At 41.8% G+C, this 243793-nt stretch overlaps 4 protein-coding genes across 10 annotated transcripts; 3 read left to right on the top strand and 1 right to left on the bottom strand.

Annotated features, from left to right (window-relative positions):
- The first annotated feature begins 713 nt into the window (after positions 1-713).
- Positions 714-17275, top strand: USP1 (ubiquitin specific peptidase 1). 4 transcript variants are annotated; one of them, XM_084852335.1, is made up of 11 exons: positions 714-889; positions 1029-1085; positions 1409-1553; positions 2907-3137; positions 4986-5109; positions 6310-6405; positions 8433-8593; positions 9181-9881; positions 11278-11442; positions 12827-13028; positions 14882-17275. In XM_084852335.1, the coding sequence occupies exons 4-11, from the start codon at positions 2968-2970 to the stop codon at positions 15603-15605; spliced, it is 2343 nt and encodes a 780-aa protein (XP_084708461.1). In that variant the 5' UTR covers positions 714-889; positions 1029-1085; positions 1409-1553; positions 2907-2967; the 3' UTR covers positions 15606-17275. The 4 variants fall into 4 exon arrangements, with proteins under 4 accessions (XP_084708461.1, XP_084708459.1, XP_084708460.1 ...); XM_084852333.1 differs by lacking the exon at positions 1409-1553; XM_084852334.1 differs by having other exon boundaries at positions 714-1085.
- DOCK7 (dedicator of cytokinesis 7) lies at positions 16485-168694 on the bottom strand. Of its 2 annotated transcripts, XM_084852329.1 has the most exons (49): positions 168234-168694; positions 158986-159091; positions 139510-139685; positions 138345-138413; positions 134358-134487; positions 134036-134248; positions 132949-133034; positions 130311-130377; positions 126706-126855; positions 121312-121392; positions 119389-119554; positions 117691-117833; positions 115920-116013; positions 112772-112934; positions 85440-85557; positions 84834-84904; positions 80635-80773; positions 79653-79754; positions 79350-79436; positions 78883-79114; positions 77723-77887; positions 76254-76423; positions 74091-74183; positions 72456-72545; positions 70587-70682; positions 65768-65908; positions 65485-65598; positions 64726-64896; positions 63448-63587; positions 61800-61969; positions 60014-60168; positions 59361-59543; positions 57926-58061; positions 55386-55482; positions 47890-47986; positions 46438-46572; positions 45954-46106; positions 45395-45553; positions 44710-44810; positions 44272-44464; positions 43668-43811; positions 41924-42055; positions 27737-27871; positions 26233-26322; positions 23441-23677; positions 21475-21618; positions 20169-20275; positions 19140-19307; positions 16485-17697 (listed from the first exon to the last, which is right to left on the bottom strand). In XM_084852329.1, exons 1-49 carry the CDS (start codon positions 168269-168271, stop codon positions 17655-17657), a joined length of 6390 nt encoding a protein of 2129 aa, XP_084708455.1. In that variant the 5' UTR covers positions 168272-168694; the 3' UTR covers positions 16485-17654. The 2 variants fall into 2 exon arrangements, with proteins under 2 accessions (XP_084708455.1, XP_084708456.1); XM_084852330.1 differs by lacking the exon at positions 74091-74183.
- ANGPTL3 (angiopoietin like 3) lies at positions 92488-108378 on the top strand. The gene is made up of 7 exons (XM_084852328.1): positions 92488-93176; positions 95292-95402; positions 98456-98564; positions 99366-99479; positions 100713-100808; positions 104322-104594; positions 105696-108378. The coding sequence occupies exons 1-7, from the start codon at positions 92664-92666 to the stop codon at positions 105878-105880; spliced, it is 1401 nt and encodes a 466-aa protein (XP_084708454.1). The 5' UTR covers positions 92488-92663; the 3' UTR covers positions 105881-108378.
- A 25464-nt stretch (positions 168695-194158) lies between the features above and the next one.
- ATG4C (autophagy related 4C cysteine peptidase) lies at positions 194159-226029 on the top strand. Of its 3 annotated transcripts, XM_084852325.1 has the most exons (13): positions 194159-194428; positions 202260-202390; positions 204327-204410; positions 205610-205843; positions 207266-207596; positions 209370-209440; positions 210962-211024; positions 211898-212034; positions 213908-213986; positions 214689-214765; positions 219632-219751; positions 222980-223146; positions 224895-226029. In XM_084852325.1, exons 2-13 carry the CDS (start codon positions 202309-202311, stop codon positions 224938-224940), a joined length of 1491 nt encoding a protein of 496 aa, XP_084708451.1. In that variant the 5' UTR covers positions 194159-194428; positions 202260-202308; the 3' UTR covers positions 224941-226029. The 3 variants fall into 3 exon arrangements, with proteins under 3 accessions (XP_084708451.1, XP_084708452.1, XP_084708453.1); XM_084852326.1 differs by lacking the exon at positions 210962-211024; XM_084852327.1 differs by lacking the exons at positions 210962-211024; positions 224895-226029 and having other exon boundaries at positions 222980-224840.
- The last annotated feature ends 17764 nt before the right edge of the window (positions 226030-243793 follow it).

The following is a 243793-nucleotide window of genomic DNA, read 5'->3' as shown; positions in this document are numbered from 1 at the left end:
GCCCTTTTGAGTCTCAGCTCACCCCAGCGTTTCCTGTGCAGCAGCACAGGCTTCTTTAAAGGGGAGATTGTTATTTGCAGACTGAACTACAGCTTTGACTTCTAAACAACAGGGGGAGCTTTTGGCACCCTTTTGGCAATACACATTCCCTGTGTAGTTTAGCCCCCCATCAAAGCAAAGGCTGGCCACTGTGCGCGAGGTTATGCTTTTTAAAGGCAATTCCTGCCCCAGCTTCTTTTCGCCCGCCCCGCCCCTTCCCAGCAACCGTTATATTGCCCGCATTTAAACGTCGCCCTGCATCCCTTTGTCTCTTGCGGGCAATTGGTTAGTCAACACCAGTCGCGATTGGCTAAACTACGAAACGGGGCGTGGCCACGACGGCATTATTCATATTTTCATCAGCCCGCTTCAATCCTCCTCTCCTGTCGCGGGCTTTGAGCCCGTCAGCCAGGCCTCTACTGTCGCACGCGCGCATTTCGCTAGGGCCTTTGTGAGCTGTCTAGACATCTGCCTGATCCAAGAGACCAATGGGGAGGCCTTGGTGATTAGACTGAGCTGTAACAGAGTGGAGGCGGACACCAAATAAGCATGGGATACTGTCTGCTCTATTTTTGCCGGCTCCAGTCCCGTGGCCTTTTTTTTGGGGGGGGGGGATATTATTTTTAACCCGGCATTCGCGCGGGCGGCTCAGAAGCTCCGGGCGCGAGAAACGCAGTCGAAAGGGAGGGGTCCTGGCGGTGTGCAAAACGCGCCAAGCTTCCCGTTGAGGGGGAGACCGAGATTGGGGTCATCCAATATAATCTCTGCAGCAACCGGAGAGGAGCTTCCCGGGATAGCGCCCTGTCCCGCCTTGCCCGCCGGGGCCTGGCAGAACGAGACGATGTAGCCGGTGAGGAGATGCGGCCGTGGCCTCCGTGAGCGAGCCGGGCAAAGCGGAGGGCGTGTAGGCGCGCGCGGGTTCCCTTCCGACGGGCGGGCAGTGTTTATTTTGTTTATTTGCTACATTTAAAACCTGCCTTTCCTCCAAGGAGCCCAAAGCTGTGTACGTGACCCTCCTCCTCCGCTCTTCACAACAGCCCCGTGAGGTAGGTTAGACAGTCAATGACTGGCCCAAAGGCACCCAGCGAGCTTCGGCTTCTCTTTCTCCCCCCCCCCCCCCCAATCCCCGGGTGAACGTCTGAGGCAGCATCCCTGGAGCCGCCACGAGTCTTGGTCGAGTTCTTTTGCCGCTGGGAGTGGGTGTTTCTACATTAAGCAAAACTCCACATCTTTTCCAGAGCTTCCTGCTTTCGGTTTCTTTGCGGGATTAGGAAGGGCTTCTTTACCCGGCAGACACGTGGTTTGAACTGGGGCGGGTGTGCGTGTCTTGTTTCCGTAGCTTAACTTCTGCTGTACTCTTTTCTTGCAGCCCCCAGGAAACCTCTGATTTATGTCTGAGTAGACGTAAAATGTAAGATTGTGCTGTAAGTCTGCAACCCTTGGCACACTTAACGTCGGAGTACACCCCGTTGAGCTCAGTGGGACTTACTTCTAAGTAGACATAAGATCGCCCTGTAAGTCTGCAACCCTCGGCACACTTATTTGGGAGTAAGCCCCATTGAACTTAATGGGGTGCTCTGAGGACTTTACTTCTGAGCTTGGGGTGGGGGATCAGATGTGTCTCCCTCCCTTGCAGGGAGGCATTTTACCCTCTTCTCCCTCCAGCTGAGAAATGTGCTCAAGCACATGGCAGACACCTAAGAATCTAGGAAAATCAACAGGTCATTCTTGCCCTCGTGCCTGTCAAATCTGCTCCTGCACCCACTCCCATCCTCAATGCCTTTGTCATCCTGACCACCCCCCCACCCCAGCAACTGAAAACAAACTCTCACAACAGGCAGAGACAGCGGTTTCTTCCGCTATTGGAGAATTTCATGGTCATGCTGCTCCTGTTCAATGGGGTGGAAAAAATACCACATTTATTGTGTTTGGGGAAAACATGGGATAGGCTGGGGAAAATTGTGGGAGACACCCTGGAGGGTAATGGCGTTATCTAAAGAGCCCGTGAACTTCCATGAGAGAGCCATCTCAATAGCAGGATAAAAGTTCTGTGTGATGAACCCCTATAGCAGCTGTACACCGTAATCCATCCTCGCTGCCCCCTTTTCCTTGCTGTCCATAATCTTTGGCCTGTTCTTTGCAAGTGTTGAGGAAAGCTTCTCCTGAGCTGCTATGGCTGCAGGGAGAGAAAAATGCTCTTTCCGACCTTTCACTCCTCCCTCCCTTCCCTCTTCATCGATGAGTTGAGAATTAGGGCAGTGTTGTTGCAAGGCAAGTTATGAAATCCTCTGCTGTAGTTGGGTCTAATGACCAAAAAAAATGAAAATAAAGTCCTCCCTCATGTCCTTTTGAAAGGGTTTCTTGGTTTTGCTCCTTGTCGCGGTAGGTGTCGCACTTGGGCTTGGGAGGAAAACCTCGAGAAATCAGGTTTTAAGGCTGCAATCGGGGAGTATGTGTGTGATGTCGCGGAGTTGTTACAGAAAAGTAAAACCCTGATCCTAAGCATGTTTACTCAAGTAAATGGGGTTACTTGGGTCTACTCCTTAGCAAATATATTTAGGATTGCAGCCTAAGGGGCGGCTGTCAATTTCTGATCCCTGCACTGTTTTATTCTTCCTATCCTTCCCACTAAACATCTGGAAGTGGAAGCCGCCTGTCCTAAATAAAGGAAACAAACTTCTTTGTTGTATTCCAGGCCAAAGAGCTTTTTAAAGGATCAAAACAATCTGAGCTACAGTATGTGCTGATAAAAAGTGCAGTCACTTTACCAGCTTACTTAGGTGTGCTCTGATTACTCTTGGAAGTATTGTCACAATACATGTTATCTCTTGCAAAACATAAACATGATATTTGATATGCATTAACAGGAATAACTACAGGTTGCAGTTTTTCTGATTGCTCACTCAACGTTCTAGTGAGGGTGGGAAAATGCCAGGCTTGTTGCCCAGTGACAGTAATGGACTTTCAAGAGACACCCCAACGAAAAAAAGCAGACTGTCATTGAAGTTTTTTCAGAAAAGAGAAACAAAAAGAGCCCTGGATTTTGCAGAAACACCAGAAAATGAACAGAAGACTTCAGAATATGAGTGCTCTGAAATGTAAGAATTTGTTTTTAAATTTTCATCACAATAAAAATGAGAACCTTAGAAAAGTTTTTTTGAGGTGGGTCTTTAGCTCTGTATTTGTGACAGTTAACTGTAACTAACATACTAAAATATATCATTTGTGTAAAATCTTACTGGCTGTTAAATACGATTATACTAGTTTATTATAATACACTTAGTTTTAATGTTTAAATGTTACATAACCTGCCCATCAGTATATATACTTCCAGTTGCTCCTAGTCTAAAGCTATTAAAACTTTTAAATGAGGCCTATAGTATGTTAATTATGGGCAGCTTAGGCAAAGTCCATCTGAACTTGAAATTTTTAAGAGCCATTTTACAGGAAGAGATCTAAAGAGCAATCATATGTCCCCCAGACATAGTTTTTGGACATAGGATTTTTTTGGATTCTGGGCTCTGAGGTGGGAACCAGAGCTCTCAACTCGGAGCCCAGAAACCACACTGCCTGCCCTCTCAGAGCTGGTGCAGTTCTCTCCATGCTCAGAGATGGTGAAAAGGGGTGGTCCCAGGGGTGGGGAGGAGACTGCAGATGCCGTATTATGCAGCTTCCTATGTGTTGCACAGCCTCGCCCCTCCTGCTCCGAAGTTTCCTGGATAGACAGGCAAAATTGTCTGTCTAGCCAAAAATGCAGGGCGGCCAGAGCACAAAGGCGAGGATTGCCTCCGTGCTGCAGCCGCCCTGCACTGGATAGTCCTCAGCCTCTGAGTTTGGAGGCTGATGACTATCTCCCTGGGATAGTGCCCTTAAGCTGCAATCTCATGCACACTTTCCTGGAAATAAGCCCAACTGAAAACAGTAAGACTTACATCTGGGTAGACATGCATAGGACTGTACTGTTTGAAATGTACTAGACTCCCCCTTGAAATAAATGGGATTTAATGGAGTTTTAACTGTGGCTAGATTGTATTCTATATAGCTTTAGATGACAAAATATTATTTTCAGAACTAAAAGGGAAACTTTTCCTAACATTACATTTTGAGAAAAGGTTTCTTAATGCAGTCCTAGCATACGGAAGGTAGAGTCGTATGCACACTTATTCTAGAGCAAGCTTTACTGGATACTGTGGGCCATACTTTCAAGTAAGCATGTATAGGACTGTACTGCCAATAGGGACTAATAAACAGTAACCACGATGATTTGCTTCTCAGTAAGCACTCTTATGATTGTACTGCACACTTTCGTTCTTGTACATGTTATTAAGATTGACATGAGGTCAACAACTTATACCTCACCAGTATGTTTCAGTGGATAAAGGTGCCAAAATATAATACAATGATCATTCAAGCAGGCTGCGTGGGGACAAACTTTAAAACCTGGCCTGATAATGGCCATACAGTATATTCACTAGTTTAATGCTTCTGCGTGATTACTTATCTTATGAAACCATGTGTTTCTCCTTAGGTGATTTAAATACCTGTACCAAGATGCAGGATAATAAAACTTGAGCAAAAGGCTAGTTCAATGTGGATTTGAAAGCAGTGTGTTACATTGTTAAGGAAAAACACATTCAGCTATTTTTGTATGCATTTCAAAAATATTGTTTATGTAGATGCTTATTTGGCTGTGCTATAAGTTCCATTAATTTATAGTTCTGGTAATGTGAGATTTCTATTTAGAACAAAAACAGTGATTAAGAAGCAATTAGTGTTTTAGTAAAAGGTCATCATTTTAAAACTAATTTAAGCTGCATCTGTACACACTTAACTGGGAGTAAGTCCCATTTACATCAGTGTGCCTTATTTCTGAATAGAACTGAATAGAAGTGTATGTTATGTTATCCATGTGTATTTTGGGATTTAAATTCTTCTTTGCATAATAGTGATCAAGTAGTTCCTGCAGCGCAATTGCTTTCACCTGTTTGCTGTGAGAAGAAAGACAACATGCTGCCTTTTGTGGGCTTAAACAACCTTGGCAACACTTGTTATCTTAACAGTATACTTCAGGTAAATTTATAATAGGATTAGAAAGTTAATGTTAAAATCTTACTTTAGGTATCTATATTGGACAGGTTCCTGGTTTGCACAAAACGCTTCATCCCTGGGTGGTTTAGCCAGTCCAAATTGGGCAGTATGCATCAGCTCATTCACTCACAACAACCCAGGTTTATTTTTTTTTTAAAAAAACTGGATTGCTGTGACATCCTAACTGGGTCAATGTGTGAACACTGAAGCCCAGTGCATGGCACTTAGAAATGAAATTCCAAGTGCATGTTTATATCCAAAATAAATACAACAATGGGGGAGGAAAATACTGCTTCAGTAATTATAAATCCATTTTTTGTAACAATAAATGCATATTTCTGTTTACAACTGAATATCTCTTTAAGAACTTCTAGAATGTTTTAAGTCAGCTCTAAAAAGCTTTACAACTCCTTCAGGCACTTGTCCATCCTTTTCATTCTTAAAAGTCCCTAGGCTTCTGGTAGAAAGATATAAAATAAGCAGAAAATTCAAAGCAAATGTTTTGATGATAAGGTTTTATTTATAAATATCACATATTTGTATAAATTGTAGATGCATTGAGTTGCATCAGAAGTACTGAACTGAAGTTTGCTATAAAGCTGTCTCTTTGATCAATTATACAGTCCAGGTCTTGGATATTGCTTATTCACCCAATTCCCAGCCCAATGCAAAAGCGTTGTGTGGAGAGAATTCTCAAAATGGTCTTCCCCAAAAATCTAGCTTCTGATCATGTGTCTGTTACCTCCATTTCTGTTAACATTTATTAGCACTGACAATTTATTATGGCCTGACACTGAATCTGTGCGTAATATTTATCATGGCAGTTTGTTCCTGTCCTATTTTCTAATGCTGGGTACATTTCTAGCTTTATTTCTTCACTTCTGTGTATAGATAAATATACAACCACACCTGCTGAGTACCAACTTTTGAATTAAATTTGTATCCCATCATTCATGCAAGGATCCCAGAGTGGCATTTTTATTTTAATAGCTACCCTGTGAGATAGATTAATTGAGAGATAGTGGCTGGTCCAGGGTCACCCAATGAGCTTCACACATGAGCAGGGACTTGAATGAAGGTCTTTGGTACAAGTGAAATATTTCATCTTCTATACCACATACATTTATAGCGAAATACGCTATTTGTTCCTACGTTTTACAGTTTGTTTTATTCTTACTTTAGGTGCTGTATTTTTGTCCTGGCTTTAAAACTGGAGTGAAACAATTATTTAATATAATTTCAAACAAGAAGGAAAACTTAAAGGATGAAATTGATAAGGTAAGAGTGTACTGCCTACTATTAGATATATTGTAGCTAAGAAAGGTCACTATATTGTGAATGCAGCATAACTAATTACACTTTGGCTTCTTCCTTTGGAAGGAAGTGTATAATGAAGAATGTCACTTCTGTAGCAGAGTAATATAAAGCTGGTCTGCGTGTAATGCTTGGTTTATTGCCCTACACAGGGTTTGTCTGGCAGACGATCGAACAAGCCATGGTTTGTTTTCTCAGTCCCTGGGTTGTTTGTTTCCCTCCTCCCATTCTCTCCCTGTATCCCAAATGCCTTTGCAGGTACTGCAATACTGGCATGTAAAGAGGTTGGGTGTTTTGACTGCACTTGCCTGCTGTCCCAGTAGCCTGGCAAAATAACCCATGATTCTGGGTTCACACATAATGACAACGCATGGTTTAAACAACCCACAGTTCACAATCCAAACCAAGGGGTTCTCTGTGTGGGTTCTTCATGGCTAACAATCCATAGTTAACCCATAGTTCCACATTTGCACATAATGGGCTGGCTCACATGATCGAACAGCCCACTGTGACTTATTTAAGTCAGTGGTCTCCAAAGTGGGGTGCGCGAACCACCTGTTAATTGAGCAGCCTCCCACTGCCCCGAAGAGCAGCCATTGTGTGCAATCATGGCTGCGGCAGAGGCAGCAGGATGGGAAGGGAACGGAGAGGGAATGCTCCATGGCATTTCTCTTGGCTCCAGTCCTATTCTGCCTCTGCTGCAGCCACCAAGAGCAGCCACCAAGAGCAACTGCCCCAGTCTCTGCCAGGCACGGCAGAGGAGGGTGCAGTTGCTTGCTCTGCTATGGCACCGGAGCAGCTGCCATCCTGCCGAAGGAGAGCGGGAAGGAAATTAACACTTCCCACTCTCCTTTGGCAGAACGAAGCTGAGAAAGAAGCATGTACAAGGAGCGGGGGCTGTCATTCTTGTCCAACTGTGTGCAGGGCCAGCAACCTCGTGCAGGCAGGAGCCTGGCCAAGCACACCTTTCTCCTCCTTGCAAGGAGGCCTTTCCCCTCCTTGCAAGTTGACAGTGGCACCCTCGCTCAATCCTTTGCTTTCAGCATATTGTGACAATGTGTGCCCAGTTAAGTGGATTTATGGATTATGTTATCTAGTATTAACTAACCTATCCCTCACAAAATGGACAATACTAATTTTTTGTTAGTGAGAGCCAAAAGGTTTTTTGTACATTAATAAAATAAATTAAAAATATGTTTAAAATATTGTTTTTCATCTTTATCTCATCCTTTTTAAATTTCTATTTTTGTGTATGTTTTTAATGTACATAATGTAGTATGGTAGTATGTGCATATAATTTATAAATAAATAAACATACATATATTGGGGTGCATGCTCAAGAATCTTTTACTGATAGGAGTATATGATCAAAAAGTTTGGAGACCACTGATTTAAGTCATGGTGGGCTGGTGGCCATTTTGAATATTCAGTGGTTGGCTGTGGCTTGTTGTATCTGCGGACCTGGGCGGCGGGGGTTGTGTGAGATTTAAGCAACCTTTGCATAACCCAACAACAGACTGTGGGTTATGTGAGGGCTGTTTAATCCTTGTGTGAAATGACATGTTGCAGCCGGGCATTTAATGTACAAATTCTGCCCAGCATGCACTACAGTCGACTTTAAAAAGCCCCAGTGGGCTATTTTGATCATGTGAATTGGGTCAATGACAACCATGATTCAAGAAACAATGGTTAATTAAATGACGGTTTGTTGTTACTTGCAAACCAGGTCTTAGGCTCTGTTGTATAACTTTGCTTTTTAATCTTATTTTGAAAGGTTTATAACTTCATGTCTGCTATAGTTTGATCACAATGAGATAATTTACTTGTTTGGTTTTTTAATACCATATTAACTTAATAGCTTGAGGTGATGTGCAAAAAAGAAATCAAATACATCAGTGTTATGAAACGACCATATTATCATCAATCAACTGTTAAAGTAGGCAAGAAAATTAACTTGCAAAAGCAAACAGTTCTTTTCTTTGCCTTTACAGAGGACCATTAAAGAAGATTCTCTTGCAAGCTATGAATTGGTCTGCAGTTTACACTCCTTGGTTGTTTCAATTGAACAGCTTCAGGCCAGCTTTTTGTTAAATCCAGAGAAATACACAGATGAACTTGCTACTCAGCCAAGAAGACTACTAAACACACTTAGGTACAACTGATGTTTTAAGAAGCTTCAGTATTTCCAGCTATTACTGAATCAATAAGAAATCTCATGTTTTGAAATAGGAAGATAGCCTTCCATTAAAGGCATCGGATTATTTCTTTTAAGAAATATAACTTTACCAGTAATGTATTTGTACATATGCTTATTTCTAGTCACTTTTGATAGTGAGATAGCCCAGCAATAATGCAGATTAAAGTTTGCTGAACTGTTCTTTGATTCTCATGGTATTAAACTTAAATTACTAATTAGGACACAATCATAAGTTATGGTCTATATTTTCTTGTAATATGCAAGCTTTTATAAGATTGTTCCTCCATGATTCTATATACATCATAGCTTGCAAAACCAGGCAACTCACAAAGCTGTACATCTACTTATTTTTAAATGTTGGAGTTTTATTTCTTAAACTATCTTGTCTACATTATATACATCTAAATTGGTACGCATTCCTAAAATGGGATGCCTGCTAGGTTTGGTTATGTTCATATATCCCTGTCTAAACTATGCCAAAGTAACACATCTAATTTGCTGACTGTATATATTGGGTTATATGACATGTTGTACTTTTACAGGGAGCTCAACCCCATGTATGAGGGATATTTGCAACATGATGCCCAAGAAGTATTACAGTGTATATTGGGGCATATCCAAGGAACATGTCAGCTCTTGAAGGAAGAACTAAAACACAGATCACTGGAAGAGCCTACAGTTGAACTGGAGAAAGACTCTTATCCAAATACAGACAGTATTAGCATTGTTGTGGAAGATGGTGGTATACTAGATGGCCAAGCTATAAAGGACTGTGAAGATAAAACTAAAGGAAATGCGAAGAGAAAAAGTGAAATGGAGGGTGGCAATGAAAAGAAAAAATCCAAAGTGTCCAAAGAGAAAAATGGTGTAGAAGAAAATCTGAGACAGACCCGGTCAAAGAGAAAAGCACTGGAAGAAAAAAAGGAGAATCAAACTGAAGTTACCATTAAACATTCTATTGAAAATGAAAATATAAAGCCAACCCATAAAAAATCAAAACTTAGATTAAATTGGTTAAAAACTTCAACCAACCAACCTAACATTCTGTCTAAATTTTGTAGTCTGGGGAAGCTGACGACAAACTTGGGGTACAAAGATCCGATTAAACAAATTGACAGATGTGAATTTAGAGACAGTTCCCTCAAGTGTGAAAATGGTAACCAAGCAAAGGAAGAATATTGTGATTCATCATCTCCTGTGGAAAGCACTGTTGAAAAAGGAATTGATAAACAATGCAAGAGAGGTTAGCCATATAAATAAATTGCGGGGCGGGATCTTTCCAGCTTGCTCATCCAGGCACTCTGCCATTATATTTTATAGCAGGAAAACATCATAACGGGTGCTTGGCTGTTTGAATTTCTAGAGGGGTCACTGTGTTAGTCTGTTGCAGGAAAAGCAACGAAGAGTCTTGTGGCACCTTAAAAGACTAACAAATTTATTTTGGAATAAGCTTTCATGGTGTTAGAGGAGACAGAACAAGCACAAGTGTCGCTTCCTTGGGCCTGCTCTTGTGTTTATCACAGAGCCAGGCCATGGGGGTTGAACACATTTTCAGGTTTATTAAGCCAAGGTGGGACAATAATAAGTCAGCCTTGTAGAGATTTCATGGCCAGACTGTGTCTCACGTAGAGTTGCAATACGCCGACCACAGTTGTTAAGTTTTTGTCTTAAGCATGCAGAAGACTGGCACCTTGCAAGATTGGGTTAACTAGATCTGAGTTGACAAGTACAGTAGGGGGACATATTTAATACATCTGAGACCAGTGTTTAATATAGTTTCCAAAACTTGTGGATTTAACTTACTACAAAGCTAAAGTTCAGTTAAATGTGAATGTTTACTAAAATAGGAGACTAACTAAAACCAATGGAAATAACTCCTGAGACGTCTGTGTATAGGTAGACTGGTAAAGTTGGGTTCTCTCTCTCTTTTTTTTTTTTTAGAAGTAAAAAGCTGCCTGGCTCTGTTTTGTTTTATTTGTTTGTATTTTGCTATACTTGTAACAATCCCCTTATCTCACCCTGTATAAAGTAATATCCTAAAATATGATAAATTTTGGGGGATGTGCTACTTGCATCTGAAAGATGGGATTGTAACGGCACTGGAGTAGTATCTACAACAACAGATTATACATCCCAAATGTATTGCCTAATAAATGAAGTCCCTAATAGGATTTCTGTGTTGCTCTAATAGATCTAAAGAGCCACTTATGGAGCTTCTGCCTGAGCACAGGGCCTTCCAACTACACTCAAGCTTCTGAGCCTTCCCCTTCCCACTTCAGTTTTTCAAACCCCATAGAAAGCTACTCCAAGACAAGGGACTTTGAGGAGGAACAGCATCAGATGCTGCAGGAAGAAGACACTGAGAGAGCCCTGATAATGGGTTAAATCTAATGTCGTATGAGCTGACTTCCGTGTGTGCAATGGGGCTATCCCCTGCACCCCTTCCCATGTGTGCTCCAGATCTGCTTCTGAGGGTCCCTCAACTCTCTGGAACAGATTTGGTGAGTGTGTGTGGTGCTGCAGCGGGGATGGGAAATCCATTCTGCCAGCAGTTCCCATTCTGCTGCAATTGGCCACCACTGGATACAACCCAGCAGGAAAAGTAACCTCATTTGTTACATACTTTTCTTTTGGTACAGAATTAGCAGTCTTCAACTTAGTGGAGAGACTCTTCCAGGGTCAGTTGGTATTGCGAACAAGGTGTTTAGAATGTGAGTGTTTCACTGAGAGAAGAGAAGACTTTCAAGATATCAGCGTGCCAGTTCAAAAAGATGAACTCTCAAAAGGGGAAGAGAATTCTGAAAGTAAGTATAGCCACGGTAAAGGATTTTAGCATGCCTGTGTGTGATTCATAAACGTTATGGTTTCTCATATTGGATACTAAAATGTGTTTGGTTAAGAGTATTGACACAGTATACCTTCTTTGCCAGCTGTGTTAATTACTAAGTATACATTATATATATTTATAATTCCTTTTTAAGTTGTCTTTCTGACAATCTTCATGATAGGGGCAAGATGAATTTTTTTAAATGAAATTGTCTGCTTAAAACCCATCTCATAGAATGATGTTTATATCATTGTAGTCATAGTATTAAGAGTTGGAAGAGATCTTGTAGGCCACCTAGGAATGTGCATTGGATTTGGCTGAAGCCTGAGCTGAATTGGGCCCTTCAGACCGTTCCTGGTGCTTAGCGAAGCGAGCCTCCTTCTGAAGCGACCAGAACTTAAGCAGGATCCTGCATGAGATTTCATTTGCTATTTGGGCTTTGGAAGGCAGACCGTGTCTGAAAAAATAGCATCTTTGGCTGATTTGGGTGGGGGAGAAAGGGGTTGAGTGACTGACAGGTCCACCTTCTAATCATAGGGCACATTTTGCCAGAGGGTCTCCAATCACTGTGCTTTGGGGAAAGGCAAAGGTTGGACCGTGAGATGGCAATTCTTTCATGGTCTCATGGCTAAAAGGCTTCACTAGGAAAAAAGCTTTAAACTGGTTTTCCATCACCATAACTTCCCAGCCCCTGCACCTACCCTGAATCTTGGCAAGTTTCTTGCCTGAAGATACCAGTATGATGTGTGCTGTTTTCATACAAATTACCCCCAAAAAACCACAGAAGGGGAAGCAAATAACACCCCCCAAATTTGAGGACTCCCACATAAAGCAGTGCACCTATACTTCTGACATTGCAGGTTCTTACTTAGGGCCACCTCTGTTTTGCCTGTCGCTTTCAGAATAACAGTACACAAGGAATGTAGGGGATAAGCTTGTGCTTTTTTTAGATACTCTCAAAATGTAAAAGATGTTTTTGTACAGAAATCCCTTTACTTTGTCATCTGAAACTTTGCAGGCTTGATCCCTTCAGAAGGGGCAGCCATCCCTGCAAATTTCATCTAATTCATCTACCTTAAAAGAAACCATCTTGTGCTCTGTCAGTGTCTTGTGCTTGCTTGTGCTGAAGCAGTGCTGATTTAGTAGGGAAACCGGGACCTGACTTTGGGGAGTCTTGAGATCACAGCAAGGCAAACATTTTGCAATTCTCGTGTTGTATCTGATGTGTAACTCCTCACATCTTGGTACTGTACCCAAATTTCTCATTGTTATCACTTTGATTAACAATTTGACTTTATAATTTCAGAAGAGATGTATTAAAATGTTAATTATATCAAGCCAACTGAACATAACTCTTGTAGTTTCTCCAGAGCCCAAAACAGAAGTGAAAACTCTCAAATGGGCAATTTCACAGTTTGCTTCTGTGGAGAGGATTGTGGGAGAAGATAAATATTTCTGTGAAAACTGTCGTCATTACACCGAAGCGGAACGTAGTCTTCTATTTGATAAAATGCCTGAAGTTATAACAATCCACTTGAAGTGCTTTGCTGCTAGTGGCTTAGAGTGAGTATTAACACACCACGTGAAAAGCCCCTGTTACAAGAACTAAAACTTTACTCAAATGTAGGCGAATAAGTAACAAAATGGACACTTTACTATTCCAAAGCATGTTAGCCCTATTCAGGCATTCTACTAATGTGTTTAAATTGGCATGTGAAAGGGGAGAGAAAAGATGAGCGGGGTGTCTTAGCTGCTAAAAAATCAGGCTTCTTTATCACTGTGGGAACCTATATGAGTAGAAAAGACTCCCCATGTAAGAAATTATTCAGTTTGTGGAAGGTGACTGGGGTGTGGGGGAAGTGGCGCAAAGCTAGCACGCTTGTCCTCACTCTCCCCTATCATATCTTGATTAAACATAGAAGAAGGATACTTGAATATGGCTATACTATGATTAATACTGTGCTTCCAGTGGAACCTTCACACTAGCCCTGTTGATTCTTTCTCCTTCCATGCATATAGTGGGGGAAGGAAGGCTCTGCCCATCTGCTCCCAACAGCCACACAAATGAGTCTGTGAGTACAGCTGTACACATGTAGGCTCCTTACACAATGGGAAACCTGTGTGATCTGGGTTCCTGAATGCACAAAGAGCCTACTTACATACACATAGGTTTCACCTCCTGAAATGTTGTGGAGTGGGAGGGCTGCATCTAAAATTACTTGGTTAGCTACTATATCTAGTTAATTAATAAATCATATTCAATTTTGTGAGTGAATCATACTAATTTATTAATGGAGGAATACGTATTGAGTGTTCCATTTGAATAGATGTCAGACAATATATGACGTGTTCCAAGTTATTACCCCATTACAAATTATCTTCATGCCTGCATCCTTTAAAAATGACACATTGTATATACTCCTTACTGGTATATGCATTCCTAAACAAAACCTCCTTCTGAAAAGGAAGTCATCTATCTCATTTTCATTATTTCATTGCTTTGGTCACAGTCAAAGATTTTCTTGTAACTGATACTTTGTAAGGAAAGCAGCCAATATTAAATTCCACTCACCTGCTAATGAGTATTTTCTCCAACAGGTGAATAATACTTAAGCAGACCTAAATACTACAATTGGACAGTTGTCTAGAAAACAATATTGCTGAAAGGCAAAAGTGGTTTAGGCAATGGTAAAATCATAGTGCTTTGTGAACTTGTGGCATTGCTGAAAGAGAACACATGACTTCACATACAAATTGACAGGTGAGAGAGATAATTCTTAAACAAAAAAACCTTACCAGGACTCAGGATAACTGAGTCTAAGCAAGTGAAAAATGTATTTAAGCTCCCCTCCACCCCACAGATGCTCCTTTCTTAATTATCAAAATATTACTCTTGAGCAGTGCTTAGTTTTTTAAAAGCAAGTAATTCCAATGCCGCATATTCCAACAATCCTTAAACTGTTTTTATCCTCTATCAAGCATATTATCATTTATAATAAATAGATTCAACAGGCAAGTTAACCTCTAGAATTTCATTCATGGATACTATCTCTGTTGTGAAAATACCTTGCTTTCTCACAAGTCAACCAATGTAAAAAAACAACGACCCTTCACTTGTCACTACTACTGCCATATAGCTCTTATTTTCAGGCTTCTACATTTTCACTAAACAAAAGTGGATACCTGTTTTGAGCCCAGCCCTTGCAGTTTAAACCTGTCCTAGTTTTATTACTGGATGATAACCTAATTGAGGTTTAAAAGGAAAAAAAGGGCTGAAGTTTAAGAATGTGGCTATTATATACTAGAAGAACATTAGGTGAACTTTAAACTTTAAAAAAACATTTGTTTGCTTAAATAAAGAATCTGTGGAAAGCAATGCTGTAATCTAGTAACTATATATCACTTTTCTCCAAAAGGTTTGATTGTTATGGTGGGCTCTCCAAGATAAATACTCCTTTACAGACACCTCTCAAGCTGTCCTTGGATGACTGGAGTATAAACCCAGCCAATGAAATCTATGGATTATTTGCTGTAGTGATGCACAGTGGCGTTACTATCAGCAGTGGGCACTACACAGCCTCTGTTAAAATTAAAAATATTGATAGCTTAGAATTAGACAAAGATAATTTCGTCAGTGATACTTTCTGTAAAATTTGCCCAGAGCCACTGAATGAACAAGAAGCCAGAGCTGTCACTGAGGACTATGATGATGGTGAGGTCTCCTTTAGAATTGGTGGAAATGCTCAACCTAATAAAGGATTGAACAAAAAGAATATAGAAGCTGTGGGGCTTCTTGGAGGACAAAAAAGCAAATCCAACTGTGATTTGCCCAGTAACAAAGCAACCCATTCTGAGAAGATGGCTAACATGGTCACTGGAATTAGAAGTGCTGAATGCAGCCACACTAAAGGAATCATGGAGTCTGAACATTTTGAGCGAACTGGTACTACTTCTAATGGACTAGAAAATAAAGCAATGCACATAATGCAGAGCCTGAAAGAGTATGAGGGAAAATGGCTACTTTTTGATGATTCTGAAGTGAAGGTTACAGAGGAAAAAGACTTTCTTAACGTTTTGTCCCCCGTTTCATCATCTACATCTACTCCTTACCTGCTGTTTTATAAGAAAATTGTAGAGTGAGGTTGTATTTTGCCTATGTAAATAGTTTTACATCAGATTGGCACTAAAGAGTAACTGCATTTTTGAGGCTACAGAATTTAATTCATTGGTCTCTTTGATTTTGTAAAAATGGGACATGTTTTTTAAAGTGGATAATTCACTTATAGATTCTATACAAATCACTCTAGCAATACAAACCTGTATATATCCCATTGAATAAATGATGTCCTAAGAGCACAGTAGTATATAAAATCGTTGCTAATTTCACCACACTACTTGTATATTAGCTTTTTAAAAAAAATAAAGTTATTTGTATTCACATTCTGGAGTAAATTTGTAGTTACTGTCAAAAAAAAAAATCAAACTGCTTTCTGTAAAGGAAAAATAAATGTTTCTTCATTCCTGCTTGTGAGTATGCATCCAAAGTCTAAAACTCTGCTGAAATTGATCAATCTTCTTTCCTCCCTCTTGACACAGTGTTCCTCAGTTGCTCAAAATAAGGCAGTTAAAACAGTTGGGATATCCATTCATCTCAGTTTCAAGATAGCAGCGTGTATTGTGGATCTCTCAACAGTTTTTTGACTTTACTTTCATTTAAGTGATTGATTGGGTTTAGTCTTAAAATGATTTTGTGTGCTTTTTAAGTAAGGATGTGGGACTAGTGACAGATGCCTCAGATAGCTAGGTACTTGTATAGGGAATTTAAATTTCTAAAGACCACTTCATAAAACACATTTCAATGTATACCTAAAAAAAGGTTTGAAGGTGACAAATGTGTTTGCATGCATTTGTATCATACAGGGAGCCATGATTGATTGTAACTCATATTTGAATGTAAGGTTGGTGCTAAAAAACAGGTTTGCTCTTGTGTAATATTGTTAGGAGGTTTGAACCAGACATGAATTGGACTGTCTTTATTTTAGCAGTACCTTAACAATTGTGACTTCTAAAGATTCTGTCATGTTCAAAATATGATTTCTAAAACTATCTTGAATTGGGGTTACCAATACCAAGGTTGATAAAGATCATATTACAACAGTACTTTACCATCTTCAAACCTCCAGTTTGTTTCCAGGCCCAGTTCAAAGCCCTAAACAGGTTGGACCCAGGTTACTGGAAGGATAGCCTCTTCCTACATACACCTACTGGACCTTAAGACCATCTTATGTGACCCTTCTCCTGGTGCTCCTGCCAAATAAAGTGTGGCAGGTGGTTACTAGAGAGAAGGCAGTAGCACCCTGGTTGTGGAACGCCTCCCCAGAGAGGCTGCTGCCTATGTTTGTAGTCTTTCTGGTGCCAACCAAAAACCTTTTCATATTTGAAAGTTCCTGCTTTACTTGCAGGAAAACAACATTTGAAGCTGGCAGCGATAAGCACTCCTGAGAAATAGGCTGCTTGTTACAAACCGCTCTATCCTTAAGGCCATCCCAGTAGTTTGAGGCACAGACACATGATACCCATATGCATAGACACATGACACAAAACTAAGTTTAAAAATGAAAGCATTCCCTGCACTGTTAACCAGTCTTACCTACACACGCTTAAACTTAACTTCCTTTCAGATCTCTGAACATTTAGAGAAATAAATTTGAAAAGCTGATGCACCATGAAATAAAGTGTAAACATTCAAATATTTAATGGTACCATTAAAATAAACACTACATGAAAATGGGTTGAATGCATATGCAAATGCTCCTAATATAAATTAAATACATGAACTAAAAAACATTTAATATTAGAGAATGCTATAAATAATGGCTGATGCACTTATAGTACCTTTGAATATTAAAAAAGGCTTTCTAAAAAACAGTTGTGTTGACAGTCTCAGTTTGCATACTGTTTGCATACAGTACTTCACATACTGTTGGCAGATTTTTTTTTAAAGTTTACATTTGACAACTCGTAAGGAAAGTTTGACCACTCAATGGTTTCATGCAAGTCTGTAAAATGTGTGTGAGGTGTCCAAAAGTCCAAAGTTTTATTTCCAAATAAAACTTTAAAGATTTCCTGGTGTTAACACCGAACTCACTTTTTCAGTACCTTAAAAATCCTAATTGCCTTTTTACATGCTTAGATGTCCATTTTGCGCAGGCTCATTCTGCTGAAGGAATCTCTGGGGAGGAAAAAACAATGAGATAAGCTACAGCCTTCCAAGCTGTGAATGACAAGAGTCATACTCTCTGGTGCCAAATAACATTGTGCTACACAAAGTGTTTTCATTTGCTCTATGAAATTAGCCCCAAACCAGTACATTTAAGCTCCACTGAATGAGACCTGTGAGGGGTCAATTTGTTCTAAGAAAGCGGGCAAACATGCCTCAAATGCATTGTCAATGCTGTATGCCTTATTCTGCTAGACTAGAAGCTAGGAACAGAGAATTGAGCACTCAGTGCCCCATTCTGTGCTTTTCCTTCAGTTTCCACTATCAGAAACAATGGACACCGCCCAGTTAAGGTGATAGGATTGTATCCAAGATCTGTCTTCCATGTATGGAAGCGCTCCACTCAAAGAAGGTACCTCTGTCCAATTTGGGGGATCCCTCTAAACCACCTCTGGCCCCATTGAAGTAGTTTTCCCCAAACCTTTGTAACATTTTCATAGGACTGAAGAAGCAGCTGAGAGGAAGGGCTATGCAAGTCTGGTTTTGCAAGCCCAGTTGCACATGCCTAAATCTGGATCCAACCAATACACCCTTAAGTCCCACTGATTATTGGAAGGGATTTCAGCACATACCTAACTGCTCCACTGAAAGCACTGAGAATTCAAAGTGCTTCATTTTGGTGTGTTACGATGACCCTAAGCAGATGACCCAGAAAGCCAGTTTTCATGCACTTATATTCTTCAGCACCAAACTAAATTTCACTCAGAAAACAAAATCTTAAATCTATATTTGGAAGTCACATTTCCATTTTATGTTGTGCCTTTTAGAATTGAAACAAAATTTAGCATTCAAGCAGGTCTACACATCTTGGCAATGGATCTTTTTCTGGACTCATGATTCCTCAGTTGCTCAATGGAATATTGTCTCATGAAACATGATATCAATTGACCACTCAAAAGACTTTTGAATTCTTACTCTTCAAATCAATTTTGTATGCAAAATCTGATGTTAAACCTTAGATAAACCTGTACTCTGGCTGCCTGTGGGTTGTATCAACTACAGGGAGTACTGAAACCTTCCTTATGGCTGTTGCTGGATCAACTAAAACTGATCACTCCTGCGTCAGTGTGTACTAGAGCCCTATGGCTACCAATTCAGCCCATTTGTTGGTTGCTCTTCTGAAGAAAGTTTGAGAAAGCTCAGAGGCTTGGAGACGCCATACGAACAATCCATCAGTTGGTACGTGCTGCCACGCTCTACGCAGGGCAAAGTAAAAAACAAACACCAAACTTTGAGGCAGATGTGTAATCAAGAAATTATCAGCATCTTACTAATCTACAGGTTGGGGCTTTCAATTTGCATTCCCATGTTCTCTTCCTATTCAGCAGGACTTAAAACAAACAAACAAACAAACAAACACATGAACAAGAGATGTTAAAAAATATTAGAATGACCTGTGGCAGGCAGCAGGAAGAACAGCCTTGTATAATTGGGGAATTTTTCTATTGATCAGGGGCTGAAGTGCTTCCTTGAGACGGTGGTAATTTCTTTCAAGCTCTCGCTGATATTCTTTTTGGTCTGGGCCAATCAAGCTTTTGTTCTTGCGCAGTGCGTCTTCACACCTAAAAAACAAAAACAATCCCATTTTGACAGTGGGCAAATGAGCGCAAACCCACTTGTTTGGAGCCAATTAATAGCACTTTATCAATTTTCCTTTGCTCATGTTTAACTTTCTTGGGTGACAACACTAACTGCACTTACTTAGAAGGAAATTCCACCAAAATCAATGGGACTTGCTTCCAGGGCAGTGTGACTGCAATGCCAGAACTGGCTTTTACACAATAACACATCCACCTTTCTGTTTCTTGGAAGAAATGCCTCCAAGTCACCCTGGAAGTTCTGTTTCTCTAAAGCTGTTCAACAGCATTTTTAAAGAAATATACCCACTGCTCTTCTGCCCAAGTGGCTGGTTATGCCATATAAAAGGTCCGCTGACATTCTGTACAATATAAATTAAATAGGGAGGGCAAAGGGCTGGATGTGCCCGATCTCATCTGATCTCAGAAGCTAAGTGAGGTCAGCCCCAGTTAGTACTTGGATGGGAGACTGCCTGGAAATCAGGCTTCCTGCACTGAGCAGGGGGTTGGACTCGATGGTCTGGTAGGCCCCTTCCAACCCTATGATTCTATGATTCAACCCTAAATACCATGAGAACAGATGCTTCCTGTCTCCTTTTATAGATACTATAAAACTCAACGCACATATATCTTGCTTACACAAGAAAAAAGGTCAAGCCCTGGAAAATGCATGGATCCAGAGGTTTCCATGATATTTCCAAATTATGTTGAACTGAATTAAGAAAGCAGCATACAGAGGAGTGAAAGGTGGTACAGGACTTCTGATAAGCACAGCAATGAGCAGCAGATCAAGTACAAACTGTTTAGGACAATTGAAAAAGGTGTTCAGTAAAAAGTACACAATACCTTTTTGTAAAGTCTTTGAAACAAAGCCGTAGTTTGTTATGGTGACGGAAGAGTTTAGGATCGTTGGGTATTTCGGACAAGAAAACCTGTGCAACCTCTAGTGGTCCCTTAACAAAAAAGGGAGAGTGTGAGAGCCTTTTTTTCCTGCAGGGTCTACCACTGGAATCATCTGATATATGCAGAAGCTTTCATAAAATGCCAACATTCCTTTAGGCCGCCACCCCACTAGAGGCCTTTAGATACACAGTACCGTAAGTGCCTGCCCATTGGTTGAAGAGTTAAACTGCCTCTAAAAAACAAGAGCTGGATTTTATTGGCTAACCATGAGAACACGTGCCTGTTTGCCATGGGGTGAGAAAGAGGGAAGTTCGATAATCAACTGTTTTCTACATGCTCAGAGCCCAGAGCTGGCAAAGTTACCTCCCTCCTGGAGACATCCTGTGGAGTTAGGAAGCACACTCCATAACCTCCCTCCTCTTCACCTGTACATGGACATTTGTGTTGCTACCAACATTTAAGTTGCCAGAGATGCACTATGCTTCTCATGAAGCCTGCATTACAGCTGCAGCTGGGTTATGGTGGGATAATCCCAGTTCTCTAGGAGTGTGTACAACCACAGCTTAAAGTAGTATTTACCAGTGATTTCCCCTCCTACAGAATAAGCTTGGCTCCCTCCACATATCTGACAGATGTTCTTACTATCGAGTTGAATGCTGATTTAGCCATCTGCCTTATACTTTTCTGCATTTTGGGGTGGGATGCATCCTCCCCTTTTTAAGTAATGCTTAGGCAGCAAAATGTACATTTATCTGCTTAATGTTTTTAAAGCACAATCATTTTCTAAAGATGAACAACTGTTCTGGGAAGGGAGGCTTCACTGCAGTACGTGTACCAGGCAATCACATGTTTTTCTGCAGTGCCCGCATGACTCGGATCATGTCCGTTTGTATGCACCCTGTTAAAACAACCTGAGATGAGCAGAAATGCTCATTTTCTGAACAGGGCAGGTCAGAGGAGTGCGCAGAGGGGAACTCCGCTGACTGTCCTCATCTAGAACTGAGCATTCCCACTCCTTTCAGGGATTCCTATATGAAGCACTAGCTCCCCATTATGCAAGCAGTGAATCCTGCTGGTGCAACACAATGCTGCCCATCATGATTACAGCGGATACTGCCCATCATGATTTTAGTAATATTAATTATATACCAAAGCTATTTTTTAAAAAATAAACAAGTCCAACTTTTAATAAGCAAGTACAACTCTGTGATCAAGAAACTGGCAGAGCGTATGAGCTCTGTATTCTTACCTGATTTACTGTTGTGCCTACTGAACCCTGAAGCACCATCTGGAGCATCTTTGGATCTGCTGGATCTTGATGTGTTGCAAAAGCCAGTTCTTGGGTTTTTTTCTGCATATCCTCAATGGCAACTTCAATTGGTGTCAAAATTATCTAAGGAGCCAAACACCCAGGAACACACAAGAGCTTAGGAAAATCATTAGGGATTTTCCTTTTCATTGTGGTTAGAAGCAAATTAAATGAGGCTGCAATCCTGTACCCTGGGAATAAGCCACATTGAACTCAATGGGATTTCCTGATATGCAGGCATAGGATTGCATTCCTAGGGCAGTATCCAATGGGGCCGCTGCACGTATGTGGCTGCTATCATTGTTGCACTCAAGGTCACTTATGCTAGTGCTAAGTTGATTGCCTAAGCACAGCAGCCCTGCTGGATACTGTCCTAAGGATGCAATCCTGCATTCACTTACCTGGGAATAAGTGCTACTGAACGCAATAGAACTTACTTCTGAGTAGACATGCATAGGATTGCACTCTTAGGGTGCGATCCTATGCATGTTTAGATAGAAAAAAATCTTATAACTCCCAGCAAGGGAATGCTAGGAGTTGTAGGACTTTTTTCTGTCTAAACATGCATAGGATTATCCTTAAATAAGCAAAAAGAGAAATTCAGAAATTTTTTAGTCGCTAGATACAGAGTACTGTTAAGAAATTTCAGCAGTCGGTTTCCATTCTGGTGTTATTTGGACAGATGGCCACCAGATTTCCCAGTGATCTCATTTTAGGACTCACCTAATTTTCAAGAAATGAGAGGTCTGAGCATCATACAGACCTCTCCTGAACCTGAACTAAAACAATTTGTGAAAAATGTGATGGCTTCAGAAGCTGCATAAAAAACAAGTACAATTTAGCAGGTGGGAAGCCGTTCTTTCCACTGACTGACTGGAATTTTCTGTAGTGCAAATGTCAAGCAATGCAGCATCCTGCTTTGCCAAATACATCATGTGTGATCCCATGCAGCTCTGCAGGGATGATGATGCAACAAAGAGTTTGATCTGCAACAGCTCCCAAACCAACCTATAAATCCGCAGTTTGTGAAGCACATCTTGCTCTGTAAGGCACTGATACTATGTAGTATGACACATATAGAGACTTCCACCACTGGTCCCTCCACGACCAGGTCCCTTTGGAGGGCGGGGCCAAAGGCAAAAAGGACGGAGACCAAAATACTGACATACTTAGCTTAAAGCTCTTATTCCCAGTCACTAAGCCTGAGCAGAAGCATTTTAACCTTTTAGGAATGGGAAAAAGCCCGGAGCCCAGCAAATGATCAGCGGAAAGGAAGTGGAGCTACTGGAAGGGGGCAAGGCCATCTGAGGAGCCCTGAAGGGCTGGATTGGTTTGCAGACCTGAGGTTCAACACCCCTGCTCCACAGGTACAGTGTGCCATTTTTTGAGGGTGAGAAATCATATAAACATGGCTCTCCACAATGGCAGAGGGTGCTGCCCACTCTGAAGGGACTACTGCCATTTCCTCACCAAATTGCTTCAGCACTGCCAGCTGGATATATAAACTGGGGCTGGGGGCCTGATCCAGTATAAGACAGGGGCACATACTGCACATATTCTTCCCTTTGCCTTTCCTTCTGTTTTCTCCTCCTGTTGCCTTCTCCTTAGTCAAAATTTAGATTCTGCAAACTCCTCAGGGCAAGGACCTGTCTTTGGGATTATGTTGCTCTGTAAAAGTGCCCTGTACGTCCATGTTCATAAGAAGAACAATAGCAATCATCATCAAATGCTGACAACAAGCAAAAACTCCTTAGGCTACAGAATTAAAGGCACCTTTGTAACACACCAAACTTGTAAATCCATTGTTCGCTAGCTGAAACGGTGCATTGAACAAATTGTTTTTATATTCATCCCCGCCCCCACTTCCTCTCTTATATATATAATATGACAGATGTACAGGGCTCACCTCCTCCTTGTGAATGACATTTATCCTGGTTTTAATGTAAGGGAAAGCATGTGACGTTGTTAAGATCGTCTTCCTCTTGAACTGTTCGTGTAGCTCACCGTGAGCTCTGCCATCCAATGTGAAGGGTGTGCAGTACATAAATCGCCGCAGGTTGTAGTTTTTGTCAAAATAGGTTATCCTGTCCTTCATCTCGTATGTGTCAAAGTAAGGCTCCACGTAGGTTATTTGTATATAGGCCTAAGGTAGAAAAATGGACTAATAGCAATATGACAAACGCATTAACTAGCCAACTAGCAACCACTCCTAGGTCTCACTTACTCTTGGTACTGTTCCTGCTGCAGAATTAGAATTTTTGTGAGAAAGCAGTCAGGAGTGTTTTCCAGTTAGGGATACTCATGGTAGTTATGGAGCGGAAGGGCAAAATTGGGAATCCGCAAGTAGAGCACCAGCTTGCTTCCACTTTGTCCCACGCTCTCAGCTTGTTTCTCAGGTCTCTTGTCTACAGCTAGCTCGCAAGGGCTGGCAAGCCAAGACATGATGTGTTTACAGAACAAGTCACCACTCGATACTGTTATGGACAAGAGCGCATTCTGACCCTCTGCTTTGGACTAAGAAGCTCTTGGATGAGGAAAAGCCAAAGTTCCCCAGTATCCTAATGCAATCAATACACCACCTTACACCTTAATTGGCTATTGAGAGCCCTGAGTTCTTGTGTGACATTTGAACTGGCACCAAAACACACTTATCAAGTACCATTCTATTCAGAAAGCACAGTCACCCTCCCCTTTTCTTCACCTGAACCCAGTGTTCTTTGTTTTGACCCTCCTTGAAGGGTTAAAACACTCCTTGTGTGTGTTCTTTTTCCTCTGTGTGCTAGAGAAATGTCCTGCTGGCCCCTACATTGCCTACAACTATCTCTTTTTTCTCAAAAAGATCCCAGCTAGGCGGCCCCCTATGTCCCCCACTTCTGGGCTTTTGCCCACTACCTAAGAGTAGTCCAGGAGGCAGATGCTCTGCCCAACCCACTTCTGGAAGCCCTGGTTTGGATGCTTACTTGTACCCTCACCTCCTTTATTCTGGCCTGGTAAAGCCTTGCTGTGCCCCTGGAACACCAGCTTCCAATTCCACTTTGGGGTTTAACCTGATGCTGCAAACCCTACTCCCTGTTTTCCTGACATGCTTCCAACAGGTCATAATGGAATAATAGGTATAAGATCTCAACCACTCCCTCTCTCTCTTTTTGGCTTTCCAGTTCTCAATGTTCCCCTTCCTGAAACATCACTGTGCACCTGCTTTTGGTTCACTGCTGTCTCATCTCTCTGTCTATGAGCTTCACCACACAAAGCTAAAATCCTGCATCCACACTGGGGCTTCTGCTTCCGGATTCTTTGCAGGATTAAGATTGGCTCCTTTACACGGGCGGACATGTGTTTCGAATCGGGGAATTCCTTTCTCTGCAAGTTCTATATATTTCATTTTACAGCCACTAGATGGCACTGTGGTTATACCGTAACTGTGAAATTACACACAGCCAATATATCAGATTAACGTTCCTTATCGAGTTATCTCCGATCTTTTAAAAAGCGAGATAAAGGTCAAAAAGCGTGGGAGACACCCTGGAGGTTGATGATGGACCCACAAACTTCTGTGAGTGACCATTGACCAATCACAAGCACGCAATAAAAACCTCGTGTAGAAATGCTCTATGACTCTCCCTCCACTCACTTCAGGGGCAGCTTTCAGTAATTCACCTTGTGGTTTGTCTTTTATTTTGTCTTATTAATAAAGCCTCCTTTTCTGGAAAAAGCTCTAGTTTTGCCTCTGTTATTCCCTCCTTGGTACTTTACAAGGGCACTCCACCACCTAAACAAAAGGTGCCAATATTATCCTCGCTGGGCTCCTGTGTATTTTGTAAACCAACTTAGTTTCTGAGTCAGCTCTACTGGATTAACAGCAGTATGCCCTTTGGCAGAATACAACCAGAACCACAGAGGTAAGAGGTTCTGCCAGCACTAACCTCTCCCCCACCCAGTAATTCGTTTCAGAAGGGCTTATTCCAACCTTCCCCAACCTAGCACCCTCCAGATGTGTTGGATTACAACTCCCAGCATCCCCTAGCCAGCATGGGAGTTGTAGTCCAACACATCTAGAGGGTGTCAGGTTGGGGAAGGTTGGCTTATTCCCTGAACTTGGAAAAGCAAGTTTTGGACATGTACAGAGACATGTCATAACACAAGGATATGGGGAATGTACACTAGATGTGGGGTGCTTGTGGAGAATCTGAAGACATGAGCAGGTAGGCTAAATCAGTGGCAGAAGGGTTTGGGAGAAGGGCTGAATATATGTTATGAATAGCATTCATTCCTGAAATGATTTTATTGCAACACAGAATATATCCATCTATTCTCCCTATTATGCTTTTATGATGCAGAGCCAGTTACAATGTTATAAAATGCAGGGAAAACAGACAAGTCTTGCCCCCCATCCCCCGCCCAGTGAAAATAGTTTTAAGTGGTACAATAATGCAGTAAGCTCTAAACCATGATTGTCTGAAATCTGCTATTTGTATCTAGATTCAAAGAGCAGTGTGGATGACAAGTTACAAGAGATCCTGGGTAGGGAAGACGTTGGACCAGCACTACCTTATTCGCACATTTATTCCCTGGGAGAAGGAGGTGTGGTGGTGATGTAAAAGCCAGAAATAGGGAGCTGCTCACACCAGATACAGGAATGTTCACCCAAACAGGGCCTAAGATACAGCTTCAAACTGATATTTCTTATTTGCTTCTTACCTTGTTGGCATCTAATTTGCATTTGTCAACGGGGTTAGAGTCCTTAATAACTTCAACAACATCTTCACCAAACCTTTCTCCATAAAATCCCTAAAAATGATAAACACGATATTGTAAAGTGGAAACAGAACTCAAGATTTTAAATGAAGGTCTGGCACAAGTTGTTCGTGAGATCACATGAAATTCAGCTGCAAGTTCTGCCACAAAAGACTGCGATTTGCCGAACTGAGAACAAATTATTTGGAATTACAGCAAGAAAAGAGATAAGAAGGAAACATGTCTAGAAGCCTAGATGTGTTCTGGCTCAAAATATTTGGTCAATCCTGCCCCCATTCTCATCATCTTATCATATTCTGACCAATAAAAACCACCGAGTGTGCAGCAAAACAGAATACAGGTTACAGTTTTCCAAGTGCCAATCTTTATGTAGCCAAAAGGACACCTTCCACGCACAGGAGGAAGGTATCAGCAGGGTTGAAGGAATCTCAAGGTTTGCGTAAGTACCAGAAAACCTTTAGGGGAAAAAAGACTGCAGATAAAAAAATCCAAACAGCTCAATGAGGCCTGAGCATGCTCAGTACTGACAGAATGCTGCGTATCTGTTGGGTGGGGGCAAACCAAAAACTGAGCAGGGGTGGGGGGAATGGAATGGAGTATTTGGAAAGAAGGCATGGCTGGCTGGAGCACTGAATGGGTGCACTCCATCCTGCAACATTTTGTTGCAGATCCCACTTGTCCCACACTAAAACACATCTTTATCCCTTCGTTTTGTAAAATACCATACTAAATATTGATGCATAGCATTTTCCCCACTCCCTACAAACAGTTCAACATTACACTGGATACTCTGTAACAGAATTGCAATCCAAGTAGGAAAAGGCTGGGAGAAGGGCACTGACCTATCCTTAAGGTTGTGAAGTTTGGCTTGAATGCATGAGGGCAGTACCCGGTGACCCAGTGAGTGGTCAAAGAGGCCAGAGCAGGAATCCTAGTAGTCTAGAGCAGGGGCTACACTTCCCTGCTTTCTGATTCATGGAGAAACATAATAAAGTAGACAAAATAAATTGATGCATGCAAAATCGCTTAGTTTGCCGAATTTATTTACATTTTGCTTATCTTGACAGACTGCACATTAATTTACATATTTACCTCATGGTGGTTTTTTAAAAAAGTGAAAAAACATGACTCCCATCTTTGGGTTATTTTTAAGGATAGGGAATAATTGGCCTCGAGGGACCTCCTTCGTATACTCAACTGAGCAGTGTCAGAGGGGCTGCTTTGCCACGATTCCATCGCACATGGCTTGGGAATACCACAGCCATGCAGACAAGGAGACAGCTCTGGTAAGCTCCAGTACCTTGGAAACGAGGGAGCTGGGTGAGCTTGTCTGACCAAGCTTATGGAAGCTGCCTGACCTGACTGCTTAGGCAGAGTCCTTTTAGATGTTCTCTGTTAGCCCATGCAATGGTAGGCTGATATTTTAGGTCTGCTGAGGCAATCTCACCTCTAATCGATGAGAAATTTCAGCCAGTTTTGTTATTGCAGGTTCCTTGTAAACAAACTCTTGCTCATCCAGGTCTCCAAATTTAGTCCCATAAAAACCAACACGAAAGTATGTGCCAAACATCCGCTTACCGTCCTAGGTGCATAAAGACAAATGGCATTTTAATACAAAGGCTCGCTCCATGTTGTAATTATTGTAAAATTCCCTCTTTAAAACACAATGCCATGCAAGAAGAAACAAACCAACCAGAAGGACTAAAGATAATAAAACAAGCTACAGCACTAAAAGGAAAAAACTCAAAATTAAACATACACTCATGAGATTTATGGCACAGCTAGTCCCAAACATGCAACGGGATAAAACTCAGTGGCTTGGCTCTGAATAGGAATAGACAACTTTTGCTAGCCTGAGTTCAGAATGTAATGCTGGCAAGAGCTGAGGTGGCAACCCTACAAGAAGGAATGCTTCTGTAGCTGTTTTCTTTACTGACATCAGCGGAGCTGTGCAGATTTAACACCGGCTAACTTGGTGTGACCTTGGATTTTGACCAAGCCAAATTTCCACCTCCTGCAGGTTTGGGCCGCTCCAAAATTATTAGGGACTCTTGTTGGGGCCAGCCACTTACTGGCATGCTATGGATCTGCAGCCTTGTGGCCAAAGAACCAGCATGGGCTATGTCATCCCCAGAGAAGGTTGCTGAAATAATGAGTGTGGAATCATGGCTATTATTTGTTCTTTGCAACTTGTCATTTGGGGAAGTGGTTCAAGTTTGGGCTCAAAGGCTGGAGAAAACTTCGTGGTTGAAAGGAAGTTTCCCTCACTTAACGACATTGTGCTACATAGCACTGCTGCATGCCCTCTTATGGTTTCTTCTCTATATGAGGGCAATGTAGTGTGAAGCGTGCCAGGGCAGCTCCGCAGTTGTCTGTGTCACTTTTATACTCTAGTGAAAGCAAACTGGGGTGGTGACTTAAGCTGGATTATCACCAGACCTTCCTGTAACCACAACCCAGAGTTCAGCTTGTGCACTCAGCCACAAAATGTTGGTACCACCGGGATCTCTTGTTATTTATAACAATAAGATTTTCAGAACCAACGCCGGAAAGGAGAGCTGGTATCACATCACCCTCCATGCAATTATATGGATTGTTCTGATGTTTCAGATTTTCTCCCCCCATGTTTATCCATCTTTTCTGCCATGAAAGCCACATAGAAGCCTCTCCCACTTTTGATTTTGGGTGGAGATGGAATTGGGATACAGAGTAATGTGACAACTATCCACCAACCTCCTTCTCTAGTATGGATCTGATGTCACAGTGGGTTGTATCCAACGTTAGTCTTACTTAGAGTAGACCCAATGAAATGGATGGCGCTTAAGTTAGGTGAACATTGGATACAACCCAGTGATACAAAATTATCATCATCTGATAGACCGTTTCTGGGGTCAACCATAGCTCTAAACTCTCTTCCGGTGGATGCAGTTGTTCCTTTATTGCGTTCCAGGCAGTTGCTTTCATTTAGACCAGTGGTGAACTGCGTCCACTTAACACACCCAACACTTATGCCAATAGAACTGGAAAGCACATTCTTTTGTGGAAGACAAAGTGTGGCTGAAAGAAAGCAGCAAATGGTTTGAAATGAAAGCCACCACACCTGCAGCTTCCTTCCCCAAATCACAAATGACTGCATGCACAAATACAACTCAGGAAAAACTCCAGATGTTCACCTTTACTCTCATGGCACAGTTATGCTGCAGTATTCAGTGCATCCCCTCTTTCCTTTTTATTTAATTGTATCAATTGATCTTTGCATCCCACCTTATGCTGATACTTCTGGACCAGTAACAGGTTTCAAAAGACTTTTAATAATAATAAAAAAACTATATAAGAGTTACAAAAATGTTAAACCAAGCCTCCGACTAGTTTCCAATTCTAGACTGAACAGAAAGGATGGACAATGATCCTGGAAGATGTTCAGGCTTGGGTCTGGGGGAACCTCCAAGGGAAAAGAGTTCCATGCTGTGGATCATCCATCCAGTGAGAATGGCTCTCCGGAAGATGTTGCAATTCAAACACAATGGGTTGGATCCAGACTTGCACTTTAATGAGCGTTCCACTGGCAGCAGAGGAAGGGGTGGTGATTTTCTTCAGTGCCCCCTTCCTCCTGCAGCTCCCGGCACCACCTTTCACTCTGTTCTGGAGGGTCTCCCAAACCTCTGAAACAGTATGGGAGGTGGCACTGGGGGCTACAGGCAAAGGGGGAATCAGTGAAAATCACTGCCCCGCCCCACCCCCTTGCTCCAGAAGAAAGCCTCCACTGGATGCCAGTTCTCTCTGCAAATGAAAGGAGCCCTTCTGTTTGTGAAGGTAAAAGTCTGGATCTAATCCAATATATCAGTGGTGCTGGTAAAAAGACAGTCTTCATCTATATCAATAATTAGGATGGGAACACAAAAAGAGGAAAGCTGGATCAAACCATTTAGTGCCTTATAATTCACAATCAGCAACTCAAATCGTTCCTGAAATATTGAAAAGTCAGTGCAGAACAAAGAGCACCAACAGTCCATTATGATTAGAAAGCAAGCTTCTTCATTGTTCATCTTCTTCCTCTTCTTATTCACCAGGTAGCATTACAGTCTCAGAACCAACTTTTAATGGACGTCCCATGTAGAATGTATTGCTATAGTCACAATTTCAGAGCATGAAAGTGTGCATTATGCTAATTTACACTCTGAGATAAAAAGGTGAAGATTCTCACTGAATGGAACTGGTACTGAGCACCCTTGGGTTCCCAACAGCCCAAGACATCTGCAAACATCCAATAATAATAGGTGTCTGTTCCTTCTAGGTCAGGGGTAGGTTGGCTGGGGCTTATGGGAGATATAGTCCAAAACATCTGTAGGGCACCAAATTGCCTATATGTGTTCTAGGTCATAGGGTCTACTAACCAGCATCAGCTCAGTCTTTTCTGGATTTGGTTCCAGTCATCTTTCCTAAATCCATTCCTTAATGATGGCTAGATTTTCCAGGGTTCTTAACTGAGTGGAGAGCTTCCACGGGCACAGGCAATTTCCTCTTCAGAAAGTTACCACGTGTGCGGAGAGGGGAGTGTTAGAGCATGCCCTGTCCTCATGTTAACTTTTGTTAGTTAATGCTCATGTGTTAACTTTTACCTCTTTCAGTATAATCTGGCCATCATTAAGGAATGGGTTTAGGAAAGATGACTAGAACCAAATAGAGCTACTTTCAAACCAAGAACTCTGGAGGAGGATTGAACAAAGAGAGGCAGCAATACCGCCATCACCCGAAATCTTACACCAATGTCACATCATTGTTATTTTGCCATATTTGGCAGCTTAGGCTATGGGACAGGATACTATTTCCATATATCTATATGAGAAATAGTGACTGTAGTGTTATCATTAGAGCACTGAAGAAGATCCATTTTGGGTCAAAATGTGTTGGCGTGTTTCACAGATGAGAGATTTCATATTTATTTACTCTAGAAATGTATCAAACTGGTTGCTTTTAATTTTTGTGACTACACATTTGTTATATGAATTTGTCAAGTGTGAAGTTTATTATTGTTATTGTTGTTACTACACATCCTAACTTGATTCTTGGTCCTTAGTCCACTGGAATTCTTTAGGATCATAGAAGAGGAATCCTGCGAACACTTGCCAGGTTCTGCAATAACATCACCTAGCCATCATGCTGAATGGCATCAAATTGGTAATATATTTCACTGATCTCCAATGATAGATAATCTACTGCAGCCAGTCTCTGTATCATACCCAGGTCAGAACTTGGAACAGGTTCATGAACTGGTCAACTGAGTCTGAAACAGGCAAGGGTCTACCTCTAAGATTAACTTAAGCACAATGAGGAAACTGGAGACTGGGAAGGGAGTCAGTGCTAGGAGTTGGTTTCTTATGCAAATGGCAAAGGACTGAAAGAATGTTTCCATCTTGCTTTCATGGAACGGTAGCATGGACAATGTCAGCAGTGTTACTTCCAGCTGACCTGTATAAGCCCAAGTTGCAACTGCTTCATTTCCCCAAGCATATTCTCTGTACCAATGAGTGATACGAAGTGATGGATATAACCTAAGAAAGGCTGACCCTTAAATATGTCTAGATGCAAGTCTTTAACCAAGCTAGTGGTCCCTCAAATCATGTCTTATATGATTAAATGTAAGCCCCACACAAAAAAATGTGTATAGGACTGGACCATGGTTTCTTTATCTTTACAGTGGGAATCATGATGACCTATATCAATATAGCGAGGACACTGCATATTAAAAAATTGTAATACTGGCATAGAGTTTTCCTTACTACAGTGTCCTGGCTTTCAATATCATTGGATTTCTTGGCTACAAAATCTGATGAACACGGGTTCTTGTTCTTATATTTGCTTGCTGTTTTCCTTTCTGAAGTAAGCAATCCTGATTTCTTAAGTTTCTCTCACTTCTTTAAAAAGACTTGCCTATCTATGCATGCCTGAATTGGTTAACATCTTTAAAGAGTGGAATTTAGCAATACCACAAGCAATACTGCAGTATCTAATGTAATCGCTGTGGATAAAATCATACTGCTGCGTTACATTTAAGCTTACATTACAATTTTATGTGTATCTTACAATTGTGGGTCTCTCTTCCCTTGGACACTTATTGAAGTCTGAGTGTGCAAATTTTCCAGAACTGTTATAAGGACCACTTTATATGTTACAGAAAAAATGAGTTGCTGTTTGTCCCTTACATCTCTCTGGGGCACTTACCATGACAAGTGGAGGAGAAATATATGCCAGTAAACATGTGCCAGGGAGCGTGGAACCACATATTTTTCAATAATGCAGCTTCTCTCCACCTGAAAAGATGGTTGCTGTGCCATGAACAAATGGGGCCTCATCCTTTCCATAATGTGTGAAGTGAGCCTGAAGGCCAAATAACATGACACAGAGTTCTGTGCTATTTTCATTTGTGTGCTTTTAAAAAACAAAACAAAAGCAGCCTGCCAGTCTGAGTACTGGACTAGTAAGCGGGAATAAGGTACTTAACTCTTTACTCTTAAGTATTTTTGCAGTTCAAAACAGCCCTCCCTAAGCTGCTTTTCTCCTCACAGGAGATTCTATTTTCTCTGTCCTTCAAGGACAGGAAAGTCGCTTGCCAGGTACAATGTGGAGCAGGCAGATGGCAAGAAGGCAAATAGTTGGGCAGTGTTTTCCCACCCACTTGAGCTAAAGCAACACTGGGTAAATTTCAGTTCAATGTAGTGTGTTGAATCTAATGGTGTCTATCCACTCATGCAATAGGACTTTCATGTCCTCTCCTCCCCACTGCAGCCCCCCGCACCCCCCTCAAGTCTGCTGCAGAGGTTTGGGGGACGCTCCTGAGCAGATATGAGGTGTGTGCCAAGGGCTGCAGAGGAGAAGAGAGGAGAGGACAGGGAAGTCCCTTTGCACAAGTGGAAGTTCCATTGTGTGACACTGGATCCAAGACAGTATGTCATATTGTATATTTAACTGTATCTGGTTGGTTTTATTGAGCTACTATTACCTACCCTGAGATTTGGGGATGGGGGGGGGGTTAGATAAATTTTTTTGATATTATATTATATTGTATTGTTATTGTTGTTGTTATTATTATTATTATTATTATTATTATTATTATATTTAGCTAATATTATTAGCACTACCTTGATGGCTTTTTAGCAAGTAAGGCAGTATAAATAAATACATATGTAGTATCTCTTCTACAATGTTGTGAATTACGGGTATCATTTCACTGGGCAGCATAGGAAAACCCGAGAGTAAAATGGAAGACAACCAGGTTTCTGTGGAGAGAGATGAAGGTAGGAGAAAGTGGACAAAAAGCTGAAATCCATTCCCGTACCTAAAGCAAGGGCATAGATGTCTAGCATAACAATCAGCATGCTGCCCACTCTCAGTGCTTAAAACCGTTTATCTTTCATCCACATAAATCCACTTACTGTTCTTCCCAATGACAACAGAGAAGTACTTAAAGTCAGTCAGGGCCACTTTGCACATGATGTTTGTCCTACAGTAATACAGTTTGCATGTAGAAAAAAAAGCATGTATGCTGTCATGGGTGGAAAGCATACATATCTATGTCGCTATGTGCAATGGGAGTTGCCACTGCTTCTCAGCGCACATACATATGGCAAAGTAGACACATGTATGAATAATTCATGTACAATGGTATGTGTACGTATCATATGTGCTTTTCCAACATGGAATGTGAAAATATTAACGATGTAAGAAAACTGTTAAGTATGGAAGATTCCTTAAAGTGAGAATGAACTTGACAAAACCACGTGAACAACAGGTAATTTTATAGCTAATATTAGTGCCCTCCCCCACAAGCTGAAGGCATTTTCTTACACAGACACTAATTTTACATGACCCAGGTTGCTCTCCTGAAGACTCTTCCTCCAATGCACTCCCTTACAAACCGCTAGGACTATCCTTGTTCCACACAGGTAAGGTATCTGTCTGATCTTTTTGTAACTAGGAAAGGTATGTCACACCCTGACTTTTGGTCTTCTATGGTCTGTTGTTGCTTTAGGCAGCATAATCTACAAATGGCTCTATCTATGGTCAATAATCTTAGAAATATCATGAGCCAATAAAGAAACATGTTGTTCCTATGTAATGAATTAGAAGTACTATACGACAAAGAGTTTCAAACAGATTACCATCGTGCTAAGCATTAATAATGGTCACCTAAGACAAATTCTTTCCATTTCGCTTCCATTTATTTGGGGGGATGGGAATGTGTTGATGGATCAATGCCTAGGAAAATTTTAGGGAAATGTTGACCCAGAGCATGCTGGAATGTGTGCAAGACATGAACCAAAGCACAAAGCTCCATTAACAGGCAGAAAATAGGGAAGGCAATAACATCATATGGTATCATGTTATTGTTCAAAGTGTGTTCTAAATACATGAGAGCTCTACAGTTCTGACCAAAGGTTTTCAGAGAAATTAAATACTTGCTTTCAAGCAAATCAAACAAATTAATACTCCATGGTCTTTGTTTCTGAGAGGTGCTAAAATGCAGTTATGAGAAAGGAAGTTATTATAAAGCATTATAAAGCATTTAAATCTATTATTTTGAGAAAAATAATAGGTCCTTGGGAGGCAAAGAGAATGAAGGTGAACGCTGTAGAGTCATTATAGAACTGGCAGAGCAGGTATAACAGCCATCATGACTTATGAAGGGTTCATAATATGTTGTTATGCATGGTAAATATCTGCTGGGTATAAAGTTTTAAGAGGCTCCTTCTGCACATGAACCAAAAGCTTTGCCAACTGGATTTACTTAGCCAAAAGTAACAAACATGGCTGCCACATGTGGACCTGTTTTTATCAACAGGGAGACCCAACTCTGGTCGAAGAGAACATCTTATAATTTTGGATGGAGCATCAATAATGCCAAGCTCTTCATTCCAGTAATTTATGGTTCCTAGTTAATCCAGCATTTGAATTCATAACACCAGAGATGAAGGAATCAAAAGGGCCAAAGAGGCCGACCTGCTTGCCATAAGGAAGCACCACCCATCCACCAGTGTTTAACAGACCAACAGATGCAAGTTATTTGGTAGGTTCTTCTGTGCAAGCCCAATTGAGATGAATTTGTGTGGCATTTCATAAACTCCTGAGCTGGCATAAGTCTTTGATAAAATGAAATTATTGGGGGATGCCATGGTGTTAAAAAAAATCACCAACAACTTAGTAGGAACTTACCACAACAGACAATAGTAAAAGTGGGGAGGAGGATCAGCAACCAGGGCAATAGAGGAGAAAACAGAAAGTATTTTAATTAGGGAAAATCCAAAACAAATAAGCAGCATTTGGCAGCAAATAAACAAAACAAAAAAGTACTCTGAAAATAGGAAGTGAATAAAAAGCATGCGATGGGTATTAAAGGCCACACAAGGGAAAATGTCCAGCAAGAGGAAACTTCAAGTGCAAAGCAGTGGACAAGAACATAAACCATGGGTGTGTTTTACCATGCAATAAAACATTACTGAATGATGTTAAAATTGTAACTGATGATAGGATATACCTCAGGGGTCGATTTAGCATCACACACATTGATCAGAAAAGATGCTCACAGGCTGTCATCCCATTAACTGGTAACTGAACAGCCACAAATTGGGGGCGCTCCACACATTATCCTTGTGCCATGGTTGCCTCTTGTGCTGTGGTTTGTGCCAATTTTAACAACACCAGGGAAACCCTTCATTTTGGGGAGGGGGTGTTTAGCGTGGATACTAGCAGCCCAACTGTATGGGTGCCACTTTAAGCAAGCAGCTAACTGGGTGGAGTTAGTTTTTCGTTTTGGGTTTGTTGTGGCAACCACAGCAACAATGATGTGCTTTACAGTCAAAGTGGGCAGATTAAAAAGCTAAATTTGCTTGGAGACATCATACCAATAAGCAGCCAAGTACCTTTATATTTGGGGTTATAATTAAAGTATCTAAACTATCAGTTCCTTCAAGGATGGATATAAACATTTGAACCAACTCTGTTAAGCCTGCCTAGTACCATTGTTACACAAGTAGCTAGCAGGCCTAAAAAGATAGCTGACGTGCCATGTACATCCTGGGACCACCCATTTGACAGGCCTAGATTAAGCACCTTTGAACCCAAGTTCAGGCCCCAGGTGGTACAAAACTGCATGTTGGTGCCAAAAGTAAACTTGGCCCCTTAAGGCTCTCATTGCAGCTAGAGGGCCATGGAAATGAAGGGCCACAAAAATCCTGACATTATGTGCTTTCAGGACCTTTTGGCCTTCTTGGAATTGCTGTCCTGGATGGAAGTTCTAAAGAAAAAGCCAGAGTAAGAATGATAAAGATAGAGCAATATGGGCCAGAGAAAACCAAAAACAGAAACCATCACTTGCACAGCATATTTTATGGGTGGTGGTGGAATGTTCAAAATCATACAAATATTTAGTAAGAACAAAAAATGCCAAAATTCCACATATTTCAGCTATGTACCAATTCTTAGAATTTCTTCCAAAAATGTGCCTGTATGCTATCTCTCTCTCTCTCTCTCTCTCTCTCTCTCTCTATATATATATATATATATATATATGGAGATACTTTTATTAGGTTGTATCCAATGTTAGTCCTACGTAGAGAAGAACCATTTAAATGAATGGGACTTAAATTAGTTGTGGCTAACTTAAGTCTCATTCATTTCAATGGGTCAACTCTACATAGGATTAACACTGGATACCACCCATTGTTTTCAAATGACGGTCAAAGTTATGTTGCTGCATATTGGGCACGACTGTAAGAAAGTTAAAGGCACTCAAATGTACTCCATTGAAATTAATAGGGCCTTAACGGTGTGGTGTGCTTTAGCTACAGTTATTTCCATGGGAATTGGGTATATCTGACATTGTCTAGAGTGCACCTATCCCGTAGCAAAAAAGGAAACTAAGATCTTTAGTAATACATCTGCCAGACATCAGTCTGGAGAGTGGCTCTATCCTTTCTGAAGCAACCAAAACTGGGTGGAGTCGGCCTCCACTGAAGAGCAGGACCTAACTCCTGAAGAGTACAGAATGTCCTCCTGAGTCAGGGGAGAGCTTGACTATTTCTTGGCCATTTGTCTGGATATGAAAGTCAAAAGGCCAGCTGGATTGAGACCTTGCTCAATAAGAAAGGTCACATTACAAATCTCTCTGTTGCTTTCAAACAGCAAAGCAAATTGCACAAAAGTCTTTCTGCTTCTTGTCCAAGTTCAGACACTCATTACAGGTGTCAAAAACTGATCTTGAAAGGTTTCAGGAGCTAGCCCACAGGGCACACAGCTCAGGAAGCAAGCTGAAGCAGAAGTTCATATACTTCTCTGTAAGCCCCCAGCCCATGGGACTATAGGCAAGGCTGGGGGTGTGGCTGTTATCAGCCAGAGATCATATAAAGCTGGAGTGTACAAACATTTGGCTCCAAGGGCTGAACTGAGTCTGCCGTGGTGTCTGGGACTGCTGTTATGCACATACAGGCATGCACATGTACACACATGCACCCATTCACACTGGCCCAGGCACACACACACACACACTCATTCACATTCCACTCCCTCACATATACACACATACTGCTTCCACTCCTGGACAGGACTTTCCCTTGCTAGTGCTAATAAGGAATCCCTGGGTGGGGTCCCAACAGCATTTCAGGCCACACTGAAAGTGGCCAAGGGCCTCATACGGGGCTCGCTAGTTGTGTACTCATGATATAAAGGGGCTCTAACCAAGCTTTAGCTCAGTCAGGCTGGGGACACTCAAAAAATGGAGGCACTTTTCAACAATCACAAAAGTTAAAAGCAGAATTAAAAAGACTGTTTGGGCTTACCTCCACATGTAATCAACTTGATTTGCATATGACTTTCAGGGATGTGGAAGATGAAAAACTATAGTTAATGGACAGGCTGTACTTATTCTTTAACATTCTTATTCGAAAGCTGTTACCCTTTAATGTGAAAAAATTGAGTAGGCTCATCTTACTGTTGCTATCTTTTCTTTAATGATTGAAAGATGCAGATGGAAAAGGTGCATCTGTTGGATTTCTGCCTTTATGAAGCTATTAAAGGCCCCACCGTTAAAAAAAGCCCTTATAACTCTAGTTGTTCCTTTAAATTCATGATTATCAAGATGAATTCATGAGACATCTATGACAGCAATCCAGCAACGTGATTTAAAGAAAAGGAAGTTTAAGGAGCACTTTGGGGTTTCAGCAGAAGTTGCTGGAGGTAAAATAGGCCAATAAAACCTAATCTGAATGTCTATATTGTAATTGATTAATCTGGGCTTCTTTTTTGGGTTCAGATCCCTCAGCATTTCTTTCATGCCATTGCAACAAACCTGTATGTGAAACCAAGAGGGCTTGGTATTGGCCTGGTTCAGATGATCAGGATCTCAGCTTACTAAGCCGAGATACACAGAAGCTGCATGCGCTGGAGTGCAGAAGGTACAGCTCACAGGAGTTAACCATAGTTTCTTGTTACATCCTATTGGGAATTATGGCTACTGACTTCCAAACACACTAGCATATGGAAGCCAAATTTAAACCATAACTTCATATTCTGACTTGTTTAGAAGCCTTCAACCATACAGTTTCCTGGTTCAGACATAATGAGGAACTATAGTTAATTGAACACATGCTGCCTTTTGTTTGCCACTCATGCATATCTTGGATTATTAAGCCAAGATCTTGATCATCTCAATGTGGCCACTACTTCAAAAATAAGTGAAAAACCTAGGATTCTTATACAAGCCAAGGCAATTGGTGGGTTGTATTTAACACAGGATTTGGAGTAGGCTGCTCCTATTATAGACTGAGGACTAATGTCATGGCTTAGGCTCTGATGTATATTGGGTCCAGATGTATTAGAACCCAATCACAGAACGAAAACAAAGTAGTCCACTCAACACTCATTGAGCTCTATCACTTAATTCTTAGGGATTTTGGAACTGGGGCTATATTCGAGTTAATTTCACTCTTGCTCAAAATGTCACGTAACAGATCTGTATTTATAATTTGTAAATAATGCGAGTGAACATCTTTCTAATGGGAAGCAGTCTTTGCATTCAGTGTCTCTGAGCATTAGAACTTAAATCGACCCCTGTGTCGGGGGTGAAAACATGGTAGGAAGAGATGGCATTCTGTGTCAATATTGATGAGAAATGGAATATAAAAATAACAAACTAGTGATGGTAAAAAGTGGCTCATTCGCCAAAGAACCTCATTAGTGTCATAATACAGAGGCATTCATGCACTACCTAAATTGTCTAAAACAACCACAACAGTTTTACTGATATTTCTTTGGTTAATTAATTCAGGTCAATAGCAGACAGCAACAGAAATACCCACAGCTAGCACATGTGGGCAAAGCATTGGCAGGAGTCATAAATCTATTAGTGTTCTTTACTAACTAAAACATTACCTACCTCCCAGCCAGTACTCTGTGTAATAAAAAGTAAACAAAAAAGTATGTCACAGAAGCAAATCAGAACTCTCTTCTCAAAGGCCAAAATATCACCATCAGCAATAAGGTGCTGTTCACTTGAAATGGCTTGAAGGTTTTTTAGCTGCCAACCATTTAAGGTAGCCCTTTCATTTCATTAAGAGCCTCGTGTGGCGCAGAGTGGTAGGCGGCGGTAAATGCAACCGAAACTCTCCCCATGACCTGAGTTCAATCCCAGCGGAAGCTGGTTTTCAGGTAGCCGGCTCAGGTCGACTCAGCCCTCCATCCTTCCGAGGTTGGTAAAATGAGTACCCAGCTTGCTGGGGGAAAGGTAGTTAGGACTGGGGAACGCAATGGCAAACCACCCCACTATACAGTCTGCCAGGAAAACGCCAAGGAAAAACAGAATCCCTCTAGGGGTCAGTAATGACTCGGTGCTTGCACAAGAGGAACCTTTCCTTTTCCTTCTTCATTTCATTTAGCCCAGAATAAATATTACAGTATGCAGAAAACTATTTTCCATTATTAAGAATCAAATGTGAACATGAATTCTCTGAGCATCTGCAATTATTAGAGCACATTCATCATTCCATTATTACAGCATGTTCACCACTGGCTAAAATTCAGCTAATTAATTCAGTAGTTTAGTCCTGGTGCAGAAATTCAGATTTTGTGCTGACCTGTGCAACAAAATTCAGTTTCCAAGGAAGGGAGGTCAACATTAGTTTTGTGTTATTACTTTTTACATCTGTAAAACGGAATGTGATGTATTTCTGAATGCGCTTGAGCTCTCATTAAAAGTTAATAGATTTTACAGTGAATTGTCCAAACAATATTTACCATATGATAAACAGATTTATATGCATTGTATCTGAAGTATGGGTTCATTTAGGAAATATAAATCTAATAGAAACGAAAGACAATCACCTCAACCGAGCAGCACCACTGAGGCCCTACGTAGATGCAGTGTTCCTGATTCCTAGAACATCGGTAAGGGAGCAGGAGTTGGCTGCAAGTTAGTGCTGATGAAGTATCAACTACTTAGTTTCAAATTCTGGTTTCAAATGCTTGTAAAGAGGGAAGCCTTAACAGTAGCATTAATGTCAACCATGGTTAAGGTCAGAGCTGACCTCAGCTTGAACTGCTGGGAAACACTGGTTTGCAAAGGGTGGATGGAATTTGTGCCACAAAGGTGCTGTGGCATAGGGGGAGAGTTACATGCCCACAAAGGCTCCAAAGGGAACACTGGACAGCCAGTATGGTGTAGTGGTTAGAGTGCTGGACTGGGACTGGGGAGATCCAAGTTCTAGTCCCCACTCTGCCATGACGCTCACTGGGTTGTTAGGATAAAATGGAGAGGAGAAAGACTTTGCAAGCCACCGTGGCTTCCCTGCAAGAGGAAAAAAGGCGGGATATAAATGGAATAATAACATTTTTTTTAAAACCAAGCATCACATGAGCCAAGGCTGCTTTCTAGCCTTCTATGCAGGGAAAGTGATGTGTGGAACATTACCTTAAAATGTTCTTATTTTTACTTACAGTCCAATTTTATCCCAGCCTACCACTGCTGCAACATAAATTTCGCCTGGCTTTGCCCCACATGCCACAGAAACTTTCATCTTAGTTCTTTGCCATAGCTTTTGGTGGACAGCTTGTGGCCCTCCAGATGTTTTGGCCTACAACTCCCATCAGCTCTAGCCAGCATACCCATCAGTGAGGGATCATGGGAGTTGCAAGTCAAAACATCTGGAGAGCCACTGGTTGTGCACTCCTGTTTTAGGGGAATGCAAACAAGAAAAAAAATCCCCAGGGTGTCCACTCAAGGTGACCCAATAGGAAAACACCTTAACTACATTGGATACTTTCATATGTTGTAAAGGCAGCCTTCCGTTTGGATAACAATGGATTCATAGCCTGTAGAGATGAACACGCTACATGACAGTCACCTGACCCAGGTGGAGGGCTCTGGAAAAATGAGGAGTGATCTAATGGCTATGTCTGACTGGTTTTGCAGATTCCACAGTCTGTAATGTGGTCCATGGGTTCTCCTATATCAGGATGCTTTGGTGACATGAAAAAACTACTATAAGTAGGTTTTCCTGTATGTTGTATAGGGGCAGGGGGAATTGCCCTAATACATTTTTACAATGTCTTCAATGCAGATCCTGCAGGCAGGATTTCAAGTTGTTACCTGGTGAACTATTTTGCTGAATGCCTCCTGGAGTTTACCATGAATCGTGGCCAGTTTCTTGGCATCTCTGTTAGCTTCATGAATCGGAATAAGGATTTTGTAAACCTCGTTGACTGCTTCATACATGCCAGCCTACAAAACAGTGTATGTCAGATGGATCCATCACTTTGTCAAGGAAATAAACAACAAGAATTGCAAGTGCAATATGTGATTAAAATGCCTCTGTATGACAATGAAATCAAAGTGCTTGTTTGGGATACTTTTGTTACTAAGGTGGAATAAGTAGCACACAATAAAAGTATTACGTATTCAAAAATAACATGTAAAGAGTCAGGTATGAAATTTGTGCAAACATATATTTTTCTGAGCGCTAATGGTATGCGCCAGCCCATAAATGTGAAATGTTTGCACACCAGCAATATATGGCCCTAGGTAGCAGCTGTGGTGGGGTGCCAACCCTGCACATGTTTGCTCCAGCCCATGAAACACAAGCCTCTTAAAGATTATGCCGGCTGCATGAAGTGCCTACTCAGGCAAGTGCTTTTCAGTAGCCCTCACAACAACCTCTATCTCATTTTTAATTAGCCCTATGGCTTTCGAAGACATCTGCTGGCAGCAGTACACACCCATACAAATGTCTGCATCTCACAATACTGCTCTAGCGCAAATTCCAGAGTACAAAATATACACATATCCCAACATGTTTGAAGAACACATGTGTCTATGAAAAAACTGGCTTTTCCCCTCAAAATACTCACAGAAAGGGATCAGGGGATCCATTTGCCCATATTTTTACCTCCCCCCTTTCACTACCTTCTAGGGTTCTTGCCAAGGGTGGAACCCATTGCTTGCTCACTCACTGGATCATATTTGCGCCACCACTCTGATTCAGAGGGCCGGTTCACATGATCAAAACAGACCACAATGGGTTGTTTAAGCCACTGAGCTGCTGTGTGTGCTGGTCAGCATTTTCCATATTCAGCCCCCGACCACGGTTGTTGTGTTGTCCGAATCTAGCCACTGTGGGTTATGCGTGGGTTAAACAACCCTCATATAACTCTACAACAGACCATAGTGGGCAGCTTGATCATGTGAACCAGGTCAGTATGTTGAATTCAATGGATGGAACAACCAAGGCCACCTGAATCCTGGCAACATGCTCCTTAGGAACACATTATCCCCCACCACCTCCTCTGGGACACCCAGTCACACGGCCTCCTGCCCATTGCCTACAATCAGTCTCTGTCTTAGCCAGGTCCAAGAATAAGCAGGTAGCTCACAGCAGACATAGTAGCGGGGGCTGATGTATACCCAAAATGGGGCTCAAAATTTACAGTCCTTTAAATTAAGTCCCAGTCCACTGATGGACTCCTTCCCCACATTTCATGGTAAGGCAAGTCCCACACTACAGGAATTCAAAGAATTGTAGTGCTGATTTAAAAGGTTTCATAGCAAATACTAAATTCACTTATTATAGCTGGATCATCATTGATTATAACGTATTTTGGAAACAGAATTCAACAGCGCTCCCAACAGCATAAAAATGTGTGGTCTGATCCATAAACACCTTCATTCAGTGCTATTTCCCGTGAAAAGTCTCCATTACATTCAACTGAGTGGAGATACTTTATGGTGCGCTTCTGACTTTTGCGCCCAGTGTTTTCTAACAAGTAGTGTAGTGGTCAGTCATACCATACAACCATAATGGATTACTAAACTAAATACATGCATTAAACTCTTCTACCATGGAGAAAGAGGCTGCAGCTTGTTCCAGCAATCCAACCAGACCTGCTTCTGTAAAATACTTTCCAGAGCATATCCCTTCTTCATCTGGTGATACAACATCATCAGAAACTGCAGATTCTTCTAGAACGTTTGAGGAGATGTTCTGAGGGAATACAAAACGTTTACTTTCAGCAGCAACAGTGTTATACTACATAAATTCACACCCAAGATTATTTCCTGAAAATACTCTCTTACACTGCAATCCGAGCCCCTGGAGCTGGCAAGTGCAAGGCCCTGAATCAAGGCATTTTGGGGGGAGGATGCCAGTGGCTTTTGATCCACGGGATCCAAAGCTGTGCAGATGCTGCGAGGAGCACCAGGATCACACCCCTCAGATACATCAGTCCGGACTGGCATAGCCACATCCCCCCCATTATTTACAATGGGAAAGGTTTTTTAAAAACCTGTACCGCTGGTGAAAAAAACAACAGGCTGTGGTGCTGGTGGATTTGCCTCATTGCTCCCTTTGCCCATTTAGGATTGCTTTGTTAACATAGATGATGTTATGTTTTCTGGGACCTTACACCATCCGACTGCACAGTTTGGTCAATAAAAAGTATTACCTGAAATGTAACGCATCCTACAGGGAGATATTTTCGATCCTCAAGCATGCTTAAGTACTCGGCAACAAGAGCTGCAGAGTGGACCAAACACTGTGCAGATTCTGCGTGGTTGCTCCTCTCAGAGTGTTTGCCAGCCATGTTCTGCAGCCAGGTGAGTCGCAGGTCTGGGGAATTCTGGTAACCCTTTGCAATTCTAGTATTTAAAAACCCAGAAGACTCCCATCAGTGCATGTTGACTTGATTATCTTTTCTTAGACAGCAGCAAGCTCAGTAAGACTCTACCTGTACATCAAGTCAAGCTCAAGCTCAGTAAGACTCTACCTGTACGTCAAGTCAAGCTCAAGCTCAGTAAGACTCTACCTGTACGTCAAGTCAAGCTCAAGCTCAGTAAGACTCTACCTGTACATCAAGTCAAGCTCAAACTCAGTAAGACTCTACCTGTACATCAAGTCAATCAGCATCTCTGGATCTTCCTGGTGCTCTTTCATTTTAACTGTATCAGACAGGATCATATGGAGGTTGAACACAAGATCCTGGACCTTAAATGCAAAAAAAAAAAATTGGACCTGAAACCAATATCCTGTGCAAAACAAGCACCTGTCTGTTACTTTGGAATTGTGTAATAGTAAGAAAATGTTGCCACGGTATAAATAAAGTCCACCAGGGAACTGTACATTTTCCTCCAGTATGTTTAAGTTCACCTTCTCACTCAATATAAACCATTAAGACCTGAATTTAGCAAAACCAAAAGAATAATACAATAAAACTTGTACAATGTTCGGTCCACAGAAAGCATTTTAAAACTTTTCAACTGAATTTGAAACTTATTTTTATATTCAAATTAGTAAATCCCATTTAATTTTAGCCTCAACAGACTGAACGGAGATCTGGAATTCTAGTCCACATTTTTATGCATCATGTCATGAGTCAATATCCTGGAACAGGAGCCCCTGGACACTGAAAACTTGCAGTGTCCTGTTCATCTGCAAAGAAAACATTTGATATTCCTATTGAATCTAAAAGCCAATTAATTATCTGAGGAAATTAACTGAGGAATTCTATAGCAGATCTCAAGGAAATCAATTAGCGATAATTTTTCATGCCAAGTAGTATTCTTCCTAACCTGATCAGGGAATGTTGTCTCCCTTAATTCCAGGTCCTCTTCAGCATAGGTCAAGATGGTCTTCAGAGAACGTCTCAGAAACTCCTCATTAAAATTCTGAGATGTTCCCACCAGGGATGAGAGCGACATAGTCACCTGCATTTTCACTCTGGCAAAGTTCTGAAACAGAGGAATTGTTACTGAGCCAATATCGCTTAATCCCTTAGTAATGATATTGTTCTCAACAACACTAGCTTAATAAATATCACAGCCCCAAGCTACAAAATACAGCATTCTTGTTTGAGATTTCTAAAAGGATCTGGCCAGCAGAATTCCTTTTGTTTGGAAACTCTATCTATCTATGGTTGATGGATGGCTGGATTGCTTTAACTCCAGATTAACTTGTTCTCCTTTACAGAGTGTCTAGGAATACACCTTCTGAATGTAAGATACAAGGCAAGTCTTTTGGTCTAACTCCCTTCAGAATAGGTACCCCTTCCTCAAAAATGCAAGGGTGCCCCATCTCCCACTGGCTCTACAATTCAGGTACATGCCATGCTTTCAGAAATGATATACTTACATTCCCAATCTCAAAGTTTTGCCTCATAAGAAGGTACAGAGAGGCACTGGCATGAGAGCGTATGGTGCTAATACTACTGCTGCAGTGGCGCAGGAGTCGAAGGCATAAGTCAGCACACTGCTCAGTCTCTTCTTCAAACAGCAGTTCTGGGAACTATAATGGCATCACAAGAGACAAGTCATTCAACAGAAGTAGCTGGGCCTAAAGAGCATCCCAAATGCCAAGATGCTGTTACATTAGTTACACTAAGGTGATTATCTGCTCCCATCTCTCCTTAGCCCAGCTGTACACCCACTCCAGTAAAACAAGTCCCAGGTTACACTAAAATCGTGGAAGGTAAAAACTCTTCCCAATTCTCAAAACAAGGTAGCCAAATATTGAAGTGAAATTCTTAAATGAAGCCCTAAATGTTGATACTGAAGAGGCTCAAAGATCAAATTAGACAAAATCTCTCCATTTTGTCCTTCACCCAAAGAACACTCACCTTTGAGACCAAGGCCCTCTGAGTAGCAAAGCAATGTTGTAGATAAAGAGCACTCTGATTGCAGGCCATGCTATGTAAAAGAGCCTTCAGCACTCCGCCAAGAATACTTTCTTTGGATTCAGTCACAGAGACTGTCTGTAACCAAAGACAGGAGGATATAAGAAAAAGAGAGAGGAAGTTACCTTTAGAGTTGTCAAGGGTGGAAGTTACCTCAAAGGAAAGCACTGCAAATGTTTACAATGGAGAGTTGATAACCAAGTCTATGCCGTCAGCAGTCCAGGGACAAGAGGAGTGAGGGGAATATGGCGAGCAAAGAAGTATTCGCATTAAGGAAAATGCCCAGCATGCTCAGGGTAATAAAATTAGCCCTATTCTTATAGTATGTTCTGTGCCATATGGTCAGAAATTACAGCAGTTTTTACACACACGCGTGCGCACACACACACGCACCCCCCCCACACACACCTATCCCCTATAGAGGCTAACAATTAAAAAGCTTAGGAAATTAAAAAAACCAGAGTTAAAATCATATTTTACAGAGAGAAAAAAGCACAAATGATTAAGGCTGCAATCCTATGCGCATTTACTTCGGAATAATTCCACTGAACTGAGTGGAATTCTCATTTGAGAAAATATGCATAGGATTAGACTGCAGAAAGCAATATTATTATTATTATTATTATTATTATTATTATTATTATTTACTACTACTACTACCACCACCACCACCACCACCATTACTGCTGCTGCCCTTTAGGGCAAGCCCTCACAAAATGGCCTTTCAATAAAAATGTTAAAAACAATGGAACAAATAACACAATAAAAATAGACTAAATTATATCTGATTTACTTGTGTTCTTTGTCCTAGTATTCCCTAGCCACAACCTCCTTTCCCATGTGACTCTATGAAGTAGATAGGCTGAGGTGGCTGAATGTCTAGAAAGCACCAGGAGAAATGCCAATAGTGGAGGGCTATGATCAGCCCTATATTTAACAACTCAAATGGCAGCCATAAGCAACCAGGAATTCCATGCAGGCAACTGAGAGAACTCTGTCCCTCCTCCAATAGCCTACTAAGGTTCTGTGCTTGCCGCAGAGGAAGGAAAGTCCATTTTCCTGTGACCAGCAGGAAAATACAGAGGCCTAGCAGAAGAGAGACTCTAGCCGGCCAAAAAGCTAGAAGTTGGCTTTTCTATGTAGGCTGTGGAGGACAGAGCTTCCCTTCTTCCATGGCTAGCATGGAAATGCAGACTTCTAGCCTGCACATTTTCTTTGATGGTTAATATCTTTTGTTGGCCTATTTACAAGGCTGGCTGTGACATTAATAATTTCAGAACATGCTTTTACGGGGGTCTTTGCTAGTATTTCCAAGTATTAGCTCTTCGTACAGTGCAACGCCTTTATGCCATTAGACCATTAGGCATTCTGTAAAAAGTTCCTTAGCATCCTCACCTGGACTATTATCTCTAAAGTATCCAAAATAATCAGATTTGCTTCAGTTGCCAAGTTGCCATCAATAAGTGCCTCATGTTCTATCTCTGCCCGTGATCTGGTGGAAGGAAAGAAAGCATTAGCATCTTTTTTTTTATTCAGAGAAGCAAAGGAAAGCAAACTTCATTCTACTGTAGCAGCAGAAAACACCAAAAAGATATATTCTGTGAAAATATATTAAAAGATAGAGATTGAAGAAATAACCAAATTGCTTAAGGTGTTTTTTTTTTTTTTTAATCATGCTTGGTATCCAAAGATCAAAGCAACTAGTTCTGCTGCATTCACATGGAGGTCTGAGGCTTCGAATTCTATGTAGTGGAGGGTGGTGGTTCCTATGTCAGTGGGACAGTGAATCTGCTCCGAGTTTCAGGCAGAACCAGTCAGAACTCTAAAGGAGCTATCTAAGATGCGGAGCTTGGTTCCGAATGAAACTCGGAGTGGATTCACCATACCACTGACATCTGAGCCACCAGCCTCCACTGTTTGTATGTATAAGGTCCCAGCTTCAATCCCTGACATCTCCAGTTAAAGGACCAGTTAGTAGGTGATGTAAGAGATCTCTACCTGAGACACTCTGCTGCCAATCGAAGTAGACAATACTGGTCCAAATGGACCCAAGGTCTGACTCCGTATAAAGCAGCTTCATTAACATAGGATTTTATTCTGAAATAAAGTTAAAAATGCAAGCAACAAAAAGGAAGCGCACACACAAGAAAAGGAAACTCATTACAATTCTTAGTATATCATGGGGAAGAAAATTAGAGTAAAACAGCCAAAGGAGAAGTTCAATAACTATTGCTAGCATTTGGATGTGTACATTATGCAGCTGACCCATAATCAGAAACATGCATTTGTATTTGATTGGAATGTGATCAGAAGTTTGAAGGATGGGGAGATTAACACAGAAACAATGGCTCTATAAGATCTTTACTTGCTACACTGGCTGAGTACATTTGTACATAATTGTGATTTACTGCTGTTTAGAAGGTTGCTTGGGAGAATTCCAATTACAGCTTCTGATGATTGTATTTCCTAAGCCATGGGACAAACCACTTCTGAAACCGACTTTCAAAAGCAGTTTGTGATGTGGAATGTGTCTCCCATTCAAAGAAACCCTCCACCACTAAAAGATAAGTTGCCTTCTACTGAATCAGACGATTGGTCCTTCTAGCCAAGGACTGTCTATTCTGATTATCAGCAGTTCTCCAAGGTCCTCAGCAGAGATCTTTCCCAATCCAAAACCTGCTGCCAGCAGTGGATATCCCAGAGATCACACAAGGGATCTTCTCACCTATAAAGTATGCGCTTGGCTGCTGAGCTCCTCCTGGACATGCCCAAGTGGGCACAACTGAAGTTGTCCTTTGACTCTTAGCAGAAGTATTTTGTATATATTCTCGTTTCCCTGCTTAGCTAAATTATGCCTAATATTTCTTCATTAAAGCTGCATAATATGCAGCAAACTACATATTCAAACTACAATGTATGCACCCAAAACAGTTCAGCTAAGCAAATCAGGGTTGCACTGAAGAAATCAAACATTGTATTCAGATTTATATCAATGAAAGCAGTATATTATACTTCATGATTTGAACACAGGGTGGTGCTATGGGAATGGATTTCTAAGGCTTGCTAATGCTAATATGACTAGGTCGGTATGAGTAGAAATGTACACCTGATGTACAAAACATCCCACTGCTAATTTGCTGTGCTATAAAGTGTACTCCACTTACACCATACATGCTTCCTAAAAGCTGGTAATGATCCCTCATAAATGGTAGCAGCACACGTGCTATGATTTTTCTCAACCTGGACCAGCCAAAATACATTTCTCGCAACATGCCTACGGTCTGAGGAATGCACTGTATTGAAGGTCTCCAAACAAAATGATACTGGACTAACTTAAAAACACACACCCAACTACATTGTTTAAAAAGTGGGGTTTGGTCTTGATCATTTTCCTTGTACAGTATCACTGTTCACTTGATTGATTGATTTATTGCATTTCTATCCTGCCTTTTTTCCTCTTGCAAGGAACCCAAGGCGACCTCCTCCTCCATTTTATCCTCACAACCACAGCCCTGTGAGGTAGGTTGGGCTGAGAGTCTGTGACTGGCCCAAAGTCACCCAGTGAGTTTCCATGGCTGAGTGGGGACTATAACCAGGTTCTCCTGGCTCCCAGTCCAACACTCTCGCCACTATACCACACTGCATTTCCATAGCACTGTTAAATTGATTACTATTAGCTGCATGATAAAAATTCCTACTAGGCACATTAAGCTCCTTCTTGTCTGCAGCTCTTTCTATTTCAGTCCTTACATGGAGAAAAGAAAGCACATTTGTGGAAATGAGCTAGGGGAAATGCACACTCCCGTCTTAGAAGGGATGCCAAATTTCTCATGCCAGTGTTGGCTCTCACAGTGCTCCAATAGGAAGTCTGGGTGATTCAGCTTTCCTGTAGTTCCAGTTACAAAATGGCCTCTCCCAATACAGAATTGCACATCCAGAATCATATAGGGACTACAGTCTCTTGGAACAGAAATTCAAGGGATTATTAATATCTATACACACATACAGTCATACATAAGAAACATATACAGTACATGACACCCTCAGATATACCAATTTTGGGAGGATGCATTTTGATGGGAACTCTTTCATTGTAACATTATTTTGCTTCCCTAAATGGTGAAAGGAAACCTTTCTAGAGTCAGCTCCTACTTCAGAGGAGAGGGGCCACTGGAATCTGATAACGTTGTAAACTGCCCCAAGCCTATCAAGAAGAGGTGAGATTAAAACTAATATAAAAATTTAAAAATATAATAGTTTTGCTGCAAAAGTCTTGTTTACTTACAGGAGGAGAATAAATTGTTAAGGGAGTGGCAGTTGTCATATTGCTATTCCTAAGACGAAACTGGTGGAATTCCACAAGCTCAGAACATGCCAAGCTGCTTTCGCTGCACTTCTGCATCCAGCACAGTCAAATCTCAATCCACTTCTTCTTCAGGACTCTCACACCTACAGCCTGTGCATTTCAGCTCCAGGATGTCCCATGCAGCTGACAACATGGGTGAAGGTGCCAGTCACTCCATATCCCCTGGGCCCATGACTGTGATAAACGTGTTGAAGCTATCTTCCAGCTGGCGCTTGGCAGAAAGCAGCAGCATTCAGAGATCACAGGAGAAAGCATCTTCTCCTCCTTTGGCTGATTTTCCGCTGTCTGAAGGGGGCAGGATCCCCAAGAAAATTTTCTCGAGTCGGCCTGTGTACAGAGTCTAACGTATCATGTTTGGGAAGCAGGGAGTTCGTCTCTACAGGACAGATAGGTTAGTGAGCTAGGTCAGGGAGGTGCAAATAGAGGATTGTCTTTCCCCACAAATATACAGCTTGGCTCACTTGCTGAGCCAATCTGGAATGTTAATTATCTCTTGCATTGTGCAGATATTGTCACAATTTATCTCAGCTTGTGACAGGCTCATTCGCAGAGGATTGCTATCTGGAGTGCATGTAGCCTATAATTAATGGGGGGGCATATGGGCTGGATGATGTAGTGCAATGGCTAAGAGACTGAGTTACAATCTAGGAAGTCTTTAGTTTTAAACTCAGTTCTGCCATACAATCATTTAGTTGCTCTAAGCAAGTTACTTTTTTTTAGACTCCCCCCACCCCCCTCTCCTGCAATATGTGGATATTAATTCTGTGCAACCTTAGAGAGTTGATGTAAGGATTAAAAGATAATGATAAGTATTTTGAATATTCTTATATAAATGCTAATGATGATTATATTGGTTGTTGTTTTTGTAGTCATCATCTCCAGGTTCCTCCCAGCCCCATGTGCCTATGAAGAGATTTCTTTATTGAGGGTAGTAGTAGCAGGGGTGGATTGTGGGTAGGGCAGGCCCCCAGCCTATCTAGTTATTTTAAAGGATAGACCCACCCTGTTAGTTATTATTAGCGTGGGGTTTCAATATTTAACTTTTTACTTGTGTTAACAGAAAAATACAGAAATATTTAGAAAATTAAATTTCACCAGTGTACTCCACCTGTAAAATGGGTACATTTGTCTAGCCTGAGTTTAGAATTAAGCATCTTAAAGTAGTTACTTCCTTGATAATATGCTGCATATATACATGTTATATGTTTTGTGGCTTAATGTGTAGTCTGTGGGTAAGGTCATGTTCTTGAGTTACTGGTTCTGCACATATAGCTAGTTCTTGTTTTGGGTTTGTGGAACACTGTATGAGCCTGGATTATGGTAGATTGATGGTGTTGGCCTCATATCATCGGTGGAGGTTGCCTTCTTCTTGAGTTAGAATTCCATATTTCAGGAGAAGGGGTAACAACCATTTTTAATTGGGGGGAGGGCTTAAGATTTATCTTAGCTGTTGCCACTTATATGACTATCAGCTGCAGCTCTTACACTTTAATTGTGAAGTTTATTCATGTTTAAGCTTTAAAAAACTATAAACATTTTGGAAGATAAAAACATGGCAATACTTAGCAAAGAGTACAGATTCAAATGGAAACAGCCTGTCCCATACCTGACAGACTCAACTTTGGCTCTTGGAACATGCCATGAAGGTGATTTGACCAATATTTTTCTAGAATATGAGTTAAATTCTTTCTGTCTGAAGTATTCTTTAACCAGTGGTTGAAATTTGTCCCTGTGTGTGTGTTCACATGTGCATGACCTTGGACATACACAATCAGCTTTCTATTCTCATTCATGTTCAACTGGAGGTCAATGGAGGCCACTCCATCTGACAGGGCCAAGTAACTGGCAGTCTTGTAGTTATGCATGAACAGATTAATCTCCATCTACCACTTCCAGTTTCTGAAAGATGCGTAAAGTATACCTCAATCAAAGGAATTGGCTTGCTGGGGAATCTGCACCCCTCCAGATGTTGTTGAACTACATCATTCATCCTTGACCATTTGCTATTCTGGAAGTTTAACAACATCTGGAGACTGCAGGTTCCCCACTTTGTTCTTAGGCAATAGCCATTAGATATTCCCACCTTATGCAAATTTGCATCAGAATGGTATTGCCTTGTAAGGGGAAAAATCATTTTTGTTCATTGGACAAAATGAACATATGTTTTTGTGTTGGTATGACACACCTCCTAGCTTTAATATTGTACAAAGTAGATAAACTAATTTCCCATGGCCTTCATGGCTCTTCTTTAAATGGAAAAACTGCCAGTATCTTTGGTTTTGCTTTCCACAACCCATTCAGTTTTGCTCATCGTGTCTGTAGTTTCCCATGTCTATTATATCCTACAGAAGGACCCAACCTTACTTATGGGCCTTATAGCTGGTGTGACTAAAGTAGTGCCTTGCAAGGCATTCATGACCAAAACAGAGGGAAAGGGCTTGGGACAATAGATACCTCTATCATATGAACCTATGTGAATAGCCCGAAAGAGTACTGGGGAAGATCCTGGGACTCTCCTCTCCAAGAAGTCCAGTCATATGCCTGGGAACCACCTCCGTAGACGGCGGAGGAAGCTGCCTAAAAACTGAATCGGACCATTGGACCATAGCCCAGCCTTCCCCAACATGGTGCCCCCCAGATGTTTTGGACTACAACTCCCAGTATTCCTATTAGCCATGCCTTACTGGGGATGATGGGAGCTGGAAGGGCACCGAAGGCTGATCTAGCCAGCATTGTCTACACTTACTGGCAGCAGCTCTCCAGGGTTTCAGACAGGGGTTTTCCCCAGCCCTACCTGAAGATGGCAGGGGTTGAACCTGGGACTCTTTGCAAGCAAAGCAGGGGCCCCTATGGCATATTGTTACATTTCTTTTGGGGTCTTGCAGAGACTCTGCCAGATAAAGAAGACGCTGGCAAGGATTGATGTATTGGCAGGCTGGACTGGGAACTAGCACAAGCTTTTTCAACTCCAGGGCTAAATATTTACTTTCAGGAGACTGTCCATGTGTTTGGATTGTGCGAGACACAATGCAAATGTGCAGAAGGCAGTAAGGTCCTGGCCTTGCAGGTGCTGCAAAGGCTTCAAACATAAGGTGGTTTAGAGTTTTTAAGAGGATGCATATGGATCTGTGGGTTATTCTTGCCTCCAGTTTCTATGGCATGTGCCTTTCTTGCATTTAGGCTACTTTTACCAATCTTCTCCAGAATTGGCGCCCTCATCTCCATGCTTTCCAGTTGTAGGTTGAGGTATTGGGAAGTCCTTGGATTGGGCTGGCTGGAGGTGGCTGCGTTGCTCCTTAGTGAGCTTGGGAGCAAGCTCCCTCTCCGAGTGGCTCCAGCCCTTGTCAGAGAAATCCTCTGAGAGGTCCGGTGAGAACTCTTGGTCCTCTCCTTCTGTGCAAGAGAACATGATCTGCTTCTGTGGGCTTCTGGAGCTTTGCCATGCCCTGTTGGCCAGAGCTAGGCAGGACCAGAACTGGGAGAACTACCTGCAATTACAATCAACAAGGCCCTGCCTACCAGAGCAAGTACAAGGAACAATCCACACAGGGTACCTTCCTCTGCTGTAGAAAAATGACACAATTACTTTGCCATAGGGAAATGCTTGTAAGCTTCATGAATGGTGTCACTCAATTACCAGGAAACAGATAATGTGACTGCAATATTCACACCACACTGGCAGACATGCTTCATATTACAGAACCACAGGGAACATCCTGTACCAGGATATACACACTCTCACACTTTACAGCCAAGTCATTTTGCAAAGCATTTCAGTTTACCACAATCTGGACAATCAAGAGCTTTTTAGAAGGCAGCAAGCATGCCAAGCAAAGCTAAAACCATAATTCCTCTTCCTAATTAACCCCCCCCCCCAATATTTCAAATTCTAGTTATACAGGAAAAGTTGCAGTTACACACAGGCATCCAAAGCTTCTGCCAAGCATTAAAAGCCAGATTTGCAATGATAAAGAGTTTGCAAAAGTACGAAGTGGCAACCAAAAATAAACAAACCACAGCAGTATACCAATGCTACAATACCTGGCTGGTTTGTGGCTTCTAAAAATACAGCACATGTGGAAAAATAATCAAAGTGATGGATTAGGGTAGGAAAGAAGCAAGCTTTGACAACTCCAGAATGCCCTAATGGGGTAAACAACCATGGCATGTATATTCTCTGCAAGTAAATCTAATGGCTCCTGGCAGGAATTTAAAGCATGTTGTAGGAATCGTATTAGTGCATAGGTAGTTTTCACTTAGTTACACTGCAATCATATACATGTCTGTTCAGATGGAAATCCCATAGAGTTCAATGAGCCTTACTCTCGGGTAAGTGGGTATAGAATTGCATCCTCCATTAGTTCTAAACAAAACTACTTGGGTGACAGACCCTGTCAAAGCTATTATGAGATTAGTCCTTGCCCAGTTCAAGTCTAAACCTGCCCATATAGTGATCCACTAAGCTTCAAGGGTAGTCCCTAAATGGTCGATCCAAAGTTAACATATTTGGGTAAAGTAGCATTACTTGTCAAGTTTTTCTGTGTTCTGCCGCCAGTGAGTCATATCCTTTCTCCATCTCAGGTTTTCTTGACTTCCAAATGCACTTCCAGAAGGACTTCTTTCTGCCAGGCAATTTTTTTAAAGGCTTTTAATGTTCATCTCTCAAACAGTCAAAAGTAAAAACATGTATCATGACTACACATCACTGCACCCAAGGAATAATTAACCTCAATGGGACATTAGATGAGTGCCATACTTCAAAATTAATCATCATCAGTGTTAACCCATCCTTTCAATAGAATATAAAAATGCTGTTGTTTTGAAGCTTAAGAGGAGATCTAGGCTAATTTCTATAATGTCTTTTTAAAACTACTGATATTCATAAGCTCAAGATTAGCTCAGTATCAAGCTGAGAGCTTCGGCTATTGGGCGGTATAGAAATGAAATAAATAAATAAATAAATAAATAAATAAAATAAGCTGTTATGCTTCAGACATGAAATGTTGCTTGAGATGGCAGTTTAGCTGACTTCACACATTATTCACATCAAAGGGGCTCCATATGATAACCAGGGAATGGGAAAGCACCCCCGGTGTTGGGAACATCCTGGCTCCACTCTGGATATCCAAATGTTGGTATGAACAACTGCATGCCTCATGCGAAGCCTTCCTCTCTGAAGACATCTGTGCTAACATGTGGCTGTCTAGGGCAGCGGTCTCCCAAGTGGGGTGCGCACACCCCAGGGGGTGCACAAGACGATCCACTGGAGTGAGCCTGATAACTGAGCAGCCTCCCGCTGTCTTGACGAGCTGCCATTGTGTCCAGTGATGAAGGTGGCAGAGGCAGCAGGATGGGATGGGAGCCAAGAGGGAAGCCTCATGGCATTTCTCTCTCAGTTCCAGTCCTATCCTGCCTCTGCTATGGCCACCAAAAGCAACTGCACCAGTCTCTGCTAGGCATTGGAGCAGCTGCCATCCTGCTGAAGGACAGCGGGAAGGAGATTAACCCCTCCCACTCTCCTTCGGCAGAACGAAGCCGAGAAGAAATCACGTGCTATGAAAGCTATGTCATAGCTATGACAGCCATTAAAATCAAGTATCGAAATAAACTGAACTTAGAACCAGACCTTCAGGTTGCTGTATCGCAGTGTTAAACCAAGATTTTCAAAAGTAACGAAGCACATTCAGTCACACTGCTCTCCCTAAAAAATATTAAATTAATAATATTTTTTTTAGTGAGAGCAAAAAGGGGTTTTGTGCCATTAATTAGTTTTTTTTAAAATATATTGTTTACTTCATCCTTTTAAAATTTCAATTTTTTGTGTATAATGTACATAATATATTAGTACAGTAGTACATGTATACAATTTATAAACAAACAAACAACGAACATACATTGGGGGTGCATGCTCAAAATGTTTTTACTGATAGCGGTGCACAATCAAAAAAGCTTGGAGACCACTGATCTAGGTGGCAGGGCTGACAGCTCAGCCCCGCTTCCTCGTTACTGTGTGGAACAGTGCCAGCTCCAGGTTTCTGAGGGCCCTTGGGCAAGGCCACCTCAATGGGCCCCCTATCTCACTGGCTGTATTCACACAACATGACAAGCCACGCTCAATGTTGTATATGGGTTGAGTGTGGGTTGTCACTGAAAAGTGGTTGTTGTTGAAATGTGGGTTGTTGTGCTGTGTGAACCCAGCCATGCTAACCATGGCTTGTTAACCATGAACAACCTACAAAGATAATCCATGGTATGTTGTTGGGTTGTAAACTGTCAGTTGTCCATGGATAACAAACCATGGTTTGTTAGCGTGGCTGGGTTCACAAAACACAACAACCCGTGTTTCAACAACAACCCACATTTCAACAACACCCTATGTTTCAATAACAACCCACACTCAACCTTGATTGTGGGCTGTTGTGTTGTGTGAGCCCAGTCTCTGACTCAGTTCAGATGACACGTTGCAACTTGTTTTGAGTTATTTAAACCACAATGAGCAGTGGTTCCTCCAGGTGCCACTTGGCATATGCAACCCCTGCTCAGAGGTTGTTGTGTCATGCAAACCTGGCAAGCATGCATTATGTGTTAACCCTTGCATAACCCACGCTCGCCGGGTTCACATGACATGACAATCCCGAAATGGGGGTTGCATTTCAAAACGGCAACCGCATGCACCACAGCCTCACCAAGGGTTAAATAAGGCCCACTGAGTCTATCTTCCCACCGCCATTGTCAGCAACTACTATTGCTCCTCATCCTCTTTCTCATCATTGCTACCACTTGTTTACTTGACAAGTAGGCAGAGCCATCGACTGCTCCTCCTTCTCACCACCACTGTTGTCCGGGCCAGAGCAAGAGTCAAGTGAACAAACAGGCTGCAATGGTGAAGAGAGGAGCAACTCCTGGGAGCTCTTGCCAGTGGGCCCCTTGCGCTGTGGTGTGGGCCCTTGGCAGGTGCCCAACCATGCCTACCCTTGACACCGGACCTAACATGGAGCCCCCTTTACATGGATGATGCAAAAAGGGGGCTTCTGTTTCAGCTATCAAGGGCAACCGTCAACTTACCTAGCTGTCCCCTGCTTCGCCGTACCATTTCTTGCCTTGCCCCGATGCTCCCCAGTATCGCTTCTTCAAGCTTCGCTCTCATATCTTTTGACTTCTTAAATGTCAGACTGTTCATTCTTTCAAACACTTTCTTACCCTGAATGTTTCACAAAATAAGGGCAAGAATATGAAACGAGAACAAGGTCTTTAAAAACAAAGCATGCAAGCAAAATCTGAAGGCCCATAAAATGTGTGCAATTTACATAGGAGGAACCGCAGCTGATAATTTTTTTTTTTATCTAGAGAGAAGAAAGGGGAAAAAGTGAGAAAGAAAAACTGAAAATACAGAAGCAAGCAGGAGAATATGACTGGTATCATTTTAGTGGAGTCTAGTCTTCTACTACACAGTTAAAGAGATCAGAAGATTTCAGGGGCATGGTTACACTACAGATATAAATCTTTTTTAACTGTCAATGCTCCCATTCACAGAATCCTGGAAAAACTAGTTCCTTGAAGAGTCTGGGGATCTCTAACACAAAATTCTCCGCGGAACTGCAGTTCCCACCTTTCTTCTGAGGAAGCTAAGATAGTTAAACCTGTGGACTTGTATTTGTAGTGCTGAGGCATCCTAGATCTGCCTTTTCCCTTATGCTGTAGCCTTCCTAGAGCCATGCTCCAAGAAATATTCAGGAAAAAAAGTAGTCAAGGTCAGACTCTTTCAGGAAACATTAGAGGAGGCAGTCAATACAGACTCACTAGCTTTCAAGAACCATCAGTGGGTGAAATATCAGCAGAGGCTTACATGGCTGGACTAAATGAAAAAAAACTGAGCTTCCAGTAATTCAGAAACAGAAAAGTAAAATGGACTGGAATTTAGTTTGATGAAGGCACAAAGCAGGCTTCTCCAGCCTGGTGTCCTCCAACTGTGTTAGACTGCAACTTTCATCATTCCCAGCCATGACGGCCAATGGGAATAATGGGAGTTGCAGTCCAACACATCTGGAAGGTACCAAGTTGGGGAAAGTGTCAGAAAAGGGTGAGGAATATAACGGGCAGTATCCAATGCTGCCCACACAATAGCAGGACCCACCGCTACTGCAATGGGGAGCTAGCTGATCCTGCAGCAATCAGAAACTAGTCAAAGCGCTCGTTTCCAGAACAGGTCAGGTCAGTGGAGCTTGTGGAAAGGACCTCCACTGACCGGTACCATTCTGGAAATTAGTGTTTGTGCTCATTTCCGGGGTTCCTGTAGGAAGCACTAGTTCCTGTGGTGTTTGCAGTGGGTCCTGCTAATGCAACAGAAACAGTGGGAGTGCAGCAGCAGTACTGCATATTGCCCACAGGGAACGTTTTTAGAAGTCCAACTTTCAACAGAGTATGGCGTGTGTGTTTCTTAATACAGTTTCACTTCTCTGAAAAAAACCTGTTGACCGTTATTATCTTGCTATTACTGCACCTTGTATTCAAAGCAGGAAACACAGAGATAGAGCAAATCCAACAAGCGGTTAAGCTGCAGCACAGAGAGGTCCGTGAACCATTTCTGCAGGACACTTTCATCAGCATTCTTCAGGACCCACAAGAGACAGATCAAAAGGTTCCGGCTTGACTCAGCTGAAAATGTTGAGTGCTGCCTGTTGGTCTGAACACATAAAGAGAACTGATTAAAATCAAAACTGCCGCTGTCAGTTTGGTCCCGAAGTACTAACCTGACCAAATAAAGCTATTCTTTTGTTCCCCTGGAGGTTTTAACATGGGATTCCAGCTGGTCAAACACACCTAATGCCATCCCTCTGAACCTCTAACTTAAAATGTGTGGGCATTTTCTTCCAACATGTTTCAAAGTGGGGAAAAGAGGTTTAAATCTTGATGTGCAACCAAAATGTTTATTATTGCACCGCTAACTCCCAAGAACAGAAATAATCTTGTTCCAGCACAATCTATTTGTCACGTCCTCCCACCCACTCTCTCTCTTCCATGACGCTTCCAAGAAAGAACAGTGGCATCTGTTCATGAGCATGATTGCCATCCACTCTTGCTGCCCTGCAAATGCAAGGCATGCATATTCATCTGTTCACAGATGTTCTGGAGGAAGAGCACTTTTTTCTGTACCGATGAGGTGAGGAGGAAACTGCTGGGCCGGGTGAGCTGAGGGACGGAGGTTCCTGCAATAGCCATGGCCACTGTCTGGCTTATCATGCTCCCACCCTCACTTTCGCAGTCCTCCACGGCGGTGCAGCTTGGCCTTCCGCGCTGATTATGGCTTTCTGCAGAGAAACATGCCAGTCTCGATGAAATGGCATTGCAACAGGCCATCTTCCCATGCTCTGTAATACGGTGTCATTCAACAGAGTGGCTAAGGACTAAATGTACCCTTCATGTTAGACTGCAAGCAGGCGAGTCAGGAATGAGTTTCGTGTGCAGTCATATTTATAAGGACAAAAGTGTGATGTCGCCTCCATTCTCTTAGTTAAGGATGCCAACAAGACAAAGAGCTTCCCAACACAAACATCCAAAGTTGCCTCGTACTAGGTCAGAGTTCCACTGGCCTGCCAAGCCCTACGCAATCTTATACACAGTTCCCATCCGGGCCCTCTTACATATGATTCTCCCGTCCAGGCCGATGTCCAGGTCGGCATCACTGGCCAACTGCCAGGTCCAGACTCCAGCAGGGGTTCCACTGCTGACCCCTAGATGCCCCTGGCCCAGCTCCTCCTCTTCCTTGCGGTTGATTCTGGTTCACTTTCCCTTCTCAAGCATGGAAAGATTGACAAGTGCAAGGAGGAGGAGGAGAACCCCCACTTGCCTTGGCCTTCTTCTGAGAAGTAGTGACAGTGGCAATAAGGTGGATCCACTCAGGGAGGAGGTCCCACTGAGGGCATCTTGCCTAAGGGCCCCCAAAATCTGGAGCCAGCACTGCTCCATCACACAGGCGGTTTACAGGGCCAGATGTGCTTAGCTTCAGAAACAGAACTGTATCTTGGGCTCTCAGACCAGTAAACTGTTAATGCAAGAAAGTAAGAATAGCCTTGCTGGATCAGACCAAAGGTCCATCTAGTCCAGCATTCTGTTCACACTGCGGCCAACCAGCTGTCGACCGGGATCCCACAAGCAGGACACGAGCGCAACAGCACCCTCTCCTGGCCATGTTCCCCAGCAACTGGTGTACTGGTACTGGAGGTAGCACATAGCCATCAAACCTAGTAGCCTTTGATAGACTTCTCCTCCAGGAATGTGTCTAACCCCCTTTTAAAGCCATCCAAGCGGGTGGCCAACACTACATCTTGTGGTAGCGAACTCTATAGTTTAACTCTGCACTGTGTGAAGAAGTACTTCCTTTTGCCTGTCCTGAATCTCCCACCAATCAGCTTCTTGGGACAACCTCGTGTTCTTGTATTATAAGAGAGGGTGAAAAATGTCTCCCTATCCACATTCTCCACACTGTGCATAATCTGCAGGCAAGCCCTGAATGTTAAGAAGGGGAGCCAAATCCACTTAATCATCGTCCTATATGAGCCCCACTACAGACTAAATAAATAACTACTGTACTAGCAACAGTTCAGTGGGCAGCAGAGAAGATATTTGCACATATCATGGCCTGTCCTGTGCAACTGTGCTGCAAAATTTCATCACTGATGTGGAACCTCAAAGACAAATAGATATTTTAGGGCACAATCCGATGTATGTTTAGACAGGAAAAGTCCTACAACTCTCAGGGGGTTGTAGGAGTTCCTTCTGTCTAAACATGTACAGGATTGTGCCCTCGAGCATTTATTTCTTGGATGTAGTTTAGCCATCTATTTTTTTTTGTTATGTTGCTTGTCCGGCAGACAGGCAGCAGTGCAAGTTTGGTGGCCATTCTTCCTAACGCATGAGAAAATAACAGCGCTCAAAATACCTGTGAAATCGTACAGCTGGGGGTGACTCTCCATGACCACTCCAATCAGCGGCAGGTACAGCGCAGCCACCCTGGCCTTTACCTGTGGGTCAGAGTACCGCGGGTCGGAGTCATGGCTCGATAGCAAGTTGTGTACCATATTGATGACCTTCTTATGCAATCCAAATAAACTGTTAAAATACAGTCGGAAGGATTAGTTCATAGTTTTAGAGCAAACAAGACTTGGCTAACACACATACAAACACAGAGTTCAGCTTTGCTTCTTTAAACAGAATTCTTTATATTGGGATTTTGTGTGTGGTACATTTTCCCGTTTCATACTCATATTAAAAGACAAGCATTTTGCCATGCGTTTAATTCCTTGCCCACAAATCCAAACATGTGAACAGCACCATTTTGGGTTTGCAAAAGAACTGATGCTTGTTAGTTATGTATAAACAGAATGACAGGGATTCTCCTTTCTTCAGTGCATACAGATGTCGCAAACTCAGACAACAAATCCAAGCCTGAGATCATTCGTTATTATAACAAGACTAAAAACTGCAGACACCCATGACCAGATGGTCTCCATGGACACTTTTGCATTTTACAAAACTTATTAACCACATTTGTATGTCAACAAAACGTTCTCTGAGCAGCTACATTATATGTATGTTGATGACATAATATCTTGTTTTCTGATTTAGAAACTGTGGGGTCAGTTAGACCCCACATAGGAAGTTTGTATGTTTTTATATGTTACACTTTGGAGTGTAATGACCCTAATGACCTATGTGCAACTACACTGTTTTACTGCAAAAAGGGAAAGTCTCAATAAAGCAGGGGTGGGCAACTTCCCAAAAATAATTTCTTTGGGGGGTTATTTTCACTCCCTGTACTACCTTGGGGGCTGTATCACCTGTAGCAGCCAAAAACAGTGGCAGCTTACCACCAAAATTTGTCAGCAAACCACTACAGGGACTCAAAAGGGCCACACTTAGCTTGAAAACAAGCTACGTTTGGCAGTGCTGCATCTCTGTAGTGGTTTGCCACTGATTTTTGGCAGCAAACAACAGCACTGCCCAATTTCAGCAGCGCGGGGGTGGCAGCAGGGGTGGAGGGGGCCACACTGAAGGCCATGGGGAGCTGCATGCATCCCGTAGGCTGCATGTTCCCCACCCCACAATAAAGGCATAGTGTTTTTACTTGCAAACGGTGTCATCCCTACTCGCTTTCACTTGGAGTATGCTTGGACTGGTACAGACAATTTTCCTATGCATGTATGTGTGAAACACACACACGGGAGCATACATTTCAGAGCAGAAATTAATATGTAGGCCTATGGCAATTAAAGCTTAGTAGAAGCACACTTTGCTGTGATCCCATGGTAGATGGAATGCCATTACCGGGATCTTTCCTTTCTATTGCTGGCAATGAAGAAGCTAAAAAGACTGCCCTGGTAGGCAGCAGCATCTGAGGACAACAATCTAAGCAGATATAAAGAGCTGCTGACCTCCAGAGAGACTGGGACTTGAAAAAGAACATATTTTCATTCTTTTTCCTCTAATATCACATTTGTTTCAACCCTGCCTTAGGCAGGATTGTGCTTGTGGGACATTCGATCTGCTTTGCATTATTGTACCCTGCTAGAAAAAACGTCTAATCTCACCCGTCTGCATCAGGATCTAAAATGACAGCCAGCTCAGTAAGCACCAGGCCCGCCAAGTAGTGCTGCTGGCGGAAAGGCAGAGACAGTTCAAACATATTTGCAATCTTCTGATCCTGGACATTGGTTGAGAATCCAGAACTCTGTTACAGAAACAAACATCGACCCTTGTAAGTTTTATTGTACATATTAGATTACAATGTGTAGTCTGCATTATCCCCAAAAGGTCAGGACAGACGTTTTAACACAGGCATAGAAGAATGTGCATTACATTTTTATTTTAGTAATCCTAACAGATGTGGCTGCAGGAGCCATATACCAAAGACCTAAATAACAGACAAAAGGCTTCTATTTGCAGACCTCCCAAAGCTTTCACAATCATCCTGTCTGGATAATGCAGACACTGCTCTCTATTTTTGCATGTTTCCAAAAAGTGAATTGGAATTATATAAGATCTGCAATACTTTGTATATAGCATTTGTGTTGCACCAACCCTATATGAGACAAATTCCCTATATTTTGTAGCCCTGGGATTGCAGAACTGAAGCAACAGATGCACTAGGCTCTGCCACCAGCCAGGAGACCAAGAGCCACTGGGATGCTGCACCCCTGGTCTCCTAGAAAGGACGTCATGGCAAGAGGAAGACCAACCTGGCCTCATCGGGTCAGAAAACAAGAAAGAACTGTTGCTCCAGTATGTTTTTTCCTCTTTGCTCCCTACTCTTTTTTTCGTTATCCGTTAATCTCTCTAGAGTACTTTGAGAACAGTAAGCTCTTTATAAGTGCTAATAGTAGTAATTATCACTGTCATCATCATCATCACCATCATCACAACAACAACAATAATAACCAATAATAATAAAAAGAAATAATAAGAGATATAAATTCAGTTTTATAATACAGTCTTCTTATTCCTCTCCAATAGTTGATTGAAATGGGACATGTCTACCACAAAGGTTCCCAGCTCTTAATAGCTGGGATCATGGTGGATGCTTACTTGGAGTGGTATACCATGTAGTCAACCTTTTCAATTTTCACACAATCACGTAGGGGAGAAGAATCATTGGAAGTGTTTTCTCCTCGCTGTCTGGCACCCATATAGTTTACAGCTCTTTTGTAAAGGAGTCTGTATGCTAATTACATAAATGAGCACCAACCTGTATTCAGAATAGAATAGTGCTAAGAATGGAATCTCGTTCTACACTTACTGGAGCGTACTGGATTATTATCCCTATATGCCAAGCAACATTTATTCTAGGCATCCTTTGGTATGCTGCCCACCTGAGATGTTGCTGAGGACACTGAAGGTGATGGGGATGCTGGTGGTGTCAGCAGACTGCATGGTAAATTCAGAGTAACGTAGTGCTCGTGGCTGCAGACAATCCGGAGGAAATCCAGCCTCAAGGACATAAGAGAGGTTGGGTTCGGTAAGGAATAGAGCTTGGATGACACCTTGTAAATTTGGGGAAAGTACAGTTAATCGTTACAAGCCACACTGAGTCACTATCACAAACAAATTGCAAAGTGAATGTAAACTCCTCCTGCTAGACAGCAGATGTAGGTAGCCAAAATAGGGCACGTTACATTGGCTGGTCATAATGAGCCCACTTTTTTCTAGTTCAGATGGAAAGTAAATTGAAGCTTTCCCATGCAGCTCCAGACCTATGTCCTTGATAAGCACAAGAGCTGCCTTGCTGGCTTAGACTAAGGTCCATCTAGTCCAGCATTTTCCTTCCACTGATGGTTGAACAGATGCCTTTGGAAACCTCCCCCAGTAGTTTGTCCCCAGATGGTAGCATATTATTTTTTTTGGCGGCGCAGACCCCTGGCCTCCCCTGAAAACAAGGCACAGAACCAGCCTCAAATCAATAACTTTCCATGCTGAATGCCTACCTCTCATCACACCACGAGCCAGCTACTTTTATGAATTTCCCTCCAAATGGGAATTTTCTTCCCTACTGCAGCCTCCAAGGATTCTCCTCATGCCGACCCATTCCCACTCCAAAAACCCTTCTTTTATCTGGTGTCTTATCACTGTACCTGTTTGTAGTAAGCCTTAACAAGGCTAAAGACAAATCCTCTGTCCATGACAGACAACAGATCATTGAGGAAGAACGCTAAACTAGTGTTGAGTCTTTCAATCATTTCCATATCCTAGTTGAGGGGGGGGAATGAAAGGAAAAGAACAGAGTGTTGCAACAAAGATTAACACTGAACTTTCACGCCAAGGCCCCAATTCGACAACTTCGCCTGCATTTAAAACTTATCTTTCAGGATCAGGGGTCACATTTTGACAAGAGTACAGCTGAATTGCTTTGATTACCTTCTGAAAGCGGGAGACTATATCACTGGCAATTGTGCTGACCAGAGCAGCTATGTCATCCATGAAGCGCTCTGGAAAACGATTCTTCCTCGGCGCATCGAGTTTGTCAGCAAAATACAAATGATGCACCATACTTTTCACCTGGAGGGAACATATATTACTAGTTGCAGTCACTTGCCGGAAAAAGGTCAGCCATAGATAGTGTTGTGATTTGATACTCTTCCTTAAACCACATTTAACGGTTACAATAGCTACAGACTCATCCTCTCTGGCAATGGGCTGAACTTTAATCTCCAAACATTTCCAGTGGTTTCACGTGGTGCAAAACATCCCTCAACCTTTCCTTTTTCATTTCTTTTTGTGCGTGTGCCTGCTTCTGCCTCAGATTCTGGTTGTTCTGAGCTATGTTTTCCTTCCCAACCTTTCTTCGCTACATGATTCCAGCCAATTAAAGTGCACATAGTAAATGTCATGCAATCAGAGCCCTGCATACCTAACCAGAAGACTCATCCCCTGTCTTGCCACACTGGAGGAGCAAGCAATGAAATCAGTGCTGGATCCAGGTTTTGTAGGGGCCTTGAGCAAGTTGCCCTCAGTGGAGTGCATGTGCTCCCCTTTTTCTCACCATTGCCTGTTCATCTGTCAGGGATGCTGGAGAAATTCGAGACAGACTAAAATGAACTCGGATTTCTAAGAATCCGACCTGCAGAATCTGCTGCAGAGTGACCCCCCGAGGCCACGCGGAGTCCATGGACTTTAGGATAATTTTTTTTACTTTCCCGAAATTTATGCATATTTATTCGTAGGAAAATACACAAGTTTCTGCTGAGGAAAAGTTGAATGGAATGGGAGATAATATGCTAAATGTTATGTTCTAAGATAAATTATCCCCTTCATGGATCACTGCCTTGTTGTGGCGAAGGGGCTTGCGTAACTCAGTGAAGCCATAAGCTATGCCGTGCAGGGCCACCCAAGACGGACAGGTCATGGTGGAGAGTTCTGACAAAATGTGGTCCACTGGAGAAGGAAATGGCAACCCACTCCAGTATTCCTGCCAAGAAAACCCCATGGAATGTATCACAAGGCTAAAAGATATGACGCCGGAAGATGAGCCCCTCAGGTCGGAAGGTGTCCAATATACTACTGGGGAAGAGCAGAGGGAATTTCCAAGTAGTGCCAGAAAGAGTGAAGCAGCTGGGCCAAAGCCAAAAGGACACTCAGCTGTGGATGTGTCTGGTGGTGAAAAGAAAATCCGATGCTGTAAAGAACAATATTGTTTAGGAACCTGGAATGTAAAATCAATGAATCAAGGTAAGCTGGAGGTGGTCAAACATGAGATGGCAAGATTGAACATCGACATCTTGGGAATCGGGGAACTAAAATGGACAGGCATGGGCAAATTTAATTCAGGTGACCATCATATCTACTACTGTGGGCAAGAATCCCTTAGAAGAAATGGAGTAGCACTCATAGTCAACAAAAGGGTGGGAAAAGCAGTACTGGGGTACAATCTCAAAAACGATAGAATGATCTCAGTACGAATCCAAGAACAACCATTCAGCATCACAGTAATTCAAGTCTATGCCCCAACCACTGAGGCTGAAGAAGCTGAGGTTGATCGGTTCTATGAAGATCTACAACACCTTCTAGAACTAACACCCAAAACAGATGTCCTCTTCATCATAGGGGATTGGAATGCTAAAGAAGGAAGTCAAGAAATCACCGGGATAACAGGCAAGCATGGCCTTGGTGTACAAAATGAAGCAGGACAAAGGCTAATAGAGTTTTGCCAAGAGAACACACTGATCATAGCAAACACTCTTTTCCAACAGCACAGGAGGCGACTCTACACATGGCCATCACCAGATGGTAAATATCGAAATCAGATTGATTATGTCCTTTGCAGCCAAAGATGGAGAAGCTCTATACAGTCAGTAAAAACAGGACCTGGAGCTGACTGTGGCTCAGATCATGAGCTTCTTGTTGCAAAATTTCGGCTGAAATTGAAGAACGTAGGGAAAACCACTAAACCATTCAGGTATGACCTAAATCATATCCCTTATGAATATACAGTGGAGGTGACGAATAGATTTAAGGGATTAGACCTGATAGACAGAGTGCCGGAGGAACTATGGACGGAGGTCCGTAACATTGTTCAGGAGGCAGCAACTCAATCCATCCCAAAGAAAAAGAAATGCAAGAAAGCAAAGTGGCTGTCTGATGAGGCTTTACAAGTAGCTGAGGAAAGAAGGGAAGCGAAAAGCAAGGGAGAAAGGGGAAGATATATCCAACTGAATGCAGAGTTCCAGAGAATAGCAAGGAGAGACAAGAAGACCTTCTTAAATGAACAATGCAAAGAAATCGAGGAAAATAATAGAATGGGAAAGACTAGAGATCTTTTCAAGAAAATCGGAGATCTCAAGGGAACGTTTTGTGCAAAGACGGGCATGATAAAGGACAAAGAAGCCAGGGACCTAACAGAAGAAGATGATATTAGGAAGAGGTGGAAAGAATACACAGAAGAACTATAAAGGAAAGATCTGAATGTCCCTGATAGCCATGATAGTGCGGTCACTGAACTTGAGCCAGACATCCTCGAGAGTGAAGTCAAGTGGGCCTTAGGAAGCATTACTAACAACAAAGCTAGCGGAGATGACAGTATTCCAGCTGAGCTATTTAAAATCCTAAAAGATGATGCTGTTAAAGTGCTGCACTCAATATGCCAACAAATTTGGAACACTCAACAGTGGCCACAAAACTGGAAAAGGTCAGTTTACATTCCAATTCCAAAGAAGGGCAATGCCAAAGAGTGTTCGAACTACCTTACAATTGCGCTCATTTCACATGCCAGCAAGGTGATGCTCAAAACCCAACAAGCTAGGATTCAGCAGTATATGAACCGAGAACTACTAGAAGTACAAGCTGGGTTTCGAAGAGGCAGAGGAACTAGAGATCAAATCGCCAACATTTGCTGGATCATGGAGAAAGTAAGAGAATTCCAGAAAAGCGTCTATTTCTGCTTCATTGACTACGCTAAAGCCTTTGATTGTGTGGATCACAACAAATTCTGGCAAATTCTTAAAGAGATGGGAGTACCAGACCACCTTACCTGTCTCCTGAGAAACCTGTACGAGGGTCAAGAAGCAACAGTAAGAACCGGACATGGAACAACTGATTGGTTCCAAATTGGGAAAGGAGTATGACAAGGTTGCATATTGTCGCCCTGCTTATTTAACTTATATGCAGAGTACATCATGAGAAATGCCGGGTTGGATGAATCACAGGTCGGAATTAAGATTGCCAGGAGAATTATCAAGAACCGTAGATATGCAGACGATACCACCCTAATGGCAGAAAGCGAAGAGGATCTAAAGAGCCTCTTGTTGAGGGTGAAAGTGGAGAGTGCAAAAGCTGGTTTGAAACTCAACATTAAAAAAACTAAGATCATGGCATCTGGCCCCATCACTTCCTGGCATATAGAAGGGGAAGAAATGGAAACAGTGACAGATTTTACTTTCTTGGGCTCCAAGATGACTGCAGACGGTGACTGTAGCCATGACATTAAAAGACGCCTGCTCCTTGGGAGGAAAGCTATGGCAAACCTAGACAGCATAGTAAGAAGCAGAGACATCACCTTGCCGACAAAGGTCCGTCTAATCAAAGCTATGGTTTTCCCAGTAGTAATGTATGGCTGTGAGAGCTGGACTATAAGGAAGGCTGAGCGCCGAAGAATTGATGCTGTCGAACTGTGGTGCTGGAGAAGACACTTACGAGTCCCCTGGACTGCAAGGAGGTCAAATCAGTCCATCCTAAAGGAAATCAACCCTGAGTGCTCATTGGAAGGACAGATACAGAAGCTGAAGCTCAAATATTTTGGCCACCTAATGCGAAGACAAAACTCACTGGAAAAGACCCTGATGCTGGGAAAGATTGAAAGCAAAAGGAGAAGGGGACAGCAGAGGATGAGATGGCTAGATAGCATCACCGATGAAATGAATATGAACTTGTGCACGCTCTGGGAGAGAGCGGAGGACAGGAAGGCCTGGCGTGCTATGGTCCATGGGGTCACGAAGACTCAGACATGACTTAACAACTGAACAACAAAGGTAAATTATGTAAATTCTTATGAAATCTCTTTATGTAATTATTTGTGTAATTTTCCGCATGACAACAAAATTTGCATCCGTCTGTGAGCAGACGGCAGAACAAAAGGCGCCTGACAATCCACGAAACACAGACGGAGCAGATTTTACACAGTTCGTACACTGCTAATCTCTCCCTCTGGAACCAAAGTGCATCACTTCCCAAACAGAGAGTGGAGGCTGCTGCTCCTTTTCCAAGTTCCTGTGACTGCTCACAAACTTGAGTAGGGTGGTGAACAGGCAGAGATAGCAGGGAGGGGGCTCTTGGGATGGGAAGCTCCCCCACCCCCACCAGTGCTGGTTTGTAGGCCTAAGTGGTAGCCATCAGTGCTAGCCCCTGTTGCTGGCCTTGAAAGAAACCGGTACAGTGCAGCATACCTAGCTCCAGAGCACTGCCTCAGTTCCCTAGGCAATAGGGACACCCCACAAAAATTTGTCACCTTCTGAGCCCCACCATCAATGAAAAGGGTATGTGAAAATGTCCTTGAAAAGTTGCCTGCCAATCTCCCATCATCGGTCTCATCTCATCTCTAACTCTATTTGGAGTTATTCTTAGGGGGCATTTCCACTGCTGTACTAGTGTTCATATCACCAGGGAAATCAGTAAAATTAATAGGAAGCAAAGAAAAAATGTTAAAGAAAAAATATTCCATTAAACAGTTTTCCTGTTGTCTTACCATAAGTTCGAAGAAGAACCATGCCTGCTGAAGGGCCGCCTCACGTACACTCCCACTGCAGACAACCCATTGCAAGGCCAGTTCTTCATGAATCAGCTAACCAGATAAATGCAAATTCACATTTGATTGTCAGTTGCATAATCATTCCCAAAATATAATCCACAAAAGATTCCCACAAGTGAGTAACAATGGACACACAGGGAAGGATGACAGTAACTAAAAATGTGTGTGAAAGTAAGAGTGATGGTAAATGTCCTTTGATGAATACTGGAGTAACAAGGTCAGACCACAATGCTGTAGCGTATGAGAAAAATGTTCCACATCACTTTAGTTCAGAACATTATTATCAGTGTTACCTTCTTTTTCTCAAAATGTATGATGCTTGAATTTGTTTTAAATATTTTGTCCACCCTTTTCTTAGCAGGAACAAGAAGGGGGAAACCTTCTAAGGTGCACTAAATGATAATTTATTCAAAGCTAATTATGATATACTATGGGTTAGATCCAGACTTATCATAGTTAGAACAGACCCAGCAAAATCAATGTGACTTAAGTTAGTCATGACTAACGTAAGTCCCATTCATTTCAGTGGGTCTACTTTAAGCGTGACTAAGTTGGGCACTAAGCCTGTGTCAGCCTTCTCCAACCTGGTGCCCTCTCATCAGCCCCAGCCAGCATGGCCAACGGTCAGGAATACTGGGAGTTGTAGGCCAAAACATCTGACGGGCACCAGGTGTTGGGGAAAGCGGCTCTGAATTTTCAATGTGTTCTGTTAGAAGCACATTCTGATTCTCAGAGTGGTGTTTTGTTTCACAGTGTTCCTGATGAAGATTATTATCAAAACATATTTGGCTGGATAAATTATAATTTAGTGTACCTTAGAGGTTCTCTGTTCTTGTTCCTGTGTTGGTACCTTCCCTCTTGTCGTCCTTTTCTTGGCACCACAAAGGGGCAAAATTGAAAGTGAAGTATGCAGGGGTGGTGTCTTTTTAATTATTATTAAAGGCTTCAGTATAAGGCAGGTAGTGGTTAAATCCCATTTTGGGAGGGAGTTGGGAGGAGGTGAGAATTGACCATGCTTGAGTGAAAATAATCATGCTATCAGTTACTTCTGACAACATGATCTCTTTCATTCTAATCTTACTAGAGTGCCACGACGCAGAAGCACAGGGAAACAGAAATCACAGCGCTCTTGTAAGAACTGGCCCTCAGAGGAATTTAGAAAGCAGTTTGTGGTTTGGAATTTGGGAGGGAAAGATGCTGAAGCTAAAAGCAAGATACAGAAAGTTCTGAAGCAAATCAAACAATAAACAGTCCCATTCGCTTTCTCAAGCTTCAAAGAATCAAACAGGAAATAGAGGAGGAAAAGCCTGATCCTGCAGCATGTCTGTCCCTCTCCTGTCTCTCACTGTGGGAGAGGAGAAAGACCTATCCTTCCCAGTTTAGACTCCCTGATGCTCTACTCTCTCTCTTCCCCTTATAGATAAACATAAAGTAGCATGACACCAGAGACCCTCAGCAGATATTTCGGGTGTTGTTCACTCCAAGCAAACTGAGAACTCACACAGAAATGGACCGAAATGGAAAGAACTCACACCTCTTCTGTATTTGCTTAATCTTTGTACTGCTTTTGAGTGAATGACCAAAAAGAAAAACCTTTTGCACGTAAGTGATTCTTCTGGATCATGTCCAGGCTATTTTATGTTGGTGTCCTAGTATATGAAAGAACTGAGCAACCGCAGCTCTAGTTGACTCAGCACTCTCAAAATAGGAGACAAATGCAGGATACACTGAGTCGTGACTGAATAGTTTATAACATAACTTCCTTGTGCTGCCACACAATATCAAATTGTCTTCACTAAAATCTACCTTTTTAGTTGGTAATCGTCCTGTTAATGTTTGTAAGAAACTTGACGACTCTGTGTGCGAGGACATACGATTACAACTTCGATCTGTTGCCTATGGAGTGGAAATGAGTGAATGATGACAGCACATTAACATTTGCTGGGGATGACATTTGCAGCTCAGGGACAACGCACATCAACAAAGTAACAGAAACGTCTAGGTCTCAAACTCTCAGCCATACGTAGATCTCACTTAAATAAGGTGACAACAAATACTGAACATTTGGGTATTTTAACAAACATTTCAACTGTTCATTAAAAAAGATCTGTAGGGTTTACAACTTGATGGATTTTAAATATCAAGTGCAATGCTTTTGCAGAAAGATATTTAAGGTTGCAAAAGCACAAAGCTGGTCTGTAGCAACTCTGTATTGTGTTGACATTCATACACCAAGAAAATATTATATTTTAGGGTATCAGTGCCATTCCTCTCAGCCTAAGCAAATGTGGGGATATTGCCCCCAAAGTATTATCCAATAACCATGACGATTGTACAGAAATATAAAATCAAGTGTGATTTTTATTCTTAAATTTGGGTTTTAGCATCAGCCATTTTGAGTTTTCAATTAGCATAATGTTCTTTTATACCAGATTTGTGTAGTAGAGAAGAACTGTGTTGGAGTATTTTTTTAAAGAAAAAGCTGAGAGGTATGGTCAACTGACTTCAACCACTGGTTTGGTGGTATAAAATCCAATAAATAAAGAATCATGCAGTGTTAAGAAGCAAGCAATGAAGGTTAAAGTGTCACGGCACTACGCATTTCATACTTTGCAACAAATGTCTGTCTTATGATACATTTCTCAGCATCCAGTTTTTGTTAGGTAGGATTAGGATATCTAAAAAGTTATTCTGTTTTAATGTACTGCATTCAACCATTCACATGACAAAGGAAGGATGGGTGGATGAGATTGAAATACATTATGAAAATGGCAAAAATGATTAGTGGTATTCCACAACAACAACAACAAAACATACACATAGGTTGGATCCAAACTTAGTCATACTTAGAGTAGACCCACTGAAATCAATGGGACTTTAGTTATGACTAACTTGAACTCTATTGTTTCCATGGGTCTACTCTTAAGTATGACTAAAGGTGCAATCCTATGCATGCTTAGACAGAAAAAAGTCCTACAAGTCTCAGCATTCCCCAGCAAGAATAGCTGGCTGGGGAATGCTGGAAGCGCAGTACTTTTTTCTGTGTAAACATGCATAGGATTGCACCCTAAGTCTGGTTCTAACGCATAGATTTTGCAGGGGTTTGTAGTACATGTTTCCATTTCTCCACATAACATACAAAACTTTTGTAAAGGAGGATTATGGAGAATAATAAAGAAAAAAACAGTTATATCTGAAACACAATGTGGGAACAGAGCGTGTTCACAACTGGTGGGTTTTCATGCAGTGTGGTGGTGAGAGTAGAAATAAAGGACCATCAGCTATTTAGAAACAGAAAAAAGCCAGCTAAGGGAATTGTAGTGTAAACTTAAGAGAAGATGTTCTGTAAGGGTAATATCAGCCAAGATGAGAAAGAAAGAAAGAAAGAAAGAAAGAAAGAAAGAGAGAGAGAGAGAGAGAAATCTCTAATGTAGACACCACCTGTGTAGTCTCTGCACTTGGACTGGGGTTGAATCCCCATGGGACAGCTTTTGGAGCACCAGTGTTTACCCAGGAATTGGAGCGATCTAAGCCCTGGGCATATAACAGAAAGCAGTAGGGAAGGGAAAGAAATGTTACATGTTGCATGCCACACAGTATAGGAAACGCAGGGAAATTAATTACTTTAAAGAAACCCTGAGGGTACTCATCAGAAACACATCTCCAATTAGTACTGTTAAAGCAACCTATATTTTAGTCCGAATGGTTATTTCTATTGTTTCCCCATCACACACATGCTACAAAGTCACTTGTCCAAGCAACCCCCACAGTGCCGATATATACATCTTCAATAAACAGCAATGACTTCATCCGATTTGTTTTTTGTTTAATTTGATTTAATACACGTATATATTGCATTTCATTACTCTCATAAATATTTATGCTGCTATAAATATGAGCACAAATCTACAGTTAGTCAGTCCCACTGAAATTAAGGAGTTGTAAATTACTTGCAACTAATTTGTCCGATTTATTTTACTAGCACCACTAACTTTCTCTGAATTTGGGTCATAGATTATATTTTATCACTTCAGAGATAATTTATTATATGGTTGCATGTGTAGCTTTCTCAAGGCTCTAATCACAATCCCACAGTAATAAAAGCCATTCCCACACGTTTCTGGGGATCTGTTCCTTAGACAGACACACAGATCCATATCTTCATACAGATGCACCCAAACTGCTATTTTAAGAGACTCATGGATTTCTATCCTCCTGTGAATTGCTACAGCCACCTCTTAGACCAAAGGTCTCTGAACCAAACATTAGCTGTCAAATAATGAATAAGTGACCCATGTTTTGGAGAAGAAATTTATAAACCATGAAGTAATATGAAAATTCTCATAGCAGAAATTCACAATAAATAAGTTCAGTTAGGTCAGGGGGGAGGGATCAGTAAGCTAGACTTCAGCAACAGCTACTTTGTGCCTGGGTGGTATCTGACACCATGCCCTTTGTAGACATGCCTTTTAAAAGCCCACTGAATTTGCCTGTCTCTATTTGTTAATAGTGATGCCATTATAATGTTAAAGCTAAAGAAGTGCCTTTGCCCAATTTTTGGCAACTCCTTCCCACTGTACTCTCCATGCCATGGCCCACATTGTTTTTGAGGATCCCCTAGCCCCCTGGTCAGGGTTCAGATAGTACAGGGGCTACAGGAGATCAAGGGAGAACAGAACAGGAAAAGTCTGTGGCATGAAGGGCCTTCCGCTCAAGCAAGTTTGGACCCAATCCATAATTTTCCTAAAGCAAGCTTGGGCTTCAGAAGTACAGCAAAGAACCCACTATCAGATTTGGGAAGGTAAGATCATTGTACTTTAAGGTAAAATTGAGTTGCCACCGACATCAGTGTACCCAGTACATTGCCATGCAGTAACGTTACTCCTTCCAGCTTATTAAAAAGCAGAATATGTTTCTATAAGAAAGCTTTTATCCATTTTTATTGCCAAATTACTCAGGCCAGACAGCTCGCGTAAAACTTATCATATCCTAGGTAAATTCTGTGTGCACATCACTCCCTCAGGCATTTTGCAAAAAGGTCAAGGTGGTTTAATTAAACAGGACCATCAAATGGATACTTAAATATTCCTACCTCTCCCAGTCAAAGCTTTAAATGTTCAACAAGAACAACATGCGCTCCTTTTTGGGGTGAGATTTTTTTTAAAAAAATCATTCAAAATCTATTAAATTCCTTGGTCCTTCCATTTTCATCTTGCCCTTTTTTTACAAACGGGTCGATGACTTAAAAATAAAGTGTCTTGATTGTTTTCTCACATTACTGGGTGTAAAGCACTTTTAAAGTGGCTCATAAAATAATTAGGGCTAGAAGGAAGAACTAAAGGTCAGAATTATACAATAAAGGAGTCTGCTCTTTTGTTTCCATTGTCCTTGTACAGGTAAGCCTCTGGAAATGCAATCTGCTTACAACTGAGTATTCCCCTCAGGTGCTCCTCTCCCAGACAAATAATAACATCATGGCATATGGTAGGGATGTGCCCAATTTGTGGCAGATAGTATAGTCTGTAGCCCAATGAAGCTCGTATTTATTTAGTTCTCATCAATTAAGCATATTAGGCTCTTACCCTCAACCCAGTGCAAACCTACCTTACTCCCAATAATTGACCGTACTTCATCATCAGGTGAAGTTGGAGTTCCAGATATATCTGGGTTGCTGTTACTCAGGCTCCTGGAACGATTCAAGTTTAGGCTTGCTGGTCTGACAGCCGAACGAGCCATGGTAGCATAATGTACTGATCCTCCTAAACCACCAGGACCTAAAACAATGGTGTACAATATAAATCAATAGGAAACGTACAATATATCTCTCCTACACTAGTAATGACACTAGTTCCACTCTGAGGAAGATGTAGATGTGACTGGCACTCAATGACAGTTGGCAGCACCTCTGTAGTTTATCACCAGTCTCTGGAAGGTATCGCATTTGCATCATAGGAAGCTGCCTTATACTGAGTCAGACCATCTAGCCCAGTACTGTTGATACTGACTGGCAGTGACTCTCCAGGGTTTCAGGCAGGAGTTTTCCCAGCCCTGGAGATGCTGGGGATTGAACCTGAGACCTTCTGCATGCAAAGCAGGGACTCTACTACTGAGCCACAGCCCCTTTTTTAAAGCAGGGATGGGGAATGTATGGCCCTCCAGTTGCAATCTAACTGCTCAACTGCAACTCCCATCATCCCGCATCATTGGCTATGCCAGCTAATGCTGATAGGGGTTGAAGTTCAAAACCATGTGGAGAGCCATGCATTCGCCACCCCTTTTTAAAAGGGAGCTCCTCCATGCAGGAGTTAATTTCTACAGGGAGAGGTATTGGAGCTCAAACTTGCCTAGAAATCATGCACAGCCTTTTATCTTGGAAACGGTTCCCCTAATCAAGATGTCTGTACTTACTGAGTAGTAAAGGAAAGGCCCTCTATACATGAACTTGGATGAAACACACCACAAGTGGAAAGGGGCTTTTCTAATACTCCCCTCCCACTGCAGCTCCCTGTGTCCCATGAAAAGCGGCTCATGGAGGCCGAGGGAACATCCTGTAGGGTTGGGCAGGTCATGAGGAATGCTAGTGGAAAGGGAAATTGCCATAATGTGGAGACTCTCTCCCTGTGAAAGCAGAGCTATTGCTCCAAGGCAGGGGGAGGCAATTTTATGGGCTCTGGGCACATTTGGCAATTTGAGAAACAGTCCTGGGCATCCTCACAAAATGGCTGCCATGGCAAAGTCACCTGTCCAAAAAACTGAGTACAGTCACACTGATCTCCAACGCACTAAACAACTCTTTTGAACCCATAGTTTTCAGCACCAACAGAAACCTATTTCATAGCAATCTCAGATGCTGGTAAGATTTTTTTTTTTTAAGTAGCCAGGTTAGCACACATCGGCAAACCCCAGAAAGGTGTCTGGGGGCACATTTGTGCTTACAGACACCATGTTGCCAACCATGCTCCAAGCGTGGCCCGTGTGCACTCTCCTCTTGAGCCTTGATGAACAGCAATTCTATTAACCCTGAAATCATGCCCAATGTTTTGATGTAACAGCATTTTTAAAAGCAAATATACCTGGCGATGGTGAATTGGAAGAGGTATTTGGTAAGCGAAATACATAATAAATATATGAAGTGAGAAGATTGTTTCTGCCATGTTGGTCTTGGTTTCCTTCTAAGTTTTTGTGGAGTCTGTTTATAATAGAGGCCATGGCTTCAAAAGATGCTTGACCCAGATTCACTAAAAAGAAATAAAACAAAGAGTTTGACACAACCTCACTGTAACAGCTGGTAATTTCAATGGTGAAGAACAGAGCTGGTTTAAAAAAGAAAGAAAGAATACTAACATGAAAATCATCTGCACAGTATCTTAAATATGTGTGAAATTTGGGACTCAATGGATACAGTAAGTACTTGAATGATTTAGCCTTTCAAAGAATCTGAATAATATAAATTGCAAAGGCTTTTCAGCTCCAACAAGGAATTAGCGATTATATAGATGAGAAGGTCACAGTAAATTTTTAGCTCACTTCCATTTCTATCCATCACTACTAAGAAATATACATAATAGAAAGGTCTTGGGATGGATGGACAAGAGTTATCTGGATCAGAACTGGCCTGATATACTACATTATTTTTCCCAGGTTGATTTCATGGTAAGCTAAATTATTCATGCTACGTTACAAGGAAAAAACACTGAACATCTAGTCAGCTCTGGCACAACTCGCCTGAAAGCAACAGAGAAACATGTGCCTGGTGGGAAACATAAGAAGAACCCTGCTGTATAAGACCAATCTAGTCCAGCATTCTGTTCCCAGAGTTGCCAAGCAGATGCCCATGGAAAGCCCACAAGGAGGATATGAGTGCAATAGTGCCCTCCTGGTTGTGTTCTCCACCCCCTGGTATTGAGAAGCATACTCTAGACTTCTACTCATAGGAGTTGTATCCAATGGGTTGTATCCAATATTAGTCTAACGTGTCCCATTCATGTCAATGGGTCTATTCTAAGTAGGCCGAACACTGGTTACAGTCCATAATAACATTTATCTTGCATTCAGACCTATGGTGCCCTCATAAAGTAAGATGTGAACAAAGAAAATGTCCATGAATAATGAAAATATCCAAAACATAAAACATAATTATGCCATTTTAAAATGTAGCTGAATAAATGCAACAGGAAAGTTTCATTTCAAGGTCTATTTTTAATTTTAAAAACACCAAACCTAAATAAAATACCTATTTGGCCTGCAATAATAGGAGGTCTTACAACCAAAAGGATCAGTTTGTCAAGCAGGAGATGGAGAAATCGCACCACAGGCTCCAGCTGAGATGAATTCAAAGCTGAAATGCTGCTCTTTAATTCATTTTCCAAGTTGTTTTCCATAATTCTCATGTCGCCTATCCGCACAGGAAACATATGTTCATCCAGGGCATGCACAAGGGCAAAGAACTTGTCAAGGTAAGGGTCCTACATACACATACAAAAATCAAACAATATATACTAATTAGTGTTGCTTTAAAAACATCTGCGCTCACGAATATAAAAATGTCATTTAATCAAACACTCTCTCTTGCTCCATACACACACACACACACACACACACACACACGCAGGCTCTATGAGAAATGTCATCATATGTATCCAGATCAGCTATAACTTTTGCTGCCTTTCCCATGTTAGGAAGATCACTATTTATACATACCTGTGTATGAATGGTTGACACAGCAACTATTTCTACATTAAAAACTCCCTTATGGTTATCTACCCACTTCATTCCGGGCAGGGGCACCTGATAACAAAGCATTAAATAAAAAAAACTATGAGTCTCGTTATAGTGACGAAGCAGAAAGATGCTTCTAGCAAAAGCAGTAATTCCAGTCTATCTTAGTTGTGGACGACATGAACATCTTTCAAAGCCTGCTATCAAATAATGCAACCCGAGTATTGCAGACATGTATTGCTTAAATCATCTTGCTGAGTCACATTAGCATAGGGAATTACTGACCTCTGGAGAGAGCACAGAATAAGCCTGTGGTGGCTTCTCCAGGGAAACGGGAAGGCAGAACTGACCAGTCTTCAACCGTCCATTCTGGAGCATTGGTATCCACTTAAATAGGGGAGAGGAGGCAGAACATCTCATTTGTGCATATTAAATATGAAGTACATCTCCAATTAATTCAGTGTTAAAAAACAATCTTATCTAGAGATACAGAGTTAGGAGAAAGCACTAGCAGACTCACAGGATTGGGGTTCAAGGGCACATGGTCTTTGTGCTGGCCAGAGGATATTTGTGGATGGGTGGCCATATACATTTAGCAAATCAAACCATTCAAATCAGAAGAGAAGTGTTTTCCATTTCTTACTTTAAAAAAAGGAGGGGGAGGGAGACATAAAACCAGAAAGTGGAAACTATGAGTATCTGCATTAGTGGAACTGAGAGGGGGGCGATTTTCCCTCACCCTCGCAGTCCCCCATGCTCCCCAAAATGTGCTCCAGAGGGAGATTTTGGGGCAGCACAAACCACTGCAGGGGGCATAAAAGAGAAAGCACTGCAGGGGGGAGGACAGAGAGGGAAAGCCCCATTGAACTATTGGACTTTTGCTAGGGTGATGTTAGATTTAACCCCATGTAAAGAGGCCTCAAGCTAATACTGAACAGAAAGGATCATTCTTATGGAAATAAACCCAAATAAGCTCAAGTTTATAATTTTCATTCGTAAAGAGTAAACTTTTCTATTCAGCACCAGCTTGAGGACTGCCCCTCTTCTCACAGTAGTGACTTTAATTTCAACCTAGGACACTCCCAGTAGTACCAAAGACCCAAATTTGACTTTAACTGGCAGCATTACTCCAAAGCCTCCCACAGAAGTGACTAGAATACTGAAATAAACGGAACACAACAAACTAAAATGTATCTGTGCCTCCCCATAGGTCAAAATAGAGGAGGAGGAATGAGAAGAAGAGAGGTTGGGGGTTGTTGTTTTTTACCGTGTATCCAACAGGAGTCTCAAGTGGGGTGTTTTGTTTTTGTTGGCAACTGACGTGATAAAAAGTAAAAAGTAGGTGGTGATGGTCAGTTAACGTGGCAGGTAGTTTAATTTTAATTTCTTCGTGAAAATCAGGAGATCTGTTTTGAGATAAAATGTTTTAACCTGTAAATATAAAACTTGTCAAGTCAAGATACCTTAGCTGGCTCTTTTTGCAGAGCTCAGATATTATTCTATATTTGTTCAACAGAAACCTTTTAGGTGGGAAGCATAGAGAAAAATAGAAGGCTTCATGGAATGAGTAATTTCCTCTTTGTTATCATCATCTGCATCTCTGCCTATTCAGTCAATATTTCCTATTTTATTTATTATTATTTATTTTACATTTTTGTTCTGCTCTTTTATCCAAGGAACCAGCTCTTTCATAGATGGAACGGGTGGAAAATCCAAGGCAACGTGAAATTTTATACTGGCACCTGGGAATCTAAAATGTTTATCCAGTCTGTGGACAGCAACACTAAAAAAAACTGGTACAGAGTATATGGTAACCACAAGAGATTCTAGGCAGCAAAAGGAAGCTGCCTACATCTCCTGTTGCTCCATCACTCTCCAATAATGGTGTTGCATGCAGAAGGTTTCAGGTTCAATCTCCATAATGTCCAGTTAAAAGAATCTCAGGTTTACTACTGCTTAGAGTACATAGTACTAGGTTAGATGAGCCATTTGTAGTCCAAAAAAGCACCAACCAACAAATGAAAACAAGTGGAGAATCGCAAAAGGTACAAACTTCTTTAATATGATATAGATGAGACTTTAACCCAACATGTTTTGGAACCCAAATTTTCTTGGCCAAATTCAAGGTGTTGGGTTGACCTTTAAAACCCTATATGGTTCTGGCCCAGCCTATCTCAAGGAGCGCGTCCAGCAGCACCAGACAGGGCGCTCAACAAGATCAGCCTCAGATGACCTTCTCTCTGTCCCATCAGCTAGGACAGCTAGGCTGGTAAGGATGAGGGAAAGGGCCTACTCTGTGGTGGCCCCCATCTTGTGGAACACCCTCCCTAGAGAACTTTGCCATGCCCCCTCGCTAATGAGCTTCCGCCACGCATTGAAAACCTGGTTGTTCAGGCAGGCATTTGGGGTGGGTTAGGGTATTTTAGAATATAATGTTTTAATGTGTAATTTTAATGTGTAATTTTATTGTTTATATCGTGTACATTGCCCTGAGTGGCCTGGTGACCGGCCAGATGGGTGATTAAGAAATTTAATTAATAAATAAATAAAGCAGAAATGCCATTATTTTAACATTTAATGGCTTAACGTTCTCCCTTAGCAAGTTACAAAAGGGCAGACTTGCTCAAAAAACAAGTACTAAACAACAAAGGTACACATTTTTAAAAATAAAAGAGTACGTTACATAAGGATGAATGTACTCACACCGCAGAGGACTTCAGAGGTGTCTGAAGCACCTTCAAAGCATATCATAACTGTGGGGGCAGTCCCCTGTCCCGTCCCCAGTTCCAAGCTTCAGAACAGGGCTGGCCTGTCCTTTTTGCACTGCACTTTGGAGCACCTCCAAAGCATAGCACAATCGCAGGGATGGGATGATGCCCAGCTCCTTCCTTCAGCTTCAGCTACAGGCTACAATGCTTTCTTCAGAGGTCAATATTTCAAAAGTGAACCGCGAAAGAGATCATCTCTTACCCTACTCTCGAGAGTTTTACTTCGGAAGCGGGGAAGGGGATTGTCCCCATCTTCAAATTGTGCACTTTGAAGCTCTCTGCTGCTTCCATTGGAGGAGGTACCAGGTCCTGGTGAACCTCCCATTTTGGCTGGCTGCCCAGCCCCAGCTACCAAAGCCAGCCAAAATGTATTGACACCTGGTTTTAAATGTTTTGCTAAAATATTTGGCATACACCGCAACCTAAGCTGAGTGCGATTTAAAAGTCAAGGCTACAACAAATCCGTGAAAAGGCCAAATGAAATTTAAAATGGGATTTGGAAACTTTAAACTTTAATAGGATTTGGGTACTTTGGCATCAATCCTAAGCCACTTTCTCCCTTAATTGGGCTTATTCTGATAATAAATGGCTTGAAGATCAAGACTAAGGTATGGGCATGGTTTCGAGGCGGGGGAGGGCAGAATTCCCCACATTTCAATTGATTCAAATTCAGGACAGTGGCACTCAACTTTTTTTTCTCTATACTAAGCCCTTGACTCAAGTGTGTTTATGAATCTGGCTACAATGTTCAGCAATGTACAGGACTGATTTTATTCAGATATCCAAATCAGGTGCATTGAATAATTGATTCAATATATTAATGAATTCAAATTTCAAGCAGAACATCACAACATGCACCACATATAAGGAATAGACCATTAAGGGCGCAATCCTATGGCCGCTAGTCAGCAACTAGACAGCCATAGGATTGGTCGGTTCCTGGGAACCGACCTCAGAGCCCGCGCTCCAAGGTCGGTTCCTAGAGAACCGACTTCCACCCCTTCCTGCACCGCCTCGTAGGCAGTGTGGATTGGCCCATGCACCGGGCTCAGAAGAGCAGCACAGAGCAGGGTAAATGGGGCGTTCCAGGGGGCAGAGAGGTTGGACGTTCCGGTGTGACACTTCCTATGTGTCGTCCGGCTGCCCCTCCCACCCTCCAAGGTCCTGCAGCTAGACAGCTGAAATCAGCTGTCTAGCTGCAAAAGCAGGGCGGTGGGAGTGCAGAGGACATCTGCTCCTCACCACTCCTCCCACCCTGCACTGGATAGGTGGTCGCCCCCAGGCTCAGAGGTGACCGTTGATCTGGATAGGATTGTTCCCTCCAGCACTTGTCTCAATGGTAGGCAACCTGGAGTCTCCAGATGTTTTGGACAACTCCCATAAACCCCAGCCAGGATGGCCAATGGTCAGGGATTATGGAAATTGTAGTCCAAAAAATCTGGAGGGCACATGGTTGCCTACACCTTTAGCTCACTAAAGGTGCTTTAGCTCACTATAGGCACTCTTTTAATGTTAGATATTGCCAGGCCTTTTTGATATCGGAATCCAATTATTTCATGTTCCACAAAAACTGAAATTTCAGATTCTTCACCCAAACTATATTATGGACATTAGCACAATATTCACCACTTTAATATAACAAGTTTTTTGACCAGATCCTGGATTGTCTCTGGCTGATTGTTTTAAACTGTTGTTTCTGTTGTGTGCGCTGCTTTATGTCCTTACATGAATGGTTTTTATACTTTATATAATATATTTTAATCGTTTTAATTTTTGTGAAACGCCCAGAGTGCTTCAGCTATGGGGTGGTATAGAAATGTAATGAATGAAATGAAATAAGCACATAATCTTATGGAAATAGTTTTTATGCATTTACACATAGGGCAATATCCAACGGTGACCATCCATGAAGGGCCAGTCCCACTGATTCCATTGCATGAGCGAGATTTAGCACTCTCAGGGGCAACCCGAACCAAGCAGAAAGACTCAGTTCTGGAAAGGGACAGGTTGGCGGAGCCTGCATGAGGGAGCTGGAAGTGCTAAACCCCTACTGCGTGAGCAGTGGATGCTGCCTGCACAATGGAATTGGTGGGGCTGGCCACTCGTGGAACAGAAGCAGCGGTGGACTCCACTCACAGAAGGGCAGCGTTGAATTCTATGCCACAGAAGCATTTGGAAATAACAAGGAATTTGCAGGTAATATGGCGAAAGCAACGGTGTCGTGGAGATATTCATGTCACAAAGGGCAGAGTACCAGAGGAACCATCGAAAGGCTGTTGTAGAGTTCAAGTGCATTGACATGTCATACCTACCAATGAAATTCTTAAACAAGTCCATATGCCAAGTTCTGCAACAACTACCAAATTCTATATCAGGCACTGCATTTTGCAATAGCTAATACAATCATAGGACCAATTCATATATTGGTAAAGTCAGCAATCCTGTGCTCCTGACATCTCAAAAAAGGCTTAACCAGATGGCAGGGATCAGCTGCATACATGTATTATACATATGTGCCCAGAGGACTGCAAAATCCACAAGGTTCCCATCACTGTCTTTCATTTAGAGTAATATAAGTTATATCAAAAGCACTGAGCACATCGTTATTGCTATGCTGATGTAACCGGTATCATCTTACTCCTGACTTTACAGAATTGAGGACTAACTAGTTGTGTTTAAAGCACTTCCTGCATTTTACCTGTTATGATAAACAACCGCTGTGTATGCTTCTTTTGAAAATTCAGCACAGCTGGATTTTCCAAAGATTACCTGCAAAAGTAAACAAAATGTAAACATTTTAAAATGTATTCCATGTTCTTTGGCAGTTAGGCTAAGAGCCTTTACCACTTTAAATAATTCTGCTTAGGCCTCTGCTTCTATAGTTGCGCTCTATATAAATAGCATACACTTCCGTTTAAATAATGAATTAAGAAAACAGGAAGGAGGGCATTTGGCTGGAAAAATGAGATTTGATGAGAAAGATTTCCTGTGTCTGTAGCATAGCAGGTGGTGTTGGCTGTGTGTAAGAGCACTCTGAGGATGAAACCTCAGGAACTACACAAAAGATGAACATCTATAGAACATAAGAGGGTACCAAGTGTTATAAGTATTTAAGTTTAAAAGTACTCGCAATCTGCACTGCGTTCCATTCTGAGCCTGTCCCTGTTGGGATGCAATGTGGAGGACTCCTGAGGACAGATACACATCACAGGGCACATGGTGTGTGCGTCCAAGACACAAAAACCAGTTGCGGCACACAAACACTTACACCTAACCCAAAACAGAACGTGCATGTGCACCATACCGGCATCGCATTGCTTGGATCCTCTCCGAACATAAACTGGACTTTGACAGTGATATTCCGAGCAGATCCTTGGCGGTTGGCAAAGTTAAGACTTTGAGGATAGACATATAGAATATTTCTGTAAAATAAGCAAAAGGTAAAAAACTATTAAATCATGCACAATATCAAACTGTCTTGGGCAGCCACACGTTCACTTAGGAGCACTGTGCCACAGTGTTGTATGAACACCTCTACTGTGTGAGCCCAAGCAACTTTTTGGAATAGATTTTAGGGATTAGACCTGATAGACAGAGTGCCTGAGGAACTATGGACGGAGGTCCGTCACATTGTTCAGGAGGCAGCAACTCAATCCATCCCAAAGAAAAAGAAATGCAAGAAAGCCAAGTGGCTGTCTGATGAGGCTTTACAAGCAGCTGAGGAAAGAAGGGAAGCGCAAAGCAAGGGAGAAAGGGGAAGATATATCCAACTGAATGCAGAGTTCCAGAGAATAGCAAGGAGAGACAAGAAGGCCTTCTTAAATGAACAATGCAAAGAAATCAAAGAAAACAACAGAATGGGAAAGACTAGAGATCTCTTCAAGAAAATTGGAGATCTCAAGGGAACGTTTTGTGCAAAGACGGGCATGATAAAGGACAAAGGAGGCAGGGACCTAACAGAAGCAGATGAGATTAAGAAGAGGTGGAAAGAATACACAGAAGAACTCTACAGGAAAGATCTGAATGTCCCTGATAGCCATGATAGTGCAGTCACTGAACTTGAGCCAGACATCCTAGAGAGTGAAGTCAAGTGGGCCTTAGGAAGCATTACTAACAACAAAGCTAGTGGAGATGACAGTATTCCAGCTGAGCTATTTAAAATCCTAACAGATGATGCTGTTAAAGTGCTGCATTCAATATGCCAACAAATTTGGAACACTCAACAATGGCCACAAGACTGGAAAAGGTCAGTTTATATTCCAATTCCAAAGAAGGGCAACGCCAAAGAGTGTTCAAACTACCGCACAATTGCGCTCATTTCACATGCCAGCAAGGTGATGCTCAAAATCCTACAAGCTAGGCTTCAGCAGTATGCGAACCGAGAACTACCGGAAGTACAAGCTGGGTTTCGAAGAGGCAGAGGAACTAGAGATCAAATCGCCAACATTCGCTGCATCATGGAGAAAGCAAGAGAATTCCAGAAAAATGTCTATTTCTGCTTCATTGACTACACTAAAGCCTTTGATTGTGTGGATCACAACAAACTCTGGCAAATTCTTAAAGTGATGGGAGTACCAGACCACCTTACCTGTCTCCTGAGAAACCTGTACGAGGGTCAAGAAGCAACAGTAAGAACCAGACATGGAACAACCGATTGGTTCAAAATTGGGAAAGGAGTACGACAAGGCTGCAAATTGTCACCCTGCTTATTTAACTTATATGCAGAGTACATCATGAGAAATGCCGGGTTGGATGAATCAGAGGTCAGAATTAAGATTGCTGGGAGAATTATCAACAACCTTCGATATGCAGACGATACCACCCTAATGGCAGAAAGTGAAGAGGATCTCAAGAGCCTCTTGTTGAGGGTGAAAGAGGAGAGTGCAAAAGCTGGTTTGAAACTCAACATTAAAAAAACTAAGATCATGGCATCTGGCCCCATCACTTCCTGGCATATAGAAGGGGAAGAAATGGAAGCAGTGACAGATTTTACTTTCTTGGGCTCCAAGATCACCGCAGACGGTGACTGTAGCCATGACATTAAAAGACGCTTGCTCCTGGGGAGGAAAGCTATGGCCAACGTAGACAGCATAGTAAGAAGCAGAGACATCACCTTGCCGACAAAGGTCCATCTAATCAAAGCTATGGTTTTCCCAGTAGTAATGTATGGCTGTGAGAGCTGGACTATAAGGAAGGCTGAGCGCCGAAGAATTGATGCTTTCGAACTGTGGTGCTGGAGAAGACTCTTACGAGTCCCCTGGACTGCAAGGAGGTCCAATCAGTCCATACTAAAGGAAATCAACCCTGAGTGCTCATTGGAAGGACAGATACTGAAGCTGAAGCTCAAATATTTTGGCCACCTAATGCGAAGACAAAACTCTCTGGAAAAGACCCTGATGCTGGGAAAGACTGAAGGCAAAAGGAGAAGGGGACAGCAGAGGATGAGATGGCTAGATAGCATCACCGATGCAATGAATATGAACTTGAGCACGCTCCGGGAGAGAGCGCAGGACAGGAAGGCCTGGCGTGCTATGGTCCATGGGGTCACGAAGAGTCGGACACGACTGAACGACTGAACAACAACAACAAATGACTCCTTTGGCTGCAGTCCTAAACACACTTGTCTTATTGAACAAATTGGAACTTGCTCCCAAGTAAACCTGATCGGATCGCTCTGTAGCTGCTGTTCTGATGGCCTCTTTTGCTTACTCAGTTCACAAACACACACACACATACTGAAACAAGTGTTGGACAACTCTCTTTACATGTCTTCCTCATTTCCATGTTCTAGTTATGTGTGTTATCGGTCAGCTTCTGTTACACAGGTGATAGCAAAACAGGCAACTTGTAATATCATAAAGCCTCATCAGTCTAATATTTCTTGGTGGTGGAGCACATCTGCCATGAAATTTGATCTGATAGCTCAGAATCAACAGCAATAATCAATATGTATTGCTTATACATTCTGGAGGTGGAGCAAAGCATGGTCTGGGAGAACATCTTGCTTAACTCTAGCTGATGATCTTTCTTTGATGGTTTCCACTCTTAGTGGGTGTCATGGCCCTGCAAGATACTGGCAACCTTATTCACTAAATTGACGTGAGAACATAAGCAGCCCAGGATGGCCTTCTTGCACACGCTTTCGCTGCATACCTAGGTACCTTCTATCACTTCTAAACATAAATGGTAGAAGAGCTAAGGGCGCTTTAACTCAGTTCTTTTGTGTGCCAAGCTGTTTAAGGAATATACTTATTCAGCAGACAGGGTAAAAAAAAGTAAATCTCTGTAGAATGGATGGGGAAACTGACAGTGGCAGTTTGCAGGATGATAAATGGAGGAGGTACAGAAAGGGAGAGGGAGCAGGAGAAAAGGAGAAACCTGCATAATATGAGGGGGTGGCCGTTGCTTGCATATGAATGACCCTGAGTTTTGCAAGATGCAGGACTTATGCTTGCATCTGACTCTTCTAGCATTCCAAACATATGCACTGTTAGCCCTTTTCTGCCTGCTTTCGAGCATGTTTCTGAAACATATAAAGATAGTGGGTTGTATCCAATGCACTATATCCAATGTTAGTCTAACTTGTCCATGGATTTCAATGTGTCTACTCTAAATAGGAATACAGCCCAGTGTCATAAATAGCTACAAGCAATGAGCAAAAAGAAAACCCAGCACGCATTGTTTCTCAATACATCTGTATCCATTTTGAAAAGATGAGTCAAGGTTTTCACACTGGGCTTTTCACAAACTCCTGAACAAAAACCTAAGTGCATAACTTTCAATATATCCCCTGGCAACAGCAAACTGATTATGGATGTAATCCACAGCCTTTCTGTCTCATGACGCTCATCCATCATAAGCCACCCTTCTCAATCGCTTGGATCCAAAAGTTCCCATCCTCTGACAGAGTGAGTCTTCCTCCATAATAGGAAGATTTCCTTTGTCAGAGGAAGACTCACCTCCTTCTGTCAGACAACGGAAACCTTTGGATCCAACCCAAGAAGCATTGTATTGTCCTTGCACTACAGAGAATGGTAGACTATAGGGCCACATTGTCTTTCTGGCTTCCATGCAGCGCAGTAAGCTAAAGTTCGCAGATAGGCAATTCTTTCTGTTTCAAATGAAGACCTTCATGCTGAATTAAGCGCTGGAATTTCATCCCCATTGGTCACCTTGCTTAATCAATGTTCTCTTTATTATTTCTGCAGGCAGCTGCTGAAGGATTTCCTCTTTTGTGGCTCTCCTAAATTACCTCATTCTGGCATGAATACATTTGCTCCTCAATGTGCTTTTTCAAATAAAAATGGATATGAAAATTTACTTTAAAATGTACTTTGCTCATAAAACTTTCATTAAATATTATTAGTAGCTTAAGAGAGGGATTTAAATGTATTTGCAAAGCCAAGCTATATGATCCCTACATTAAGAACAGCGTTTTTCAAGGAAATAATTGGGGCACTGGCCTTTTTTTTTTTTTAACTGCCCTTTTGTTTTTCCTTTAGTGGCATTATTTTTTCTAGAGATTTGGAAGGGGGATTGGTTCACTGAATTATAGGTGTTGAATTATAAGTGGAAGTCAACTCCCTGAATTGGAGCAGGATCCATATATTCTCTGTGGTGTCATCCCAACTTTGGAATGCCCTCCCAAAGGAGACATGATTGGCACTGACTTTTTTTCCCTTTTTAGTGCCAAATTAAAACATTCCCTTTTGCCCGGGCATTTTAACATTTTTTAAAATTCAGTTTAATTTTTTAAACTTAGTTAACTGATGTGTTTTCATTCAGTTTGCTGGTTGAAGAATTATTGTTTTAGCCTTTTAATCTGTAATTGTATGGGGCGGGGGGTTTAGATTGGATTTGTTTGTTTTTAAATGTTGTGAACACTACGCTGGGATCCCTTGTGGATAAAGAGCAGTTTATAAATGTCAGAAATAAATAAATATAAACAGTCTTGCCCATTTTATATAAATGATTGCATATGATAAGCAGAAGATAACAAAGCCTATTCTGCTTTCCAACTGTTGAAGGGCAGAAAAAAATGAGAGTTATGAGCAAGGAAGACTTTTGTGGAAAGGACATCCTTGATTTCTCTCCTCTTCCCCTCCTAAAATATCTGGCACATTATAAAGCACTCAAATAACTAGCTTTTGTGGAAAAAATGTACTAATTCCAGCAGTGAAGAAATGGATGAAGTGTACAGGATAGGAGTTGCTCTAAAAATAAATTCCCAGTAACTGTAACCCTTTTGATATCATCTCAAGGTTATTTTCCTCTGAATTATTTTATTCTGTGTGCTTATACAATCAACTACCTAACCTAACCCATACCTAACTCATCGTACATCTCATAACCACTGCAAACTATTGTATTTATAAGGAAGCTACACTAAATTCCTTCCTTCTTATAACGTTTAGGTTAAAAGGTTAATAATTTATATCTTTCTGTTCAACATTCATTTATTTGCCTACCTGAAAAAAACGCTGAGCAAATAGAACCTTGCCTTTGTGTTCAGAGCATTGTAAGAGGAAAAACAGCCCTTTAAAATCTTCCACAACTTAAATCCAGCTCGGTGAATTTCTTCTAAAAAGTACCTTACTGTGAGCATAATCCTTATTTTCTTCTAAAACCACCCCATCTCCCTTCACTGTCTTTGTAATGTGCCACCTACCCATCTCTTCGAATCCCCTATGCTCCTCATGTAGCATTTTGCCAATGCATGGTGTATCACATAATTTTTTAAAACGAAACAAAAAGAGGTATGAATTTTAGCCCCTTCTGCTCCTCACTTTATACAAGCTGGCAAACAAACCAGAAAGTCTTCCATTAACTATAGTTTCCCATTTTGTCCAAACTGAGAAATTCTGGCTAACAACTTTGGAACAAACCATGATATTAAATCAGTTTTGAACCATGGTTTCATACCCTGGCTTGGTCCGAAGCTGGCAATTAGTTTCTTGGTTTTGACGAAATCAGAAACTGTGGTTAATGGAAGATGTCCTGTTTTGTTTGCTAGCTCATGCAAAAAGGAGAACTGAAGGGGCTGCATGTGCGGCAAAAGGCTGGTTCATAGCTCAGCTCATTAAACTGACATATGACTGTCCAAACTTTCCCATTGTCTTCTATGTTATGAATCTGTTCCCACAACAATTTTTAAATGAGCCAATGCAAAAGACCACACTAGTCCAAGAAATCTGAAGGCCCAGAGAGGAAAAAAAAACTGGGAAAATTTGGAAAAACACATCTTTCCCCATTTTGTTTATCCAAATAGAAACGGGGAGGGGGTGGAGGGATGAAAAAAATATGCAATCATTTCTCTTTTAAAATGATGAATGAAGTACTTTCTAAAGCGTGCTTTAAAACAATGTTGTTACAGTAATTTTGTGCTGCTGTAAAGCTCTTACATCAAAGATGCAAAGGTAACAAGGCTAGTGATTATAGGATTGCGACTGTGTTTGTCTGGATGACTAAAACAAGCAATATATTTTCAGATATTGCAGCCTACAAAAAAATCTTCAGGTATTTCACCCCAATTTGGGAGCCAGCCAAATGTTCTAATTTAAATCAAATTTTGTCATCTTTTGTGTCAAGTGAAATAAATGGATGAATGCTTCAAAATACACATGCACTATTAAGAAACAAATTATTGTGAAGAGGTTTGAGAAGTTTATTTTATCCCATACCTACAACCATCCCATTTTCTAATGCATCTGAAGCTCAAAGTGAAAGTTCAAAATCAAAAGCTATGGCTCTTTCAGGCACTGATTAGAGAATTATATGTGAAATATGCTAGTATTTCCAAGGATATATTATTTATGTGGAACAAGAGATCAAGGAAAAAAATGAGTTCAGGAAAGCGGGTTTTCAGTACAAAGTTACTATGGATACTTGCAACACAGGGCATGTAATGTGGGAGATTGATCTCTACCTGTAATACTGGAATAGTTCGTGGATCTGTGTGTAGTGTGCTGCAGTGATCCAAGTTCAGTTTCAGTTATTTGCATGTATACTATAATTGTACATCTTGTGTTGCACCCTAAGGGCTATTATCCTATGCTGTGTACTGAAAATCCAAGCCTTGCTTTTTCAGTTCAAGGTAATAATCACTATGTAAATTTGCGTATCTAATTTGGAATCAGGGTTTTTCAAATAACTTAATATCAAGACGATTAGCCTACTCATGAACAATTCACTCTCTGAGTAAAATTCACTGTCATAAAATGTTTGTCAGATGGGTTCATCTATCCTGATAAACTAAGAGTCTAAATAGGACACAGGTTACATTCATTCAAGTTTAATGATCAACTACCCCAACTTGACTTTTAAGGAATGAGCAGAAGAATATATTACTAGCCATACCAAGTCCTGTTAGAACTGTCACAGAGAAGAGCTAATGGCAACAGGGGAAGGAAACATTTGTTGAAAGCTATTAATCATAGAATCATAGAATAGTAGGGTTGGAAGGGGGCCTATAAGACCATCACGTCCAACCCCCTGCTCAATGCAGGAATCTTCTGCTTATCATTAATATATGATAAGCAGAAAGAAAATGAAAACAGTTCTAATATTACCCTTCATCATTTCTCTAGCTATTTCAGCAACAACAGATGGAGACCAGTCTTCCTTTGAACCAGTTCCTCCTGAGCCAAAGTCAAGGTTTGCTATGTTAGATGATGTGCAACTACTAGCCAGTGGACTGCTCCAACTTGGGCGTGGCCTTAAAGACTTTGCTATCAAGACCAAGGGCCAAATGGATGACATCTTCCAGAAGCTTAACATTTTTGACCAATCTTTTTATGAGATCTCACAACAAACCAATGAAATCAAGGAAGAAGAGGAACAATTGAGAGAAATGACTTCTCAGTTGCAAGCCAATAATGAAGAGATAAGGAATGTATCTCAGGAGCTTAATTCCAAACTCGAAGTTCTTTCTCAAGATAAGATTCTTCTTCAAGATAAAGTAGGGAGGCTGGAAGAAAAATTAACGAAATTGTTTCATACCCAGCTTGAGATTCAAGAGCCTGAAGAAATTACATCGCTTAAAGTAAGTAGATACGGAACTGACTTAGTGGAGCCAAAGTAAACTGAAATGGTATTCTGAGTGCTACCAATGCAATCCAAAGCTGCATAGTCATGACTGATGCTATTGTACTAATACCGTGCATTTTGAATTTTTATGTTTTTTAATCAAGAAAGTGTCCACCTGTTCTCACTGTAAATTTGTTTCTACAATCTTCATTATGGATTTATGCAGAATATATCTAGTAACTACTTTGTTACTGATAATTTCTTCTAAAATGAGAAATATCTAGAGAAATAAGCAATTGTTTACATATGCTCTGTGTACCAAAAAGCAACCAAAGGGAAATGAATAATTTTAGTAAAGGCCAGGAATGGCCAGTGTCTTAAACATTTTAAACCAGTAAACCGTATGTTTTCTGCACACAGACATTGCTTTATTTGCTCAATCCATAAAGGAGGAATATCCTCATACCCAGGAGGGCTGAGGATACATTTCCCTTTAAGAACCTAGATCTTTGCACCCAGTCACAGGAAAAAAATCTTTCTTTTAAATATTCTACTTACCCACCTTTTTACATTTTGTGTTGAAGGTGGCTTAAAACATCATTATTTTACAAACTAATCTGTTTCAGTTTATTATGGTAAATAACCAGCATATCCAAATTAATCACACGACAATCAATAAAATCAGCAATCCAGCAGTACTTAATAACCCAACAACGATGTACTAAAAGCAACACCTGCAAAATAGCAAAAAATCATAAAATCGTTTAAGCAAAAGCCCGAGAAAACAGTCTTCATCTGGTGCCGTAATGTAAAAAGCATAAATGCCAAGCATACATTTCTGGGGAGGGTATTCCAGAGATATGGGGCCACTATAGAGCACACCTTACCCCACTTGCTACCCACCCAGTCTCAGAAGGCAGGCCACCCGGACTAGGGCCTCTCATAATGGTGCAAGTGCACTGTGCAAGTTTGTACAAGATGGACAGGTTCATGTGGGATGTAGAAGGAACTGGCTACAAAACATGGCCAGCCAGGGGGATGGCACGAGTAGACAATAAGGGCTCAAAGAGGCAGGGTTGAATTAGGATTTTTTCCTGGGAATTTTTTGCATCAGGAATTTTTTCTGATGAGGGTCAGCTTCGGTGCAGCCAGGAGAATCTCAGCACCTGGTCCCTCCCTAACATTCAGGCATGCAGCGGGGCTTCCCAGTTGGGCTCTGCAATGCCAAGAGGTGATAATGCTATCCTATTATAAGGACCCTTGGGGGCTAGACAAAACCTTGCAGGTGGTATGGTGCCACCTGTCCTCAGGAAAAGTATGGGGCCCACAGACTGCAAGGCAAAAAGGAATCTCACATGATTGACTGTAAACAAATAAGCCATTCAAATAAGTTTAAGGAAATGTCTGCTAGTTCTATTTAGCATAGTATTGCTCTGCTTTTATGTTTTTTTAAAAAATTCATACGCACTACTTGATTTTTATTGTAACCACCTTGTGTGGTTTTAACTTGTACGCTGCCTTGAAAGGGTTCCACCTTTAAAAGTGTGCCCTAAAAATAATTTTAACAGCCTTTGGTGAAATTGGGTTGGACTTAGAAGTGCCCATCTGTTAGTGGAAAGCCTCTTCCAGTCACAGAAGGTTTCTGACTTAGCAGAAGAATGTTGGATGACAAGTTCTTCCATTTGCACGGAAGACTTTACGCAGATTATCTCTCAAGATCTTTTTCCAGCCCACTAGAGTTCATATGCTGCAGCCTTGTTCTTCCATATTCTCCATAGGAACATAGGAAGTTGCCTTATATGGAGTCAAACCCTTGGCCCAGAATTGTTGACACTGACTGTTAGAGGCTCTCCAGGGTTTCAGGCAGGAATTTTCCCAGCCCTACCTGGGGAGGCTGAGGATTGAGCTGAGGATTGAACTGAGGACACTTTGCATGCAAAACTTGTGCTCTACCACTGAACTATGGCCTCCTACCTACTGTTTCTCATACTGCAATGAAAACTCATACATTGCATTGCACTGCAGGAACTCTTCTGCTAGTGCCTGCTCAAGGAGTCCATGGAACCGCACTGATTCCTCCTTCCGCTCACGTTCCTTTGGATTCCAGTAATTATTTTTGCTCTCCCTGCAGAACGTTGTTGAGCACCAAGACAACCACCTCAAATACCTTCTCAAAATTGTTCAAGTTCAACATGCCCAGCTTGCCAAACAGCAAGGGCAAATACAGGATCTGGAAGAGAAGGTAAAGTTGCCTCTTTTTTGAATGGCCTTCTCTATTCTGCTTATTGCATCAATGATTTCAGGTGACATTTTGCGAGACAGAGGAAAGATGTAGAAATAGGGGAAATGAAGAAGCAATGGGAAGAACAAAGTATTGAAGGAGAAGCTGAGTGGAAATAAGAAGTGGGGTATGGAGAGGAAAGGCAAGAAAATAAAGCATCTTCTCTGAATAATTGTACTATATTTCCATCGTGTTCTAAGTAATTTGTGAACAGCATATGTGCCCTCACTGTGTGTTCCCCCTGCAGCTTCTGGTTTTATAATGAAAAAATAAGCTTCTCTTGTTATGTATTTCAATTTGATCATTACTGAAAAGGTTTTATACCATAAGGCTCCACACACATTATGTTTTTAGGTGTATCCCTAAGGTATTTTAAAACATATACCTAAACCAGAAGTGGACAACTTGTAGACCTCCAGATGTTGTGGGGCTGCAACTTCAATTAGCCCTAGCCAGCATAGCCAGTAGTGAGGATGATGGGTGTTGCAGTCCAGCAACATCTGAAGGGCTACAAGTTGCTAACCTCTGATCTGAACAAACATATAAGTGCAACAAGCCCAAGGTTGCAAACAAATGTAATACATAAGTGCAATCATGAGGGAGCCAAGGCTGGCTAACTTGCAAGCAAACCTGGGTTTGTCATGTGTAGTGCATGATCCACATCTTGCAGCACAATCTTATACATGTTTACTCTTAACTTATGCTCTACTGGCCTTGTTCAGATGCACATTATGGAAGGGTGGTAAGGTTAGCCATGGTACATGGTGGTTATCACTAACCACTGCGAGTGCTATTGCCACGTGTGCACATAACCACATTCCGCAACATGGTTAGACTAACCATTTTCTAACCACCCTCCCTCCTGCAGGAACCCGCAGTCCTCTGGATGGCCATGCATCCCAGTGGCCTTTGCGCTGTCGGTCATTTTAGTGCTTGGTGCTGCCATCTTGGTGCTGTCGGCCATTTTGGTACTCAGCGGCTACTCCTTCTTTGGCTGCTATTGCCACGGAGCTCTATGGCAGCTGTCAATTAACCACAGAGGCTGTTCAGACATCATGCTAAGCTATGGTAGAGCTCACTAAACATCTTGCAGCAAGTGGTTAGTGAACGTGGTTAGTCCGTGGTTGGGACTGTCCCATGGTTGGGACAGATGCCTGCTCAGACATCATGCTAAGCCAGCATGGTTAGCTCAAAACTCCTAACCATCATGGCTTACTGTGGTGTCTGAACAGGACCACTGTGTTTAATGTGGCTTCCCTAGAAAGCGTGTTTAGGATCATAGCCGTAGTTTACTAGAGGAGGAATTTTTTGCTCCACAAAGCTACAATCTTAAGTACACATACATTAATATGGCCTACCGAGATGAATGGAATGGATTCACTAACATAACTCTATAATGGATGACAACCTTATGGAAGTTCACTAAGAAGACAAACACACGCATATGCTTGGAGATACCAACAAGACAGCAGAGATGCTATGGTTTTCAATAGGATGAATGGGAACTCAGCTCCCCAAAATGTGTACTTTATTTTCTATTACAGATTTAATTTTTCATAATATAGAGAGGTGACATTTCCAGAAATGTTGAAGCCATGGAAGGGAAATGTTTTTTTCATAGTCTCCCCTGCCACCCCAAAGCCTCGGAATAAACAGACATTTTAGGGGATATTGAAATATGAATAACTTAACTTATTTTCATATTATTTCTAAACTTACTTAATCATTTTCAGAAAATAAAATGCTTTAGCTATAACTTGGACATACACTGTAAATCTAAAATAATAAGTTTTGTTCTTAGTTTTATTCAAACAATAATTGCAAATACAACCTAGTGCTACAGATGGAACAGCAACCAGCTGTACCTTAGGGCACCAAATCTATCTTGGTTTTTGCTAGTTGGGAAAACAGGGTTGGAAAATAGAGTTTAAAACAGAAGCCATGAACATCGCATTAAACAAAAGCAAGTTTTTATCTTGTGGGCTTAGAAGCAGCCTCCACAGCCAGCATTATCAAGAAACAAACGAAAAAATACAAAAAAATTGCAATTCCCTGAGGCAGCAGTTATGTTCTTCCTCTACCTCATGGCTGCTTTGGAAGGAACAGGAGGTCTCAGCCTCCCTTCACACAGAGGAAAGGAACATGGGCTCAGAGATAGTGCATCAGTGGGAAATCTGCCTCCAGGTCCTTCTCTCGCAGCCACTTCAGAGGGCCCCATTGCCCAAGGCAACAGGGCACCATCTCTACACCCATTTCTCTTCCCCTGCCACAGAAACATCAGAGTGAAAGAAAGGGCCCAGACTCCTTTCACCCTTAAGGCAAGTACAGAGTGCAGTGATTTGCTTCTCACTGTGTTGCATAGGGGATCATTTTAACCCACAATTTCTCCCTGCAAAGGTGAGGGCTCTCTATCATAAGAAGACACCTTCTCCTACTATGTTCTCCCCATAGGGTTGGGATCCAAATCTGTCAGTAGGCAGATAAAGCAGAGACATCACCTTGCCGACAAAGGTCCGTCTAATCAAAGCTATGGTTTTCCCAATAGTAATGTATGGCTGTGAGAGCTGGATTATAAGGAAGGCTGAGCGCCGAAGAATGGATGCTTTCGAACTGTGGTGCTGGAGAAGACTCTTACGAGTCCCCTGGACTGCAAGGAGGTCCAATTGGTCAATCCTAAAGGAAATCAAATCTGAGCGCTCATTGGAAGGACAGATACTGAAGTTGAAGCTCCAATATTTTGGCCACCTAATGCGAAGAGAAAACTCTCTGGAAAAGACCCTGATGCTGGGAAAGACTGAAGGCAAAAGGAGAAGGGGACGGCAGAGGATGAGATGGCTAGATAGCATCACCGATGCAATGAATATGAACTTGAGCATGCTCCGGGAGAGAGCGCAGGACAGGAAGGCCTGGTGTGCTATGGTCCATGGGGTCACGAAGAGTTGGACACGACTGAACAACAACAACAACAACTAATAAAACATAGATAGAAAAATAATTTCTCTTTCTCCTTTTAGCTAAACAGCTCCTGGTTTCAAGATGACACAGAGATCTTCTTCCCCCTGAAGGAAGATGAAACAAGGAATACTAAACTTAATACAACAGCTGAAGTTCAAGATTATAAAGGTAATTGCTCCTATGGAGGGAAAAAGTAATCCTTGTGCAAACCATCATCTGGGAATAGTGTTCTTGCATATATGTTGTTATTGGTGTACATTTTTGAAAGTTGTCCCATGTAATTCTCTCTTTTTCACTCTTTGGTATTGTTGGAAAAACAATAATCTGCAAGTGAAACCTGCAACAAAATATTGCTGTCTATCATGCCTCCTAAAAGAAGAGCTCTTGATCAGGGTTCCAACCAGCTATTTCCTCCAAGCAGGGCATTCCAGTCTGCCTCACACCTCATTCCATTTTTTTTTAAATTATCCAAATGTCACTCTACAATCTATGGCTTCTGAGCATGCCCAGTCCTTATTGAACTGTTTTTGGGAGGTCTGCCCTTTTAGATTTGTCTTCATGTCCTTCTGTCAACCTTGAGGTTTTCCCAAGTATATTGACACTTTCCTCATTTCTCCTTGGCCCCAGTCCTATCAGCACTCATCACCTGAGTTTGCTATAAGACGGGCTGATACAAAAAAATCTATCAAAGGGTTTATTCATGGCATATTTTCCTGAAAACCCCACCACAGAAGTCCAGGCCACAACACTTGAGTGCATTTCAATGGAACTATCATAAGCCTCGGAAACGAAATTGATCTTATGACTGAACAGCCAAAACGCAGTACTTTAAACTCATATGAAAAGGGACAGAATCTGTTTTAATGACTACTTGGGAAAGTCATGTACACCTGCAAGGCTGCACTCACTTTCTATAAATGTCTGTCTTCAGTAATGCAGTTGTAAGTTTAAAACTGTTATTGTTTTTAGGCAATGCAACTGATTGCACTTGGATTTACAACAGAAGTAAAATATCTAATGGCATTTATTCTATTAAGCCCAGTGGATCCAAGGCATTTAACGTCTATTGTGAAATGAAAACAGGTATGTCCAGCTGTGCCAGCAGACATTTTATTCTCCCTTTAAAACTTAGCCTGATCTTCTGAAAAGCACCTTCTAACCTAGATAAACATTCTGTTACTGTGGTATACATATACTACATACATAATTTTTATAACAATGATCAGAACACAGAAATGCTAATTACATTTAGGGTTTTCATAGGGAACTGCAAAAATTGAATGGGTTCAGCAGAAGTATCTCTACCCAGCAAGAGCTAAGAACCCTCTACTAGCTATATATTATAAAGTAGCATACTTTAACACTTTGTCTCAGTTTAACATCAGTATGTGGCACACTGAGACTTTTTCTGCCATTAATAAAATTAAACAGCAATATGCAGGCATGTACTTCAACTGTTACTTTCCTTTTCTTGGTTTCACAAGCAGGCTTATGAGTTGGATCAAATGATGAATGAATAATGTAACTTCTGGTGTTTATTCATAGCTATTGTGGGAAATGCATGTTCTCCACGTGCATCTGGAATCCATGTTCCTTTCTGATTAAAAGGTGCAGAAGTCTCTTTTTGAAACATCAGAAGTACTTGTGCACAACAGATGTGCAAGTTATTTGTGCACAATGATTTTCACCACTTCCTCTAAGTTATGATGCAGCCCTAAGAATAAATGGTGTGCTTTATCATTCTGGCAACAGTGAACATCTCAGTAGCTCTGGCTGGTGCATGTTTATTGGTCTTGTATCAAAGATCATGCTTGTTATCTTGTTGTGCAATGTGTCACCTGTTTTCTTTACACATATCTTCTCACCAAAACTACTGCCATGCACTCTTATTTTCTGAGCATCAATAAATGAAAACAGGCAAGCATCATGATTTGTTTGGATGTTTAACCATACTTGGCCAGTTACTACTTTTTTTTAATCTGTAAGGTCATTAAATCAATAATTTATATTCCAACTGGGTCAGATGAGGATGTCATGACCAGATATCATCAGAACTACCCCTCTTTCAACGCTGGGCAGATTGCATGGACAACATTCATGCCCATGTATGAAAGTTCACATGCAGGTGTCAATTAAATCGACATTGTACAAATAGTGTTTATGTGGAGGGGGGGACCTCAATTTTCCTTCTGTATCTCACTGTGGAGAGCAATCACATGGGGACACAGTGTGAACTGGCCCTGTCTCTGTCAAAGTCCAAAACAAATGGAAAAGATAGCCAAACAAGCCATATTTATACATGGTTTTCATCCACAGAAAGCTCATGGACAGTTATTCAAAACCGATCTGATGGATCACTAGATTTCAATCAAACCTGGGACAACTATACAAATGGGTTTGGCAACCTTGACGGTAAATATATTCTTTTTGCTACATACTTTTCCTAGAGACCAAAAGTACTTTTTATGTGCTAAAACGCTAACTGATTGTAGCTTGTGCAAACAACAATGCAAAAAAAAACCCCAAGCTAAACATATCTTAGAGAGGCTACGGACTGATTCACAATTCCTGTTTTGAATTTGTTTTCAAGATTGGTTAACTTCCTCCCCCCTCCCCAAAAAACCTGGCCTGAGTTTACATGTGGTAGACAGGTTGTCCTAAGACCCGAATTGCCACTGAATCATATATTAATGTCACTTTTCATGCACAGAGCATCACAAGCACTCTAAAACTCAGATGACCAGATGTGGTACAAGTACATTCAAATGAGACTGACAGAAAAACAATGAGCCAAAAAAATGGGTTTTGTGAATATATTATCAATGCAGATGATTAAAATATACACACAATGTTGGATCCAGAATCACACACCCTCCATCTCACCCCCAGCTCTACCTGTTCTTCATGCTATGGACGGCACATTTGCTTAGGGTCTATTGACTAACACATGCAGGCCTGATGCACATGATCTGTACACCACAAAATCAAGATGTACAGATCGAGTGGATGGCATTGGGTTCTATGCACATAGCTCCCTACACAACCAAGAAGCCCAGCATACGGACCCAGAACAAGGCAGTTCAATCACGATTCCCCAACTATGAGTACATTCTATGCATCTGCATCGGGCAATAGTATGCTGTATGTAAGGAATATCAGATTAATTTTAGGACAATTATATAGCTGATTTTTAAATTACGTACTTAGAAGTTATTTCTCATTTGGGATTCAGTTATTATTTAGGCTTAAGTATTATACAGTTTTTTTGTGAATTGGCCCTTCCAAAAGTCTTGTCATTCAACCTCGACATGAATTAGAAGCAGCAAAGGAATACATTCGAAGCTGATCAAAATAGTTTTGGTTCTTTCTTCCACTGCTTTGGAGTTTAATTAGTATATGACTAGTGCAAGTTATTTGTGGACAAACTAATCATTACTCTTTCCTATCCTAACCCTGCTCCCCCTGCCCCCGCCCAGGCAACTGTATGATGCAACCTGAGGCTTGCGCTCCAACACCATCTTCTGCAATGCAAGATGGGCAGGGCTCACTCTGCCTGTTTCTCAAACCCTTTATTCTCCCCCATTTACAACATCTTTTTGAAGGCAAAAATCTTCTCCCCCCCCCCCCACACAAGTCTTTAGATTGAAACCTTTCCCTGGCATTGGTGAAGTAGCCTACTTCTAGCTTCTGCAAAGGCTCTCCATCACACTGAGCAAGGAAATCTGTTAGGAAGCAAATCCCAAGTATTTGAAGTAGAACAGGCCACACAAACCCTACATCTGAAAAATCTTCTTAAAACTAGCCAGTGCAGACAAAGGTATGTTTCTATAATTCCAAACAGAAATCAGTTTAAGCCTCAAAGTCTTGTCCTTTGAGACTCATTTGAAAATCTGTTTTGCAGAAATATGTGACCAAATGAGATGCATGCATACTCAAAGAACCTTTATAACGTATTTTAATTAAAGCTTGTAATGGCTGCTAGATAAGTTGTCATGTGGTGACAGGTACAACATTCTGCTTTCATGTAGGCAACATGATGCCATTAGGTCCATATTAAGCTCAACCATTTTCCTCGATACAAAATCCTGGTTTCTAGACTTAAACCAGCCAATCATGCCACCAATGAGCAGGTGGAGAGAACCCACCCCTATTTGCACAGGTTAAGCATTCACTTAGGATACAAGGCACAGGCTGACACACACATCATCAGCACATTTTGCTAAAGATCTGTTTCAAGCTGCTTTAGCAAATGTGTTCTATGGTGCAGGAATCAAAGTAGCAGTGTTGCTTGGCCAGACAGGGCATTGAACAGCATATAATAGCAATTATCTACATTAACTTCTATCCTGAAATCACTTTGGCATAAGTAGTTCAACTGACATCATTGTTATTACCTGAAAATCAGTACTTTCTGGGTTGTAAGTTCAATTATATCTAGTTAACATTTAGGCGCATCTCAAAACATATTGTTTTATAATTCTTACATTACTGATATGAAGCTGCATTATATCAAGTCAGATCACTGGCCCATCTAGCCCAATATTGTCTTTTCCAATGGGCAGTGGCTCTCTAAAATATCAGCCATCTGTGATTCTTTTTAACCAAGGATGCGGGGGGTTGAACTCAGGAACTCATACATGCTATGCTCAGCAAATACTGTTACCGCTGAACTCTGGGCTCTCCATTATTTATTTGATATGTAGACCAGTCAATCTAACAGTAAGTACTTTCTCACAAAACACATAATACTATTTACTGCATAGCGTAGGCTTCCAGAATATTTGCCTGATCAAACTGTTTCTGCGGTCCACTTAAACTCATTAGCTCATTTTTCCTTTCTCAAAAAAACACAAAAAAGCAGTTATTTGATTTTCAGTACTTTTAAACCAGAGGTTTTAGGAAGTTCTGACCTGGAAAAAAAAGTTGACAATAGAGCAAGATCAAAGGTGAGACTGGCATGGTGTAATGCCAATGTACAAGTTTGCCCAGTGAGGAAATCTGAAGCACAAATGCAACATCAAAATGTAGCGGCTTACTTAAAATAAGTATGCCTGGCATTTTCCAGCTATTTTTTGTACAAACATCCTCTGTGACTTATCTTTTCCAGCTTGGAATGGCTCCATTGGTCCAGGATATCAACATCTTTGCTGAGAAAGTGGTTTATGCAGCAATCCTATACTTGGGAGTAAGCCCCACTGAATTCACTGGAACTTAATTCTGAGTAGACATATATAGGACCGCACAGTTACTGTAACTATTCAGGAAAAAATCTAACTATAATACTGCAGTCATATATCCACTTACCCAGGAGTAAGGCAGATTGAGTTCAGTGAAATTTACTTCTGAGTAGATACGTATAGGATTGTGCTGTAAAGGTACAATCCACACTTACCTCTGAGTAAGGTTCATTGAGCTCAATGTGGCTTGCTTCTGAGTAAACATGTTTAGGATTGCACTGCACGTAGCCCACTTAAAATGTTAAATTTATATGTGCTGCGGTAAATGACACTACCAAAATGCCTATTAAGGGTGTATTTCTTTCTCATGGATGACAGTCCATTACCATTGCAATTAACTTTTATATATGCCACTTGCTTCACTTATCACAGAGATTCATTCACATGCTTCTGTTAAGTATGCTTTGAATCCTCCCTTGCAGACTTTGACAAGCTCCAAACTTTCATTCTCTTTATATTTAGTTTTATTTTTCTTTTTTATTGTTCATTGGTGCATAATACAAAAGATATAAATAAAAAAGAGATTTGCTGGAGAAATTATCTGAAAAGTTCAAGGATTCCCAAGACTCTGCTCATCTACTTAATATAATTAGTAAATCTAACTCAGATGTCTATATCATGTGTTCAATTTATTCTAATAGTTCTGTTTGTGCTCTAAGAGTTCTGTTTGTGCAACATCTATTTTCAGGAGAGTTTTGGCTGGGCCTGCGTAAGATCTATTCCATTGTAAACCAAGCTGACTACATCCTGCGTATTGAGTTGGAAGACTGGAGATCGAACAAGCGTTATATCGAGTACATATTCACAATGGGAGGCCCTGAAATAGATTACGCGGTCCTTCTCTCAAGGGTTACTGGCAATATCCCCAGTGCCCTGCCGGAAGAGAAAGAAGTGAAGTTCTCTACAAAAGATCATGATAACAACACTGAAAGAAAAGTCAGCTGTCCAGAAAGTGATTCAGGTAGCCATTTTCTGTACATGCCATTACTTTAGCTTTTCTTATAATCAGAAAAATAGCTGATTTAAGTTAAAAGTAGCTGTGATGTTGTCATAAAACCTCTAAATGGAATGATCACAGATTTACTGTCCTGAAACTGAAGCACTAGGAGCCAGGCAACAAATTCAGAATAATAAAGGAGTAGAGCAGGCGGGGGGCTGCATATCTGAGTGTTCACCTACTGGAAAAAGACATTCGTGCACACAAGACGCCTGCACTATAACATTTCTATCCAACATGGTAGCTTCCTATAGACAATGAGGTGTTGTTGTTGTTGTTTTTTTAAATCAATTTTGTAATTTCCCACCTACATTCTGTATTGGTCTTGGAGGCTATATCCCACAACTCTCCTGAATGTGAAAATCAGCCTCTAGTGCCTCTTTCTCATATATTTCTAGCCCTCTAACGCACTCACCAGGTAGAACTTGAGGAGGTAGAAACAGAACTAAAACAGTTCAATTATTTGTGCAATACTTCAAAGTAAATGAGTAGCACAGGAACTGGTGGCCTGATTTCCTGTACATCGCGACCAAGTAAGGGTTGAATCCAGGCTTTGTCATACTATTTTTTATGCTTTGGTTTCATTTTGATGTTATTGCATATCATATATACCACCCTGATATCCTAGGATGAAGGGTAAGTTAAAAATACTTTAAATAAATAAAATAAACAAGAATACTTAGTAGACCCATTGAAAATAATGGGACTTAAGTTAGTCATAACCAACTTAAGGCCCATTGATTTCAATCGGTCTACACCAAGTACGACTGAGTCCGGATCCAACTCAAGCCAGAATTATAAGCCGGGGTTTGTTCTGGAGGATTGTATGACAAACTCCATGCAGGCAGCAGTGCTTCCAAGTCACTTTTCACAAAACCAGCCACTCCTCACGTCATCCAATAAGCTATCCTATTAAGGATTTTCAGAAGCGAAGCACAGCAAGGAGAAACATGAGAAGTTCCCATACGCACAGGAAAGGCCATTCAGGTGCCTAGCCCTTGGTCTGTGTGATTGCATTAAGCTGTTGCTGCCTCAGTTAAATGGTGTTTACAATATCATCTTCAGGTGGCTGGTGGTACACTGCATGTGAAGAAACAAACTTGAATGGAAAATACATCAAGCCAAATTCAAAAGGAAAACTGGAAAAGAAGAAGAGAGGACTGTACTGGAAGCCTCAGAAAGGAAGACCCTACCTTCTCAAATCAACTAAACTGATGATACATCCTACAGATTTCAAAAATTTTGACTGAGCATCTCCATTCATAGTTTACCCAATAAAGCACTAACTATTTCAGTCGGAGCTACATGAAGGCATATTTCAGTACTCAAAGAGATCAGATGAAAGAATTTCATTATACCTTAGTGGTGTATGTTCTTTATGTGGTTGTCATATGTAAAAAATGGGAGACTGTCTTGGTCACATGCCAGTACGTTCAAGAGATGGGCAGAGCTCTGAAGATGGGAGAAGGGCAGCCAGCTTTCCAGGCCTGCTACTGGCTCTGGAAACCCACTACTAGCAAGCTTTCTTTAGCATCAGGGATAGCTGTTTCCATAGCTGTGAGAAGGGGATGGGAAAAGGCTTGCTCCAGGCAGGGCTTGACCACGTGTCCTTTCCCTCAGCAGCAAAAATGCCTGGGAGCTGGTCTTTGCTATAGGAAGACAAAGAGAAGCACCACTGCTGGGAAGAAGTGTGGCATGGAAACATCTTCTGTCTTGCAGCAGGGGCAGCAAGAATGCATGACCCATAGCATAATAGCTCATCATCCCACCACAGCCTGGTTTGCCCAATCCAGCGTGTAACTTTATGCCAAAGAAGAGAATGGGGCCAATTCACTTCTGTGGCAAAAAGCAAGCTACTGCTTTTCAGGGCACAGTTAGGGTGGAGACCAAACCTACTATTGGGGATCTTAGCTTTGCCTTCCCTACTCCTCTGGTTCCCTTCAGTGTTTCTTATTAACTTCAAAGACTTCCATAAGGTTCTATGGAAAAAATAAATAAAGAGGGTGCAATATAGGATACCGTTTAGGGAGAGCAAAGCCCCTCTCTTGGCCTGAAATCTGAAACCACTCACATGAAGGAGAATAGTCAAGCTTTTTGCTGCAATCCAGCTGTGACTTTGATTATAGCTGGTCTACTTCTTCCCATACCAGACAAGAGCTTCCAGTAAAATGAATGGTACAGCATAAATAGCCTCAGTTTTGGACAAGTTCAGGTAATGCAAGAAATCCAATTTTCTCCCAGTGCCCGGGGTTGCCCTCACCTTTACCCCAGCGCCTGGGGTAGTGCAAAGTACACCATGTTATTGTCTTGTATATAAAAGAATGTCTGCCATTCACCCTTCTAGGAAAACTTGAAGGGCTGAATTCAGGACACCCTTTGGACGTAGAAACCTCCCATAACCCAATACTAGCCTCTGCTGACAGCGATCAAGTGGGGAAGGCAATGTGTGTATGTGTGCAGAGTGCACAGAGATATACTAAGCTCTCCCTCACTATCTTCTTGACCTTCCTCTCCCTACTATCATAACAACAAACATTTCTTTTGTGGTTTGTTTGTTTTTTATTAGGTTTGACTGACAAACTGTCTTTACATCAACAAATTTTTGCTTACTATTTCAGATATTTTAGATTATCAACTATGTAGATAATGGTTTATAAATCAATGCTGTGGTTTTTAATGTTTCAACTAATGCTAGCTGATTGTGGGAAAATTTATATATACACATATCAAAACATTCTGCCAAATATTAACTGTGAGGGAAAACGAAGTCACTTCATTTCCCCCCAAAATCCTACACATCTGGAATTGTACAAAACATGTGTCTATGCTTTATGATCCGATCCTAACCTGCTTGTCTTATTTGCATAGCTAATCTAATGAATATAATTCTCTAACAATCCATAAACAAAAGAAAAGGTGTTCAGATCTAAGTCATGGTGCAAGTTAATTTGGGAAATCATTCTTTGAGAGTTTTTTCTCACGATTCAAGGAAAAAAACAGTCAGGCTACTGTTGATTTTGAGTATCAAACAAACAAACCACAACATATTTAGCAAATAAAACAATAAACAAAGCATCATGTTTATAAATCACAAAGACTACTTCTTCAATGAGGTGGAAAACAACCCTGAACCTTCTGCTAGCAATTTCATTTTAGTCAATGGAGTTTCAGTTGAGTAAAAATTGTATACCATAATCTGAACACTTCTGTTCTAATGCATAGCCTTATCATTTTGGCCCTGACAGAGTTCTAGTCTTGCATACCACTGAAAGTAATGTAGTGTGGATGGACTATATGTACAAGTGCATCCACTTTATTCTGCCATTTCCAATCAAAAGAGAGAGCTGTGCACAAAAATGGCTTCTGAGTGCAATTCTTCTTCTCTAGATTGAAGGGCTAGAGTTAAATGGATGCAGTAGGCTTGCAGAAAGAATTTCCAGATTGTAATTAGCTTATATCACATTGACTGTTATATATTATGTACTGAAAGTTTTGCAGACATTTGTAGCATTTTAACAGTTTAGCAGGCCACATAAGATTAACAGCTATATTCTACTTGCACCATCATTTAGTGTGGAATAGCAGCCAGTTTGAAACAACTCATAGCTAATTGTTTCACGGTTGATTGTATCACAATATGCTTACTTGGGTCAATGTACTAAAAATTATTCTGTACATTCTAAAAGTCAATAAAGAAAATGTCCAAGTTAAATGGCTGCACAATGCAGAAAATAATTATATTAAACCCAAGCAAGAGTGTTTTAAAATTTAAAAAACAAAAGGCCCTTAACTTAAGATTCTTTAGGAAGCCATGCACTCTCATACAAAAGCCTTTTCCTACAATGACTGGGTTTGCATGACACAACAATCCATCATGGTGGGTGACAAGCTATGGTGGATTGTCATGTTGTGCGAACCCATACCAATTCCTGCAGGGTGGCTTGTGTGTGGGTAACAAGCTATCCTAACAACCCATAGCTTGTTTTAGGGGTTGGTGTACCTACAATGAGTTGGTGTGTTCGCTGAACCTGGTGCTGCCAACCCATTGTAAGCTGCAGGCCTCAGAAGCGAGCCCCTCGGCAAGAGCAGCAGAAACTCCTGCTGCTCTTGCCGAGCGATCTCACCTGAGCCGCAGTGACAGCCCCTCCACTGGTGCCCAAGCAGCAGTTTGCCAATCCTTTAAAAAAACACAGCACCCCAACATTTGCGCAAAACAGGGCCGAAAATTACTTTAAAAAACATTCAGGACTGGGAATGTGCACAAATAACTTTGTGATTTGGGAGGGAGGGTCCGCTTTTTTGCAACTGCAGAGGTGCACGATTGCGGCTGTAAAGCTATAGATACTATATTGCCTTGTTTACCGCCTTGTATGTTTCAACTGTCAAAGGGAACAACCTGTATTAAGAAACATACAAGGTAATTGACAAGATAGGGCTGCATCTATGCTAATCTGACTGCCTTTGACAACTGACAGGTGGGGGGGGTGGGAGGAAGGTGACCAGATCAGACCCTTAGCAAAGTTATCCTTAAGTTTTAAAGTACAGGAAGGGGGAGCTCCAAAAATGGGGTGGACTCTAGATCAACCTTCAAACCAGTTGGGAGAGACTTGAGGAAGGATGGAATGGAAGGGATGGCCCCAAGGGTAGGTTTCACACATCAGAACTTGAGGATAACTGTGCTAAGAGTACAATCTGGTCCCATTTCCCCAACCTGTCAGGGGGTAATTTGCACACACTGACAGCTGTCAAATTGAGCAAAGTGGATCAGATTGCACTGTTTGCAACCTGATCCCCAGGGTTTGAAGTGTGGAACTTACCCTTGGGGCTTGCCCCTTCCATTCCACCCCTCCCTGAGACTCCCCCAAGCAGTTTTAAGGGTGATCTAAGGTCTACCCCATTTTCAGAGCTCTCCTTTTACTGCACACTGGGGATCAGGTTGCTATGGGCGTTAACAATTAAGAGTCTTGTGGTACCTTAAAGATTAATACATCTATTATAATTTGTTTTAGCCTTTACGGTACCACAAGATTCTTTATTATCTCTACTAGCCATGATAGCTCAATCCTCCAAGTACTTATATAGTCCAATACTGTTAGTTCCTATGGCAACATTTCAAATTTAAATTGTGCACTGTGAAAAAAAGTATTTGTTTAAACATTCAGCCCTGAGTTCTCTGAAGTTCACCTGCTCTCAATGCATCACTGAGGAAATACCTAAGCATTTCATATATTTTGAAGCTCAACCTCTGCTTGGCTCAATGATAATTACTAAACAAACAAGCATGTTATTGCACACCTTTTTCCCTACTCTTTTGATTCTCCATACAGATATTACTGGAACACTAGGAAACTGATAACCAGTTTCTAATGATGCTAAGGACATTTTTGCTCTTTAACAATACAAATTCATGGTCTACATTAGATTCTACATCCACTTTTATAAAGATTTCTTCTGCCTTCAGTGGCCCACCACCCCTCTTAGCAAAAGCCAAATCTTTAGCACCCAAGTTATAGAACAAGACCCTCTGTAAAGATTTCTTGACTGTATTATACATAGATTATTTGGTAGCACCGTGTCCTTGCTAAGACTTTTACCTGGATTGATTTATTGCACACTCCCCAATGGTTGGCTGACCACAATTATTACCTTCTGCCCTAATCCCTAAAAATATACATAGTTGAAAAGAGACATGGAATTACCTTCTAAACTCTTTCTGATTTGGCATTGAAGAATATTACATTTCTCCTTGAGAAACAAGAGATTTGTCCTGCTTCCAGAAGAACAGTCATGATTTAGAAAAGGATCTTCTACAAGTTTCAGGTTTTCATTGCTAAATACAGTTTTTAAAATGATAGTTCTTGCTAGCCTTTATCTATCTGAATAGTATGATTCCATACAGAAGACCAAATCTGGGGGAAATTTCAGCTTTTGGCTTAATTCAATCTGGTTATCTTTGGCCCAGGGCCTTTTGTCATGCAAGAACATCTTACAGCAAAGCCAATAGAGGCATGTGAACTCTAGAGTGACTTAAACTGCAATCCTATGCACCATGCTGGCTGGGGAATGCTGGGAATTGTAGGACTTTTTTCTGTCTAAACGTGCATAAGATCGCGCCTTTAATCACCTTGGTTTCAAAAGTATTCTATCCCAAAGGTAAAGAGAGAATTCTATATGGTACAGCCTCACAAACTAAAGTTCAGCCTCGATTTATATGAAGGTGTGGTTCCTTCTTAAATTAGCATCAGTCACCGAGGGAGACAATGGTATGGCAAGAAACCACACCACACCAAATAATCTATGTATAATACAGTCAAGAAATCTTTACAGAGGGTCTTGTTCTATAACTTGGGTGCTAAAGATTTGGCTTTTGCTAAGAGGGGTGGTGGGCCACTGAAGGCAGAAGAAATCTTTCTAAAAGTGGATGTAGAATCTAATGTAGACCATGAATTTGTATTGTTAAAGAGCAAAAATGTCCTTAGCATCACACCCTTCTCTAACGATTCTTCCATCCAGATTTTACTGGAACAGCATGAGACCAGATCACAGAGGCATGTTTCCCATACAGCAGTGGCCACGTATGATAGGCCCCATTCTTACTGCAACTGCATAAGCCAGTACAGCAACAATGAAATATTCAATTCCCATCTTATTTCCCTAATGGTGAAAAGCTGCTTCACTCTGCCTTAGCACTAGACAGCGAAATGGAAGGCAAAATGACCTAAAAAAGAGAAGAGGTCATATGATCACAGACTGCGTCAAAGCCAAAAGAGCAGAGGAAGCAACTGGGGAAAGTTAATTTTGAGGAAAATGCTCCTAGAAATGGAAATGAGTGCTTGTCTAGAGGAGGAATTTGCTTGGAAATAAATATTTCCACTACACAGCATAACTGATACTTCCTGAGGGAAGATAGGGATGTAAATATAGTATGTGAAAACAATATAAGACAATAATAGAATTGTCTTATGTAACTTCTGTTCTGTTATTGTGAGACCCAACACTTGAAAGGTGTTCACAAGTTCATTGGTTTAGCTGGCCACTGAACATCTTTTTATTGAGTGTTTCACAGTGCAATCCTATGTACTTTTACATGGAAGTTAAGCCTCACTATGTTCAATGGGACTTATTCCCAGGTAAATGTGCGTAAGATAGCACCCACCGCAGCTGACACAAGTAGAGGATTATGAAGTGGTAAAATGTAGATTTATTTCTACTATTTGGAAAAACTGTGAAAATTTAAAAACTGTTAATTTTGTTTAACTGTTAAAAAGTTTATTCTAATTTTAATTAGTAACTGTATGAATATGTCAGGCAAAATCTAGAATCAAAACAAAGAAAATAAGTAACAAATATTAATACAGTACTAGGAGAACATTCCTATAGACATGAATTGGAAAGCAAAGGGGGAAATCTAACGTGAGTGCCATTTTTGTTGGTAGAAAGGTCGGGTACAAATCAAATAAAAAATTAAAACATTTTTTCCACCAGACTTTAACCATTCTGACTTTATTAACTACTATTAACTATTCTATCTTAAGTTATCTTCTGAATATGCACTAAACTGAGAATCAGTGACTCTAAACAGCTTCAGTAAAGTTTGAAAATAAAAACCAAAGGATACTATCTCCTATGAATTATTTTAAATTATTGCTGCTGCTTTTAAAACTTTTATAAAATTATTTTGATACGTTTTACCATTTGGTTTTGTTGTATTTGTTTGCATTGTGTATGTCACTTTGAAAGCTTCAGCTATAGGGGAACTCATCAACTGAAATCAATCAATCAATAAAGGATTTAAAAACTTCCTCTTAGGGTGCTTCCAAAAGGGTTTCATTGTCCAGTCACCCTGCCTTTTTCACAGATTTTTATTGGGGGGCCAAACCTCATCATCTTCCATTTGCCACCCTCCTGTGTTTTTCCACAGTTTCTTCTGTCTTAACGAGGGAAGACGGAATAGCTGCACAATGTCTTTTGATCGGTAGAGCTACGAGCCGCCCATCTGAAAATACCCTTAGATTCTCTGGTGTCTGAGCACTTACCTGATTACTGAAAGGATGATTATCCTCAACTCACTCATGAATCATTGTTGTGATTTGCCTCTTCACTACATTCGGATGAAGACAGGTACTTGTATTTATTCTTACCTGTATGTTGTGTTTGGAATGTATACATCCCTTGCAGGAAACTCCAGGATCTCTCTTGTTGGTCGAACTCTGCTATCAGGGTAAAGTTTCACTTGAAGCAGCTCTGGAGTTAGACAGTAATGTGGGTTCTCTGGGGCTGGAGAAATATCTATCTTCAACTGAGCTATGTGGAGAGAAATTAGTAGTATAATCAAGCTTGTAAATAGCCACTTGCCTGGTTGTCTGTGATGAGCAAATATCATCACCAGGTGACCAGGCAAGAAAACTTCATTAAAAAAAAATGGTATTTCCCCCCCACTCCACTCCATTTAGCCACAAATTACTAACATAGCTTTCTACAGGTAGGCCGATGTCATGTTATAGTGACATTAATACGTTCATGTTATAATTTCTGAAATTAAGATGTGTCTGGCTTGTTTTGAGGCAAACTGTGCTTTTCTTAGTAATAGACCCAGTAGCATGTAAAGTCAAATTAAGTGGGTGGTTAAAAACATCAAACGTTAAACATTAAATTATGGTAAAAACAACAACATTAAAACACAGTATACAAGTTTAAAAACCATGGGAGTTGTAGCCCTTCAGATGTTTTGGCCTACAAGCTGCCTACCCTACAGGTAGAATAAATACAGGTCCCTACAGGTTTGGCTTGTTTCCTGTATTAATAAGAAGTTGGTGTAGTCTAAAGTATAAGGAGGTGGAAAACCTCAGTTTTGAAGGCTTTTGCTAAAAAGCCTACAAAACCCTTCAGCCCATCATGGTCAGATGCCAAGCCTGAAAGGATAATAGAAATAATTTCTCTAGGTCGACTCCCAATTTTGTAGAATGAGACTGATAAATATGCTTACGAGCCTATCACTTGTTGGGACTTATTTGAAAGAATGAGAATAATAATCAGAAGGGAACTACAGGGAATGTACATATTCATAAATCGTTTCCAGAGAAAGCAAGGTGACACACTGGAATTTTATGATATTCAGTTGAATGGTTGTTACTTGCTTAAGGCACTTTAAGGAAAGGATCATTGGTACCAAGAGTGCCCCACAAGGCCTGTCAGACTCTGGCCCCCTTGGGACACAAATCTGAATCCTTCAAGTCCAGAGAAAGAGTGTGTAAGCAGTAAAAGCTCGCCAGATTTATCTATCTTTCTAGGATCAATCATGCCTTTGATATTCTCAGTCTTCTGACTGACTAGGTGCCCTACATAAACTTCTTGAGTCAACTCAACCTTTCTACAGCTGCAGTTCAGAAACTGCTTCATGCTGCTTCTCCTGCCTTTTTCTCTTATCTTTGTTGCCTGTTCCTTGCCCTCTGCTTCACTGGAATCTGGCCTAGTTTACATCTACTCATCCAAAATAATCACCTCATTCTGATAAAAATGTGCCAGAAGAACAACAATGGCTTGGTCCAGCTGTCAGTCTCAGGCCTATACCGAAGTAGACTACCAACATTGGCCAGGCTCCTCAAACGTCCATCTCCTGGAGTACTAAAATTTTCCATCGCCCTTCTACCATGTGCTGTGACACAAAGAGTGGCAGAAGGGACAATAGAAGGACTGCAGCTCCACTGGAAGGATAAATAAAGAGGCTGTAGTTTGCAGTACTGGATATTTGGACTCCCTCTGCGGGGACGAAAAAACCCTAGCAACCCTAAGCTCTGCAATACACATGAATAATTAGAAAAACGAACACTTATGCAATATTTTATTTATTTATTTATTTATTTATTTATTTATTTCTATACCGCCCAATAGCTGAAGCTCTCTGGGTGCTTTCCAATATAATTTGGTATTTTTAAATACTAGACTCACCAGTAAAATTTTGACTGAAAGGCCACCTTAATTAACTACATCAATAGATCTCATTATTGCATATTCTTAGCTCCACAGACATACACTAAAACATAGTTAGCAGTGTTACGCCTTCACCAGCCTCATTCAGACATAACACTGAACTATGTTTGAGCGTTATATCAACAGATCTTGAACTCATGAACTCCCCACTTAACTCTCCTCCTCTGAACTGGATGCAACGAGACTGAAAGCTTTTGCTTCCATTTTTAACTAACCACAGTTTAGTGTTATGTCCAAATCTGGACAAACTGTTGTTAATCTTACCTTTGGTTTACTGAAACAAGCTAACTTCAAACAAGCAGACCGGTTTCAATAACCCATTGTTAAAATTAATCACAGTTTAGTTTTTGGATGTAACATTAAACTGCAGCTAATTGAAAATAAAAGTAAAAGCTTTTCATCTCCTTACACTTGAGGAGAGAAGAGCAGAGGAGTGCACAAGCCCAAGACTAGTTCACTTACATTCAACTGTGATTCAAAGTTGGCCCTCAAAACTTTGGAAAAAGAACACTGTTATAACAATTTAAAATTAATTGTGGAATTGTTATGAATTGCAATTAAAAGAGGAAGCTGCCATAGAAACAACAGTTTAGGTTATTAATCACAGAGGAGAAGTAGTGTAGAACAAGACTAATTTCTAATATCACTTGGAGGGAGCAATCCTATGGTCACTAGACAGCGGCTAGATGGCCATAGGAGTCAGGACATGGTATTTTCTGGGAACTGACCTCCCTCTGCTTCCGCGCTGCCTCCGAAGGAGTGTGGAACAGACCCGTCCTCTGTGCTAGCAAGAGGAGCACGGAGCGGCTGCAAAGGGGCGTGGCTGGGGGCATTCCGGGGCGGGGAGAGCGTAGCTGCATGTATGACACATCCAATGTGTCATATGGCAAACCTCCCTCCCTGCTCCATGCTCCCGTGGCTAGACAGCCACAATCAGCTGTCTAGCCAAAAAAGCAGGGCAGGAGAAGTGCGGAGGGAATGATCAGATAGGCGGTTGCCTCCAAGTTCGGAGGCGGCCGCCTATCTAGTTAGAATTGCACCCTTACGGTCCAGCACTCATAGGCCATAGCAAAACCAGGAGCTAAGTCAGTTATCTGTCCAGTACCTCAGCTAAATCAGCTACCTGTCCAATATTTCCTCACAGAGATACTCATACATTATAAATGGGTTCATAGGACCCACATTCTGGTGCTGAATAGCAAACATATTTTTACACAAATAAAATGGAAGCTGTCAAGGTATCAGCAACAACTGAACTAGAAAAGATCTCAGCCTTTTCAGCAAGGTCACTGAAAATACCTGTGATGGGTCTCAGCCTCCGTAGAACAGAAGATGGCCTTCTCATATCTGCAAGAAACTTGTACAAGTCTTCATCACTCAGACGATCACCTTCCTGTTGTTAATTAGAAATAAAGGCAAGCAATAATTTTCAGATGTGTTCCTGGGGGTAGGGGGATGCTTTCCTTTTCCTTATTGCTCTTCTTTATATTCCAAATTTTTAAAGAACTGCCTTTATAATGAAATAACCATTCAAGTATTACATTTGTGATATACTCTCTCTTTTCAGTTATGATGTATTCATAACAAGATGGCTGTCTGTCGGTGATGCTGTAGCTGCACCCTACAGTGCAGAGACTGCACTGAGCAGGGGGTTGAACTAGATGATCCCTGAGATCCCTTCCAACTCTATGATTCTATGATTTACCATTCAGACATAATGCATGAATATCGGAGTCAGGGCTCAGGAGCCACACAACCTCAGGAGTAAGCAAGTGGAAGATCCGTGTTGTCCTTTTTTAACAAGTGATGCCTCTTTGGGCATCTGATACACATTGTGGAGGCCAATGAAAAATTGCTAACCTTAATGGGAAATTATAAAGGATAAGAGTTTCTAGGGACTCAGGCAGTTATCTGACTCTGTTCTTCTCCCAAAAATGAGATTGTGTCACACTGCTTGAGCCATTGCAGTTTTTATGCTAATGGCTAATTTATTAGCTATTTTCCAGTAATGGAAAAATTGTTCACGTGTTCTTTTAGGTTCATTCAGTACCATCTAGATAATACACATTATTAAACTGGATCCTCAATATAATGCACTATTTAAGCATATTGGGAATTAGAATACAGAATTTTAAGTCAAATGTAGTTACTTCAGCAGTTGGAGAGAGAGTTAAGAAAAGAACAAAGAATAATAATCTTGATAGGTGTATACATTATTTAACAACTGCAGAAATAACTTTGGTTTTAAAATAGTCTACCAATTAGTATCCTCAGGTTCACTGCTAATATAGAAATGGTTTTGAACGTTCTTTTGGATTTCAGCTGAAAAACACCTACATTCCAAATTTCTGTTGAATTTCTTCAGTTAGGTAGCATATCTTCCTCCAGATATTCTTACATTGTTGCTCCTAACATGACCCTTGGATTTGCCTGCATCCTTGAGCCCTGTTCACTTATCTTGCCTGACACAACTACCATCGCATGGTTAGGGAAAGAGTGAGGCTGCACGTACTAGCCTCGTGCCTGCCATCACATCCCTCTGGCCCAGCACAGTCACCTTCCACTTTTTGCAGGGAGAAGTTTGAGGTGGGAAGCCTGCTCTACACGACTAGGCTCCCTGCGCAATTAAGAATCTGAGCAATCACATGCAAGCCTACTTCCATTGAGCAGGCTCCCCAGTTCAGAGCTCCTCCCACCCTGCCCAACATGTGCAAAGCGATGGGGCCAAGCAAATGGGACATGACAGAGGTGGGCAGTGGGGCGGCAAGTGTGGTCCTGCTCTTCCCCTAATACAAATTCCCATGAGAGTTTGAGTGAAGAGGGCTTTCATCACTGACCAAGAGAAACTGTATCCTGGACCTGCACACATTCTGCAAATTAAGCAGATTTGCAGTGTTTTTCTTATTTTGCATAGTTCATTCTAATGCTGCACCCCCTTTGCTTTCACAGTCTTGAACAAAGAATTGCCAATACACTGTCAAGCATACTTTGAATCTCTAAGGACTAGACATTTGTAGTGACATTAATCACGAAGCTGAATACTTGATCCAAGACCACATTCGTGTGATACCTGTTTAAAGAAGTTTGTCACAGTGAGGGTAGCTGGTCTAAAGTTAGTCAGGTTGCAGGCCTCATCCCCACTAGAGGTCCTTTCCAAGGAACGCCTGCCGACGATGCTAGAATTCCTTCTCTCTGACCAAGATCCTTTTCGTTCTTTTTAGGAAAGCAGGCAAAATAGAAATAAAAGGCAAATAAACTACATTTGTTTTAAGAAGACTAGCCTGAAATTATGAGAAAAGCAAGATAGAACAGGGGGCTATGCTAAGACAATTGTACTCCTGAGGCATTAGGAAACCATGAAGCACAGCCAAATTTCTCTGCTCCTCTCACAGCAACCGCACCCCAGTGCCTTGAGCCTATTATAAAAGTCTTTATCATGTGGAGATTTATGCTTTTCTCCTGCCACAAAAAATGATGAAGTTGGCAGTTTTGGAGGGGTGGGGGGATATTCTGAACAGTGGTTTCAGATGAGCTGTGCAGTCCTCAATGATTAATCCACTCCTTTGGAAAATGCTCATCAGCCTGTAACACACTCACATACTTAGCGGCCTGGTTTTGGAAAGCGTAACAGATGGTTTACGAGTAAAATCCCTGAAAGATAAACCTATTTGTTATTACAGGCTTGTCCTTTTCGTTTCACCCCCTATTTCAAGGGCTTGGCGACAGAAAGAAGAGAGGAGACAAACTGAGAAATACATATTGTGCATCAGGCCCAATCCAAACCCTGTGACAAACAAAAGAATGCAGGAACAACTATTTAGGATCGAAGTGAAGATCCATCTAAACACAGTGAGGGGACTTCTAGATGGTACCAAAGGAAATAACAAGATGGCTTGAAGGATAAAGCACAAACATTCCTTAATCAGTAGTAGAAAATGTGTACATTTCAAAAATGCACACAACTGATGCTTACGTTTGGGGAAATGCACAAGAAAATACGTACATATATTAAAGTGAAAAAGAAAATAAGCTTTGCAATCTAATACGGACACGAGCTGATGAGCTTTGAGGTAGAACTCGGAGACACTCAACGAGCCTGCATTTTGCGGATTTGCACATCCCTAGACTGTACCAGCCCAGAATGAAGGGGGGGGGGGTGTTCGTTTGGAAGTGCCCTGCCCATGGAAGCTGAAAATACTGGGGATCTCCAAAACATTTTCTATGTTTAGGAAGATTTTAATGAAGGGGCACTATATAGTACCATGTTCTCCCATATGTCTCTTACGCCACAATTCTTAGCAGTCTAAGGGCAAATCAGTCAATCCTAAAGGAAATCAACCCTGACTGCTCATGGGAAGGACAGATACCGAAGCTGAAGCTCAAATATTTTGGCCACCTAATGCGAAGACAAAACTCCCTGGAAAAGACCCTGATGCTGGGAAAGATTGAAGGCAAAAGGAGAAGGGGATGGCAGAGGATGAGATGGCTAGATAGCATCACCGATGCAATGAATATGAACTTGAGCACACTCCGGGAGAGAGTGGAGGACAGGAAGGCCTGGCGTGCTATGGTCCATGGGGTAATGAAGAGCCGGACATGACTTAACGACGGAACAACAACAAAAGGCCAAATTACAAGTGATGGCATTCATGTTTTTAAAAGAGCATGCTTGAACTGACTACTTTTAAAAGCATTGACGTTATCATATGTAGTTTGGCCCAAAGATTAAGATTCACTTTGGAACTATCTAATGTATTCGGAAACCTACCTCCTGTGGCAATTTCCACCTCTGAAGAGTCTCTCTCCAAACTTCCGGCGCTGCTGACTATATTCATTAAATGAATGGCTGTCCAGGCAAAAGGCATGCGATATCTGCCAAGTCTTTGGCAAAATTGTTCTGACTGGCTTTTCAGTTTTTCAAGCTTTTCCTTGTTCTGCAAAAGCGAAAACCTCAAACTCAAAAAAATTCAAACTGTTCAGAAACATTAATACTGCCTTCTGCTAATAACAACGTTTCAATTGTGGTTTTCCATAGATAAAACTACTGTTCAGTTATGCACAATAAAAATATAAGAAGCCTACAAGTGTTTTAAGGGCGTTCAACAGCTGAAACTTGCCAGTAATAAAGAATATTATCATCCCTGGTAGAGAGCTAGAGGAGAAAAAAAAAACCTAGCCACGATTTGCTGAAGTGTTTGATCATGGTCACAAGAGATCTGTTCTTATCCTAATTAAAGACCTTTTCTACTATTCTGCTGAGTAATGTAATGAACCCTTAAAAGCTCCCTTTAAAGTGGCTTAAATATGTATGCTAGTATGAAGAGTCCTGCCTGTGGGTGAAAGTGACAATCACAGAATCTGCAATTGAGGCGGTAATAGAACTCAAGGGAATTCCTAAACTATCTCTCTAAATGATTACAAGCTACATTATAGCTACAGGGAAAATAATCTGCTGCTGCCAAACAAATGGAGGCTGCTGCAGGGTAAAAAGCAAAGTAGGCTCAGATATTACTATTACTTATTTAGCATCCTTTCCAGACTTGGGCCAAGACCTCAAAAAAGTTAACAATGTATCTAATTTTATCCTCACAACAACATTAGACCATTAAAAAAATAATCCACCAAGAATGAGTGTTGTACTATGTCTTGCGTGCCAGCATTGAAAACAGGGATTTGTTAAACTACAGTTTCTCAGTATATTCAAACTCAGAAAATGGGGTTTAACCTCAGACTAAAAACCAGGATATGAAACAGATGTGGATGCAATGGGTAATGCTAGGTTAACAAACTCTGGAAGTTTTTCAGTTGCAGTGCACATGGGAAGGTAGTGGGCATTCATGACAGTTATTCTTGGCCTAATAAACCATGGTTTATTAGACTGAGATCGTTACATCTCAACTGGCTCAGTATCTCAGTTCACATGTGATGTAATGTCAAACCATGGTTTGATACTACATGAGCAAGCCACGACTCATGAACTTCCCCTTGCACATTCCAATTCACTCCCTTTCACAACAAACCATAGTTTGACGTTATACCTGAAATGAAAAACTATTGCACCTGGCCCGTACAACAAAATTTCAAACCATGGTTTGATCATGATGTGCAATTCTGGTTTGGAAGGCAAGCACAAGCCATAGCCTGCCAGTTCAAATGTAATGACAAACCATGGTTTGCCATGAAAGAGGAAGCACAGGAGGGTGTGAAGCAAAGAAGCAGCAGGAGGAGCAAGCATACAAGCCCAAGGCTTGATCACACAGCACCAAACGTGGTTTGGCATCATGTCCAATGACTTGCCCAAGGCCAACAGCAAGTTGCACATATGGGGTTATATCCAATCCAATAGAGGTCACTCTGCTGGTGGAAGGTATATGCCAGTGGAATGAGATTTCCTTTCTGTCCTTGCTGCTCCCACCACTCCAAATCTGCTCTGGAAGTTTGGGCAACTGTATGAAGTACATTTGGGAGCTGCAGAGAGGAGAGGGAATTGCTAGAAATGGCCTTGCTCCCAATTCCACTTGTGGACAACTTCTATCAGCAGAATAACCACCACTGGATACAACCATGAACTGGATCTCCAGCCAAACTCAACACTCTGTTCACTGCACTAAATCACTACACTGCACTGTAGCACATCTACAAAGGACCCCTTGCATTTAAGTAAAAAACACACACATTGTAAACGGCTTACCTTTGCAGCATCTGCTTCTTTTAAAATCATATATGGCTCTGCACACTCTCCAATATCCCCTTGCTGTAATACCTTTTCCAGCTAGGGAGATGGGATGGAAACAAAGAAGCAGGCATGATGCTGGAGATACAAACAACATCCAGAAAATGGAACTAATTCACTACTATCAAATGTAGTTTAAACTCTCCACCCACCCACAGTCAGGAAGACTGGTCTTCCTCTTGTACACCAGCAATATAAAAGGGAAATATAAAAGGGAAAGAGAGGTTTCAGCCAGGACTGTATAAGGTGTGGAGAAGTTTTATAATACTAGAACCTGGAGTCATCCTTTGAAGTTGAATGGTGGGAGATTCAGGACAGATAAAGGAAGTGCTTCTTCACACAGCGCATAGTAAAACTATGGAATTTGCTACCACAAGATGGAGTGATGGCCACGAACTTGGATGGCTTTAAAAGGGGATTGGGCAAATTCATGGAGGATAAGTAATCAATGGCTACTAGTTATGATGGCTATATATTGCCAGAATGGGAGACTGTATGCCTCTGTATACAGCTGCTGGTGAACACAAGTGGGAGGGTGCTGTTGCACTCATGTCCTACTTGCAGGCTCTTCACAGGCCATTGCGTAAACAGAATGCTGGACTATCTGGTCTGATTCAGCCGTTCTAATGAAGAACATCCAGATCTCCATCTCAATCACATGCAAGACCTCTGCTAACATCAATGTTAGCAGAGGCCAAGTTTTGCTTTTTCAGTTTTGCTTGATATGAACTGAGACCAGGGCTTTTTCACTGACTGACCCAGTTTGCGCAACACAGCAGCCCAGTGTGGGTTATTTAACCCAGATGAACCGTGGTGTGTGCCGGCCACCATTTGGAATATGCAACTCCCAATCGGGGCGGTGCAGGAGGTTGCCGTGTCATCCAAACCCGGCCATCGGGGGCTTTGCGAAGGTTAAACAACACTCACATTCCCTTCAGCTTATTGCCCATATGGGATTATATCAAATCCAATAGTGGTCACTCTGCTGGTGAAAGGGGTTCAACTTAGGTTTTTTCCTCTCCTAAAGTTCTTTTGTACTTCTGCCAACCTTGGGGTTCCCCCGAGGCTGCGGATATCTTTCTCTTGTGTGTGTTGATGGTGCTGTTTTGGCTACATGAGGATCCGCACTCAGAGAAAGAATTCACTATTGGTACCTATAGTCTTAAAAGGTGAGACAGCTAATCAATCATTTCTGGAAATATTTTATCTTTATTTATTTAGTTAATTTATTTAAAGTATTTCTTGGCCGCCTTTTAGGGCAGGAGCCCTACCAAGGAAGAGTACAATAGTAAAACCCACCTAACAAAAACTGCTACACTAATAACAACAATAAAAACAGCAACAGCAACAACCACTCTCAAAAACAACAAACACCAGCATAAAAAAAAACCCTAAAACACACAACTGCAGCTACAATCCGGACTGATAAAACATAATCAGGGGAAGGCCAGAGTGAAGCAGTAAATCTTCAGGGCCTTCCTAGAAGTTTGCAATGATGGGGCCTGCCTGACTGATGGCAAAGTATTCCAGAGGTGTGGGGCCACTACGGAAAAGGCTCTCAACTCATGTAATCACCAACCTAACTGCCCTCACAGGTGGGCAAATGAGAAGAGCCTCTCTTGCTGATCTTAAAGTGCGGGCAGTTTGATATGGGTGAAGGCGATCCTTCAAGTAATTTGGTCCTAAACCGTTTAAGGAGATTTTGGGATAGAATGAAATTTTTTAAAAATTCTGCAGAAGCGTCTTCTTTAGTTGTTTTTCTTTACGAGGAAGAATTTAAACTGTGAGGAGACAGTGGTCTTGATATATGGGCATTCTTATCCAGTTTGTTTCTTATCTTTTGGCATTTGCATATCTAAGGTTCTTTTGCACAATCCACATCAGCTACCACTTTATGTCAGCTGAATGTAACCTGACATTCACTGAGAGTGAGGTCATCTATCAAAACACTTCAGTCACAATGGCTTTCTTAAGAAACAGGGGATGGGGGGAGGGGACCAGACACTGCTGTAAAAGGGAGAAGAACAACGCTCTTCTCACACCTCAAACAGTTCATTCTCTCATTGTGGATGAAACAAGCAAACACGCTGGAGAAGGAGGCAGGAGAAAAACATTTAAGAAACACACATGTTCCCAAAACCAAAACGCATTAATACATCCAGTCTCCCTAATCCAGCAAGGTGATGTGGCCATGGAAATAGGATTTTGCCAGCAGACTACTTGCTGGATATGAAAATACACATCCAAAAGGATGGTGCCTGTGCAAGTTTTGATACTAGATCTCCAAACATCAAACAAATAGTTAGCAGTGTCAGCTTTAATGGCACTGATAATCTCTAGGGAGGGGTAAGGGACCAAATTCTGCCCAATCTCTCTCCACTTACACAAAGGGATGGGTCCTCCCACCCTCATCCTTCAAAAGCAGAAATTGTGCTGTCAAGGCCAACAGAACTAAGCATGTGTTGGCTAGCTAGGCATGTACCACTAGATCAGGACCACTACGGCTAGGCTTTGGAAGCCAAGGTGTTTCTAAAAATTTATTCTTCTCATGTTACCCAACTTCTAATTTGGGCCCAGATTACACTGCAAACAGGTGCAGGGCTTAACTAGGGAGAAAAGAAGATTACAAAGCTAGCAAAATGTATATGGCAACCCCCATTTGTGACATACCACAAGCTAGTTTTCTGGCTATTTACCTTGCTCATGTCCTTTTCCTTCTCCCAGAGCAAAATCCGAGTGCCATTTTCAACAACTGACTGCCAGCTAGGCTCATCTCATTGGGTTTACAAGCATTAATGTGCATGCACAAGCTCTTTTAGTTAAGCGACTGGTCTCAGCTGCATGGTGTTCATCTTTTTATCTCTCATCTTGTAAAAATCAACTACTGTGAATATATGCAGATTCTGGCTTCAGGAACTATGTAATGAGACGTGTGCAAAATTTGAGAACAGAATCTCCTTTTAACACTGCTGCCAATGAGCCTTCCCTTTTGCTTGGGCAGTTCAGGACAACGTAATGTGAATCTCAATTTTAACAGATTTCCCAGGGTATCAAGAAGCTCTTTTTCAAGAACCCAATTCCATTGTGACTCTCCTCAGTGACTGTACCAGGCTAAGGTATTGCTCTATTGCCCCAGCTGCCTTCAGCAGTTCAGACGTGTCACAGCACTAAGGCAAAGTGGGAAAGGAAACACTGTCAATCGACCAGTATGCTTTTGGACAGACAGACTACCAGGTGTATTTCATAATACTGAAAAACCAATACCACCTGTCTCACTATGAACCTGGCTGGGTCTTAAGTTCTGCAGGAGAGGCCCTTTTGAGGTCTTCATTACCCACAGAGGCCTGTTTGTCAGACACATGTGAAAGGGCTTTCTCTTGTGTTGCCCCCAAACTGTGGAATATGCTCCCTCCAGAACTACAATTGGCCCCACTCTCTTGGCCTTCAGAAAGGGTGTGAAGATGCATCTTTCCAATTTAGCTTTTAAAAGGTCTAGTTGTAATTTTTTAATGTTCTTGTTTTGTTTTGTTTTTAAACTGTTTAAAGGTTTTATTGTTTTAAATTGTGGCTTTTTTTTTTTTTAGCAGATAAGGTGGTATATAAATGTTTATAATAAATAAGTAAATGAACTTCCTGAGATGGAACTCAGCTGAATCCAGTCAGCTGAGGGAAGCTGTAAAAGTATGTTAGAGACCAGAGGAGCCAAGCTGAAATTTGATTTTATAAATATTTCTTATTTTACTTTCAGATTTGTCTACCAAGGAAGGCTAAAATTAACAAAAAATATGCGTGCGTGCATCTGGCTGAACCAATTAATTCTTATGTTTCTATATGAACAGAGACACTGTGCTCGTTAGGGGCATGTAGTCCCAGGAAATAACAAACATTTTCACAGTTTAAGATTTATGAACTTTTAAACATTTCTAACATTAGGCTGCCTCATTGGTGCGCAATAACAGGAACATATTATTAGTTCAGTTTTAATTAGTCATAAAATATTTTGTTGCTTTTATTTGGATCCGTTCATATATTTTGCTTATGGTCCTTCCTCACAGAAGGGAGAACCAAAGCCTGAACGTGCTCACTCCCTTAGGATTGTTTGGGCAGTTCAGTTCTTGTGTAATCTCAACTACTGCAGGGGAGAGGAGTACATGAAATCTCAAATACTATTGGCAGGGTAATCACATATTCCAGTAAACTTTTAAAGTACACTCCCAACACTTCATATCACATGGTTAAAATGTTCTGTGTGATGGTGCTCAAACGGTTTACCTAAGAGGATTTACCAATTTTCAAGGCTGCTTAAGCACTGAATCGGCTTTCTGTAACTTCACTGGACAATCCAGAATGATTATTTTGATCTATAAAGCCCTGAGTTGCTTAGGTTTGACAAACGTAAGAGAGCAACGCCTCTCTCATTACCAGCTATGAGTTGTATATTTTAAGTATACTGAGTTTTCTTAACTTTTTTTGTTAATCATTATTTCTATTTGTGCAATGTTTGATGTTTAAATGCTCGCTGTCCCATGGGCTGGCTCCAGACTTAGTCATACTTGAAGTAGATCCACTGAAAACCATTTATTGAAGTCCCATTAATTTCAATAGGTCTACCCTAAGTACAACTAAATGTGGATCCAGCACCATGTATTTAAAAACTGTTATGTCAGTGGTCATCATAACATCCTGCAAAAAATTATTTATTATTTATTTCTTACATTTATATCCTCCCTTTCCTTCAAGAGGCCCAAGGTGGTGTACATGATCTTCCTCCTCTCCATGTTATCCTCATAACAACCCTGTGAGGTAGGTTAGGCTGAGAGACAGTGACTGGCTCAAAATCACCTGTGAGTTTCATGGCCGAGTGAGGACTAGAACCCAGGTCTCCCGACTCCCAGTCCAACACTCTAACCACTACACCAAAATGGCTCCCCCCTTTCAAAAAAATTACATGGGTTAATGATTTAACTGAGCCTGATAGTTTTATTTACTCTAGTGCAACTACATGCAGTCCCAATTCGGAGAAGGACCAGCACATTCCAGGAGGGAAGGATTAAACGGAATCTAGACGCTAACATATGTTGCAATTGCAAGTTTTGCCATTCAGCTATAGCAGGTAGATTTGTCTCACAAAGCTAAAAATGACAAAACTCATCGCCAACATCCAATAATTGATCCAAGCTAATAATCATCTTATCCATCCAGTTACACTAGGGTAAATAAAACTAATGGGCTCAGCAACACACTACGCAATTAGCATAACGTGAAGTTGGTCTTTATATTTTACTAACATTTTCCTGTTCATTTTCCTGTTAATATTCCCCTTTTGAACAAAAAGGAAAAGCAATCTCTTACCTTTATTACCAGGAAGACATCTTGAGAGGGGTATGTAATAGAAAAGATGGCCGACCGGGCCAGTGTGGTTATAGCAGCAGGTGGGACATGGGGACGCAACATGCCTTTCATTTGTTCGGAGTTTAAATCAAAGTAGAAGTTCTCTGAAATCTAAAAGAAAGTGCCAGCTAGTTGCAGATTGTTTTTTTTATATATGTAAACCCTCTGAAATCTTCACTGAATACAAAATTTTAAAAATGTTAGAGTAGTTCATGATACATGCCAACTTTGGATAGCTGTTTATAGCAAACAAAACTGAACAACTGGGCAGAGGTGGCAGTAAACAGAGATTCTTTTAAACAAAACACTAACGATGCCATGTGGAAGTATAATTTTCCAAATAAGCCATATTAGTACAAACACTATAACTACTAGGTAATTTAAATCCAAAAGAATAAACTGTGCATGTTCAGAATTAATCTGGCCAGCGCTGCATCCAATTGTTTTTGATATAGACTACTGCAGATATTGAACCTAATCCACAAGACCAGTGGGCACCTGAATATAGAGGACCCTGGATACGTCTTTCTTGCACGTGCAGAAATTGCAGTGAATTGGAAATAGTATCATCTGGACCAAGCTGATAGCTTGGAGAGTAAAATATTTTGTGGGATGCTAGAATCCTCCCATCTGGTTGCATGGAGAGCATTTTTACAGATGGATGCTGACACTGTGACAAAATTTCATTTGCAAGCCTGCTAGAATACTACAATTTTTGCAGCGGTTTCCCCGCGTGCAAATCTATATATGTACATTGTATGCCTAAATACAAGGTCTCAGGAAATAAGAGGACATGAATGAAGTAACGCTGAAGTCTATTTCAAGACATGGTCTCTTTATTCTGTTGCACAACACTCGAGGAACCTGGATAAAGCAACACCAGAAATCAGTTACATGTTAAATACTTAGAGTTGGACAAACTTTTTTTTTTTTAAAGAAACAGTAAGAAGAGATTGCAATCCTGAGATCTACACAATTCAGTCTTTCCTCGTATTTTCTATTACATCCATCTACTAGCAACATCTTCAAGTGTGGCCAGCCCCATAAACCATTTTAAAATACTTATCTGGGTTCAAAATGTTTAAAAATGGTTTACTGGGCTGGACATGGTAGGGGGAGCTGCCAGCAGATGGATATTAACCCTCTTCTAATAAGATCTTAGTCTCAGGGTCAGAAAATGGCTGTAAAACTGATATACTCAAACATCATGCACAGTCAAGAGGTCTCTATTTTCACTCATCATGCTCATCATGGTATTTTGTAGCCCTCTGTCAATGGCTAAACAAAACTTTTCTTTCCCTAACCTGTACACCATGTGTTCTTGAAAGATAACCATTAAGAACTTTTTCTCTAGATGCTGATAGAGCGTAATTTCCAACTGATGAGAGGGAAACTTGGGCAGTGTTTAGTTACACTTTCCTTGAATGTCAGCTTGTCATGTCATCCGGACCAGGGATCATAGTTTATAAAAAATACCCAAGTTAGTTTAATAAACCAGCTTCATAAACCAAGGTTTTAATCTGGCTAATTTTGAAAATGAGCAGAGTTTGTAATGAACCACAATCCCAGATCTGGAAAACGTGGTAAGCTGACATTCAGGGAAATTGAAATGAAATCCTTCTGAAGTCCTCCTCCTGGCTATGTGGAATGAGGCAGGGAGCACACAAGTCTGAGGCAAGCTCAGGCTTGTTCCAATTTGTGCACGTCACACTAAACTATGGTTTAGTGTGATGTGTGAATGTAGCCTGTGTAATCAATCAATCAATCAATCAATCAGTCAATCAATATCACACCTTTCAGAAAAATGTTCTTTCAAGGTTTACAACACTCTGCAAGTTATTAATAACTTTTTTTAAACTGTTAAAACTAAAAACACACAATCACAATAACATTAAGCAGCAGAGGCCAGGGACAACATTAAAATAGCATTCTGCCCAATAAAACCAGAGGTCACAAAATAAAGCAGTGCCATAGTAATAGCTGCCCAATTAACATTTTCCAAATTATGAAAAGGAAAAAAAGGTAAATAAATAAGTTTTCAGTGACCACCGAAAGACTTCTAATCATGTAGCCTGTTGAATCCCTACTGGAATGGAGATCCATAAATGTGAGGCCACCACCAAAAAAGCCCTATCCCTTCTGCCCACCAACCTAACAGGCAGGAGCACATGCAGGCAGATTGATGTGGGTGAAGGCAGTCCTTCAAGTCCCAAACCAGGTCCCAGCTCCCTGACTGGTCCTGCCCTTGTCTCATTCTAGGCCCAGAATGGCAGGTACTAGTCTCCAATTGTTAGTGCACCCATCCGTGAGGCCCTCTCACAGGTAAATACATATTGGTTTGAAGTGTAAGCTTTCTATCCATAAATTCAGCTTTTAAAAACAAGCCTGATTCTTCCAGTGCTTGAAATTGTACCTGGCAATCACAAACGTACAGAACAAATCCAGTGGCCCATCAAGTCCAATCCCCTGCCCGAGGATCAGATGCCTTCCGTCTATAGCATCCAATAGTGGTGCTTGTCTAGTCCTGCCTTAAAACATGGGTGTTGAACCTCTTTCAGGCCAAAGGCTGAATTCCATTCTGAAGTCGCCCTTGGAGCAGCACTCAAGTAGTGGGCAGGACCAAAGGCAAAAGGTGTGGGGCCAAAAATACCAGCATATTTTAGCTTTGAGCTCTTACTGCCAGTAACTAAGCCTTAGGAGAAGCATTTCAACCTATTAGAATGGGGAAAACCTCCACAAAAGTTGGGAAACCACCAAATGATTGGTGGTTGGGGCGAAAAAGGGGTCAGGGAGAAGAAGCCTTCTGGGGAACCCCAGAGGGCTGTGTTTGGCCCCTAGGCCTGAGGTTCTACACTCCTGCTCTAAGGAGTGTGATTTCATAATCTTTACCTCAAGGGTTCTTATTTCACCAGAGTCAGTCATATTATACCCATAGGTGGTACTTACTAGACATTGGTAATAGATTTTAACTGAAGCTCATTCCAGACAGGATGTTGATGTGAGAATGCCAATTGACTTGACAGCTGTTGGTCCTTCTCTTTTGGATGGCTTCCTCCTGATCTGGTGTGTAGTTTGGGGATACTGCTGGATACAGCATTGATCTGGATTCACTGGGAGCTGCTGTAGCCAAGAATGCCTTTTATCCGCTTTAATTGGTACACTAGCTATGGTTGTTCCTGAATAACAACATGTGGCACAAGCTGGCAACTTCTGGACAGGGGTGGGGAACCTGTGGCCTTATAGAAGTTGTTAGACTCTAACAACCCATCAGCCCCAGAGGTATGGCCAATGGTCAGGAATGAAAGGAGTTGGAGTCCAACAAGATCTGGAAGGCCACAGGCTCTCCACCACTGATCTAGGCTGACCTATTTTATGTATTGCGTTTTACCATCTATTCAACTTTTGTTCCATGGTCTACATTGAATTGTAGTCACACAAAACTAAACACAGTATTCCAGTGAAGTCTTACAAGTGCTAACCAGAGAGGCGCTATTACCTCCCTACGTCTTACTGCATGCAGTTCAAGCTCCATGCAAAGGAAGTAAACACTGAGCAAAATAACTCACCTTTTTCTTTTCTTTAACATCATACAGTGCCAAACTTGCAAAAATTGGCTCAATTTCAATTTCAAATCTTCAAAAGAAGAGAAAAGATTTTATTTATGTATAAAACTGGAAACATTAGTCATAACTAAACAAAGCAAGGTTATTTCACTTTGACATGACCCTACTACAGCTCCTACACACTGTGTGAAGACGTATGACTCTCTGTTGGCCACTAGTTTGTTACTTGATATTTTTCCTTCATTTTTTAACACAAGTATTATTGTTACAGCTTATTGTTGTATTTTTATATTATCTTATTTATTATTGGCTACTTCAAGAGAAGCTCAGAAATAAATAAAATAGTAATAGAACTTATTTTGAGAATGCATGATGAAGAGCGCAGCCTTAAGGTTCCTAATCACCACAGATTGTTTTAAACTACTGTAGCCTTGTCATTTGTCCTTCTAGTCGCCTAACACAACTCTGAGTCCTTCTTAAAAAGGCACCACAATATACACATGAACTCTGTATGTTAAAGACAAAAGTCATTTCTTCGGATCTAATACAAAGAGAATTTTGTAAAAGGACAATCTCAATTAACTGCAGTCATTCCTCTCTATACAGATATTCACAGATATTCACTGCAGCAAGATCTTCTAGTACTACATCTTGGTATAGGGTCTTACTGTACCCTGTAAAAGAAAAGGCCAGAGAATCATCTGGATTAGAGTCGGGATGTAAAACGGTTTCCCTCTAGGAGACAAGCCCCACATATATCTCAGTTACAAGAGGCGCTCTAGTCTAACCGAAGCTCCCTAACAAGAAGGGTTGACCTAACTGAGGACACACAAGATGAATACAGCCGTGTGGAAAATCAGTTTTGTGCTTTATTTCTCTAAGGGAATACCAGTAAAATTTTACCTCATGTTATTAGAGAAGAGTTATAGGCAATGAACCAACTGCAGGTAACCCTACATTCAGAAGCTCCACTTCATTAAACTTGTTTAACAGGTTTCTCTGCTCCCCAGTGAAAGCTTTGTTAACTGCCTCAAGTCTCAAGTCTTAAAGAGACAGTCAGGCTTCTCAAGCTCCAGGTTTGACTTACCTTGTCAGTTGTCTGGCTGATGTTGTAAAACAGCTTTCCTCAACCTGGTGCCGTCCAGATGTGTTGGACTACAACTCATGGGAGTTGTAGTCCAACACATCTGGAAGGCATTACATATAGCCATCATGACTAGTAGCCATCGATAGCCTTAACCTCCTTGAGTAGCCATTACAACTTTATCCTCTTCTAGAGGAAGAGCTGACTCCGCAGAGAACATGCATTCAGAAAATGAGAATACCTCTGTGCATGCCACTAGATCAGCTACAATTGCTACCTTCTGACCACAAGAAGGTCCAGTAGCTCTACAAAGGTAGCTCTATAGCTGCTGGAGATGGTCCCAGATGGACAAACCTACACAGACACTGCCAAGCAACAATCGAAGGGGGAAGACCAGTGACTTCAGGGAAGAGCCTAGTTTGTCCCATTTGAGCTGTAACCCTGCAGAGATCTCTAAAAGACTGTACATTAAAATGAACATAAGAAAAGCCCTGCTAGATCAGACTATCAAGCCCAAGCCCAACATCCAGTTTCACACAGTAGCCAATCAGATGTCTCCAGGAAGCCTACATGAGAGCAATCGCTGTCTCCTGCTGCTGTTCTCCACCGAACAGTATTCAGAGGCACCTGGAGGTTACATGTAGTTATCATGAATAGTAGCCATTGAACGATTTCTCCTCTAGTCCACTTTTACGCCATCTCAGCTAATGGCCATCACTGCATCCTGTGACAGCAAATTCCATATATTAACTACACATTCTGTGTAGGAGCACTTCCCTTTGTCTGTCCTGAATCTCCGGCCAATTAGGTGCATTGGCTGACCCTGCACTTCAGCTATCATGGCAGAGGGAGAATAACTTTCTCCACACCATGCATAATGTTATAAACCTCTATCCTGTGCTTCCTTAGTTGCTTCCCCACGCCCCCATAAACTAAAAAGGCCATAAATATTCTAGTCTTTCCTCCAGCACCCTGACCATTTTGGTTGCCCTTTTATGCACAAAAGCAATTGGCACTGAGGTGCATATCATTGGTTTGCACCTGCACAGGCTGCTAGAGACCACTTGATATAGGATAAATCAGACTGCTCATTCTCCTTGGTTGCTCTCAATTGCTACTCAATTAATCTTGGTTGGTTCTCACCCACTCAGCTACTGCTTGGTGGTGGCAGACAGTGGGATCAAACATGCGCTTCCACCACAGAAATCTTAAGGCCTGACGTTGGAGCGCTACCTATATGCCTAGTGCTGCTTCCAGGCATTATATGTGCAAGGCTTGAAAAAGTTAAGGCAGTCTAGACCTAAACGTCCCAAAGCCTCCTGCCATCTGACACATACCATTTATCCACGTAAATGTACATCTTTAACAGTGCAATCCTATATGTGTCTACTCAGAAGTAAGTCCGATTGGTTCAATGGGGCTTACTCCCAGATAAGTGGTATAGGACTGCACCCTAAGTAACAAGATACAGGTATATGAATATGCGGATCTGCACAGAAAAGCAGGATCTGGCACTGTGCAAGTTAAAATTAATACTTACTTTAAATTAATACTTACTTTAAAGACAAACACTTCACAAGAAGCCTCTGACCAAAGTGTTCCTTGGGGATTTCAGGGATGCCAAGCCTTTCAATTGGCTCCTCCTGGAATTGGGCACAAACCCAATAAGGAAGTAAGTAAGCGATGCGCTACTGCCACAAACAAAGCATATTATTAAATGGCTAAAGAAGGGAAAATAGATTTCGTGCCCTCCCCCCCAACGTCTCTTCTAAGACATAAACACATTAATCTTCAAGGCTTAACTGCAGTGGCATTTGCTGCAACTATAAATAACAGTGAAGGGGTTTAATTTAAGATAGCTACATAATAATAGATTGGAGGTCAGTAAAGAAAATGCCGTGGAACACAATGCCTAAAGGCCCACATTTGTGCTCTAATCGTATGCTGCTTCAGGCAACTTTGGCAGTCATCCCATGGAAAGAAAGCAAAGATAATATTGTGCTTTATCCCTTTAACAATCTTTGGCCAATCTGACTTCCCCCTACACCAGGCGTCGGCACCTTTGGGCCCTCCAGATGTTTTGGCCTATAACTCCCATCATCCCTCACCGCTGGCTATGGCTATTAGGAGTTGTAGGCCAAAACATTTGGAGGGCCACATGCTGCCCACCCCTGCCCTACACTTTCAATAGCAGCTGGCAAAGACTAATGGCTAGAGCCAAGGTATCTGTGGCAAACATACATAACATCACAGAATGTGGCAGAATCTGATTGGTCAGTCAGGTAGCTTCAGCTTTCATTTTCCAACAGGTTTCAAGCCCTCATGGCTGTGGAGAAGAGCACGTGGGCAGTTTACAGCACAATCCTATGCATCTCTACTTCAATTCAAGTCCCACTGAGCTAAATGGGGTTTATTCCCAGGTAAGAGGACACAGGACTGCAGCCTTAAGGACTCAGAAGCCAAAGGTTTCCCACATTCTTTTTTAACGCTTTCTGAAATTCAAGGCTTCATCTATTCCCAATATAACATTGAAATGCCCACTACCTTTCTATAGAAGTTGCACATCTAAGGAAGACATGATGCTTGCATGTTTGCACTCAGGGGCAGGGCTGGCATGAACAAGCCTCAGGCACCCTGACAGTACCTCATCTGGGGCTGGATGCAATGCAAAAAGCTCCTTGTGCCTGTTGGACTTTCTCTGATCATCATTCTGATGGTCAATTTCTTCATTTGGGGTCCGATCCAGAAGGTTTGGGAGCAAAGCATCTGGGAGGGAGTTTTTCAAGTCAAAGATACTGCAAGCCCAGCTGCCCCGTGGCGTATCATCTATTGACATGGACCGCCTTTTAAGATCATCCTGAGGTAGAAGAAATTAGAGGCAGTTTGCAATATGATATATCAAGAAATCTGTGACATACATTTTTGAGAAAATGAACTTAAATGGCAGACTTCATAAGGTACACTACTTGTTCATCCTGGTAACTGTTGCCATCTGGAGCTTCATCGGATTCGAAGATCTGTCTGGGCAGCCCTTTTTGCCGCTCCTTCTGCTTATCTAATGTGTTGGGGTTAAATCCAGTTCCCAGTTTGTGGTACCTAGGCAAAAAGAGAAAAGATTAAGTGATGTCCCTGCCCCACAAATCATAAGCCCAAGCAATTAACAACATCTGAAAACTAAAGCCCTTCACTGGAAATAATTTTCTGTACACTGAACAACATCTTGCTAATGTTCTGCTGTTGTTATTGTTTTTAAGATGCAACTGTATTTTCTATTCTTCAACTGCAATCCTTGCCTTCATTAACTAGAAGCGAGTTCAACTGATATCGGTGGAGTTTACTTAGGATCACAGCTTTCAAATTCACCTCACACTATCACCTTTCCCTGTTGCAATGAGGAACAAAGGCTCCTAGCCAGATGTCCATATGCCCATAGAATCACACCTGTCGTGCATAATAATGTAGCTGAACACTCCCAGTTTAATCACAGTGAATGGTGTCCTTCAGACCGTTGAACTTCTGGAGATTTTTGTCAGCACAAGCAATCTAACTATTGCTGCTTTCAAGGTCTTCTTGACTGCTAAAAAAACCCCTGCTGCATCAATTTGATATTCAAACCTCCTTTCATATTCTGTGCTGCAATCCAGTAGCTCTAACGCAGAATTCTACATTCCCTTCTACAAGCAGATACCGCTTTGCATAGGTAAACAGGAACACCCCATGAATACATGTAACATATCCCTTCAAATAAAAGAAACATCCTGTGAATGTGCATCATGTTCGGTGTATTTGACTAGAACACTACTACAGAATAGTAGTAGCAGCAGCAATAGTCAGTGCAATAAAAAATCAGCTTAAGTCATACATTTGCACTTGCTACATCCCAAAACATAATGGCATGATGCTCAAGATTTTAGTTCACAGTTCCAAACTAGTCTACTACAGGGGTGAGCAGAAGATAGATCTCCAGATTTTTTGGTCTTCAACTCCCAGAAGCCCCTGCCAGCATGGTCAGGAGTGCTGAGAATTGAAGTTCAAAACATCTGGAGATCTAGTTTTTGCTCACTCCTGGTCTACTGGGCATCAGCCTGCTTCAGTTCCAAGCTGCAGCTTTTGCTCAGAAAAGGCACCCCATGTCTCCATTAAGTAGCCTTGTAATGTCCACAAACATTACTAGTCTGCAGAAATGTTTACTAGCCTGCAGGGGCTGGCAGAGGAGGATGGAGAGCTCCAAACATCTTGCAGCAGCCCGCTTGGTTTCTATGCTGATCACAGAAGAGAGATAAAATGCTAGTCCATCCTCTGCTAGCCTGAGCACTCACCTGTATACAACGCCTTGTCATCTGTGGCTACCAGGCAAATTCAAGTCTGTCCTTAAGGTATTTATTTAAGTATATATATCAACATTCATATGGATTTTGCATTCCGATGTATCCTTTTCCATTTCTACACAGGTAGCCTTACACAGTGTATGAAGCAGCTTTAAAATAATACTGGTACATATCAGCTGGCAAAGCCTACTAGATATTCAGATATACGTCAAAGGACATAAGGAAGCCTATAAGGGGATGTCACAGTTATACTTTTAATACACTCCTGCAAGGCCAGCCATCAAAAATAGACCTCTGCATTCTCATAATTATGCTAAGAAAGTTCCACTCATGCCCTTGGTTTAGAGAGGTGTTGGCCCTGAAAGGGAACATTTTCAGTCCTGCACTTTCAGCCACTGCGATCTTTAACAACTTGACTCTCTGTCATACAAGGCCTTAGAACTCTTCCGCAGTAATAGGGCAGACATGTTTTTGAAAGGAAAGTATGTCCTTCAACAGTGCTGGATATACTGGGATAAGCACCCATCTGTTTTGACTTCAGCACAACTGCCATGTTGTGATGATTCTAGCCTATTCAATTGAGACCTGTTCATGTCTAAGGTATCACGGTTGTCTCTTCCACAAAACCCAAATTAAGTTTAATCCTTCTGTGTGTGATAGTAGACAAGTGACAACTCCCTCGCCTTTCTTCTTTTCTATCTCACATACACAGTAAAAAATATTATCTCTTGGACTACTAATGACAAAACTTGGGAAAGGTAAGAATTTATAGCCTCCAGATTTCCTGTCTCACTGGAGACTCCATTCAGACTGCAAATGAATAAAGAACAACACGGGACTTAAGGGTGGAATTCTTAACACTGAGCATGGGTGACAGCCAAATGGGTGATATTACTACCTGGAAAATGCCAGTAGCATTAGCCTATTTAAAACTGCTACTGGATAATTTTACTTTTAAATTGAAAACTCTTAGGTGTCATATTGATCAGTGTCACTCTAGGGCAGCCTTCCTGAGCCTGGTGCCCTCCAGGTGTTTTGGTCTTCAACTCCCATCAGACCCAGCCAGCATAGCCAATGTTCAGGAATGCTGGGGGTTGTAGTCTAAAATATCTGAAGGGCAGCAGGTTGGGGAAGGCTGCTCTAAGGAAAGCTGGAGATATATGCTAGTCTATGATAAAGTCACACTTTGAGGCAGAACGAGATGTGACACAGCCCAAAATGGCAACCCCATGTCTCATTCTTCTTCCCCTCCCCATAATGTGGACTTAGGAAAATGTGTAACTTGGCCACATGTGTTTCCCCTTCTGCTCTGCCGACACAGGAAAATGCATGGCTGCTGGTAATTTGTGGAGCAGAGGTAAGGAAACACATGATGTAATGTCACCACATCATACATATCCATAAGTATAAGTTGTGGAACGTCATGCGAACTCAGCAGAGGATAGCCATTTTTGGCAGCAAATCTGATTTTCGCTTCTAGCTCCACCCACAAAGTCTGCCTTTCTTGGACTGTGCTTCCAGAACATTCCCAAGAGTGACCCTGGTCAATATGAAACTCCACAACCCTGCAATTTAAGAGCTGGATGATTCCATAGAAATTTTTAACTAACAGCAGGCATTCCACAGGAAGCATTCTTCAGCCATTTCAGAGTCAGGACATTCCATTAGGCCTAATCTGAAACATGAGGCCAAGTTTTACTTTTTTACGCTATCATCTTTCTCTCTTTCCCTTTCTCTTTTCTTACTTCTTTTCCCCATCCCTTCTTTCACCTTCTCTTTAAAAATCCTAAACCAAAGCTGGGGGGTGGGGGGGAGCAAAAGAGAAAATAATAGGGATGCTGTTAGGTTCAGTCAAAACTCATCTGAAAAGACCAGCTGACAGCACCAGTCATGTCTTCAATATCGCATACATGGTCCCAGAACTGTGTGGATGCTGCTGCCTATGCCAATGGAAGATTTTTTCCAAGCCAAATTGCTACACTGGGGTGGGTGTGATTTTGGGAGTGGGTCACAGTCTGCAGCCATACAGAAACTGACAATCCTGTTTTAGTAATTCTTGCTTTAAGTCTTCCCCTCACCATTCTTTTTCGTATCTTGGCATTTTCTTCTCTGCCCCTTTTAGCGCCTTGTTACATACATCTTTGAGTAGATAATGCTTGTCTAAGATAATGCATGATTACAAAAGCTCTTGGAGGACAGTAAATGTGACATACACTGAAGTTTCACACACCAAGAACCCATCTTAACACAACTTATGAGTCACCCCACTGATAACGGAACTACTCAACTGCAAATGGCCTCTTTTCTTGCCTCTAGAAGGCGGCCCTTTCACTGAACTTGCTTCCTGTAAATAGCCACCCCCAAAGGATGGTAGGACAAAAAACATGAGACTGTGAAAAATTGACACATACTTTTCCTACTATCCCTCCAAAACTTTCAGAAAGTTAATCTTCCTTTCCTGGAAGGTATCCCTGATGACAGCTGCCTAAAAATGTAAGTGTTATGAAAGAACTATATGGCCTCACATGAACTCTGAATTTATAGCAACTGTCCTCTGAAAACAATAGCCTCATCCCCCTCCACAATCCAAGTGTCTTTTTTTAAATACAAACACATACAACGTACTTTCTGTTCACAATGGCCCAATCTTCCGTGTAACTTCTTACACAATCCCTCACATGGGGGTCCATTTCACTGTAAGTAAAAAAGGAAAGAAAGGAGATCTGTATGATCTGTTCAAACCACAAAAATAAAATTTATGTTTAACCAAAATAAACATCCTTGTTGTCACTAGGCACCACAGCGCCCCCTTTAACACTTGTTGAAGTGTGTCAAGGGAGAAATCTCAACCCCTTCCATGCTATGGCATGCATATTAACGATCAAAATACCCATGTCCGCGAGTTTGCTGGGCCTAATGCAACGTTACCAGAACAATGTGAGCCCCACTATGGTTTGGTGCCTTCCCATATAGCTCTGGTAATGTCTGGAGGGAAGTAATCACATAGGCAGGCTCATGAGGGCTAGCGACACTAGGTTGGAAAGTAACCTAGCCTAGTTGATCTGCCAAGGTGACTGCTTCCTTCCAAATGCTTCACTTCCTGCTTCAAAATCTCCATCCCCTGATGCTTTTTCCACCTTTATACCACATGTTCCAACTCCCTTTTACACCACCGGTCAATTCACTCAGGCTGGCATCAAGAGTTGGCATAGCTGGGCACCTGCCAAGGGCACACAGCCTAGCAGGGGCCCACTGACGAGGGCCTCTGCAACCTGCTTCTTCTCCTGCCTCTTGCTCTGGCCCAGACAATGGTGGTGGTGTGAAGGAGGAACGGCAGTTGCCCCTGCCTGCTTGCTCACTGTCTCTCTGCTTGGTAAGCAAGCAATAATGAGGAAGAGGAGCAGCAGGAGAAGTTGACAACAATGCTGGTGAGCAGGTAAACTCACTCTGGGAGAGGGGCCTATTGCTCAAGGGTCCTCCAGACCTGAGAGCTGGCACTGAATTCACTGTTCTTCCCTTTTCAGCTCAGCCCAGAATTTCAAGGGAGCCGTTCCCTTTTTCGGGTCTCACGCTGTGCTCCTGCCACCATTCCCATCTCTCTCTCCCTATACAGCTTGCACCTCCTTTTCATTCAAACACGCCCTGGTCCCAGTGTATCACTATGAGTGAGGGAGGAAGAGAAGTGTAAGGAAATGAGGTCCAACTCTGTCAACAGCATCAGCAGGGCTATCTCCCATACATGCTCATAGGTGTTTATGCAGGAGCAAAGTCTCTGTTTTTCACTCCTTACCTCTCTTCAGGTACAGCCAACACAAGTGTCCTACATTCCCGAGGATTGTAGATAACTTCAATATCATCCGAAGGAAATTCAAGCAAGTCTCTCAAAGGACCGGTCTCTACTGCCAGCGGATGTGTAAGAAGGTAATCTTCCAGATCGACTGGATCCACCGGCTCAGTAAGAGGCACCTATGTAAAAAGGAAAGGAAAGGCAAACATTGCCACATTTTGAAAATTAAGTTGACTTAAAAAAAAATGCATTTTAATTTCCCCCCACTCATATATTGTCTGTCCTGGCAGCTAAAGCCACAAGACATAGAACTGCCAGTTCCATATGATGTTAAAGTTTCGAGACCAAAATCAGAAAGGATTTACAATAAAGACACAGCCAAATGGTAGCTGCTTTCCTACATCGCTGGGCGTGGGGGCGGGGGGAGCAAGTTATTTATCCAGCTCAGAAAAAGCCCCAAACCTCAATCCAGCCAGCCAGCCAGCCAGCCATGTAGATGGCCCAGTCTTTCCTAGCCTCAACAATCATCTCCATCATGGCCTAGGGACTAGATCACAGGACTTCAACAAGGCTAAATGAAAACTCCAGGGCCTGTTCTGCAGGCACATGATGCAGCAACCTTGCTGAAGCTGAGTAGGTTTAGGTCTGCTCAGTGCCTGGATGGGAAACCACCTGGGAACTCCATGTGAGCTGGCTCAAATTCCATAATGGAAGAGGACAGACATGTAATAAATAAAATGAAAATAAATTGCTCTCTCTATATATATGTCCTGCAGGAATCATTAATCTTGAACTAATGCACGTGGTAACCTAAGTAAGAGCTCTTAGGGTGCAATCCTATGCAATTTAGACAGAAAAAACCCTACAAGTCCCTTCATGCCCCAGTCAGCTTGCACAGGATTGCACCCTTAATGACCTTAGGGCAGCCTTCCCCAACCTGGTGCCCTCCAGATGTGTTGAACTATATCTCACAGCCAAGGATGCTGGAAGTTGTTTATCCAACACATCTGGAGGGCACCAGGTTGAGGAAGGCCGCCTTGGAGCCAGTACACTGACACTAGGTTAAGGCCTTTGTATTTTCTCAGGCCTTTAACTATTAAACTGTGATTATTTTTTACAGCTGCTAGTTCTTTTGCTGTCTGAATCCCCCCTTTTGTTGTTGTTGTGTTAATGTTTTTGTCTGGTTTTACTGTGTGAGCTGACCTGGGAGTATTTATAGTGAATATCAACATAGGTCTAGATTAAACAAACAAGAAAACATAATCTATAGCGCTTAGCATTCACAGGATCTGGTTCCGACCTGAATCCTATACTCTGTTATAAAAAACGAACTCTGTGAAATTTCAATACAAGTGGAATGTTGGCCACAGAAGACCAACATTCAAGTCTTGCTCTTCTTTTGTCTCTTTCATTTTCTTGAACCCACAAAGCAACGCCACGCTAATCCCATTTCTAGCACGTTCCCATGGAGCATGCACAAGTTTGACACTTCGTTGCTGAGGCTGCGTCGCTTTCCATTTATACTACAAGCCTAGGCACAAGCATCAAGAGACAGACATTTCCACCCTTAAGCGTAACCCAGTCATGAAAACCTGAGTACTGCTTAGCTGCTATGTCAGCTAAGCCTCCAAGGCAGCAGCACCTCCATTACCTTCAAAATCAATTACAAATGCAAAACAAAGCCTTTGAACTGACCTTCCTTCCCAAACAGAGCTGCAAAGGTAGACTCAACTAGTAAACTGGGCTTTTGCAGAAGGAAGTTGATTAACGTGCTGCATGTGGGCAGATGCCACAGGATTCAGAGAGCCCTGCAATGCCTCATATATTTCTACTTAAACAATATAAGCTATCTATCTATGTATCTATCTCCCTCTTTATTTATTACATTTCTATACCGTCTATTAGCCGAAGCTCTTTGGGCAGTTTACAAGACAAAGCTTTAAACCATAAAATACAATAACTTGGTAAAACAGAATATAAAACCATACGTTGAAGAGAATAAAACCAAAGTAGTAACCAAGATAAAAGCCAGCAGCAGTGCAAAGGTCTAAAAACACAGTAACACATTAAAAAAAAAATCCTGAAGGGCTAAAAGGCCTGGGAAAATAAAAAGATCTTCACCCGGTGCTGGAAAGATCACAATGTAGGCACCAGGCGAGCCTCTCTGGGAAGGTCATTCCACAACCGGGGTGCCACCACTGAAAAGGTCATCTCCTTAGTAGCCACCTGTGTCATCTCATTTGATGAGGGCACCTGGAACAGGGCCTCTGAGGAAGATCTTAGGGTCCAGGCAAGTATATATGGAAGGAGACAATCCTTCAGGTAACCTGGCCCCAAACTGTTTAGGTTTGTAAATGAATACCACCACTTTCAATCTGGCCCAGAAATGGACTGGCAGCCAGTGTAGATTAGAAAGCATTGGTGTAATATCATCACAATGGCCAGTATCCGTTAACAATTTCACTGCCCAATTTGAACCAGCTGAAGTTTCCAGACCATTTTCAAAGGCAGGCTCACGTATAATGCATTGCAGTAACCCAAACGAGAGGTTACCAGAGCATGGATAACTGTAGCTAGGCTATCGCTGCCCAGATAAGGATCTGATTGATCTATCAGCCTAAGCTGATAAAAGGTGCTCCATGCCATGGAGGCCACCTGTGCCTCCAATGACAGTGCTGGACCTAATTTAGACCTCGCACCCACAGCCAAGCAGCAAGGCTAGGAAGCAGCAACACCCTGAAGCTGGAGCCCTAAATAGATTCATCTGAAGCTAAGGAAGGACAGCCAACTATTATTTTACAAGCTCAAAGTTGCCCTTATAGGGTTAGGATTTGGTCAGAGGTCAAAAGGGGTCATCATCCCAAATCTGCATCTACAGCACTCAGATCTAATGTTAGTCTAACTTAAGTCTACTCAAAGTAGGACTCACAGTGGATACAGCCCCAGTTCTGCTTGCATGAATCAGGTTTAGCATGGCCATATTCTCAAATAAATAGGGCACTGATCTCTTTAAGGGTTTTGAGGCAGGGAAACTTTTAGCAGCTGCAATTTCACCTCTCAGTACAACACTGTGATGAGAGAAGGAGTCATGCCAAAGAGAGGGGGAAAGAATTCGGCAGTGCTGTGCATGTTTTGCAAATGCAAGGTCCCAGGTTCAATCCTTAGCATCTCTAGTTCAAAGAGTCTTAGGTACTAAGCAGTGCTGACCCTTGACCAAGACACCCTCAATGGCTTCCTCCCTGAGTGAGTCTACCTTCTCACCACCACTGTCACCCGCTGCTATTGCTCCTCCTCCTCTTTGTCATCATTGCCTATCAGGCAGAGCCAGTGAGCAAGCAGGCAGTAGCATCTACTGCTCCTCCTCCTCGCCACCACTGTTGTCTGAGCCAGAGCAAGAAGCAGGTAAACAAGCAGGCTGTAATGGTGAAGAGGAGATGTCCACAAGGCTCTTGCCAATGGGCCCCTGCTGCAGTGTGGGCCCTTGGCAGGTGTCTGACCATGCCAACCTTTGACGCTGGCCCTTGTACCAAGGCTGGGCATAGAAAGGGCCCCATTTCATCCCTTGGAAAGCTGCTGCCAGTCAAGACTACCGGAGAAGGCAACAAGATATGACCACTGCCTTTATGCCCTTCTTGTGAGCTTCCAGGGGCATCTAGCAGAAGACTGCTGGAAACAACAAGCAGAACTAAACAAAATGGGCCTTGGTCTAATCTGGCAAGGCAGTATAGACAGTGTCTCTCCATGGAATTTATTTATTTAAGAACACAGGACAACAGGCCCTGTCCCTTTTGGAACATGCTCATCTTCTTCATTTACATGTATAGCCTCAACCAACTTGGAGACTAGACAGGTAACCCAAGATTTCCAAAGACAAGTCTAACTACATTGGACCACTTCACGTTCCCTGATCTCCCCACCACCACTGGCAACATACAAATAATCAAAGAAAGAATAATAAGGTATTTACAGACAAAGGCAGTTTTCCCTAGTTGCTAAGGGGGAACAGAAGCTTGACTTATTATCCCTCCCCAATCATGTGAACCCGGTCACAGAAAGATTAGCTGGAAGAGAAAAAAAACAAGGAGATAAAAGGTGAAACAAAAATAGACAAAATGAATGCATAATGATAGCCTGACTGATCATTACACAGAGTAATATTCAGGCACTTAAGTGGAGCAGATTACACTCTTAAGGAAAAAGCATGAGTGCCTATACGGTATCCTGGCCGTTGTAGTTCTAACAAATATCTCTAACAGAGTACCTCACCAAACTAAAACTCCTGGAGTGTCTTGGGGAAAACTAAGGCATTTGAATTGGTTTAAAACTGGTTTAAGTTTCTAGTGCAGTTGTGCTGTAGGTAGTATACCTTTGCCCTGCTTCCCAGAAACACTGAATGGATCAATAGTTTCAGGATGGTGATGTGGCAATACAGTTTTCTTAAGAGACAAAATTCTGTGGCCTTTGCCCAAATTCCCCGTTTGACAACTCTTAGCATCTGGAATAGTGGCAGGATTATCTTCTCTCTTCCTGTTCTCCCTCCATGTGTAAGAACATTGTCTCCAGCAGGAACTAACACTTTATCTCTCCATAGTATGTGATCACCATAATCAGTAGCATTCCAGCCACATAAATTACTAGGTTCTCTAGTTTAGAAAAGCTGGAGGGAAACACAAATCTGTGCATCAGAGCAGCGGTTCAAAACAAAACCGCTCGCTACAGTCTTTCAAAAATTTAACCAGAGGTGGGCAACTTGTGGCCCTCCAGATGTTTTGGCCTACAACTCCCATCATCCTTCACTATTGACTATGCTGGCTGCGGCTGACGGGACTTGTAGGCCAAAATATTTGGAAGGCCACAAGTTGCGCACCCCTGTAATCTGTATGTGAAAGAAACGTTACTATATTAGAACCAGATAACCAGCTACACAGAAAGGAAAGGAAAGGAAAGGAAAGGAAAGGAAAGGAAAGGAAAGGAACGTGACAGATTTTTAAATGGGTATGGATTGATGTGGTAGGGAATGTGCTTTATTTGTTTTTCAATTCTCATCTTTTCACTAAAAAAAAATCTTCCCAAATACAGACTGGTTGACTCTTCCAGTGCACTATCCTCCAGTACAAAATAAAATGTAAATTGTCATCATCAGGCAGGTGGTCTTTAGGCCAATGTATTTATTATTTATTTTGCTGGACTGCATTCATTTATTCATTTATCCATTTCTACCACAACCTTCTTCCTAGAAAGCTCAGGCTGGCTATACAGGATTATACCATTTCACTACAAACAGTTAAGATATGGTAGGCTGAGGGATGGGCAGGCAACACTTTATACACTATGCTGCGTATGTTCTCATGATATGGTATGCACCTTTATTTTATTTTATTTATTTATTTATTTATTTCTAGGATGTATTAGTCGCCCTGTAGCTAATAATGGTCAGGTGAGCAACCAGACAACAGATGGCTAAATATGACCCTGCAACATTCCTGGGCAAATGCACACATTCAGCTATTCTTCAGCCTCTGAATTCAGAGTCTTAGATTTGTCTACATGTGTGGGAGAAAGGGGAATGAATCAGAGGCTAGAATAAAGTAAGGCAAGAAAGTCAGCAATGCCGGCAAACTCTTTTCTATCAAGGAGATATGACATACACATAGACAGAACAATGAGATTTCTATTTTAGATCCAGAGCGTGTGCAAATTTTCCGATTCAATTAATATATTTCCTTTACTGAATAGGAAGTAGTATTGCCAACACATCCTAGGAACTTCAACCCGAGAAGTGAGCTCAGAAACTTCCAGAATGAGGTAAGGCATCACATTTTTGCCCCTACACCTTTTCAGTTGACTGTCACAGTATGAAGATGTAAACAAACATAAACGTCAAACCCAGAAGCCGACATTAGCCTCGCCATCTGTGCAGACAGAAATATTGCCTACCACCTGAGCAAACAGGCAAAACATAAATTCACGGTTATGAAGGGGAACTAGTTTGTGTCAGCTTATTGGCAGATGAAACACAAACGCATTATTTTAAACTCTGGCTTTTTATAGACGAGAGGTGGAGAAAGAGAGCTTTGGAAGGTCAACCTATCTCCTTTCTAGCTAGAGGCATCATTATAAGGGATTAGTTGGCACCGCCCTCCTGGTGAGCAGGTTGCCAGAAACGCTGTTTAGACCTTCCCTCAATAAGCCATATCAGGACATGAGATATGGTACCAGTCAAGGTTCCTCCTGTGCAAGCACTGAGTCATTGCTGACTCCTAGAGGGACGCCGCTTTCACTGGTGTTTTCATGGCAGACTGTAGCAGGGTGGTTTGCCATTGTCTTCCCCAGTTGTGGCTACCTTTCCCCCAGCAAGCTGGGTACTCATTTTACCCACCTTGGAAGGATGAAAGGCTGAGTCGACCTGAGCCGGCTACCTGGGACCCAGCTTCTGCTGGGATCGAACTCAGGTCGTGGGGAGAGTTTCGGTTGCAATACAGCTGCCTACCACTCTGCGCCACATGAGGCTATGGTGCCAGTCAAGCTTTCACGTTATTTTTCAAAGGAAAATTATAGAGGAGATACCAGGTATTTTTGCTTCAAAAATGGCAAGTTTACATAAGGGCAGAGAAAGAAGAGGACTATCTTGCAATGGAAACAGTGCTCTCCGGCAAGCTATAAACAAGCAGAAACTTCAACTGATTCCGTGTGTTACATTTTTCCTGTATTGGCTTCAGGGACTGTTCATCCCACCATTTCACATGTTAGCTCAAGGAAAACCTGACACATGTTCACCTTATGGCCAAGCAGTGCATCTGCTGCCATACTTTTGGAATTCAGCTTTTAGTATGCCACTGCAAATACTCATATGTGAAAGCATGCCAAAAGGTGGCTTTTGCATGGAGTAGCAGATGCACATAACCTCCCCAGTCCCATAGCGGGAGCCAGAATGCCCTAAAATGTCCACATTTTTTTTCTGCAGCTACCAAAAAGTAATGTGAACACAATCTCAAACACAAGGGAAAATGAGTGTCGATCAAAAATTTAACTATATATCTGTACTTTAAGAGATCTTTTTTCTGCTTTGGGGAGGGTTCCTTAGTTCCTCCCTTGTCATGTGACCCACACCCACTTGTTTTGGTATCCCCTGTCAGTGGATCATGGCGAAGTAGTTACACTTTCCATAATGTGTAGCCACTTCTAGGCTTTATGATCCTCAATGGGCAAGCAAGGATTTTTTATCCCCATCAAATATTATTCCAGTAAGACTTAAGATAGGACAGCATCAAATTACTTCTATACATTTATTTATTTATTTATTTAAAATTCTTATTACCGCCCCTACTCCAAAGGAGCACAGAGCAGATTACAATATCTTAAAACAAAAACCAGTAAAACAACAATAGAATCCCACTATCGCAACAAAACAATTTAAAATACAACAATAATATTCTAACCTGAATGTAACAACAAGGAAGGTCCAACATCCGTTTTGTTTTTTTAAGGTTGTGGAGAGTAAAGAGTGCTTTATTTTGTGATTTAGGACACAATCCTATGCATGTTTAGACAGAAAAAAAGTCCTACAATTCCCCGCATGCTGAGAGTTGTAGGACTTTTTTCCCATCTAAACATGCATAGGATCGCACGCTTAGATTTTCTTTTAACTGTGCATTTCTTTTAAATATGTATTTAAACCAATTTGTTTGTTTGTTTGATGTATTAATAACCTGCAACACTATTCAGTGCACTTAAATGTTTCAGTCCATATTAGGCTAGTTAAATATCCCAGCCCAATCTGACACGATTTTGTGAATCACGGGGTAAAGGTGCCACCTTTAATACAATTGGGCAAATTGGTAAACCAAATATTTATTCATTCTGGCAGAGGCCAGAAAATGCTGCAAAGCCTGCTACAGCTCTATCAACATGAATCACAGTACATGATTCATATGCCAGCCAGCAGGACAAAAATGTATTCAAACTGTAGGCTTAAACAAAATACAGGCTTAAGGCATAATCCTATGCATGTTTAGACAGAGATAAGGCCTAGACCTCCCAGCATGCCCCCAGCCAGATCCGAGCAAGGCTAGCTGGGGCATGCTGGGAGCTGTAGGCCTTTTCCCTGTCTAAACATGCATAGGATGGCACCCTTAACAGTGGAACAAGCCGCCTAGAGTGTTTAGCAATCCTTTCTCAGAAAGGCCACCTCAGCCTTTGCCAACCTAGCACTATACAGATGTGCTGGACAACAACTCCCATCATTCCCAGCAAGCACAATGGCTGCATTGGATTGGGATGATAGGAGCTGTAGTCCAACATATCTGGAGGGCACCAAGTCTGCTAAGGCTGAGCTACTCCATCTGAAGACCAGTTCCAGCTTACACGTCCCATGGATGTACTTCGCAACAGTGCAAGACCAGGTTTAATAGCTTGTGTTACTTTTTTCCCCCAATGGCTATGTTAGGATAACTGGGGAAAAGTCCATTATTCTGCATCAGCACCACAGCCACAATGGACACTACGCATGACTATAACACCTTTGGCATGACTATAACACCTTCCAATAATCACAGTAAGTAAATATTCTGCCTTCTTCAATGATGCACTACCCATATAAGGGAATATCCATCCTAAAGATATACATACATACATACATATATATATATATCCATATAAATGTGCACCCAGCCCTTAACCAAAGTAAGATACCAGTTTGATAGATACCAGTTTGATAGATTGGGTTTATATAAACTATTATCCTTCCGCTTTGTTCTGCCAGCAAGCGTGCACAGGTGGAGTTAAGGTTGTCAGTGCTTGCATGATAAAACCATGCCCCATTTTTTGGTAACTGGACTGTTACAAGGACGCTCAAGCATTTCGTCTTTAAGGCTCTGTTATTCTTCACTGTTATGTCCCCTTGTTGGCTTGAAAATAAAACTCTGCTTCCTATCGACTTTGTCCTTCCCTGGATGTCAAACACAGTATTTCGCTGTGTTTTAGTGCTTCTCTCAGCCAGCCAATTCTTGTTTCGATTTGCTCTCCTACCTGCATCCCTGCAATACAATGTGAGCAATGTGTTAGCTAAACACGTCTGTTATTCCATCCATACAACATCGTTGTATTTCCTAGTGCCATTTCATTTTTAAAGTGTCCTGGAATGGGATTCACAAGCTATTTTGTAGAGACAGGACCAAATACGCTGCAGCTGAATCAAAAGATTTGATTCATACCCTTTGTTCCAAGAACGAGTCAAGTGCTCTGACCTGAGTATAAAGTACAAGTTCTGCACCCTATTTTAATTTACTTGTACTCTGAATACCCATGCATAATGAAGAGTTGAGCAGTCAATCAGCTTGTAATGCTTATTAAAAAAAAACCTATTGGTCCAATTCGAACTATAAATGTTGTGCAGTATACTCTTATATACTTCTAGTCAGAGGTAAACCCCATAGGTTTCCATGAGATTGACTCCTGGGTAAGTGTGTATAGGATTGCAGCCTTAATTGTGTGTAAATGTGAAGTTGTGTAAAACATCATTCACTGCACTATAGCCAAAAGAGACATTCACAAAATCCTGGAATGCGCGACGGCATGTTCTCTAGAAAGCAACAGATTTCTTTTTAAACCTAGCTATTTTTAAAATAAAGCAAATCTTTGAAATTATTTTAATTAATAAATAAAAATGATTAGTCGTCATTTTGTTTATTTACACCTTTTGCCAAATTAAGATTTAAAACAAAATGTGTTTTAAATTTTGGCTTATCTGCCCTGCATGTGTTCAAGTTTTCAAACAAAATTATTAATAAAAGTCTTGAATGGTGAAGTATAAACAACATGAATATTTTTGATGTCATCTATGTTGCACAAATCACAAGCTATACAATAACTTATATAATCTCATATTAAAAATGACAAAAGTCATCAAATTTAAGAAGATCTTCAAGTGTTTATGTATGAACGTAAGGAACCGCAGTATAGCAAGTTGGATCACAGGTCCATGTAGACCCACTGCTCTCTCTGTTGGCCTTCCCCAACCTGGTTTTCCCAGATGTCCTGGTGTACAACTCTCATTGCATGGTCTTGCTGGATACAGCTGATGGGACTTGTACTGCAAAACATCTGGCGGGAACCAGGTTGGGAAAAACTGGGCTATGCTGACTGGGAGCAGCTCTCCAGCATCTCAGGAAAATGTTATCCTCAGCCCTGTAACCAGAAATCCTTTAACTGGAGAAATCAGGGACTGAAGAGCAAATAGTGAATGCACGTCTGTGTGAGTATGCACGTACAAAAGACCTGTATTGACCCAGAACCAAAATAGAATCTGGGAGTGAAAGTCTTTCTGTTTATCAATTGCTCTCAAACCCTTGAAGTCATGTTGAGTTCTCTATAAAAGAACAGCAGCAAGCATGCCAGTCAAGGAGAAACAATGACAATGGTGCTTGACCTCCTTGGCTCAATCAATAAGACTGCATTTCTACTACCATGCAAGGGAGAACAAAAATTCTAAAGGAATTAGAAGAACCAGATCAAGGTCTGCTCTAGTATATTCAAAGAAAGATAAGGTCTTTATGTAGTCTAGACAGATAACCCTACAAATGCTGGCTAGTCTTACAGTTACAGAAGTGTTAAATAAAACAATCGTGCAGCAAAGACTTGCCAACTTCTTTTTTTGGCACAGACACCTGTGGGCAGTATCCTATGCAGCCCGTGCTCCAGCGGGATATACCACTAGTGCAATAGGGATGGCAACCCCCAACGAGCGCAAAAGGTGGTTTCCAGAACAGGGCAGGTCAGCACAGCTTGCAGAAGGGAGCTCCGCTGACCTGTCCCGATCCGAGAATGAGTGTTTCCCCTCATTTCCAGGGTTCCTTTATGAAGTACTAGCTCCCCTCTGTGCAAGAGGTGGGTCCTGCTGACACAACACAATCAGCAGGAGTACAGCTGCCCCCTTAGGATACTGTCCTGTGCCATAATATCAAAACAACAGTGATAAAGGTATGAGGTACAGCTTCTCTATCACTGCTGCTTCATGATGGGAAAAGATGCACATGTATCTCTCCCAGGTGAGCAACTGGTAAAGGCACAGGAGTTACTGTCAAGAAAGGAAACTGGCAACCTGTAATCAGCACCACATAGAATTAATTAAATTAGTCTTCCACAACCTGGTTCCCTCCAGATGTTTAGGATTACAACTCCCTGCATTCCCAACTATTGGCCATGCTGGCTGGGGCTGATGAGAGGTGAAGTCCAAAACATCTGGATAATGCCAGGTTTGGGAGGGCTGATGTGATTAATCTCAACACCTCTAGGCTGCACATTTAGCTGGAGTTTGTCAACAGAACATAGTCATGGGAGCATGAACACAGATCAGGGCCTAAAAGGAGCCTGTGCCAAAAGGACCTGAGCACTCAAACATCTTTAATTCTGATTCTGAGGATCTGCTTCAAAACTTTGCAACATGACATATTAACAGTACTAGTTTCTTGGCAATTTAAAATGGCTAAAGAGCTCAGCTGATGAGAAAAGGCAGTGGAGGCTGGTGGCTCCAATCAATGTCAGTGGGACGGTGAACCCCCTCCAGGTTTCAGTCAGAACCAGTCAGAGCTCTAAAGGAGCTACCCAAGGTGCCAAGCCCCTTGGATAGCTCCCTTAGAGTTCTGACTGGTCCTGACTGAAACCCGGAGCAGATTCACTGCCCCACTGACATCGGAGCCACCAGCCTCCACTGAGAAAAGGCTTGTCATACGTCTGAAATACTGGGGCTTTTTTTCCCTGAACATGAAATGTCAAGCAAGATACAGAGGCAGATGGCCATGGAGAGAAAAACCTGCTGCTCAAGTTGGAAAGAAACTTAGAAGAAGAAGAAAGGAAAATGTTGACTGACCATTTCTCTCAAGCACCAAAGGAATAAGGATGCTTGCCTAAAGATGAAGGTAACTAACCTGATTTATGCAATGCACACACAATGAAGATGTAGCTAAACAGCATATATTAGATATGCTGATTGCTTAGATAATATGCTCACTTTTATCTTTCAGCAATGTACAGAATGGTGATTTTAATAAGTATACACAGAGATTCTACTCAGAGTGTGTTCATAAGGAGCTATTTTGCTTTTACTACTGTATTTAGAACTGGAAACATCCTATTCTTTTAATATTCAGATGCGTACTGTTCTAAACTGAATGCTAAAAGTATTTCACATCAGCGTTGAGAGATGTACTCCTGATTAGCTCTTTGAAAGGACCCTTTTAAGCACTTCCACAGTAAAATTGTCACTTTTCTCAAAGAAGGGTATCTATGGTTTTCACAGATGCACATCAGGCAGAAATTCACCAAGTGGAACTTTTCCTGGCATGGAGGGAGATAGTGGTAAGGAAAACATGTTTAATTTCTATTTATAATGCAGCTATTAAAGGCAAAGGAGCCCTTCCAGAAACAAAAAGATGGCATTGGCAACCTTATTCCACTATAGAGACTGATTACCCACAACAACAAACATTCCGTACTTATGTGAGAGTTCTACTTCTGCTGTCTTCATGGCCTCAGTGTGCAAAGGTCTACATGGAAACCAGATGCATGGAGACACTGGGGGTGGGGCTTGTGTGTGCGCCCACATCCCCATACCCAGTTTAGTCCTACACATGAGGAGATGCTTGCCTGAAAAGGCCTAGAGTGAATCCCCAATCTCAATTTAAATCCAAACAGCATAGCTCGTCTGTTTTTCCGTCTGGACATCAGTGTTCATCTTTTAGTATGAACAGCAGCACAGCATCCAACCATATTAAAGTGATTGCAGGATCTTCATACAGTTGCCAGACATGTTTTATTGGTCCAACTCCTATGTGTCAACTCCTAGATCATCAATTTTTATATAGTTGTACATTTGCAGCCTCACAAACAAATAGAAAATGTAAGCTAATGAGGAATAGGAAAATGAGGAACTCATAGGTTGTCTTAATGCAGTTCCTTCTCTATAGTTTTGTATGCAGCAAAAACAAAAACAATATTGAAAGCATTTTGCTGTTTTTCTAACACAAAGAGCTCTCTACAGCTTACTGATTATCTGTACATGTTCTGCACTTACTGTGCTATTTTATACACCCCAATAATAATGTTAAATTATTTTGCTCCGTTCTAGAAAATGCTCAGTCTTTTGAGATCCCAACACATTCCATGTTACCAACTAATTTGCAAAGAGGGCTGCCAACTTTTCAACCAGCTACTCTAGCTTGATATGGAGACATTCACACACGATAACATTTATCTCCATGGTGTGAAAGCTTCGCCTGCTTATTTCAGTACATCAAGCTGCTGTTAAAAGCACAAGAGCAGGCCAGGCCATTCTTTTCTGGTCAGCTGGCGATCCTATTTGCAAAGATATAGTGTCCCACAGCAAATGTGTACAGTGCAATGCACAATGCTACACTTTCATAGTGCTGTAAGTCAGCCATGCCATTCAGCACATACTTGCTCACCACTGGCAAGCAGCAATCGCCTCCTTGTGAGCAGACTGCACCTTACCTGTCAGCCTGGCCCACACACTATTCCCACTCCCTGTCCCTTAAAGCAAGACCATGAATCACCACCCACCATAGTTTCAAAGCCTACAGCTCTCCTCTTCTCCTTTTTGCCAACAGCACTTTAGGCAAGAAGAGAATGAGCCAGATATGCACACATACCCCACAGGGTCACCTTCTCCAACTTGGTGCCCTCCAGATGTGATGGAATAACATCCCCAGCCAGCATCAGTAGCCATGTTGGCTGAGATGATGGGATTTGCAGTCCAACACATCTGGAGAGCAGCAGAATAGAGAAAGAGGATGGAAACCAAACTACAGAGCTTGGCGATACTGACTATCCTGGGATATTAGTCCATGGGATAGCATTGGTGAACGTGATGACCAGTGGAAGGGATGGGAAAAATAGGTTTGGAGCTTCTTGTTGCAAAATTTCGGCTTAAGTTGAAGAACGTAGGGAAAACCACTAAACCATTCAGGTATGACCTAAATCATATCCCTTATGAATATACAGTGGAGGTGACAAATAGATTTAAGGGATTAGACCTGATAGACAGAGTGCCTGAGGAACTATGGACGGAGGTCCGTCACATTGTTCAGGAGGCAGCAACTCAATCCATCCCAAAGAAAAAGAAATGCAAGCAAGCAAAATGTCTGTCTGATGAGGCTTTACAAGTAGCTGAGGAAAGAAGGGAAGCGAAAAGCAAAGGAGAAAGGGGAAGATATATCCAACTGAATGCAGAGTTCCAGAGAATAGCAAGGAGAGACAAGAAGACCTTCTTAAATGAACAATGCAAAGAAATCGAGTAAAACAATAGAACGGGGAAGACTACAGATCTCTTCAAGAAAACTGTAGATATCAAGGGAACGTTTTGTGTAAGGATGGGCATGATAAAGGACAAAGAAGGCAGGGACCTAACAGAAGCAGATGAGATTAAGAAGAGGTGGAAAGAATACACAGAAGAACTCTACAGGAAAGATCTGAATGTCCCTGATAGCCATGATAGTGCGGCCACTGAACTTGAGCCAGACATCCTAGAGAGTGGAGTCAAGTGGGCCTTAGGAAGCATTACTAACAACAAAGCTAGCAGAGATGACAGTATTCCAGCTGAGCTATTTAAAATCCTAAAAGATGATGCTGTTAAAGTGCTGCACTCAATATGCCAACAAATTTGGAACACTCAACAGTGGCCGCAAGACTGGAAAAGGTCAGTTTACATTCCAATTCCAAAGAAGGGCAATGCCAAAGAGTGTTCAAACTACTGTACAATTGCGCTCATTTCACATGCCAGCAAGGTTATGCTCAAAATCCTACAAGCTAGGCTTCAGCAGTATGTGAACTGAGAACTACTGGAAGTACAAGCGGGGTTCCGAAGAGGCAGAGGAACTAGAGATCAAATCGCCAACATTTGCTGGATCATGGAGAAAGCAAGAGAATTCCAGAAAAACGGCTATTTCTGCTTCATTGACTACGCTAAAGCCTTTGATTGTGTGGATCACAACAAACTCTGGCAAATTCTTAAAGAGATGGGAGTACCAGACCACCTTATCTGTCTCCTGAGAAACTTGTACGAGGGTCAAGAAGCAACAGTAAGAACCGGACATGGAACAACTGATTGGTTCAAAATTGGGAAAGGAGTACAAGGCTGCATATTGTCGCCCTGCTTATTTAACTTATATGCAGAGTACATCATGAGAAACGCCGGGTTGGACGAATCACAAGTTGGAATTAAGATTGCCAGGAGAATTATCAACAACCTTAGCTATGCAGACGATACCACCCTAATGGCAGAAAGCAAAGAGGATCTAAAGAGCCTCTTGTTGAGGGTGAAAGTGGAGAGTGTAAAAGCTGGTTTGAAACTCAACATTAAAAAAAATCTGGCCCCATCCCTTCCTGGCATATAGAAGGGGAAGAAATGGAAACAGTGACAGATTTTATTTTCTTGGGCTCCACGATCACCGCAGACGGTGACTGTAGCCATGACATTAAAAGAAGCTTGCTCCTTGGGAGGAAAGCTATGGCACACCTAGACAGCATAGTAAGAAGCAGAGACATCACCGTGCCGACAAAGGTTCGTATAATCAAAGCTATGGTTTTCCCAGTAGCAATGTATGGCTGTGAGAGCTGGACTATAAGGAAGGCTGAGCACCGAAGAATTGATGCTTTCGAACTGTGGTGCTGGAGAAGACTCTTGAGAGTCCCCTGGATTGCAAGGAGGTCAAATCAGTCAATCCTAAAGGAAATCAACCCTGAGTGCTCATGGGAAGGACAGATACTGAAGCTGAAGCTCAAACATTTTGGCCACCTAATGTGAAGAGAAAACTCCCTGGAAAAGACCCTGATGCTGGGAAAGACTGAAGGCAAAAGGAGAAGGGGACGGCAGAGGATGAGATGGCTAGATAGCATCACCAATGCGATGAATATGAACTTGAGCACGCTCTGGGAGAGAGCACAGGACAGGAAGGCCTGGCGTGCTATGGTCCATGGGGTCACGAAGAGTCGGACACGACTTAACGACTGAACAACAACAAAGGTGGTGCAGAGAGAGAGAGAATAGGAGAGTGCAGAGATAGCTGAGGCAGGTAGAACTGCGAGAACTGGCCATCGCTCAGTGGTAAGAGCACATGCTTTATATACAGAAGTTCCCATGTTCAATCCTCAGCATCTCCAGGTAGGACTAGGAAAAACCTGTGCCTGAAAACCTAGAGAGCCATAGCCAGTCAGTGGGCCAGATCAGGGCTGCTAAACCTTTTTTGACCCAAGGGCCAAATTCTATCTTGGAGAAGCTCTCAGGGTCCGCATCCCAGGGGTGGTCAAAGCCGAAGGCAAAAGGGGCAGAGCCAAAATACTAAACCTACTAGCACATTTTAGCTTAAAGCTCTTTCTGCCAGTAGCTAAGCTTTAGGAGAGGCATTTCAGCCTTTTAGAATGGGGGAAAACTGCACAAAAGCCGAGAAACTACAAAATGATCAGTGGCTGGGGGAAATGGGGTGGGGCCTGGGGAAGGATGTGTGGCCATCTGGAGAACCCAGGAGGGCCAGATTAGGCCCCTGGGCCTGAGGCTCTGCACCCCTGGGCTAGGCAGACTAATGGCCTGAGTCAACGTAAGGCAGCTTCCTATGTTCCTAGATTATCTGAAAGCTTCTGTTTAAAAGTGATAGACATACGCGGAACTAATTAAGAACAGGCATGCTAGCATCATGTTAGTATAATTAAGAACCTGCCCCAATGCACACCTTCCACTGAGGTCCTTCTTTAGGTGTGCCTGCCATCAGAGATAGGGCAAGTAGTAATCAAGAAAGCGGCCCCAGTTAGGGCTGAGCTGAAGGAGGGATCCTTGTCAATAGGACTCAGAAACTCCTCAAGCAGCTAGACAAACTCGGGTGTGTCAGGAAGTTTATCCTGACTGGTAGGAGCCTACTGGTAATTCTTTGGGTGGGGGAACGCTTGTAAAGAAGTGGTCTGCCAGTAGGAAAAGTCATTCTGCTTCCCAGTCTGCAACACAGCCTTATTAAGTAAGTGGGCTCAAACGTCTCATCCAGTCAACTGATCTTTCTCTGCCAGTTTAGCTGGTGGAGATGTACCGGGTGTGGGTGGGCAGAAGGAGAGGTACTATTTCTAGACAGGTTGAATTCTTACCAGTCCTCAAGATCAATCTTGCTCTAATTCTAGTGCCCCATTGGGCAATGGCAAATGTTAAAAGAAATGACTCAAAAATGAAAGAAAAGAGTAAGAGTCATTGACCTTTTCATATTTAAATGAAACAAGATTTAACAAATGCACTCCCTTTTATTTAATTTCAAGCTGACTTTTACATTACCTGTCAGGTGATTTGCAGTCTACCATATCATTGCATACAGTCAGATAATTCAGTCGAGGTACTGCCCTGTCATAGATTACATGAACTAAGCATGAATACACAACACTACTCCCAGTAATTAAAGGTATTCAGTGTCGGCAAGAAACTGGGTGCAACTCATAACTCTTAACCTGCAGCAGTCCCATCAACTTCAATGGGAATACTTTTAAGTGTGAGTATTCAAAATATGAACCTATCTCCTTCTATTAAGTTTCTCGACATATGTAGAACAACTGCAAATATCTAAGCACACTGGTGAGGCATCAAACTGACAGTACCACCATTCTAGAAACTAGTACAATTATCTTGAATATGCAGCTATTCCTAATTAATCTCAAGGGGCCAGCTCCAACAAATTGAGACGGACAGCCAATCTTGTTTCATCTAAAGTTGGTAGTAAAATTAGTTGCTCGTCTTGACCTTTTAGATTTACAATATCCAAAAGATGCAGACCTACCATACGATCTTTGTAAACATAAGCACACAATCAGAAGTTGTTTCCAGTATCTTAAATCACCAGGTTTCCTCCACGGAATTGATTAATATCATGCATGGTGCTTTCTAATTTCATAATCACAAAAATAAGGCCAAAACCCACACTAAACTATCTAAGGATAAAAACATCCAAAATTATGTGAGAGGAAGACCACTTGCCACAACAGGACTTTCCAAGCTCCTTCTTCCTACTGGATCCCCTGCACACTCACCCCAAAATGTATTTTGAAGATCAGCGTACCCTCAGGAAAGGCCTAGGAATGAGGATGGGGGCTACAGGAATTGAAAGAATTCAGGGGGATTGCCTTGTCTAATCATAGCAGCCTTTCTGCTCACAAGAGGGATCTTTAGATGATGCCCTTTATACGTAGCTTTTAATGAATTCACAGAGAGTACTATAACTGATTAGTTCCGAATCATGGCTAGAACCCAACTCTACTGCCAAGTACCACCACCCTACCGTGCATTCACAAGCTACATCAGCTTGTAGCCCATGCTAGTCAAGCTGTTGTTATCAGGTTCACTGCAAACTAAAAACCTAGCACAATAACCCATACACCCAAATCTGTTTTGTATAATTAATCATACATGCAGGCAGATTCGTTTCCTAAACACATCTACTACTTAGGCTGGTTCTCACGTCCAGTTTTGCACTTGGGTATAGATATGCCCTTTTAAAGTACTTGGTAGAGGGGACAAATCTTTCCCTAGTTGCCACTTCCAAGTATTTCAAAGGGCCATGCCCCCAATTTTACACGCATGCATTTCACGCTGGATGAGGACAACAAAGGATCTGGCTGGTTGGCTTTATAACCCACATTTCTACCAGGAAATGGTGTTCAAGGTGGCTAACAACAATAAAAGCCCATTTGGAGTGGGGGCATTTTAATAAATGTGTTAGTCTTTAAGGGACCACAAGACACTTTGTTGTTTTTGCTGCCACAGACTAACATAGCTATGCTTTTGGAAACTCATGTAAAGCCCATGTTGCCATAGGCACTAGTAGTCCTGCTCCTTTCCCACTTTTTTGCCCCTCAGTCGTCTCACCACAGAGGGGCTCATGAATAATGCAAATGTGGCTCATGCATAGTGAAGTCCCCCTCCAAAATTTGCATGTGGCATGGCTCTGCCCCCTCCCTCATGTGCCCTGATTAGGCGCCTCCATTCCCTTCCCCCTCCACGCTGGTGGTGACAGCCTAACCAGATAGCTGCGCCCAGGAGCCACCTTCACACCACACTGATTGGCTGAGCAAGGATATCCATCATCCTGTTGGCGGACGGGCTGCCCTGCCTGTTTGGCACAGAGGAAATTAATTGCTATTAAAGCTCGAGCTTCAAACTTTTCCAAACTTTCAAAATTTTCTGCATGTCACCACTGCTCAAGCTTCAGTTTAAAACAAAGATGAGCAAAACTGGTCTGGCAGATCTCAAGTAATAAGCCTTACACTACAGTATTCTTATATAGATTCTAAAACTTGATAAAAGACTCATATTTTTTGTACTTTGGTATCCAGGTATAATCCATACACTAGCAAGCACTCTTCAGTTTAGGAAAGCCAGCTTAAGCAGTTTGTGATCTACACTGATACAGATTATTTATAAAGATATTTTAAAAAACTTACGGTGGTATGATGCGAAATGCTGCCTCCAATATTAAGGTTTTTGAGAAGCTGTGGTGATCCACCATATTGTCCCGAAATCTGCTTCCGAACTTCAGCTGCCACCGTTCTAGAACGAGAAAGTTATTTTAATCAGATATTCGATGTGCAAGCTATTTTTACAGAGGGAATTAAAAGTATGTATGTTACAAAAGTATGTTATGTAGTGGAACACTGAGTCATCAGTTTCAGTTGATCTACAGATGTGTTTGTTTCTATGGATGCATTGAACATGCAAATCAAACTCCATTATAGTTATTTCTTCATTAATATTTTTGATTTTAACCGTTTACAAAGCAGATGATCAACTGATCTACCAAAACCTGTATTCCTCTCTAACAACACAGTTTATTAAACACACACACACACACACACCAAATGAAAGACAATAGAAGAGAATTATAGAGAAAAGGGTAGTGGCGGATACAAGGGGGAAACAAGGCAGAGAGCTGGAAGCAAAAGTTCCAGTATATTTTTAAAATGAATCAGGGTATCTTTTTATATTAAATGAAGGAATGGCCACTTTTCTTTGGTTTGTTGCTTTTAAAATCCCAGCAATCAGAGGAGATTGGTCAACAATTTTCTGCAGAGCAATCACCACTTCTGAAGCTATGGGAGGGTAGCAAGGGAGATGAGCCCACCCAAGGTGCTATCAACCAAGTTCAGCGGCTACTGGATGTGTGTTTCCCCTTTCTTCTTATAATTAATAAATTCAGTCACTCTCGTATCCTAAAATACTGACTTGGGACACACATAATGACAACCCATCAGCTAAATAAACCCATTGTTTGTTTAGCCCCTAAACAACCTAGGTGTCCAGGTTTGGACATCATACTCCACAACCTACAAAATAGTTAATTGTGACTTGTGGAGTAAAAGTGGAAGTGGCGGGCACACCCACTCTCTCCTGCTCATCCCCAACTACCCATGGTTTATTTAACCAATGGGCTGTGACATGCGAACAGGGCCATTACCATTCATCAATAACATGGGAGTAGTGATTACTTTTAGAATAAACCTTTGTATAGCCAACTTACAAATAATCTATACAGACAATCACAAATGCTTTTGAAGCCATCCTTCAAAAAGAGTATTAAAACTGTATATTTTGGTCCAAAGTGCTGACCCTGAAAATATTTGGCTGCACAAAACGCTACATAGACAAGGACAAAACCAGGGATAGGACCTCCAAATGATTATTCCCAAAGTTAACATGCATCCATAAATTCTTGCTGTGAGTTTCCAAAGCAGCTCTGCTTTCAGTCTTAATAATACAGACTGCCAGACTTTGATAGCCTGTTCAGAGTCCATCAGGCGTTTGAGAGGAGGTTTTGAAGCCTTTAAAGCATGAAATTGACAACACCTTTGATCACCGGATCACCGAAGAAGCCAGCGACGGAAAAGAAATGCTAGGCCAGCAATGTCGGTGATTGTTTGCTAATAAGGGGCAGACAGAGCGAATATGGGAGACAAATTATAAAGCAGAAGAAATATGATCCTAACACTAGAAGTTTGGGTCACTCAATGAAACTGACTTGCAGTAAATTCAAACAACAATACTTCTTCACCCAATGCATAATTATATTTAAGAAATTCACTGTTTCAGGATGTGGTGATGACTACAGATTATTTTAAAAGGGGATTATTTGAGAAATTTGTGAGACATAATGGCAGAAAGACTGAGCTTTGAACCAGGAAGTCCTAGGTTCAAATCTCACCCCAGCCATGAACATGCTTAGATAAGCCACTCTTTATAAGCCTCAGTCCTGCCATCTGCAATATGGGGGATAATAATACTGACTTATCTTACAGGGTTGTTGTACCTTACTGGGCTGGATTACAACTAGAAAATGCATGTGAAGCATTTTGAAAGAGCTATACAAATATTGTTGTTATTTATAACAATAATAATGATGATGATAACATTATTATTATTAATGCTGCTGCTGCATCAACGACTATTAGCCACAAAAAACTACATAGTTTCAAAGGCAGTATGCTGGGGGAGGGGAACACAATACATGCGAAACTATTGCCCTCATGCCCCAGCTGTGGGCTTCCTGAAGACATCTGGCTGAGCCACCAGATGATGGACGAGATGGAACATCAATGCTCTTCTTGTGTTCTTTACAGTTGCGTCCTAATAGGGAGAGCAGATATTTTCATAACCTCACAGTAGTGTCTATCTAGTAGCAGTAAGGAGCATGTTTCGATTCTGTGCAAATTGGCAAAACCCTAACTCACCGAAGTTCTCCGAATTCTATCTCAAACTTCCAACTCAAGTCCATATCAGACTGCAAGCTTTGTTGTTGTTTTTTGCATGAAAATCCACACATATTTTCATGCATATTTTTCCAAATGTACACATCAATTGTCTGCATCTTTGAAATGTACACATTCTTTTCCTGTTGCTTAAAGCATATTTGTCTGCATTTTTCATAAGTTCACATTTTTTCATGCACATTTTTCAAACACATTTGCAAGCCAGGAAATGTATGGACTTCGAATTCCATCAAAGTCGGTGTTTGGTCAGGAAGGTGCGAATCCTGATCAAAAATGAACTGAAACAAATTTCTCACACATCCCTACCCAACTCTCACTAGCTTTATGCTCACATGGAGGCCTACTTTTGGAATGAAGAGTCCAGCTGTAAGATGTGACGGTTAACTGCCTCTCTGCATGTTTCTGCAGTAAAAAGAGACAGTGGTGATGAAACATTCCTTCTGCATTATTCCTTTAGGCTATGAACCTAAGCATGGTTCCTTGGAAGGAAACAGTGGGACATATTCTTGAATGCTTATACTTACAACTGGAATGCACAGGCTTTCATACATAATGCTCTGAGTGATTATGCCGACTATGTAAATATCTACGACATTATCTAATGCTCATGTGAGTCCCTGAAACTCTTCAAGCAATTAGGTCTGCTTTTCAAGCTAGAATTCCATTCACCAGAGAAACTACTCGGCAAAGGTGAAAACAAACATAAATCTTAAACATAAACCTCCAGTGCTTCTAGTAATCTTGAGGGTAAAAAACAAACTACCCTGTTTATAACATCACAAGCCACAACAGCAAGGGAAATTTAACAAAAATCAAAAAGGATGTCTATAAACCAAAGATAGGTAACCTGCTACCTTCCAGATGATTTCGACTTCAACTCCCTCCAGCCCTATCCAGCATAGCCAATAAAGAGGGCTGATGAGAGTTGTAGGCCAAAACACCTGGGGGGGGGGCAGGTTGCCCACCCATGCTCTAATGTTCAGAAACTGTCCTTTCATTAAAAACAAAACAAACCTGCTTTTAGCATTTTTGTTTTATATGTAGATGCAAACATTTCCAAATAAATTTCCACTTTCTTTGGAATGGAATTTGCAAGACCTGACCCAACAGTAACAATCTTCTGCATAGAACCTGAACAAACTGAAGGTGTCCTTTCCGCTCCAAAAACAGCAAGGAAAAGAACATGCAACGGTGTTGTTTCTATTCTGTATTTATCATATTTTTTTGTGCCTAGTTATGCCATTGATGCTGCCAGACCATTGATACTGCCAGACCATTGAACAACTCAGGATCCTCCAGCTATTTAAGACTGCCTACCCAGGGTCAATAAATCTCCTGTTTTTGCAGTCTAAGGAAGTCAGCAAAAACAAAGAGGTGTCAACCTCTTAGTAAACCACAGTAATTTCCCTTGGTAGGTCACAAGTTATGAGCCGCTGTCAGGATCACTCTGCCATCTACAGCATGACCAAGAAATATCTTCCCACTGCAGGAAATGACCTCACAGGCCAACACCTATGAGGTAGCTATTAATGTCTGTTTAGGGCAGGGCTTTCCTCACCCGGCCTGCAGTTGGTCCTGTGGCTGTTCCCAGAGGTGCTGTTTCCTCTAGGCAGCAGCAGCAGCAACACGAAGGAGTAGGGGCTTGATGGTAACAGTCTCTCCCTAGTCCTCTCCGCTCTCCTGGATGCTGCTTCTGCTGCCTCCTGTATATTAAACAGGGCTGGCAAAGTCTACTGGTATTCCAGTATATTAAAAACATCATTCCTACCTGGCTTACTTCCAAGTACCAAAAGCAGTTGATAACAATATAATTTGACTCACTCTTTGATACTAATTTTGAGAATTCCCTATTAGTTTTTTTCAGGGATGTTCAAATCAATTTTTAAAAGTGGAGACCAGAACTAAGTTCTACAAGGAATGCTATAAAGGCAGAAGATGAGGCCCAAATAGTCAACCTTACCACAGCAAAAGGAGGAAGCGGTTCGCCTTAAAAGCACTTGGAGACTATTAATGGAACATGTGGTTACTCTTTCTTGTAGGATGCACACATTCATTTCTGACCATTCACTGGCAATAGAACAATGAAGCCTCCGGAGTTTGTCTAGCAACTGTTACCAAGATGCAAACATAAGCCATACACCAACAATCCTCCACCAAGAAAAGCGGGCATTTCTAATGCTACCAAAGGATGGGAAAGCAGGTTTCAAAGATTGTACAAGATGGAAAAACATTAATACAATGTTCTCCCACACTTGTGGTTCAATGAGGTCATTACATACAGATTTTTATGGACTACAAGTGCAGTGAGAGCATATGAGAAGTACAGACAACCCAGGTCTGAATGTCAAGCTCATCAGTGGACATCTTGCCCCACTTGGATGAAAAGGTCAGGTGGGTGAACAGTCAGGACCTTTTCTGTCATGGCTTCCCAATACTGGAATACCCTCCTTAAATATGGTGCCTTCTTTAATATCTTTTAGGCTCTTGGGGAAAGCTGTTTATTAAAATCTGAGTTTTAAGACTTAGACTCCAAGCAAGCCATTTATATTCTCAGATTTTTATCACACTGTAATCAGCTGCTGTTGCCAAACAATTAAACTAGTTCACAAAATGCTTTCAATAATCTCTATTGCAAAATTAGATTCCTACTGGAATCCAATTCTATTGGGTTTGCAAAATTATCCAAAATGCAGATCAAGAACTTTTTGCCACTTTATTTTGTCCTTCTTTGTTTCTATTTTTGAAGTACTAAAATTCCCAATGAGTTTAGCAATGGTAGGATTTCACTGTAATCTGCAACTAATTATTCATTGTTGGCTGAATGCAGAGTCTTGAGTTCTGTTTTCCTTTCTGGCAGCTTGGTCAGCTGGTATTTTCCTTCATCCCACCCCCCCTCCCCCAAGTGCTTTCTTGCACATTTTACTCCTTAAGAGCCACTTTTCATCTAACTTTTAAACAACATTTTAAAAACTTTGTAAACCACATCTGTATCTGAGGATATATAGAAAACATAATTTGGAAACACAAGGCAAGAAGTCTTAAGTGTCTTCTGGCTGCCAATGACTTGTTCAGAATGAAATAGGAACAAGCAAGCATGCTGGCCCCCAACTGCCCACTCCCACTGATCTAAACAACCCAGAGACACTCTGTCCCTGGGTTGCTGTCTGTGACGTCCGAACCTGGAATTTAGGTTGTTGGGGGAGGAAAACCCCAGAATTATAACCTATGGTTTGTTCTTGGCCACCAACTGGAGTACTTCTTTGTAACCCAGAATACTGCTCTGAGATACCCCGTGGTAGCCTTCCCCAATGTAGTGACGTCCAGCTCTGCTGGACTCCAACTCTCATGGAGCTGGCTGGAAGCTGTAGTCCAATCATCTGGAGGACATCTGGTTGAGGAAGGCTGCTCCACAGCAACCATTCAGCAAGATGTGGTTGCATGAAAATAACCCCCTCAAATTGGTTGTGGAGCCTTTTCCTGGTTGGTGTATCCCCATCTCCGATTGGGTGTACCTGAAGGTATTTGTCCTATTTGGTTATATTTGTCTTATTTTCTGCTACTTCAAATTAAAAGAAAACCCATTTACATTCCTTCTCTTCACATCTCTTCCACAACACAGTCAGTGACAAGAGAGATTGACACTCTTCTTCTGTCCCCCCACTTTTCCGCTGCAGTGGTCCTCTACCATGAATAGCTTCAGTCACTGCTACCACAGCTTGCCATTCAGAAAGGGTGAAAGTAACATTCCGTTTGCTGCTGTCTTCTGAATAGCTACAATTAAAGGGGCCAATGTTTGGTCAGTGTGAAGCAGCCACTACTTGGGAGAAGTAAAAAGAGCATTAGCAAGGGCACTCGGTGCTCTGACAAACAGAAGAGTCTTTAGATCCACTAGTGCAGCCTTCCCCAACTGGACACCCTCCAGATGTGTTGGACTCTGACTGGAAATTATGGGGGTAGCAGTCCAAAACATCTGGAGAGCATCAGGTTGGAGCTGGTTGCACTAATGGATGAAGAAAAAAAGGCAGTGCAATCCTATTCATGTTTACTCAAAAGTAAGTCCCATCACCTTAAATTTTAATGGGACTTACTTTTCTGGTATGCATGCTTAGGATAGCAATCTGTGATCTCCAGATTCCTAAACTAAGTGATAATTTCTAGATGTCAGAAAAAAAAATCAGTAAACTGCTTGAGAACCTGATCCTGAACTCATGAAGCTTCTTTCATTTCAGTGGAACTTACTTTGAACAGTGGGACACACTTTCGGTCAGATCCAGGATCTACCGCCTTCAAGATTAAGGGTTCCGCTTGCCGAAGGTTGCTCTGCCTGATTTGGGGGGGATCCCTCCCCCCCACAGCACAGCTTACCCCATTCAGCAGGGTCCCCTTTCAGTGTAGCATTTTTAGGGGTCTGGAGGGGCTGCTGTCGGAAGGAATGGGCAGGGAAATCCACTCGCGCCAGGGCAGTTGATCTAGCATAAATCTGGATCCAACCCCTTAACTACAGAACTGCTCCCACAGGTACAATCCACTGGAAAGATATCCTGTGTAGCACTAATGAAATAAATGGGAGATGCACAGAAGAACCTCCCACTGTGTTGTACCCGAAGTCCTTTCTCACTATCACCCCCTCTAATAGCAAACTCAGCTGGGGAGTGCAGACAGGATTGTAGTAAAAATGGGGCCACTGTGAAATGAAGGCGGTGTTGGAATTCTCAAGGGAACACCAAGGTTTGCAGAAGTACAACAAATCTTAAGGGGAAGAAAAACAGTAGGAAAAGGGAGGGAGAGGGGCAACCCCCCCCCAAAAAAAACAGCACAACGAGGAGTGAACAAAATCCATGATCACATAATGAAGAATGTCTGTTGGGGCAGGGGGAATGAAAACTGGAGGTGGGATGTGATGAAGAACGGAATGCAATATGCTGGAAGAGGGCACAGATGGCTAAAACACTGAACACTGAAACACAGGGACATTTCCACACGGCAACATTTTGTTGCAAGTCTCAGTTGTATAATTCTATTACTGTCTTATAAAAGAAAGATGAGAAAGCACTGCACAATATCATAATTTTTTAATCTGGAATTAGTACTACCTTCCTAGTCATGAACTGAAAGCCAACAATATAGATTGTCACTACCCATCCAAATGCATATGCCAATGAATACCCTTAAGATCTTCTCAGTTATTCTACTTATGGCAGCAATCCTAAAACACACGGAGAGTGTAAGTCCCAGTGAAGACCGTGGGACTAACTTTTCAATAAACATGCAGTGCATTGCACTGTAAAGGCTTCAGTCTGACAGACTTGGCTGAAGAGTGGAATAGAAATGCTTTGAATAAATACATCAATAAAATACTTGTACAGCAAGGAAGCACAGGTGGAACAAGTCTAGAGTTTTTGAGGCAACACCTTGCATAGGAGGAGAGGTGAACTTCATTATATAAAATATGGCAGTGGTTCTTCTGGAAAAATATGCTGGGGAGAAATTTTAGGTGCTTTTGTTTTTGCTTTTTTAAGATTTTCATTAAAAGTCACATGCAAGGATGTTCAATACTACTGAAGAAAAATCAGCAAGAATTTTAATGTCTGCGATTTGAGAAGTACTCCCAGTTCTGAAAAACTAAAGAAAAATATCTATATTTTTTAAAGAAACTGTGAGTAGTTCCTTCTTAAATCACAGCCATTTCAAAACAAAAGTTATCTCTAAAAGGAAGGAAGGAAGTGTTTAAATAATGCAGAAGCTAGAACTTATCCTAGAAGCCTGGACTTTTCCCACATCTCATCCCACTAAATAAAGGCATTTCTTCCAGCTGCTGTGAAGAAAGAACTTAAGGGGAGTGTCACTTGTAACTAGAGGAACAGCATGACAGTTGAAGCAGGCATGGAAGATAGCAAAGAAGGTTTCAGAGGGTTTTGCAGTTCCCCCATACAGCACACTTGGGGTCTGCTTTCCCCTGTATTCTGTGGAATGAAAAGGAGAGGGGCCTGTCATGCTGTATAGCAGACAGGACGTAATTATATCTTCTACACATAAACAAGAATCCAACCTCAAATTCCTCTTCCAGCACAATGCATCCACCCTTTCATTTCAAAGTACAGCCAAAATACACACACAATATCATAAAATGTCCAGCTCATGACAGACGTGAGGATGGTGTGATTAAAAACACATCCATACACCCCCAGTCCACAGATCCGGAGAACAATGCATCACGGAGAGGGCCTATATGTTGGCGCCAAGCACCTGCACAGCAGTCTGCAAAAAGAGACAATGCTTCCCATCTTTCAAGTCAGCGCATAGCACATGAACAAGCCCCATGCGCACACGCAGCGCATGCTGGCAGAACGACGCCATGCACAAACGGCCCCCCAAACGCATCGCAATCACATAAGGCACCCCACCCCTCCAACGCAAAAGGCCGAGGCATCACAAAGCCTCCGCATCGTGGGACCCCCACTCACACCGACGTGCTCCGAGACGGAGGAGCAAACCCACCATGCATGATGCACCCCGCCCCCCAGCCGGAGCGCGATGCGTGTCGCGGAAGGTGCTTGCAGGTGGCGGGGTGGGGGGTGCGGGTCATGCCCTTTCTAATAACGCAAGCGACAGCACACCCATCAGGCTGGACGGCAGGAACGTGCACGACGCCGAAAGGCAGAGGGCGGCGAGTATTGGCGGAGCGGGGCCAGGCGCACACAAAACTGGGACCCACATCCAGCCCTTCTCCCGCGTCAAGACTCCAGCAAGGGAGCGGAGGCTGCCTCGGGCGAGACGGTGCGGGCTGGGAGACATCTCCCCGCCCCTGCTAGGCCCTAGCACGGCTCGCCCAACAGACCGAAGTTCGCGCTCTCTCCCGTCGCCAAAGCCCCCCGAGGCTACGATGCGGCCAGCCGCGCCTCCTCGGCGCCGCGCACGGGCTCTTTTACCTGCTGATCTTCTGGGCGAAGGCGCGGCGCTCGGCCATGGCTGCTCGCGATCGACGAGCCCAAGCGCTTCTCTCGCCTTTCTCGCCGCCGCCGCCGCCGGAGAAGAGTCAAAGGAACCAGGAATGGGCGCCGTAATGCTCAGGAACGGCACGCACCAAGAAGCCGTTGCGCTTCCCTACCGGCGCAATATGCCATTCACCCTCGTCCGCTTCCAAGCCAAACATCAAAAACGGAGGAATTGTGCGTCTCTCCTAGCAGATATATGGCCGGGCACAGGCTAGCTAGATGGGCGTGACTGGGCGGGCGGAGGAAGAGGAGGGATTGTCCCGTTTGCCCCCCAATTCCTCACTAATGGGGGAGTGGCTGAGATTGGGGCGCATCCCGGGTCGGGCAGGCGGTCGCTGGCAAAGGGTGCGAAGAGCCGACGGAAGCGAGGAAAGGCAGAGACACGCCTCCTCCCAACTCCGCTGAAAGAGATGGAGCGCAGAGCCGTGATTCGGATTCGAGACGCAGGGAGTGCCCCTCGTCCTCGCATTCTTGGCCGAGTTTTCGTTTTCATGCCCCTCCTACAGAGGAAAAGGGAAGCGCGGGATCCAGATCTGACGTGCCGCGATGGCGAGATGCCGCTCCTCCTCCACCCCGCTACTAAAACGGAAATATTTTATTCCTGACTAGTTTTGTGTAGTCTTACTAGCTTCACGCTCATTTTTTTTTTTTGGTTTTCAAATAATGGGGGGTTGGTGGTTGTAAGAGTAGAAACTTTTAAAAAAACAGGCAGGGATCATATGCAGAAGTTTGATTTTGCCACGTTTTAAGGTGTTTGTATTTCTAGACGTCGTTTTGTGTCATTCGGGTAAATGCTACATATAAATAATAATAATAATAATAATAATCCACAAGATACACACTCTAAAATGTCCCCCTTAGCTACCTCTGCCATTTCCCCCTCCTCAGTAGCTTTGGCATAGCCCCCAATTATGACAAGCTTCTGCTTCATATTCCTTACTCTCCACACATTCACTGCTTTGTTATTCCTTGCAACCCTCTTATCCCCACCAGTTCCTTTTACTCCCCACCTTTCTTGGGAACCACCTGCAGTGTTTTGCTATCAACAACAGCCCTTTCCAGTCTTAAGTGAGTGGAATGTGATGGAAAAAGAGTCTTTTGTGGCACCTTAAAGACTAACAAATGTATATGGCGTACTGTGTTGCTCTTTAAAATGCCACAAGACTGGAATACAGGGATTTGTGCTCCTTTAAGCAAATATGAGACTGAAGACATGCTTCTGTTATTACACAGACTCTTACAATCTATAGAAAATAATGGGTTCATTCCAGAATTTCTATGTGCAGAAAAAGCCACTGCCTACAGCTGCCTCATAAGCTAGGCCAGTTGGGCGTGCTTCTATCCTGCTAATAGGTTTCTGCCACCACCACCACCTCTTCTCTGACTTTGGCCAGGGAGGAAGGCCAGAGCTCCAAGACAATTATCTGCCACCAGAAAATTGGTGGTTATCAGCTCGACCAGCCTTCCCCAACCCAATTCCCACCAGATATTTTGGATCCACTTGCATCAGCCAGCCTGCATGGCAAATGGTCAGGAATGCTGTGAATTGTGGCCCAAAATATCTGGAGGGTACCAGGTTGGGAAAGGCTGAGTGAGGCAGTCCCCTCACTGGGCAAGGGCAGCTTGCTTTCTTCTTGTTGACCCTTAGGCAAAAGTAGATAGTGTTGCTCCAAGCAGCTTAGGCAGGTAGGAGCAGGGGACAATCCCTTCGCCTTTTCACAAATTCATGCTGACCATCAAGTCCAAATTTCAAATAAAGTTTTTATTAGAAATCAAATAAGGGACAAAGGGGAAAGTGGGCAAGGTACTTAAAAAAAAGTGTTAAGAAGCATGGTATCCTACACTATGACTGTTGGAAGAGCATCCATATGCTCACACACATAGGGGTCACCCAGGTACATTCAGTGTACAGCAACACTGGATGGTCAAGGGAGGCAACAAGGGAGTAGAGAACCATATTCTGTATTTGCTATGTTTAGCCAGCATGGTCAGGTCTGACAGGTCAACATGGTCAACCAATCAAATGAGTTGCACATATCACTTTTTGGAGCTAGGAGATGAGGCTAGAAAGGTAATTAAAAACGAGATTACTCTGACTCCTGCTGGTAGACTTGACATACAAAAAAAGCTCTCCAACTGTGTATTTGACAATGCTGGGAAGTTTGTGCACTGGAAAAAGTATCCTGGAAAAATGCATGTACCACACTATGTGAAATCCATACAATAAAAACTAGACCTCTCTGGTATTTCTTAGTTTAGAGATTTGATCTGGCAAGAAGCTTAAATTGGGGGTGCCTTTTTGTAACTATAAACAGCTAATTGCCTATCCACGTTAGAATATGTTTAAAGCTAGTACTCAGTTTTTATTACAAACTTGTTCTGAAATGTTGCTTACTTCATCCTTCCCTGCTTTGTCATATACTGTCTTGACTGCTAAGGTTCAGGTCTGGTCTGATTTGTCATTGGGTTAACAGGACACACCGTGCATTGCTCTGTTAAAGCACATGGGATTTCAAATGGCCATAAATCTCTTAACAATGAAAGCCCTAAAATGTATGCAATTAGGAACAGGGCTGTTCCTTCATTATTTGTCAGTAAGGGAGGGCATATGATTTCAGAACGGTAGTGTTGCCATTTTTTTTTTTAACCATCTGTGTCATACCACACAGTGGTGATTCAATATTGCCTCTGCACTTATCAAGCACTACTCTATGACATCCTTTGCTAAGCATTTATAGGTGTGGCATTGCACTGTTAGTCTGCCACAAGAACAGCTTTACTGGATCTCATGTGGCCCAGTTTTCAGTCTCTTACTGTAGCCTATAACAAATGATTTAGAGTTGTTTCTACTCTTTGAGGTCCAGAATACCATCCAATATAGTGTAAAAAAACAAAACAAAGGTGTTGCCATAAAAAAATTACAAAATCCATATAAGTGTAATACCATTATTGGGCCAACATGGCTACCTTTGCTACTTCTTCTTTTAATCATTTGGAAAATACCAAATTTAGGGTGCAATCCTATCTAGATAGGCAGCTGCCTCCAAACTCGGAGGTGACCGCCTATCCAAAGCAGGGCAGGAGAAGCACAGAGCGGGGAAGGAGGCTGCTATACGCTCTGCGCGTCTGCCCTGCCTTTTCTGCTAGACAGCGGATTGCAGCTGTCTAGCCGCAGGAGCACAGAGTGGGGAAGGAGGCTGCTATACGACACATTGGATGTGTGGTACAGGCAGCTACGATCTTCCTGCCCCAGAACACCCCCAGCCATGCCCCTTTCCAGCCCCTCCGCTCTCCTCTTGCAAGTGCAGAGGATGAGGCTGTTCCGCACTGCCTCCAAGGCAGTGCAGAAGTGGGGGAAGGTCAGTTTTCCAGGAACTGACCTCAGAGCGCAGGCTAAGGTCGATTCCCAGAAAACAAGATATCCTATGGCCATCTAGCGGTCATAGGATTGCTTCCTCCGCCATTCAACAGCAGGGCCCCACACTCAAGGAAGATGATTTTATACCACCTAAAAGTGGAACTTGATTCTTTGAGGGTGCATCCCATCCATCTACTAGGTAAAGCTATACAATTTGATTTTTATTGACGTTATTTTGCCTAGTACAGCATCTAAAAGTATCTCCAGTTTTGTTAAAGACTGCCTGCTTGATCTCTGCTGCTGTTTTCCACTGACTAAGGAACCTGTCTAATTTTCCCAGTATGGAGTCAATTCTGAGTTAACAGCTGGTTGTTATATTTTCAAAAATGAAGGATCAATAAACGTGTGCCACCTTCTTGTTCCCTGTGGGCCTAGGTACAGTAAAACCATCTGAAACCATCACATCAACCTGATACAACCCAATTTGAGTGTCTGCAAACTCTCCGCCATATAATCTGAAGACTCTTGACTATGCAGACATAATGACTATAACATCAAGTCAGCCTGGTTTGGTTTTGTTTGTCCTATTCCTCCCCCCATACCACCACCCGATTTTTATAACATCTTGCCTGATTAAGGGCACAATCCTATGCATGTTTAGACAGAGAAAAGACCTACAACTCCCAGTATTCCCCAGCCGGCAAGGCCTTAATTCCAGAATGCCATTTCTATGTGCAGAGAAAGTCACTGCCTACAGCTGCCTCATAAACTAGGCCCAGTTGTGAATGCTTCTATCTGGCTAATAGGTTTGGCCTTTTTTCTGTCTAAACATGCATAGGATTGTGCCCTAAGAGATCTGGAGATTGTTGACCATAGACTTTTAATTTAACTAAAGATATCTAGATTATAACTCACAATGTCCTGAAAGATAAAAAATAAATGTCTGGAAAGATCTTGGAGTAGCAGTTTAAACAAAAATGTGTTGGGCCAGATGTAATGCTCTGGGCAAATGTTGAAACATTTCCTAATTTCCCCCTTCTTCCCTTGATCCCCCCCCCCGTTTAAATAAATCCTTCCTTTACCTGAGTCCCATCAGATGTATGACTAAGGCTGCAGTTCTTACTGCTGAATACGTTGATTATACTGTAACAATCCTGTAACTGTATGAATGTCTACACAGAAGTGCCACTGAGTTCAATAGGAGTCCCTCCCAGGTAAGCCTAAATGTGTAACCTGTCTTTAAATCTAAGTTACCATCACAGTCATTTATTGCAAACTATTATAGTAGTTATGGAAGAAAAAGTGGGTGAATAATTATGTTTTGTGCTTTGGAAAACAAATAATTACAAAATGTACCAAGCATAATATAATTTTGAAGTTGGGCTTGCTGAGCACATGGTGAACAATTATATTTCTAAAAGGAAAGTATTAATAGTTATGTGGAAAGTGTCCAGAATAGGCACTATTAATTAATCTGGTTGCCTCTGCTTTTTTAAAACTCTATTTCTAGCCCACTGAGACCATACTCTAAATGTATCCATTTTTCCCCTCAGTGGAAAGACAAGTTAATGGAATCATACATTTTCCTTTACATGCAGATTGCCTTGGCTTCCTGCTCAAGCAGTCTAACCAGGGCTTGCCAAAGCCCTGAAAAGCCTCATACTCCATTTTCAGTGCTATATTTTAGCTCTGAAAAGGTGATGAAAGGACCTCTGAGCATGAGTCCCTTTCCCTCATCACTGGCTAACCACAAGCAACGCCCACATATCTGGGATTAAGAGGGTTTGCAAATCACAAGATGTGAGCTACAGATAGCCCTGGTTTCTTTCCTTGTAGAAATTAAGCACTGTGTATAACTTTGCCTGATTCTGTTATGTCTTTCTACAGTTTCTACCTTTTTCTGAAATCCCACCTATAATTAGTGGCCCTGGCTTCTAAGAATGAAGGTACACAAACATTGGGAAGTGAGGTGGAAGTGGTTTAACACCCATTCACTGCATTCTGAAGCAATTCAAACCACATTCACCACACTCAGGACACAATCGTATGCGTGCTTAGACAAAAAAGTCCTACAGTTCCCAGCATTCCCCAACCAGCATGGTTTTTTTTCTGTTTAAACATGCATAGGATTGCGCCCTCAGACTGTTCTGCCAACTTCCTGGAGAGGGTAACTGCTTGTTTCACAAATGTACCACTGCTGATGCACTTCTTGGTCTTGGATTCACACTTGCTTACCAATATCAACCAGACTCCTGATAGTTTGCTCAAAATGTTATGTGGGTGAATGACACTGAAGCATTGCCTTGCCTCCTAGCCTGGAACACCCAAACAAGCAAAATCCAGTGTATCTGTCAATTTTAAATGCAACATGTATCAATAAATTCTGAGGTTGGTGAGTAGTACTCATGAGATGAGGATCTAATAACTGGATGACCCCGGCACATATATTGGAAAATTCCGGATGGCCCCATAATAGCACACAGAAGCCCCCAAGTGTGAGGCTCTGTTTTTATGAAAATTATCTTCATTTAACATGCATTAAAATTGTTTTAGCAAATAGCAAAGTAGGGGAATGTTAAGAATGATGAACAGAAACAAATATCATCTTTCTTGCCCAATGAATGAAGTACTCTCTGTAGTGAGAAGTATGTATTTAAGCCTTTAAAGTATGGGATTAATATAACATTATTATTTTCTTTAAGCTACAATTATACCACTTCTTATTTTCTGAGTATTACACACCATAGATTGAATGGCCTTCTCTGTATATCTAGTGCAAACCTAAGCAAAACCTTTCACCTCAGTGAATCTCAACAAGCAAACTGAGGGGGTGGGGAGGGAAGTCTTTCTAGTTATATTTTCCAATATAGCTGCAGCTGAGTAACAAGCTACTACATCTGTGCCAATGAACTTAAATCATAACCGATGGGTGAGGCTAGTAGAAATGTATACATGACCTTGTAAGGAAGACCAACAGATATCACAGACTGACTGACTCAATTTTTTTCAGTGCATGGAACATTAACCAAAGGAAGAGACGGAAAAACTGAATAAGTATATGAAAAGGTGCAGGGTTGTTCCCCCCTCCCCTGCCCCTCTCATACGCTTCAAATAACACTATCCACTAAAATTCATGTGAACAACAAATCTTGTCTCTCTAGTGCTGACAGGCAGCATGTCTGAGAGCCATAAAGTCCTGCATTCTCATCCTGTTCCTTCTTTGCTATGATTCCCCTCCTTCTTTCAGCCTGCTTTCTAATAAGGCTACATTCATTCTTCATTCTGAAAAAAACACTGCTTATGTGCCCATTAACATTAATTTCTTACAGAATTCTTAGGTACCATTTATTTGTTTGTACCCTGCTTTTCCACCAAAAAATGGCACTCAACGCGACTATACCATGTCGCTAAGGAGCATATAGGCACCTGATCTCGATTAGCCCAAGGTACTTGTTTTGCTGCATTGTGTCCATCCTCCCCACCCCACCCCACCCCAATTGGGGATATTATACCGCTACAGTTGCCGTGGCTATAGTTAAGGACAATGAGCCAAAAAAAGGGTTCCGCCATTTTAAACAGTGATTTGCGGGGGGGGGGGGGTCCTAACCTTTATAAAATCGGAACAGCTTCACCAATCTTTCTAACATTTATAGGTGACAGAAAGAAGTGTTGGTTTTACATACCCTGAAAATTTCAGGTGGATTGATGGAAGTTCGAAGGAGAAAGCAGGTTAAAGGTTAAAAGCAACAAAACAAATAAACCCCTCCCTCTGTCAAAAGTGACTCTGAGAATCAGGTTGATGACCAGTTTATAGTCATGATTTCTGAGGAAACCATAGGGTTGTTATGAACAAAATTGATGTCTTTCTAGTACTCTTGTACTGGAGTTGGTGGGAAACCATTTTTCAAAATAGGTCGATTTTTTAAAAAGCTTTTAAACCTGTAATGAGCATCTGTGGGACTCTCGCAATGACAGGCAGCTGCAGAAGCCTCTCTTTCTCTCCCTCCCGCCACTCAGCTGACTTTTAGAACGACGAGGGGGAGCGGAATAACTGCCACAATTTTGTGTAAAGCAGCAGCAGCAGATGATAGGTCTGCTGGGTCCTGTGTCAGGTTGTCAGCCTCTTCTTTGTCAAGATTGTGGGGAGGGGGAAGTGGTGATCTGGTCTTGGTGGACCGGGAAGGGAAGAAGGCCTTGCAGCCCTCTCTCTTCCCCCACCTGCATCCCAGAGCCCTGGTTCAGTGCCTCACCAGTTCAGTGCCACGAATGGCGGCACTGAACCAGCAATCCGATGTGGGAGAAGGGAAGAAAGCCTTGGATGCCCCCCCGCCGGTATCCCAGATTACCAGTTCAGCAGTGCTAATAGCAGCACTGAACCCGCAACCCGGGCTGCCTAGGGTGGGTGCTACAAGTGTGTGCGTGTGCGCGCGCGTGTGTGCGTGTGCGTGCAGACTGTATGCGTGTATCCAGTCGCCCCCCTGCAAGGCCTCCTCCCTTCCCTGGACACCCTCCCCCCAGGCAGTCCCTGGCACTGCTGAAGCAGCTATCTACTCAGGGTGACTGAGGAAGGTCCTTCTCCAGCCACACACACACCCTGGCAGTCCCGTCACCACTTCAGCACCACTCATGGTGGCACTGAAGTGGTAATCATGGTCACTAGGGAAGGGAGGAGGCCTGAAAGAAAAATTTGGGCCTGAAAGACCAAGGAAAACTGTGGGTGCAGAGAGGGTAAGTTGTAAGCAAGCACAATTTGTGACATTGCACAACATCATCACTGATCATGGGGCGTGTCAGTTAAGGCATTAGTCACAGCATCCAATTTCCTGGCTTTGGGGAGTTTGGACCAACTTGAGATAGCCTTAACTCTGGTCTTTTAAACTGGCAAGTTTTTTAAAAAAATCCTTGCCCTGGAAGCATCCTGTTGTATCACTTAGGTCGACTTTGTTTCATTTTCTGATTAATCAAAGGTAGCCTTAACATTGTGGGGATATATGTGTTAATCTATATTGTTTAGTGCTGGTGGCTGTGAAGCCTCTGATACTCATTGAGCGAGCTGGTGTGAAGGTGACAGAATCCTCACAAGTATCCCAGCTGCTCCGGGAGCAATACTGTGAACAGCAAAATATTGACAGCCCAGTTTCTCTGAAGGAAGAGAAAATTGTATGTTTGGCTGTGATGTAAGTGCTTTCCTAGAGATACATGTGCTTTCAAGAAGCATAATGAAGACTGAAAAGTCTCAGGAGATAAGACAACTAAGGGTAGGAAGCCCAGCAGCAAGTGGCTAACTGAAGGGTGGAGGAAGGGTAATGGACTGAAAAAAACAAGAACCTGAGGGAAGGCTAGGTGGAGGAAGAAGTTTGAGAAAAGGGGCAGAAGTGTCAGAAAGTCAGACAAGGAGTGAATGACAAACAAATCTGTGGAAAACGCAAACAGACATAGCATTTAAGGAAGCCATGGATGTGGTAGGACAACAGGAGTTAGGCTACCAAAAGACAGAGTAACTAACAGATATGGGAATGGGCTGATAAGCAGAGGTCCAAGGAAATAATGGGTTGCAGAGGCATGGAGTTGAAGAAGACATAGTACAAGGAAAAACTTTATAAAGGATTTTGGGCAGTGTGTTTGTCAAACTTTTTAACTTGTCCCTCCCTCCCTCCCCTCTAAGAGGATCCAGTGGTCCTTGGGCAAGTGTCCCAGGGATCATAGGATGCCTCAGAAAAACCCTTTTAAGGTCAGAGAGCGCTTCAGCCTCAAAAAGGGGAGTCAGAGATCCGACCCTTGACCCCTAGCAGTCAGCATGTGCTGGCTGCATCACTGAGGCAGGAAAATCAACCTCAGAGAGGGGGGAAAGGGGGCATTCCGGTGGGTGGGGAGGGGAGGGGAGGAGACTGAGGAGGCCAGGATATGATTCATCCTGACCCTCCTTCCCCCCAGCTCCAAAGCACTGTCATTAGATGGGCTGATAAGCCCATCTAGTGAAAATATAGGAGACTGGAGGAGGGGGAGGAAAAGATTGCCTCCGCCACACCTCCCACCTTGCTGGCTTCAGCCCAGCAGGGCATAGGAATCTCAAAAGCCTCCAAGTTCAGGGGCTTCTGAGCAGCAAAGGTGCAGTCCATAGGATTGCCTGCTTAATGTCTTACACTTTTTGTACCACCACATCTTCAGAACCAGCACCAATCATCGGTTCTATAAATGAACATACAGAAATCCTTGCTCAGTTGTATAGCCTGCTGCTGCATACTAATCCCAACACTGGCACTGTTAAAAGCAGCAGGGTATCTCTGACCCCCTTCTAAAACCATGCAATGGAAAAGATCATACAAACAAAACAACTGACCTTTCCTTCTTTGCAAGGTGAGAGGTGAGGATGAACAACAGAGCCGAGAAGGGATTTTGTTCCTAGGCCTAGAGCAGCCTTTCTCAACCTGGTGCCCTCCCAAGGTTTTGGACTTCAATTCCCATCAGCTCCAGCCAGTGTGACCAATGGTCAGGAATGCTGGAAGTTGTAATCCAAAACATCTGGAGGGCACCAGGTTGGGGAAGGCTGTCCTAGGCTAAACTCTGCCACAGCTGCTGTTCCTTTTAGGGGTGTATAGAAGGAGAATTTTGCCTATGCTGTCACTGCAGCACTGTATCCTAGCAACCCTGATGCAATGAGGGCCAAGAAGCAAAGGGGGCTGAATTTTACACATTGATTTGAACTAACCAACCAATTATTTGCTGCAGGCTTCTAGCTTTAATGTAATTTTGGAACCTAACACGTCATTAACCACAGTTGTGCTCCAGACCACAACTATGACATTCATCAGCACTTGTTCCATGAGTAGTTCAGAACTGTGATTCAGCTGGCCCCAGCTAACTGTTCTTCAATTTAGCTAGGATGCCTGTTCAGGGCCCCATCTACATGGCATTTCAACCCCCACCCCATCGCAACTGTGCAGCAATGCAGCTTCGAACTAGCATCCCTTGTGATATACTCGCAATTCACTGCACGCTTCCCTAACAGACTCATGTTGCCTTTCCCCCGCCCCCCATTATACTTAAATGCGCAGCTGTGCAGTCCCGTGAGCATGGGGGTGCAACACTTCATTGGCTGTTTTGTATTTTACAGGTTCTGTTGTGTCTTTCCCTCCTGCGTTAGTTAAAAATTGGTTGTTCTGTGTTCCTTCATTTTGACGCCATTTGTTTGTCAGTTCCCCAGCCCGAGACTCTCGTCATTGTTTGCACTCACAAGCGTGAGTACTATGTGCCTACCCATCGCTCCGAAATGGTGGCCGGAGCGAAGATGGTCCACTCCCAAGAGCTCTCCCCCCCAAGCCCTTGGGCACTGAGTCCAAAAGCAACCATTGTGAAGATTGTTGTTGTTGTTCAGTCGTTAAGTCGTGTCCAACTCTTCGTGACCCCATGGACCATAGCACGCCAGGCCTTCCTGTCCTCCGCTCTCTCCCAGAGTGTGCTCAAGTTCATATTCATTGCATCGGTGATGCTACCTAGCCCTCTCATCCTCTGCTGTCCCCTTCTCCTTTTGCCTTCAATCTTTCCCAGCATCAGGGTCTTTTCCAGAGAGTTTTCGCATTAGGTGGCCAAAATATTTGAGCTTCAGCTTCAGTATCTGTCCTTCCAATGAGCAGTCAGGGCTGTATATGGTCGCCCTGCTTATTTAATTTATATGCAGAGTACATCATGAGAAACGCCGGGTTGGATGAATCACAGGTCGGAATTAAGATTGCCAGGAGAATTATCAAGAACCGCAGATACGCAGACGATACCACCCTAATGGCAGAAAGCGAAGAGGATCTACAGAGCCTCTCGTTGAGGGTGAAAGAGGAGAGTGCAAAAGCTGGTTTGAAACTCAACATTAAAAAAACGAAGATCATGGCATCTGGCCCCATCCTTTCCTGGCATATAGAAGGGGAAGAAATGGAAGCAGTGACAGATTTTACTTTCTTGGGCTCCAAGATCACCGCAGACGGTGACTGTAGCCATGAAATTAAAAGACGCTTGCTCCTTGGGAGGAAAGCTATGGCAAACCTAGACAGCATTGTAAGAAGCAGAGACATCACCTTGCCGACAAAGGTTCGTATAATCAAAGCTATGGTTTTCCCAGTAGCAATGTATGGCTGTGAGAGCTGGACTATAAGGAAGGCTGAGCGCCAAAGAATTGATGCTTTCGAACTGTGGTGCTGGAGAAGACTCTTACGAGTCCCCTGGACTGCAAGGAGGTCAAATCAATCAATCCTAAAGGAAATCAACCCTGACTGCTCATTGGAAGGACAGATACTGAAGCTACGAAACTGCAAAAATGTGTTAAATTGTGATTAAATAACTGAAAACACCTCTCTGTGTCTCTGTAACTGCGCAGCTGCGAAGGGATGGGGGGAGTAAAGAGGCATCACAGAGCAATGAAAGCACTATGCACTCCTACAACACGCCCACTGCAAAATGCGAAGTTCAGTTCGGGAAAGGAACAGATGGCCCGCAACCATAGGGAAACCCACAACAAACCCAAAAAGTTGCAGCAAAACAGCACCTCAGAAATCCACATTTTCTGGGAGAAAACCACGGATGGCTTCAAAGTGGCGACTGCATCATCTATCCTGAGGCACCTCAACTCGCAGCTGCCCTGGAGTAAAAGGCTCATATAGAAGGGGCCCAGGACTGATCCAAACACCACCTACTTGGTACAATTTTATGATTGACTCAAAAAAGGTCTTTTATTGGCACTCTGATCTCAAATAGCTTACTTTGATGTACGTTCCATGGTATTGTTATGGCAGCTAGCAGCCTATTAATTTCCTTTGGTAGGCAGATTGCTGGTTAATAGCTCACTGTGGGAGATCAGAGTTAGAAAATATTTGGGAATCCCTCTGTTTTTAGGTGGAGCGTAGGGAAGTGAACCCCCTTCTCTGAGGGGAAGGGGAAAATGTAAAGTTGCAAGAGGCAGCTGGTTGGCCGCTGTGTGAACAGAATGCTAGACTAGATAGACCCTTGTACTGATCCAGCATGGCTCTTCCTGTGTTCTTCATGTTCTTCATGGATTCCTGCATTGAATGGGGGGTTGGACTCGATGGCCTTGTAGGCCCCTTCCAACCCTACTATTCTATGATTCTTAAGGTGGGTGTGAAAACTGTGAATTTATTTATTTATTATTCACAACATTTGTATACCACTCTGCATCTAAACAGATTTCGGAGTGGTAAACAATGAGAGATAAAATGATACAAAAACAAAAAGAATAAAACACGATATTACAATTATTCTTTTTAAAAACAGTGTCAGTAAAACAGAGACTGGTCAACCAAGGAAGGCTTCCTGGAAAAGAGCTGATTTCAGGAGGCTTCGAAAACAACACAGTATTGGCGCCTGTCTGATCTCTGTCTGATTTCAGGAGGCTTCATATGAAGGGGGCCACCACACTGAAGGCTCTTCTTAGGGTGGACCCCAATCTGGCCATAGCTCCATGTAGAACCACCAGGAACAGGCTCTCAGTGACCAGGCAGATTGGTAAGGGAGAAGGCTCTCTCTCAGATATCCTGGTCCTAAGTTATTTAGAGCTTTAGACACTAGTACCAAAACCTTAAACCTGGTGCAGTAATGAATAGGTAGCCAGTGCAGTTTCCTCAGCAAAGGAGTTGCATGCTGAAAAGGGACAGCTCACAATAACAGCCAAGCTGCTGTGTTCTACACTAGCTCCGGCTTCTGGAGGAGCCTTAAGGGCAGCCCCACATAGACAGCGCTGCAGTAATCCAGTCTTGAAGTTACGGTGCCTGTACCACTGTGACCAAGCAGTCCCTGTCCAGGAGAGGCTGTAGCTGGCGAACCAGCCATAGCTGGTAAAAGGTACTCTGAGCCGCCATCACCACTCGGGCCTCCAGTGACAGCGATGGATCTAGGAGTACCCCCAGACTATAAACCTGATCTTTCAAAGGAAGTGCAACCCCACCCAGAACAGGCAACGAGCCTATCTCATGCACCCAGGAACCACTTACCCACAGGGCTTCTGTCTTGCCAGGATTCAGTTTCAGTTTATTGGCCCTCATCCAGCCCTGCTGGATGCGTTTAGACACTGATCCAGGACTTGCACAGCCTCACCTGATTCAGATATCACAGGGAGATAGAGCTGTGTGTCATCATCAGCATACTGATGGCACTTGGCTCCAAATCCCCTAATGACTGCTCCCAGTGGCTTCATATAGATGTTAAACAATGTTGGGGACAGGATAGTACCCTGCGGAACCCCATAGCTCAATTGCCAAGGGGCCGAGGAACACAGTGCCTCCAATGCCCAACCCATGGAGTCAATCCAGGAGGATACCATGGTCAATGGTATCAAAAACTGATGAGAGACTGAGCAGAATTAGCAGCGTTGCACTTCTCCTGTCCCTCTCTTGGTAAAGGTCATCCATCAGGGCAACCAAGGTTGAAAGCACCATGGAAATGCAGGGACAAGGCTCCTCTCTGGAGATTGATTAGCCTTGTAGGAATACCTCTTTGCCTCTACTGTCTTATGCTCTCCTACTGGTATATTTGTAAATAAAGCAAATATTATAAAAACAACAGGTATCTCCAGTGCTCCTTCATCCAAATGATATCATACCCAATTAGCGCTGCTCTAGGAATGCCTCACCACTAAGGAAAGATGAAAGTGCCCAACAGTATGGAGTAGGCAAGACATTTAGGATTGGAGTGTTAGATAACCCACACAGGCACTTCCTGTGCTGCTAATTGGGAAAACTAGAGCTCTGGGAAACTATATATGAAGAAAGGGTGTGTCAAACATTTATGTACATTTGCCTTTGTGGACCACGTTGGCACTGGCTTTCAGTGATAGGATAAGATAAATCAGTGTATCTAAGACTCAACAGAATGGTTTGTGGATTGGTCACAGTTTAATCTGAATTACTTCTTCCTGCAAAAGAGTAGTAAAAATGCTGTTGAATTATAATTTCTTTCTGTGAATAGCTGTATTTTAAGTCAGTGAAAGAAGACCTGGAAAAAAAGTGCAACAGTACACAATAAGCATGTGGAGGTCTGATTCAATTATTATTAAATGAACAGAAGAAATGTTTTTCTGTCAGTGCATTTGCTTTCTAAGGATAACATCTACTAGCTTGTAAAGAAGAAAATTAAGTTTCAGTCATCAAGCACTCTAACATGTCACCATTCCTTCTAGGTTCTGTAAATTGGCCATTATGAACCTCAGTGTTTCACTTCCACAGATTTAATGTGTTGAACTGGTCAATAAAATGTTGTTCTAACTGCCATTTTGTTCAGTTAAATTCGGATACCAAAGTGTAATTAACAAGTAATGACATAACACTTCAGTGATTTATACTTTTGATGATGTTTGGTATAATAATTGAAGGTCACTATTATTCAAACGTTTACTGATAGGAACCTGTGGTGTAGAGATCTTGGTTTGACCAGCACTGCACAAATCTATGGCAGAGCTGATACTTCAGTGACAGGAAATAAGAGACAAACTTAAATCAGCATCACTCAAGGATTGTGAGACTAATTTCTGTAAACTGTACATATGGATCTCATCCTCTTGCAAGTTCCAGGTTCTCCTTCTCTCAACAGGTAGGAAAGGAGATAAGGCAAGTACATGGATGTAGCAATTTATTTATTTACTAGCAAAGAGACCCAGCTTCATGTGGGTTGAAATAGCCCTTAGTTTGATACAGCAAAGCCTTCAAGCAAATATATGCAGCTGTCAGAGTTAGTTACACAACTGCCCAGCCCTTCTGGGAGAAGCCATGCCCACTGGCAACCCGACACAGCCACTGCCATGGTGAACCCCTATACCCACCTGAGGGAGAGGTCTATCTACTTCATTTACATAGGAGGGGCAGCCCTCAGACTACTTGTCAACAGCAGAGCTTTGTGCGGGTTAGGGAAGTCTGCCACCTACTGACTGATTAAGGTACTGCAAGGTTCAAATAAATTTACACATTTACATTAATTAAAATGCATCAATATATTTTAACCTCCACCCCCACCCCCGAGGTGCACAGTCCTAGGTTTCCCTTAATATGCATGCCAAGTTTCACATGTCTAGGTTTTATGGTCTTGGTACTATGGTGATGACAGACAGACACATCCTCTTTTATTATTAGAGACTAGCAAACAGACCCAGCTTCACACCTGTTGGAATACCTCTATTTTGATAAAGTGAAGCTTTCAAGCAAAGTTACGTAGGTGTCAGAGTTGGAAAAATTATGCCCATCTGGTCTGAGCAAAGCCATACCCTCTGGCAATATGCTGGTAATAGAAGTTTGCCTCCAAGTGACTGAGGATGGTAATGCAGGCTTCAAAGACATGAACACATTTAAATTAATTAATGCCTTCTCACAAACAAATACCCCTTCATGGATCACTGCCTTGTTGTGGCGAAGGGGCTTGCGTAACTCAGTGAAGCCATAAGCTATGCCGAGCAGGGCCACCCAAGATGGACAGGTCATGGTGGAGAGTTCTGACAAAATGTGGTCCACTGGAGAAGGAAATGGCAACCCACTCCAGTATTCTTGCCAAGAAAACCCCATGGAACGTATCACAAGGCTAAAAGAGATGACGCCGGAAGATGAGCCCCTCAGGTCGGAAGGTGTCCAATATACTACTGGGGAAGAGCAGAGGGAATTTCCAAGTAGCGCCAGAAAGAGTGAAGCGGCTGGGCCAAAGCCGAAAGGACACTCAGCTGTGGATGTGTCTGGTGGTGAAAAGAAAATCTGATGCTGTAAAGAACAATATTGTTTAGGAACCTGGAATGTACGATCAATGAATCAAGGTAAGCTGGAGGTGGTCAAACATGAGATGGCAAGATTGAACATCGACATCTTGGGAATCGGTGAACTAAAATGGACAAGCATGGGAGAATTTAATTCAGGTGACCATTATTCTACTACTGTGGCCAAGAATCCCTTAGACGTAATAGAGTAGCACTCATAGTCAACAAAAGGGTGGGAAAAGCAGTACTGGGGTACAATCTTAAAAACGATAGAATGATCTCAGTACGAATCCAAGGCAAACCATTCAACATCACAGTCATTCAAGTCTATGCCCCAACCACTGAGGCTGAAGAAGCTGAGATTGATCTATGAAGACCTACAACCTTCTAGAACTAACACCCAAAAAAGATGTCCTCTTCATCATAGGGGATTAGAATGCTAAAGGAGGAAGTCAAGAAATCACCGGGATAACAGGCAAGCATGGCCTTGGTGTACAAAATGAAGCAGGACAAATGCTAATAGAGTTTTGCCAAGAGAACACACTGATCATAGCAAACACTCTTTTCCAACAGCACAAGAGGCGACTCTACACATGGACATTACCAGATGGTCAATATCGAAATCAGATTGATTATGTCCTTTGCAGCCAAAGATGGAGAAATACAGTCAGTAAAAACAAGACCTGGAGCTGACTGTGGCTCAGATCATGAGCTTCTTAAAATTTCAGCTTAAATTGAAGAACGTAGGGAAAACCACTAAACCATTCAGGTATGACCTAAATCATATCCCTTATGAATATACAGTGGAGGTGAGGAATAGATTTAAGGGATTCGACCTGATAGACAGAGTGCCTGAGGAACTATGGACGGAGGTCCGTAACATTGTTCAGGAGGCAGCAACTCAATCCATCCCAAAGAAAAAGAAATGCAAGAAAGCCAAGTGGCTGTCTGATGGTTTTACAAGTAGCTGAGGAAAGAAGGGAAGTGAAAAGCAAGGGAGAAAGGGGAAGATATATCCAACTGAGTGCAGAGTTCCAGAGAATAGCAAGGACAGACAAGAAGACCTTCTTAAATGACCAATGCAAAGAAATGGAGGAAAACAATAGAATGGGGAAGACTACAGATCTCTTCAAGAAAATCGGAGATATCAAGGGAACATTTTGTGCAAAGATGGGCATGCTAAAGAACAAAGAAGGCAGGGACCTAACAGAAGCAGATGAGATTAAGAAGAGGTGGAAAGAATACACAGAAGAACTCTACAGGAAAGATCTGAATGTCCCTGATAGCCATGATAGTGCGGTCACTGAACTTGAGCCAGACATCCTAGAGAGTGAAGTCAAGTGGGCCTTAGGAAGCATTACTAACAACAAAGCTAGCGGAGATGACAGTATTCCAGCTGAGCTATTTAAAATCCTAAAAGATGGTGCTGTTAAAGCGCTGCACTCAATATGCCAACAAATTTGGAACATTCAACAGTGGCCACAAAACTGGAAAAGGTCAGTTTACATTCCAATTCCAAAGAAGGGCAATGCCAAAGAGTGTTCAAACTACCATACAGTTGCGCTCATTTCACATGCCAGCAAGGTGATGCTCAAAATCCTACAAGCTAGGCTTCAGCAGTATGTGAACCGGGAACTAGCGGAAGCACAAGTTGGATTTCGAAGAGGCAGAGGAACTAGAGATCAAATCGCAAACATTCACTAGATCATGGAGAACGCAAGAGAATTCCAGAAAAACGTCTATTTCTGCTTCATTGACCACGCTAAAGCCTTTGATTGTGTGGATCACAACAAACTCTGGCAAATTCTTAAAGAGATGGGAGTACCAGACCACCTTACCTCTCTCCTGAGAAACCTGTATGAGGGTCAAGAAGCAACAGTAAGAACCAGACATGGAACAACTGATTGGTTCAAAATTGGGAAAGGAATATGACAAAGCTGCATATTGTCGCCCTGCTTATTTAATTTATATGCAGAGTACATCATGAGAAATGCCAGGTTGGATGAATCACAGGTCAGAATTAAGATTACCAGGAGAATTATCAACAACCTCAGATGCTCAGACGATACCACCCTAATGGCAGAAAGCGAAGAGGATCTAAAGAGCCTCTTGTTGAGGGTGAAAGTGGAGAGTGCAAAAGCTGGTTTGAAACTCAACATTAAAAAAACGAAAATCATGGCATCTGGCCCCATCCCTTCCTGGCATATAGAAGGGGAAGAAATGGAAGCAGTGACAGATTTTACTTTCTTGGGCTCCAAGATCACCGCAGACGGTGACTGTAGCCATGACATTAAAAGATGCTTGCTCCTTGGGAGGAAAGCTATGGCACACCTAGACAGCATTGTAAGAAGCAGAGACATCACCTTGCCGACAAATGTTCGTATAATCAAAGCTATGGTTTTCCCAGTAGTAATGTAGGGCTGTGAGAGCTGGACTATAAGGAAGGCTGAGAGCCAAAGAATTGATGCTTTTGAACTGTGGTGCTGGAGAAGACTCTTACGAGTCCCCTGGACTGCAAGGAGGTCAAATCAATCAATCCTAAAGGAAATCAACCCTGACTGCTAATGGGAAGGACAGATACTGAAGCTGAAGCTCAAATATTTTGGCCACCTAATGCGAAAACTCCCTGGAAAAGACCCTGATGCTGGGGAAGATTGAAGGCAAAAGGAGAAGGGGACGGCAGAGGATGAGATGGCTAGATAGCATCACCGATGCAATGAATATGAACTTGAGGACACTCCGGGAGAGAGTGGAGGACAGGAAGGCCTGGTGTGCTATGGTCGATGGGATCACGAAGAGTCGGACACGACTTAACGATTGAACAACAACACAGGCAAATAACTTGAGGTGCACATCCCTAGGGTACCCTTGGTATGCATGCCAAGTTTCACGTGTCTAGATTTCAGTGTCTTGGAATTATGGTGCTGACAGACCACCTGTTTTATTATTATAGATTTTTTTCTAATAACTTTTCTGAACTAAGAACTGTACTTGCTTCCATGTGACTTCCTATTTGGCCACCTCTGTTTCTACCAAAATGTGAATGTAAAATGCTCCTATTGTTTTTCCGTTTAGTGATTTCCTTCAGACAGACCTGTGGTTGATAGTTGAAAAATAACAATTTATATCTCATGTACAGGAAGCTTCTAAACAATTGACTTCTGGTCATTCACTTCCTATGAGGTGAATTGTTAATATGAATGTTTCTTATCTGACTCTGTTTAAAAATTAAGGAAATGGTTTGCTGCTAGTGATCTACCCTTTGGGTACTTCTCTGGAGACAAATAGTTACAAATATATGAGATCAAGAGGTATGTGCATGCACGTGTGCAAGTTCTCATACAGAATGGCCTGTTTGTCTTCTGTACAATGCAGTAGGGCATTGCTGGCAAATGATGGCATATATCACATTGGAAAATGAGCAGGTGTATGAACCCCTGAAGTTGTGGATGGGTTTGTTATTTGCTGTAATTGTGCTGCCAGAGTAGATATGTCCTCAAGTTTCAGGTTAATCCTCTGAGGCAATGTGGTGCCGGTGGGCACCAAATGTGGCCCCGGTGGGCACCAAATGTGGCCCCCGTGGGCACCAAATGTGGCCCCAGACACCTTCCTTGGTCCCCACCAAAATACCTTACTTCTCCCAATTTTTATTTTAAAAACATTTTCATATTTTCTTATTGGCAGCTGGGATTCCTTCAAAGCAAAGTGGGAGCCTCTAGTTGCTGCCATCTTGATTTCCTATTAATGCCTCTGGCCAGCTTACTTTTCCTTTGTGACTAGCCATGCCCACCCATGGCAGCCATTTTAAAATTGTGCCCAGGACAGTTTTTCCAATTTCAGAATGTGTCCACAGGCCCGAAAGTTTGCCTACCCCAGCTCTGAGGTGTTTTCTGAATATAAACAGTAGAGCCAACTGCCCCCCTAATTTGTGGTTATAATACTGCAATGAGAATGAGATTTGTCTGACTCACCCCTAACATGGGGCCACAATTGTGTCCCTATAGTGTCTTCATTGTTAAGGATATATTCTATTCTTTCACTTGGTACTACTTACCTGTTTTTTTTTTCCTCCTGCCACCCCTCCTTGAAAATGAATGTACTATATGCATGCAAGGACATCAGTATAATTTGGTTACTGTTTCTTTTATCAGAAATGTTGGTTAGCTGTTGAACTACAAGAACAATTTATTTGGTGTTGTTGCTTCTATAAGAGTGTTGGAGCAGTATAGTTACACAATTATGGTTATGTTTTATCCTGGAAGTTTAAGGTCTTGTTCTTCACCCAAAGTGTTTTTCTTAAACTTTTGGTGTTATGAGGGGTGTTACCCCCCCCCATTTTAGAAAGAAGGAATTATTAAAAGATATAGTCCTCTGTGTTAACTTTAAAACAAATGGTTATATGGTTAAAAATGGATATTTGAATCTAGATAATTGCTTATGAACTGATCTGCCTCTACATTTACAAGATACGTATATCTTCCCAAAATGGTGAGTTTCAGTTTCAAAATACAAATCATAACTATTTTATAATCAGGACAAGGGAAAAAAACCTGTTGTGCAAAGGAAGGTTCTCTAGCTGAAGTTCAAACTAGAAAGAATGTTTAAGGATAGACATTGCAGGTTAAAACAATAAGCAAACATACCTGTGTTTTTAAATAAGATTCAAGTTTTATTTGTTACATTTCTATACCACCAATAGCCAAAGCTCTCTGGGAAATTCACAAAAATTAAAACCCTAAAGTACAACACAATAAAACATAATAAAAAATCTTTAAAAGTTTAATACAGAATAAAACCAGAGTAAAAACCAGCAGCAGGGAAAGGTCTAAAAACACAATAAGTAGCCCTATTCAGACATATGCCTGCTTGTGTGTAGGGCTAAACTGGGTGCGGGGACATGGGTGCACCCGAAAGCCTCACCCCCAGCGTCCCCACATGTCTGGCTTCCAGTAAGACCTTTGGGTGCTGAGTGTGAAGGTCTAAAGCTGAATGTGCTTACAGAGTTCCCGTGATAAGGCAGGATTCACAATCATAGGAACTCTGTAAGCACGTTCAGCTGAACGTGTTTACAGAGCCTTCTTCAGATCTTCATGCTCAATGCTTGAGGGTCTAACCAGAAGCTGGGCATGAGGAGATGCTGGGGTGCAGGGCTTATGTGCACACCAGCGTCCCTGTACCCAGTTTTGCCCTACACGCTAATGGGTGCACACCTGAATAGGGCTAAAGTCTCACCCAGATTTGATGAAAAGGAGAGACAGAGCTGGGTATTATCTGTCTATTGGTGACACCTCAGCCCAAATCTCTGGATAATTTCCCTCAGCTGTTTCATGTAGATGTTAAACAGCATGGGGGATAAAACAGATCCCCGTGGAACCCCATAGCCTAACTACCAAGGCATAGAGCAATAATTCCGTAGCACCATCTTCTGGAATCTGCCATTCAAGGGGGAGTGGAACCAGTGCAATACAGTACCTCCAACACCCAATTCAGACAGTCTATCCAGAAGGATACCACAGTCAATGGTACTGAAAGCCACTGAGTGCAATGGTATGATGAGACGTCGGAAGGAAATTTTGTTGTTGTTCAGTCGTTAAGTCGTGTCCGACTCTTTGTGACCCCATGGACCATAGCACGCCAGGCCTTCCTGTCCTCCGCTCTCTCCTGGAGTGTGCTCAAGTTCATATTCATTGCATCGGTGATGCTATCTAGCCATCTCATCCTCTGCCACCCCCTTCTCCTTTTGCCTTCAATCTTTCCCAGCATCAGAGTCTTTTCCAGTGACTTTTCTCTTTGCATTAGGTGGCCAAAATATTTGAGCTTCAGCTTCAGTATCTGTCCTTCCAATGAGCACTCAGGGTTGATTTCCTTTACGATTGACTGATTTGACCTCCTTGCAGTCCAGGGGACTCGTAAGAGTCTTCTCCAGCACCACAGTTCGAAAGCATCAATTCTCCTGCACTCAGTCTTCCTTATAGTCCAGCTCTCACAGCCATACATTGCTACTGGGAAAACCATAGCTTTCATTATACGAACCTTTGTCGGCAAGGTGATGTCTCTGCTTCTTACTATGCTGTCTAGGTGTGCCATAGCTTTCCTCCCAAGGAGCAAGCATCTTTTAATTTCATGGCTACAGCCACCGTCTGCGGTGATCTTGGAGCCCAAGAAAGTAAAATCTGTCACTGCTTCCATTTCTTCCCCTTCTATATGCCAGGAAGGGATGGGGCCAGATGCCATGATCTTCGTTTTTTTAATGTTGAGTTTCAAACCAGCTTTTGCACTCTCCTCTTTCACCCTCAACAAGAGGCTCTTTAGATCCCCTTCGCTTTCTGCCATTAGGGTGGTATCATCTGTGTATCTGAGGTTGTTGATAATTCCCCCGGCAATCTTAATTCCGACCCGTGATTCATCCAACCTGGCGTTTCTCATGATGTACTCTGCATATAAGTTAAATAAGCAGGGTGACAATATACAACCTTGTCGTACTCCTTTCCCAATTTTGAACCAATCGGTTGTTCGATGCCCGGTTCTTACTGTTGCTTCTTGACCCTCATACAGGTTTTTCAGGAGACAGGTAAGGTGGTCTGGTACTCCCATCTCTTTAAGAATTTGCCAGAGTTTGTTGTGATTCACACAATCAAAGGCTTTAGCGTAGTCAATGAAGCAGAAATAGACGTTTTTCTGGAATTCTCTTGCTTTCTCCATGATCTAGTGAATGTTTGCGATTTGATCTCTAGTTCCTCTGCGTCTTCGAAACCCCGCTTGTACTTCCGGTAGTTCTCGGTTCACATACTGCTGAATCCTAGCTTGTAGGATTTTGAGGATAACCTTGCTGACATGTGAAATGAGCGCAATTGTGCAGTAGTTTGAACACTCCTTGGCGTTGCCCTTCTTTGGAATTGGAATATAAACTGACCTTTTCCAGTCTTGTGGCCACTGTTGAGTGTTCCAAATTTGTTGGCATATTGAGTGCAGCACTTTAACAGCATCATCTTTTAGGATTTTAAATAGCTCAGCTGGAAGACTGTCATCTCTGCTAGCTTTGTTGTTAGTAATGCTTCCTAAGGCCTACTTGTCTTCACTCTCTAGGATGTCCGGCTCAAGTTCAGTGACCACACTGTCATGGCTATCAGGGACAATAAGATCTTTCCTGTAGAGTTCTTCTGCGTATTCTTTCCACCTCTTCTTAATCTCATCTGCTTCTGTTAGGTCCCTGCCTTCTTTGTCCTTTCGCATGCCCGTCTTTGCACAAAACATTCCCTTGAGATCTCCGATTTTCTTGAAAAGATCTCTAGTCTTCCCCATTCTATTGTTTTCCTCCATTTCTTTGCATAGTTCATTTAAGAAGGCCTTCTTGTCTCTCCTTGCTATTCTCTGGAACTCTGCATTCAGTTGGATATATCTTCCCCTTTCTCCCTTGCTTTTCACTTCCCTTCTTTCCTCAGCTACTTGTAAAGCCTCATCAGACAGCCACTTGGCTTTCTTGCATTTCTTTTTCTTTGGGATGGATTGAGTTGCTGCCTCCTGAACAATGTTACGGACCTCCGTCCATAGTTCCTCAGGCACTCTGTCTCTCAGGTCGAATCTCTTAAATCTATTCCTCACCTCCACTGTATATTCATAAGGGATATGATTTAGGTCATACCTGAATGGTTTAGTGGTTTTCCCTACGTTCTTCAATTTAAGCCGAAATTTTGCAATAAGAAGCTCATGATCTGAGCCACAGTCAGCTTCAGGTCTTGTTTTTACTGACTGTATTTCTCCATCTTTGGCTGCAAAGTACATAATCAATCTGATTTCGATACTGACCATCTGGTGATGGCCATGTGTAGAGTCGCCTCTTGTGCTGTTGGAAAAGAATGTTTGCTATGATCAGCGTGTTCTCTTGGCAAAACTCTATTAGCATTTGTCCGGCTTCATTTTGTACACCAAGGCAATGCTTGCCTATTATCCCGGTGATTTCTTGACTTCCTCCTTTAGCATTCCAATCCCCTATGATGAAGGGGACATCTTTTTTGGGTGTTAGTTCTAGAAGGTTGTAGGTCTTCATAGAACCGATCAACCTCAGCTTCTTTGGCCTCAGTGGTTGGGGCATAGACTTGAATTACTGTGATGTTGAATCGTTTGCCTTGGATTTGTACTGAGATCATTCTATCGTTTTTGAGATTGTACCCCAGTACTGCTTTTCCCACCCTTTTGTTGACTATGAGTGCTACTCCATTTCTTCGAAGGGATTCTTGCCCACAGTGGTAGATATGATGGTCACCTGAATTAAATTTGCCCATGCTTGTCCATTTTAGTTCACTGATTCCCAAGATGTCGATGTTCAATCTTGCCATCTCATGTTTGACCACCTCCAGCTTACCTTGATTCATTGATCTTACATTCCAGGTTCCTAGACAATATTGTTCTTTACAGCATCGGACTTTCTTTTCACCACCAGACACATCCACAGCTGAGTGTCCTTTCGGCTTTGGCCCAGCCGCTTCACTCTTTCTGGCGCTACTTGGAAATTCCCTCTGCTCTTCCCCAGTAGTATATTGGACACCTTCCGACCTGAGGGGCTCATCTTCCGGCGTCATCTCTTTTAGCCTTGTGATACGTTCCATGGGGTTTTCTTGGCAAGAATACTGGAGTGGGTTGCCATTTCCTTCTCCAGTGGACCACATTTTGTCAGAACTCTCCACCATGACCTGTCCGTCTTGAGTGGCCCTGCTTGGCATAGCTTATGGCTTCAGTGAATTACGCAAGCCCCTTCGCCACAACAAGGCAGTGATCCATGAAGGGGTTGGAAGGAAATACAATTATAATAATTATAATACAGTGCACACTGTAATAAGGTATTCATATTATTGTGTAGAAAATATGGCCTAATTGAAATAAGAATTGCATACATGCCATGCCTGAAGTATGATTTTCAAACAATACAGGTGAAAAGTGGCAGCTAAATATTGCTATTTTTAAAGCATGCAATTCATTTGGGACTATCTTACAATACTTAGGGAAATTAAGTGGTGTTTATATACACATCAGTTTTGCTTTTGGTAACTTCTCCTTTCAACCTAAAATTCTGGACGGAAATAAAACAGATTTTCCACTGGGGGGAAAAAGGCTACATAATGCAAATCATCCGCATAGTACTCTGCATTAGGAGAGCCATCTACTGGCAACTAGTAATATCTGCTAAATGCTTCCAGGCCACTCTGTCTGAACTGGGGCCTGTGTTCAGGAATCAGGACTACTTCAGTCATTGCAGGGTGACCACAGGGAAAAATCCTGCCCATGTGGACTCCCAGACACTCTTTTTCTGTGCTAAACTGGTTATGTGTGCTGCCATACAGGGGATGTAGCTAGTGGTGTGTTGTCACAAACTACCTAGCAGTGCATGCCTACCCAGAAGGAAGTCCCACTGAGCGTAGGATTGCAACCTAAATGTGGCTTCGCAGTGGGGTGCCTAGAAAAAGCCCAATTCTCACATGACTGGGAATGTGGTTAACACTGCAAATTGTTTTTAGGGATGTTCCCTGCTTTGTCAGGGGGAAAAAAAAATCCAGCTAGATGAAAAAGACAAACGGGAACAAGGGGTTTTTGTTGCTGTAGCTGTTACAAATACAACTGACCAGAAATCGCTTATTTCTGAGAAATGACACGTTCAGCCGCCTCATTTTCAACCACGGTACTTCTCTAAACTTTGGCGCCTACGCCTCCCAGAATACACTTCTCCCCCCCCCCGGGCGCCCGCTTACGCCGAAGGAGCAATGCATTCTGGGACTTGTATTCTCCGGGCAGTTAGCAAATGAGCCGGCCGGAACGGTGGCTCCCCCCCCCCACTCGGCGGTGATAAACTGGGTGTATAGACTGGTTTGGTTTCCTCTCGCGTTCCGGAAGCGGTGCCAGTGGCGGACTCGTAACGGTGCCGACGGGCGTGTTTATGGCAGCCGTAGCGGGTCAAAAGAGTCGGTGGTGGATGGGAAAGGAAGAGTTTAGGGCGGGCGCCTTCTCCTTTCTCGCCTCTCCTGGTCTCGCTGTGGTCTGGCGTCTTGGGTGAGCGTGAACTTTGGGGGTTGTGTGGAGGGAAACATTAGGGACAGAGGTTTCTTTAGAGGCCTTCTCTGGTGGAGGATCACGCCTTTCTGTCCGGGAGTCATGATGTGTGAGGACCCCCCCCCCCACAACACACACACTATTATTATAAGGCAGTGAAAGTCACCGTGGGACCCAGATGTGGCCAGGGGAGGGGAGGAAATTCGTAGAGTTTGTTAAGGGAAGAAAAGCTATTTGTAAGAAGTTCTGTCCTGTTAAGAGAGAAGAGTTGTCAAATATATATATATATTTTAAAGGGATATTGAGAGCTGACTGAAACAAGAGACTCCCTCCCTCTATTTTTGCTTAGTAGTTAGTGACTTTGGGAAATAATAGCCTTTCCATTTAATGGCCTGTCTGGCTACTTAATTGGGGCAAGGACTTTGTTGTAATGAGGACCCACATCTGGAGTCATAGCAAGGGGTGTACATCTGAATGGGTTTCACCTGTTGGGATATCCTGCCCCACCTGAAAGCAAAGAAGCCTTCTATATATTTTTTCCGTCTGGATACTGAGATGAGACAAAGTGTAGTTCTGAGATAAGGCGTTTAAATCTGCAGCTGAGGAAAATCCATTCAGTTTGGTTGCTTAATGATATTTAGTGTATGTTTAAAATAGCTTTCTAAAAGCAAATGTTTGCAGAAAAGACATTTAGGATGCCTTGACACTGACGGTTTGCCCCCCTGCTGCTAATGGGTGAACCTATTTATTTTGCTTCATGGCCTATCCTATGGGCCCTGGGAACTATGACATGAGAAGAACTTCCTACCTGCAAGCAAATCTAAATTGGTCCTATTCCTATATAGTTATTTCCATCAACTCTGCATTCCATTAAATCCCCTTCTATACAGAGCTGTATGAAAGCGCCAGCAAATCTCACCTACTTATTTCTATGACTTTTATCCTGGGGCTTTCCCTGTAAGCGGCTGCCAGAATCTCTTAATTCACACTCTCCATCCTCTGGAGGGGAACTCTCATAGCCCAGAATCATCCCATGAAGCTGATTGGTAGGAGATTCAGGACGGATGAAAGGAAATACTTCTTCACACAGTGCATAGTCAAACTATGGAATTCGCTACCATAAGATGTAGTGATGGCCACCAATTTTGATGGCTTTGAAAGGGGGTTAGACAAATTCCTGGAGGAGAAAGCTATCAATGGCTACTAGTCCTGATGGCTCTATGCATTCTCCAGTATCGGAGGCAGTAAGCCTATGTATACCAGTTACTGGCTAACATGGGTGGGAGGGCATTATTGTAGTCATGTCCTGCTTATGGGTTTCCTGTTGACAGCTGGTTGGCCACTGTGAACAGAATATTGGACTACATGGACCCCTTGTCTGATCCAGCATGGCTCTTCTTATGTTCTAACTCCTGTGCTCTAACACTGGAGAATGAGCTGCTAGATCTATGGGTGATTTGTGATAGATTGGCAAGGGCTTCTGTCTCCCAGTTTTTACAATAGCAATAATAAAAAGGTTTCCACCTCTCTTACAGAGCAGCCCTTAACATCTTTATTCAGAAGTAAGCCTCAATGTGGGCTAAGGTATTTACTCTGTAGTTTAAGATTTAGCATAAATTAGGTTGAAACCAAAGGAGTGTGTGTGCACACAATGCCTTCCACTCATTGAAAGAATGTGTGAAAGGGGCTGCGGGGCCATGTGGGTTAGCCCTGCCCACCTTTAGAACTGTGTGCCCTCTCCCCTATGATTGTATGGTGGACATTCATGAGAAGGAGTTCTCCACACATATAGATTGAGTAGCATGCCCCCTTGAGTGTAGGAGCTCTTTGCATGTACATCTGTATGTGTGGAGAACTCTTTACAAGCATCCATTAGAAGCTTGTCAGGGAAGATGGTGGCATGTGGTTCCAAAAGTGAGCAGGGCTAGCCCATGCAGATGGGTTCATGTGAACCCCCCTAAAAAGAGCTGGCAAGGGAATTGAGGAGTGATTTCTTTTTCTTTTTTTTTTACATAAAAAGGACTGAGCTCATTTCTGTACTGGAAACAAATTTCTGGGCTAAATATGTGCTCAGAGGCACCCCGTTCCTTAATTCTATGTCTCCTCCTCCCATCCTCCACTTGCCAGTACTTTGACTGATTTGGCTTCAATTAGTGGATCTTGGGGTTTAAAAATAAAATAAAAGCAAAGTAGATCCCACATGTGTGAAGTCTATCACTTCTTTAATGTACTTTCCCCTTAACTATCCATGATTTTTTTTTTTAAAGCCAGAGTTGTGACCCAACAACAAACCCTGGTTTACTACTATGGCTTGTTGCAGGACAGAAGCTAGAACTCCCAGTTCAGACATCACACTAATCAAACCAGGAATGGAGAGTCCCTTGCTTGTTTAGCCACTCCTACTGGCAGGAGGAGCCAAGCAGGAGCAATCAAGTTGCATATCTCATTCACAGTAACCCAGCATTTAAAAAATCCTCTAGATTGCTATGCTGGCTGGGGGATGCTGGGAGTTGTAGTCCAATACATCTGGAAGGTACTGGGTTGGGAAAGGCTGCTATATATTGTGAACTAAGTTTACAAGAGTGTGTCCACTGTTTGGTATTGTTGCGTAAAGCTCAAAAACACACTTAATAAAAGGCATAGTAGTTGCATTATGACATTTCTAATAGCCTTTATTGAGAGTTGTGTCTGACACATGGGATAGTTTATGTACTGAAGAGAAAAAGTCCAAGTAAATCCGTTATGAAACTTTAGGGCAGAGCATGGTTCAGTAGAGAGAATGGAGAATTGCAGTGGTGCAAATAATGGCTAGATGCTGTGCATTCTTATGCGGAAGTAAGCCCCACTGAGTTCTGTGGGACTTACTCCAAGGAGCTATGCATAGGATTGCCGCCTAATAACATATAACTCAGAAGAGCTATTCTAAATTCAGCTCTCAACCTTCAGATCCATGTTTAAGCTTGCCTTTTCCCACGGCATTTTCTTCCCTTTTTGAAGTTGGCTATTCTGACTTTTTTAAAAAAACATTTTAACTTTTTCAGTGTTTGTAACAGCAAAACCATCAGTACATAGCGAGTGATGATATACATGAAAGTTACATTGTTATAGAAGAAAAGACAGATTGTAGAATGTAGTAGGTGACCACAGCAGTTTACACCATTAGATCTTTCCACAAGCTGTCATGAGCATTTGGTCCAGTTTATTTTGTGCTGCGTATTCAGTGAATGGAAACCAAAGAGTATAAAAGTTATGTGTTTGTGCTGTACGTTGGGCCCAAATTTGCTTTGTAAATATTTCCAGTAAAGCAATATCCCAACGTTTCAACATCCAGCTGCATAAGTATGGTCCTTGCTCAGCCTTCCATTTTGCCACCAGTTCTATTTTTGCAACTACATAAAAGCTACTAATTCCCTGTGCCTGAGACCTCTGTTCCTTCCTTTATAAAAGTGTGAGCAAACCAACTGCTGGGTAAACTCTTATTATCTGATTTGTGATTTTCCCTGCCTTGATTCCAGAAAGCCTATGAGATCTTACAACACCTCCACATGAGAAAGAACATCCCCCTCTCACTGCAGTGCCTCCAGCACCGTGAGTTAGCATCCTTGTAAACATAACTAATCATTTGGGGTGGCAAATACCTTCTCTTTGACTATTTAGGGTATTCGTATTTTATTTTTTTAATTGTTTTTAATTACATTTATACCCTGCCTTTTTTCCTCCTTAAGGAAGCCAAGGTGGCATACATAGCCCTCCTCCCCCTCCATTTTTTTCCTCACAACAACAACCCTGTGAGGTGGGTTGGGCTGAGAGTCTGTGACTGACCCAAAGTCACCCAGTGAGCTTCCACGGCTGAGTGGGGACTAGAACCCAGATCTCCTGACTCCCAGTCCAACACTAGCCACTACACCACATTGGCTCTCTGTATTCATGCAGAAGTTGATTCTAATGGTGCCAAGAACCATGACTCTTCTGAAATGTCGGTTTTTAGATTAGTTTCCTCATTCCTTCTGCTTTCCCCACTGCTAGGCCATTTAAAATTTAGTAAAGCTCTGATACAATACCTTTCCATGTCCGCTCAAATGATAACATCAATTTCTCTCAGTTAGGGGCCTTGTGGCTTGGGATTTGATATAGAGGATCAATTATTTGGTGTATATGTAGCCACCCAGCAATGTTTTGGAGCTGAGTATGAATTTGTTCTCCTGTTTTTGATCTATGGCCATCACCTTTTCCTGTCTTTTGTGGAGTTCTATCTTGACCCATATCTTGGTACCATCTTTAGACATTTTATGAAGGAGCTGTTCAATTTAGAAAGCTTCGTAGTGTCTATGCACATTGGAATCCCCAGTCCACCTTCTTTGCTGCTTTTATAAATAACATTCTTAATCAAAGCTTTTTGTTTTCATGTATGAACTTCAGGAAGAAAGACTGCCATTTTCCCAATTTAGAGTCTGCCAGTGCTATCGGCAGGGTTTGAAATAAGGATAGCCTGGGCTGCAGAACCATCTTGACTGCCACAATTCTTTCAATATACTAGAGAAGGCTTTAATTCATTGCCTGCACTTTTAAGGCAGCATTACAAAGCATTTTGCTTTGATCTGAATTCAGCTTTCAACCTTCAGATTCATGCCCCTAGCTTGAGCACATAGCTGTGTGCAGGCAGGCTGGAATTGGTGAATTCACTCCCCACCCCCCACTGCCATATAGATTTGCCCATAGATTGCATGGATTTATCAACTGTCATCAATGTGTAACTTCTCAGTAGAACAAACTGCTTAATACGTCCTTATTACTGTAAAAAGAAAGCTGGAATGTATTACTTGCCAGCAAGCTCACTGGTGAAACAATGTATGTTAGAGCTCTTCTGTTGTCACATTGGCTATGCTATTAAAAGCTTCTTTCTGTGGTCAGATCTCTAATAATATGTGAATAAATTGTCTTTTTGTCACTTTGGATCCTATATTTGGAGTCCACTTTGGAGTCCACAATATTTGGCTGGCCTTGGAAGCAAGCCAGAAATAGCCATTTCCAAAACCCTGTCTATTCCCTGCCACTGACCTTTGCATATGATCAGGGGCAATCTTCTGCTGCCCTCTGAGCTCCAGTTGCTAGTTTGACTGCTGTGGCAATCAAGGTGCTCAGGTGCCTTGGCAACACACCAGTCAGGGAAACTTCTGCCTCCTTTCCTGAAGGTAAGGAAAGTAGGGAGCTTTCTTTTTTCGCCACTACAGGCTGGTTCACAATTCTCCAAACCATGGTTTGGACAACTGGTAACATTAGGCTTGAACCAATGAACATCTATGCCTATTGTGTCTATGGATCTTAGGCTGTGTCTTATTCAGCAAAAACTTTTGTTTCGTATGTATTGGACATACAATATCTCTTTAATAAGGGATTGTCTAATTCAGCTAATTGCTGACGGTGCAATGCAGCTAATGCTTCTTTTAAACATATGTTTGGCAATGTCCAGTAGTTGTTTCTCTTAGGAAGGAAGTTATTATACAGATACATTTTGTACTGGAAACGTCTTTAATATTCAGTGATATGCATGCTCTTTTAAATTATTTACCTGTTTCACGGAAACTAACAAATGGTCAGCATAAATGGATTCTCCACACCCTCTTGACAGCTGGAAGTCTGATATTACTACATTGGAAAGATAAACAGTCGTCTCCTATAATGCAATGGATTGAGGACCTTATAACATTTTCAACATTTGAATGGGTGGCATATAGACACCACCTTCAAATGAATACTTACTTGGATATCTGATCTGCTTTTGTTGAAGCCTATGTATAATTGCTAGTAAGTTGTACTTTCATATATCTGCATTTCATATGTATTCATTGCTATGGATATATACAAATGTATGTATATGTTATAAACCCGAAAACAATAAAAGTTTGAACCAATGAACATAGTAGGGATATTGCTAGTTGTCATCAAAATTGTAAGTGCTAATATAGTTTTCCTGTGTTGTTCATGATCTGTCTGTCTCTCTTTATAAAACATGGGACATTTTCTGCAATACAGTTCATAGAACAGAGAAGAAATTTAAATCGATAGCATTTGATAAGAAACAGAAATTATCTTTGAGATTCAGTTTCTGGGCTTCTGTTATCCCTACAAGTACCCAGGGAGAATTTCTGGGGCTACTGACTTCCAAACCAATTGTAGCTATAAATAGATGTCCTTGACAGATCTTAAAACTGCTTGTGAGTGGGAGGGGAAGACAGGTGAACTATCACCATTGCTTTCTCCAGGGGTGGGCAACTGAGGGAGGTCCAGGGACCATTTTCATCCCTGAATCTCTCCTCCCCACAGACTGAACCACGAAGGAAAAATAAAATAAATTAAAAATCCCTTCTTTGCCACCAGAATTTGGTGATAAACCACTCCATAGCACTCAGGAGCACTGAAAGGGTAAATTTGGCTTGCTTTCAAGCTACATTTGACCCTTTTAGCACCTTTTAGCTGCTACGGTGCACCATTTTGTTTTTGTTTTTTTAAAGGGGAGGTGAATTCTGGGGTGGCAGAGGCTGCATGTGGTCTGTGGGTGGTGTGTTGCTTTCTCCATCTGCTGCTGTTTCATGAAGCAGGGACCCGGCCCCTCTTCTCCTACAGAGGCCATTCCAACCAACTTGTCTGTGAGCTGGAGAGCAAGAGGAAGTAAATGTCACCATCACCAAATAGGGCTTTAAAATTTTTTTAAATTATATAAATTCTTCCTCCCTCTCCCTTATTCCTTGTGTGTCATGCCTTATTTTTAGATTGTTAGCCTGAGGGCAGGGACTGTGATGTTATGGTTCTTATCTCTGTAAAGCTGCTTTGGGAGCCATTTTTGGTTAAAGGATGGGGAATAAATGCTCTCAAATAAATGGCAGTAAAAGAAATCCAACTACAGAAGCTGTTCTTCTGCCATTCACCCAAACAAAGCCATTGACTGTATATGCAAAGTATCAATTCCCCCTTCTTTCTGAAGCTATGTAAATACATCATGTGATTATTAAAAAGGGTACTGATATACCTCTCTCTTTCCATGCAGCGTAGTTTGAGTAATACATGTCAGTTCATGTCCCTAAGCAAAATTAAATGCTGTGCCTGTAAAGGCATTCCTGCTTTATCAGCATTGCTGTATTTGCTGGGGTATCTTTCACTGTAAATATTTACAGAAGTTGAAAAGGTTAGCGTGAACATTTCTTATACCATAAGTGGAAGTCATGTAATCTATCATTTTCTAGTGGACCTTTAAAGTAGGTCTTTACAGAAAGTAGTTGTTGTGCAAGAAGAACCCAACAGAAAATTTGGTTTTGGTAATATCTTCTTTTTTTCCCCTTAAGCATACTTTGCATCCCAGATTCTTCTGCTTAACACATTTTTGGTTTGGGATAGAACCCAACTCTCTTAAATAGAGCATTAATATTTATGAGGCTTGAGTCCTGCTTCTGAACACAGTAGACGTAATATAAAACTGTGTCTCTTTTACAGCAATTCAAATATTTTCCTCTGCCTTCCAATTAGTGTTTAGGTGTTCTCAGATGTACACCAATGTAGTGTATGTACGCAGGGTAGTTTTACTGGGAAATGGAGAGCAGTTGGAGGACATTATGTTTTATTTAGCTTTGCGCAGTAATTTTACTGTTGTATATTTGAAATCAAATGTTTTTATTACTTATTCATAGAACTTACAATCGCTTTTCTCTCTGCAAGTGGAGGATTCTGTGATTTTATGGCTCTTCCTGGTCACAATAGGTTTGACTACATAATACCACAAGCATGCTTAGTTATGCTCTGAGTGTTCATGGATGTACTTATTCCTTTCCTTTTGCAGTAGCAGAAATTAGGGTCTTTCGAGCCAGTGATGGCTTTTCCTCTCAAACATGAATATGGAGGCCACAGGGACAGATGAAGTAGAGAAAATAAAATCCAAGTTTATGTCTGCATGGCACAATATGAAATACAGTAAGTGAAAAGCAATAAATGGTATCACTTAAAAATTAATGAAAGAGTGCAACCTAGTCTTTGCAAATCATTTGTAAGTTGTCTCAAATGATTGAAGCTAGTTTGTTCACCCTGGTTAATATTTATTGTTAGTACTGGTGTGGATGTAATATTGGGGTGGGCAGAAGGTAGATTGGGATCTACTGGTAGATCTCTGGGTGATTTGCAGTAGATCAGCAAGGGTTTCTGACTTCCAATAGCAACAACAAAAAGGGTCACTCTGCCTTCTAAATTATGCCACTAAGATTAGAAAAAAGCTTGGGGGAAAACCAAGAGTAGATCTTGTGACAGGACTGAAGCTTTCACTTCCTTTTGTAACTAACCACAACTTAGTGTCATGTCTTAACCTGGACAAACCATGGTTAGAATTAACAATGGTTTAGGGCAGCGGTGCAGAACCTCTTTCAGACCAAGGGCAGAATTCCACTTTGGAGAACCTCTTGGCCTCTGCATTCCAGTGGTGGGTAGGACTAAAGAGGGTATGGCCAAAGAGAACTGCAGCATGTTTTAGACTAAAGCTCTTACTGCCAGTAGTTAAGGCATAGGAAAGGCCTTTCAATCTTTCAGAATGGGGGAAAAACTGCACAAAAGGAGGAAAACACCAAACGATCTTGGGAAAGGGGAAGGCAGCGTGGCCTTCTGGGGAACCACATCTGGAAGGCTGGTTCTGCACCCCAGGCCTGAGGTTCTGCACCCCCAGTTTAGGGAAACAAAATAAACCATAGCTCATGAAGTTGGTTTATTTTCCTAAACCGTAGTTGATTTTAACTATAGTTTTGAGTCCAGATGTAATGCTTAACTGCATCTAATGGAACGCAAAAGCGTGTGATGTCTTGTGGCGATTCCATAGCAGGAAGGAAGTGCAGGAACACTAGGCTGGTGCATATAACCATAGTCTAGTCCAAACCAGGCCAATGAATACCTAACATTTAACTATGGTTAGTGCTAACCACATTTTGTTGCTTTAACCTTGCTTAAGATCCCAACTGTACAGTCACACCATGGTTTGGATTGCCAAACTAAGTCCTGTACTCAGAGGGCATCTGTAGGGAGGTGCCAGTAAGATCTATTTGTCACCTTGCCAAGTCAAGATGCTGGAGAATCATGAAACTGCTATAGGCATGGTTAAGAGATCGGTTGTGTTACATTTGCATTGGTAGACCTTTTTTCCTTCCAAGAAGTTCTGTATCCCTTTGGGCAACTTTTATCTTTCTCAGTGAATGCCCGTTCATGTGAATGCCATGTAGTCACATGCAAGCATTATATGGGGGACCTTTCTGATGTTATAGATTGGGAGCAACTTGCTAGAGCAGGGGAAAGAGGAAGATATATGAGAAAAGCAAATATGTATAAAACAGTATTCAGAAGTACGCAGAATAGCAACTGTTGCTTTGTAGTTCCTAACAAATAAAGATAGTCTTCTACTAGGTTTTGCCAGTATCCTGCTCTCAGTATGTCTTTAAACTTATCTTTACTATTTATTCTATTTATTTGTGACATTTATATGCTGCCTGTATCAAACAAGATTTCAAGGTGGCTTACAAGAAAAGATTCATTTCTCAGAACGTGTTATGAATTCATCAAAGTTGTTTCTCACTGCTATAACTCCACTGGATTTCTGTTACTCCTGCCTGGAAAGGATAGAAATAAAGTTCATTTAAGTGCTTAGTTATGATGCATTGAAAATGGCAAGATACCTTTATTTTGCAGACATCCGTAAAAAAAATATTCAGCAGATTGAGCATAACTCAAATCCTATTTTAAGACAAAGAAAATGGTTTCGAATAAAAATGGAAACTTCTGACTTTTATTTTCTTCATTGTTACCTGCTCACTTTATTCAAGCTGGCCTAGGAGAAATTTGAGAAATCTATTATTGTCTTTCTGTTTCTTTATAGGCTGGGTATTGAAAACAAAAACTTACTTTAGCAGAAATTCTCCTGTCTTTTTGCTGGGAAAATGTTACCATTTCAAGACTGACGGTATGTGCTGCAAATATGTAACTAGTTCTAAGCTCCAACGGACACTGGGTTTTTTTGGATGCATTTATATTACTGGACCATCAATTTCCCACTTTTAATAAGTGAGTACCTGAAAAGACCTGGAGGCTGTATGTGAAGAGAACCCCATAGGGCATAACACAGTCCAATTTTTCCCCTTCCCGGTTTGCACAAGGGTGTGTCCATAGGTACAAGAGCAATCCAGGGAACGAGAAGCCCATGTATGCCTCAGGGTGGTCTCTATTTAAGGATCTTGAGGAGTGGAGTGCAGGGTAGAATGAGAGGCATGCATAGGTCCTAACAGTGGCTTGCAGAGTGGGGAAACAGTTATGTCCTATGGAAGTTCCTCCATGGGCATGCAAGGATTGTGCCCATGGGATGGGACCTGCCTTTATTTTATGTTCTCATTTTTATACTGCCCAATAGCCGAGGCTCTTTGGGCAATTCACAATTAAAACCATTAAATACAACATGACAAGATGCAATATAAAACTTTTAAAATTTAAAAGTACCACGTAAAATCAAAGTAAAACCCAGCAGCAGTTACAGCCTAGGGAAAGCCTGTGTGAAAAGGTGTGTTTTCAGGAGGCTTTTAAAAGATGTTATATTTTTTGCCTCCTGAACTGCATGAGGGAGAGTTTTCCAGAGGGTGGGTGCCACTACAGAGAAGGCCAAAGATAGTACTTTTTTTTTTTTTAACATTTGTATACCACCCAGTAGCGGAAGCTCTCTTTTTCATTTTTCTTTTCTACAAAAAATTTCAGGGTTGTGATCTCTAGTGTGTTTATGCCCAGAGAAAGAAAGGTGTTGCTATAATATGGGAGAATAATATACCAAGAACCAGTTCATAGCAGCAACTGTCTCTGCCTTCTCAAGAGAAGTTTTTATAGAAATCTTTGTCTGACAATACTCTTAAATTTAACTTACCAAGAAAAACATACCCTTGAGTGTTCACATTCCAGCTGAAAGTCACTAGCTTTATCTTTATTCCCTGTGGCAAATACCTGTAAATTCTATTTCCAGCTATTGTTTTATTATTGTTTAGAAAATTACCTGTTTCTCCCGAGGGGCTCTATGTTGCTAAATAGTTCTGGAACAAGGTATTTCTGTTTTTCACTTACTTTACAACAAATACTAGGCTAGTTAATGTATATATATAATGTATGATATCTCTCTTATAGAGCCAAGTGACCTGTCACCAAACAGATCAGATTATGATATAACAGAGGAAGGGATTTCAAGAAATGTTGAAGAGTTCCGCAAAGATTTTATTTCTAGAATATGGCTGACATACAGAGAAGAATTTCCACAAATCAAGGGCTCAGCATTAACAACAGACTGTGGCTGGGGTTGTACCCTGAGGACTGGGCAGATGCTACTAGCGCAAGGGCTTCTTCTTCACTTTCTTGGTAGAGGCAAGTTCCTCAGACTTGTTGGAATATTCAGTTATATTTAGCTTTGATTTGGGCGAATGGAGAGGAATTGGGTAGTTGGTGTTTCTGAGGATGATGAATGTGTTAGTCTTTCAAACTAAATAGTTACATGCAATGCTTATTTGGATGTTGTCCTGGATTGTTTTTAAGAATATGAAAATTTCAGTGTTGGGGATTTTCTAAAAATAAACATTTTATTACATTTATATTCCACCTTTCCTCCATGGGAGCGCAGGGTGGCTGGTCTCTCCCCCCCCCCCCTTTTATCCTCACAACAACATTGTGAGGTAAGTTAGGTTGAGTGAAAGTGACTGGCCCAAGGTCACCTTCATGGTTGAGGGGATTTGAAGCTGCGTCTCCCTGCTCCTAGTCCAGTAATCTGACAACTACACCATCCTGCCAGTTATGAAACCTTGCAAAAACACAGTTATGGAATAATTTACCAAAAGACACATTATTTACTAACTCCTGCTGTTGGTACGCATGACTGTATATATATTTCCCCAACAGTAATTTATTGTTTTAATATTGTTACAAAAGAGACTTCGATATTTCTACCTGATTTAGTATCCAAAATTGTCTCTAGGCCGCCTTTAAGAGTGGAACCCTCTCAAGGCAGCATACAAGATAAAAACCACACAAAGTGGAAACAATAAAAAACAATAAAAACATATTCAATAAAAAGCCATAAAAACAGAAATGGCCAACTAAAATCAGTAAAAACAAAACTTGCCTATTAGAAAACAGACTTACAGGAATGCCAGTAAGAACAGGTAGGTCTTCAGAGCTTTTCTGAAGACCTGCAAAGAGGGTCCTAATGAATGCCTGATGGAAGTTGATTCCAGAGGTGCAGAACCACTAGTGAGAAAACCTTTTCCCTTGTACTTATCAGCCTAACTGCAGCAGGCAAGTGAGAAGGGCCTCTGATGATGACCTCACAGTGTGGGCAGGCTGGTGCAGGAGAAAGTGCTCCTTCAAGTAGCTTGGGCCCAAGCCATTTTAGGCTTTAAAGATTAAAACAAGATTAAACTGGGCACAGAAATGCTCTGGCAACCAAGTATGTGAATTCTTTAATAAGGTGAGAAATTATTTAAGGTTTTCATTTGTATTATTTTCGGTGATGGATACTCTGTGCTGGGATGGCATTGTTGTAAAAGCAACATTGTACTTTTTAAAGAACTTTTTTTAAACACACTGTGATACACCTGCTAAAGTGTAAATTCCCCACCTGTAGTATTAGGTTGAGGGAATGGTTAACTTTAAATGTCTTAAACCATTGCCACTTAAATATAGGGTTTTTTTTAGAATTAATCAGTGTAAACCGAGCACAAATCCTTTAAATTGGTTAACAAAAGGAAAATCTGTAACTTTTAAAATATAATATATTTTGTAATACTGTGACAGACTGGACCTGGCCAGATGCATTTGTCATTGAAAATCCAGACTCTGAATCATGGAAAAGTCACACAGTAAAAAAACTCACTGCATCACTTGAAGCATCACTTACAGGAGAGAGAGAATTCAAGAACCAGTCAAGTCATCCTAAACAAATCCCAAAGTGGGATTGGGAAAATGGAGAAAGCAGGGATGAACACTATCATCGAAAAATAATATCTTGGTTTGGCGATTTTCCACTTGCAAATTTTGGTTTGCATCGGCTGATAGAATATGGAAACAAGTCAGGAAAAACAGCAGGAGATTGGTATGGGCCAGCTGTTGTAGCACACCTTTTGAGGTAAAAAACAAACTACCACAACTAAATTGTCTTTCACTGTTGCATCAAATAGAGGGGCGTTGCGGGGAGAGACTCATTTTAGCAGTGTCTTGAGGTTTTAAGCTAATTAGAAAATAACCATTAAAAGCTTTGGTAATATATTCTTGATACTAGTGGTTCAAGTGTACAGGATGTGTTCCAGAAATGGGAAAGGAAGTAATGGTATATATGTCACAAATGAGTTCTCAAGTTTTTTGAAAAATTCCTGTTGGCTATTCTAGACAGCAAAGATCCCTTCCAAATCTAGCCTTTACATACAGTACCTTTAATGAAATGTTCTAAAAACTAACAACTCTTTTAACCTTGGAACATGCATAACATTATATACTTTTTTTAATACTGTAACCTGGGGGCTGTAATGTACTGATAGTGTAATGAACTGTCAGAGTTTAAAATTGATGTTTTCAGCATTTCTTTGCACACATCAAATTCTTGCGAAACTGTAAGTGTATGGGACTATTAATATTATAATTACATAATAATAAAAGTAAAGGGTCTGTGACATTCAGCCTAGATTTTTTTTTTAATCTGAAAGTCAGATTTCTCAGTATAGGATGCCTTTATATGCCATTTCTTTGGACACCATTGATTTTGTATTTTTATAGTCTTATGTTCTAGGTGGGTCCCAGTATGGTCATAAATTGAATCATTAAGCCTTCTAAGCACAAGAGGCCAAAGTGCAGATTTAAATTTTTTACATCTAATATAGATGCAGGATTCATGCAGTGCTTGTATAGCAAGAATATTCACCTTGAATGAGACTACAGGGAAATAATACAGTGTTTGAGAGGTTATTTATTATTATAGGTTATTTATATAACCAGTTGTATTTACGGAGGTAAATAATTGAAATAGGCGCAGACAACTTCTTAATATTTTTTCCACAATTTCACTTGATGATTTTCAAAATAGAGACGTAGTTTCAAGATTTGCACACCCAGTTGGAATATATAATTTTTTGGTGAACATCAGCAATTTATCCATCGCAAAAGTGTTTCTTCATAGTACACCTCTTCCCCATTCAATTGAGTACTGAAAATTGATTATACACTTTGGAAGTGGTTATTATAGAGCTATGCACATGTACACTGAAATCAGAGGGCCTAACTTCCAAGTAAATTGGTTTGTGTATATTGATTTTGAAAGCGCTCCTTCAACCAACAATTACATACACAGATTCTTTTCATGTCCTACAACATACATGCGTTCTGTCTTGCCATGTGTACACGTAGCCTGTGATTGACAGCAGATTTCTGCTTTGTGTACCACTACCAAAATAGGCTTGTATGTTTTGTCACATTACAGTGGACAAGTGGCTTTCCTATATGGAAGTGTCAAGTTATCCTATCTCTTTTTTTTTCTTCAGCATGTTTTATTTTTTTTGTTTAGTAAAATTAACTCAAACTGTTTCAGCTGGTTATTTTATCTGCTAATATGAAATAAGGGCAATGAAAAAAACATTGTCATGATCTTGTGCTGAATTTTAATTGTATAGCATCCTAATGTTACAGGACTCAGGAAGATTAGTAAAGCGCTAAGTTTTTAAACATCTATTTCCCTTTTGACAGCAAATTTGCTGAATTGCCATTGCTCATCTTTGTGACAGAACCAAGCAGTGCTTTTCAAATACCCTTGGCTAGTCTACTTCTCTGGAATAGGTTATGTCAGGATCATGTGTTTAGGTACCTTTAATTCTGTATATTGTTAACCTGAAATAAGTTTGTTTGTACATAGAAAAGCTGTGGAAGAGGCAAGAGACCCTGAGTTACAAGGAATAGCTGTATATGTTGCTCAAGATTGTACAGGTAAGTAAGGTAATTAAAGGATACTTCAAAGCCTTTCACTGAATCTTGCATTAGGAGCCTAAAAATAATAGTATTGGAACCAAAGGTTTCTTTGCACAAGCAGAGAGGACTTCTGTTTGTGCAAGGTGGTCCCTATGAATTAAGCCAAGGTGGTCCCTATGAATTGTGCCTCATCCCACACTATTCTGGAAAATCTCTTGAGCCTCAAGCAGATGTGTGGGTGAGTGGAGAGCACCATAATGCAAGCAGAACTCCATTAACGTTTTCTGGAGCCAAACTATTGCAAACAACATTACATATTATAAAACTTTATATACTACTGCTATTACTACTAATGATACTGTTAATAATAAAATAAGTAATTATATCACTTATTTTATTATGATTATATGATTATATAGCATTTGATTTAGACTGTAAGCTTCTTGAGTCAGATACCTTTTTGCCATCTTACTCTAAAGCATTAATATATGTTTATGGTACTGTTGGAACCATAAATGATTAGTGTTATGTTCCTGGAAATCAAAGTTGCTACATAGACTTTTAAATGTTTGAATAACATTTGAAAAAGATAATGTTCCTGAAAGGTTATGGATGCTTTTTTTTTTTTCCTAATCTGCCCAGGAGACTGTATAACTTCTTTGCTTCTGCAGCATCTGCCATTAGCTGATCTTCTGAACTTACTGACTCAGTGTCTTGGACTCATTCTTTTCCCATCATGAACAAACCATTTTAAGTGATGTATTAATTCTTTTTCTCTACCTAACAAAAAAATCCCTGAATAATTAAAAGTAAAGTTTAAGGAAGACATTTCCCCTTTCCTGTGCTATTAGATCAGTGGAAAGATTTTAATTTCCTTCTGCCCTGGAGTAATAATGAATGTGGTCACTTTGCACTGAATACACAAATATAGCAGAAAGACAATAAAGCAAACATCATTGAGGTTCCTTTCTTGGATAAATGGAGCGTAAATGGCTGTGATCCTCCACTGCTTCCAGGCAGGTTTGGATACTAGCTGTTTTGTTGGAGCACAAGAGTGAGATACATAATACTAGGCTTTTGATAGAAATGATGCTATAAGTCAGGAGTAGACAATGTGATGCCTGTGGGCACCACTGCACCCCTGAACACCTTTTGTGGTGTCTTACCCCTCCCACTTACTATTTTTAATTAACACATTTTCTTATCAGCAGCTGGGATTGCTGTGAAATAGGTTTGTACTGAAAACTGTGGGTTCAAGAGGTATTTAGTGTGTTGGGGCTCTGACCCCACCTCTGTCTTGTACTCAGTCTTTTGGGTGGGTTACTTGTCTTTTGCCATGCCTCCCATGGCAGCCATTTTGTGGTGGTGCCCAATACAGTTTATCAAACTGTCAAGTGTGCCCACAGCCCCCAAAAGTTGCCTACCCCTGCTGTAAGTTATCAGTCCAAGGTTGTGCAATTGCTCTTCCACTGTGCCTCCCTCTCCCCCCCAGAGGAGGGCAGGTGTCTGACCTGTGAGATGTGTCTATCCTACTTCCAGGTATGCTTGGAGTTGCCTGCACTCAGCTGCTTGATTTGACATATCTGAGTGGAGGTGGCATAGGTAGGTGCAGAAGCTTAAATCATTGAAGTGCTTTTGTCAGTTAAACCCTGAGTCTGCAATCCAGCTTCTGGTGCACTGCAGTTTGTTTTTTGTAACATTGTACACACTGCCCTGGGATCCCCTGTGGATGAAGGGCAGTTTAGAAATGCTAAACATTAAAAATGGGTGGATCCCATCTCATAGTGCCACAGTCATGTAAGCATGTTCCTGACTGGTATGCCATGAAGCACCAATCCTGCCTATTATTATTATTATTATTATTATTATTATTATTATTATTAGGATTTGTGTACTGCTTTCCAATAAAGTTATCAGGGTGGTTAACAACAACAACAATAATATAACACTGAAATACAATGAAATGATCAGTGCTCTGTAACTGTACTGGCTGGGTCATACTTCAGGGAAAACCTGCATGAAGAGGTAGGTCTTAAGCAGGCGTCTGAAGATCAAATCTGTAGATGCCTATGCGATGTCAATTAGAGCTTGTTCCAGAGGGTGGGTGTGGCCTTCCTGCAGTGCAGCAATTGGTCTCCATACTAGACCCCCAGCTAGGCTCCCATCACTGCAAAGGAAAGACAGACTTCACATGGGTCCACAACTGGTATGACAAATGTCTTCATTGGTTTGTGACAGACCTGTTTTTTACACGCATACACGCGTGCACACACACACACACACACACGTACGTAGATATATATGGTGGCCAGCAATGGAGAGCTCAAGGATCTGTCAAGAGGGCAATATCATGCAGTTCTTTTCCATCACCCTTAAAATTCGCAGATGTTCTAACATTTTGGTTAAAGTTAACCAGTTTGTGTCTGAAAATGCATGTAAATAAACCTTGTTTATTCTCGTCACATCTCTTTCAAGTTTACAAGTCCGATGTTGTTGATACACTGTGCTCGTTCATGGATTCTGCAAAATCAAACGGCAAATCTGTGATTATATTAATTCCTGTGAGGCTTGGTGGGGAAAGAACCAACATGGAATACCTAGAGTTTGTGAAGGTATGAAATGAGTTCAGTCCCTTTTCAGAAAGTAACACTAAATGGTATGAAAGTTAAAGATGATAATCTTCAATCTATTAAATGTATTTATGATTTTTACTGTGGTAGATAATAAAGTTTGTCTTCAGAAATTTGAAATTTCAGTATGCGGACATAATTGTAGGGCACAGATATTCAAGGTTAAGTCAGTTATAACTGTTCCAGTACCTATATGGCTGCTTTTCTGATACAGTCATTCAGGATAAAGGGTGATATGGTTTCACCTGTATTTCTGGTTCCTTTAGCGAACATCTCCTGTGACCGTGATTTTAAAATGTTACCTGGGATTTTTATCTGTTCCATACACACTTCAGCGGCTGATTAGTGGCATTTGCATCGACAGTTTCAACGTCTTTTCTTTCTCAGTGGTGCTAATAGTCATTTCAAGACAATCATGGAAGTCCTAAAGATTTTTACTTCAGATAGCACTAACAGATAACACTCATCCCAACCCTGCAATTTATGCTCCTGTCTACTCCCTTTTTCTGTATAGTGCTTGGACATTAACACATCTAATGCATGGTATTAACCATCCCACTGTTTGTGTAATATATGGTACATATATATAAGCTGCATATATAATACAGACAGTTCATGATACGCGTTCTGTTCATTTAGAAACTCTTGTATTCCCTCCTCCTCCATCTGCCTTTTTAGAGAGGAGGGCTGGGATGAATAAAAAACAGCTTAACTTGGACCTGTAAAGATGTTCCTCAGAGTTGGTGCAAGCCTGATATAGAGATGAAAGGGGACCAGCTTTGCTTCTATTGTCATCCAAAGAGAAACCATTTCATTATTAGAGGCTTCAGAGCCTGTACTGCTGGAGGAAACAGAATAAGTAGAAATTAGTTTGGCTAAGTGAGAGGGTTTAAAGTTGGGATTCTCTCTCATTTGCTGACTTGTAACGTAGGGAAGGACATGTCTTATGTGAATTTATATACACATATACAATGATGTATGAAGAAGATGGTAGATTTGATTCTTTAGCAAAGAATTAGGGAAGCCTAATATTCTATTTCTATTAAACCTCTTCTATATGAACCTTAGTAATTGGAAGCAATCAGTTATACCAACTGAAATACCACTTTTTCTGGGTTTTTAAAAGTTTGTCACATTTCTGAAATGGAATTTGGATGTGTCCTACCACTTGTAAAGCAAAGACAATATATGTTGTGTGTAAGAACCTCCTGATGCTTCAGGGACCAGGAGCCCGGAATAAATAGGGGTGGGATAAGGAGACAACATACATGTAGCAGCTGTGTACTCATCCTCTTTTTCCCAACACTAAATGGGATAGCAGCTGAGGAAGTGAAGGGCAAAAAGTGAAAAAAACCCAGAAGCGTGGAATCTGAAAAGGAATGATAGATCATCAATCTCGCTTGCGGCCCACAAGCAAAATAAAACGAATTGCAACTTTCCCTTGCTTTGGTTAATAGTCAGGAGAACATTTGGAAGTCCCTTCATCCCTGGATTGACAAGCCTCTGTTTGTTCTTGGAATGTGATACAGTTGAAAGTCTTGTCTTAGATACACTCTGCATGCCATTCTTGGGCAGAATAGACTTTTTTGTATTACATTCCACTTGTATTCTGTGGCAGTGATCCCGAGCCCCATGCATTCAGGGTTTACAGTTTTTGTCTGTGAAATTGTATGCCTTATGTTCTATTTTTTTTTCCTTTCTAAGAGAAGAAATGGGTGCATTTAGGGATTTATTTGCTATCAGCTTATCTCAAGCAGAAACGAGCTAACGTAGGATTAAGCCTCCTGCACTGTAATCCTGCATTTCTCCCTCAGTGTAGTCTTAAATCTGAATTTCCTTATTGTTGTGATGACAGGGAATTTTGAGTCTTGAATACTGCATTGGTATTATTGGCGGCAAACCTAAGCAGTCATATTACTTTGCTGGATTTCAAGGTTAGTGTGTTAATAAGATACGTCTTTTTGAGTGTGATATGCCTCTTCTCTTCTCTTCCCCACCCCCTGCCCCAAGAGCTTTGAAGTTAATATAAGACGCATGGGAAGTGGAATGATTAAAATAGCAAAATGAGTACTTTATTAATTTATCAAACCCACCAAAGTCCAGTCATTTGTCATTTACCCCATATGGTAATTGGATTCTGTAAAATGTACATTTAATTTTCTTTGTTGCACAAACAAGGCATAATTTATCTGTTTCATCAAACTCTGTGAGCCTTTCATTCCTTACTACCTGGCAGTTCTTGGTTATATATTTACCCTTTAGTAGTTTAAATGGTGCAGGTTGATGACCAAATGACAAGCAAATATGTTCTTCCTGTCATGATGAGGAAGTATGATGCATTTTTCATATGCAAACTCCTAGAATATAATTGTGTGTTTGTAAAAGTAATTTTATCTCCAAAAATTAAATGACACTCTCATCACTTTATCAAAATTCTGCTTCTACAAGCGTATTTGATTATGCAAAAGTTAATCTGTCCTGCAAAAACCTATGCTTTAGTCAATGAATATCAGTCCGGCAGGCAGTTACTTGTTGTGGGTTTCTTTCCCCCCACTGTTCTGCATAGAAATTGGATTGTAAGCAGTGTAATAATAAGGTGTTTTTTGAATTACTTGTCTTTTGTTTTGTCCTTGTAGATGACAGCTTGATTTACATGGATCCTCATTACTGCCAGGCTTTTGTAGATGTCAGCGTAAAGGATTTCCCCCTCGAGGTAGGATGGATAAAGAACTGGCACTGTTTGCTTCATATATGAACCAAACACTAATTATTTGGATAATTTCTTTTCTTCCTTCCTTTCTTTTAGACTTAGAATAACAAAAATGTATAAAAGCAAAGTACTTTGATTTGGATATTGATGTTTTTTATACAATGGAATATACATCCACTGGATTTATCCACATATCAGATTTTTGCCTTGTATCAACCATAGTCTGGCTTTTAAAAATGGGGCTTCCACCACTGAAAAGAACACAGTCTCGGTCCTGGTTACTTCCCCCACCACCTTTACACTATGTTGCCGCTATAGGAGTTTCAAATGTTGGTTGCCCAACTTCACTGCTTTGGGAAGGAGACTTCTCTCACACATGTACGTGTGTGTGTGTGTATGTCTGTGCACGTTTGTGTGTGTTAGCCATTTGTGCACAATTCTGTGCCTAGCCTAGATACTGTAGGTGCTGAGGGTGGTCTAATAATGTAGTCACTTCTTTCCCATACCTGGAACCAGGACTTAGATAGAGGCCACACACAAGACACGGGGGTGGGGGGCACCTCTGCATTTGGGACTGTTGACTGAGCTGGATGCATGCAGTTGGGAGCAGTTTTGAGATTCTTAATTGCCTTATTTGTCCACAAACCTACTATACTTGAATGTGAGGGAAGGCAACATACAGCAATGCATGGGGATAGCATGCTTATATAATGAAGTTTTACCACTCTTGGCTAAAACATGGGCTTGAAAAGTGGTGGGCATAAAAAGGACTTAAAGAAAAACTATTACTTCATTACCCACTACCACTAATCCACTGTCGCTTCTTTAGGTAGCCTAAATTACACCTAGTCTGGTTATGACTTACAAAGTACTTTTCCAGCCCTCTGCTGTGGAAATAATACATGGGAGCAGATTGTTCTGACTCATGACCAGATAAGACATAATAAGAGCTCTGCATGTATTGTAATTGTAAGTCACCTTGGGGGCTCTATTCATGCTGAAAGGCGACTCATAAATGTATGACTCAATACATAATGGCTTGGGGAAGTGGTTAAGTTAGGGGTGGATCCCAGAAACAGATAGGGGGCTGCTTCACTTTAGTCTGCTTCAGGCAACAACCACTTTGCTTCAGATGAAGGGTTTTGGTTTTCCAATGCTTCAGACGTCTCCCATGGAATGATTATATGACAACCACTGCTGCCAGCACAAACAGGCATTTTTGCTTTGCAGCTGCGTATTAGGGCATCTCTCAGATTCCCGGTTTGCGGCGGAGCAGTCCTGATTGTGGTGACTGCAGTAGCTGTCATATAATTTATTCAATAGAGGGGAAACAAAAGCTGCACACCTGAAAATGCTTCCCCCAGCTATTTTCTTGTTGTGCATTGGGGTTTCTTCCCCCCAGCAGTTTTTGGGGAAGTATCTTTTATTTCCCCGCAAACCTGTCAATGGAAATAGCACTGCCTCTGTTAACTTGCATGGGGAAAAATAAAGGCACACCCCTGAACATGGCTGGTGGATGGGGTAGCCAACTGTCAGGGTGGAAACTGAACCAATAGAGCCCCAGAGCAGTTCTGATTCTGAGGAGAAACAGCAATCCATGGGAGAGGAGCTCGCTCATCTCTCACAAGCACAGCAGCTGGCAGAGATTCCTCCTGCCAGCATTCCTGGGATAGATAGTGACCCTGGCAGTGAGAGAGCACTGGAGGGGGGCTTGCTGGACGCTCGGCGCAGACGCAGGGAGTGACAACAGATGGGGGGCATGGAAAGGAGGTGTACCGCTCGTTTGGCGCTCAAACAACGGTCGCGTCCCGAGGACCCAAGGGAAAGAGGGAGGATCTCTCCCTAGTCCATAAGTTCAGGGTCTTCCCGTGTTTCTCCTTGAAACGGGGACCAACCTCCTTACCTGGAGCTTAGGCTACTCTGCTATCTTTCCCCAGTGCTGTTCCTTGCTTTGTCGCTAGTGATTAGTATCTGAAAGTGTCATAAAGTAATAAAGGAATAAAGCCTTGGAAAGAATCCTCGTCGTCTGTGTCCCAAGTTGGCTATTGGTAGGAACTGCAAGAGACAGCTAGGGTGCTCCTGACACCAACTCCCACTCCCCACAAGGACCCCTGGGGCAACAGAATACTTTCTGGGGTGGGTGGACTTTCCCCAGACAAGCTGTTTTGGGGGAACAGCCTTTCTCCCTTTGGTAGTTGCCCCCATAAGAGCCTTCAGAGCAGATCCTGCTCACACTGACAGCTGTCCCAGTACTCTAAAAAGATCTGAGGTCTATCTGAATCTTCAGAACCGTGCTGATTCACTTTGGATCACTTTGGAGAAGACTTGCCTCACTTCAGAGGAGGTCTGAATATGTGCGAGGTGGCCCGTTTCAGTTTGCTATCCCAGATTCAGCCAAAGCAGGTGCACACCCCTATTAAAAATTACTGATCTGTAAATCCATTTCATGATGCAGTGTGATTCTGAGCTTCTGGGGTAACGGTAATGGACATCTTAGTGACTCCTCCTGTCTGTGAAACTCACGTGTAGGACTTTTCTACCATACACAGACTGACACCCACCGTATTTGAACAACTTATATTAGTTGTGCTTAGTTTAGCTGCAGCCCTCAGGCTTATATCTCCAGTAGGACCCTTACATTTAATTAAATTGTGCAGGGATGCGCCCAATCTTGTCTGATCTCGGAAGCTAAGCAGGGTCAGCCCTGGTTAGTACTTGGATGGGAGACTGCCTAGGAATCAGGCTTCCTGCACTGAGCAGGGGGTTGGACTTGATGGTCTTGTATGCCCCTTCCCACCCTATGGTTCAAAATACCTTTTAATTTATATATACTATTCAGATACAATGCTGAATTTACTGAATTTGTTTATATATTCATTGTAGCGTTGTGAGATTTTTAGTAGGTGGCAGTCCTAAATGTACTTAAATACATTCTATAAGTATTGTAAGCCACTTTGAGGACCCAGTTGAAAAGTGGGATATAGATCTACTAAATACTTGCAGGGCATATTCAGTTAGGAACATATCCTTAATTCAGACTAACAACAGAAAATACTTACCTTGCCTACCAAAATCGTCTTCTAATGTTGTCTTTGGAGTTTGGATATGCAAGGAGGAGCTCTTCATAAGAATTTCAAAATAAATTCCTATAAAGACCAATATTGTGATAAATTAGCCCTTTTGGAATATTAGTGAGGAGCTACTTGTGAGGGACAGGAACATTTCAAGGTGGCTAGAAAAGGGAATTAGACTGCAATCCTGTACCCACTTATTTCTTACAAGGCATGACGATGATGTGACTATTTGGGTGGTATCTCATTGCAGGAAGCACACTTCTGCAACTGAATCTTGGATCAGACCTTAATGCTGAGTGCATGTAATAATTTGTCCTTGTCTAGAAGTGTCAAAAACAAACAGAAATTGCTTTTCTTATTGTAGGTAATAGTTCTACGTTTCTCCGTAGCATATGTTTTCAGAATTGAAAAGCTGTCCAGGCTAAGGTGAAAATCAATCCAGTTTGCGGTCAACTTCCAGAATCTATTTGTTTGGAAGAGCCTGTCTTCTGTGCTGTGCATATAGTGTGTTTTCTAAGCACTGAGAGAAACTTTGTCTGGATGTGCTGTGCTGCTTTTGGAATGCTGCTGTGCCATCTTCTTATGTGTTTATTTGGAAACTGCTGGTTAATGTAGTGTATCATTGTTTTGTACAGAAAAAAAAACTTTAAAAGTGGCTAAAAATATTCTAGTAGATTACTTTGTATAGAAGAAAATTAAATACGTCCTCGTAGAATTATAGCACAGTAGGGTTGGAAGGGGCCTGTAAGACCATCGAGTCCAACCCTCTGCTCAGTGCGAGAATCCAAGTCAGAGCATTCCTGACAAGTGGCTGTCCAGCCTCACCTTGAATGCCTCCAATGTGGGAGAGCCCACTACATCCCCAGGTAATTGGTTCCATTGTCGTTATTGCTCTTCTCGGATTTGTTTCTGTTAGTTTACATCTGAATTGCAGAACTATCTGTAACTATGGGCACAATGGGCATATATCAGATTTATGTTCTTTTTGAAGATTATACAGGACAAAATGTTCAGTCCCCAAATGAATATTCCACTTGTGAACATTTTCTTCAATATACAGTATCAGAAGGATGAGAGAAACAAAGCACTCCTTAAAAACAAGCTATATGCTATTTATTGAATTTCATAACTTCCTTGCAGCCTCTTTAGCATGAATATGGCTCTTCTTATTTTCCATCTTACTAATAAAAAGTGCAATGCAATGAAAAGATCTGCCAATGTAAAGCTCATATAATGAACAGTTATTCTCTGCAATTCTTCAAAGCCTTTGCAAAACTTTGCAAAACATTAACACAGGAAGATAGCTGCTTTGTCAGGGAATCTTTGATGCTGAGAGGCAGCGTGCTATCCTGTCCTCAGAGCAAGCTGTTTTATAATGGGTCAGGCCATTGGTCCACCTAGCTTAGTATTGTCTAGTGTCCTTGCAACTCCAGTGTTATGCCACATTGTGTGTAGTTGGAATACCCATCTGTAAGTATTTACTTACGATTATTTGAGATGATTTGGGGTCTGCTAAAACTATCGAGTGCCACAGAATCATTTGACTAGGGTTATTACTTTTGCTTAAAGAATTAACATGACATTTACTACTTTAAACTGTAACATCACTTTAGCAGTAATACGTTTTTGTACCCTATATTAAGAGCTTTGTGTTGATTGAGTTGGCCAGACCCAGTCAGTTCCATATAAACAGTTCACACTACCTATTTGCTAACTGAACAGACAAGTGTATCTGTATCATTTATCCTCTCTCATGCTTTTAAGCCATTAAAAAAGGTCTTTCTGCCCATTGCAGTCCTTCCACTGCCCTTCTCCAAAGAAGATGTCTTTTAAAAAAATGGATCCTAGCTGCACAATAGGTTTATATTGTCCAAATGTTCAAGGATTTGAAAGGGCTTCTGAAGAAATAACTAAGGTAAGTGTCCACGTGGTGAAACTGATGCATCTTCTGGTCATCCTTTGCTTTGCTGGTGTATTAAATATAATCTTTTTAGATATACCATCAGGGCTTCAACCACTGCTATACATGGGCAAAGATAAATATCAGTTTTCTGTGATTCCATTACATCAATGCAATGGCAAGATCTACAAGTGAAATATAAACACCTTAAGTGGATGACAATTGCCTCTTTCTCTTCTTGAAACCAAACTTTATCTTAAAGCACACTCTGCGGACAGGGGGCCATCACTGACCAAGTTTAATTGTATTACCGTAGAGCAAATGAACTTTCAAGGCATGTATTGTTGAAGTTAAGTTATCTCAGATTATCTCAGAAATTTGCCTTCCCTCCAATATATCAAGACCCAAGTACAGGATTAACCCACTAGGTGGCAGCATTTAAACGAAAAACACCTCTTTCCAGTCACTGAACCTTCTACGCAAAGAAGAAGAATCTCAAGGCAATCAATTCCTTGGGGATTATTTTAAATGGAAATATTAAATCAAACTAAATTGTGCATTATCACTTGTTAGTATAAGTGTGTTTGTTACGTTTACAGATAAAATATTATTACTAAGCACCATTTTAAATTCATAATGAAAGTAAATGCATCCGAGATTCAAGTAAACATAGGTTTGTTCATTGCATTTGATCTAAAGTAAGAAAAAGGGAAGAAAGTTGTTACATTTTACACATGGAAAGGAATCTGCTGCTCTGTTTCTCCAATAAACTATTTCATTTTCTCTTCATTGTTCATGCTTGCTCCCATCTACTCATCTGTTTGTTTTCATCAAGTTGTCATAAAGATTTACCTTGCTCAAAAGCACTATAGACATTTAAATGTCACTACACTAGAATGATATAATGAACATTTGTCTGGGAGTGGCATTTTTCAAGTGACATAAGCAAAGGTTTGCATTCTACCACTCCTTGCAGCACTTAAAGCTGCACAGTATTAAGAAATAGAGTTGTGGGGGTCAAAATAATAGTAAGGATTTAGGAAGAATTGGAGTATAATTTATCCCAACATGACTAATTTTCCCCTATATATCTGGTATGGGGAATGTGTGGCCTTCCATATGTCATTAGACAGCAGTTCCCATCATCCATCGCCATTGGCTGTGCAGGCTAGGGTTGAAGGGAGTTGTACTTCAGAAACATTTGGATAGCCCCACCCCACCTTGATGCCATTTGGTATTGAAATCTGCCTTTGAAACAATTGTTGGGGGTTCAGACTTTGCCTTTGTCCTCTGAAACAGTAAAATTAATGCTGCATATGCAATACTTTTAATTTAGTATTTAAAGAGTGTTTGGGTGTGTGGCTGAGGCTGAGAGGTGGCTTGCTTAAGGCCATAGAGTTCATGGCGGAGATGATGTTTGAACTGGGGTCTTCCTGACTCATAGGTCATATTTGTAGCCACTAACTACACTAGGTCTCAGAGCAGTATATATGAGAATTCTCTCCGCAGAAGACAGGATCAATCAAAATTCCTTTTCCTGTGGAGAAAACATCATGCTAATTCTAGTTTTAGTGTAGCTTTTCTCATATGTACTTCCACAAGAATTGTTCCAAAATCATCCCTGTAGAGGATATTACGTTGGAAGCGTCAGTAACAGGGAATCTTTCTTCTGTGTGATTGTCTAAACTAAGTGGAAAACAGTTCTAGCCGGTGGCACAGGATGTGTAAAACACTTGACTCATTTGAAATGGCCACAACTGTGTACTTCTCACCCATGCATGTACTTGATTTGATTGTGTGAGAAACTTGTATTTGGCACGGAATTTGATAACGAATCTTAATTTCATTTTTGAAGGCAGGTTGCTAACTTGTTTCTAGGGGGAGAACTCAGAAATATATGGCCCAGGGAATGTTCAAAAAACAGACCAAGGTTGAGCAAGGCTTTAATTTGGTAAATGGGTTTCCGGTCACCTGCACAGCTCCCAGACCACATTTCTACACGGTAGCCCTGGAAGGTTATAGGTATAGGAAGACTGAAAAATTTGTTTAATCATTTCCACAAAGAACTGTTGTGTAATACTTCTGCCCTTCTAAGTTCCCTTAATTTCCCTTAGTTCTTAGTATTCAGTGGAGTTTTAAATTGCAAAATTGTGTGTGCGTGTGCGTACTCTCCCTCCCTACTATAATGGGAAGAAACTCATAAAACACTGAGAAAGTGGTAAGCTGCTTTAACTTGGTGGTGGTGGCTGTCATGTTGCAAGACACCTGTCAATTAGGAGGAGTCGGCCTGCCAGCTAATTTCACAGGCTACCAAACAGCCATCAGAATGCCATGAACTTCTGTTACTGATGTGGGCTGAATTGATCCAATAGACAAACGATAAAAAGCTGTCTCCAATTATCCTGTCCCTTGAGATCTATTGCCATGTACCACCTAACTAAAATTTCCAAATATCCTGCTTTTTCTGCTATTCTCTGCTTACCACTGATCATGTCTTAGTTCTCCTTGCCCTCTTTCACAGTACCATCAGAGGATGTGATTAAAGTAGGGTAGAATAAAGTGTGAAACTGCAGAGCCCAGTAAAAAATGTGGAACCTGATTTTACTGCAAACATGATTTTCCAGGTCCTGATTTGTTTTAAATAGCTCATCCTGCTTAAATAGCTATTTAGATTTTTATTGTGTCAGATTAATTTTGTCATTAAAACTATTTTGAGTTCCTAATTTGACCAGTCCCCCATGCACCTTATCTGTAGACTAATGTAGCTTTATAATATGGCGCTGTAACCATACATAATTTAGCTGTTTAAAATTACAGCCCAAGGAGCTGATGTGGTATAGAGCTGTGAGCCAGAAAATCCCCAATTCAGAGTTCACCTTGGTCATGAAATCACTAAGCTTCAGATGTTGTGAGAAAGTGTTGACAAGGTATGAGTGATATGTTGATATCTTCTTGTGATTCTGGTGTAAATGTCTGCAGTGTGCATTTCTGCTGTGCAAAAATGTGGGTGTTCCAAGTGCAGATCTAGTGTGCAAACTTCTAGGGAGATATGCGAGATGCAGCACTTAAAGGTACACCAGAAACACAAAAAGAGGATGGTTGGGGAAGATCTCATGTCCTGTGTGCAATGTATTCTGTTCAGTGTTTAAAATAAATTCACAGTTGATGCATTCACACATGTAAGAGCTGTACTGTTTTAGTCTTCTAATCAGTGTTTTTCTCTGATACTGTGTTTCACTGTAGATTCTGAAATCTTCATCTAAGGAGAAATATCCTTTGTTTACCTTTGTAAATGGACATTCTAGAGACTATGATTTTGTGATGAGTCCAGTCCGGGAAGAGAGAGCCCTATTCTCTGAGGATGAAAACAAAAAGTTGAAACGTTTTAGTACAGAGGACTTTGTCTTGTTGTGAGGACATTTTTATTTATTCATTTAAAATATTTATGCCCCATCTTTCCATCTGTCAGGACCTATAACATGGCCTAACAGCAATATAAAAACAATATATATAACCTAATTAAAGAATGTAAGAAAAAGGATGAATTCACAGAACAGGTAACAGTGAACCAATAGAATTATCAAGAATGATCAGTTTTCCCAAATGCATTTCAATATGTTTTTCTAAATCCCAGCAAGGAGGGCAAGGGACAGTGAACCCTTCCTGGGAGGGAGTTCCACAGTACATACATCATTACGAAGAGGGCCCAGCTTTGCATAGCCACCCACAGCACTTCAGATGGCAGGGGTCAGAGCAGAGCTTTCAACAATGACCCACCTTTTTCCAAGATGGTGGCTGCCATCATATCTTCCAGTTGTGAATTCCAGGAGATAAGCTCTATCTAGCATAAATTCTTTTTCCCAGTATGGATTGCCTGATGGAGGGGTGGAAAGGTGAGGGAAGTCCTTCTCCTACCCTATCCCAACATATGCATCAAGCAGCAGCATATGCAGTGTCCAAATATTGCCTATTAATGTTTATGAAACATTTGTTGTTCCACTTGTCAATCCAGGGATTCCTTTAGCAGTTTACTATTGGGATTAAAAACATCACAATAGGGATTAAAACAAAGTTTTTAAACACATCAAATGGCTTAACTAGTAAAAGCAGAGTGATAATCAGTAGATCTGAAAGGCCTGGGAAAATAAGTTTTCACCTGGTGTTGAAAAGGTAAACTCTTTTGCTTGGCTTAAAGCAGATGTCAGTGATGTCTAACATACTTTGGCCCTGGCCCTTGCTTGCCAGCCAGTAGGTCAGGAAAGTGCCCAGGGCTTCCTGACACCTGCGTAGACAAGTGGCTTAGGGAGTCATGTCAATAACTTTGTAGCTTTGGGCAGCCATTCTCATTGTAGACTACTCCAGCTCCGCGACACATGTCCCCACTTGTAGCAGCTGTACAAGTTGTTGAACTAGTTGGGTTTGGTTGTTGAATTAGGCCTGCACTGAGCTCATGAATACTGGAAGCAGTACTTCTGATTCATGTGAAATCTTGGGATGCCCAGAGAGTGAATGATGACAGCTGCAGCTGTAAAAGATTTGTTGGACCAGTCACAGCACCTGACTTTCATCCTGTAGAGCAGGGCTGGGAAACCTCTGGCCCTCTAGATGTTCTTGGGCTCCCAATTCCCATTAGCCCCAGCCAACATGGCCAGTGAGGACAATGGGAGTTGCAGTTCACCAGCATCTGGAGACCCAAGGATTCCCCACCCATTGTAGGTTTAGATATGTCTATCAAGCTGGTGAGCGTAGTGTAGTCCATCTGCTGCAACAGTTTGAGAGTACTGGCAGAATTCTAAGAGACTAATTTCCCTTTGAAAATATGTGTGCAAACAACATTGAACATGTATATTCTTAAAGGTTCATATTTTGCAACATTACTTTGGTCTTAAAGCATTTTGTAAATGTATAATGCTAATTATTTTATTTCATAGTAGATGAATATAATGAAATGTGCTTGTACAGGAAGCTACTGTTCTCTTTCAGATATGGTAGAATGTTGATGTGCCAAGCTTGTGCTCTGAGATGCTTTATGTTCTGCTCTGCTGTGTCTAACCATTTCAGATTCAGATCTGTTCTTGACAATGGAGAACTGTTTGTTAGTTAACTTTTTATTTAGCCTCAGTTTTTTATTTCATGTTTTTGTTGATATCTGTTTCAGAGTACCTCTAATGAAGCAGGTCTCTGAGCACCATGGTGCACTTTGATTCGGCAGGCCATCATTTAACCCAGTTAAAGGCAGCAGGACATGTGAAGTAGCTTGTATGGCAAGTTTTTAATATGGAGTAAAATCTGTTGAAAACAAGTGCTTAGGATGTCGTCTTGACTATAATCTAAGTTTAATGTGGATCAAGAGCCAGTGAATAAAAATATTAGTGTTACTCTGCATGAACCCCGATAATGTTTAATAATGTAATCATAAAATGCTGGTCTCACAGTTCATCTTGCTCAGATGTGTATCTACTGTTTAATGGTAATACTGATACAATTATGTAAGCTGAGCGGTGAGTTAAGGTGCTGCTTAGCAATATGATCTTATAATGACTACTCGTTAAGATTGTGGTTGAGCCTTAATAGGAAGAGGTAATGCAGTATTGGCTTCCCCCACCGTTTTAAAGGGTATGTTACTAATATTAAACTGCAACCAATCATAGTAGACAAAAACAGTTATTAGATGGGAGCTGTGTTTTGTTTCCTTTCTCCAAATATAATTTGGATTTTTATAATCTTAACAGTGCAGCTTTTAAATCAAAGCCTATAACTGCAGGGTGAGGAGTCAAAAGCAAATAGGCACTGTGCATTTAGAAGTACCAATCACTTAACATATAAATCTCTGTAATAGAAGGCTTGATTTCAGTACCACATATTTTAAAATCTACATAAACAGTATGGGGGAGAAAGCTGTTGCTTTATTAAATGTGAAAATATGAAATGCCCATGTCTTCATTTTTAAAGATGTATTTGTCTTGCAGGGGTGATTTCATTCCACTATCTCAAGAAACAAGCTGTGTAAAATGGTCTGGTTATTTGTTGTGAACCAGCATTAACATTCTGCTATAGCTGTCTAACTGAATAATAACCTCCCAGTATACTTATTTATGAGGATGACAAGAGGACAGTTTATAGATGAAGCACAAAAACATACTTAAAATTATAGCTAATGTAGCTGAATGGAAAATTTGCAAGTGGGATTATGGTTTATATAATGGCATAACTAAGGATATTTTGGAATCATGTGGTGTGTAAAAAACACACACAATGTGCAGTGTGTAAAAAAAAAAAAAAGCGTTTTACACAGAACTAAGTTTCATTGCGTTCAGTGGAACTTAATAAGAAGTCTGTTTACGATTGCAGCCTTAATCTGTTTGGCCACTCTTGCTTTTAAAATGAATGTGGCCCAAACTCTTCTGCATCAATCAGTCGATGTGACCTATTCATTTTTCCCCATTAATCATATGGATGCCTTAATAAGCATGGCTAATTGGTTAGCAAAATGTTTTTTGTTAAAACCAAGAAACTAAGAATGGATTAACATGGGCAAAAGTCTTTTCCATACAAATACCATGGTTTCCGGTGTCCAGGGTGAAGAGCAGAGTACACAAAGCTTTAATTGTCCATGATCCCTAGGATACATTTGCTATATGTTTATATCTCTGCTCCACACTTTAGAATTCACTGTGCCAAAGATCCATACAGATGTCAGTGCAACTAACACAAAAACTTTGACTTGCCACATCATAATAACTGTAGTGTGTCTGGATACAGAATTAAAGATTTTCACTAATTGGTACAAAATGCCATTTGTGCTCTTCCCCCTATGTCCGCACTCCTAAACAGCTAAAGCCACTGGAACATTGCACTTATCTTTTTCTATACCTTTAGCTTCTCTTTAAATGCAATCTTTATTTTTTATTTATCTTTTGCCTGTTGACTGGCTCCTAACAGGAAAAGAACTAATCGAGCCAGCAATTATGCAGAAGGAAAACTCTCTAGGGCAAATCAATAAGACTTTTAACTTTGTTCATGAAATTGTGATCTTATATAGTCTACTAAGAGAAGACAAAATTTTCTTCAATATACTTCTTCAAGATCCATCAAAATATCTTTTGGGGCTTTCTCCTCTGTCAGCTAGTACCCAACAACTGCTACAGGCCTTTAAAAGAAAGTTCTGTCTTCTAACAAGTCCTGTAGAGAAAGAAGTCCTTGAAACTTTCCAGATCATCACATTACTGGGGGAGGAGGGATTTGATGTACATACTTCCCATTTTGCTTAAACAAGCTTTATATTGCTTAAGCAAATATTTAAATATTTCTGTAGAAACCCAAGACTTTCCCATGAATCAGTGCCTAATTATAACATCTGAGCCCAGTTTTGTATATTTCATGTATTCTGTTCAAGTCTGGTCATTTTACACACAAAGAAGGGATATAAATCTTTGAAGCTCAGTTTCACTAGCAAAAAATAATCCACGGACCAGGGGCAATACTATTGGGATAGGCAGCCACCTCCGAATTTGGAGGCAACCGCCTATCCAGTGCTCAGCAGGAGCAGCATGGAGATCTTCCCTTCTGTGCTTCACCCGGGAACTGACCTATCCTATGGCCGTCTAGCCGCTGACTAGCGGCCGTAGGATTGCGCACTAAAACTAACATCACAGTCTGCTCTGGCTCTCATCCTACCTCTGACACATTTGCAGATTATCCTTATCCCTAAAGGTCTGTGTTACAGTGGTGACAAGTTGAATTACTAAGTTACTATAAATTAATGTTTTTCAGTAACTACAGGGGACTTTAATTTGAAACCACGTTAATTACATGGTGATTCTTGTTACCTCTCCTGCATTATCTCCCTGAAATCTCTGCAATTAATTTGTGTCATTACTGTTGTTGCTGCTGCTGCTTTCAAACACAAACCATCCTAGCATTCGTTATCACACACCCAGCAGTAGCCTGTTTTCTTAAAGGCATCTTTACAAATCAACACCTGGTAGTTATTTACAATGATACGTTGAATGAAGATGCAGACGCAGATGGGATAAAAATGACCAGAACTTTATTGAGAAGCATGGACAATATAGCTAAACTGTGTGAGCCCAGTGCACAGGGAGCTCTCTCAGTTTTCTTCATAGCAGACCTGCTCAGTCTGAGTCCAACCAAAGCATCCTCGCCAGTTAATAGACCCCCTTTTCTTTTCTTTTTTGCCACAAACTTACGCCATGGTTACCCATGCAACTGAGAAAATGTCTGGTCCCACAGCATGCCTTGAATGCTGAACCAATGTATCTGTAGCCCTAACCCACTCCTTTGAGCTCAAAATATTAGCCCATACCTCCATATTTTGGGCATACAGTAGGAATGCACATATGAAGCAGGACATTGTAAATTAGGTGCGTACATAATGCTGGTATACCCACAAGTGCCACTTCCCTATTGTAATCCCACCCACCCTTCCCTTGTTGTGACAACTGCTCTAACAGCTCTAGAATGACTTCTCTGAACAGTCCAATAGCTGTAAGTGCTGTATTGAAGACCCTATTGAACTGAAAGCTTGACATGCCAAAGGCATTCTCATGGCTGCAAAAGAGCAGGAGCAGATAGAACCCAAACACTGCCTTTGGGTACATGCTTTTATCCCGTGCCAAGTAGTTCTTAAATTCCACACTTCTGATCAATTTGCATAAACTGGAGTTAGAGGTCTGCAAATCCAGGATTTCAATAGTGGATCTGAGGCCCAAAGGGAACGACAACAAATTTGTGTGGGGCGATCTTTGCAGCAGAACAAAGCCACAGGTACTCTCAGAAAGGTTTATTCAAACACTTAAGAGCCCAGCTTATTTCAGTTTAGCTCTTCATTTAGGGCAAGTCAGGCAGTTTTCTAACTAGGAAAATATCTTTTTTGAGCGTTAGATCTTGGCCTACAGTCTTCCATGACCCTGTAAGAAGCAGATCCTGAGTTGTTTTTTTTATATAGGCAATTGGTTTAGTAGATTCAAAAGCCAGGTTGATGGTGCCTAAAGTGGCAGCTGCAGGTTGGATTTTATTGCCCCACTTGGAAAGCTTTGCCCTGATTCGAGTGCTCCATTTACTTCTGTACACACTCCCAATGTGTTGGCAAGCAAATCTTGATTTGTGCTGATGGATGGAAAGCAAAATGAAGGCCTTGCAGACTACAGCAAGCAAAATCCCTTTGCAGGCATGCAGTATTTTCTGGACTCTGCAGCTTAAACAGCCAAATGTTGTTTGCTCTTGCTAATACAAATTCTTGTATTAATAGGAGCGTAGCCTTGATTTCTCTATCCAGCAGGGAAAAAGTTACTTGTCTGATGGTTAACAAAGAACAGTAGAATTCCTTTTATCTTCTTATTTTTCTAAAAGAGAAAGATGGTATGAAGCCATAGCAGAGTCATTTTAATTGTAACTCTATAGCACTTGCCATTAGTAAGATCACTTGTGTTCTGTTTTTAGGAATTGGGGTACATAGAGCATCAGGAATGCACAACTTGACCCCTTGTTCTCAGGATTTTTGTCAGCCCTACATGAAAGACTGCTTGTGTTGGGATGCTCTGCTCTGAGGCTTTTCTCTGTTTAGCATGTATTTACAGAGATGTATGAATATTTGATTAATGAGTCATGGTCTCTGGAGAAATTTAATAACTGTACTGGTATACAAAGCCAGCTCCTTTACTGTTAACACAGCTGCCAATGGTATCTGTCACACTGAAGCCCTTTCTAGATCTAATTGTACTCTGGGAAATAAATTCCTTCCTTACAAGAGAAGACATTATTCATTCCCCAGTTTTTGAACTTTTGCAAGCTCACTTTACTGGCTCTCATTTGTAAAGATTTTTCCTGTGGAAACAATCTGTGACATGTAAACTGTAAAAAGCTTTTGTTGTTGTTTTGACAAAATTTGATAGGAAGGCCAGGTTGCAAAGATATTCATCCTACCCTTCAGTTGTCTCTTTTCAAAGAAGAAAAGACAGCCATCTTTTCTTCTTACAACACCCCTATTCTCATTCCAAAGATCCTTATCTGAGAGTGTTCTTTCAGTTAAAGCACCCTTCTCCTACCTGATGTCCTTCAGTTGTGTTGGATTGTAATTCCCACACTCCACAGCTAGCATGTTGGCAAGGTGAGATGGGAGTTGTAGTCCAACAAATTCGGAGGGCATCAGGTTGGGGAAAACCAAGTTAAAGATATGCTATTTGAAAAAATAACCCACAATAGTCCTATGATGTGTTAGCATACGTAACCATTCAAACAGGCCCTCATCAGCTGCAAGCATGTGAAATAGCAGGCTATACACTAAATAGGTATTTTAATGTTCACGTGTGTTCAGAAGAATGAAGATAAATCTTCCTCTCCACTTTCAGCCTGACCCTATGTGTGTTTACTGAAAAGTTAATCCTAGGTAAGTGTATAGGATTGCAGACTTAGAATTTCTAGATATACAGGGAAGGAGGATTCCCAAGCATGGCTTCTCTAGTCCTAGTACAAATTTGCACCACTTTCCCAGCCACAGTCCCTTGTCTGTTTTGAAAAACTGAAGGATTGATCCTTCTAGCTTCTTTTAGTTCCTTTTGTTCACGTTTTTTACATTTCTGGCTGCCTGATTAGTATTTATAGCCAGAACTAGTGTTATATAAGTAACAAATATCCCCTATATACAGTAAAATAAGCTACGCTTGTCCATAAGAAAACCCCAAAGTCTACCATCAGGCTATGCCTTTATTAAGACCAACCAAATATGCACAAAATTGTGGGCAAGTTTTCGTGATCACCAGTTCTCTTCAACAGATGTTACAAACGGTGGAGGGGAGAAGCTCAGACTTAAATGGATTAGGCTCTACTAGGTGTCGCCCAATTTTCAGGTTACACCTAGTATAGTTGGGATAATCTAACATGTAATGCCTGATTTTTTTCAAAAGTATGAAAATCACAGTAGTTACTTGGATTTGTCTCCAACCTTAGGCCTACCAGATCTTGGTAGGCAGAAAGCAAAACTGAAGAGTAATGTAGCACTTTTCATATTAGCAAAGCTGGAGATTAATTTTGGGTGGAGTACTAGGTTTAAAAAAAAAAGACAATAGAGGCCAAATTGGGTGGTGGTACTCCTGCTAGCTGACAGCTGCCATACCTCCTTTTCTCCTCCTGCCTGTGTACATGAAATGCCAGCAAGAACCAAGCAAGTCTGGTAGTCCTAATTCTTGAGTGAGCAGATGACAGAAGCATACTTCTCTTTGTCTCTGCTTCTCTCTCAAACAATGATGTGGGGGGGGGGGGCTACAGATGTTGTTGGGCTGCAACTTCTGTCATTTCTCACCACTGGCTATCCTTTCTAGGGCTGATGGGAGTTGCAGTCTAATACCGTTTGGAGGGCCTCACTTTCCCCTATAAGACTTAAGAGTTTCCTGTTCAAGTACATTCACATCCTCCCTCTGTTTTAGAGGACTGTTCAGGCTAGTACCTCACAGGTTCAGATTGTTGCTTGCTGGGCTCCAGCTCCAATCAGCTCCAGACAGCATGGTCCAGGATAATGGGAGTTGTAGTCCAACAACATCTGGAGGAGTACAATTTCCCCACCCCTCTCTATTGTGCTTCATCGATGCTGTTTATACAAACGTATTTCCCTGTAGTTATTTATATCCAAGTTGTCCAGATCTTGAAAGTTTTTGTGAGATTTGCTGTAGCCTAGCACGCAACATTCTGAACTTGTCAGCTTACTAGCCTAAGCCATCCTTTGAAACATAAGTATGACTTATATTATTTGCTTGTAGCTTTCTTGTATCTGGATTAAAATTTGCAGTTGTAATTATCTTTATTTTACATGATTCTGGTTGTGTTTTTAACCATCTTTAATGCACTTATTTGATGTTGAGTGTTGGTTATTATGATATGCATTTTATATTGGAAATTTTATTTTTATTAAACCATTCTCAATTAATGAAAGAAAAGTGTTGATGATATAATAAAAATATACTGATATAATGAAGTGATTTTAGAAGTAGTATTAACTCTTAATGCTTCAAATCCAAAAAATACAAGATGTAGCTCATTCTACTAGGCACTGCCATTTTAATACTGCCCTGTATTGTGAGACCTGACAGAGATTGACAACTCTATAAATGTATCTAATGGTCTGAAAGTGTTGGTACATATAGTATAGTTATTTGCTAGGTATTCAATCCTTATATCATTAAATGTGTGCCTTTTCAGGGTGTTAATGTTATCAGGCCTGTAGTTAAAACATTAAATTGAGGAATTGTACTTGCTTTCAGAAGACATACTTACATTCTAAGTATGGTGAAAGTTTCTTTGTCCAGAAAACAAATGACAGAATCTCTCACAGTGCTTAAAATGTTTGTTTACATCCGATCCCCACTCTAACCAAACCGAATAACTGACAACATTGTTAAGATGCCCTGTAAATAAAAGCTATTTGTGATCGTTCAGTATAAAATGTATAACTATTCATGGAATTTAAAGATTTGGAATACATTTTCCATTAATCTAAAGGATAATTAAGACACAGAAAAACTGAGAGAAAATTTGGACCTATGTGTTCCTGTTTGATCGTGGCATTCATTTTAGGATTTCTTTTTCCAACTTCATAGGGTTTATATGGAGAATTAACTGCATTAAAAAAGTACACGTCACTGAATTTCTACTTTTGTGGGGCAATTCAAAAGTTTGCTCACACATATATATGAAGAGCATCCTGTATTTGTTAATGTTGGATTATTCTGCTTGTACTGTTTGTCACCTAAAATCCCCAAACTTTTACGATATTTGGGCATTGTAAACTACTACATGGATCCACGTAACCCACATACACATCATGCCTGTTTTGTCGTGTGTATTAAACTAGTTTTAAGATGTTCTTAACAGTAGCACACAGCAACAACTAGCTGAATGCCCCCTACAGCCTGCAAATTCCTATTAACATAGGAATCTCAGGCTCTAACTACACCACAATGGCACAACCTATCTGTTAGAATGCGAGTCATGTAGAATTCCTCTAAGGCAGGGCTGGGGGACCAATTTAAAGTGCAGAAGAAGCAGGCAGAAGAAGGGCAATTTAAAGCACAGGAGGTGTTAGAGCAGTTTTCCCCAGTGGTGCCGTCCAGATATCCTGGACTACAACTACTACATGGCCTTCTTAACCATTTTTGGGCAAGGTGATTGAGCGGGTGGTGGTGGTGCAGTTGAAGGCACACTTGGAAGAAACTGATTATCTAGACCCATTTCAGTCGGGCTTCAGGCCTGGGCATGGGACAGAAACGGCCTTGGTCGCCTTGGTAGATGATATGAGGAGGGCTCTGGATAGGGGTGAATGCTCCTTCCTTGTTCTCCTCGACCTCTCAGAGGCTTTCGATACCGTTGACCACGGTATCCTCCTGGACCGCCTGGAGGGGTTGGGCATTGGGGGCACCGTATTGCGGTGGTTCTGGTCCTTCCTCTCCGGCAGGTACCAGAGGGTAGCACTGGGAGAGGAGGTTTCGGACCCGTGGCCACTTGTGGGGTGCCACAGGGTTCCATCCTCTCCCCGATGCTATTTAACATCTATGTGAAGCCGCTGGGGGCTATCATCAGGAGGTTTGGGGTGCAGTGTCATCAATATGCGGATGACACGCAGCTCTACCTCTCGTTTAAATCTTCACCAAGGTTGGCCGTAGAATCCCTGTCCAAATGTCTGGAGACGGTGAGTGGCTGGATGGGGAGGAATAAGCTGAAGCTGAACCCTGACAAGACCGAGGTACTTTTGGTGGGAGACAAGAGGAGGCTGGGGGATGTTGACCTGGTGTTGAATGGGGTACGGCTACCCTTGAAAGATCAGGTCCACAGCCTGGGGGTCATTTTGGACTCCCAGCTGTCCGTGGAGGCTCAGGTGTCAGCTGTGAGCCGGACAGCGCTGTATCAACTCCATCTGATACGGCAGCTGCGCCCCTTCCTTCCCGACCATCTGCTCCCATCGGTAGTACATGCCCTGGTCTCCTCTCGTTTAGACTACTGTAATGCGCTCTACGTGGGGTTACCCTTGAAGACGGTTCGGAAACTGCAGCTGGTACAGAACGCGGCAGCTCGTCTGATTAAAGGCAGCCGCCAGCGAGATCACATCACTCCAGTGCTGAAGGAGTTGCACTGGTTACCAGTTGTTTTCCGGGCCAAATTCAAGGTGTTGGTTTTGACCTTTAAAACCCTATATGGTTCCGGCCCAGCGTATCTTAAGGAGCGCCTCCAGCAGCACCAGACAGGCCGCTTAACAAGATCAGCCTCGGATGGTCTTCTCTCTGTCCCATCAGCCAGGACAGCTAGACTGGTGGGGACGAGGGAGAGGGCCTTCTCTGTGGTGGCCCCCACTCTGTGGAACTCCCTCCCTAGGGAACTCCGTCATGCCCCCTCTTTAATGAGCTTCCGTTGTGCATTAAAAACGTTGTTCAGGCAGGCATTTGGGGTGGGTTAGGGTATTTTAGAAAATGTTTTTATTGTAGAATTTTATTGTTTTAAACTGTTTTTATTGTATGTTGTACATCGCCCAGAGTGGCTGGGTGACCAGCCAGATGGGCGATTAATAAATTTAATAATAAAAATAATAAAAAATTGGCCATGCTGGCTAGGGCTGATGAAAGTCCGAGTCCAAACCATCTGGAGGGCACCAGGGTGGGGAAGTCTGTGTTAAAAAGTGCAGTTTTCCTCGCAGAAACCACTTTTTTTTTCTTGAGGCCATGGGCCAGAACATCTGGTGTCACCCTGCTTCTGCCCATTCCTTCCGTGCTTTAAATTCCACTCTCACTTTTAAAGGAACTTGGCAGCAACCCGATACTGACAAATAGGCCTGCTGTTGCCAAATGTGCCAGTCCCATAAGAATGGGCAATAAGAACCTAGACTAGAAGGTGATAACTTCTATTATAAGGTTTCAAGAAACAACATCAGCCTTGTCACATACGTAACAGCTTCTGGCTACGTTGAGTGTTGTTGTTTTTCCAATTGTGCCTAAACGTCTGCGTCCTGAAATTTCATCGTATCACATGTCTTCTCTTCTGAGACATGTACTTGCTAGGATCATCTATAGTATTTTAACCTTGTATGGCAGCGCTCATTTGAACACCTCAAGTAAACTGTTTAACTTTCTGTATTTTAATTCTAATAAATACTTTTTTTTTTTTAAACCCTTGCCTCTGGCAACTTCATTCTTCGAAATAGGGGGTTGTATCCAACCCTGACCGTCTGCCAGAAGAACAGAAACCCTTGGCGGAATGGTTTTTCCCTCCCCTGCAACCTCTTCTGGAACCCCCTGGAGCACATTTGGACATCATACAGGGGGTGGCAGAGGGGAGGAGAGCCAGGGGACATTTTGTCATGTGAGCAGGACTACTTGCACAACGTTGGATTTAAGTCAATGTGCCCATTCTCAAGTGGTCCTGGTTAACTCAACAGTTAAAAGATCCCATATCCATGTTCGGGTTGAACGTGTGAGTCCACACATGTGTTAACTAGCACACATGGTAACACTGTAGCCGGAGTCATGTCTAGTTTGAGCTTCAGCTTCTCATATTTTGAGAAGTTTGCTTCTAGAAGCGAGAAAGTTGAAAATGTGGTGACAGTATGTTTGAAACACTTAAAAACCAGAAGGCAATTGCAGATGTTTCTGAATTCTCAGAACGTTTGATATGGTTTCACAGCATTATATTTTGAGGCTGAAGTTGGGAGATGATGACTTGTCCATCAGGTTAATGGAAACTGTATAATCTTATGCGCATGTGCACATGAGTTGTGCTGTTTTTTCTTATGATTCATTGCCTGCACTTATTTCTCTGATCAGGATTAACTGTAGTGCAAGGTACAGGAATGGTCTTTTAGACAGGATATGCAAGGCTTACAGCCCAACTCTATGCAAATTTACCAGGAAGTAAGTCCCACTGGGTTCAGTAGAGCTGACTACCAAGTAAGTGTTCATAGGATTTCAGCCTGAAAAGAACATTTGCCTGAACACATTCTCACTTGGAAGATCTGTCCCCTAGTCTTGGTGAATAGGGTGGCTCTGGTGATACAGGGAACACTCTTCACAGGCTCAGAGACACATTCTTCTTTAGCACAACTTTCATCATATTCAACCGATCCCCTCCACTTGTTCAGTGAATGTATGGAGGGATTAGTGGGTCAGTGTCCACTGGCTCCACCCCTGATTTCTGAACTTCCACATGCAACTGTATGTGTGTAGGAACCTCCATGTGATCTGGAACCTAGATTGATCAGGGTTCCAGGACATGGGAAATCCCAATGTAGGGGCTCCTTTCATGTGGTCAGCTGAATGCCTGGATTGGGGTGTGGTCCCACTCTCCCCTTCACACCTTAAGTAGATAAATGGGAGGGGCTATCTGAATTACTTCATGTTTCCGAGTTGAGCTTGGCACTTCTGTAGGTGAGCTCTTTTAAACCCTGGCATGAATTGGGCTATGGGCATTTGTATATGTATAACCATATGTAAAGGTGAACATGTCACCTACAGTGCTGATGCTACAATGCTACTAATGAGTAAAGGAACACAGCAGAACGTTGCAATGAATCCCTAGACCTTTACAGGGCTGTTCCTGTTCTGGCTTCCTGCAAGGCTGGAACAAGAGCCTTGTACTGCTATTTGGAAATCAAATTGTGCATGTATTTCTCCCTCCCCCAATAAATACCAATAAAGCACATGAGTTTGGGGATTGCACTCAGCCTAAACCTGAGCCCTTTAGCACTATATAACACAGTGAGAGATTGGCGCCTTGAGCATGGGATGAAGGAAAAGGTAGGTTGGGTTTTGAAGAGGTGTCAGAGGACAGTCCTCTATTATCCTCTCTTTGAAGTCTGGTTTAAAGATAAACAGCCGTAAGAAGGGAGAACAGCAGGGACCTTGAAGTTGCCCATCAACAGATAGTGCTGTCGTGTTTGATCATCCTCTCCCTTCGCAGTCAACTAAACAGACTAGTAGTTCAAGCTATTGCGGTTTTATTATGCCAAAAGCAACCCTTTGCACAATGCAGATTCAAGAAAGCTCTCGAACTGCCCCAGGCTCTAAACAACTATTCTAAGATCTCCATTAGGGAAGACAGTTGCCAACAGTTTGCCCGTGAATACTAAAGATCAAACCTGCTTAATGGTGATGCCCCTCCCCTAGGGAGACTCCCTTCTACGTTGGCTTCTAAGAGTGGCTATCCTGGCAGTGTGTCTTAGCCCTGTCCCTAACTCTGCCTGCTTCAACTTGCAATGCACTCTAGCATCTCTCAAGTCAGGCCCCTCTTCCTCCCCCCCGGAAACTTGGGTTCCCACAGTGGGCAAGAGAGGCCACGACTCAGCTTGGGCCTTCTGTTTGTCAAAGCCTTGGGAAGATTCTCCCCCAATGCCTGGGGGGTCTGGGGGAGGTTTTTCCTCCATTTTCTGATCTAGCTGTTCTAGCTCTGTTTCAGAATCGGAGTCCTCAGAACTCCCAGTGGGCCTGGATTCAACCCTAACAATCTCCTGGACAGCAAACTGAGCAGACACCGTCCTTGCCACTATGGTGAAATATGCTGTATTTCTATTTAAATTATAACTTTTTTTCTAAATTTGCATCTCTACCTATATATTAGCATATGCACGTATACAGGTCTTTGTCCTCTTCTTTTTTTAGTGCTGCATTTCCCCTTTTTTGGCAATGTGTAAGTGGCCAACCTTAGAAAAGGTGTCCTTTTTCCTTTCCTTACTCCTGAAACATTATAGGGAGGAGAATGCTTGAACCACATGGCATATATTTGCTACTAACCCAGGGATGTCATTAAACCAGCTGAAGGAAATTGCTGGTGGAATGGATTTCCCCTTCCCCATTGGAGCTTCACACATGCCCCCCCCCATCTGCTCTGGAACAGATTTGGGTAGCAAACGGGGGCTGCAAAGGGGAGAAGAGGACTGAGAAGTCCCCTTGCACAAGCAGAAGCCCCGTTGTGTGAGCAGACTTCCGCTCATGCGATGACTGGATCCGACCCAATATCTCCCCTTCCAGATACCTATAATAAACTGTTGGGGTTTGAGCAGGGTGGTTTCATCTCCTCTCCATTTTCTTCCCTGTTCCAACTGACACCCTCAACTTTTCATGGCTTATCTGTGTGCTCTCCATGGATCCTGAAAGTTGTTATGCAGTTTGGATTTTTTAAAACATATTTTAATTTGCAAAGTAATATACTTCGGTGTATCTAGGAGGTCTCCCAAGTTCGTAGGAACTGATACCTTATTTTTAGGTAAGATACAAGACCACCCAAGTTTAGCGTTGGAGGGAATTATTAGGATAGGAGAACAACATTTGTGCTACGGATGTGATTAAAAGCACTGTTCACTGGCTTTTCCGTTTTAAATTGGCGTTGCTCCTGTTTTGGGGGGTATTAAGCTTTCCACAGAAAATAACTCACTGTCCATTTGCTCATTCCCCATTTTTATTTCTAATATCAGTGAAAAGATCAATTCTCACCCAGGAAGTTAGGTAGATGTTTTAGTGGTGTTACTTCAGTTAAAGTACTTGAAATAATGAGAAGAAAAGTAAAAAGAGAGAGAGAGAGATAAATTTAGTGCAGTGGCTTTCATGAGAAGCTTTAACTGCAGCTTAGAATTATACATGCGATGCAGAATTTCCTGCAACCCCTTTCTCCTTAGGGCCACAATGCATTATAGGAGACGTATAATGAAGCTGCTATAAAATCTCTGGTAATTAAGGGGGATTTGACAGTAATTGCAACAGTGAATCAACTTAATTATTACCTGCTTCAAAGAGAGCTAAACTGATGTTATAATCTAACCTTTCCTACTTTTAAAATGAGAGATTAAACAAGTATGTGTAGCATTTAAGAATTAAATCTGTTGAGATAGAATTCCATTAATATGCTTTTACTCTCTCACACACACGTATTGGGTATACACAGCTGATCTTAGAGCTATTATCCGACAAACCACTGAAACATGGAGCATTTGTCCCTATATTAAGCAGTTCCTGCCTCACATCTGTGATGTGTACTGTCTCCTTGACTATTGACAGAGGGACACATATAAAGTCCTCTGCTGTAAAGCTGGACAGCATGTGTCATTGTGATTCCCCTAATAGTCTTGTAAAGAAGACAAGCTGAAGGTACAGTGTACTTTAATTTTAAACAAACAGTGCTCAATATGTATATTTGCTGAAAAGCCTAACATGAGTAAAGATGTGACAGATCTGATGTTAGCTTTGTAGGACCTGTCATACTAGTATTTTTTATGGGTTTGTTAAAAAGCAATATCGGGCCAAGGAAGAGCTTTGTAAACCAGGACCACCCCAAGACATTTTGCTGCCTGAAGTGAAGGACGAGATGGCATATCCCCATCTTACTTCAACACTGGGAATGGGATAGTATCCTCCAACACACCTGAGGCAGCAGGCCAGTTTAGGTGGTCCAGAAGGTTGTGTGGCATACACAGCTGTGTCCTCCAACAGAGAGGAACAGCCAGAGAGTTCATGAGAAACAGCCTGGAGGCTGCTACCCAGCATCTGCTACTTGAGACAGTCGCTTCATGCAGCCTAATGGTAGGGCTGGCCTGGTTGTTAACTAAATATCCATTGTCTCCACCAGACTAGAGAGTTATTACCAGGGTGCTCTAAGAGAATATGAGATATGAAATAGGAAAACCACACCCTTTTAGTAGCCTGATTCATTTTTATTATATACTTGGACTTCCAAGAACCCTCTGACAAAGTCCCTCCCCAAAAGCTCATGAGTAAAATGATGCAGTCATGGGATAAAGGATAGGATACTTTTATGGATACCCTAACTGGTTAAACAACAGGAAGCAAAGGATAGGGCTGAAAGGGCAGTTCTCACAATGGAGAGAAATAAGAACTATGACCCAAAGGTCACTATTTACCTATTTTGGAAGTATCCTTTTGGAGCTTCTCATACTCCTTTTTTTGTTTATGCCACACCAAATAATTTGGTGTTGTCGGAAAACTTGGCCACCTCACATTTACCTAATGGGGGACCACACAGATGATAACCTGCTTTCATTCAGGCTGACTGAGGTAGATTCAAAGAAATATAATACAGTGATGGACAGTTTTGAAACACATTTCATTGTGAAGTGCAATGTGATTTATGAACAGGCAAAGTTTAATTCATGTGTACAAAAAGAAAATCAACCAGTAGAGGATTTTATTTTCTCTATACTTCCTGGCTGAACCCTATGAATATGGGACCCTTCATGATGAGATGGTTCATGACAGAATTGTGGGGGTCAAAGACCTCAAAGTATTTGAAAAACTGCAAAGAAACACTATGGTGCAGGAAATATGCAACCCTGCATAAGGTCACAATGTATAGTGAAGAAAGCTGGCCAGAGAAACACAAATTAGATCAGCAGTGCCAGAAGTTTTGGCAAATACATCATGAGATTGCTGTTCAAGATGGACTGTTGATGAGACAGATGATCCTCTCCCAATGTGGCAGGAGATCCTCTCCCATAGTCACAGTGGACACCAGGGAATCATAAAGTGCTGAGCACGGGCAAGAGACTCAGTGTGGTGGCCCAGAACTTTAACTGAAATAGAGGAAATGGTGAAGAGATACCTGGTGTGTATTCCAGAGGCTACTGCCTGCCATGAACTATTCCTGTGATCAGAATTCCCATACAGATCATGGAAAAAGGTGGCACTAGACCTCTTTCATTTTCAAGGGGCCTGATACCTCCTGATCACAGATTACTATTCTCACTTTCCCCAGAATTGCCAGACTAGAGAATCTGAATGCCAATACAGTGATTGTTGTTGTTCAGTTGTTCAGTCGTGTCCGAGTCTTCGTGACCCCATGGACCACAGCATGCCAGGCCTTCCTGTCCTGCGCTCTCTCCCGGAGCGTTCCCAAGTCCATATTCATTGCATCAGTGATGCTATCTAGCCATCTCATCCTCTGCCGTCCCCTTCTCCTTTTGCCTTCAGTCTTTCCCAGCATCAGGGTCTTTTCCAGAGAGTTTTCTCTTCGCATTAGGTGTCCAAAATATTTGCTAAAGTATCTGTCCTTCCAATGAGCACTCAGGGTTGATTTTCTTTAGGATTGACTGATTTGACCTCCTTGCAGTCCAGGGGACTCGTAAGAGTCTTCTCCAGAACCAAAGTTCGAAAGCATCAATTCTTCGGCGCTCAGCCTTCCTTATAGTCCAGCTCTCACAGCCAAACGTTGCTACTGGGAAAACCATAGCTTTGATTTGACAGACCTTTGTTGGCAAGGCGATGTCTCTGCTTCTTACTATGCTGTCTAGGTGTGCCATAACTTTCCTCCCAAGGAGCAAGCGTCTTTTAATGTCATGGCTACAGTCACTGTCTGCGGTGAACTTGGAGCCCAAGAAAATAAAATCTGTCACTGCTTCCATTTCTTCCCTTTCCATATGCCAGGAAGTGGTGGGGCCAGATGCCATGATCTTCATGTTTTTAATGCTGAGTTTCAAACCAGCTTTTGCACTCTCCTCTTTCACCCTCAACAAGAGGCTCTTTAGATCCTCTTCGCTTTCTGCCATTAGGGTGGTATCGTCTGCGTATCTGAGGTTGTTGATAATTCTCCCGGCAATCTTAATTCCAACCTGTGATTCATCCAACCCGGCGTTTCTCATGATGTACACTGCATATAAGTTAAATAAGCAGGGAGACAATATGCAGCATTGTCGTACTCCTTTCCCAATTTTGAACCAATCGGTTGTTCCATGTCTGGTTCTTACTGTTGCTTCTTGACCCTGGTACAGGTTTCTCAGGAGACAGGGTAAGGAGGTCTGGTACCCCCATCACTTTAAGAATTTGCCACAGTTTGTTGTGATCCACACAATCAAAGGCTTTAGCATAGTCAATGAAGCAGAAATAGATGTTTTTCTGGAATTCTCTTGCGTTCTCCATGATCCAGCGAAAGTTGGCGATTTGATCTCTAGTTCCTCTGCCTCTTCAAAACCCAGCTTGTACTTCCGGTAGTTCTCGGTTCACATACTGCTGAAGCCTAGCTTGTAGGATTTTGAGCATCACCTTGCTGGCATGTGAAATGAGCGCAACTGTACGGTAGTTTGAACACTCTTTGGCATTGCCCTTCTTTGGAATTGGAATGTAAACTGACCTTTTCCAGTCTTGCGGCCACTGTTGAGTGTTCCAAATTTGTTGACATATTGAGTGCAGCACTTTAACAGCATCATCTTTTAGGATTTTAAATAGTTCAGCTGGAAGATTGTTCTCCACTAGCTTTGTTGTTAGTAATGCTTCCTAAAGCCCACTTGACTTCACTCTCTAGGATGTCCGCCTCAAGTTCAGTGACCCCACTATCATGGCTATCAGGGACAATAAGATCTTTCCTGTAGAGTTCTTCTGTGTATTCTTTCCACCTCTTCCTAATCTCATCTGCTTCTGTTAGGTCCCTGCCTTCTTTGTCCTTTATCGTGCTCGTCTTTGCACAAAACGTTCCCTTGAGATCTCCGATTTTCTTGAAGAGATTTCTAGTCTTTCCTATTCTGTTGTTTTCCTCGATATCTTTGCATTGTTCATTTAAGAATGCCTTCTTGTCTCTCCTTGCTATTCTCTGGAAGTCTGCATTCAGTTGGATATATCTTCCCCTTTCTCCCTTGCTTTTCGCTTCCCTTCTTTCCTCAGCTACTTGTAAAGCCTCATCAGACAGCCACTTGGCTTTCTTGCATTTCTTTTTCTTTGGGATGGATTGAGTTGCTGCCTCCTGAACAATGTTACGGACCTCCGTCCATGGTTCCTCAGGCACTCTGTCTATCAGGTCTAATCCCTGAAATCTATTCCTCACCTCCACTGTATATTCATCAGGGATATGATTTAGGTCATACCTGAATGGTTTAGTGGTTTTCCCTACGTTCTTCAATTTCAGCTGAAATTTTGCAAGAAGCAGCTCATGATCTGAGCTACAGTCAGCTCCAGGTCTTGTTTTTACTGACTGTATAGAGCTTCTCCATCTTTGGCTGCAAAGGACATAATCAATCTGATTTCGATATTGACCATCTAGTGATGTCCATGTGTAGAGTCACCTCTTGTGCTGTTGGAAAAGAGTGTTTGCTATGATCAGCATGTTCTCTTGGCAAAACTCTATTAGCCTTTGTCCTGCACACCAAGGCCATGCCTGCCTGTTATCCCGGTGATTTCTTGACTTCCTACTTTAGCATTCCAATCCCTTATGATGAAGAGGACATCTTTTTTTGGTGTTCTAGAAGGTGTTGTTGGTCTACATAGAACCGATCAACCTCAGCTTCTTCAGCCTCAGTGGTTGGGGCATAGACTTGAATTACTGTGATGTTGAATGGTTTGCCTTGGATTCGTACTGTGATCATTCTATCATTTTTAAGATTGTACCCCAGTACTGCTTTTCCCACCCTTTTGTTGACTATGAGTGCTACTCCATTTCTTCGAAGGGATTCTTGCCCACAGTGGTAGATATGATGGTCACCTGAATTAAATTCTCCCATGCTTGTCCATTTTAGTTCACTGATTCCCAAGATGTCGATGTTCAATCTTGCCATCTCATGTTTGACCACCTCCAGCTTACCTTGATTCATTGATCTTACGTTCCAGGTTCCTAAACAATATTGTTCTTTATAGCATTGGATTTTCTTTTCATCACCAGACACATCCACAGCTGAGTGTCCTTTCGGCTTTGGCCTAGCCGCTTCACTCTTTCTGGCGCGACTTGGAAATTCCCTCTGCTCTTCCCCAGTAGTATATTGGACACCTTCCGACCTGAGGGGCTCATCTTCTGGCGTCATCTCTTTTAGCCTTGTGATACGTTCCATGGGGTTTTCTTGGCAAGAATACTGGAGTGGGTTGCCATTTCCTTCTCCAGTGGACCACATTTTGTCAGAACTCTCTGCCATGACCTGTCCGTCTTGGGTGGCGCTGCACGGCATAGCTTATGGCTTCACTGAGTTACACAAGCCCCTTCGCCACAACAAGGCAGTAATCCATGAAGAGGATTACAGTAATACAGTGATCCTGCATAGTAAATCCATATTCACCAGGCATGGCACCCCAGAGCTGATCC

The sequence above is a fragment of the Heloderma suspectum genome, chromosome 4 (genome assembly GCF_057233095.1).
Source record: "Heloderma suspectum isolate Gila_16-S chromosome 4, 16-S_ref, whole genome shotgun sequence".
NCBI lineage: Eukaryota > Metazoa > Chordata > Lepidosauria > Squamata > Helodermatidae > Heloderma > Heloderma suspectum.
Note: the sequence above shows the minus strand (reverse complement) of the source record. Positions and strands in the feature narration are given on the sequence as shown.

Excerpts from the sequence above, each read along its gene's own strand:
- ATG4C (XM_084852325.1), top strand. The coding sequence starts at position 202,309 with ATGAATATGGAGGCCACAGGGACAGATGAAGTAGAGAAAATAAAATCC. Across the intron at positions 207,597-209,369 it reads GTTGTAGCACACCTTTTGAG|AAAAGCTGTGGAAGAGGCAA; the intron begins GTAAAAAACAAA and ends GTTTGTACATAG. Across the intron at positions 214,766-219,631 it reads TAAAGGATTTCCCCCTCGAG|TCCTTCCACTGCCCTTCTCC; the intron begins GTAGGATGGATA and ends TGCCCATTGCAG.
- DOCK7 (XM_084852329.1), bottom strand. The coding sequence starts at position 168,271 with ATGGCCGAGCGCCGCGCCTTCGCCCAGAAGATCAGCAG. Across the intron at positions 58,062-59,360 it reads TTTCCTGCTTTGAATACAAG|GGTAAGAAAGTGTTTGAAAG; the intron begins GTGCAGTAATAG and ends TGAAACATTCAG. Across the intron at positions 46,107-46,437 it reads AGAGGGCCTTGGTCTCAAAG|TTCCCAGAACTGCTGTTTGA; the intron begins GTGAGTGTTCTT and ends ATGCCATTATAG.
- ANGPTL3 (XM_084852328.1), top strand. The coding sequence starts at position 92,664 with ATGATAAGCAGAAAGAAAATGAAAACAGTTCTAATATTACCCTTCATC. Across the intron at positions 93,177-95,291 it reads AAGAAATTACATCGCTTAAA|AACGTTGTTGAGCACCAAGA; the intron begins GTAAGTAGATAC and ends CTCTCCCTGCAG. Across the intron at positions 98,565-99,365 it reads TGAAGTTCAAGATTATAAAG|GCAATGCAACTGATTGCACT; the intron begins GTAATTGCTCCT and ends TATTGTTTTTAG.
- USP1 (XM_084852332.1), top strand. The coding sequence starts at position 2,968 with ATGCCAGGCTTGTTGCCCAGTGACAGTAATGGACTTTCAAGAGACACC. Across the intron at positions 5,110-6,309 it reads ATCTTAACAGTATACTTCAG|GTGCTGTATTTTTGTCCTGG; the intron begins GTAAATTTATAA and ends TTCTTACTTTAG. Across the intron at positions 8,594-9,180 it reads AGACTACTAAACACACTTAG|GGAGCTCAACCCCATGTATG; the intron begins GTACAACTGATG and ends GTACTTTTACAG.